General features: G+C 47.4%; 6 protein-coding genes, 2 long non-coding RNA genes and 1 other non-coding gene across 37 annotated transcripts; 7 read left to right on the plus strand and 2 right to left on the minus strand.

The window, feature by feature from the left end:
• Window positions 1-209: 209 nt before the first annotated feature.
• Window positions 210-13,611, minus strand: SLC2A10 (solute carrier family 2 member 10). 2 transcript variants are annotated; one of them, XM_016121245.2, is made up of 5 exons: window positions 13,203-13,597; window positions 7,929-9,212; window positions 7,209-7,331; window positions 4,654-4,789; window positions 210-2,719 (listed from the first exon to the last, which is right to left on the minus strand). In XM_016121245.2, the coding sequence occupies exons 1-5, from the start codon at window positions 13,531-13,533 to the stop codon at window positions 2,641-2,643; spliced, it is 1,953 nt and encodes a 650-aa protein (XP_015976731.2). In that variant the 5' UTR covers window positions 13,534-13,597; the 3' UTR covers window positions 210-2,640. The 2 variants fall into 2 exon arrangements, with proteins under 2 accessions (XP_015976731.2, XP_036085223.1); XM_036229330.1 differs by lacking the exons at window positions 210-2,719; window positions 4,654-4,789 and adding an exon at window positions 6,266-6,842 and having other exon boundaries at window positions 13,203-13,611.
• A 3,670-nt stretch (window positions 13,612-17,281) lies between these two features.
• TP53RK (TP53 regulating kinase) lies at window positions 17,282-20,356 on the plus strand. The gene is made up of 2 exons (XM_016121223.2): window positions 17,282-17,669; window positions 19,776-20,356. The coding sequence occupies exons 1-2, from the start codon at window positions 17,387-17,389 to the stop codon at window positions 20,252-20,254; spliced, it is 762 nt and encodes a 253-aa protein (XP_015976709.1). The 5' UTR covers window positions 17,282-17,386; the 3' UTR covers window positions 20,255-20,356.
• Window positions 20,357-35,869: 15,513 nt separating this feature from the next.
• On the plus strand, window positions 35,870-99,205 carry SLC13A3 (solute carrier family 13 member 3). The gene is made up of 13 exons (XM_016121222.2): window positions 35,870-36,020; window positions 58,892-59,157; window positions 61,422-61,585; window positions 71,106-71,172; window positions 73,901-74,071; window positions 76,370-76,495; window positions 78,157-78,252; window positions 79,204-79,308; window positions 83,198-83,295; window positions 86,167-86,279; window positions 93,140-93,301; window positions 95,684-95,821; window positions 97,834-99,205. The coding sequence occupies exons 1-13, from the start codon at window positions 35,910-35,912 to the stop codon at window positions 98,008-98,010; spliced, it is 1,794 nt and encodes a 597-aa protein (XP_015976708.1). The 5' UTR covers window positions 35,870-35,909; the 3' UTR covers window positions 98,011-99,205.
• LOC118610241 lies at window positions 83,754-83,872 on the plus strand. The gene has a single exon (XR_004953853.1). It is a non-coding gene; the product is annotated as a 5S ribosomal RNA (ribosomal RNA).
• A 2,912-nt stretch (window positions 99,206-102,117) lies between the features above and the next one.
• On the plus strand, window positions 102,118-111,853 carry LOC107498275 (osteoclast stimulatory transmembrane protein). The gene is given in 4 exon segments (XM_016121167.2): window positions 102,118-104,949; window positions 107,658-108,660; window positions 111,377-111,398; window positions 111,401-111,853. Coding segments are annotated over 4 exon segments (1,416 nt in total). The 5' UTR covers window positions 102,118-104,905; the 3' UTR covers window positions 111,748-111,853.
• A 4,420-nt stretch (window positions 111,854-116,273) lies between these two features.
• LOC107498287 lies at window positions 116,274-152,789 on the plus strand. 21 transcript variants are annotated; one of them, XR_004953575.1, is made up of 8 exons: window positions 116,274-116,362; window positions 118,730-118,788; window positions 121,809-121,934; window positions 122,204-122,325; window positions 122,777-122,850; window positions 136,772-140,933; window positions 146,411-146,531; window positions 150,900-152,789. It is a non-coding gene; the product is annotated as an uncharacterized LOC107498287 (long non-coding RNA). The 21 variants fall into 21 exon arrangements; XR_004953573.1 differs by lacking the exon at window positions 150,900-152,789 and adding an exon at window positions 149,989-150,350; XR_004953574.1 differs by lacking the exon at window positions 150,900-152,789 and adding an exon at window positions 150,001-150,350.
• Window positions 116,599-122,267, minus strand: LOC107498288. 2 transcript variants are annotated; one of them, XR_001594027.2, is made up of 3 exons: window positions 122,192-122,267; window positions 120,879-121,013; window positions 116,599-116,736 (listed from the first exon to the last, which is right to left on the minus strand). It is a non-coding gene; the product is annotated as an uncharacterized LOC107498288 (long non-coding RNA). The 2 variants fall into 2 exon arrangements; XR_004953590.1 differs by lacking the exon at window positions 122,192-122,267 and adding an exon at window positions 121,785-121,898.
• Window positions 152,790-171,100: 18,311 nt separating the features above from the next.
• On the plus strand, window positions 171,101-204,654 carry ELMO2 (engulfment and cell motility 2). 4 transcript variants are annotated; one of them, XM_036229333.1, is made up of 23 exons: window positions 171,104-171,184; window positions 172,902-172,989; window positions 181,362-181,489; window positions 181,778-181,818; window positions 182,287-182,359; window positions 182,728-182,778; window positions 185,926-186,107; window positions 187,694-187,793; window positions 188,708-188,859; window positions 189,466-189,544; window positions 190,749-190,784; window positions 192,694-192,744; window positions 195,959-196,081; window positions 196,407-196,541; window positions 196,984-197,088; window positions 197,183-197,291; window positions 197,738-197,874; window positions 199,015-199,178; window positions 199,284-199,396; window positions 199,565-199,672; window positions 200,429-200,511; window positions 202,098-202,175; window positions 203,222-204,654. In XM_036229333.1, the coding sequence occupies exons 3-23, from the start codon at window positions 181,412-181,414 to the stop codon at window positions 203,420-203,422; spliced, it is 2,199 nt and encodes a 732-aa protein (XP_036085226.1). In that variant the 5' UTR covers window positions 171,104-171,184; window positions 172,902-172,989; window positions 181,362-181,411; the 3' UTR covers window positions 203,423-204,654. The 4 variants fall into 4 exon arrangements, with proteins under 4 accessions (XP_036085225.1, XP_036085226.1, XP_036085228.1 ...); XM_036229332.1 differs by lacking the exon at window positions 172,902-172,989 and having other exon boundaries at window positions 171,101-171,184; window positions 203,222-203,422; XM_016121233.2 differs by lacking the exon at window positions 190,749-190,784 and having other exon boundaries at window positions 171,119-171,184.
• Window positions 204,655-206,316: 1,662 nt separating this feature from the next.
• SLC35C2 (solute carrier family 35 member C2) lies at window positions 206,317-219,961 on the plus strand. 4 transcript variants are annotated; one of them, XM_016121241.2, is made up of 10 exons: window positions 206,317-206,417; window positions 211,309-211,686; window positions 212,284-212,434; window positions 213,327-213,390; window positions 214,114-214,186; window positions 214,731-214,899; window positions 214,982-215,065; window positions 217,242-217,417; window positions 218,489-218,618; window positions 218,968-219,961. In XM_016121241.2, the coding sequence occupies exons 2-10, from the start codon at window positions 211,567-211,569 to the stop codon at window positions 219,093-219,095; spliced, it is 1,095 nt and encodes a 364-aa protein (XP_015976727.2). In that variant the 5' UTR covers window positions 206,317-206,417; window positions 211,309-211,566; the 3' UTR covers window positions 219,096-219,961. The 4 variants fall into 4 exon arrangements, with proteins under 4 accessions (XP_015976727.2, XP_036085229.1, XP_015976728.2 ...); XM_036229336.1 differs by lacking the exon at window positions 206,317-206,417 and adding an exon at window positions 208,259-209,179; XM_016121242.2 differs by lacking the exon at window positions 206,317-206,417 and adding an exon at window positions 210,461-210,845.
• Window positions 219,962-255,005: the final 35,044 nt, after the last annotated feature.

The raw sequence follows: 255,005 nt of genomic DNA on the forward strand, positions 1-255,005 counted from the left end.
GTTTGGGGTCCCAGCAGAGAGAACCGAATCTGAAGGGGCCACAGCGCAGATTTTAGCACTGGTGTGCTGGTGTTTAACAACCGCTCTCCAGGAAAAAAGTGTGTGTGTGTGTGTGTGTGTGTGTGTGTGTGTGTGAGAGAGAGAGAGAGAGAGAGAGAGAGAGAGAATGTCACTGGGATGAAGAACGTTTGTTGCACAAAACTTACCAATTTATAAATAATAATAAACACTTTATTGAAAATATTCTTTCTTATAAATTCCATATAACCGATTAATTCTCCCAGAATATATATTTTTTAAATTTTTTGACAAACTACTGTAAGCACAACCAACTCTTATTGCAACTGAGCCGCGACTGAACAAAATTAGACTGCGAATAAATGCCGGATGACCATACAGCTCAGTAAGAAGTTGCTCAGGACGGCAGTGCCGGCATGGACCCTGGTTGAACACTTATTTCTGTTTACGTCAGTGAGTCAGATGAACGAAAAACAAAGAAGATGTAGGTCAGACCTCCTTCCTCAGTGACATGAGCGACGTGCTTGCCGAACTGGACAGCAGTGTTCAAATCCTGGAATGATGTCCCCTCGATTTTTTGTGCTGTTCACAATGTATCGGCCATGGGCAGGACAGACATACCTTTAATTTGCATTATTAGCATTTTACCCATCACGTTCTTAAGACTGAAAAATCAACGAAACAATAAATCGAGCCCTGATTTGTAATGTTCCCCAATCTCCGGGGCGCAAATACACTCCCCGCGGCTGCTTTCAAGCAACTAACAGGATATCACTGAATGTGTGCTTGGGAAGAAACGCTCAGGATCTCCCCTATGTCCCCCGAAAGATACAATTGATGTAAAAAACCTCAGGGGCACAGTTAATAGTAAAATGTGGTAAAGTAAGAAAGTGGTGAGTTTTGGGTATGTGTTACCTTTGTTTTTGGCATAATTTGTTTAAGTATAAGTTCAAGTAATTTAATTTCTTTTAATGGCTATGTTCAATGACCAGCTTGTGAAGATCCTGAAAATGTAACAAAATTTTGAATTTTGATCTTTTCCTGGGCTAGCGATATGCGGTATGATAGTCTCGTGGTACTGGGCAGCGGGGGTGAGCCGCAGCCCCTAGTCGGCCTCACGATCACCAGGATCGATGACCAACAGTGTACACTATATCCGTTTTGTGAGATGATTGTGCTCAAACGTAGGCTGATTGGTCTAAGTGTTCCGAGCACATCTAAGGCAGGCTAGGCTAAGCTGTGATGTTTGGTAGGTGAGGTGTATTAAGTGCATTTTTGACTTTATGATAGGTTTATTAGGACATGACCCCGTTATAAGCCCAGGAGCACCTGTATCTAGAATAAAAGGAGAAGAAAAGTTGAGGGGCCGGGGTCCCACGGGAGCTACGTCAGCACCCAGGCTCACAGGCAAAGGCAACAAAGCCTCGTCTGACACAGGCACCCTGGATCCAATCTAGCCTTTCATTCTCAGCACCCAGGAACTCCTTCTCACCAGTCCCTTCCTTTAGCGACCTCTGGCCTGCTCTGTCTCCATCTGACTTGCCCTTTGGGGGAAAACCCTTTACAATGCCCCAAAAGTGGGGGCCTGGGTACTGAGGGTGAACAGAAAATCCCCTCGATACTCCGACGAGCTGCATGGGACCAGCTGAAGACCATCCTGAAGGGACATGGGGTTAAACACAACCCTGGGGGCATAATCACCCCCATTCTGCAGATGCGGAAACTGAGGCTTGAGGGGGTTGTTTCTTACCCAAGGTCAATGGCTTCCAAGAAGCGAAGGCATCACCAACAGCCAGGTCGGTCAGCCACCAGACCCAGCTCCGGGAGCTCATTACAGTGCACACAACTCTGGGCTTGTATTCGCCTTTCCCCTAATAAAACTTAAATCCCTCTGAGAAAGGACTGGCAACTTGAGAGCAGGGCTCTGTTGAACAAGTGTCGTATTACCAGCATTTAGAATTCCAACTCACTGGCAACAGAAGAGATCCTAAGAAAAAACGTGGTCCAGGTGCCCCACTGTACATATGGGGAAAACTGAGGCCCTCGGTCATACAGCAATGACAATGGCAGAATCGGGACTAGGCCTTAAGACTCCTGTCAACCAGTCTGAGTTACTGGTGAATGATAAATATTCTTGGTAAGAGGATTAAATGGGTGAACAAAACTGAGACCCAAGAGCCAAAAATCAGGCTTCCCGTTTGCTAAAAAGTCCCAGCCAGATGGACAAAAAAAAAAAAAAAAAAAAAAAAAAGCAGAGAATATTCTATCTTCAGCTAGATTTATAGGTGATACCAGGAGAGACTTCCTGCCAGGATTAGTTCCTCAGAGATTCTTGGAGAAAGCCCAGGAAGCAGTGGAAACTCCATGTGATGTTCTCATGATAAGAACTGCAGAAATGTGCAGCACCAATGGGGAAACTGAGGCAAGAAGGCAGGTCCTCAGGAACCCTCAGTGCCTGACTTTGGGGTCCTCTGACTTTCATCCCAGCACAAAAGGCCTCCTTTGGGGCAGAGGTGAATATCAAAGGACCACCTAGAACCTGAGCTCTCGCCCAGGCAAGCAAGAAGCTGGAGACTGTCAGCTAAAGTCATGGTTCCAGCATCTTCCAGGCAGATGGACCCCTCAGGAGGCTGCCGAGACCCTGATGAGGCTGTACTGGACGCCAGATGTGCTCTGCCTGTGGCCAAAGCTCATGGCAAACCTGTCAAACAGAGAGTAAGTGGGTCAGAAGGTAGCAGGGCCTAGGGGCCTCCCCTGGGGAGAAGGGAGTGGACCATCCCCTGGGACCCCAACCCCACCCCCCAAGTCCTACCTGACCCTTCCTGCTTCCTGCCTTCATATGCATTTCCATCTCTGAATTACTCAACTGCTCATCTTGGTCTCCCTGTGTCTGCCCTTGCCCCCATGTGACGCTGGTCCCCAGGTCCAGCCTGACACTCCTCCACTCAGCTGCAATCACACCCTGTCTTATCTCAAAGCTGGCTTCCACCTGTCTCGCTGCTTACTTTGATCTTTGTCCAGAAGAGGGGTCTGTCTGGAATCTTCTCCCAAGAAAGACAGTATGGCAGAGATCCAAGTGGCTCCTAGTATCTGTACCCCCCATATCTGCTAATAGCACCCTTGATTTTCAGCTGGGTACATGTCTAACCAGATTACAGACCACGTTTCTCAGCATGGAGGGGCAGCCTAGTTCTGACCAAAGGGGTGTGGACGGAAGTGACCTGTGTGTCTCTTAGGCTTTGTCCTCCTCTTCCCCTCCCCCTTGCAGAAATGTGGTGGTCACTGCCATGGCCATGTGGGAAAGGTCATATCGAAGAGATGGCATGGCAACAAGAGAGACGGAGCCTGGGACCCTGGGTGACCTCTCAGAGCACTGCTGCCGCCCCAGCCCTGGACCCCGACATTCAGACTATTCCAAGCAGCCGAATCTGTCCCCTAATGAATATGACTGGGTTGCTGAGGGGCCTGCAGAATGTGTCACCCAACTAACTAATGGGGGAGTGTTCTGCTGGCAGAGGACGCTCTGGGGTGTGGTGGATCAGGTTACAGGCTTTTGCATTGGGCTCTGTTCTGCATCTTTTCAGGGGTCTGGTTGGGGTGGGGCCTGGCATGCAGCTGCAGGGAGGCCATTTCTGATTTGATATTAGAATGGTTTATTTTTTCATTCTTTTAGGGCCTCCCAGGGATAGAATAGGCAGTCGGAAGCTGGCGACTCCCCTTTACTACGACAGGTAATGAAGGGCATTTGCTAAGCACGACCATCATCATGGTTCACCGCCACGGTCATTCTGATGCCTGCATGCCTCTCCCCTCTTATTTGAACAGCCCAAAGTTTCCACAAAGATTGTGAACTCCTCTCTCTGACCTAAAGACTTTATGTGATCTCGCTCCTACCTGCTTGGTTGACTGCACCGTCGAACTCCTACCTCACTCAGTCTGTCCTAGCCAAACCGGCTTCCTTATTGTTCTTTGCATATGCCAGACCTCAGGGCCTTTGCACTTGCTGCTCCCTCTACCTGGAAGGCACCCCCTTCTCGTCGTTCCGTGGCCGCCTCCTTCTTACCGACTTAAATTGCACGTCCTCAGAGAGTCTGTCCCCCGCTGATGACCCACCCTAATTTAGCCACAATCCCCTGTGCCCCTCTCCATCAACCAGGCCCTCTCAACATGTTTTGCTCTGTTTCATTTTCTCCCGGCTACACATCACTAACTGAAATGCTCTTGTCGATGCATTTGTCGGCTGGCACATAGTAGGGACTTAAATACCCGCTGGATGAGTAGATTAAGCTCCCAGTTCTGATGTTTTGTTTCTCTAAGCTTCCGTGACTGTAAGAGTCTCTGATTTTAGGGGTCTACTATTCTAACCGCTCGTGAGTCCATAATTGCATGACTTAAAAAATTCCTGTGAGCTGAGCTTAAAGTCAAATAAAACTGCTGTAGGGAGACACAAAAGAACTCAAGAAAAAAACAGCTGCCGTGTGAAGACAGGACGAAACACAAGTGCCCAGGCAGGAAGAGAGACAGGAGGAGGAGAAAAGCACTCTTCTGCAAAGGGAAAGTACGAGGGCTGAGACCCTGCAGCGACGTGCTCAGGTGCACAAGACTCTTCCCCCAGGCCCACCCTGCCCCCCATACCGTCTCCTCTGGAATTGCTGGTCTATCTCTGCCAACGACTGGCCTTTCGTTTCAGGAACAAATAAATAGATGAAGCCCAGGCCAAGGACAGCAGTCAGCCCGTAGAGCAGGAAGGTCCAGGACAGGCCGATGGTGCCTGGGAACAGGAGAGCGGGAGTGTGGGCGGGGCGCGGCCAGGTGGCTGGCTTCAGCATCGGAAGTCAGCTCGCCCAGAGCAGAGCCTCCAGGTGGTCACCTTGCAGAATGACCACCTGTCAGGAGCAGGACTGGTTGTCCCTGGGCAAGCAAAGAGCCAGGGCTCAGATCCACAAATGCTGACAGGGCCTCCTTGTTTTTACAGGAAAGCCCACTTCTCCGCATTTAAAACAAAAACCAGCGTTGTGTGCCTGGAATCTGAAAACGTGAGCGGAGGGAAAATAACATTCACCTCGGCAGCAAAACAGCTGCAGAACGCAGACTTGGCAAAGCCCGGCTCTGGAAAAATACCCCTCAGAAATTCCATGGACCCGTTGTTCAATGAAGTGAGCATTCAGAGAACAGAGTTTCAGCCAATTTGGGCTCCATCAGAGTCATCTGGGAGAGAGAGGAAACCCCTTTTCCTGGAGACTCAGGTAGGGGTCAGGGTCTCAAGGCCAATGACCAGGACCCCCGGGATGACCTTGACTCCTTTGAAGTCAGCTGGCCAATGAGAAAGAAAGGAGTCTGTGAAGGAAAGGGCAGCGTTCGTCAAATGACGTTTCTGATGCCATTCTCACCTCTAGCAGCCATGGCCACACCTCCTCCGAGCAGCCTCCCTTGACCAGCCTGACCTCCACTTAATCCTTATCCCAGCAGAGAGAGAGAGCTGGGCTGGGAGTCAGGAGGGCTGTGCTCCAGTCTCTTCACTACCTGGCTGGACTCGTAAAGGACGTATTTCCCCATCTGTGAAATGGGATGGTAAGGACAGGGTACAATTCTAATAAACCCCTTCCGTCCTTCCTTCTGCTCTCTCACCCACTCGATCATTCCCCCGAAAGGGAATGCTGGAAGATCGAGGCGGCAGGGAAAAGCCTGGAGTCCCTAAGACTGGGGATGGGAGCCAGGCACGGTGGGCCGGTTCTTCTACCAGTGTCTCCCACAGTCTCCCAGGGGTGGCTGTGCCTCAGAGGAAGAAACACCTGGCTGCAGGAAGTGGGAAAAGAACTGAACCCTAAGAACCGTGCCTTGGGGCTCACAATGAAGGAGTCCCGTCCACTGTGGCCCAGATGACCAAAAGCTACCAGCGACCTTGGGCCACGAGCATCTCAGCATCTCAGAGACCCTTCCCCATGTTTTGGGCCCATATAATTCCCACCCCACTCCACCCCCACTCAATTCCCACCCAAATCCACCCCCACTCAGACTGGATTTGAATGCTAGGTAGGAAGAGACAATGTCACCCAAACTAGAACTGGGAAAATCTTCCTGCTGGCAGGTGGCTGTGAGCCAATTTGAATTGGCTTAGAACAAAACGAAGAGCTTGCAGCTCCTGCACCCTCTGGCCTGAGACGAGTTTTCACCACCCTGTTATTGAGCCTGGAGAATTTTACAGCGCATCTGAGGGTTTGGATGTGGTCAGACACTTCCACGGGACTTCTGAACAAGGTTTTATTGCACGACTAGTTTTGCTGCTACCAACAGAAAAACAATTTAATCTCGCCTGCTTTAGAGTGGGGACTTCGGGCTACAGAGAAGAGATTGGACTTGGAGGTGGGGAGCAGAGCCTCATACTCAGGCTTCCACCTGGAGTTTATTCCCCTCCCCCCACCACACCAATCAGAGATGCTTCTTGGAGGAGGAAAAATGAATGCTTCCGCTTTTCTCCTTCAGCCTGCACCCCCAAGTCGTCAATCAAGACAGCCCACTCGCTAATGGGGCTGAAAGAAGCAGACGCCTCACAGACCCTGTCTTCTGTTGTTCTTGTCTTCCAGCCTCTCCTTCCTTTTCCAATACCAGCATCCAATTTTCCTTTGGGGAACAACTCTTCTCCAACTTCTGGTTCATGTGGTTGGGTGAGGCTGTCCCTAACCCCTGGCTCCAGGGTGGGTATTTCCTCTACTCCTGGAGCCTGGGCATGGAGACAGCCTTCCAGCCACAGTGATTGATTAAGGGATGGGCAGGTAATCTTTCTGAGCCAATGAGAAGCAGTCCCAGGACTTGGGTGAGACCCCTTGGGAAAGAAATGCTCTCTTTCTACAGGGCCGCCAAGTTGAAGAGATCTGCTTGCTGGTGGCCTTCTTTGCCACCCTGGGGCGTCTGCCTGAGAATGAAGCCCACAGTGTGGGAGGCAGAGCAGAGAGAGATGAAAGATGGCTGACAGTTTTGTTAAAGCCTTTGAATGACCCATGTCTGAAACCAACTGCCCTCCTCTTTTCAGTGATTTAAGACAAAAATACTCTCTTATGTTCATAAACTGGTTTGCACTGGATTTTCTGTCACTTGCACCCCGACCAGTAAGGAAGGCCTGGCCCTGCTGGGAGGAAATCGTTCTCGGATCTAGAAGGAGCTGGACCAGGGTATCGGGCCCGAGAACTCACCGATGAGGTCGAGGAAGGAGAGGCTGATGAAGAGGTTGGCGGCCCAGTTGAAGCTGTTGCAGAAGGCGAAGGCCCTCCCTCGGATCTCCACCGGGTAGATCTCGCTGAGGACAAGCCAGGTCACTAGGACAGGAGAGCAGGGAGGCTTCCTAGGCTGTAGCCAGGACCCGGGACCCGGCACCCACGGTCTAGCAGGCAGTCTCCCAGAGGTGCAATTCAAAAATGTCAGGCTCCTGACACCAAATGTCCCCAGCTACTTCCCCAACAGGGCTGTAAGAACCCCTTCAGGGTGACCAACAGTTCCGGTTTGTTTGGGGTGGTGGGGGGAGGGTTTCCAGGGACATGAGACTTTCAGTGTCTGGCCAAACCAGAAGGGTTGGTCACCCGATTCCCTACGCTCCTTTCCAGTAAAGCCTTTTGAATGAGCTATCCAGGAGCACATTCAGGTTCCGATGAGGCCTGAAGTTTAAACAATCTGGGAGCCTTTTTAAGAAAAAAATGACAACCATGAAATTAGTGCCCCCTTTCCTCCACCCCCTCCCACCTGCCCCTGGGAAGGGGTGCCTGCAAGCAAGGGAGGAGCCCCGAAGCTTAAGCTTCACTGGCTTCACGGTCAAGCCACCTCTAGAGTCCCTCTGAGACCCTGACTGATACCATCCCCAAGCTCCCCGCTGGGAGGGGTGGAAGGCTCAGAGTTACCCGCAAGAAACTCCCACCGACCTGGTCCGAAGCCGAAGGAGAAGGCACTCATGAAGACCATCATGCAGACCAGCGCCGTCCAGTGCAGCAGGGGGCGCTCTGGGGCAGGGGCAGCGCTTGCAGAGGAGGCGGTGCTTAGGGCTGGCAGGGGAGGAGTCGTGGGGTCCCGGGCTCTGGGATGAGGCCCGGTTTCCTCAGAGGTTGACAAAACTGGCTCCCCTTGGTTCACGCTGGTTGTCGGCAGTGGAGGTGGAGATGTGCCCATTGGCAGTCCAGAGTCTCCAGGGAGGCCTGACAGCTTGGTGGCGTTGGGCAGGGCCAGGCAACTAGGGCCTGAGGCCATGGGCACGGCGAAGCTGACGAGGCCTATGCCGCTCACCGACAGGGCCATTAGGGCACAGCCAGCTAGTAACAGGGCTCTGCGGCCGGCTCGGTCCACCAGCCCCATGGCAGCCAGTGTAGCCGCCACCTTCACTGCGCCAAGCCCCACGGAGGCCAGCACAGCGGAGGACCCCCCACGGAAGCCCACGGAGTGGAAGATGGTGGAGGCATAGCACAGTACGTTGGGCTGCCCTGTGAGCTGCTGGAAAAGCACCAGCCCCAGCCCCACCGTGGTCCGGCCTCGCATGTTATCCCGTGCCCTGAAGAGGTCCAGAAAGGAGTATCTTGGCCTCCCCAGGCCGAGCTTGGTGGCCTCACCTCCCTGGAGGGGGATGAGGTCCTTGTGGGCTGCTGGCTCATCTGTAGCAGCAGGGAGAAAGAGGAGGCCGACGGACTGCAGGAGAGCAGGTGCAGCGGCCCAGCCAAACATATGTCTCCATCCCTGGGGGGCGCTGGCCAGTGCATAGTTGAGTGCGTAGGAGAGCAGGATGCCCACGGTGACGCCCGCTTCGTAGAGGGACACCAGCACTCCCCGGTGCCGTGGCCCCACCACCTCTGACACGTAGATACAGCAGGCCATGGAGGAGAGGGAAATGGCGAAGCCAGCTGCCGAGCGGCCCAGGACCAGCCAGGCCAGGGAACCAGCCAGGCCCAGGATCAGGCTTCCTGCCAACAGCACCAAGTTGCTCCCAAAGATGGCTTGTTTCCTGCCGTAGTGGTCAATGAGGAAGCCCCCTACCAGGGAGGCCAGGAGAGCCCCCAGGAGCAGGCTGCCCACCAGGAACTCCTGCTCCAAGCAGCTCAGCCCGAAGTCAAGCTGCAGAGGCAGCAGGGCACCCGATATGACTGCCAGCTCATAACCAAAGGTCAGACCGCCCAGCAGAGACACAGAGGCACACAGGGGCAGGAGGGCTGGGGGGTGGCCTGGAAAACAAAAGCGACGGTGGCTGAGGTCAGACAGTTTCTTGCCAGAACGTCCATTCATCCAACCTTCCCTGCATCTGTCAATACCTCCATGTAGACATCCAGCTACTCCATCCATCCACCTATTCCTTTGCTCCTCCACCCACCCACCCATCCATTCATCCATCCATCCATCCATCCACCCATCCATCCATCCATCCATCCATCCCTCCCTCCCTCCCTCCCTCCATCCATCCATCCATCCATCCACCCATCCATCCATCCATCCATCCCTCCCTCCATCCATCCAACCATCCACCCATCCATCCATCCATCCATCCATCCATCCATCCATCCACCCACCCACCCACCCATCCCTCCATCCATCCATCCATCCATCCATCCATCCCTCCCTCCATCCATCCATCCATCCATCCATCCATCCACTCACCCACCCATCCATCTATCCCTCCCTCCCTCCCTCCCTCCATCCATCCATCCATCCCTCCCTCCATCCATCCAACCATCCACCCATCTATCCATCCATCCATCCATCCATCCATCCATCCATCCATCCATCCACCCATCCCTCCATCCATCCATCCATCCATCCATCCATCCCTCCCTCCCTCCATCCATCCATCCATCCATCCATCCACCCATCCATCCATCCATCCATCCCTCCCTCCATCCATCCATCCATCCACCCATCCATCCATCCACCCACCCATCCATCTATCCCTCCCTCCCTCCCTCCCTCCATCCACCCACCCATCCATCCATCCATCCATCCCTCCCTCCCTCCCTCCCTCCCTCCATCCCTCTCTCCCTCCATCCATCCATCCACCCATCCATCCATCCATCCATCCATCCCTCCCTCCATCCATCCATCCCTCCCTGCATCCATCCATCCACCCATCCATCCATCCATCCATCCATCCACCCATCTATCCATCCATCCACCCATCTATCCATCCATCCATCCAACCATCCACCCATCCATCCATCCATCCACCCATCCCTCCATCCATCCATCCATCCCTCCCTCCATCCATCCATCCCTCCCTCCATCCATCCATCCCTCCCTCTATCCATCCATCCACCCATCCATCCATCCATCCATCCATCCAGCCATCCCTCCCTCCCTCCCTCCCTCCCTCCCTCCATCCATCCATCCAGCCAGCCATATGTCCATCCACTCCTTCCTTCATCCACTTACCCCTTCATCAATCTACTCTAGCCATTCACCTATCTATCCATTTCTTGATTTATCTATCCACGCATTTAGCCTTCATCCATCCACTCCCTCCTTCATCTATCCAATGGATATATTGAACGATATATCCATTCCTTCTCCATCCATCCATTCCATCCACCACATATTCATCTATTCATTTGTCCACTCATCTACCCCTTAATTCATCCAAACATCCGTTTGTTGATCCATCCACAGATACGTCCGATCATCCATGCATCTTTGTTTTCCATCCCTTATGTCTCCACACACACACCCCTGCGTCCATTCATGCCAAATCTTATTTATCTGACATCTACAACACAGCAGGCAGTAGTATTCTTGGGGCTGGCAATACACTGGTATTGTCAAGGACCCAACATTCCAGTAGAAAAAGGCAAATGATAAACGTATAACTTCAAGTGGTGATAGGTATCATTCAAAAAGCAGGGAAAGGTGATTGAGAGTGATAAAGTTCTATTTTAAATAAGGCAGCTAAGCTCTCCCTGAAGAAAGAGAATTTGAGCAGAAATCTGAAGGAAGTGAGGGTAAAAGCCATGTAAAATCTGAGAGAAGAACATTCTAGACAGAAGGAACAGCAAGAACGAAGGCCCTAAAGTAAGTATGTTTGAACAATAAATATTAATATTAATAGCTAGTGCTTACATGGTACTAAGTGCCAGGGCCTGTTTTAAGAGCTTTATGTATATTTACTCATTTAGTTCTTACAATGACCCTATAACATATGATTTTTAACATCATCCTCCAAGGTGCAGACAAGAAACTTTCTCACACAGCAAGAAAGTGGCAGAGCTAGTGTAGCTAGAGAGTGCAGGTTTTTAATCACCATGTGATTCAGCAAGGGGACCAGAGTGGCTGGAGCCCACCGAGCGAGAATGAGAGGAGACGAGGTAGTAGGCAGGAGCCAGAGCATGTGGAGCTTTGTAGGTCATGAGGATAATGATGAATTTCACTGTCAGTTGAATTTTAGATTTTATTTAATTTTAATTAATTTAACTGTAAAACTAGTTACATGTGGCTAGCAGCTACTGTATCAGCAGTTGAGTTACATGGGTTACTCTTAATTTTTAACTCATATATTTAAATATTTCTGGAAGCATCTAGAGTGATCCAGAAGTATCTGTGTCACACCACGCTAAGTCATAACCTTTTAGCATGGCATTGACGTCCCAGGCCCTTCATGAACTTGCCCCAGGCAAACCACCAGAATCTGACAACAACATTCATAATACTTTAACCAGTGTTTTCTCTGGACCGGGCACTGCTTTCAGCCCTGTAAGTGCAATAATTCATTTAATTCCCACCACAATTTTATAAGGTGGGCCTTTGTATTATTTATGAACAAATATGCTGAGAAGTGAAGTGACTTGTCCAAGGTCAAAAGTAGTAAGTAGCCGCGCCTCGGTTCAGAGGCAAGCGGTTTGGCTCCACAGTCCATACTCTTGACCACTCCATTAGAAAACGTTGGTGTAATATGATCCTTCTCTGTTCTCTCTTATTTCTGCCTTTCTCCATCCGTTAGGCAATTTTTGTGCAATCTCCGTCTTTCTGCTCACCCATCATCCCTGCCCCCCAAGGAAATAACCGTTTTCTGGCTGGCCTTGTTCTACTTGTTCATGAGCATCAACAAACACCTGGGGAAATTATGCTACCCACGTCCCACCCCATCCTCATTCCCCCTTGTCCCACCTCCTTGGTTCTTGAACTACTGCCAGAAAGGAAGCTTCCTCCAGGCCATGGTAGGCAATCAAGTGAAAACACAGAATTTGTTTGTCATTTCCTGGGTTCCTCTCAAGGTGAAAGAGAATCCAGCCAAAGGGCTAGAGGCAAAGTTGACTGTCTACAGTTTACTGGAAAATGTATCCATCAGAACAGATTCCAGTCACAGTGGTATGAGAACAGCAAACACAAACATGAAATGAAATAGTCACAATAACAGGTGTCACTTATTGAGTATCTCCGCTACTCAATGGCCTTAGGTGCCTTCTCTCAATTCATCTTCACAACGGCAGTAGGTGGTAAGGCTATAGTTATCCTCATTGTCCAGATGAGGAAACTGAGAAGCAACAGGATTAGGACTCAAATGCTGACCCATCTGACTTCCAAACCCAAATACTTAAGAGTTTTGCGGAACTGACTTCAAGCAAGAAGGGCTTGGTTAAAGAGACAGGTGGGGTGTGAGAGAGAGGAGGGGTGCAGGGGACAGAGGTGGAGGGGAAATAAAGCTTCTGAATCCAGAAAGAACAATAAAAACTTTGGTCCCCCACAACAATAAAGAGATTCCCTACTCCCCCGACAATTCTGCGTTCTAATCTCCTCTGTGGTCCATCTATCTGTGGAATCGTCTCCAAAGTATTGGTTTTGTCTGTTTTGTTCAGGACAGCATCCTCAGACCTGGTGAACAGGGGTTGTCCAGTGAATTGATTAATGAATTTACTCCTTGTGGGGCCTCTATTTCTTCATCTGCCGAGTAGGAACCATTTCTTGCCCGGGGCTTCTTGTAAGGCTTAACGTGGACAAGGAGTAAGCGCTCAATGTCAAGTAAGGAGAACTTTCGGGTCACTTCTTTTCTGGGCAGAAGGGAACATGGAAGGAAGTGGGCCCAAGTCCCTTCCCAGCCCCCAGCCAAGGCCTGGTTCCCGGCTCGCCACCCGAGTGGGCGGTGTCTGGCCGGGCTGTGCAGCAGGGGGCGGAGGGCGTGCACATTGATGGGAAAGCGGGGACTACGCCGCGGGCAGCGTCGGATCGCGACTTACCCATGGCGAGCAGGACACCGAGGCGTGCTGCGGGCGCTGCGGGGGCCGGCGGGCATCCCGGGGCTGGAGTCCCCGCCTCGGCCGCGGGACAAACTTTCCGGCCCGCCTCTCGCCTCAGTCCCTCCCTCCCAGCCTGCCCTCCCTGCCGCGCCGCAGCCGCCACGTCGGCCGGCCCTGGCCCCCCGTGCCTGGAGGCGGGACAGAGGGGCACCCAGACCGCCCCAGCCTGCCCGCGCCCCGCCGCCGGCCCTGGCCTCCTGTGCCTGGAGGCGGGACGGAGGGGCACCCAGACCGCCCCAGCCTGCCCCCGCCCCGCCGCCGCACTCTTCATCCTCCCCAGGTCCTGGACAGAGCCATCCCGGTAGAGGAAGGGAGTGGGGGTGGGGCGGGAGGGCACATGCCGTGTACCCCACCAGGAGACTCCCCAGTCACTGCAGTCCACAGTAGTCTGGCTTCTCCAGTGTGTGTACACACGCGCGCGCGCGCGCGCACACACACACGCACACTCATGCCTACACTGATGGGGCACTCACGCATACCCACTCCAGCTGCTCGGACACTCCCGTGGACCCATCCTCCATTCACTGGACTCTTAGGTTTGGACACCTCCCAAATGACCACAGGCTCTGTCCTAGGCCTTGGGGATGGGCTGCGAGAAAGAGACAGATTTGTTTGTTCTTGTGCAATTTGCTCTCTAGTGGGGGAAGAAGAAAGTTAAATAAGCCAGAGAAATAGTAGCTAGTGATAAAAGGCCAGGAAGAGAGCTCAGCTAGGGTGGTGGGGTAGGCAGGCACAGGTGGCCGCTTTAGCTCCGCAGTCTGGGAAGGCTGCTCTGAGGAGGGGATAGTCGAGACCTCAGGTTCCAGCCAGAAGGAAGAGCAAAGGCAACAGCCCGTGGCGCAAGGAGCTTGTGGAGTATAAAGAACCACAGAAATGGAACCAATGGCTGGAGCACAGGGGGTAACAGTGAGGGTGGAGGGAGATGGGGCCCGAGGGAGGGGTTGGCAAGGGCCAGGTTATTGTAAGGCCTTGGGAGTCCAGCAGCAGGAGTGCAGATTTTATTCCAACTGACATAGGAAATAACTGGGGGATTCTAGTAGGTTAAATAGGGCACAAGGGCAGAAATGGGGGACCTCCTGCAGGTGAGAGCTGAAGTTGATTTCAACTAAGGTGAAAGTGGGGACGGAGGAAAGTGGGCAGACTGGAAATGCACTCCACAAGGATTCATAGATTGGAAGAGAAGCGGCTTGGGGCGGGGAAAGGAGATCTGGAGTTCTGTTTTGGTTGCATGACATTTAAGGTGCTCATTGGGCATCCATGTGGCTAATAGGTGGGCCGTTTGATACCAGGGTTTGGAGTTCTGGAAAGGAGACAGCCTGGGAACACCCCCACTAGTTCTCACTCTCATGGCTCAGAATGCATGTGGCCACAGGCTGATCTCCTTACGTGACCATACACAGACACATTAGTTCCCATATGTCATATACCTTCACCCAGCAGGAATTGTGTGCCACAGACACAGTCAGGGTTATCAGCAAAGAAGACAGCATTGACAAGACTGTCTGAGCGAGGGGACTCTTCCACGGTTCTGAAAATAATAATAGCTAGGGCAGTTTGAAAACATGGACCTAAAATTCTTTGTTCCCTTCCCTGAAATCTAAGTGGGCTTGTGACTGCTCCAACTAGTAGGTCATGCATGCAGAGTGGTATTATATAACTTCTGAGGCTGGGTCACTGGGACACTGGTGCCTGGAGCCCTAAGCCACCAGGAAATCTGACCACCTGGGGCCGCCATGCTCTGAGGAAGCCCGAGGTGCAGAGATAGGCTTGTGGATGCCCCAGTGGGTGCTCCTAGCCTTTGAGTCATCTAAGCACTGGCTCTAGAATAAGCCTTTAGCTGATTCCAGTTTCCAGTGTCAAATCTTTCTAGTGGAGGCCCCGGACCTTGGGGAGCCAAGACAAGCCATCCCTACTGGTTCCAGTCTGTATTCCTAACTCACACATTTCATGAGTGTAATTAAATGATTGTTCTAAGGTGCAAAGTTTTGGAGTAGATTGTCATGCAGCAACAATAACTGGAACAATAACTTAGACTATTGAACAATAATTATATACTTGGATTTAAGCACTTTACATTAAGTAGTTGTTAACTCTCACAACTATCTAATGAGATAAGGACTATTACAATTTACTCCCAGCTTTATGAATCAGAAAACTGAGGCAAAGGAAGGTGAAGTACCTTGCTTGTATAATAAACAAATAAATAAGATAAATAGAGCTCAAGGACACGTATTAGTACACAGCTGAGCTAGAAGTCGAGCTCAGTTACGGGGAAATTGGGCACTTATCCATTACACTCTGCTGCCTTTTTGACATGGAGAGGAGCCCAAGGCGGCCTCTTGGCCATTGCCAGGTGACAATTTCTCCTTCATCTAAGAGTGTCTGGAATTGTCACCAGGAGACCTGGTACAGCAAGGCCTGGGCTGTCCCATTCCTGTGAGAGACCCAAATAGAAGTTATATGATGGAAAGGAGTGTGTAGCCCCTAGATATTCTTTGACCTCTGTGTTTTGCATTGTCATGAGGATTTTTGCATGGTTGCTGGCCTAGAGAATAGAGAATCCCTCTTCATTTGTTTCCCCAAATGAGAAAGAAGAGGTTCTAATGGAGCATTTTGGCAGCATCTTCAAAAATGGATTTCCTCGAGTGTAGGTGGGACCTAGTGACTCATTTAGAACAAATAGAATACAGCAAAAAGTGATGATGTCATTTTAGAGATTAGATTACAGAAGGTGGCGCTTGCTATCTCGCTCACCTTTTCTTGCTCTGACTCATTCACTCCAATGAAGCCACTTGCCATGTTACAAGCTGCCCAATGGAGAGGCCCATGTGGCAAGAAGTGAGGGGGCCCTTCATACAACAATCAACAAGGAACCAAGGCCCTCAGATCCACAGTCTATGAGGAGCTAAATCCAACCATTGATCAGATAGTCATACATACATACAAACGAAAAAAGCAGTGTGCCAATGCAAAAGAGGAAAGGTTCATAGGGACACCAGTGCTTATAAAAGTTGGATTTTCCCTCTTCTGAGAAGTCAGGAGGGCTTCCCTGAGGAAGTGACATTTGAACTGAGGATAGAAGGATGTCCAGATGGGGTCGGCAACAAAGAGAGGGAAGAGCAGATGGGAAACGGCAGCCATAAGGCCCTCTGACAAGAGGGAGCCTGGCAAGAATGAGAGACTGAGAGAAGGCAACTGTGTTTGAAGATTTGAGGGCAAAGGGGAGTTTGGTGGGAGAAGAATCAGGAGAATGGACATGTAGGACCTCTTGGGTCTTTATCCTAAGGACAATGGGGTGCCATTGAAAGGTTTTAAACTAGTTTCCTACCATAGAAGCCAGAAACAATATGACCATAGCAAGCCCCAACTTGTAAATGTTTGCACAGTGCATTTTCCAAAGGCGGGGTTCAGATAGATTTGGTAACCACAGAGATAGCAAGCTACGTGGACACTAACAACTATGATAACGAAGCCACACACTTGGGAAACTGGGTGTTATCTTCTAATTGGTTCTGGGTGGGTTTTGAGGAGCCTGGGCTGATGAAAGGTGCTGGAAGCCACATTATGCCAACAGAAGGGGTCTGATGTTTGCAAAAAGTGACCTGCCTCACCCCTCAATGTGAATACAATTGCGGAGCTGAGAGTTGGCATGCCTTTCTTCCAACAATAAGAGCAGGAAAACGAACATATAAGAGTGTGTGTATTCTACCAATCTGGCACCCTCACAAGCAACATCTTACTTAATTTTAATAAGCAATTGCCAGAGTAAAACTACTTTCTTTCTGAGGAGGATAAATCTGAAACTCAGAGAAATGATGCTCTTCGCCGCATCACAGTGTGACAGGTACTGGCTTCCGGAAGAAGTTTTTCCGCGGAAAGTTTTTCCGCAAGAGGCTCCGCAGTTTTCCGGAAAGAGCCGAAGACCTGGAAGGCGGGGCCACAAGAGCCTTTCCGAAGAGCTTCGGAAAGAGCCGAAACGTTGGTAGGCGGAATTGCTTCCACGGGCGGAAGTGTCGGCGTCCGATTGGCCGAAGACGACCGAGGATTTCCGGAACTAGCCGAAGCATCGCCGACAGCTTCCGGAGAGAGCCGAGGGGGCCGAGCCTCGGCGCCAAGGCGCAGTCATGGCGGCGGCTGGACCTGTTGGAGCTGAGTCGAGCGAGGAGCCGGCGCCGGAGGACGAGGCGCTGGCCGCTGCTCGGGAGCGGAGCCGCCGCTTCTTGAGCGGCCTGGAGCTGATTAAGCAGGGCGCCGAGGCGCGCATTTTCCGCGGACGCTTCCAGGGCCGCGCGGCCTTGGTGAAGTACCGCTTCCCCAAGGGCTACCGCCACCCGGCTCTGGAGGCGCGGCTCGGCCGGCGGCGGACGGTGCAGGAGGCGCGGGCGCTGCTCCGCTGCCGCCGCGCAGGTGAGAGGCCGCCGGGCTCGGGAGCGTGGCGGCGCGGGGAGCGAGGCTCCGGGCCCGGGTCGGGGGGCTCCCTTGCGCCCCGTGCCTTCTGCGTGGCCTTAGGTGTTTACGAAGTGTCTCCCTTTCACGCCTCTCTTCCTTCATTAATTCTTAAGGAGCTGCTTGGCCGGGCAGCGACGAGCGTGTGTCTTGGAGCCGTTGCACCTGGTTCGGTTCCCGGCTGTGCCACTGTTGTTCAACGCTGAGAACGTTTTTTAGACTCGCCTCGAGTCTTGGTTTCCCCATTTGTACCGTCTCAGTCTTCATAACTTTTAAGAAGCAGATATAATTACAAGCAGTTCGCCGACACCACTGTAGCCTGGCAACGCGTTCGTTATTTAACCTCTCAGCCTGTTTCCTCACCTGTAAAGGGAAGTCATAGTTAGTTGCAGCATTTATATCATAGGGATATTGTGACCATTAGATGAGGAACGTAGACCCCGTATTACATTTGAACATATGGCTGACAGCGTAGCGCTTACTAAAGTTAGATTTCATTAAATCGCTTATTTATTTTTTTCATTAAAACACCATTGTGCACCACCACCATAAACCTCTTCTCAGATGAGAAACTGAGGCTCAGAGAGAAGTAACTTGCCCAAGGTTACAGTTAGTTAGTGACCCAGACAGGCTCTCAGCTCATATCCCTCTAAGAAAAACTGACTTTTCACTTTTACACTTTATACCTTTCTTTCTTTCTTTCTTTCTCTTTCTTTCTTTCTTTCTTTCTTTCTTTCTTTCTTTCTTTCTTTCTTTCTTTCTTTCTTTCTTTCTTTCTTTTCTTTTCTTTTCTTTTCTTTTCTTTTCTTTCTTTTTTCCATTGGACATTGTCAAGTGCTGGGAGATATAGGGGAAATTTAGTGAACAAGCAGACCTATCTCTGCCCTTGCTTGGTTTAATGAAGTTATTTGCGTTTTCATATTTTCTTTTTTCACCCTATCTAGGATCTGTTTCATTAATCAGGGATCGTGGCTTCCTTGTTTCCTGTGGTATCCTTGCTGATATGTTCCTAGTATCTAGAAAAGTGTCCTGAGCGTGATTGACATTTAATAAGATTCATGAAATCATTGGAAGAATTCTCATGATATAGAAGCAGAAATGGAGGCATAGAGAAGTTAATGTGACTTTAAGGTTATACAGTTGTTAAAATGCAGTATAAATGACTCAGGAAGCTTTGCTAAAATTAAAAACGACAGTTTTATTCAAGGGTCTTAGAATTTGCAAGTCGGAAATGCTACCAGGTAAAACCCAGAGTGTTCCGAAGAAAAGAGAAAAGTTGACAGTTCTTCTGGTAAAAAGTTCATTTTTGAGAAGAATCAATCCTGCATTCTTAGCCTCTGGATTGGTCCAAGATGGTCATCCTCTAGATCATGGACATCAGGCTGTCTAGATACATGAACATTTTTTCCTAAGTTCTTCAGTGTTATACATAGTGTGTGTATATATGTATAACTGTCGATGCACAACTGAAAACTTCAAAAGTTTAAGATCTTCATGCTTCAGTCTATTTGGCCTGAAGCAGTTTGTTCATCTTGACTCTGCAGACTCCATTTTAAGTCAGCCTGGCTATATACTGACTTTATCTTGTTTTCTTCACTCGTTCCTCACAACTAGTAAGGAGGAGAGCTGAGATTTGAACCTATCCTTTTTTGACTGTAAAAGATGAATCTCTAAGCCACATGCTGCTTGGCCTGTTTGTGTCCTTGTCAGGTATAAACTGCTCTACCTGGAGTATGCTTACCCTTCTGGCTCTTTGTGGGTTGTTTTTTTTTTGGGGGGGGGGCGGGGGTGGTGCAATAAGTATGACAAATGAAGTCCAATTATAAAGAATGGAAAATAGGAGGAAGCTTTGGTCCTACTAAACTTATCTGTTTAAGGCACAGCCATGCCAAGCATGAGTAGGGGAAACTTCCAGATTAGTTAAGTTGTACCATTCTGCAGCATTCCTAAATCTTTTTCCTGAAATAAGCAGATATACACTCTGAAAAACTGGATCAATCTTTTAAAATCAAGCTTAACCATTAAAGAAGAAATCTAATCCAATAACTGCTTATGTCTTAATTGCAGGGATATCTGCCCCAGTTGTCTTTTTTGTGGACTATACTTCCAACTGCTTATACATGGAAGAAATTGAAGGCTCAGTGAGTGTTCGAGATTATATTCAATCCACTATGGAAAATGAAAATACCCCCCAAAGTCTCTTTGGCTTAGCCCAGACAATCGGGCAGGTTTTGGCTCAAATGCACGACAAAGACCTCATTCATGGCGATCTCACCACCTCCAACATGCTCCTGAAGCCCCCCCTGGAACAGATGAACATTGTGCTCATAGACTTCGGGCTGAGTTTCATTTCAGCACTTCCGGAAGATAAGGGAGTTGACCTCTACGTGCTAGAGAAAGCCTTCCTCAGTACCCACCCCAACACCGAGAGTGTGTTTGAAGCCTTTCTGAAGAGTTACTCCACCTCCTCCAAAAATGCCAAGCCAGTGCTCAAAAAACTAGATGAAGTGCGCCTGAGGGGCAGGAAGAGGTCCATGGTTGGGTAGAAGAGGGTGTGACATCCACAGACAGTTCAGCTTCACTTCAAGGTAAATTCGAAGGAACGCTACGAGTACGAGACCTAAATAAAAGTGTTGACATAGTTTTAAGTCCTGTCTGTGATCATGCTTGTTTAGTGTAATTATCATCTGCAGTTAACTTCTCAAGAGCTTACTGTGTTCATGAGACAGGCCCTAGGCAGAATTGAGTATTCATAAAATAAATCTAGGACAGGCTTATTCCTCAGGTGCATTACATGGCATTACAAAACATTTACCCACATATTAGAACATTGTTCTTTTCAATCCTGGTAAGACAAGGTCAGTCTCAGTTGGTGACAATATATTTTAACCAGCTCTCTATATCCCAGTGTTGTTTTCTGTTGTGTTTATGACAAATTCTTTTCAAAACCGATGTAAATGGGATACAACTATCATTTTAAAAATGAAGTAGAATCAGACTAGAACATATCAGTGCATTCAAATGTATATGCAGACAAGGGTGTGTACTAGATTTTGATGTAAAATGTATTTTGTTTCGAGAGTCATGGTAAATGCTGAACTCCAATTTCTCTTTTTTAAAAAACAGGCTCATAGCTTACCTGGCTCGAAAGTCCATATTCTTTCTACTGATCCTTTAAGAAAGGATATGCTAGATACCATGTGTCTTTATATTACTATAATCTGTATTGGCATTACATTACATGACATTATTTTCAAAGATCTTTAAGAGCCACAGGAGCTGGTCGTATTTTTTCAGTGAGTATTCTCAGCATGACAGGGCTCATTTCCCAGTTTTCCCCTATGTGCTATAAGGCTAATTAAGGCTATATCTGCCTCTGGGGAGAATGATTGGTTGACCCAAGTATGCAGGTGTTAAGCCAACAAGTACTAGCACTTGCCGTGTGCCAGGAACCAGAGATCCAGAGAGAGCACAAAAGCTACCCTTACTCTCCTGGGAAGCATAGACTGAGTGCCTGAGACAACAGACAGCAGACGCATGCTGGAAAGGGTGCTGTGCTCCTGAGCGACCTCGAGGGGAGGTGGAGGGAGGAGTGGTCAGGGAAAGCCTCTGAGGAAGTGACATGAGAACTAAGATGCAGAGGAGAACTAAGGGACAGGCGCCTGTGTTCTAGGCTGAAGGAGCATCATGTGCAAAGTAGGCGAAGGTGGAACAGCCCTGAGGGAAAGCAAGGTCTGTGGCTGGTTTGCAGCCCGCCAGGAGGAGGAACAGGAAATGCTGCCAGAGGTGGGGAAGGGCCTTGTAACAAGGTGGTTTTATTCTTAATGGGTCTCAGAGGAGTTTAAGCAGAGACATCTAATTTGTGTTTTGAAAGGATTGTATTTGTAGAGAGATGACTGAAGGGGGTAAGTGGAAGCAAGAAACCGTGAGAAGGCCACACAGCTGCTGAGGCCAGTGGTGCTGGCAGCCCAGGATGGAGGTGCTGGTGAGCACGCGGTGAACCACTCAGCACCCGATGGCGCAGCGAGATGGTGGTCAGCGGCAGTGGCGGGGGGGCGGGGTAGCAGGAGCAGTAGGGAAGCAAAAATGACCTTCTTTGCAGGCATCGATGGGGAGAGGGGTACTGTAGACTGGAATCCCTTCATAAAGGTTCCCAGGAGTATTGTCTCTCTGCTTACTCAGCCTGTGGCCTGCGTCGGAAATAAAGGATTAACAAGAATTCCTCAGTGAGCAGTGGCTGCTTTCCCCGGTTCAGGGTCTCACAAAGGGCTAAGGCACCCTCTGCAGTTCCATGTCCCTCGAACTCCACGTGGGACAGCCAGCACTTTTTAGATTGGAGCTGATAGCAATACAGCTCTGTGTGAACTCCCGCTTGAGAAGGTTACAGGCCCATGTTTCCCGGAATGTTTAAAAGAGCCCCGTGGCCCGTCCACGGACCACAGAATGGACGGTCTTTCCCGAGCCTGGCGGTGTGAATGCCCCGTCCAGGCACGTTCTTGTTACAGGAGATGAGCTAAGCCCACTCACGTCGTGTGCTGACTGAGGGTGCTTGGGAACATTACTGAGGCATGTAGCGTCTAACCTTCTGAGAAAGTAAACCCTAATCCTGATCCTGGTTCCAATAAAATTTTATTTACGTAAACAGGCAATCAGCTTGTGGGCCATAGTTTGCTAATTTGATTTTTTAGAATGTTATATTAAAACATTTGTCTTGATTTCTGAGTTTTTAGGTGACCCCTTAAATCTGTGCCCTAGTGAGAGCCTCGCTTTCCTGGTCTTAGTCCTAACCTGCTGTCGCTGACTGCTAGAACCCATGTTCTAACAGGGGCCTGCCCCAACCCTCTTTTCGGGCCAAATCACCAAATTCCCCTTTCCTGAGCCCAGAGAAGTGACTCTCTTTGGCCACCAGAGGTCGCAAGTTACTGTCATTTTCCACAAGAAGAGAGAAGCCTCCCACCCCTTCCAATTCCTCCTCCACTTTCTTCTCCCCTCTCTCCTCCGTTCTTATCTCCCTTTGCTTTCCAGCTCCTTCCCTCCCTCCTTCCCTGGAATTTGTTCACTTATTCACTCATCACCTTAGCTGGCCATGCATCTGCAGTGAACACCATGCTAATGGGGATGTAGTGAGACAGGGATGTCTGGTTCTGTCCTAACATTGTCATCCATTCTCTCACGTCATCACTTTCGTTCATTCACTGTGTATTTACCGAACACATTGGCCGTGTTGGGCTCTGTGCTGGACCCCGAAGAAGCTGGAGCTACCACTGGAGCCCCCCTTGTCTCTCCCAGCACTGCTGCAATCAGTGGGTTCCCGGCTGCTCCCCTGCTTCCGCCCTGGCCCTCTACATTCTTCCTCACTCAGCAGCCAGAGGCACCCTTTGAAAGCCAGATTATGCCACCTCTAGAAGTTCGATGGCTTCCCATCCTATGACTCTTTGCTTCCCAGTGGCCTGGCTTAGGACTCCTTCACTACACCTCTCCAGCCTCAGTGTCCTCATCTGCAAAGTGCCTGCCTCGTGGAGCTCTGTGAGCACTCTCATGGGTCAGAAACGCCTTGAAGCAGACTCTGAGATGAGCATGTAGGAGGTTTGCTAAGGCACGCCCTTGGGGTCAGTCTCCACAGAAGGGAGGGGAAGAAGGCAGGGGAGGGCAGGAGAAGTGGGGCTGAGTGGCAGTCCCCATCACAGCCTCAGCTGGCCCCACGCGGAGCTCAGCAGCTACAGTGGCCTGCAGAGATGTCCCAAGTTGGGCCGAGATGACCAAGCCTTCATAATCCCACATCCCTAGTCATTGGTGGGCCACCCCTGGAAGGGTATGAGCTCAGATGAGGCCACTCCCTGCCCGTGACTCCATCCCCGAAGAGGTGACAGCGGTAGGCTGCCTGCTGACCACACCTGCATCTGGAGCAACCAGTCCTTCCCTGAAGGGAACATGGGTCACACATCCACGCCTACCATGAGCGGCGTTAATGAAATAATGCATGTAGAGCGCCACCACAGTGCCCACATCATAACAGCTGTCGTTATTAAATAATGTATTTGCTACTATTTTCAGAGACCAACAAACAGGCAATTATAATGCAGCATCGTTTGCTCCACTTATAAGCCAAGGGTACACAGATGCACTTTCTCACATTGCCGGGCCCCAACCCCAGTGTATCTGAATCAAAAGGTCAGGCCAGACTGAGAATTGGTATTTCTAACAAGTTCCTAGGTGATGCTGAGGCTGCTGCTGTGAGAACCATTGCTTCTAAAAACAAGGTATTTCATGAGAAGAACGGGAAATGCATGATGGGAGGCCAGGAGCAATAGTTATTTACCGTACCCATTTTATGGATGAGGAAACTGGGGGCTCAGAGATGCTGAGCAACTTGCCCAGCATCATCAGGAAATGGAAGTCGTGCCAGACATTGAAGTTGCCTATCAAAGGCCACCCTCTCTTACTCCTTTTGGACAGGGCCTCGATTTGTCAACATATTTATTCGTGGAAGATGACTTCATCTCAGGGAAGCTCAGACTGGTTCTTGATATGGGGGTGAGCATGTGACCTTTTTCTGGCCAATAAGACACAAAAGGGAATCTGCACAGTTGTATCTGGGGAAGAGTTTTCTTCTGACCGAAGATGAGAGGGATGTGAGAATTCTCTTCATGCCATGACTCTTGACACATGCCCATTAACAATTCCTGCCTTTCAGTGCAATGGTGATAATCGGGGGTTCAGCAGCCATCTTGACACCATGAGGTCACTCCTGAAGGTGAAGAGTCAATAAGAAGACGATGATGGAGTAGAGAGATGGGTAGAGTCTGAGTCCATCCCGAGTGACCTCAGACCTCAAACCTCTTTTCCTTGACTTCCTGAATGCATGAGTAAATACCTTTACATCTGATACTACTTTAATCAGGTTTTCTATTGCTTGAGACCAAAAATGTTCCTAACCAAAAGAGGCAGATTCCAGTCGCCCCATGGAATACTGGGCAGCAGGGGTCTATTTAGATCCGAGTGAAAGAGCAATGACAGTCAAACTCCAGCCCCTTCTCCTTGGGGAAGAGCACTGGACTGAGATTCAGCCTGGCCAATCTCTGCCACCCACTTCCTCTTGAGTTTGGGAAAAATCTCAGACTTCTCTGGGCCTCAGTTTCCCCATCTGTGAAATGAAGGATTTGATCTAGATCGGACTGGTTGTTGTACTCGTAGGCATTTTTGTTGGGTCCATACAGTGTTTGTTTTTTGACTGCCAGTATTAAAAAAGTGGGATGGTTTCACGTAAAAATCCAGACATCTGGCTGCTCCGGAAACATTGTCAGATCTGGCTACACTGGACCCCCCATTCTAATACCTCCCCTTTTAGAGAGGGCTTGTGCTTGCCAGTTCACCCAAAATTTCTCCCTCCTCTAATACCTCTTGACTGAGGCCAGCTGCCAGTCACCATTTATTATCACACTTGCCCTGTTCTCATTCTGGAGTTATGAGGAAAGGGAAACATTTCTTACTCTCAGACCCCTTTGCCCTCATCCTTCTGGTCCTTGTAGGTATTTGAAAATGCAACTCCCAGATAAGATGGTTTGTATCTTCTCTAGCGGTTGCACAGGCATCTCAAACTCAACACATTAAAAAAAAAAACTCCTGATTCTGCCTCTTCTCCCACTGTAGGAAATGACAGCTTTACAAATCCAGTGCTTCAGCCCCAAACCTGGGGCTTCTTTGACTCTCCTCTTTCACCTCCACTCCCTCACCCAAACCAGCAGCAAATCCTGTCAGCTTTACTTTTAAAATGTAATCGGAAAGTTAGGAGAGTGTCTACCCTTGGGGGAGGGGTAGCGACTTGGAATGGGATTCTCAGAGGATGGGTAAGTTCTATTTCTTGAGCGCAGCGCTCGTTACATGGGTGGATTTGTTTGTAAAACTTCATCGAACTGCAAGCACTCATGATACGTATACTTTTCTGTATATGTCTGTTACATTTCATTAACAAGTTTGTGAATACACAAAAGTTTATTCACAAAAGTTTATGTGCCCCCTTCATAGCCACGGCTCCAGCTGAGGCCATGTGATCTTTTGCCTGCCACCGCAGCTCTCTCCTCACTGGGCTTCCTGCTTCTGTCTCGTCCCTTACGGTCTGTTTTCCACACAGCTGCCTGGGCGTCCTCATCAATTTCAGTTCAGATCATGCCATTCCTCTGTCCGAAACACTCCACCGTTTTCACCTCACTCAAGGCCAATAGAACCATCTGCGCCCACCTCACTGCTTCCTGACCCCCACTTCTCACTCCGCGTCAGCCACACAGTTCTTCCAAAAGAGAGTCATGCTCCCATCTCAGGGCCTTTGTACTTACTGTTCCCTTTGCCTGCAACACTGTTCCCCGTGGATCTCCTCATATGACTCCCTCCCTCACTTCCTTTGGTCTCTGCCAAACACCACCTTGTCTTCCGTGAACACCCTGTGTAAAAGGTAACGCTGCCATCCCCAGCCCTCCCTATCTGCCTCCCCAGCTTTATCTCTACGTCTCATTCACAAGCACTTGCTGTCTTTTATACTCACATGCTCGATTGCTTCCCGTCTGCTCTGTGGGCAGAGGGCCTTGCTGGCTCGGATGCTACAGCCCTAATTTGTATAATGATACCTGGAAGGTAGTGGGTGCTCTGTAAACATTTATTGACTTGAAATGAATTTCCTCATACAGGCCCAACCTGGTTGTTGGAAAGAAAACCAAGGAGCCACATGAGCCTCTCTCCATCTACCGCAAACACACGCATCATCTACCCACAGTCTTCCCTGCTGGAGGCAAAGCGGGATCTGGTCCTGGCCTGCAGCTTGGAACAAAAAACAGTCAGAACCCTGGGGGTCTGGTTCTGATCAAAGGGCTCCTCATGTTTGTAAACCTTCACTCTCTGCCCCGAGTAGAGGGGGTAAGGGGATGGCCCCAAACCCAGAGTTAGATGCAGCTCCAAGCCAGGGGAGTCCAGGGCCTGCCCCTTTCCCCCAGAGTGAGGGAAGACCCTGCAAGGCCAAGCTGCTGGATCACCCCCCAGGGCATCTAAGAGGGTGACTTGTCCCAACCCCAGCTTGAGGTACATCTGCAGGGACTTGTTTCAAAGCCAATATTGTACTTGGAGCTGCAGAGGCCTTGACCAAAATGTCACACAGAAAGATACTGACACTGGTCCAGGGCTCTGTAAGGAAAGTAAGGGGAGGGCACTGAGAGTCCCTTCCGTGGACGGGAAGGGGGAGACGGGTGCCACTACGGGCGTCTCTCTTCTCTCCTTCTTTATTTTTCTTCACAGCACCAAGCACCATGTGATAGGCTATGTTTCACTCATTTATCATATAAAAAGCTACTGAAATGAAAGCTCAATGGGAGCGGAGATTTTTGTCGTATTTGATCATTGCTATAGACCAGCATCCCAAATGATGGCCAGTACATAGTAGATGCTCAATCCATATTCGTTGAATGAATGATGTTCATAATTTTTATTTTTATTGATATTCACAGTAAGAAAATACAATGATTTAAAACATATTCAACTATTCAATATTCATGGAATCTCTCCTATGTTTCAGGTTCTGTTCTAAGCACTGGGAATGTGGCTAGGAATAATGTGGACTCCTTGTTCTTACGGAGTTTAATCCAGTGGGGAATAATTGCAAATGATGACCCATGCTATGAAGGGAATCACTCTAGTGAGTGATGTGGAATTGAGGAGGGCTGTGTTTCATTAGATTTGGTGGTCATGGAGGCCCTTTGAGGAGGTGACATTTGAACTGAGATCGGAGTGAGGAGAAGGACCCAGCCACTGTGATGGGAAGGGATAGGGAGTAGGTGGGCAAAAGAGAGATCCGGGCAGAGAGAACAGTCAATGCAAAGAACTTGGCATTTTCAAGGCGTGGATCGAAGGTCACAGAGAGGGTGGTACACGGCAATGTAAGTTCCCAGCACAGTTTGGTACATAGCAAGCCCTTAATAACGGGGCCAATGACGATAATCGATTTCTAATGCATAGTTTACATTGATTGTTATTTGCCTATTAAAAATGGGCTGTGGGGGATTAATCGTGTGTATCATTGGAGTTTCAGCTCTATCATGCACTGGCTGTGTGACCTTGGGCAAATGTCTTCATTGCTCTGAGCCTCAGTTTCCTCATCTGTCCAATGGGCATATCTAGTAGGGAATAAAAATAAATGGGAGTCAAATTATCCATCTACTCTGGAGGTTTTTTAAGAATTCCCTCTCACATTCTACTTCCTTTTCAGTGGCAAGTCGGAAGAAACAATGAATGGAAGTTCGTGGGTCCAGCCTTGGGGCCACCTTTCCTCCTGAAGTATTCTAAGCCATTCAGCTAGAGGCCTCATATCTTGGTGGACTCTCCATCCTATAAGAAGCTCTTCTCCAGGTAAGAAAAGTAATAGTGGTAGTAATAATAGTTATCTATTGCTGTGTAACAGATCACTCTGGAACTAAACAGTATGAAACAACCATATATTATGCTTGCAGATTATGTGGGTCAGAAATTTGAACAGGGCAGCATATGGTATCTTATTTCTGATTCAGCATGTCTGGGGCCTCAGCTAGAAGACTCAAAGGTGGGGGGCTAGAATCATCTGTGGGGTCATTCACTTATATGCCAGTTCATTGTTGCTGGCTTCTTGTCTGGAGCCTTGGGTTCTCTGTGTGGTTTTTCTTCCTGGGTTAGTTTGAATGTCAGATATGGTGGCTGTTTCAAGGGCAAGAGTCTTAGGGGTGAGGAAACCAGGCAGAAGTTATACCCTCTTTATGGCTCAGTCCTGGCAATCACTAACATCCATCTGCTATGTTCTATTGGTTTGTGTACCACAAGTCCCCACCCACTTTCGAGAGGTAGAAAGAGACTCCCCCCTCCTCCAATTAGTGGGAAGAGTGTTAATCACATTGTAAGAGGAGCATATGGGATGTCCACCTAGGATGGAAGATATACCTGCTGTACTGGGAAAATAAAATTTGCTATAACCAGAACAATAATTGTGGTCAGTTGTTGAACACTTACCACATATTAGTACTGTGCTACACCCTTGCCTATTAATTCTCCCAACATCCCTAAGAATTACATTCTAGTCTCATTCCCATTTTAGATAGGAAACTGAGGCCCAATAGAGTTAAACCTCTTGCTTTAGGTTGTAAAACAAGCAAGTGGTACCAGAATTTGAATGTAGCTTTGTCTAATGCAAGGCAACAGACTGAAAAGGTAATGCAAATGGATTATTAGAAGGATTAAATGAGGTCATACATGTAAAGTGCTGGACACAGTGCCTGGCACATAGGCAGTGTTGTATATGTTCTCGCTATTGGAAACATTGTCATTATCATCATCATCATCATCATTACATTTGAGCCACCAGATTGAAGCCTCTGCTCTATTACTAAATACTATACTCTTAATCTCTTAGCTGGTTCCAGAACAAGGAGCCAGTCCAGAGGCCCTGGGTGCAATATGCCTTGGTCCCAGCTGCCTCTACTCAGGCTTTGGGGAATGGACCAGAGTTTCTATGATGTCAGCTCATCCAAACCCCCAGGAATATCCTTTTCCATTTGAAGTATCCCCTCCTCCCACTCCCAGGCCTTGAATGTTCAAAGTGCACCCCGTAGGACCTCACCTTCCATCTCAAGTCATCTGATGCTGACTTAGCTAAAACTTTTGAGGAAACCGGTTATTGGGTTGGCCCAAGGTCAGGTCCGCAGCCTGAAAGGACATGGGATAAAGTTTCATCACAGCTTGCAGGGTCCATTGGGAAATAACTTGCCCTCGGGGTTTATGGGAATCATGGCAGCATGTCCCGAACAGGAAGTGAACACAGCACCCGGTTCTGGGCCTCTCTCCTGCCACCTCTCGGCTTCCCAAACTTTAGATTTTGCATTTAATTTTTGGAATTTTGCTATGACCATGTGCTCTTTACATTATGAGTTACTTAATATTTTGCTTCACATTGTAAACTTAAATAGGTTTAACTTAAAAGGAGGATTTTTAAAAAATAAATCACAGGCTTTAATGAAAAACGAAAATCACTTGCTCTAAGTCAAAAGTGAAAGAAGTAAAAACCAATCAATGTTTTATCTGGTGTTGTCCAAAGTCTCTGGCTCTAAAGCCTTCTCTGGTTCTTCCACGGAGAGATTACCAAGTGCTAAAGTGTTATAGTTCTACCGACACCCAGCTGAGACGCTCTCTATGGTATGATAAAGAGTTAAAGAAAACTGACACAGGGAATAACTTTCACTCGATGGGATTAAATCTTATTATTTAAATGCCGTGTAGTACAGCATGAAATTATCTGTGTTTCCTCACTGATACGCTTCTCCCATGGTGAGAAATATTCCACCATCTCATTTGATCCCACTGATAGTTTCTTTCTCTCCCAGCCTCATCAGATAATTAGTAATACTTACTGGCTCTATTGCCAAAATATATCAAGAATTAAATTATTTCTTACCATGTTCACCACTATTACTCTGGTCTAAACTATTATTGTCTCAGCCTGAGGGATCTTTGAAATAAAAAGCATGCCCACTAGAATGGCCATCATGAAAAAACACAGGTGATAATAAGTGTTGGCAAGAATGTGGAGAAATTAGAACCCTCATACACTGCTGGTGGGATTGTGGAATGCTGTGAACACTCCAGAAACAGTCTGGCAGTTCGTCAAAAGGTTAAATCACAGGACTCAGCAATTCTAAGTAAAATTGGGTAGACGCTCCTAGGTATCTCCCCAACATAACTGAAAACGTACATCCATACAAAAGTTTGCACATGAATATTCACAGCAGCATTATTCATAACAGCCAAAAAGTAGGAACAGCTCAAGTGTCCATCAACTGATGAATGGATAATTGTGGTATATTCATACAATGGAACATTATTTGCCGATAAAAAGCAAAGTACTGAAAAATGCTACAACATGAGTGAATCATGAAAAAAAAAATCACGCTAAGGGAAAGCAGCCAGACACAAAAGGACCATCTTGTATCATTCCATTTATGTGAAATGTCCAGAAAAAGCAAATCTATAGTGACAGAAAGTAGATTAATAGCTATCTAGGGCTTTGGATGTTGGGGGAAGATTGGGAGTGACCATTAATACGTATGGGATTTCTTGGGGGAATAAAAATTTTCTAAAATTGATTGTGGCAATGATTACACAACTTGTGACTATGTTAAAAACTACTGAACTATACACTTTAAACGGATTATTGTAATGCTATTTGAAGTCTATCTAAATAAATCTGTTATTAAAATAATCAAAGCAGAATGTGCCACTTTGCTTAAATCCCTGCAATGGCTGCCCTCGTCATTCAGAGTAGAATACAAAGTCCTTGCGTAGGCTTTCAAGATCTTGTGCTGTTTAGCTGCTGGCTGCCCTTCTGATCATGTCTCTGCACCCCAGTTTCTTGATGACTCTAAGCCACATCTTGTCTGTTCCTGCCTCGGAGCTGTTGTACTTGGCTTTTCCTTCTCCCTGGCATGCTTTCCTCATATACCCAGAGGGTCCACTCGCTTGCTGCTCTGAGGTCTCTGTTTAATTTAGGGCAGGTGGTCACCTAATCATCAAGGGCTTCTAAAATGGCGCCCCCAACGCCATCACTATTTTCTTTTCCTGCTCTGTTTTTCTCCATAGCACTGGTCATCTTTTCATTTTACTCATTTGTATATTATTTTTCTCTGCCAACACTACCTCTCCCCCTTCACCCCCACCCCCACCAAATGTAAGTTCTGGAAAAATAGAGATTTTAATTTTTCTTCATTATTATAGTCACAGCCTGGTATGTAGTTGCCATACGGTAAATACTTATTGAATAAAAGGAGTGATGAAATATATCCAAGTTTTCTGATGAGGAAAACCAAGTCTGATATTCAAATATTAATTTAGTAAACACCGACAAGGCCTCTACCACAGACCAAGTCCCAGGCCCTGGAATATTAGGTGACAGAATTCTGTAGAACTTGGGAGGGCCAATGAGAATTGGCTTGACGTCTATAGACGTGATGCGTCAGAAGCCAATTCAGGTTTTGCATTATGGCAATATTTGCACCAGAATCTGATGAAAGGTGGATTGGATGTTAGGGGTGTGGGGAGCTGGAAAGCAGTGGAGTTGTTCCAGTAGAGGTTCTCAACCCTAGCTGCATATTAGACTCTGCCAGGAGCTCTTAAAAATCCTGACACCCAGGCCACATCCCAGATAATGAAATCTGGGGGTGAGGCCTAGTGATGCAGATTTCTAAAGCTTTCTAGGTGATTCCAATGAGCAGCCAGGGTTGAGAACCACTGTGTTAGGCCAGTAGAGGAGTAAAGTGGCCCTTGTTATCTGAGGGTAATGAGTAATGGGAAATCTCCTCTTGAGAGAATATACTCAAATTGTTGACAACTCTTGTGATATTTAAGGGGATTTGGTGCATGGAGACTTGCTGCTGTTGTACTTTGATGCTCGATGTTAAAGTCATACTTCCCATACTAATAAAAACATAATATAAAACATCTAATAAAACATATACTGTGAGTCCTTATTAGGTAGTGATTAGATATGTGGACTCTGTAGCTAGACCACTGGGATTTGAATTCCCTCTTAGTAGCCGTATGTCCTTGGATAAGTTATTCGACCTCTCTGTACCTCAGTTTCCTCCTCTGTAAAATAGGAATACATTGTGATCTAACTCATAGGGTCATTTAAGTGTTCAATGAGTTAGATTATGTAAAGCTCTTAGAAACAGGGCCTGGCACACAGTAAGCACTCGGCTATTATGAATCATTAATAAATAAGATGGAAAACCAACATTCCTTGAGCATTTGACATAGATCACAAACTTGATTAAATTCCCTTGAACAGTATAAACTGTAATTATAAATTTTAGTCAAGTTTATTCTTTTGAATATTTCAAGCATATTAAACAGCAGACCAAATAAATACAAATTGATTGTGGATGAAACTTATGAATACTCTTATACCAAGATCAGTTACAAAAGTGCCGGCCCCATAAAATTGACTTTGTTTCTTATTCATATTTTTAGAAAATCATAGTTTAAATTTTTTTTAAACCAGAGAGAAAAATAGACTGAAAAATGGACAGAGCCTCAGAAATTGGTGAAATTATAACAAATGGTCTAATGTTTATATATTAGAGTTCTAAAAAGAGAGGCGGAAAAAAGGATGGAGCATAAAAAATGTTCAAAGAAATAATGGCCGAAAACTTCTCAAACTTGCAAAAGAACAAATGTACAGACTCAGGAAGCTGAGTGAACTCCAAACAGGATAACTAAAAGATATGTACACCAAGCCATAACACAGTCAAACCTTTGAAAACTAAAGACAAACACTTGAAATACTGTGAGAGAGGAATGACACCTTCTCTCTAGAGGAAAAACACAAGTTACCACAATGCACTCAATATGAAGTAGATAGTTCAAATAACCCTATAGTCACTAAGGATTGAATTCAAAACCTTACAAAAAAGAAATCTCCTGCCTAGAGGATTTCATTGGGGGAATTCTACCAACCACTTAAACACGAATTAACACCAATTTCATGTAATCTCTTTTAGAAAATAGAAGAGAACAATTTCCAATTCATTTTATGAGGCTAGTATTATCCAGATAACAAAACCAGACAAAGGCAATGAAAAATAAAAACTACGGACAATATCCCTCTTGTTTATAGATGTAAAAATCTTTAATAAAATAATAGCAAGTGGAATTCAACAAAAAATAAAAATAATTATACATCATGTCAAGTGATATTTTCCCCAGGGATACAAGGCACCTTTACGATTTGAAAATGTAATTCATTATATTAATAGGGTAAAGAAGAAAAATCAGTCGATCATATCAATTGATGTGAAAAAAAAGCATTTGATAAAATTCAACATCTATTCATGATAAAAACTCTCAGAAAAATATGAACAGATGGAAACTTTCTCAATTTGATAAAGAGTATTTACAAAACACATACAACTGACATTGTACTCAATGGTAAAAGACTGAATTCTTTCTGCCTAAGACTGTGCACCATGCAAGAATGTCCATTCTCATACTCTTATTCAACCATAGTGCTTGAAGTTCTAGCATGTGTAATGCAAGAAAAGTAAATAAAGGGCATATGAATCAGAAAGGAAGAAATAAAACTGTCCTTATTGTAGACAACATGATTGTCTGTATAGATAGTCCCAAGGATTTAACAAAAAAACTCCTAGAACTAATAAATAAATTGAGCAATTTTACAAGATACAAATAAGCATACAAAATTCAATTTTCTCTATAGTAGAAGTGAACATATGGACACCGGGGGGAAAAAAAAAACAAAACAGAATACCATTTACTTTGCTCAAAGAATGTAATACTTACATGTAAATCAGTATAGGGCTTTTAGCCTGAAAACTACAAAATGCTGATCAAAGAAGTCAAAGAAGAGATAAATAAATGGAGAGCCATATTATGTTCATGGATGGAAGAGTCAACATAGTAAAGATATTGATTTTCTCCAAACTGATATACAAGTTTAAAGCAATTCCAATCAAAATCTCAGCAAGAATTTTTTGTAGATATAGACAGGATTATTTTTAAAATCTACATGAAAATTCAAAGGAACTAGAATAGCTAAAGTAACTTTGAAAAAGATAACTAAAGTGGGAGGACTCAGTCTTCCCAATTTAAAGACTTATTCTATAGTTACAGTCATTAAAACCATGTGGTATTGGTAGAGGGTAGATAATTATATCAATAGAACAGAACGGAGAATCCAAAAATAGATCTACCACATATGCATGATTGATTTTTGACAAAAGTGTTAAAGCAATTTAATGGAATAAAGATAATTCTTTAAACAGACGATTTTGCAGCAATTGGTCAATGATAGGAAAAAAAGAAAAATTAAAAAGGTACCTCAACCCAAGTCTCACACCTTATCTAAAAATTAACTTATGAACATAAATATAAAAGATAAAACTATAAACTATTAAACTTCTAAAGAAAAATGTGAGAAAATTTTCAGGGTCTAGGGCTATGCAGAGTTTGACGCCAAAACATGATGTAAACAAGGGAAAAATCAATAATTTTTACTCCACCAAAATTACAAATGTTTGCTCTGTGAGAAGCTGTTTAGAGGATGGAAAGACAAGCTACCAACTGGGAGAAAATATTTGCAAACTACACATCTGACAAAAGACTAGTTTCTAGGATATATGAAGTACTCTTAAAATGTGACAGCTGGAAATAAGCAGTCCGGTCAGAAAATGGGCAAATGACAGCAAGAGCTAATTCCCGGAGGAGGATATACAGACGGCGACTAAGCACATGAAAAGACGTTAAACATCATCCGCCATTAGAAAAACGAACCGCAATGAGATATCTCTCTACACCTTTATCCGAATGGCTAAAATAAAAACTAGTGACAACACCGAATGCCGGCAAGGATGTGGAGAAACTAGATCACGCGTACATCGCTAATAGAAACGTATAATGGTGTGCACACTTCGGAAAACAGATTGGTAGTTTCTTAGAAAAAAAAAAAACTAACTATGCAACTACCATACAACTCCTGCGAATTTATCCAAGAGGAAGGAAAAGAATCCTCCAAGTTCACACGTACTGATGACTCACCCACCTCGGGAGAAAATCGGATAAACAATCTCCACAGCATTAACTGATAATTCCCACTGAGTGCTCGCTGTGTGCCAGGCACTTTGCTAAGGATGCTAAGTGCATTATCTCATTTAAACTTCCCCACAGATCTCTTGTCTGGTAGAGACCCTTACTACCATCACTCATTTTCTGGGTGAGTAAACTGAGGCTCAGAGACTCGGCTAGTTTGTGGCAGAGTCAGGATTTGAACCCTGGTCACATCAGTCATTGCTTTAGTCTTCACCTTGTCGTTACCGCCCATTTCACAGGCGAGTAAACAGTGGCGAGGAGAGATTAAGCCAGGTGCCCCAGGTCACAAAACTGCAAAGTCGTCAGGCTTAAACTCGCGGCAAGCTTCCTTGGTTAATGTGCCTAACTTCTTCTAACTTTCCCGGGCCTCTTTCACCCGGTCCGAGGGAGCAGGCACCACCCTTTTCCTCCGGGAGGAGTAAGGGGAGGGCTGGTCCCCAAGCAAATCCCCTCCCCGGACACTCCCCCAGGCTTTAAGTCGGAGCCAGGGGGCCAGAAGCCGGCAGTCCCGGGCCGGCGGGCTCCCGGGTGACCGCGCGGATGGCGGCGCTGGCGGCAGTGGCCAAGAAGGTGTGGAGTGCGCGGCGGCTGCTGTTGCTGCTGTTAACGCCGCTCGCGCTGCTGCCGGTGGTCTTCGCCCTCCCGCCAAAGGTAACGCCTCCTCTGCTCGTGCGCCCCCCATCCCGCCTCCCGGGTGGCGCTACAGGCAGGACCCTCTCTTCCCAAGCCTCTGAAGCGGGGGTGCCGCCGAGGTCCCAGTCTAGACAGATCTTACTAGATGCTCCTCTGCCCTCTCCCCTTTAACCTGCGTAGGCTGCTGCGAACACCCCAGCTGAGTCCCGCCGGGCCTTCTGCATCGGCCTTCTGCATCGGCTCACTTCTGCAGGAACGATCTCTCTGTGCCGAGCTCTACCGTCATGCTTGGCGCTGTGTTGCACATTTCCCTTGATAACCCCAATGAACACCAATGAATGCCAAGCTGTGTGACCTGGGGCAAGTTGCTTAACCACTCTGAACTTCAGTTTATGCATATGTAAAAATGGGGAAGTGATAGTGCCAATGCTTAGAGTTGTGGTAAATATTAAATGAGGCCATACAGTCAGGTGCTACATAAGCAGCACGTGCTTTTGGTCAGTGAAGGATGGCCAATATGGCAGTGGTCCCACGAGATGATAATGGAGCAGAAAACTTCCTGTTGCCTAATGACATGTAGCCATCCTCACCTTGTAAAAACAAACCTACTATGCTGCCAGTCTTATAAAAGTACAGCACATAAAATTATGTACAATGCGTAATATTTAATAAATGACTATGTTACTGGTTTAAGCACTTATTATACTACGTAGTTATTTTATAGTATACTGTTTCTATTTACAAAAAAAAGAGTTTGCTGTAAAACAATATGCCGTGTTATGCCATCGGGAGCCCGTACATCTCGTATTTGCTGGGCCTCCCGATTGCATCATATTCTCTTGTGCTTGATTTAGTCTCGTACTGTTTTGTACAGTGACCTGCTGTTCAGGCTTGTAGCCCAGAAGCAATAGGCTAGACCACATGGCTTAGGTGTGTAGTGAGCTGTACCTTCTAGTGTAAGTGCCCTCTATCATGATGACGAAATTGCCTGAAGACGCATTTCTCAGAATGTAGCCCTGTTGTTAAATGGCGTAATACTATATATGTAAATCTCTTACAACTGAGCCTGGTATACAGTAAGTGCCTGATAACACACTGGCGAGTCTTAATCCAGACACCTTGCATGACAGCTGGGTTTAAAAAATGCTTACCGGGAGGGAGGCACATCATCTCATTTAATCCTCAGAGGGGGACGATTATTTACCCCATTTTCCGAAGAAGAAAAGTGAGGCTCGGAGAGATGAAGTGACTTGCTCAGAATCACAAGGCAAGCAGCTGAGCGGGGTTTCAGTCCCTAGCTTGTCAAAATCCAGAAACCGAGCTTTTTCTTGACATTCGAAGAAAGTCTAGAAGGTCAGAGGCTGAAAACTGATGTCAAGAGTGTCATGACGCAAATCACCGCCAATGGGGGCTGGAAGGAGACGGTGCTGCGGGTCCTTTTGGGTTCCTCAACTGTGCCCAGCCCATCTAGGGCATCACAGGGGAGGCCTTAGGCTCATAAGACAGGCTTCTGCTTCCAGAAGTTGCATCACCATACCTCAAGGAGATACTAAATGTTTGTAAAACCAACGAGAGGGTGTTAATTTAGTGGTGCATTACTCAGCACCCACCAGCAGAGACCACAGGAGCTGGGGCAGGTATTCAGAGAGGGCTGCCTGGAGGAATGGACCCTCTTTGGGCCCGGGGAGTGAGGAGGTGATACCAGATGGTACCAAGGAGATTCAAAGCTAATACATAAGTAAGTCCTTTAGTGTAGAAGTAGCCAAGCTATTAGACTTTCTTGACGTGGAAGAGAAAAACAGGAAATGCTGCAATAAGGATAAGGTCACTTTTCAAAAACCATTTCATCCTAGGCCACTTGCTGACGTCGGGACTTTGGACCCACCTCCTTTCTTCTTTGAATCTCACTTTCCTTGTCCGTAAAATGGGATGATCACCGTGCTAGTTTTGAGAATTGATGTGAGGAGATGAGAGAGGAAGTCGCCTCCCTTTGCAAAACACTATTGGCGGAAGAATGGATGGGTCTGTGAGGTCCCAGTGGGGTTCCAGGGAAGAAGGGATGAACCTGGGTCTCTCTCCTCAGTGAGGGGTTCTGGAAACTCCTTTCTCTCTGCTCTGCCCTCTAGCAAGATTTGTGAGCCCAGAGCCCAGCCAGGTGTTACCTGAAGCACATAGTATTTGAGGGGCTCTGTTTAAGAAAAAGCTTCATTAGCTGCAGTGAATCTGTTTCCATGTGAACCCCAGTGTGCACAGATAATGTAACCCCCTGCAATGATGGTAGCTTGATGCGCAAGGTGTTTATTGAATATTTAACTCTTACTTTGTGTTAGGCACCATGCTAAGAGCTTGGCGGGCATTGTCCTATGTAATGGCCACATAACCAGGGAGGCATCTGCTGTTAGTATCCTTATTGAACAGATAAGGAAATAGAAGCTCAGCGAGGTTAGGTGACTTGCTCAAGGTCACAGAGCCTGTACAAGGTCAGAACACAGGATCTGTATTTCTGACCACTGCACTTAACACTCTTCCTAGAGTTATAAATGAGTGAAAACCTCTCTTGGTTCCCTACAGATTCCTGGTGGGGACCCTTTGTGCAGCCTTGGATGTCGCTGCCTCTGTAAGTGGCTGACAAACCAGGGCCTCCTTCGAGGAGGCAGGTTTGGTTTCTTGAGAGAGCTTAGCCTTCTTCAAAGTCTGTATCAGCATAATCAGTCTCCTCCACCATATCATAATATATAATACATATAACGTCCAAGAATATATCGATAAATATATTGATAATTATTACACATAATTATCATCATTCTATTCTTGGATGTTAAAAACGAACATGTTTCTCAATCTTAAGTACAATGTGAATAAAAACATCCTTAGAGAACATTGAACAGAAAACATTGCTGTTTTCTATTGATCTGTGACACACACTTAAAGTAAACAGAGTGGGTCTGCTGCGCAAACACAGCTTTGAGACAATCCCTGTAATCTTAATCAGTTTTAACCCTATAATAACTTCTCCGAACACAGGCTGGTGGTCTGACAAAAATATTATGCTGGCTGTGCGAACGTAGCTTCAAGGCAAGTGTCCTCATTGTTTGCGGCACCCCGAACATCAGATTGTCACTTCTAAGCCTCTCTCACACACAAAGTCTGGAAGCACGAATGCGAGTTCTGTTGTACATGCGGGTTCCCCAAAACTTGCAAAACTGCAGATATTAGGTTAGGGTAGAAGTTCGAGATGCTTGGACGTTTGCCATATGCCCCTCGTTGGGTCTGGTTTTCCAGCTTGATGGCATCTCCAGGCCACCGCAACCCCGAGGTTCTAGGAGTCTGATTAGTCAAAAGGATTGGTCCTCATGCACCTGTCCCCTGGCGACTGGTGAGCTGAGCTTCGGAAAGGCTAGGGTTAATCTGAAGGGCAGGTCTGGGGGGAACAGTTCTTACATTATGTCCTCCTGGCTCCAAATGCTGTCAGCAGGGACAGAAAAGAGTGGGATGCACTTCTGGAATGCAGTGGTTGCAATTTTTAGCGCCATTGGAAATCCAGCTCTTGCTACAAAGAGTGCTGGAAACTTAGGAAGTCAGGACTTTTCCAGAGAGCTGGAAAACTTCCCCTTAAACATTCCCATAAATGGCCATCCTGGGGGTTGGAGGTTTGGGGGAGCTGTTGAGGACTACGAGACTATTAAAGTGCTGGCCCCATGTGCTTTCAGAGAAGTCTTGCCCCCTTCCCCACCTTGCACCCACTGAAAGCAAATTTAGCTAGACTCTCTGGCCAAGATGCGTTCTTACAATGGGTCCTTCCAGGTGACTCTTTCTAAAGATGCTTCGAGGAGGAGGTATTTGGGGGTGCTCTAGGCAGGCCTGCTATAGAGAGCGTTGTGCAGGCTGTACAGAGCACAAGGGGCCTTGAGGAAGCAAGTGAGAGCAAACCAACCTACATTCCACACACTGAGCCATGCGCCCTAGAGCAGTGCTGAATCTGTCTGAGGAAGAACCTCTTTTCCTAATTTGCACAAAGATATCAAGTCTGGCTAGCAGCAGACTTGTTCTGAGGTGGTAGATCGTTTGAGGGGGAATGGTAGTATACCTATAAGATCAGAGGCTCACTTTTTTGCATTTGTCTAATTCTTGGGCCTGGGGCATTTAGGTGGGTAACTAGGAAAATGATCATTTCATTCCTAGTATTGAGTCTTTGGAATCAGAACTAAATTCTCATTCCACGTACTCATTCTGTGACCTGGGGCAAGTCATTTTACTTCTCTGGACCTCTGTCTTTATTTGTAAAATGGCCATAATATCGGCTTCCTCCCTGATTATTATTTGGGCCCAGTGAAATCATAGACTGTGCCTGCATCATAGCTTCTTACTTTTTATTCATTGCTCGAGGTAAGTTTTACCTCTCCCATTCTACAGATGAGGAAACTGGGACTCAGAGAAGTTAAATGATGGAAAGAGCATGGGTTTGAGTTGGGAAGACCTGGGTTTGGGTCTTGGCTCTGAAACTATGAAACAGGGGAGCCTGGGTTGGAGACCTCATGTTCCTGAGGCTCGGTTTCCTCATTTGTGAAGTGGGGAGGACTCACACCCTCCCAAAGCGATATTATGAGAATTAAGAGAAGGTATAGAAATTGTCCAGTGCTGTGCCAAACATTGTAGGAATTTATAGTAAATAACAATTGCTAATTTCCCCCCATTTGTCATGTGCTGTTTTAGATGCTTTTCCCATTTTCATTCATTTACTCATCTCATCAGCCTTTAGAAGCAGGAATAATGATTACCCTCATTTTTACAGATGAGGAGAGGGAGGCACAGAGAAGTTAGGTAATCCTCCCAAGGTCACGTGGCTACTAAATATTACTTCAGTCTCTTCTCTTCTCTTGGTGCTGGGTTTTGGCAGATAGGGTAGCCAAGTTCTGACAGGCCTTTGAGTCTTCCCCTGATGGGGGTTTCCCAGAAAAGACCACAAGTCTGGCCTTGTGGACCAAACATCTCTGGACAGATACTTCCCAGTGCTTTTAACGTGCATCATCTCACTGCACCCCGGAGAGCTTGGGCAGGGAATTTGTCCACATGCACCTCGTCAAAATAGCACGAGGTCTGATCATTTCCATCATTCAAATACCATCCGCAACGTTTTTGCCAGATCCCCTTACTGCTCAATATTATTCACTTAATTACATTCCTCTCTACTTTTTAAAAATTTATTTACATAATGCCTTACTGCCCTCTCTCCTTTAAAAAAAAAAATCTTAAAAACAGCGACTTAGGAAATTTTATGTCAGGACCATGTATGGAAAATCAGAATCCTGAATGACTAATGGAAACAAACTAGCAATAAATAAATAAATATTCATTCTGGTTAATTCTGGCTACATACAGCTGCCCGCTTGAAGCTGAGGGCCTGACACCTGCCCTTTCTTTGTTATAAGGGGAGAGAAATGATCAAGAGAGGAGTAAAAGACAAGCTAGAATCAAACTGAGACTTCATTTTGGAGGGAACGAGAAGGGAGAATTGAAAAGCCAGTAACCTTGGTGTTTTTTATTGTCCTGGTGTGAATGGTCCAAAGTCTTCCAGAGTTGGCCTCTCTCACTGCCAGAAATATTGGACTCGCGGCCTGTATGTGTATGTACACACATATGCCTTGTTTGGAGATTCATGAGATCGGCTGCCAGGCCTGGCTACCTGGTTTCCTCGTCTGTAAAGTGAGTGGGGCTTCTAGGTGACCTTCCTCGTACCATGCCACTTGGTGGCTGATAAGTAAAGGAAGTCTGCCGGCATGTGGTCGGCTGCACAGCGACTCACCAAAGATGCCAATGTCCTATTCCCCTCAACCTGTGCATGTTACCTTACACGGAAAAGGGGACTTTGCAGGTGTGATCAAGTTAAGAATCTTGAAATGAGGAGATTATTCTGAGTATCTAGATGGACCCCACGTAATCACAAGGTTCCGTACAAGAGGGAATCAGGAGGGTCAGAGTTAGAAGGGAATGTGATGTGGGCCCATAAGCCAAGGAATGCAGGGAGCCTCTGGAATCTGGGAAAGGCAAGAAACGGATCCCTTCTAGAGCCTCCAACAGGAACCAGCCCCATGCACGCCTTGACTTTAGTCCAGTGAAAATTTCGGACATTTGGCCTGCAAAACTGTAAGAGAATCTTTATGTTGTTTTAAGCCACTGCTTAAAACATTTGTTACAGCAACATCAGGAAAGTAATATATGGCAGAACCATACTCACAGATATGTCCCGTCACGGGGGCTTGTTCCTGGGATGCAAACCCTTGTGTTCAGGAGGGAGCCTGACTTGGCAAAAAAGGTCCCAAGATGTCAGAGCATCAAATACAGAAACCAGAAACGTGATCGTTGCGGTCTCCCATGCTCTTCTCTTTCCTCACTGGGATCCAGCCTCACAGGCCTTCTTGAAACTGGTCAAACTTCTTCCTGCCTCAGGGCCTCTGCACTTGCTGTTCTCACTGCTTGAAATGATAGTGCCATTGATCTTTCACAGCTGGATCCTTCTGGCCATTGAGGTCTTAGCTCCAATGGCGCCTCCTCTTGTGAGTCCTCCTTGACTATCCCTTCTCAAGAATGCTTGCCCTCCTAATCCCACAAAACACTCTTTAGAACAGCCTCCTGTTTTATTTTCTTCGCGGAATTTGTCCCCATCTGAAATGATCATTAATGTTTGCATCGTCTGTCTCCCCCACTAGGCTGTGAGCAATGAAAGGGACGGAAGGAAAGCCCATGTCTGTCTTATTCCCTATAGCATCCCCAGTGCCGAGGACAGCGACTGATTTGGTACATTTTGTACTCAGTAAACAAGTGACTGAATAAAGTTAGACTTGAACCCAGCTAGCTCTGATTTCAGAAGATACTCACTTTTTAAAGCCTCAGACTGCCACCAATTTGTGGAAGATTCGAGTTGGAATCAGTGTTTCCAGCCCTTTCATTTTTCTGCTGTGTTGACTGAGGCCCAGGGGGGGCATGGAAGGATTTTCCCAGCTTGCCCCAGCCAAGAGGTCCCAGGGCCCTCATCCATGCCCTTGCTATGCTCTCATCGTCAGGTTTGACCTGTTGCTTACACAGACCCCTCGGCCTCGGAATGGTTCCTCTGAGGCTCCGCCAACTTTCCACTTTCCTGGAGCTTCTGCCAGGTGTGTAAACAGGCCAGCGTAATTCCCCGTGATACGGCAGGGAGCAAGATTCTGTTTCCTGACCCGACTCAACAGGACAGTGCCCTCTGGAGTGATGAGCAGCATTTTCTGACGCCCCTAGACCTTGAAGACACAAAGTCAGAACCCTAGCCAGGCCGGACCTGGCTATATACAACTGGCCTGGAACAAGTCACACACGTGTACCGGAACCGCTCTCTCTAGCCGAGATGCACCAGGGAAGAGACATACGGGCCATACCACCTCCCGGCAAGTCATTTCCCACCCTAACCTCGGTTTCCTCATCCGCAAAGTGGGCATACTGAAACCCACCTGTTGGGAAGATATGACAGTGCCTGTCACATAGTAGGTGCTCAATAAAAAATTGCGACTATTGCTATTATCAGCAAAATAGGGATATGAGGCCCTCGGTTCCACTTGTCCCTGAAATCCACAGGGGCACCGTAGTCAATGAGAATGAGCCTGTGGTGGAGGGGCAGGGGAACTGAAACAGAACAGAACGGCCCAAGAAAAACACCGGTAAAGGGTTGGGGAGCCCAGGGGTTCCCCTACCGATCCCTTCTGCTCTTCTCTCCTGCAGTCCTTAGCAGCAGCCTGGGCTGAAAAGGGGATTTGATTTCAATAACATTAAGCTGTCCCACATGAATGTGCTGGTCCCTGGGAGGCTGCAGGAAGTGAATTTAAGTTTGCTGATGTCTTGAGTCACATGCCTTATTCATGCCCTTTCCTGTGTCCCCCAAGAGGCCTCTGAAGAGCCATAGCCAATGCCTCTCTAGCACTTTTTAAGTGCCAGGCACTTGAGATTTGCTTGCTAGCTCATTTATGCTCACCATAGCTCTGTGGGGCAAGCACTGTTACTACCCGCATACACAGATGAGGAAACTGAGGCACAGAGTGGTCTAGTCACTTGCCCAGGCTCCCAAGGCTTGGAAGTAGCAGCACTGGGATTCAACCCCTGGCATTCTAGCTCCAGGGTCTGTTCTCTTAGCCACACTGTGCAACGCAGGGGTGATGGACCCATTTTACAGGTGAGGAGGCTGAGGCTCAGAGGAGCAAAGCCGCTTGGCCCAGCACCTTACAGCCATCGAACGAGTAGCAGGGCTGGCATTCAAGCCTAGGTCTGCCTTGTCGAAAGCCCATACTCCAAGGTTTAATGGAAGCAGAGGAGGAATGGAGCGATTATACGAGACGGGGTGGGGAACATCAAGGAAGGCTTCTCCGAGGAGCGACACATCCTTCTAACACCGGAGTCAGGGGCCGGAAGTCTCGGGGGCTCTCTGGAGACAGGAGCTAACATGGGTGGTCAAGCATGACGAGTAAGAGCTTAGGTGTGGCAGCTTGGGTTCAAATCCTGGCTTTTTAATATGCTATGTGACCTTGGGCCAGTTACGTAACCTCTCTGTGCCTCAGTTTCCCCATCTGAAAATGAGCGTGCTACTAATTAACGATGCTTGGAAAGGGCCGAACAGATGTTGGCTGCCTTCATGAATGAATCACCTACTGTGTTCTGGGATCCAAAAACCACTTGAAATCAGTGGTTCCCAAGCATTTTGCTCCCCAAGAGACATTTGGCAATGTCTGGAAACACTTTTGATCCCACGTCAATGGAGTCGCTACTGGCATCTAGTGGGTAGAGGCCTGGGGATGCTGCCAAGCACCCAGCCATGCAGAGGACGGCACCGCAACGGAGAGTGCCCAGGTGTTGGCGGCGTCGAGGTAAGGAGCTCTGTCCTAAGTGCATTCGTTCTTTGATTCCCCAACAAGGCTGTGAGGCAGGCAAGGCCAAGTCCCGTGTTCTGTCAAGGAAACGGAGGCCTGAGAAAGGGACATGCTTGCCTCTGGTCACACAGCCTGGCGGAAGGCCTCACAGGGTGGAAAGGGTTTGGAAACAGTGGGCATTCCAGGCAGGACAAACCACCCCTGGCCTCCCAGCCCCGCTCAGACGCCAGCTCTGGGTGCCACTGGACGGGGCTGACCGTCCCCTCTGCCCTCTGAGCAATCGGAGGGAGGGCACGGCGCCTTTCCCTTTGTTGGGAGAAATAACAAGAGAAACCCTTGTTCGCTGCCACCTACAGCCCCGATTGTCCCCTTGCTTTCACGTGGCGCTTGCTAGCACCTTCCTCCCATGACGAGCTGGCGAGCTGGCGCGCTGGAGGCCTGGGGTTGAGGGGGAGAGGGAAGGAAAAGCCTTCCTGCTCCTTTTAACCATTTCCTGCCCCTGTCTCTTGCCCCTTTGGACTAATCTGGAAAGGGCTGGAACTCAGTCAGCAAAACTGCTCCTGGTGCCCGAGCAGGGCATAATGCAGAATCCAAAAAACCGAAGCGTAGGCAGTTTCTTGAGACGCGAGTTCAGAAATGTGGTCTGCTGTGCTGAAACCTGGGACTAGATCATGGGGTGTCCAGGCCTGGGGGAGCCTGTCAGGGCCCCGAGGCAGGACCTTGCCTGCAGCCCAGCTCCCACCTCTTGCTGGGGGTGCTAGGGAAGACGCGAGGCCTGTTCTGAGAGGACCTTCTCACCCCCACTGACCTGGACATCAACCGGGCGACCCGGCTCTGTTTCCTGACGCTGATCTTTTTCTTCTGTGTGATCTGGACCTCCTTCAGACCTCGGCTTTCCCTCCGTGGAAGAAGAGTCTGCCCAGAATCACCGGGCGGGTGCACCCCCCAAGATCACTTTCTGAGGGGGAGGGGGCCGCATCGTGAAAGTATGAACTTTAGCACCAGACTTCTTGGACTCGGTGTCTCTCTCCCCCTTCCTGACTGTGTGACTTTGGGCAAGTTACTTAGCCTCTCTGTGCCTCAGTTTCCCCCTCTGTAATATGAGGACACTGATAGGACCTACCTCATAGGGGTGTTGTGAGGATTGGTTCACATACCTGAAATACTTTAGCCTGCGCATGGCATATAAGTGGTACTAGGTAAATATTTGCTAATATTATGGTTATTATTAGTAGTAGTAGTAGTGTTGTTATTTGCATTACAAATGAGCACATGGATCTAGGGGTCTGGAAGGGCTTTATCATGGATGAGGCTTGTTCTTGGCCTCCTCCCTTTCCTCATTGTGCGGGCTCTTGGGTTCTCTGAGCTTTCCTTTTCTCCCCTATAAAAACGAAATAAAGGTCATTCCTGGAGGTTGCTGGGCAGATTAAATGAGACAGTGCTTATTCAGAGAAAAGCCTCAGTGAAAGTTTCCTTGCTGTTTTTAGTCTTGTCCTAAAGCCCGGAGCCCCAGAACTCTAAGTGAGGGACTGTGGGCAGCGGAGGGTCATTGTCCAGAGTGGCTTGGAAACGTCACAGGTCAGGCCATGGCAGCTGGGGTCGGCTTCCCTGTCACTCACCACGTCAGCTCCAAGGATGCCTGGGGCAGGACCAGAGTGGGGCGGGATGATGGTAAATCACAGAGAACTGAAACCTAGCGGCAGACAGACCCCCAGTGCCCGAGAGAAGTTAGGCAGGGCAGCGGGCACACAGGATGCGGCCACTGCTGATCCAGGATGGACCCCGGCCTGACCAAGAGCTTGCTTTGTGAGCGGGGGCAAGGAACTCCCCCTGCCAGCCTCAGTTTCCTCGTCTTGTCTCGGAGGCCTGCCTACGTCACGGGGCCGTGGTGAGGGGAACCAAACACTTTGTCAACAGTCAGGTGCCCCGCACACAGTGAAGTGGTACAAATCCTATCTGTCTCGTTCACGAATGCACCCCCAGCACCTGGCCGGCAGTAGGTTCTGAATAGATGTTTCCAGAATGAATACAGAATCGAAAGGTATTCCTTGAGTATTTGCTGTGTGCCAGGTACTGTTCACAAGTGGTTAATACATTCAGTTAAAAAGTATCGAGCACCTGTGACACACCGTCTCCTGTTCCCAGGGCGCACAAGTCCTTATGCTTATGGAGCTAACATCCCGGGGGTTGATTAAAAACAAACTGATACATAAGTAGGATCTGTGGTATGTCGGGTGATGATAAGAGCTATAGAGAATGAGAAAGCAGAGAAGTAGGGGGCAGGGAGTTGGGAACGAGGTAGTGCAATTTTCGAGTCAGGAAGATTTTGTTGGGAAGGGGCCCTTTGAACAAATACCTCGAGGGGATGACATTTGACCTGAAGGAAGTGAAGCCCGGAGCACATGTAAAGAAAGCACGTTGCTGTGTACAGGTGCGAAGGTCCTGAGGTGGGAGTGTGGCAGGTGTTCCAGAAACATTAATGACCTTCCTGGGTCCTCACCGCAACCCCTTCAGGAGAGGGACCCTGGCCCCCTGATCAGAGAAACTAAGTTGAAGAGCCTAGATGGGGTTTAACATTAGAGCCCACCCCAATGCCTTCAGGCTGGATTTCATTTCAACAAGAGAAGGGCCTTCGAAGGTGTAGGAGCGGCTGGTGGAGAAGCCCTGAGTGGGGCTTATATGCACCCCCACCCCCTGCTGGGAACTGAAGGGCAGAGAGACTAAGGCCCAAATAGAGAAAGGAGCCGCCCAAGGTCACACACTGGGTGCGCCTCTTTTTTGGGACAACTTGTTCTGTCCTCCTGGGGCTGAGCCAGGCTGCTGGGGGTTCCTGGGTCCAGTGGGGCTCCCACCCACCCCCACTCACCTATCTGGCTCAGGAATGATTAGTGAGGCCCAGTCAGCCATGGCATGTAAGCCACCCCAGGAACGCTTTTAATGAATGTCTCTGAGTACTTGGTTGTACGTCATCTGCTAATGAGTCCAGGGGACTAACACACTGCAGTCCAGAGGAAGCCTGGGCGGACAGGAGTGGCCGGCCTCGGAGGTTTCCTGGAGCAAGTCGCCCTCTCTACTTTCTCCTCGTTTTCTCCTTGAGTCTTAGGCCCAAATGGACCCAGGCGGCCCCTAACTGCTTTCTCAGAGCGTTTTCAGGCACAGGGGAAGGGCGGAGGGAGCTCTGGTTGGAAATCAGGAACCAGGCTCCTGGGTCGCCTCAACTATTTCCCTTTGGATCACCTTGGGCTAGTTTCTGTCTTAACCCTCTGTGCCTCAGTCTCCTCCTCCAGAAAGTGGGCACACTCAGATCAGCTCGGCTTGTCTTTAAGACCGAACAGACCCAGAGGGGATGCAAAAGGACCTGTAAAGTGCTTTTCTGTTGAGTGTTTGTCCTTTCATTTTGTTGAATAGAACCTACCGGAGTGCGTGAGGAGCAAGTCACAATACATAAAGGGCTTAGCCCAGCAACTGCATGTAGTAAGTGCTCAGTAAACGCTGGCTGTTATCACTCTGTGCTTGTCATTGAGCCTGGGCAGTGAGCCAGGGCCCGTAGGGCTGGGACTAGGGCCCTGGGCTCAGACCACCACGGTGGGAATCCCTTGCTAGGAGTGCACACGAAGAAGTTGCTGAACCTCTCTGTGCCTCAGTTTCTCATTTCTAAACGGCGTTGTGTGATGTGCAGGTGAGCTAGCTAATGCATGTCAAAGGCATTGCTGGGTGCCTGGCCAGTGTAACCCCTCAATAAATGCAAACTTTATTATTTTCATATGCCATTCACACTGAGGCAGCGTGACCCTGGGCAAGTCGCTCGAGCTCTCGGAGCCACGATAAACTGAGCCACATGTAAATGGGGACGGCAGCTTAGCCGCCTCGTGGGGCCGTGGGTGGTGTCTAACAAGGGAACCCACAGAAACCGTGCCCGGCACATATAAGTGCTCACTGTGCGTACCCGTCTTGAGCAGGCACAGCACTGCCCTGAGGCCACGAGGGAGAGTTGCTCGAGAGACCGGGGGAGAGATGCGTCCAGAATCACGGGGCTTTCAAAGAACCGCCACATCCAAGTTCCCTTTGATCTCCCTCCCAGCAACTCAGGATTGCATAACATGCTTCCCAATTTAGGGACGATGACATGGAGGCTCAGGCCTCCTGTCAGTCAAAGTTCACAGCTTGAGTGTGGCAGACTGGGATCTGAACCCAGGACCGTGTGACTCCTGGTGGCCTCGTCACCCTGAGCCTCAGCTGGCCTCATTTAACTCCCTTTCTCCAAGTGGAAGCCACATGCCCAGATGCCTCACGGCGTCCGCACAGAGGGTTGCTCTCGGGCTGCCTGGGTCCGCTGGGCGTGTGCTCCAGATCCCTTTCTCTGTGGGGTCTATACCTATGTGCCACCTAGAGTCATTACCTTCATTCCCACATCAAGTGCCTTATGGATCACTGGGGCGAAACTTCTAATGTAAAGAGGGCAAGACGTACACTCAAAAGCACAGAGCCCATCGGTGGTAGGTAACATTTTAAATATAGATAGCTTAGATCGCTTACTCGGCCACGCATTGGTCCCAACACTTTTTCTCCATTGACGTATCTAATTCTTCAACAACCCTAGGAGGATGAAATTTTTATCGTCATTATCATCACCCCCATTTTACAGGTGAGGAAACTGAAGCACCAAATCAAGTCACTTCCCTTAGGAAGCGACAGAGGCAGGATTCGAACCCAAGTTCTCTGGCGTTGGCTGCCAAGCTCATAACTCAGGCTCCTTGCTTCTTGGCATCAGGTCCAGATTCCAGCCCCCGTCTCCTAGCTCTTTTCCACTGATCCCAACAGCTCCTGCTTCCTGGGGGCGGGCCATCTCCCAGATCCTCTGTCTTTGTGGTAACTCTGCACCACCTTGGTGGCTTTGCGATGTTGTCATTCCCGTGTTATCTGTGAGCAAACGGAGGCTCCAAGTGGGAAAGCCATCTGCCCAAGGTCACTTACACCAGGAATGGGTGCCCGAGCCATGATGCTTCAAACCCTGAGTGGCTCCGGAGACTTCGACAACTGCTCGGTGCCAGGCCTGGGGTGGAGGTGGTGGGCGAATACCGAGAGGCTTAAGGCATGGCCTCTGCCTTTCCAGAGTTCAAAGTTCAGGGCTCCCCACAGCCCTGGCCATGGACACTGCTGGGGAACAGGCTTCTCATGGGCAGCAGGAAGGCACCGTAGTGGGCAGCTGGCCCCAGTCCTGCTCCCCGAAAGGCCTGCGAGAGCTTGGGCACGGCCCAGTGCTCTGACAGAAATGCCTGCTGCAACCCACCAGGGAGCTGGCGGGGGGGGGGGGGGGTGCAGGGACGGGAGACAGAGGGGGTGATGGTGGTGGATAAAGTTTCCGGATAGCTCCTGCCTCTGGCTCAGACAACAGACCAGTTCTTTTTCTCTGCCAAGTGAGTGATGGGGGCAAGTTTGGGGGCAATGGGAAAGAAGTCGCCTTGTGTCTGCCTAGAAGCCATTCCCTAGGTCAAAAATTAACTGCCTGACATGGCATTTTCTTTCCCCCCAACCCCACCTCTGTGTGTTTTGCCTACAGACTTTAATCCCTGTGATAAAGGATTGGCTAAATCTGAGAAGCTGGGATTTCTTTGGCGGGGGTATCATAAGGCTTGCACTAAAAAATATCTGGGTTGGGTTGGCAGGAATAAGGCTGCTCAGGGACCGTGGACCCCTCCCTGCTTTCTTGCTCCTAACCAGGGACAGTAAGCCAGATGAGGCACCCAGGGAGCGCCGCTTAAGCTGGGCTCACTGTCGGGGTCGTGCACCTGCCTCACCCCAGTCCCAGCCCTGCCCCCAGCTCCGGCTGCCTGATAACACTTAGGGTACAGTAGTCTTCTAAGGAAGTAAGGTAAAACAAGTCCTAACCTGTGACTGTCTGGGTGACTTCAGGCAAGCTACTTTTCTTCCCTGGCAACCATCGTACTAGGGTTGGATCGGACCAGGGTTTCTCAACCTTGGCACCATCACATTGACACTAGGGAACGGATAACTCTGTTTTAGGGGCCGTCGGATGTTTAGTAGCATCCCTGGTCTCTACCCACAAAATGCCTTTAGCATCCCCCCTCTCATTATTACAACCAGAAAAGTGCCCAGACACATGCCCCTTGGGGGCAAAATCACCCCTGTCGAGAACCACTGGATGAAATGATCTCAGGTTCATTCTAGCTCTCAGATTTTAAGAATTTATTTTAAGATTGAAGAAGAGCAATTTTGAAGCCCGCCTTTAAGAAATTAAACTTGAATCATTAATAATAAAGTAACATCGATATATAATTATTAATGATTAAGACAATGTAACAATAGCTCTAATTTTTTGAGCACTTTCGTGTGTCCATCACTGGATCAGTGAGTCTCTTGTATGAAATAAATTGCTTTCCAAGGTAGGTACGATTATTGTTTGCCCACGGCATGTAAGGAAACTGAGCGTGAGTATGTTAGGTAGCTGACCCAGTATCATACGGCTGGAGTGTGGAAGGTCTGTGTTTCGAGTTCAGGCTTGTCTGACTCCAAAGCCCATGCTATTTCTACTGTGCATGTTGATTGTAGAAAGATTTTATAATACCGATGAACAAAAGGCCATATAGTACTTCCTGAGGACAAAATTACTAGGTGGAAGGCCCTTCTGGTTTAAGTTGGTGGAATCCAGACTTTTCTATTCCATCTCCCTTTCTGAAGGAGCCCGAAGACAGCAACAAAAAGTAACAAAGGGAGAAGAAAGTGTCTTCTTCGATGAAGACGGGCTGACCACAATCCCACCCCCTGTGTGTGAAGAAGAGGCGACAGCGGTGGTGGGATCTGGACCACTCGCAGAAGGAAACCAAGAGCGGCACTGGCCTCTGCAGCTCGTGGGCAGGATGCAGACTTCTCCAGAGTATTTTTCAACTCTGTGAGCCCTTCCTAATCCTGGCAAAGCCTGGAGCATGCACAGGGGGAAGGGAGAGTCCCTGAGATGCACGTGGCAGTACAGAGTTCAGATGAATTGGCTGAGGAGGCTTGAAGACCCTTGGTGAGAAGCAGACTATTGGAAGGTGGGTGGAAGATAAAGGATGGAGAATAATCAGCTATATGGTTGTAATCGTTCTAGTTTTCTCTCTCGGTTAGTCAAAGAGACATAAACGCTCAAAGAGACACAGAAAAACTGTAATGTTCTTGGGTGTCGACACTTAATCTTCAGGGCAAAGCTGGTGAGAAAACATTCCGAGATGACCAACAGCGCTAATTCTGAGACACCTGCTGCCTCGGCTTCTGCCCGGCCCCAATCGCCACTCTTTCCTTGATCACAAACCTGGTCTGAAGAGAATGACCCCAGTCCTGTGATGAACAGCCAGCATGGGACCCACGAAAAAACGTGAGAAATAAGAAGAAAGGGGACATCAAAGATAAATATTAAGATTAAAAACCGGAAGAGTGGTGTTATGAAGTAAGGGAAACTACTGAACAGATACACCTCCATGAAATATCAAAAAAAAAAAAAAATTAAGGAAAGGATTTCAGTGGGATCCCCTGTGATGGAGACACTCCCAGATTATGATTCCCAATTTGCAGATGAAGAAACTCAGGCTCAGAGGGTTCAGTGACTTGCCGTTAGAATTCACTAGCAAAACCTCTATCCCAGGTCCCCTGGCTCTCAGGCCTGGATTCTCTAGAGCAGCTCGGTCCAACAGAACTTTCTGCAATGATGGAAATGTCCTATGTTCACGGTCCAGAATGGTAGACACTAGTTCCATGTGGCTACGGAGCACTTAAACCGTGGCTCATGTGACGGAGAAACTGGAATTCTAAATTTCATTTAGAATTGGAATAGATTGAAACTTAAATAGCCCCACGTGGCTGAAGCTACTGCATTCGGACAGCCCGGCTCTAGAGATTTCCTGGGACTGTTTTCCCTTCTAAAAAAGAAAGCTGACCACTTTCCATTTCAGGCCTCCCCCAACTCCACCCACATCAAGGTCTTCTGAATCTGGGCTCTGGGGTCGGCCTCGATAACCGAGACTAGGCTTCTTGCTCTTGGCACCTGTCTTCTGGTGTGTAGTCTCCTTTAGGCTCATCCATATCTGGTATTTTCAGCTGAGTCATGCCAGCTTTTGATGGCCAGGAGGGATAGGCTGGGGGGTTGAGAGAGATGTTTCACCTGGAGCCACAACACCACATACCCTGGGCCACCTCTGCTTCCCTTCTTGAAGCGGAGCCTCTGGACAGAACAAAGTGACCAGGAGGCAAACCGCTGACTCAGAAATGATGCAGAAAGTGAGCCTGCAAAATGAGCCGCCTCCCTCAACCTCTGAACCTCAGAAATTAAAATTCAAAGGGCCTTGGAATCTCATGACTCTACGCTTCCACCCCAGTGTACCCCTGAGGGCTTACGAGAAGCCTCCATTTTGCAGACATGCAGAACTGATCCTCCACGTGGCCCAGGGGCCGGTCTGATGTCGCCAAGCAGGGCCCAAGAGGCAGAGGTGGGACAGATATGCTGCGGCCTAAAGTAAAATCATGGATCCGCCTGTCCCCGCCCCCCCCGCCCCCCCACCACACACCTTAGTCCATAATTTAAATAATAATCGTTCCTGGGAATGACGAGATCTGCTCTCAGGCTCTACGTGCTCCCGAAGAGACCACTCTTCCTCTCCACGCCTGAAAATGGAGATTTTAAAATGGAGCAGGGATTTGTACTACGTCGTCCTGTGATCTCTATTAGGGAGGTCATAATGTCAACAAATAAGAACTGCTTCAGCAAGAACAAGGCTGGACAGTGAAGATCAAGCCACAACAGTGTGATCAGAGAAAGACTCCCTGAAGAGGCGACCTTTGATATGAGGGCTGAACAACAAGAAGGAGCCAGCTGAGCAGAGGTCAGGGTCGTGGGGGCCAGGCAGAGAGGACAGCAGGTGCAAAGACCTGGAGGTGGGGATGGGCTTGGCCTGCTCAATCTCCGAGAGCCCCCCACTCAGTGTTCGTAGGGCCCAGGTCTGTAGTCCCGGCCTCCACGCCTCCTGGGAGATTTTTGCTCTCCCAGAATTCGGTTCTGTCCTCAAGGCCCAGCAGGGGTCTTATTAATCCCCCACCAGATGTCTGGCATCCAGCTGGCAATTATGAATCCTTTTGCCCACAGGAAGCTCAGCGGGGGCAGAGAAGCTATTCGGGGTTATCTTGGCCCTGCTCCATTCCCTAACAAGCAAGGTAATGAAACACGCTCTTGACCCACTTACTGCCAAAGCCCCTAGTGGGCCAATGATTGACTTCTTAACTCCTCTCACTTCCCTTGGGTCACCTCCCCAGCTGACACATGCTGTGTCTGGAGATATTCCTCTACACGGGACTGATGTTGACATCTTGGCAAGAGTACCCAGAGAAGGAAGGGAGAAGGGAGGGAGCAAAAGAGGGAAGGAGAGAGAGAGAGAGAGAGAGAGAGAGAGAGAGAGAGAGAGAGAGAGAGAAAGAATATGAATTGAATACAGGTCTGGAATTCAGAGACTTTAAAAGGCAAACTTTGCAACCAGGATTTCCCCACATAGCTCCCTACCCCCACTATATATAACGTGTGGCATTAATACATTGCACAGAAGGACTCACAGGATGTCATCCCTGAAGCAGATGTATTTGAATGTTCATAACAGCTTTATTCATAACAGCCCCAAGCTGGAATCGATCCAAATGTCCGTCAGCAGGAGGATGAACAAATAAACGGTGATATATTCACAGACTAGAATACTACTCAGCAACAAAAAAGAATGATCTAGCAACCATCTGGATGAATCTCACAGGCAGTAAGTAAACTGAGCAAAAAATACAAAAGCACATCCTGTCGATTCCATTTAAGCAAAGTCCAAGAACAGGCAACAGCCAACCCACAGCAATGGAAATCACAGCAGTGGAGGGGGCTTGACGAGTGATCTGAAAGGGGTGACGTGGAATTTTCTGGGGCGATGGAAATGTATATCTTGATTGGGATGTTATAGGGGTCAGTACACTTATCGAATTGCAGACTGTACTTTTACAATGAGTGCATTTGGTTATGTGTAAATCATAGCTCATTTGTAAAGCTGATTTTTCAGAAAAATCATGTGTATTCTGCTCTCCAGCTGTTGGTCTAAATGCATTCAGTGAGGGATGTTCTTCTGCTATAACTTGGATGAATACTCCTACAGACCTGTGACTTTTCCCATCACACTCAGAAAGTAATTAAAATCCTCCAGTGATTTTAATACACAAACGGTCTCAATTCAGAAATTGGAACAGTCAGTTCCAGGTGGTGATTGAAACGCGGAACTTGGTTTGAAGTCTTTATCCCCTCCCCCGGTGCTCCTGCGGCTGGGGGTGGGGGAAGAGAGTCAGATCTTTCTCTCCTGCCTTCTCCCTTAGGGTTTCTCTTCTGCCTCTTTTTCTAGAGGAAACTTCAACATTCTAATGAGGTTTCTGGCATCCACTGTGAGAGAACGGGGTTGCGGGGCGGGGGGGGGGGGGGGGCGGTGCACAAGAAGAGACCAGGGAGTAGGGGAGAGCTTGACTGCTACTCTCTTATAGTCTGCTCCCCTCCAGTAGGTTTCCCAATGGTCTGCCCCCAAGTGAGCCTTTTTGGGGGATCTATATAGAAACAGATCTCTAATGCAGGATTTAAAGTGGCCCTGGGTGGAACATCTCTCTTTAAGACCCACATCTGGTCCTCAAAAACACTTGGGCTTTTCCTTCTCACATCTTTGGAGTGCTGCCCAGTTACGGTCACCAGATAAAATACACAGTGATCAGTTTGCTTGGAATTTCACGTGAACAATGAAAATACAATCCCTGCCCTACTAGAGCTTACATTCTAGTGGAGGAGGAAACCAATAAGCTATAAAATCTGCCTTTAGGGTGTATGATGGTTCATTTTATGTGTCGACTTGACTGGCTAAGGGATGCCCAGAGAGCTGGTGGAACAATATTTCTGGGTATGTCTGTGACAGGGTCTTCATAAGAGGTTGAACCAGTAGACAGAGTAGAGAAGATCCACCCTCTCCAATCAGCTAAGAGCTTGAACGGAACGAAAAGGGAGAGGAAGGGCAAATTCCTCTCTGCTTGATCTGAGGCATCCACCTTCTCCTGCCCTTGGACATCCCTGGTACTCCAGGTTCTCGGTCCTTCAGACTGGGCTCAGGGCTCACACCACCAGCCTCAGATTCTCAGGCCTTCAGAATGAGACTGAATTACACCACCAGCATCCCTGGTTCTCTAGCTTGCAGATGGCAGATCGTGGGACTTCTTGGCTTCCATAACCATGTGAGCCAATCCTATGATCAATCACCTCTTCTGCGTATCTATGTATATATCCTATTGGTCTTGTTTCTCTGGAGAACACTGAATAATGTAAGTGATGACTTGTTAAATAAAGAAAAATAAAGAAGGGTAAGGGGGTGGAGATGGGGGTATCACGCCTCTGTGGTACCAGTAGCCAAGATTCGGGCTGCTACTGCTTAAAACCTGGCCCATCTCTTAGAAGCTGTGCGTCTCCAGGAAAGCCACCTCACCTTTCTGAGTCGTGGAAACTAACTGTCTCCAGCTGATTATCAGTTTCCTTTGCCGACTCACAGGGTCCCAGCCCTAAGAAGACTGAATTGGCCAAATTTGTGTTTCTGTTGTCTGAATGTTTGGATATGTTGGCTCCCCAGGTGGTTCCTGAAGAGCTGCTGGCAGAATATGGGGATTCCCAGAACTTCTGTAAACAGCATGCTCTTTCTTGTGCTGCTGCCCTCCGCCATCTTTGTTTGATGTACTGGGAGTACCTGGGACAGGCCTGCTCCTCCGTGTGCCTCTGCGGGATACTGGGGCGATGCCCTTTGGCTCCACTGAGGTTAAGAGGGCTTCTCTTATAAGGACTTGGTGTAAGGTGTCAGCTTCCTGGGGGAGTCCCAGTTTGGAGCTCTGGAAACATCTCTGACACCTGTCTGGTCTCATTTTCCACATCTGTAAGGCCAGGGAAGCTCTACGTGATGATCTGACTGTCTGCCACTGACTTCCCAAGTCAGGGATGTCTTAGGTGCTGCCCATGTAGGTGGAGGGGAGAGAGAGAACTGAGGGGCCCAGTGGTTAGCTCCCCACCCCACTTTTCCCAGGAAAACTCTCTTTTAACTAAATTTTTATTTTCGGGGTTGTCTTGCTTTATACACTGTGATTCAATATACAATTTTGCTTGTGCCAAGTGCTGAAAGTTATAAATATTTATAGATCTGCGATTATCTAAGGTATCTCACCCCTGAAATGCAGGGGCCAAAGACTCGAGCACTTACTTTTGCCTGGTTTAGGAACTGAAAAGATAATAAGAAATCAAAACTCAGGGAACTTTTGGTTATTAGATTTGATTCTGCATTATTGTTTTTGCTTTCAATCTTTAAAGTGTATGTCCAATAACTTGATGCTAAAACAGTGGTTTTAAGTCGTGCTTATTTCTTTTACAATTATTCTTCCTTACCCCCAACAATTAATTTTTTTGTTTGTTTGGTATTCTGAAGGATAACTGATTGTATTAACTCTGGGTGTCTATTTTATTTTTCTGCCTCCACGAGAGTTTATCATAAGTTTTCTATCACAATAGATAAACTAGTTTTTTCCTCCAATTATTTTTATTATGGTAAAACACATAGAACATAAAATTTACCATCTCAATTATGTTTAAGTGTACAGTTCGGTGGTGTTAAAGACAGGCACGGTGTTGTGCAGCCATCACCACCATCTGTCTCCAGAACTCTTTCATCTTGTAAAACTAAAACTCTCCCCCCACTAGACAACAGCTCCCCATTCCTCCCCCCCCCCACTTCCGGCAGTCACCCTTCCGCCTTCTGCCTCTGTGCGTTTGACTGCTCTAGGTACCTCATGGAATGGTATCGCATTCATCTTTTCGTGACTCGCTTATTTCACTTCGCGTAATACCTTCGAGGTTCTTCCATGTTGTGGCATGCGTCAGAACATCCTTCCTTTATAAGGCTGAACAATATTCAACTGTGTGTTATACCACATTTTGCTCATTCACTCATCCGCTAATGGATACTTGGATCGCTTCCACATTTTAGCTATTTTGAATGACGCTGTTGTGAACATGGGTGTACAAATACTCTTTCAGATCCCCGCTTTCGATTATTTGGCGTAATACCCAGAAGTGAAAGCGTCGGGTCATGTGGTAATCCTATTTAAGTTTATGAGGAATCGCCACGCCGTTTTCCTTAGCTGCTGTCCCATTTTATATTCCCGCCACCAGTGCAGGATAAAGTACTTTTTGTTATTGCTATTCGTGGAGTGCGCGCTGTGTGTTGGCATCCTGCTGCATGCCGGGTATGGATGTGGCAGTCACTTCCGGTGCTCCTTCCACATCCCCACTGGTACTCACCGTTCTGCACACGCCAATAGCTTCTTCCTGTGCCCAAGACGCACAGCCTGAGTGTGTTTGCTGGCTGCACGTGGGGCAGGCTGAAAATGCTGGGGAGACAATGCTTCACGAGTAGCCCTCAAACTGTGATGGCCAGGAGCTGGCAGGTCAATAGCCCAACTCCCTTGTCTCCCAGGGGGTCAACTCTGAGGCATGTATGATCTACACTGTCTCCCAGGGTCCCCATCAGGATCGAGCCCCAGGAGCCCACAGTGTAACCTCCTGAACACACTCCGTATTGGCTTCCTTCTCTGCTTCACTTCTTTACTACCCTTCCAGAACTTTCTGGGATCCCTTTTTAAGTAAACTATTTTCACTCTCATGCTCATCTCAGGGTCTATTACTAAGACAGTGGGGTATTTCTTCCTCAAACAGTCCTATGAAATGGATAGACATAGCTTTTCCATTTCCTAGTTGAGCAAAATGAGGCTCAGATAGGTGATGCCACTGGCTTGAGGTCAAAGCCTTACCTCTTCACTGCCTCCCCGAGGAGTGTGCCTTGATGGGCCCTGCTCCAGGACCTCTTCTCCCTCTGCCACCCCGAACTCTGCTGACCCTCCTGAGCCTGCATTTCCCCCCTGCAGGAAGGCCGCTGCCTGTTTGTCATCCTGCTCATGGCGGTGTACTGGTGCACAGAGACCCTGCCCCTCTCGGTGACAGCCCTGCTGCCCATCGTCCTCTTCCCCTTCTTGGGTATCCTGCCGTCCAGCATAGTCTGCCCCCAGTACTTCCTGGACACCAACTTCCTCTTCCTCAGTGGTCTGATCATGGCCAGCGCCATCGAGGAGTGGAACCTGCACCGGAGGATCGCCCTCAAGGTCCTGATGCTCGTTGGGGTCCAGCCGGCCTGGTAAGGCCAGGTAACGGGTCCAGCCCAAAGGTGGGGAGGCAGAGGGACCACGTCTCCTGGAGCCAAAATTCACTCTTGTCCTATCCTCCACGTACTTATTCATTCCTCAGATATTTAATGAGCCCCTCTGTGTGCCAGACACAGTGCTAGGCTCTTGGAAGGGGCTATTCTCAGAAGCACATAAGAATTACTTAGAAAATTCGTTGAAATGCTCATCCCCAGGCCGTATTAGCAGTATGACTCAGACTTCTTGGGGCTGAAATCCACCTTTTCTAATATGGGAAATGACTTAACCTCTCTCTGTCTATAAAATAATGATATAATAGCCTAGGCCTGCACCATAAATTCTGGCCACTATCAGCCAAGGTGACAGGGTGGGTGGGGAGTGGATAGAACGATGGCTTTGGAGAGACAGGAGTTGGGTCCATTCCTGCAGGGCCTCAGGCTGCTGGTTAGAATTCGAACTTTTATTCTAAGAGGATTAAATAGCCTTTAAAATAGTTAATGTTGCTTGTTTGTTTGTTTGTTTGTTTATGCAATTTGGTGTATCTTAAGGATTCCTTCCCAGAGTAATGTTTTTAAATGCATAAAGCACAACACAGGGGATTTAAAACAATAATCACTACAATTATAAGAAAATGTAGTTATCCAAATAATTTTTAAAACCACATAAATTTGTGGTATGGTACCAGATATACTCCTTTCCAGTAAATAATAAGATCTAGGGACTAGCTTAACAGCAACTGTAGTTTTGAGGGAGTTTTGAGTGTCAATGATATTCTAAGATTTCTGCAACTACTATAGAATAATGTGATATGAAATATCTGTGATCTTAACCAGTGACCAAGTCCCAGGCACTTCTAATACTACTGTACTCTGTGGCCTATGTTTATCACTGAAGGAAACAGTTAATTTCTATTAGATGTTAGTAAAATAAAAATGTATTTTCCTCCCTCCTTTCCATCCTGAATTATATCCATAGCCCCCTAGTTATGAATCTCTGCTTTAAAGAATTCTAAGCTAGGGAGTAACATGACCAGATTTGCATTTTTTTTCAAATTCCTCTTGGCTGCCATGTGGAGAGCAGATGAGGGGTGAGAAGCTGGACGCAGCCCGGTTAGGAGACTGTTCTGGGTGTCCCGACAAGAAATGGTGACAACTCGGACTAGGGTGGTGGCAGTGGAGATGGACAGAATGGATAGATTTGAGAGCTTTTTTTTGTGATGGGTGTTGGGGTAAAGGTGAGGGAGGAGAAAGTTCTGGGTAACTCATAGGTTTCTAGCATCTGCTCTGGGCCAAGCACTCTACTAGGCTCTGCAGCTGTGTTTCCTCCTGGGGGATCTGTCAGTCCTGGGAGAGATTCCATCTATAGAACCGATCCCAACGCAAAGCAGAATTTGGTACACAAGGGACGCATGTGCCATAGGAGCCCGCATGAGAGGGAGGGGGTGACATTTTCATGGAGGAACTTACATTTGACTTTGAAGAATGGGTGAGGCTGCTAGCAAATGTATTTTAAAGTTCTTACAATGAAATCGACAGGACACCAGTTCAGAAATAGATTTGAAAACACAGAATAAGTAATCTAGAAGAAATCTCAATCAGTGGGGAAGGGAAAGATTTATTCAATAAATGGTGGGGACTGAAGTAGTTAGTTTATTCTTTGAAAAAGGGTCTACTTAGAGCTGACTTCATACTGTACATCTAAATAAATTACAGGTGGATTAGAGTTAAGCGTAAAGGAACAAGATCATGAAATTGAGATTCTTGTTGGTGGGAGGGACCAAGCAATGGAAGGCAGGCAGGAGATCAGGGTGTGTTTGGGTGCTGGTGGGGAGTTTAGGGAAGTCTGAACAGGGGTGCCTGGTAGGAATGGGAGGGGGAGTGGGAGAGGAGGCTGGGGTAGGCCGTTTGGGGTGAGATGGTAGAGGGTGTTGGTGCCGAAACAAGGAAACTTCATTCTGCAACAGAAGCCATCAAGGATTTGGGGGCAAAGGAGAAAAAAATTGGAGAATTGGGGGTCTTTGAAACTATTTTACCTTGTGTGCCTGTGGTGAGTTCACTTACATGCATTGAGCCAGTTTCCTTAGATCTAAAGGCTGGTGACTGGATTTGGTCCCTGCTTGGTCACTGACTTGTTCTCTCCAGACCTTAACTTTCTATCTGTACAATGAGTGGGCCGGGGTCCCAGGAGTGGCAAATTCAGACCAGAGGACCTCCTGGACTCCGGTTCTGGATCTGCCTCTAACGTCCTCTGTTCCCAGGCTCATCCTGGGGATGATGGTGACCACCTCCTTCCTGTCCATGTGGCTGAGCAACACTGCTTCCACCGCCATGATGCTGCCCATCGCCAACGCCATCCTGAAGAGTCTCTTTGGCCAGAAGGAGCCTCAGAAGGACCTCAGCTGGGAGCGTGAAGAGAATACAGGTGAGGTTGTGAACTGAGGACCAATCCCGCCATGGTGGAAGGGTGGCGGTGGGGCTGTTCGCAGGGTGTCGGGGAAGGCCGAAGAATGCACGTGTTGAGCACCTGCTGTGTGCAGAGTATTTTAATAATAATAATGACTGAGAATTAACTAAGTCAAATCATGGTAGTTAAAAAACATATTTGAATTTATTGGATATTTACTATGTACTAAACAATGAGTTAAACACTTCACACACATTATCTTTTTAACCTCACAAACCAAAACTTATGAAGTAGATACTGTAATTCAATCTTATTTTAAAGCACTTGAAGAGATGCTCAAATTCACTAATATCCAGAAATATGCAAAAGGAAACAATAGTAAGATTTACTTCAGCGAGCCTGGCAGAAATAAGAAAGCTGGGTCATGCAAAGTATTGGCAAGATAGGGGGCCACTGGAACTCTGCACACTTCTAGAGAGAGAGGAGACTGAGTCAGCTTTTCTTAAGGGCATTCTGCAAATATTTAATCAGATTAAATACGCACATACCCTGTAACCTAGCAGTTTTGCTCCTGAATGCAAATACTAAAGGGATTCTCACACAGGTCCATGAGGGGCCACGGGTGACACTGTTCACTGCAAGATTCTCTGTGGTGTGGCAAATTGGAAGCCGCATAAATGCCATCACTAGTAAAAGGGAAGAGAAGGTGTGGTGGGTGCACACCATTGAGCACTATCCTGCTTTCAGGAGCAAAGAATTAGGGGAACGTATATTTATAGAAATGGATCTCATAAAACATAGTTGTGATTGGGGAAAAAGCCAGAATGAGATATAGAATACAATACCGTTATGCTATTATGTAAATGAAAAATACATACAAATGACAAAATACTTTGCAAGAACATAAGCCAATGAAAAGCTACACGTTAAACGAATCAGAGCGGTTGCTCTGGGAAGGGTGGTACCGAGAAATAGAGAAAAAAGGGACTAAATAAATGAATAAGTGAATAAAACAAGAGACTTGTGCAACAAATATGAGACTGTTCTATGAACTGAGGGATGTGATTCATTCAGACCTCTGAAACTGTGTGCTAAATAAACAAAAGTAGCTACCATGTTTTTTATATGACTAAACAAGGGCTTACAGCGGGGAAGTGACTTCCCTAGGTCATACAGCAGACGAATGGCTGAGCCCAACTTTGTACCCAGGCAGGCTGTGTCCAGAGCCCACTCTCTTATCCATGAAACCAACTGCATCAGCGAGAATTCTTTTGGCTGCAGGTAAAAGAATGCCAGTCTGCAGGTGGCTTAAAAAATAAAGGTTCATTTCCCTCAAATATCAAGAAGTCAGAGAAAGGCAGTTCCAGGATTGGTTCAGAGGCACAAACATGTCAGGACTGTTTATTAGCACCTCTCTTTGTCCCTTGCTTTCCCTCATGGCTGCAAAATGGCCGCCACATCCTGTCTGCTTTAAAACATCTTTCTTTTTATTTACATAAATATATATTTTAAAGGAAGCTTTAAATTGGGACGTATGGGCAGAGATTGCTAGTTTTTTTAGTAATAGAACCCCTACATGGGCACATGGCTGGGCAGAGAAAAGGCTGAATTTTCCAGCTTCCTTTGAAATTAAATGTGGTCATGTGACTAAGTGTAGCCAATGGGAATGTGGCTATGAAGGTGGAGGTAAGAGATGCTACCTGGACCCAAAGATGGAAGCTGAATGTTGAAAGATGGATGGGAGGTCTCCCCCAGCAGCTTTGGATCATTTAGCTGCTTCCCCCAACACAACAAATATTAGCCATGAAACCATAGGTTTTGTGTGCTGGTTATATTTTTTTCAAAAATAAATTAAATATGTATCTGTTAAAAGTCAAAATATTATTCCATATGCCATCAACATTAATCTGATTTACTTACTATATTACGGATATTTCCCCATCATGCAATAAGAGGTCTTCTTTTATTTCCCCAACAACCTTGAAATCAAGAAATGGTTATAAGTACTTTATAGATGAGGTTCAGAGAGGTGATGTGAGATGTCCAGAATCAATCACGTTGTTGGTAAAGTAGCAGAGCCAGGATGGAGACGAGGTTAAAGACTTCCATGTGCATTACTATAATGATTACATTAAGGCTTTTAAATAGGTTTAATCATTAAATTTTATTTTTCAAAAAAAAAAAAAAAAGACTTCCACATAGAAGGGAAGAGATGCTCGAGAGCAGGAGTTAGCAAACATTTAATATAAATGACCAGATAGTTATTTTGGCTTTGCTGGCCTCTCTGTCACAACCAATCAATTCTGCCTTTGCAGAGAGAAAATACCCATAGGCAATATGTAAAGGAGTGGGTGTGGCTGTGTTCCAAGGAAATTTTATTTATGAGTGTTGAAATTAAAATTGTATACAATTTTTACATCACCAAATATTATTCTTCTAATCATTTTTTCCAGCCACTTAAAAATGTTAGAATCATTCTTAGCTGGCAGGCATTGGGCAGGATTCTGCCCAAAAGCTATAGTTTGCAGATCCCTGCTCTGTAGTATTGGCTTCACTGGTTTTCAGTCTGTTTTCTCCTAGTCTTGGGGCCCAAGAGAATTGCCTTGTTGACACCTTGAGATGGCAGCAAGCTCCTTCTCCCATTCCAACTCCAACGGCCCCCACTTTATCTGTTTTATACACCGAGCTTCCAAATAACAATTAAAGATGTTTCTTGAGCACTTACTCTCTGCAAGGACTCTTCTTAGGGTCTTACATCTGAGTGAGTGGAGCTAGCATTGACCTCATTCAGAGGAACAGAAATTGAGGAAGAAATAAATAGGAACAAGTAGCCCCAAAGTCACCGAGTTTCAAAACAGCTGCCCTGGTATTTTGAATCCAGGCCGGCCGACTTCAGAACTCTTAAGCTTTTTTATTCTGCCTGCAATGCAAGATTTTTTCCAAAGAGTCTAATGGCAAAAAAAGAAAGAAAGAACGAAAGAAAGAATGAAAGAACGAACAAAGAAGGAAAGAAGGAAGGAAGGAAGGAAGGAAGGAAGGAAGGAAGGAAGGAAGGAAGGAAGGAAGGAAGGAAGGAAGGAAGGAAGGAAAGGAAAGAAAGAAGAGAGAGAGAGAGAGAGAGAGAGAGAAAGAAAGAAAGAAAGAAAGAAAGAAAGAAAGAAAGAAAGAAAGAAAGAAAGAAAGAAAGAAAGATGTTTGAAAGCAAGTCCCTCATTAAAAAGATGAAAAGTATGAGACCCAGGAGGGTCTCATGCCCAAGGTCACATGCAATGTTGGGCACCAGGAGAAATTCAGAGTCTTTTCTCTTATACTGCAGGGTGTCAGGAGGTAGGAGACCCTGGGAGGCTGGGGCAGACACCTGCTTTTGGGGTCAGTGGGGTTAGAGAGCTGGGATTGGTTAATGGTCAACCCCGAGCCCTAAAATTCCAGTGTAAGGCTAATTGCAGTGCAAAGAGTGATGTTCCCGTTCACCCAGTTTCTGTGCTCTGTCCTGGTGGCAGGAGGTGAGGACAGGGGTTGCGGGTGTGGAGACTCTGTGAGTGGACCAGGACTGGGGCGAGGAGGCTCTTGGGGGCTTTAAGACTGTAAGGGACTGCATAGCCACGACAACAACGATAATGAGCACGTTCATCTTCCAAAGATCCATCATAAGCCAAACGCTGTGCTAAAGTTTTCATGCTTATTAGCTTGTTCGATCTTCCCAACAGTGCTACGGGGTAGACGATCCACATTTTCCAGAGCAAGGGACTGAAGCTCAGAGGCCAAATGATTTGGCCAAAGTAACATGAAGAGTTAGTTGCTGAGTCCTGCCCGAATCCAGAACCTGTACTTAAGAGCACCATGCCAGGGAGAGACAGAGTCTGGGACAGGGCAGGGCACACCGGACAAGACCCTGGGGCGCCTCAGCCTTGGAGGTCAGCCTGTTGCTTCTGTTCAGTTCCTTTACCCAGCTCTGCTTCCTTGAACCGCCTGGGGGACCGAGAGGCCGTGTGGGTGGTGGCTTCTCCAGTGTCCTTCTGCACGCGCGATCTCATGAGCTCCTCCGCTACAGCCCTGCAGGCGTGGCCTGTCTTGTAGAGGAGGAAACTGATGCTCAGAGTGGTGAAGTATTTCCCCAATGTCCCTCAGCCAGTAAAGGGGCCCACCTGACTTTTGAATCTAAATGCTACCATTGTTTCCCTTCCTTTTCTCTGCCTCAAAAAAGCTAGATTGCCACCCATGTCTTTCCTTTGGGAATGCCCAAGAGGCCGTCGTGCAGAATGCAGTCTTTTAGGCCTGGTGGAGCAGCGCCTCCTCCTCTACTCCTTATTCATGAGGCCAGGAGCAGGGCCTCCTTTCAAGGCTCTTTTCTCGTCTGTAAAATATTGTCACGAAGCTTACGTGAGAAATGAGAGCTGGGCACATAGGTTACTGTGTGGCAGTTGCTTAAAAACTACGAGGTTTCCAGGACGTGGGAGGAGCTGGCAGTGAGACGCTGCGCCGTGATGCCTGTTGATATTTCCCCTGCCCCCTGCGTGAGAGGGGTTGCTTTGTTCGTCCTCTGTCTCCCTGGGGGCTCCAAGCTGCAGGAGGGGTCGCGTCACTCTCTGTCATCGCTGTGGACGACTGTACTGGCGTAGTCTTGTTCCCCTAGAACACTGTCTGGCACATAGTTGGTGCTCAAAAAATGTGTGGAATTAATGAATCAATCAATGACTAGACCAGTTACTTAACTGCTCTGAGCCTCAGTTTCCTCATATGTAAAATGGGGATGTTAATACTGACCGCCTACGTTGTTGGGAGTGCTAAATGAATGAATGGTTGTAAACCTGCCTAACTTGGGGCCTTTGGCTTTCCCTGGGGGGCTCTTTACCTAATTAGACGCAAGAACGCTTTCCTGAGGGCCTTCCGTGTGCCCACTGTCAAGTTCAGATTAGATTTAGCAGTCCTAGGTCAGACCTACCAAGGGCCAGGTGAGCGCCTTTGCAGAAGGAGTGAGATTCAAAGGGAGCGGAACCGATGGTCCTGGCACAAGGCTGGCTCTGCCACTAATCCTTTGGGTCATTTTGATCCCAACCCTAACCAACCTCAGAGAGCCTCAGTTTCCCCAGGTGTGAAGAGGAAGGTGGTAACCCCTCCCTAGCTCTTTCAGGTTGTTCCAAGGATTCCGTAAATTTACAAGTGGAAAAATTCTCCTTCCCCAACCTGATACAAACTCAGGGATTGGTATTATTTGAATAAGACCTTACATAAGCCCTGAGCTCCTAACCAGCCTGTGTACAGCACATACAGTCTCGTGTCGAGGCTCCGCAGCTCAGCTGCTGGCAGCAACCAGGATTCATGGATGAGTAACCGGGGCCAGATGGGGACAGAGGCCAACTGGCGAGCACACGGCCCCTGTGGGGGTGTAGGCAGTCACCGGAGACTTCAGGTCACCCCCTGAAACTTCAGGCGAGTTGTTCTCTACCCCGGCTGCCCAAAAGAGTCACCCCACAGAGCTTTTCAAAAATACTGAGGCCCCAGCCTCACTCCAGAGCCACGAAACCAGAACCTCTAGCGGGTGGGGCCTGGGCACTTTCGGGAAATTCTACCGTTTACCCAGGGCTGCGGAGGAAGGGTACAGAGTGAGCCGCAGATGGGCCGGGGCTGGGGTGGGGGTCACTGGGTCAGAGTTCTTTCTGTCTGGCCATGCCCTGGGGAGCAGCCTTGCCCCGTGGCATCGGTGTTGTATTAACAGACTTTCACTTCCTGCTTCAGTGCCTTGGCCTCCGGCTGCGCGCTTCGCTTGTAGGCCCATATTCCCATCGCAAGGGCCCCGAAGCCCTCGTCCTCATGGCCCGGGGTGAACCGATCTGCATTTAGCCTTCAGACTTTGGCTGGTGGTCAGCGGGGCCAGCCTCAGGCACAGTAAAAATGACACAGTCAGCCACCAAGGAATCCTCCTCCCTCGTGGTACCAACTGGAAAGGCACAGTCAGCCCAGAGTGGAGAGGGGGAGGGACTTGCCCAAACCCCTGGGTGAGACAGGAAAAGATCTGCCGCTGGAGTCTGGACCCTTCCTCCCAGCCCACGTGGTCGAAGATCCCAGAACACATCGGTAGTCGGACAGGTCGGGTTTGCTTCTGCACATGCCGGGGGCGAGCTCGACCCTGTCAGCAAGAAGGCATCAGAAAGGACCTCTCACAGGACTTCGGCTTTGGTTGGGTCACGTCGGGGGGCTGTCTGAGGAAACAGGGATTTCTCCGGATTGAGTGCTGTCAGAAATCGGGGACAATTCAGTGATTGGGTGATGAAGTAGCAACCATTCACGTAGCAAGAGCTGGGGATTCCTGTCACTCTTACTTGCCGGTGGCAAGTGGCTTTGTGCTAGACAGGTTTATGAAGCATCTTTGCTTTGGCTCATTTTGTCAATCTCAGTCCAGAGTGACTTCGAGGTCGGTGATGTGTGTGATTATTTAGGTCCAACGAGAGAACAGCGTGGCATTATGGGTGAGACCACTCGCAGATGTCAGGGGCCGCCTTTTTATTCTTTTTGAAGAGTAACCCACATTAAACTAAATCCTTGCTAGCACTCAGATTCCTGTGACATTATTTAAATATAGGCTGGCAAACTTCAGCCCACCAAATCTAGACTACCTCTTAGTTTTTTGTTTTTGTTTTTGTTTGTTTTTGTTTTTGCAGCTTGTGAGTTAAGAATAACTTATACATTTTTTTAAAGGTTGAAATAAACCAAAAGAAGACGAATGTTTTGTGACATGTGAAAATCACATGAAATTCAAATTTCAGTGTTCAAAAATAAAGATTTAGCCACACTTACTCGTTTATGCATTGTCTGTGGCCGCTTTCAAGGTGTCGCGGCAGAGTCCAGCAGTTAATGGCAGAGACCATGTGGCCTCTAAAACCTAAAATATTTACTCTCCGGTTTGTTACAGAAGAAGTTTGCCAGTCCCTGCCTTAAATGGTGTTTTAGTGTACTCAGGTTGCTAGAACAAAATTACCATCGACTGGGTATTTATTTCACACAGTTCTGGAGGTAGGGAAGTCCAAGCTCAAGTGCCAGCAGAATTGGTGTCTGGCGAGAGCCCACTTCCTGGTTCACAGATGGCCTTCCTCTCACACCGTCCTCACACGGAGGGAAGGGCACGAGGGCTGGACGTGGGCTCTTTTATAAGGGCACTGATCCCTTTCATGAGGGTTCCACCCTCATGACCTCATCACCTCCAAAGGCCCCACCTCCTAATACCAGCGCATTGGGGATTAGGTTTCAACATATGAAATTTGAGGATATGCAAAACAAGTCTATAGAAAATGAGTCAACTCCTTAATCCTCTTGACAACCTTAGGAGAATTCTTATTTCCATTTTATGAATTAAAGAACTGAGGTATGCAGAGATTAAGAGATTTATCCAGACCAGGGTTTCTCAACTTCAGCGCCATGGACATTTGGCTTGGGATACTTCTCTGTTGTGGGGGGCTGTTCTGTGCACTGCAGGATGTTTGGCGGCGTCCCTGGCCTCTGTCCACTGGATGCCAGTATTACACCCCCACACTCCCAATCCAGGTGTGACAACTGAAAATGTCTCCACACATTGCTCAATGTTCCTTGAAGGTAGAATTGGCCTCCATTTGAAACCACTGATCGAAGTTCACATAGTAAGTGATAGAGCTATGATCTGAACCAAGAACCCATGTGTTCAGTTACCAGTCAAATGCCCAATGCCCAGGAATGGATTCTTTTGCCCTTGGTGATGGGTTCAGCTGCAGAAATTTATCATCGCTTCAATTTTTCTTATCTTCGAACTACTATCAAAGGCTCTTAGGGGGACTGACCTATCAAATCCAAAAACAAAGTCAGGTCCTGTCCCGACTCCTCTACTCAGACACTGCCCTGGCTCTGCTCCCATCTGACTCAGAAGCCAAAGTTTTCGCTGTGAGCCCCCAACCCCCCCGTCTGATCCAGCCCATTTCCTGCCACCCCCACCCCTTGCCACTTCTCTCACCTCCCCTCCTGCTCCCCTCCCACTCCCTCAGGCCCCTCCAGCCCCGCTGGTCTCCCTTCTGCTTCTGGACACACCAGACACACTCTCACCTCAGGGCCTTTGCACCTGCTCTTTATTGCCCCTTCACCTTCTTCAGATTTCTGTTTAATGTTACGTTCTCGGTCAGACTTTTCCTGACCATCCTTTAGGAAAGGTGTCCCATCCCAGAATATCTGTCCCCTTCCCTGCTTTATTTTTCTCCATGATATTCATTTCCATCTTATTGGATATAGAGACTTATTTGTTTATGGCCTGTCCTCCTACCAGAAGGTAAGCTCCACAAGGACATGGGTTTTCCTGTCTTGTCCCTCGGTGACCTTATGGATGGATGGATTGGCTAGGGTTCACGCGACTGAGTTCCAGCCCTGGGCTCCAAGTCGCACCAAGCTCTCATCTAAGAACTGAAACACAGAACTGGAGCTTATTCACTCTCAGCATCTCTATCACCACTAGCCTAGTGCAGTCATCATCATCTTACCTGGAAAATGCAATAGATTCTGAACTTGTCTCCCAGCTTCCATTTTTGCCCACCCCTGTAGTCCATTCTCCCCTACCGGGCTCAGGGATGTTCGCAAAATATCAGTCACACGCTATCAATCTTGGGCGCTAAATCCTGCAGAGTTTGCCATCCTTGATTTGACTTCTGATTTCTGCTGACCTTGATCTACCCGACTCCCACTTCCCGTCTCCTCTAGGCCTTCCCTACTCACTACTTTCCCAGCACACTGACCTTCTCATGGTTCCTTAACTCTACCATGTTTCTTACCCCAGGGCCTTTGCACTTGCTGTTCCTGTTGCCTGGATAGTTCTCATCATGGCTCTCCATGTGACTGGCTCCTTTTTATCCTTGAAATCTCAAATCAAATGACATCGGCTAATGGCGTCCCTCTGTTGACCTGATTACAGTAGGCCACCTGCTCCCCATTCCTACTCTGCAATTGTTTTCCATCACATGGCCCAGTTTTATTTCCTCCATCACTTTCTTCCCTACCTGAAATTTTTTTTTACGTATTTATTATCTGTCTCCCCTTCTAGAATATAAACTTCATGGGAATAGGGACCTTGTTTTATATTGTTCACTGTGTACCCCAAGCTCTTAATCAAAATAGCACATCGTAGGTGCTCAATAAACCCTTTTTGAATGAATGAATGAATGAATGAACAAAAGATTGGGGTCATCCATCCTCTTGCTGGCCCATTACCATTCATAGCTAGTCTTTCCCAAACATCCCTTTGGCAATGGCTGTTCAGGTAAACCTAGGCTTGAGTTATGGGTTGTCAGGCAGTCTTGCAGCTAACTCCCTGCTTACAGGTGTGGGTGTCATCTCCAAATAGGGGTGGGTGGGACCAGAAAATGTAATGTCAAGTGCCTCATTCATCCATTCAACTCAGTGATTAGTACGGAATCCTTGGCGAAGAGCGCAGCTTGAGGAAGCACTCTCGACGTTTGACTGTAAAAGAATGGGCATGCTCCTGTTTTGTTCACATGACCCTAAAGACATTATGCTCTTTTCCTCCTAGCTGCTGTGCCGAAAAACAGCCTGCACCCTGTGTCCATGGAGATACAATTTCTCGCCAGCACAGGAGAGTGAGTTCCTGGAGAAAATCATAGAGGAGCCAAAGCTCGATCCAAGGAAATGATGAACAAGAATTCAGTGCTGCAAGCAACCCCCTCCCATTTCTGAATTTTTCTCCAAATGACCTAATTGCCCAAGTTTTCACCACTCATCTTTTGGGCTTAGGCGTGGACCCTTAAAAAACATAAATGTGGCCAGGGGAGGGGAGGACTTTATAACTCCAGAGTTCTGGTGAGGGACCAGAAGGACTCGCTGCCTGACAGTCAAGGGGGAGAGGGGTGCAGACCAGGTCAAGGGACTCTTAGACGAAAATGCCCTAAGAGACAATACCAGCCCTCCACACTGTGAGTCAGGAGCGCTTCCCATCGATGGCGTGGTCAGTCTTTGGTGTCCTTTGCGTGTGACAGCGTGGTTTAGATCTTGGAGTTTGGAGCCACGCAGACCTGATGTTGGACCCTGGCTCTGCTGCTTACCCGCCATGTCATTTAGACAAGTGCCTTAACCTTTCTAAGCCTCAGTTAGTTTCACCTGCCAACTGGACAGGGTATCGGAACCCACCTTATAGGGTCGTTTGAGGTTAAATGAGATAATAGCAACCCAATAGGTCACGAGGCCCTCCCCTCGCTGATGGTAAGGCTTGTTGTTAACGGCATCATTCTCTCGATTTAATGGCGATGAAATAGCCGGAAGTAAAGTGACTTGCTCAAGGCATTGCCGGCCATGGATCGGGTCTGTTTTATCCATTCAACAAATATTTATGAGAGCTTAGGATGAGCCTGGCACTGTCAGGGACACAGCAATGAACAGACAAAAAAATCCCAGCCCTGTGGCACTTAAGTCCCAGTGACAAGGAACCACTGCACGAGTAAAATTCATAACGTGTCAGATGAGTGGTGAGTGCGATGCAGGAGAACAAAGCAGGAAAGAGAGCTGGGGACCTGGGAATGGGGAAAGGCAGTTTTAAAACGGGTGGTCAGGGAAGGCCTCTCTGCAAGGTCATGCCCGAGCAGAGACCTGTAGAAGGTCAGGAGTCGTGGACGATCTGTGGAGTGTTCTCAACAGCGGGACCAGCAGGTGCAGAGTTCCTAAGAGTCCAGAGTGGACAGGAAGCCAGTGTGGTTGGAGCCGGGCAAGCGCATGGTAGGAGGTGGTGTCGGGGAGACAGTCAGGGTGGCCCGAGAGCAGTGGCGGAGGGGCAGAGCAGGTGGGACCGCACAGGCCCTTGATGTAGCCTTGACTTTGAGTGAAATGGGAGCTGACGGAGGGATAGCAGAGGAGGAACATGATCTTACATCAAACTGTTTTATCCCATAGCCCGTGTTCCTTCCCGGCAGCCTTCGGGAGCTTCGAGCCCAGCACTGAGCTATGGGCTCTCCGTCTGGCCCAGCCGCTCACTACCATGAGGCCTGGGAATCAGTTTCAACCATCTGTCTGTATAGAGCTCGTGCCCAATTTATTGGAAAAGACCTGATCCCCACTCTCTGGAGCTCCATGTTCATCAAATGCAAACCCTGTCTCCTCCCTGGGCCTCCGTTTCCCCATCTGAACAAAGAAGGGATGGCACTAGATGAGCCCTAGGGCCACTTCTGCTTTCTCATTCTTACTGTGAGGCTCAGTCCAGTCGGGTTCTCAGATCTGAGATGGGCCACAGTTCCTAATCGGGCCGCTCACCCCGACAAGTCGGATTATGACCTTGGTCTCCAGCTGCTTATAGTCCTTGTTTTCTTTTCGGATTGAAGATTGAGTCCCCATTACCCACTGGAGAAGGGGCCCCTCATGTGGCAATTAAGTCCAGAAGGAGTTTGAGGTGTCTTTTATCCTTTAAAAAAATTGATTTGTTACACAGGAGCAATTCTGATTCCATTCGCTTAGAAACATTCTGTACTCTTAAACGAAAAGAAAAATGGGCTCCACATCTCACTCCCAGAGATAGATTAAAATAGTGATGTGGATACTGTTCTAGATAATTTCTTGATATCTCCCTATATACATAACTGCATTTTTAAATAAAACTTTGATAATGCTGTATATGCCATTTTGTAACCTGCCATTTCACTTAAAAAAGTGTAGTTAACATCTTTTCATTTCAATAAATTTGTGTCGACATCATCTTTTAATTATAAAATTAATAATTCTTAATTTAATTCTTTCCCAAAGTCTTTAACTATATAAGAAAAACAACCCAGAAAATATAAAGAAAAAATAAAAGAGAAAAAAAAATCCATAATTCCACCCCCAAGAAAGGCACCAAAATGACTTTGCTTATGCCATTCTAGATTTTCTTAATACTCATATATTCAGGAAATATGTGAGCATTAAAAAAAAAATAGCTAGTACTGTTACCCACCTTTTCCCTTTATATAATGGACATTTTTCATCTTAATACATACTCACCTAAATCATCATTTTTAATAGCTGCACTGGTGTTCCATCCAGAAAGAGAATCATCTTTGTTTAACCAATTCCATTTTGATGGAGATTTAGGTTGTTTTCAATTTATATTTAGTACCACGGGGAACTCTCTTGTACTCACACCCAAGGCACCTGACCAAATATTTATTTAGGATAAATTCTGAGCTGAAGGGGTGCACATTTTAGAGAGGTTCTTGATGCCCATGCCAAATTATCTTCTAGAAAGACCACTTAGCTCCCCCAACTCAGGCAATGTGTGAGCTGTTTCCTGTGAGGTCAGCAGTTCTGAGTGTGTTCTGAATGGCTTCTCTCTGGGTTTGTTTAAAGCAAAGACTGCCCCGAGGAGGCGGAGGCTTCATGCTCCAAGAAGGAGGAAGAATATCGCAGAAACATCTGGAAGGGTTTCCTCATCTCCATCCCCTACTCAGCCAGCATTGGTGGCACCGCTACTCTCACGGGCACTGCCCCCAACCTCATCCTGCTCGGCCAGCTCAGAAGGTAAAAGCAAGCATCCCCGACCTGGCGCTGGAGTTTCTGCCCCTTCTGCTCCTCGCCCTCCTTCATTCAACACCCCGGGGTTCTGTATTGAGCGCCTTCTATTTGTCAGGCTCTGGGGACCCAGGAAAGCACAATACCCAGCAAAGTCTCTGCCCTGGGGGACTCCCATTCTGGTGGGGAGATAAGCAGTAAAGGACAAAGCAAAGAAATATGTGATATGTCAGTGTGATGAGCTATGAAATAAAAATAAAGCAGGATAAAGGGGTAGAAATGACAGGCGTGGGCACTATTTTACATAGATCGGTCAGGGATGTGTGACCTCTCTAATAAGGTGACATTTGAGCAGAGAAGTGAGAGAGCGATCTATGTGGACACGGGAGGAAAGAGCATTCCAGGGAGAGGGAATAGCCTGTACAAAGGTGAACGGTTCAAAGACCAGCGGGGCCGGAGTGAGGATGGTGAAGGGGATTGTGGGAGGAGACGAGAGAAGAAGGAGGCCAGATGCAGGCAACCGTTCTAAGGACCCCGGCTTTTCCCTCAAGTGAGATCGGGAGTCAGTGGAAAGCTAAGAGCAGAGGACTGACATGCTGTAGCATCTGCTCTAGTGACTAACCCCAACTGGAGGCGTTGGTCTGTGGCTGTTACGTCCAGTGAGAAGCTTTGCAGCGATGCACATGGGCCGGGAATGGGGTGGGTTCTGTCAGAATGTAAAGTCTCCCCATCACTAGAACTGTCTAAACAGAGGCTGGGGGCCATCTGTCAGGGCTTGAGAATAAGAAGGACCCTCAGACGGCACGATTGTTGATTCCACCATGCCAAACCTCTTATTTGAAGATCTGAAAAATTCCTGTGTTTCAAGAGTCTAAGATTTTCAGATTCCAGGGTTCTGAGAGGCGGGGTTTCTAAGATGCCTATGCGGTGGAGATGCATCGTATATTCGTTTAATCTACATAAATGCAAATATAAGCATTTGGCAAGCAAGTAACAGCACAAAGTCTTTGATATTCACCATGTCTCCAAACGCTGGCTAGCTTCTTTCCCTGGAACTCAGCCCAGGAACAGAAGACCTCTGAGGATGAGGGAGGGAAAGGTGGCGTTGGTTTTCCTGAGAGCAGATTCGGTACAAAATTCAGTAACTACACTTGCGGGTAATTGAAGTTATTTTCATGAGAAATGTGAAGCACACCCTGTTCTGCCTCATGAGCTATTTGAAAACATTAATCCTCCACTATATTCTCAGGATCTTAAATTCTTTGATTGTTTTCCTATTCGATGATAGAAGTGGGTGATTCTCAGCCATGGGTGCATTTTAGGTCACTGGAGGGAGGCGAGAAAATGTACCTGAGTCTCAATTTGCAGAGATTCTAGTTCAGCGCCGTGAGATGGGGCCGGGCACGAGCATTTTCCCAGTTGATCTGAGTTCACTGCAAACCTTTGGTTTCTTTCCATCTCCATTTTTTTGAGCAAGACCTGGCTGTTTTTGTTTTTCTTTTTTTGGTTAGCGACTCAAACACCAGAAGCCAAGAGGGTCGTGCTTCAGCTGTGGGGACAATCTGGGCTCGGCCCTTTAGTCTCCTTGGTTAGAAGGATGTTCAAGCAAAGGGGCAGTTTGCTGGGAGGACAAAGCAGGGCGTTGGGTATTAGGACTTGCTGGAGGACATCCCAAGGGCTTTATAGGAAGGATATGGGCTCTGGGGTCCTTAGAGACAGGTCCTGAGCTGGGGGACAGGAGAATGGGTAGGATGGCAGTTGTTGTCAGAATTTTCAGGCCGCCTGCCCACCCTGACATAAGCAGAACTTTGTTCCAATTTGAAAAGAAATTAAGGGGAAAATGCCAGAGCTGTAAGTAAAAATAGCAAACATGAAGGATTTCTGAGTAAATTGCATGCAAATCACACGCAAATAATATGCAACACTTAATTGCACAGGTTTGTACCTTCCGGTCTGGGAGTGGGGGATTTAGAAGGAATGTCAAGTAATATGGGGTTCTGATTCTCCAGCTGGAAGCCTGGGGAGACAGGGAAATGAGTGCCCTAAGTATATTCTTGGGGTGTGCTCCCCAAATACATTTTATTAGTTTATTCTGATTATACATGTTATAGAACACTCAGAAGATATAGAAAAAAAATTAAAACTTTGAAATACTTTTCATCTCACTGTTAATATTTAACATACTACCAGTTTTTCTGTGTACACACACACACACACACACACACACACGCACACTCGCACACACGCACACACGCACACATTGGCATGGCTGACCTTGGCTGGCTCTCACCTCCCTCTTTTCTCCAGTTTCTTCCCGCAGTGCGACGTGGTGAATTTTGGCTCCTGGTTCATTTTCGCCTTCCCTCTCATGCTGCTGTTCCTGTTGCTGGGATGGCTCTGGATCTCCTTCCTGTATGGGGGAATAACCCTGAGGTACCCCACACGTTTGACCTGAGTGAGCTTTGAGCCAGACTAACCTGTGTTAGGCCCAGCTTCCTTGTCATTAGGGAGTGGCCTTCCTAAGTCTCAGGCTCCTCCTCTATAAACTGAGGACTGTCCTTATAATTTCATGTTCTCTTCTCACGTGATGACTGTGTAGACTTCGCCTTCTGGGGGATGTGAAGATGACTGGTGGTGTGTGACCCTCCCGTTATGCCCAGACCCTCAGCTAATTCACCCAACATCAATATTAAGACACTACTACAAATACGTTTTTATTTTAATAGATATCGTCAAGTCATTCTCCACAAGAATTATACTAATTTGTTCTCCAATTTATCACACATGAGAGTGCTGTTTTCATGAAGCAAAGTGGATTTTTGCCAATCTAAGAGAAAAATAAATTGCATTTATCTTGTTGAGAATAATTTTGAGCAACTTCATGTTGAGGGGCAATATGGAAAGTTTTTATATATTCATGGGGACCATTGATATTTCCTTTCCAGTGAATTGTTAAACTGCATGTTTATATCCTTTGTACATTTTTTAAATGGATTGTTGATCTTGGTCTTCTTGATTTCTAGTTCGTTTTACATATTGAAAGATCCGTGATTTTTCTGCAATATGAGTTGTAAATGTTTTTCCTGATCTGTTTTTTACTTCGCTTATAGTGCTTTCTTCTACATAGGATTTTTTAGAAATTTTTTGATGTAGATGAATTTATCAATCTCTCATATGGCTTTTGAATTTTCAGTTACAGTTAAAAAGACCTTTTCATTAAAGGAGTTATAAACAAGTTATCACATATTTTCTTCTAGTATTTTTATATTTTTTACATTTAAATTTTTAAAAAATCTATTTGGAATTTATTCTTCGGATGCAGTGTGAGGTTTGCATCCAACTTAATTTTTTGGTTCCAGAGGACCATTTAGTTGTCCCAACACCATTTATTGACATGAACAAGTTCTTAATTTTGATGATGTCCAATTTACCTATCTTTGGTCATTGGAGCTTTTGGTGTTACATCTAAGAAATAGTTCACTAACCCGAGGCCATGAAAATTTGCCCCTGTGTTTTCTTCTAAGAATCGTATAGGTTTAGCTCTTACATTTAGGTCTTTGATCCATTTTGTTAAAAGTTGAGTTAAATTTCGTATGTGGTATGAGGTAGCGCTCCCCATTCGTTCTTTTGTATCTGGCCGTCCGGTTGCCCCAGCGGCGTTTGTTGAAAGACTGTTCTTCCCCCACCGGAAGGTCTTGGTACCCTTGTCAAAAACCAGTAGACCACAGATGTGCAGGTTTCTTTCTGGGCTCTCGGTTCTATTCTGTTGACCTATATGTCCAATGCCATCAACAATGGCCCGTCTTTTTCCACGCCAGTCTGTGATACCAAGGTCTATTTCTGGACCTAATTCATGTATCTGTTTAACCCCATAAAGGATTTTAAGTCTGGGAGCCATATAATCAGATTCACATTTTTAAAAGGCCATCTAAGCTATAGCTGGGGGAACGGATTTTAGAAAGAGGCAATTATTCAGCAGGCCGTTGCAGTCTCCAGCATTGAGCAAATGAGGCCTGGCCAGGTGGTGGCGGTGCTGGGGAGAAGTCAGTCACACCTGCCATGGCCACTCCTAACCTTCCCACTTCCTGTTTCAGGGGCTGGAGGAAGAAGAGATCTAAGATCAGAGCGGATGCAGAAAATAGGGCTCGAGCTGTGATTCGGGAGGAATTCCAGAACCTGGGGCCCATCAAGTGCGTGGCGTGGGTCTCCTTGGGGTGGGGAGAGAGCTGGGCGTCAGACGCAGGAGAGCTACCTTCTGGTCTGACCCCTGCGTCCTCAGGGTCAGAGTCCCAGGGGAATTTCAAGACCCGAAATGGGATCCTGGAGATGGAGGGTAGGGAGGTGGCTTACACAGATTCCCTGAAGACCAGAAAGCCCCTTGGGATGGGGACCTGCCACCTTCCCATCTAATGCACCCATCCCTACTGTTGCACGGGATGCTCAACACTGCCTTGGGTGGCTTCTGGGATCTTGTTTAATGCACGTTTCTCATGCGATGAAAATAACTAGGAGTCAGCAGGCCTGCACACAGGGCCGACTCTGTCACCGACTTCCTGTGTGGCCTTGGGCAAGGCACTAACCCTCTCTGGGCCCTGCCCTCCAATCTATGAAATGGACGCATTGGGTAGATATTTCTCTTTCTCCCTCTGCGTACTCCTCTCTCTGTGTCCGTCCCCCTCTGCGTGTACGCTTATCGGTCCCTCTCTGTATGTATGACTGTTCCTTCCTCTCTCTTCGCCTACCTCTCTGTCTTGTCTGTCTGTTTCTCTGCTTTTCTGACTCTGTCTGTTTCTCTCTCTCTCTCTCTCTCTCTCTCTCTCTCTCTCTCTCTCTCTCTCTCTCTCTCTCTCTCTGGATTCTTCTTAGGACTCTGGGAAATTCATGGTGGGACTGACATAAATAGTTTCGGGGAGGGGTGCTTGGTGCTCAGGAAGGCTCCTGGGTGAGGGCGGAAGCCCGAGGACAGAACCCGCTTACACGGCGGGACACCCCTCTCCTCACTCCGGAGGTTCCCTGGGGAGTGAATTACTTCCTAGTTTCTCCGAAGCAGAGCCTGGGCCCAGTCACACCTGCCTGAGGCCTTTCCGAGCCGCCGTCCACCCGAGCCCACGTCATCCTGTGCCTGCATATCTGTGCCATAGGTTTGCGGAACAGGCTGTTTTCATCCTTTTCTGCATATTCGCCATTCTCCTCTTCTCCCGGGACCCGAAGTTCATCCCTGGTTGGGCCAACTACTTCCACCCTGGGTGAGCCTCTGGGGACCCACGGGATGGAGTCCAGCAGGGCAGATCCCGGGGTGGGCCGCCGGGAGCTGGGGAGGCGGTGCGGCAGGGGGGCACCAGGGCTGGGTTTACACCCCTTGTCCCAGGTAATTATGTACGGCTGCTCCTTTCACTCTCAGGAGAGTTTAGGTTTGGCTGGTAAGACAGTTGGGTTCCCCTATGTTAAGAGCTTTGGCTTCGGAATCAAATAAAATTGGGTTCAGATGACAGCTCTGCCATTTACGTGCTAAGTTTTATGCTTGACGCGGGCAACACAAGTAAAAACAAGTCGTTGGACAACAAAATAACTGCATATTGTAACGAAAGAAAGAGTGAGAGGATTATATTATGAAAGAATGGGATGGGCGCATTGACTTTGGATAGTTCTGGAAGAACCAAAGGTTAGGAAGAGTACAGGTAAAAACTGGAGGCACGCTGGGCATGTCTGCGGAGAGCCCAAGGCAGGAGCCAGCTTAGCACCTTTGAAGAACTGAAAGAAGCCTGTGGTGACTGAGCCTTGGTGGGAAGGGAGGAAGGTGAGCCAGACGTGGCCAGAAGGGCAGGCAAGGGCCAAATCACGGAGGGCCTTGTTGGCCATGTTAAGCATTTTGGTCCTTTTTTTTGTTTGTTTTTTAATTGAGAGCGATGGGAAGCTTCTGGAGAGTGTTAAGTTATTTAACCTCCCTATACCTCAGTTACCTCATCTGTAAAATGGTATCGTAATAGTACACTTCTCACGGGATTGTTCTGAGGATAAACGAGTTAACACATGTCAAGCGATTAGAATTGTGTATAGGAAGAACTCAGGAAGACGTTAGTTATACTTGTTAGGGAATGGATAGTGGGGGCAAAAATGTAGGTGGGGAGAACAGTTAGGAACTATAACACTATCTAGATGACCCGTCGCCTGGGACAGGGGTCTGCAAACTAAGGCTCATGGGCCAAATGCGGCACACCCTTTGTTTTCAAATGGTTTTCACATTTCTAAATGGCTAGGGGAAATCAAAAGACAATATTTTGTAGCACATCAAAATTATATGAAATTCCTATGTCGCTAACTACAAATAAAGTTTTATTGCAACACAGTGACACCTATTCACTTACGTGTTGTCGTACCTGCCTTCACGCGACAGCGTCAGAGTTGAGCCATGACAGAGACCACATGGCGCGCAAGGCCGACAATGTTTACTGTGTGTCCTTTTACAGTAAAGGAGGCATTTACTGGCCCTGGTCTAGGCCTTAATGGCTTGAATGAAAGTGGTAGCGGTGGAAATGGAGCAGTGAAGATGTATTTCAAAGTGGGAAATAATAGGACTGACTTCCAGTTGGATCTGGATGCAGGAGAAAAAGAAGTTCTTGCGGGGGTGGGGGTTAGTTAGAGAAGAACATTCTTTAAGGAGACCGGGGATGCCTTCTCAACAATTCTATTTTGAATTTAGTTTAGATTTATCAAGTCGAACATGTCTTTTAAATACTGCATTGGGCAGTTGGGTGTGCAATCCTAGAACTCAGAGGAAGTCAGACCTTCAGACCATCCAATAGAGATCTAATGAGATCCACATATGGAATTTTAAAAATTTTAGTAACTGCATTAAAAAAAGTCAGAAAAAAAAACCCAGATGAATTAATTTTAGTGATTCATTTAACCCACTCTATTATTTCAACATGTAATCCCTATAGAATTGATTTTTGAGAGATTTTACTTCTTGTTCATACTAAATCTTCAAACTCTGGTGTGAATTTTACACTGCGGTGCATCTCACTCTGGTCTTGCCACATTTCAAGGATCCACTAGCCACACGTGGCTGCCGGCCACCGTATCGGATAGAGCTGCAATACACACTTCACCTCAGAGCCTCAGTTTCCCCTCTGGTGAAATGGACGATATACGTTCTGATCTCACGAGGGTCGTTATGAAGAAGAAACAATATGATTTCACGGAGCCAAGTAAAGTGGCTTTTATTACCATTCTTTTATTTTTTCCAAAATGTAGGTACTTTGTTATATTTTTCAGATTTAAAAAAAAAATGGGTGTTGTAAACATTCTAACAATACAAAGAAAGTGAAGGTCACCTAGAATCTCCATCTCCAGATCTGACGTACTTCTTTTCTGACTTAAAAAATGCCTGTCTGGGAACCGTTCCACATCTTGATTACATTGGCGGTTACAGGACTGTGTACATTAGTCAGAACTCATTTAACCATATCCTTTAAATTGGTGCATTTTATTGAATGTTAATTATACTTCAATGAAACTTATTTTAAAAATACACACAGATTAGGTAAAAAGAAACCTATCTAAACACAAGATTTTTTTAACAGAAATGTGATTACAGTGAACATATTGTGATCTGCTTTTTTCTTTTTTGTCTAATTATAAGATGAAAATTCATTATAAAAAATTCTAACAATGCTGAATTGAAAAAGTAAGTTAGTTACCTTTTATCTACTCTCTGTCTCTCTCCCCAATGATTATTACAATGAACAGTTTGATACGTAAGATTTCAGATGCACACACATGCAGACATATATGTGGACATATAATAAGATATTGGAAAATACAATAATATGATCATGGATAACTTGCTATTTTATTCTTTATAAACACTGCATAATATTCCATAATATTCTATAGAATGGGAACATCTTTACTTTATCAACTCATTTTGGTTGTATTTCTATATCAATACATAAAGATTAATATTATATCTTTTAAAAAAGATGCAGGGTATTTAATTATATATATTATTATATGTGCATTATTAAATGCCATTTATTTAAACGTGTCTCTACTAAAAATCTTATATTTTTTTACTCTTATCGATAATGAACATCCCTGTATACAATCCGTGTACGAGTTCAGTTATGTCCTGAGGACAAATTCCTAGGAGTACAATAACTGGATCAAGGGGCATTCACATGTCAAGTATTGAAACATGCTGCCACCTGCCTTCCAAAACATTAATTGTCCTGTTTATTGTCCCCACCACCCCTTTGTGTTTCTCAACATCCTCATCTGGTAAGATCACCCTTTTTAAGTTTGCCTGTCTGTTCGCAGAAGAATGGTACTCCATTAGTGTTTTGATGTGTACTCCTCTAATATACCAATAGGGACCATCTTTTCCAGTTTCTTGGTCATTTGAGCACCCTTCTTCCCAAATGTGTGAGCTGAAAAAAACTTTTGTTAGCAGTTGGCTCTGTACTTCATTGAATTTGGAGCCAGAAAATGTGGGTTCAATGCCCGTCACCTCCATGGAACATGGTCTGGCCTTGAGCGAGTTATTTCTACTCTTTGAGTCTTGGATTCCTCATCTGACATGGAAGATGCCTGCCCCCGAGGGCTGTTTCTGAGAGCTTAATGTCTCCACAAGACACATGGTAGATCCTTGAAAAACAGTAGTTAGGTTTTGAGGAGCTATGAGTCTGGTTTGAACTGGGCTCTGCTTGTGTGAATGGGCTGCATCTCTATGTAGTAAGCTGCCCATCCCAGGAGGAATGCAGGCAGAGGCTGAACAAATACGGGGCTGTTGCTGGAGTCCTTGCAGCTTCCACAGACCCCAGTGTTCTGTGGCTCTCAGATTCTTGCCTATCTGGACCCTGTTCCTAGGGTCCTTGAATAAGGAGGATAAGCATTTATTTGGCTCAAGCAGTGTCCAAACGCCCCAGGACACTATGGATAAAGGGCTTTCGCATCCATGGGTGGTTGCACCCATGCTAAGTTCAGTGCAGGACAGAATCTGGAGGCCTCCAACAAGGCCTCTTCACAATGGCTCTAATTCCTCCCCACCCCCTACAAATCCTCAGCTGTAAATCTGCCAGACCTTGGCCTGCTGAGATGCCTGGGATCACATGCTTTGGGGCCTTGTCATTGTAGGTTTCTTTCTGATGCTGTCACCGGTGTGGCCATTGTCACCATCTTGTTCTTCTTCCCATCCCAAAGGCCCTCTCTCAAGTGGTGGTTTGACTTTAAAGGTAAGGCGGTCAGGGTTGGGATCTCCATGGGCTCAGGGAGGACTGTGGCCTCGGCGGCGGGGCCCACTCCCAGGACCTGACAGCCCCATTGTCCGAGCGAGCCCTGTGTTCTGCTTCTTTCCGGCCCCTGCCTGAGCAGTTACCTTGTCTGGGCACTTAGGCTGCCGGAAGTCCGAGGGCCAATTCTAGCCGGCTGTGTGCTTTTGAACAGCCCAGGAGCTAAGACTGGCTTTCACATTTTTTAAATGGTTGAAAAAAATCGAGAGGAAAATATTTCATGACACGTAGTTCAAATTTCAGTGTCCATAAATAAAGTTTTTAATTTCTTCAATAAGAAATTTGTGGACTTTTATTTTCTTTAGTTATGTAAGTACCTATGCCTAAATAGCCTCAATTTTACCTCATGGCCCACAAAGCCCAAAATATTTATTTTCTTGTCCTTAACAAAAAAACTTTGTGTCTACGGCCATGCCACCCTGAACGTGCCTGATCCCGTCTGATCTCGGAAGCTAAGCAGGGTCAGGCCTGGTTAGTTCTTGGATGGGAGACCACCTGGGAAGACCAGGCGCTGTAGGCATAAAAAATAAAAAAAATAAGGGATGGTAAACTGACAAGGTCCTTGCAATTTGTGATGTCAACCAAGGGTTGCCTCGCCTAAAAAAACAAAAAAACAAAAAAAAACAAAAAAAAAAACAATAACAACAACTTCATGCCCCTGGGCCCAAGGCAGGAGTTGCATCTCAGTTGCCTAAGGCGTCAGACAAATGCCTAGCTGGGTTTAAAGAAAGAGAAAACAGTGGAGACTGAGGCAAAAATGCCTAAACGCATTCAAATCCAGCTTAAAAGAATCACTGAGCTCTCCAAACCAAAGAATCTATAGGCTGGCCTCAGCCTTCAGAAGGCCAATTATGACTCCGTGTTATTTCTAGCAGGTCTCAGCCAGGAGAAGGTGCCCACACCTGTCATCTGTGACAGAGGCTGTGTCTGGCCTATCTTTATCTGAGGCAGTGGGATGTGCTCTGGACCAGGAGTCAGGAAATAAGGGTTGTAATCTAGTTTCTATCGTTGAAAAGAATAGAATATTACGTGGGATAGCTCCAAAGTCAGGGGAGTGGGGGTTTGAGTGTGGGGAGTGGAGCGGAAGGATCAGTAGGGATCAGCAGGGAGAGCTGGACCTCCAGGGGGCTAGCGCTGGGTCGAGGAGGCTTGGCTGTGGGCTTTGGGACTCAGATTGAACAGGATCCATACATTTCCTCCATCTCTGCTTCTCTGTCTTGCTTCCAAATGACCCTCCCCACCTTCCACTCTGTGCATCATTTCTTGGTCTTTGCAGAGCTTTTCTACTGCTCCTTAGCTTTTGCATCTTTATAGCTTGTTCATTACAGATTCTGCTTTTTTATAACTTCTGTTCCCTTACAGCATCTCCCCCCGCCCCCCCCCGGAATGCCCACTCCCTCACGGCATTCGTTCCCACAGCTTCTGCTCCTTCTTGCCACCTCAGCTTCTGTCCCTCGCAGCTCCTACGCCCACGCCCTTTCTCCTTCCTCAGCGTCTGCTCTGCTTCCTCAGTTTCCCTTTCCTCCTATCTACTTCCTCACAGTTTCTGCGTCTTCCTGGAACCTGGGCCCCCTCGTGCCCCTCCTGTGTCATGTGGCCTCTCTGTTCTTTCACCTTTATTATCACTTCCCTTTGCCTGTTGTCCGCTTCCCAATGATGCTTCTGGAAGTAAGGATCTGTTTGGTCGGACTTTTTCTCATTTGGGCGCATCTTCCCCCACCAGGCTACCTCGTCGCCTCACAGATTCCCGGTCAGCCTGTGGATTGGCTGCTCTTGATCAGGTCCCATCCCTGGTTCCGTTACCTGCGGGTGGGCTCATAAGACCCAGAGCTGCTTCTTGTCTGGGGCTGTGGGGAGGACACCATGTCTGGTCTCCCAGCTCTGTCACTAATCGGCTGGGTGAGTTCTATATCCTCCGGGCTTTGCTTTTCCACTTAAAAATGAGCAGGTCCCTTAGACACTTTCCCCCTCTGGCTTTAGGAGTTCTACAGAAGGCGGAGTTGCAAACAGGAAGATAACATTCACGTAGGCAGCAGATGGGGTGCAGGCAAGTGTTCCATGAAACACGGCCCTCCCTGTCCACCCTTCCTTTCACATTTTTCAAACAGAGAACAGTTTCTGTCCTGCAGGAAAAACGGCAACAGAGGACGATCGGAAGTGGCAGGACCTTGCGGAAAGCAGGGTGTCATGGGAACACCGTTGCACCGTCCTTGCGTGTTTTGTACGGTGGCAGCCTAGCAGTAACGGAGGCTGTGGAGCCTAAATTATCCACTCTCTGACTCTTAACAGAAAAAATGCGCTGACGCCCCTGTTCTAACCACTGCGCGCACTGCCACTTTTGAAAACTTAAAATTCCTCCCATAAGTCTATGCGCTAAAGAGTCTCTCAGTTTCTCCCGAATTTCCTTCCTCTTTGTTTCCTCTCTGCACAGATCCAATTACAAAGAGAGCCTTTTGTCTTGTGTGAGGGTAAAAGTAACACCCAGAAAGGCTGCTGAGAGATTTAAAGGACGCCTTGCACAGGGAATTCCTGGTTCCAGGAGATTCTCAAGCTGGGGGAGCCATGAAAACTGTTTTCATTCTGAATAGAGCAGACACCCCATGGTTCTTGTGAGTTTTTTCCTTAAAGGTGCAAAATCAGTTGCTGGAGCCAGATTGCGGCTGCCTGGAGAACCCCGAGTGTTCCCACGAAGACAGGCTGCAGGTGTCCCCTCCAGCGTGACTGGGTGTCCCGAGTGTGTGTGGGGGTCTCCCTCTTTGCCCAGCGGACCCGTGTCCCCTCCTCAGGTTGCATGTCTTCCTTCTCTCTGCCCAGCTCCCAACACAGAGACAGAGCCCCTGCTGACTTGGAAGAAGGCCCAGGACGCGGTGCCCTGGAACATCATGCTTCTCCTGGGCGGGGGCTTCGCCATGGCCAAAGGCTGCGAGGTAAGAGCCGCAGGCGGGCTGCAGACCCCGGGCGGTGTGGGCAGGTCCCAGTCCCGGCTTCAGGCTCAGCATCAGAGCAAGCGCGTGCGCGGGCCCCGCAGACGCCACCTGGTTCTCTTTTGCGCGTTGGGGTAATCAGAGCTCGCATCTCAGTGCCTGGTGCTGCAGAGAAAGAGAGGACTAGGTGTGGCCTGGACCCTCATGGAGTTCAAGGTCGACATAACGCTAATGAGGATACTACTAGCGCCGTGGCTGGAGGACTCAGTGAACGCAGAGGAGCATTGTCACGCTGTGCTCCCCCTGCGCCAGGCACGGTCCGACGTGCTTTACGCATATTAACTGATTTAAACTTCCCGACAAGCCTAGGAGGGAGAGCCGTCATTATCTCCCCATTCTATAGATGAGGAAGCCGAGGCACAGAGACGTGAAGTAACTCGCCTAAAGTCACACAGCTGTGTACCAGGATTTGAACCCAGGTTGTTTGGCTCTAGAGTCCATGCCCTTAGCCACTATGATGTAAACGTCAGATGTTATTAATTAATTGTTGTTAATGCTGTTCTAGAGGGCTCTGTGAGCTTGGAGGCAGGGCTGGGACTAGAGCGGGGTGAGTATGGTACCTGGAGTGCAGAATTTTAGGAGGTGCTGTCTCCCAGGGTTGTGGGCCCTGCTTAGAGAAAGTGCAGCCTCAGTATCCAATATGTATTTATAATGTGTTATCTCATTAAATCCTCACACAGACATCTAAGGCCTAGACAATATTTTACACACACACACACACACACACACACACACACACACACACACACCCATTTTACAGGTAGGAAAACTGAGGCATGGAAAAATCACACAACTACCTTAAGGTCATATGATTGCCCTCTGCTTAGGAGCTGGGGTTCGAACTCCTGCTGATCCAATTTCAGAGTCTAGGCTCCTAATGGGTCATTTTGGGGAACTTCTCAAGTGCCGGGCACTGCTCAAAGCACTTTGCAAATCCTGACTCCATTACTCTTCATGAACACCGCTGACGTAAATGCTATTGCTGTCTCATTCCAAAGGGGAGGGAACAGGCACCTCGAAGCTGAATAGCTTTGGGATTTGAACCCACAGCTGATGGTGCTCGGCCCTACCGGCCCCTAACTCTCTCCTTGTAAATTGACACATTCAAAACCAATTAAGGTCAATCTGAAATTAAGGTAAAGGAAACCTGAAATTATTTCTCAGATTACTTTCTTCTTAAATTCAATTAAAAATTCCAGGTTCAAATAGTGTTACAGTATAAGATACCTGCCCAGTCGCAGGTATCCGAGTACCTGGATTCAAATCCAAGCCTTACAGCTCCTCCCTGGGCACCTTGGGCAAGTTCCTTAACCCCTCTGGCCACCAGTTTTCTTGTCTGTCAGTTGGCTCAAAGGTCTTACTCTGCAGAGTTGTTGGAAGTAATTAAAGGAGATAATGCCGATGTACTCCATAGCAAACAGAAAGTGCTTAGAAATCCCCGTGCATCCTTATACCACGGTTAGTGCAGGTTCTGCTTCCGGGGAGAAGACTCTGAGATGAAGACAAGAGCAGAGGGTTGATTAGGTTGTTAGGTGACCTTGAGGTCTCCTCCTGTGGAAGGGGCAGGAAGGAAGCAGGAGAGGGCAGGGGGAGAAGCCCAGCTGTGAGGCCGACCTGCGAAGCCTCCACCAACCCCATAGGGAGCTCCAATCTGAAGAGGCCCTTCAGAAACATGCAGTCGATCCGAGGTGGTCGGGCCTTTGTATCCAGGCATCCTTCCGCCCATCTGCAGATGTGAGCCGCCCTGGGAGTGGGTGTGACCCCGGGCAAGGTCAGGTGCTGACAGTGAAGGCTGCCCGCTGCCCACAGTGCCCTCCCGAAAGGGGTGTCTGGGTGTCTGATATATTCGAGTTCTCTGCACAGCTACTCTTTCTTTGTAAAATACATTATTTTATTTATTTGTTTTCCAATAAGTAACACACGTACAACGATACAGACTTCAAAAGGAGCCAAAGGATAGATGAGCAAAAGTACTGTTGTCTCCATTTTAGGAATCCCAAAGATCAGAGAGGTTAAGTGACTGATTCTAGGTAACGCAGGTCACAAGCAGCAGAGCTGAGATTTGAACGCGTCGGTCTGCTTCTTCTCACTACTGCCTCTACTGGAGATATTAAGGAAGGCAGCTCAGAGGAAGCGACGTGTTATGTAGGTCTTCAGGAGACCACGGCAAGGCAATGGTGGAAAGCATGGGCTGTGGACCCAGACCATGTGGGTTGGAGTCACAGATATTTCAGCTCTCAGCCGTGTGTCTCAGTTTCCTCTTCTGTGTAATGGGAATAATAATGGTTGCCATCACATAGAGTTGTAACAATTATGAATTGAGTTGATACACGTTGGGAACTTAGAACACAACCCGGCACAGTTAGTTATGATGATTGGATGTCGGGGAAAGGGGCAAATCGGAACCAAGGATGACACAGAGGCTCTTGCCCTGAGCGACTCTGTGGAAATGGTACCACTTACTGAGATGCACCCAGCCTGGCCCTGAGACACGGGGCAGAGGGATGACCTGCACCCCAGAGGCTACTCCGAGTTCAGGGTGCAGTGCGCAAAGCCTGTCCCTCAGTGATGGCTGGGCTGCAGAACTGCCGAGCACGCCAGGAGGCCGGTCTGGATCCTGGCCCGGCCCTGGGCAGCCAGCCGGGGTTTCTGTTCAACGAAGGCTTTGTGTGGCAGCTGTCCCCTTCCCCCAGTTCCTGCTGGTACCATCCCCTCCCCGGGCCATGCAGCCTGCCCCAGAGGGACCAGAATGCACATGACACACCCTGCTTCCTAGCCCCTGCCCAGTCCCTTTGCCAAGCCACAGTGCTTCTTGCAGCTTAGAGGTCCTTGGATGGGGCCCATGAGGAGCCTGGATGTGTGGATTCCCGCGTGCTGGTTCTGCATGGCCGGAAACAGATCCCAGGGCTTACTCTGAGCTTGGGCAACTTGCTTATACCTGCTAGTGTTCTCACCGATTTTCTCCTGCAGAGCTGCTCGTGGTTCCCCGTACACTCGGGCTCTAGCCTGAAGGCTTCCACTGGCCTACACGCGAGGCCCAGCACGGCCTGGCCACGCCCACCTCCCTAATATCAGCTCCTCTCTTTCTCCTCTAGTCAACTCCACTTGTCCCACACTAGATTCATTTGCACCCCAGGACCTTTGCATTGCTTTCTCTCTACTGAATGCTCTCTCCTGAAATCTGAGTCCTCGCCCTTCAAGTCCCAATTCCAAGGTCACCAACACAGAAAGGACCTCCTGGCCAACATATCTAAATAGCCTGTTCACATACATATTCTCTCTTATCATTCTGCTTATACCAGATCAACTCCCCAAATGATCCTGCTCATTTGTTTGACTGGTGTCTCTCTTATTAGAATGTTGTTTCTGTGAGGGAAAGGATCATATCCTCCTTATCCACCACTGTTCCAGGCACCTGGAAGACTCCTCGTATATAACATGCTCGCTCAAATATTTGCTGGACATGCCCTAGAAGAGACGTTTTGAGGATTGATGACGTAATAAATGTCAGCGGAGGGCTGACACATTCCAGGTGCTAAAACTGGGCACCACTATCGACCTCACTACTTGTATTGTTATTATTTTATTATCTCATGGATAAAAAGCTTCATGTATATCTGATTTAATCTCCACCCCAACAAACTTGTCTACAAATGTAGCGAGGTTATTGAAGATTGATATAAATCAGAGTAGAGTAAGCCCTGCAGGCAAGCAAAAACATGTGTCTTCTCCCCCTTCCCTCATTTTCTGAAATATTTTACTATTATTATTATTAATTATTATTATTATTTTAAGTGGAGAAGCAGTCTAATGAAATGATGAAGAGCCAGATTCTGACCTCAGAATTCCAGTCCTAGGGCAAGTCATCTCACTTAATTGGGCAAATCACAGCCTCTTTGTGCCTCAGATTCTTCAACCTTAACATGGATAAAATCATACTAGTTACCCGTTGGGGTTGTCATGAAGATTGAATAAGTTAATGTTAGCAAAGTACGTAGAAGAGCGACCAGCACAGAGTAAGTGCTGTAAGCGTTGTTAAATTAGATAAATAATAATAAATCATATTCAGTGCTTACTATGTACAAGGACCGTTTTTACGTGAACTTGTTCGATCCTTACCACAACCCCTGGAAGGACTCAAGGAACAGAGATGTTCATTAATTTGGCCAAGATCACGCAGCTCATCAGCAGTACAAAAGTGTGAATGTTCACCTCACGTGTGAAGCCTTCTCTTTTTTCTTTCCTTTAATCAACTCCACTCACTCTCTTCTTTGAGTCGTACGCAGCCAAGCCTACTGTGTTTTACAAGCCTTGTAAGAGATTTTCAAGGGTGCTTTCTATTGAGATTTCAACTTTGAACATTTAACTTCCACCGTAACACCCTCCTTTTAAGATGCGACCCTACTATGTATCAAAGAGATGTAGAAGAGGACCTGATTGACGTGGGAAAGGAGGAGGAAGAGCGGGCATCATCTGCCAGCTCAGGTTCCCCCTCCCATCCTGCAGCGTGGCTTCAGCCACCTCCTGGCATCTTTGCAGGTCACAGTTTGGCGACCACTGCACTGGGCGATTTCTGAGTGTTCTTCCACCTCTGGCATCTCATGACTTGATGCTACTAAGGACAGCCGCATGCACTGGGCATATACCAGGTGCCCAAGCGCTTTGCTAAGCGCTTTATAAGACTGGCTCCTTTTCTCCCAATAATAGCCATCTGGGGCCAGTACCGTTATATCCCCACTTACAGATAAGTCGAGGCACAGAGAGGTTAAGCTACTTGACCAGGCTGACACAGCTGGACAGGATTGAGATGGAGAACACGGTCTGACTCCAGAGCCCTTTCTCCTCACCTTCTGGCCATACCTCCTCTGACCTTGCCTGTCGCTGGTCCCAGCATCCCTAGGACACTGTGGGGCTGTATGTTTCCAAGGAAACAGAGCTTCCTATTCTTAAGGGAATGGGAATGGGCAGGTCCTCAAAAGAATCTCAGGCAGCTGGGGGGTCTCTCTCTCATGAAGCTGCCAGATCTCCTCCTGGCTGCAGAAGCTGCGCCTAGGACATGAGTGGCGGCTGGGAGGCTGGCTGGAAGCCCATCACCCAAAGGCCTGGCTGCAGGGAAGTTGCTGGCTTCTCATTCACCCAAGTCATTAACATTCCCTCTCTCCAGCCCCTCTTCCTTTAATTGCACACACTGCTGTCCATCTCTTTGCCAGAGCTGTGGCTTCTGGGAAAAACCATTGGCCCCATTTTTTTTCCTTGCAGGGTTCCCTGGGCCAGGGGAGGGGCTGGGGCCTCAACTCTGCCATGTGCCATAATTTCTAGGCTATCAGACAAACAGTGGAGATGTAAAAGAAGCACCTTTGTTTTAGAAGTTCTCTTAGGGAAAAAGATCTTTAAGCATTTATTGTTTGCTCACTGAAGGTAGGTTTAAAGTCAAATTGTAGGGACAAATATTTTACTTCATTTATATAAAAACAGTATGCTATGTTCCAGAACCCATTAGGAAATTTGAAGTTTCAGATAGGCAGTAAATTTTCTATTAAACATAAAAAATATATACAAAGTTTCTTTGATAAACCAAAGTATTTTGGTACCAGAGAGTCCTGGGTTGATAAAAGGCCTATGGTAGGCATACACTTGATTCCAAATTTGGGGAATTTATCCAGCTTTTCCCTCCATCAGCATCTAAGACTATGGCTTTGCTATCTTCTTTAAGAAAACGACCTAAAGGATGCGACCTTGTAGGTTTATTGAGATATTGCTAAATGGCACCACCAGGGGGTAGCATCGAGCAAAATTTTACATGTACGGTTTGCCTCTTTGGGGTGGTAATGAAAGTGTGCTGAACTCCGGGTTAATTAAAGACGTATTTGATTGGCAGGAGGGCAGAGCTGTGAGAGAGTATACATATTATATATTCATAAATAGAGTAACCCCTGGAGAAGTCACCGGAGACAGCATGTAGATAATTCTACATCGATGATGGCAGGGTGGAGTCTGGAGCCAGGAAGGGGACAATCTAACCCGTCCTTTATCTGTCCTGGGGGGCAGTGGTTAGCTCTGGGTAGTACTTTTCATTAAGAGGGGTGGTGACAGACTGACGTGTCCAGAGGAGGATACCCAGGTGACAGGGAGCTTTGCAGGAGCATATTAGCTTACAGAAGTACACGACCCTGAGTGTGAAGTGCATGAAATGCATCTCAGTCATTACATTTGGGGACCATGGGCATCACAGAAGCTTTGCCAGCCTCAGGTTCCCCCTCCTTTGTAACACAGGGATGAGCGTCTACCTTACAGGATGATTGGGAGGAGTCAAGGAGCTAATGAGTGCAGGTGTCTGGCAGCCTATGAAGCCTCAATAATGGGATTCTTATGATAATAAATAACAATGCAATGTTAATAATGTTAATATTTGTGTTATTTTAATAATTATCCTTCTTATTAATCATAAATATCTTTATTATTGATAATCATATTGATAGCATTGTATTTAATATACACCTGATACACATAGATTATATATGACATCTAGTATGTTTCATTTATATAATGTATTTGATGAGTATTAATATGTTACATAATAATTATAAGATTAATATTTTATAAAATTGTGTTAGTATTTTAAAAATTCATAACCATGATTGGAGAAATGGAGAGATTTATCATGGAGTGTCCAATTGCTTTCTCCCATTTGAGTTAGAGCTTAGGGGTGCTAGACCCCAATACATTATTTGGCGAGCCAGGTGAATCGTTCGATTCGTTGGCTGGGATGTGAAAAGACGGCCCTAGCCTCCGCCCCTCTGCAGGAGTCAGGGCTGTCCGTGTGGATCAGTAACCAGCTGCACCCCCTGGAGAACATGCCACCCACGCTGGCCGTGCTGCTCATCACCGCCGTCATCGCCTTCTTCACCGAGTTTGCCAGCAACACAGCCACCATCATCATCTTCCTGCCTGTCCTGGCAGAGCTGGTGAGGGTCCTCCCGGGGAAGGGGCGGGAGGAAAGGAAGCGCACCCATCTCCCCAACGCAGGCCAGAAGCCTCTCCCCGGCTAGTGGGAGCCCCATCGGGCAGCTCCGTGTGTCATTGCGCTTTTCCAAAATGTGTGAAAAGTGTCAGCATTCAAAAAAAAAAAAAAACATACTACTTTTTAAAATACACAAACAGGATGAATATTTTCAAAGCGACTGAATTCCCTCCTTTGGAAAGTTTTCTAGGAAAATATAAATGACCAAATTTGGATTAAGCAGAAGTAGAAAATCTGAGAAGTCAAATTGGAGAAATTCTAATGAGGAGCACAGCTCTGTTCCCCCTCTAGGGCCTGGATCCTCGGGGCACTCCTGACATTTGGGGTCAGTGGCGAAGACAGTCCCGGGCACTGTAGGAGGTATAGCAGCACCCCTGGCCTCTACCCACTGGGTGCCTGTAGCATTTCCCGAAATCACGACCATCAAAAATGTCTTCAGACATTGCCAAATGTCCCTCAGAAGGACAAAATCACCCCCAGTTGATCCCTACTGCTCTAAAAGTCCCCGACCCTGGGGAGTTGGCTAGGTGAGACCTAGAACCTTCAGGGAACAGGTAATCCCCATCTACCCAAGTGTTCCTGAACACAGAAAGGTAGAGAAAACCAGTCGATCTTGGTTTAGGGTTAATAAAACCTCAACACCAAAAACAAATGGAAAAAAGTCATAACCGCAACATAAATAAAGAAGCAAATAGAGAAATGAATCCAGGATAGTATGCAAAGAACATATCACGATCAAGTAGAGTTTATACTAGGAATTTCAAAAGTGATTAACATGAGAAACTATTGATATGGTTTTATATTGAAATAGATTAAAGGAGACCAAACCATCTGATTATCTCAAAGAGGATCCAAAATGGATCAAATTAAGTCAGTGTTAGGAGTAGGTTCTCTGTATGCAAACGGATAGACCAGGCACGCTTGTCTGAACCACTTCATCTCTGTTTATTTCTGCCTCAATTATCGTGGCGATCATACTGTATTTGCATACGCAGAGATACATTTTATTCTTTGTCAATGACTGAAGAATATTCTATTATGAATTGATAGTCATTGATTTGTTTACGCCATCTTTTTCCAGCCTTTGCTATTATCCAAAAATGCTGCCTCCAGCTCTCCCTGTGCACCTTTGGTGACATCTAGATACATTCCTAGAACTGAGATCCCTGGATTAAAGAGCAGATACAGTGACAATTTTGTTAGATATGGGTAAATTGCCTTCCAAGGTGGGTGTGCCATTTTACACTCCCACCTGCAACATGCGGGGGGGGGGGGGGTCCCCATCCCCTTGCTAAGTGTGATGAGCTTTAATCACACCCTTCCCCAGGATCTGAGGGACATGGCAAATGCGGGGAACGGAGAAGGAGCATAGAGCCAGCCAGACCTGCAGGGGCTGCTTTTGCTGGAGAAGCCACTAGCATATGACACATTCTTCTAAAGGTTGCCTATCATCAAAATCAAAAAGTATTACACACAAGGGGTGATTTTAGTGCATTTTGAGAAAATGTCTATGCTCTGGCTTGCAAAAAAATTCCCTAGAGGAGCCTAAAATATCCTATCTTAAATACAATTCTGGAGAAGCAATCCCCATGAATTTTAGGTAAATATGTCATTGGGAGAGGTGATGAATTGGTGACCCAGTAGCTGAGGCCAACTCATAGCTGCATCTGATCCACAGTCTTAGAAATTCGGAAATGTTTGCCAACAGATGCCACCTTGAGCTCTCGTTATTCCTGAAGCCCAGTGAAGCCCCAGGGAAAGCTGCCCAGAGCCCAGCTGTTTGGACTGTTTGGCTGAGAGCTGGACCAGACAGGGGGCTTGTGATTTTATAGCATCTGCAGCACCTGTCAGAAATGCAGATTCTCAAGGGCCCCTCAGACCTGCCTCATCAGCAACTCTGGGTGAGGTGGGGCCAGCCTCCAGCTGATTCTGATGGGTGTTCAAGTTGGAGGAGTTTTCTAGATAAATCTCCACAGCCCATTCTCGCCGATGACCCTGCAGCATGGTCCCGGAATGTCACGAACCTTGAGAATGTTCTCTCTGCCTTGCCTCCCTTGGCCTGGTTCTTTCCTGTCTCTCTACGTCTGCATATCGCATCTCTGTTTTCTGTGTATTTGTGTTTCTGGCTGCGTTTCTCAATGTCTGTCTCCAAATTGTCTTCTCATGTGTTTCTATTGCTGGCTCTCGCTCTGCCCATTTCTGTCCGTGTGTCTTTGCGTCTCTGTCTCTATGTCTGTCTCCATGTGACTCTCCTTCCAACTGCCTCCACCTCTCGTGGTGTCTCTGCATTTCACTATGTCTTGGTCTCTCCCGCTCGTGGGCGCAGGCCATCCGCCTGAGAGTGCACCCCCTGTATCTGATGATTCCTGGCACCGTCGGCTGCTCCTACGCCTTCATGCTCCCAGTCTCCACGCCCCCCAACTCCATTGCCTTCGCCTCCGGACACTTGCTGGTCAAAGACATGGTGAGTCTGGGTTATTTCCAAGCCGAGTCCAGAGAGGTGCATGAATGCCAGGTGGTGGGCAGGGCATCCAGGCAGGATTCCTGCTTCCTCTTGCCACCACCCCCCAGTTTCTGAATAGGTCATTCTGCAAGGGATCAGGAAGACACATTTTAGCAAACACTCAGGGGTGATTCTTGCACTTAGACAATTTCAGGAATCGCTACCTAAACAAACTTTCCAAAGTTTGCTTCAGGGATGAGGGACTTTTCCCTCTCTCTGGGCACTGCTCTCTCTTCTTACTTGTTGGGCCAGCTGCTGTGCCCAGAATTTTTAGGAGATGGAGTAGCAGTCCACACCCTGGGACTTAGGGGTGGGCCTCAGTGCCCGGCCAGCCCAGGGAATGAGACAGAAGCCCAGGATTGTGGCGGTGACGGGAACCCACCGGCGTTCAGCACGTTCAGCATGGCTCAGCACCCCCCCTCCCCCCCCCCCCCGCCCCGTCCCCTGATAAATCATCCTCTCCTCCCAACCTCCTCCAGCTTCCTGCGGCTTGTCCCCCTCCATCTGCTGCCTGGGGCATTTGTATACAGAACACTCAGAATGCAAATGACCCTTCCTACGCGGTCACAACCAAGAAGGGTGATCTGCTTAACTAGCTGATGATGCAGACTTTCCAGGCTCAGAGACCCCAGCAGGATAAACGGAGAGAAAGAGAGAGAGAAGGAGAGAACCAGAATGAGAGGCAGAAAGAGATCACAAATCAGAGAGTGGTGATGTAGGTGTTAAGTACCTAAGGTGGCCCTTAGCAGGTGTTTTGAGCCAGGCTCCCAGGACCCTGGGAAAGGAAGACCAGAGCCTCCTCCCAGCTCCCTCAAAGCTTTGGCCAGTTTACTTCTAGTCCTCCAAGCTTGCCAGGAGCCTTAAGAATCCCCTAGAACAGAGGCAGTTTCCTGATCTGACCTTACCATGTAGCCCCTCCCTTCACGTTGCATGCCCTCTCCACGAACCATCGGGGTGATATTCATTTCACAGTTTTACTAATTCAACTTACATTTTAAAAAAAATTTAAATAATAGTATTTTGAAAGAAAAGTTTCCAACGCATGTGTAAATGGAAAGCCATTATTGCATGCTGTGGAAGGTAAGTCTAAAAATAAATGCAAAGAAAAGCAATGTCATGAAATTCTCTCTGATAAGAGTTGCCCGGAGGAGGTTCTGAATCTCTGCTTGTTAAAAGGGACGATTGGCAGGGAGAAGATTAGCAGTAAGGGCTTGGTAACACCCAAGGGAGACTTTCTCTTTGAGGAATAGATTCGAAAAGGAATTGAAAAGGGAGTCACTTTCATCAGGAGAATCGCGACTGGGCACCGCTAGGGTGGCAGGACCAGAAAACCCAGCTGGGAAGCAGGGATTTCCAGCCCGAGGTTGGACTGCAAGGTGCGAGGGGTCAGCCTGTGGAAGGGGGCACGGGGTGACTCCTACCAGCTCCGTAAAGGAGTAAAAATTTCCGGAAGAAAAATCCTTCCCAATAAACAAAGATTGCCTTAACTGGATATGCAGAGTGTGTGTGTGTGTGTGTGTGTGTGTGTGTGTGTGTGTGTGTGTGTGTGCGTGTGAGAGAGAGAGAGAGAGAGAGCGAGAGAGCGCACGCGCACACAGGTGGGGGGTGTTTAATGATCAAATTAGATTATTTTCAAGTTCTCTGAGTCTCATTTTCCCCTTCTGTAAGATGGGAATGATGATGATGATGATGATGATGATGATGATGATGTTAACGACGTTAACCTTTGTAGTGTCGCTTTCAGGGTTAAAATGACCTATGACAACTGCAGGCACCTGGCACCTAGAAACCACTCAAGAAACGGGGACACTTTCAGCTCTTTGAGGGACAGTCTAGGATAGTGTAAAGATGGGACGGCCTTGGGCGTCGCCTGACCCAGGTTTGGGCAAACGGCTGCCTGTCGCGGCCTGGGTTTTCCCATCTGTGAGATGGGCCTCGAGCTGACCCTGCCCTCGGTCTGCGCTCTGTTTCAGGTGCGGACAGGCTTCCTGATGAACCTGATGGGCGTCTTCCTGCTCAACCTGGCCATAAATACTTGGGCACAGACCATCTTCCAGCTGGGCACTTTCCCGGACTGGGCCCACAACCACTCGACCACTGTCACAAAGCTATCATCTGCCTTGGTCAACAACTCGTTTAAGACCCTCTGAGTCCGTCTTGGAGAGTCTTTTTGGGCTGGGCCCTCCCAGAAGGCTCCTGCCATCACCCGCTGCTCGGATCATACCGTTCTTCTCGGTGATCCACTATGCAGCAAACGAGGGTGGCCTCCAAGAGTCCACTCGGGTCAGCAGGTTCATTATCTAGGACACCTTCTCCTCTCCCATGCAAGTCAGGGCCCAGATATTTCCCAGATCTGCTGCCCGAGAGAAAGCTCCTTTATCTCTGAGCTGGTACATGGTTAGGATGCAAGAGAGCCCAATTTCAGCAATAACAAGCAAACCTAGAATGGCATTTGTCTTGAACGGTCGGGATGGGAAGCCATCCATCCCCACGGGCATAGCTAACATTCCCCGCTGACTAAGTTTCACTCTGGAGAGACCGTCTTGCCTTTAGGGGTCACCTCCCTTGGAGAGGCTGCAGCGTGCCCGTCCAGTTGTTCCAGCTGTTCACAGCAGCATGTGTCTGCTGGCTACTTCCTGTCTAGCAGCTGGTCTTTACCTCCCAGCCCTACCCCAAGTGATCAGCATGTTTGATTAGCAAAGGCCACGTTTTTCAGGGGCGAGAGAAAAGTCAAAAGATAAACGGGAACCTTGTAAAAGGCTTGGATGAAATGTCTCAGGCAGGCGAAGCGTCGTATTCCTCCTCTACTGAGACTCCCCTAAGCCAGTGGCTGGTGGGGGCTCCTAGGGGATTCGCTCGCTCCTGATTTCAAGCAGAAGCATCTGGATATCTCCAGTGCACGGCACAGTATTGGGCCCGGTGGATGCTCAGGAAGTGTCTGTGGAACAAGTCGGCCCAGCGTTAGCAGGGCACCGGAAAAGGAGCCACCTGAGGGGCCAGAAGCCTCACACCGCCCCTTCCTGCACCCCTGAGGGATGCAGTTCCCCAGCCATGTGGGCTGTGAGTCATGGATGATTCTCTGGGAGCAAGGGCGGGGGGTGGGGGAGGAGAGAGGAGACCCTGCCGAGCTGGAGGCTGAGCCCCATCTCCTTCTCACATGAGTAGTTCTTCAGTGGTTAGTCACAGTCGCAGCCCGTAGGGGGTTGGGGAGTGGCGCATGCCTGTGGGACGGGGGGAGAGAGAATTCTCTTCACAGAGAAGCCCGTGGGATTTGCAACTAGATGAATCATGACATCTCATGCCTCTGATTGAAAATGCTATGAAATAAAGAATGCTAATCAACACTGGCCCTGGATATTTTTTTGCCTTTCTGAGTGTAAATGAGCTTTAAAGTTCCAAATTCCCGAGCTGGGGGTTCAAGAGAATTGACCTCCCCGACCTCGCTGTCATCCTGTCCTCCCCTCTCTGCTCCACTCCAGCCACACACTCAAGCTCTGCTGCCTCAGGGCCTTTGTACATGCTGTTCTCTCATCCCAGGATGCTTTGCTCCCGTATGAATGCTCGTTTCCTCACGTTATTCAGGTTGCTGCTCAAATGTCACCTCCCCAGAGAAGCTTCCCTAACAATCCGGTCTAAAATATCATCCTCATTACTCTCCATCTCCTTCTGCTGCTGTATTTTCTTAGTATTTAGTCAGGACACCGTATTATTTATTTTCTTTCCTGTTTATTAAATTTCTCTCCCTGTAGAACATAGCCTTATTCTACAAACTTAATTTTATTCAATGCTATAACTCCAGTACAGTTTCCGACACATAGCACGTACTCAGTAAATATTTGATAAATGAGTCTATACCAGAATTTATGAGAAGGCAATCCCACCCTCCAGCCTGGGGTCTGGTTGGTGCATTTCTTAGCTTGCTCATTCTTCCCTTTTTTTCACTGAATTATATTTGTTTAGAACCTGTTCACAGCAGCATGTGTCTGAATGATCATGTGCTCATTCGCTGTCCCCACCCACATAGAACTTAAATTCTAGCTGAGGAGACAGGCAGCAGGCAAGTAAACAAGGAAAACGACTCTGGGTTATGATGCGGGCTAAGAAAAAAGGAGACCGGCCAATGCGGCAAACTGGCTCAGAGGCTACTTTAGCCGGGTGATCAGGGCGGACTTCTCTGAGGAGGTGGCATTCGACTGAAACCAGAACAAGTCGGCCATGTGCTCATGGTGGTGAGGGATGACGGGGGATGGCAAGGGTAGTGCAGAGTCATTGCAAATATACTGTCTAAAATATGCGAAGAGCACCCAGAAGTCAGAAGAGACAAAAATACAACAAAACACCTGTTTTGGTTACCTGTGGCTGCATGACAAGTCACCCCCAAAATCAGGACCTTAAAATACAACAATTTATTGGTTCACATTTCTGCATTTGGACAAAGTTCGGCAGGGATGGTTTTGTTTCTGCTCTGTGTAGTGTGGCTGGCGCCACGTGGCTGTGAATTTAGCTGGAGCTGGAATGTCCACCATAACTGTGGGCCCTCCGGGGTCATACAGCTTCTCCGGCAGTCTAGCCTGGACCTCTCTACATGACAGCGGGCTTCTAGGAAGGGAAAAGCAGAAGCAGCAAGACCCCTTAAGGCCAGGCTTGGGAGTCCAAGAACATTGATTCTGCCACATTCTATTGGTCCAAGCGGGTCACAGTTTAGCTTCGCTCACGGGGAGGAAATACATCCCACTGCCTGTTGGGAGCAGTGGCATCCACCTACAGAGGACAGGATAGTTCGCAGTCATCTTTGGAAGCCTTCTACCATAACACCTGAGGGAAAGAAATGGATATGCCGTTCTGAAAAGGGATCTCTAAGTGTCCGACAGGTTTACAAAGATGCTCAAACACACTTCTCATCAGATAAATGCAAGTTAAACCCACTTGTCATCAGAGAAATGCAAGTTACACAGAGACTTACTGATATACCAATCGGATTGGCAAAAACCAGAAAAGTGGACAAATAAGTGATGGTGAAATGGGAGGAAACAAAAGCCCTTGTGTTCTGCTGGCGAGACAATCAGCCTGACAAGCAACTTGGCAGTAATTATGGAAACTCATTATCCGCGCTCCCTATGCCCTGTTATCCTACTCCTGGGTTTATATCCCAGCAAAATGGCCCCCTGAGGAGATGCTATAGGTGAGTATTTGCTGCTTAAGGGGCTGAGGAGCTGGAGGCCATCGAGATGACCATCGGCCGGGTGGGGAGGAGGCGTTTAAATAAAAATACGGAGGAAGCGCATTGGAAAACATGGCAACACGTAGAAGCAATGAACAGCAGGTACGTAGGACAGAATAGACACGTACATGTTCCAGGGTATATATCGAAAACATTTACGTAGAGTCAAGTGGGCAGAGGAGTGGAAGTGGCGGTGGTAAACGGAGAGAAAAGATGACTACAAGTCATTGAACGAGGGGTGCGGTGAGCCACGTTGGACTCCCGTGCGACCTCAAGCAGGCCCTTCACTGTTTTGGGTTGTGGTTTCTTTGTCTGAGAGAAGAGAATGCATAGCCAGGGTCTCAAAAGGAGATAGTGAACGCATACACCAGCTAATCGGAGGAGCGTTTAGGAAAAGGTCTAGTTACGAGGTGTGGACAGAGGGTAGAAAAGCCACAAGGGAAAAGACAGGCCTGAGGAGGGCTAGTCATGGAGAAGGACCTCCCAGCCCAAGGTCTGAGGGAGAGAGAGGCCTAACTGGAGCTGGCATTTTTAGTCCAGGGATACGTTGGCCCTTGATGACTCCACGGAAGGTGAGCTGTCCTGGATTTTTCTCTCCTGCCTCTCTCAGCTCTCCTGCTGGAGCTCCCCACTGGCCAAACCCAACTGTATTGGTCAGGGTTCTCCAGATAAACGAAACCAACAGGATGTGTGTATGTGTCTGAATACTCAGGAAAGAGTCCTAAGGCAGTCTGCGGCAGAAATCCCTCTCGCTCAGGGGAAGTCAGTCTTCCGTTCTACTCGATCCTTCAACTGATTGGATGAGGCCCACCGCATTATGAAGAGCTATCTGCTTCACTGAAACGCCACTGATCGAAATGTAAATCTCATACAAAAACAGGCTCATAGAAGCATCCAGAATCATGTCTGACCAAATACTTGGCCTGGCCAAGGTGACACGTAAAATTAACCGTCACACCAACAGAAGCCAGAATGCAAAGGAGTCCTTCGAGGCAGCCCAAGCAGCTCCACTTTCGGGAACAGAAGGCAGGGGAAAGTACGGGGATTCGATCTGGAGGGGCAAACAGAAACTCTGAAGGTTTAGACCATTTTAGAGCTTGCAAACTAGTGGTCCCCAGGCGGCCTCCAGCCCACAGTCAGATTTTTTTACCCTCTTTCATGAGCTTTAACTTATTAATTCCTTGCTAATATTTTAAATTCAGGACATTTCACGTTAAAACTCAGATTTATGCTTGTCTTGGAAAAGAAAATACCAGATGATCTGGCAATACGGGACCTCATTGGTGGTGGGAGAACTTAAGGTGGAGGGTGAACTCTCTTGTTTGCCACAGTCCCCACCATTCCTTCATGTCTTACCCTGGCTCTCTTCATTTTACTCATTTAAATTATATATATGGTTCCCATTCTGTTCCTATTGGATGGCACTGTCTATTTGGGAAGAATTTAGCCACCTCTCGCATTCTCAAACAACTGGGTGGCAGTGACATTGTTCACCCACAGTCTACAAACTTTAATGACTAACATTCTATGGACCTCTGATTCTGACTCTAGATCCGAGGGCTTACCACTTCCTCTTCCTGTTCCGTCTTATGGCTCTGAATCCTCTACCCAGAAATTCTTTTCAACAAAGCCTGATTCTATTTTGGTGATTCGGAAACCCCCTTCAGTTGTTGTGGGCTTTGGAGTCCGGCCAGCCTTATATAGGCAGAAGTGAGTGCTACGTGTGCTAAGTTGAAACTATCTGGTGCCCTTCCCCTTCCCTGTGTCTGCATCCTCCCAAACCTTACAGATTGACCAGAAGCCTATGGGAAATGACCAACATGGGCCTCAAACAACCAGTTCCCCAGTACCAGTGCAGAAACTGGGCAAACGCCGGTGTCTTCCAGGACTGCTTCTCTCTGACCAGCACAATGCCCTGAAATTTCCAGCATGCTGGGAGCCTGGTCAGGAATCTTGCCCAGTGGGCATCACAGAAGCCTGTACGATCAGGTCTGAGCAGCCTGGGGTACACTGAGGCGGAGCCATCAGCCCAGGCAGGAGCATTATCTAGTGTTTACTTGGCACTGTACATACATTATCTCATTGAATCCTCAAACCGTCTAAGTAGGCACTGGTATTCTCATTATAGCAGGGTCTACACGCGCTCAGAGAGGGACAGGGTCTTCCCCAAGGTCACACAGCACACACAGTAAGTGGAAAATCTGGGCCTCATTTGCCAAGGGGCTTCAACTCTCAGCTGAAGCAGAGTAGAAGCTGCCTTTTGTGAAGCGATCTACATATGGTAGGTAGATCGCTCGTTTCTGTCTGTACCGCTCCTAACCTTAGCTCCTAACCTTAGCTCCTAACCTTAGCTGCCCCGCCCCACAGGCATGTGCGTTTCCTGCTCCTGGTCTACTTGGTTCTTTGCAAACTCAGCACCCGGCCTGGCTTCCTGGAAGAACTTGTGATCTGGGAATGGTGTTAGGCTCTCTGAGAGCCACAGGTGTCTCATTCAATTGTGTGACTATGGAAATGTCATTTGACCTATCTGGGCTGCAAGACACCCTTTTTCATTCCTTGGCAAGTGACCCAGGCAACATGTCCTTATGAGGGAAAATGACATGGAGTCTGGAATACCGCCTAAGTGTGCTCCTCTAACTGGCCCATCCTGCAGGGTGGAAGGCTGGATTATCAGGAGAGGCCTCCTGGAGGAGGCAGTTCTGTTGGCAGAGATAGGGCAGAGGTGCTGGGAGTGGAAATGGCTGATTTCCAGGCAGGGAGTGGCTTTCAGAACAGCCTGGAAGTGTATCTGTAGGGCAATGACTGCAGCCAAGTGCAAACAGGGAATGCGCATTGATGAGCGCCTACTGTTTGCAGCGCCAGTGGCATCACAAGGGCATCATGAGTCTTGTGAGTTCTTCCCTCTACACCAGTAGAGCGCAGTGGCTGATCAGGTGACTCTGGAGCAAGACTGTTGGGTTTAAATCATGGCTCTACCTCCTACTAGCTGAGTAGCTTGGTTAAGAGACTTAACTCTCTGGGTCTCAGTTTTCTGACCTGAAGAATGGAAGTAATAAGTCTCTACCACAAAGAGCTATTGGATGTAAAGATTCAGTGACTTTGAATAGAAACTGTTTAGAAGCATGTCTGATCCATCACAAGTGCTTGGTAAATGTTAACTGTTATCATAATCACTCTCTTTTAAGAGAAAAACACTGAGACTGAGTGAGATGAGGTCACCTGCCCAAGGTCACACAGCTAGGGAGGGACAGAGCTGCGCTTTGAAGCCAGGTCCACATCAGGCTAACGACAGGAGGGGAGCTAGAGAGAAAGACCGATAGTTGGAGAAGAGTCTCAGCAGAAGTCCAGTCACCTCCCGTGGGCCCCCGGCCCCTGAGAGTTAGGGGTCAGGCTGCTCCTGGGGGACGTAACTGTGGAAATGGAGGGAAAGGGGAAGCCGAGCCGAGTTCTAGTCCCGGCACCACCCCTAATGCGCTGCGTGGCTTCCCTGGGCCTCAGTCTCCTCTTCCGTGGAATGAGACCCATGCCACTTCCTGCTGTCAGGATTGGAGATACCGCTTGAAGAGGCTCCTCCTCTCCTCCCACACCTCCCACCCACTCCTCCTGCCCACCCAAAGAGGATGGGGCAGCTTGTCCAGGCCCCTGGGAGGCGGGCCCAGGCTGGGCGGGACAAGGCGGCCAGGAGGGTTTATTTAGTAAGGGCAGAAAAGGAGAAGTGACGACAGGGTGTCCCGATTCCTGGAGGACACAGTGCCCCCAACTTCGCCTCTGCCCGCCTTCGCTGCGTCAGACCACCTGCCTGGATCTGCTGCTGCACGAGGAGCATGAGGACCCTCTGGGAGACAGCTGAGCACCTCATCAGCACTGGGTAGGTCTGGGGACCTTGGACCCTGGGGTCACAAGGCAAGAAAACAGGCAGCCCAGGTCTCAAGCTCTGCCATTCCCTGGCTGTGCGACTTTGGGTAAATTGTCACTGCTTCGAGCCTCTGTTTCCCCATCTGTGAAGTGAGAGTGATAATAATAATGCGTACACGACTGTCGTGAGACGCGAGTGTGAAAACGCGTGTGTAGGGCTTGCCGTTGTGCGTGGCTCAGAGTAAGGGCTCAGTAAGTGGCAGCTACTTTAGAGCACACTATAGAATAGGCAGTCAACATCGTTGTGATGGTGCTAGAGTAATCGGAGGGATCACTTCATAAATTATATAAACGTCTAACCAAAAATTAATAAATAAATAAAACATAAATAGCGGCTAAAATCCTTCTCATTGACGACACTTAGCATAAGCCTTGGTACCCAGTGTGACTTAAAACTGGGTTTCCACGTCAGTATTGTTTATATTAGCTATTATTTTAAGAGCTACCGTATTCTGAATACTGATTATTTTAATTTGATTAGCCCCAAATTAAAATGCCTTCGGGAGCTAGGAAGGGCATAATTTATTATCTCTAACCTCAAGTGGGTCTTCCACGCTGCCCAGCACGTAGATCATTTCCCCAGTTCACCTACTTTCCCACTTTCCTGGACGACTATTTTGTACCTTCTTTATCTTCAAACTTCCATCACCTCCTGCAGCAGCCTCACCGTCAGCGCTGACCTCACTTCCTGCTATCCTGAGCAAACAATCAAACACGCTACAATAAACAAATATTTACGGAACAACCGCTACATGCCAGACACTATTCTAGGCACACAGGACATATGGGTGATCAGAAGAGCCCAAATCCCTGCCTGGTGGATGTTCTAGTGACCGTTACTAGCTGACATGGTACTTACTATACGCCAAATCAAAATGACCCTATGAGGTACTACTTTTATTGCACCATTTTACAGGTGAGAAACCTGAGGCACAGAAAGGTTAAGACACCTGACCAAGACCACACAGATGGTAAACGGTGAAGTGGAGATTTGAGCCCAGTCTGGAGTCATACCCTTACCCCTTGCAGTGTTCCGTGTATGTCAGATGAGGTCGCTGTATAAGTGCCCACACTTTACCTGTCCCTTCCCATCATCTGCGCCCATTTCTCCTGCCTTCCTACCTGATATTAAAGGCGAACGGCCCCTGCTCCTTTCTAAGACCAACCCACCTCTGTGCTCTCAGTCTTGCCCCCTGCCACGCACCGGAGGGGGTCACTCCAGGGAGCCTCCTCTTTGTCAATGTCCCCCATCCTGATTGGCTGGAGTTTCTTCCATCTTAAATGAACGTTTCGCCCCATTTTCCTCATCAGCAACAGTGCATTTCTCTGCAACTTTACTTTTAAAAAAATGACTTGAAACAGTTGTCTGCATTTGTGTCTCACGTTTTTCTCCTTCACTCTCTCCTGGGCCCACTCTAGTTAGGTTTTGGCCCAATGTGCCACACACCAAGCTGCCTTTGTCCAGGTCGCAGTGACCTCCATGTGGCTAAATCCAACGGTCATTGCTCAGTTCTCATCTTTCTTGACCCATCAGCAGCATTTGACTTAATCCCTCCCTTCTTCTTGAAACATTTTCTTTGCCTGGCTTCTCAAGCACCACATTGCCTGGTTTCTCTGTCTCCTGTGCCAGTTTCTCCTCGTCTCCCAATCTGTCAGCCCTGGAGTGCGAGGGCTAAGATCTCAGTCTGTAGATCTCTTTCCTCCCCATCGGCACACTGCTTTGATCTGCCCCGTGAGGATAAATACCACCTGTAAATCAAGGACACTCAGGTATATCTCTGGTCTGATGTCCCTTCTGAATTCCAGTTTCATGTTCTAACTGCGTATGCAATAGCTTCACTGAATGGCTCAATTGGCATCTCAAATTTAAGACTCAACTGAATTGCTGCTCTCCACGCATACCTGCTCCATCCACAGGTCTTCCCTCTCGGCTATAACACCTCAGTGCTTTCAGTTGCTCAGGTACCAAACCTCATGGCCATCCTCGACGGCCCTCTTTCTCTTGCACCCACAGTCAACCAGTCTGTCAATCTTGGCTCTTCCAACAAAATGTACCTAGAATCCAATTTCTTCTTACAATTCCTCTGCTGTTACTCTTGACTGTAAGATTCTCGTCTGCTTTGTGCATTCCTGTTTTTCCAATGGCTAGCTCATAGTGGTGGATTCATAAATATTTATTGAATGAATAAACATAAGAAAAATAGAGTAGAAAAGGTCATCAGAGGTCAAATGATGCATTCTCCCCTTCCCTCCTCAGGAGACACTGGGGTTCATGCGGAAAGAACATTAAAAGTCACACAGTGAACCAACCGAGTCTATGAATTCAAGTGAAACAGTGTCTCTTTCTCTGTCTCTGATTGTCTCTTTTTCATCTGTGCTTCTCTCCATAACTCTTGCATTCCCTTGGGCCAGTTGGCCTCACAAACCTGGAGTTATAGACGTAAGCATCTTAGACATTCATCCTCACATCCTCAGGGACTGCACAGAAGATGGGCTCTTCCCTGACAACTCCAGTGAGAATAGTTTTAGGGAAGGCTCTGATTGGTTCAGCTTGGGTCATGTGGGTTGGGGGGGAGCAGCTGGGTTTGTGGGGCAGGGCCATTAGGTAACACCCAACTCTCCACCTTTCTAATAGAGGTCCCCCAATTTCTTTGTGTGCAGGTGGAGATTCTGGCACCTGGGGCTCTGCAAGGCCCTTGCCCCACTGCAGTTTGCCTGGGTTGCTTTCTCTCAGCCGGTCCCAGCCAGCAGTGGTCAGCTGCTGACCCAGCTCCTCCTGTGTGGTCTCCTGGCTATCGCTGCTGCAGGTCTGGCCCACCACTGGCTGGTGTCCTCGCTGCTTTATCCTCTGGGGTCCTCAGCCATGGTGGCCACTGTCTGTGGCTTCCTGGTCTTCCTGGGCCTGGGCCTGGTGCCTCCGGCTCGCTGCTTGTTTGCACTCAGTATGCCCACCCTGGGCACGGAGCAGGGGCGCCGCCTGCTCCTATCCTGGACTACTGCCACCCTGGCTGTCACTGTGGTGCCCAATGTCTTGGCCAACATAGGCGTGGCTGGGCAGGTGCTGAGGTGTGTCACTGAGGGATCTTTGGAGAGTCTGCTTAACACCACTCAGCAGCTAGACACAGCGTCCAGGGCTCTGAGTCCCACCAGCCAAGTGGGCGGCCAAGGCCTGACACTCCAAGCCCAGGGCAATGGCTCTGTCTTCCAACTTCACATGCTTAGGATCACTCAACAGATCCGGGAGGACTTCTCTGGTCTGGAGTCCCAGGCCCGCACAGTAGTGCTGGTGACCCAGCAGGTGATCACAGGGCTCCTTATGCTGGGCCTCCTGGCGGACTCGGCCTGGTACCTCCACCGCTACCTGACTGACCTGCAGTTTGACAATATCTATGCTACACGGCAGTTGGTTCAACGGCTGAAGGAGGCCCGGGCCACACACCTGCTGTCCTCCCCACCAGCCTGGCTGCTCCGGGCCGCTCACCCAAGGCTGTCCCAGCGGGAGCTGCTGCGCTGTCTCCTCAGGCTGGGGCTGCTCACCCTGCTCCTGATGGCCACAGCTTTGACGGTGGTCACAGACCACGTGGCCTTCCTCCTGGCACAGGCAGCCGTGGACTGGGCTCGGAAGCTGCCTGCTGTGCCCATTACGCTCACGGTCAAATATGATGTAAGTGCGGTGATGGGCATAGAGTTATTTCCTGGAGGGAAGGGATGGGGCTTGTCAAATCCTTGGCTTGAAATTTTACTTACCTTCAAGTCCTAGCCTGGGATAGGCTAGAGGACTCCGAAGCATCCGCAGATGAACCCTTTCAATTCCCACCACGTCTTAATGCAGTGGGTTCTGTGTTCACCCCCTACTGCTGGTAAAAATAGTACTGATACCCAAAGATATTAAAATAATTCCCCACCCCCTTCCAAGGTATGTCCTAGCCACCTATGGCAGTGTGTCCTAGCTAGCTTTCTCTCACTTGTACAAATTGGGTCAATCCTCCTTCTCCTACAAGGTTACCATAGGTATTAAAATGTGATAGTCTCTGGAAGTACCTAGAAAGCCCCATGCCACATAGGAGATGTTTAATAAATACTGGCCATTATTAATAGCTCACATCCGTGTGTATCGGATAGGAGGAAGGCTCAGGAAGTCCACCATGGATCAAATCCTGCCAGTTTTCTGTTTTTGTAAATTGAGTTTTATTGGAGCACAGCCACACCATTTATTTATGTATTGCCCGTGGCTGCTCTCCAAAGGCGAAGTTGAGTTGTGGCAATGGGAACATTATGGCCAGCAAAGCCTAAAATATTTGCTATTGTAAGAGTTATATACAATATATTACTGTGTATTTACTCTTGGCTATATTTACTATCTCTTCGAGCTTTGAGGTTTTCAGTCTTTTCTTTAACCACAGTCTTTTTATTTTTTAAATTTAATGGTGAGATCTCACATTAAAGTCCATTGCATAAAACATACCAAAGCGTCATACCCTGAGCTAATAATATTAATAGCTAATATTTATTGAGTACTTATTTACTATTAGGAAAATATTTTTCAAACTGCATGAAATCAATTTAAGAGGTCATAGTCATTTTTTTAAATAAAGTAGAATAGATTAGAAATATATTAGAGTATATTATAGGTATATAAGAGTATATTATAGAGTATATAAGGGTATGTATTGTTTTCTGAACTTTTTCTTCAATCTTAATACAATCTGTGCTTGGAAGGTGCTGTAAAATGCATTTTTTACCATAGGTCACAGTAAAGAAAAGTGTAAGGCAATGTCCTAAGACTTATTCAATTTACTGTATTTCATCAAATCTAAAAAGCTATTGATTATAAGTCACACCATCATTTCATGAATCATTAGGAAAGAAAATGCTGCTAATTAAATCATGACACGTTGCTTTCTTATCATTTAGAATTTTAATTGTTTTTACATAAAATAGTTCACTTATTATTTAACATAGATTTATTTTAACATACCTCCTTATGTATAGATAACAAGAAAAATAATGAAGTAATTTTATGAAGGTTTTCCTTTAAAAAAAATCCTTCCTTCCATTCAAGCCTGATTTTTCTGACTCTGGACAAGTTGTCGGTATCTGTGCCTTCGAGAGCACTGATGGTGTTCCTCTATCGTTTCCAGCATTTTCTTCCAAGCCACAGACCCCCCAATCCACAGTTTTGATGCTGACTCCCTCTGACCCTCTCAGCACGCATATATTGGCAGGATGGCTAAAAGCAGTTATGAGTCCTATTGAATGGAAGACATATCTTGATCTCAAAGATGTTCAAATGGAAAACAAACAAACAAAAAAAAAGTGAATTCCAGAACTGATTAAGTAAGATAGCGCATTTAATTGTCACTGTGATCCTGTCAGACAGGAATTGCTATCATTGCCATTTTACCAATGAAAACACCGAGGCTCAGAGGAGTCAGGGAACTTACTCGAATTTGTCCAACCTGTAAGTGGCAGAACCAGGACCACGCTGTGACTTTTGTGGGTTCTCGGCATGTTCATTTGCATGGACTCCTTTCTCCATAAAAAAACATTAATGATACCATTGGTATAAATGCAAATGTATTAATATTATGGAGCGAATCATATTCTCCAACTTAGAAGTGCATTTTTAAATTCTGATTTTAAAAGAAAATAAAACATTTCCATAGGCCCCTAAAAGTATTGTGGAGCCCAGACCTGCACCTGATGAAGAAGCTGGCCCCTGGGCAGAACCAAGATCAAACCCAAGAAGTCTGGGTCCCAAGTTTAAAGGGTTCACCTCTGACCTCTCTGCCTGTTAGACACCATTCTTCCTCACCCCATCTTAGTCTCCATGGAAACCGTAGAACCTGATGTGTATGAGCAGGATTTGGGGACACACCCTGGCTGGGCCTGGCCCTTGGGTTGGCCACATGTAAACCTATTGTGTGACCTTAGGTTCCCTACCTTTTAAATGAGGCTTGTGCTGGGCTCGACCTGCTAGACCGGTGCTTATTTAATGGCAAAGACATCTGAAATGTTCATTAAGGGCTCAACGAAGAGTAAATGCCCCATAAACATTCATTTATTTTCTCTAAATTAGAGTAAAAATAAAAATTACTCTTGGAAGACTAGATTGCCTGAAGAGAAATATATAAAGAAAGTAATAATAAAAAATAACATTTGTATGGTGCTATTAATGAAGCGAAAGCCTGTTTTCAGGCTCCTGACCTCATCTGATCCTCCTCAGATCCCAGGAAGCAAGGGTTATTTTCTGTGCCCACTTTGTGGATAAGGACAGGGCAAGTTGGACCCATCCAGCCCTGGAAGCATCGTAAGTGGTAGGGGACAGGGAACGGCTGGGGTGTCTCTCTGTTGACTTGGCCTTTTTCTCCCTTATAAAGGCTTCATACACTGTCCTGGACTTCATCCCTTTCTCTTCAACCGGCCACCCCTGGAGAACCCCTTCCTCTCCACCCACAACTCCTTCCAGTGGGAGCTCCGCTCCACCTCCCCCAGCTGCGTGCTGCTGCCTGCCCAGAGCCCCGACTTGACCGCCCCGCTGGCCGCAGGAGTCCTGCAGCTCGTGGCTTGTTCCACGGTCCTCCTAGAGACCTATGCCCGCCGCCTGCGGCACACCATTGCGGCTTCCTTCTTCACAGCCCAGGAGACGAGGAGGGTTCACCACCTTCATGCCCAGCTCCAGCAAAGACACGACAGTCACCGAGGCCAGCAGCTGCCCCTGGGGATGACTGGTGAAGATGTCACGGCATGAATGTATGTAAATGTTCCTGGAACTTATTTATATATGCCCCTGCATTCTCTGAACTTATTGATGATAATCTAAAATTCTCTTTATTTTCCAAATAAATGCATTTACTAAATCCTAAATTAGATTATGTGACTCCTTTGCTTCAAATTCCTTTAGGGGCGCTCCACCTAGCATTACGGGATTAGCAAATGAAAGCACAGGACACTATTTCAATTCAAATTTCAGATAAACAATGATTGTGGGTTTGGTGTCCTTGGCACATACCATACTTGTACTAAACATACTTAGACTAAACCCATATTTGTCTGAAATTCAGGTTGAACGGGTTAAACTGTACATTATCTGGAAACTCTATCCCCATTAAAATTACAACTCCCTACTCTGTTGGCTTGGAACTTTCTGTTTTTTCCTCCAAATCATTCTCTGCCCTCCTCTCATCTGCTCTCTTTCGCAGGGGTCTGACCTCTGTGAGTCTTGAGTCATAATACCCTGGTTCCCCTGCCCTCTGTCGGTTGGATTCAGCCAATGGAAGGCACTGACAGACTGTCCAAAGTGGAAGAGGAAAGAGGTTAAGATATTTGTTCCTGCAACCCTCTGGGCTGTTATTGGGCAGAGATCACATTCCATTACCTGCAGCCACAGCTTCTGTTTGGCTGGTGGCCACTCTCCCATGGTTCACCCTGGGTTCTGCAGGTGTGATGACTCCACACAGCAAGAATTAATGGCCAGTTGCTTCATGACATCCATGTCAGAATAAATTGGTTCCACCGAGGTCAGTAGGATGGGCAACTTATTGGGTCATCATTCAATGGCTGACATTGACAGTGGTATAGGTTGGGCACTGCTCAATTCCAGTGGGCAGCACTCAACAGTTTAAATGGACAGATCCCTCCGGAGTTGTGCAGGGCACAGCCTATATGAGTATATAAGGCAGAGCTTAATGGGAGCGTGGGAATTCCTCCAAGGAAAATTAAAGTGCTCGTTATCAGAAAAAGACTTTCGGATGTTAGGAAGACCAAAACAAAACAGAAAACAAAACCAACAACAGGTGTCTACCACAGATGAGCTGACCCAGGTCAACAGCGGCGGCCGCCTTCTCCCTGGGCAACAAAGTTTTCACCTTGGTAGTCAGTGGTGGCTGCTCCGTGCTAACACTGTCACCTATTGGCCACAGTGGAAACTGCATTATCTGATATCTGCTTGCTGGTCTGGCTTTCCTCAGTCTCCCTCCATCCCGTCTTTCCTCCTCTCTTCATCCCTCCCCTCCCGTTTTCCTTCCTCACTCCTCCTTTACCTCCCCCTAAACGATCCTAACTAATTCATCATGTCTGGAGACCAGCCACTGAGCTCTATGCTGGCCAGGTTGAGCCCCAGAATTGAGGACCTCAGACGCCATTCTCCTTTCTATCACTTTCCCCGTTTTCCTCTTCATTCTTGCAGTATTTTTCCTTCTTTTTAAAAAACCATCCTTTCAACAAATGGTTATTGGAGCACAACCTATATGCTGGAATCAGACCGAGATCACTAACCCTGCTATAGATTCAGTGCATGGATTTCTACTCTTCCAAGACGCACTTAAGTCAGATTGTCCAAATAACTGAAGAGAGATGTTCATACACATATCAAAGGAAATATGAGGTCACAATTAATTATATTCTAACAGAGCTACCAGAGAAATTGTTGGATGGTGTTATGTTCCCTCTATAAGATGTGAAAGTTTTAACCTCCAGTATCTGTTATTGTGACCTTAATAGGAAATAAGTTCTTTGCAGATGATCAAGTTAAGATGAGGTCATTTTGGTGGACCTAAATCTATCACGACTGTGTCCTTAGAAGCAAAAAGGGTGACCGAATTTTGACATAGAAACTGACATGTTACAAAGAGAAGATGACGTGAAGACACAGGAAGAATGTCATCTGTAAGCCAAAGAATGCCTAAGGCTACAAGAAGCAAGGTGAGAGGCTTAGAACAGACCTCCCTGAAAGCCCTCAGAAAGAGCCAACCCTGCTGACACCTTGATTTCGGACTTCTAACCTCCAGATCTGTGAATTTATGCTGTTTAAGCTACCCCATCTGCAGTACTTTTGTATTGCAGCCCTAGCAAACTAATTCAGTTGGCAAAATGGCAGAAGGAAAGATTTGAGAACAGACAAAAGTTATTGGAAAACTAAGAAAATATTTTAAAAGGAAAATACTTAACATTAAAAATAAAATGTACCTGTAAACCTGTATCTATAACTGATGGATATTTAATATTTTTATTCACCTTTTCTGCAGTGCTTATCTCAATGAAGATTTATGTGTACGTGTGCGTTCTATTCTCTCTTTATACATACACAATATTTGAAATTCAAATTTAATTAATACGAATGCTTCTGTATCCTTCTTTCATTTTACTTCTTTATAGAAAAGTTATATAGATGCACAAGTGCAAGTCCCTCTTCCTCCTGAACAATCTCATATCCCATGGATTTTCATTGGAGCATATCTTTCTAAAGTTTATCTAAATTTATACAGTCATATGTATTTTTTAATGTGCATATCTTTATTTAATCATGCTAGAATTATGTTTCATATATTCGTTTACCTCTTGTTTTATGTCATTCGGGTGCACATTATGGATTTTTTTTATCACAACGTATAAATAACCTTATTCATTCTTAGTGCCTGCAGAGCATTCCATTGTGAACATGCACCATGATTCATCGAGTTATTCTCAACCAATGTACATTTAGGTTGTTTCCTTTTATTTCTATTATAAACCATGCTTCAGTGAACATTCTTATAAAAATATCTATGTAAATGCAACTAGTATGCTTTAAAAGCATGTATTGAGAAGTAATTTTTAAAAAGCAAATTTTAGTCTTCCACTACTCTTTACATTTCTTTTGAAGAAAGCTCCCACTGGATAAAATCTCAGCAGAATCCATGGTTTTTAAGTGGAAAATATTCTTAGGTGATAAGAGGAACTACAGTCAGTTACCACAAACACAACCTATTTAATAATCAGAATGCAAAGACCTAGATATTAACTCTATACTCTTTATTTAAAGTGGATTATTGATGACAACTTCAATTCTATAATCTTAAATTCAAATCTTCACTCTTCTCTTTACGGATGAAAAAGAAATGCCAGAAAGACAGGGCAGGGCACAGGAGACAATGTCATCCTATTGTGTTATGTAAAAATACATGCAGTTCCTGGGTTGTAGAATATTTGTGCCATGCACACGCTTATTTATATAAACACCTTACCTAAAAGCAGAGCTGGAATAAGGATTTGGAAATGAAGCAATGGGAGAGAATAAAGTAAAGGAGGAAAGTTAGCCTAAGGGACTGTTATTAATGCCACTGATATAAACAGCAGAGATTTGATTGTGCCAGGACCTCTGAAAACCATACAGAATATTCCCAGAATACTTCGCCTGTAGGACTGGAGAATAGAACATTTATCATTGTGTTTCCTGGTGGAACTGTCCACCGATATCTCCAAGATCCAAGATCTCTATCTCAACAGAGTCTAAAGTTGTGGCTAAGGAGCGAAGGGTGGTACCTTTGACACAATGGCAGGAAAATGGGGACCCCAGTCCTACAACTACAAGGAAATGAATTCTTTCAACAACCAATCAGCGTGGAAGAGAACCCAAGTACAAGATGAGAACCAGCTGACACCTTGATTTCAACTCATAGCAGAGAATCCACACCCACCCTAACCTAACCTGCAGAAGTGATGAGATAATACATTTGCCTTGTTCTAAGCCGCTTAGTTTGTGGTAATTTGTTACACAGTCATAGAAAACTAATACAAACACGAAGGTCTTCACAATTTGCGCCCACTCGCATAAGTTCTTCCCACCGTCTTTTCTCTGGATATTCTTGTCTCCACCCAATCCTTCAACCCTGCTCCTTCCCAGCCACTGATGAGCCACGCATGATATGCAACGCTCCCTGCTGGTGAATTTCCCTACTGTGTAAATTTCATGTAGTTAACGTTTGAATTCCATGATGATTTCATACATTTAAAATATGTAAAAGGATTTACCAAAATCGATAAAGGCTTTATTGTAGTATTGTTTACATTCTGAGATCCCCTATGAGATTTTCAGATACATAGAGGACTTCCTTACATTTAAAATGTTCATAGGGGTTATTCCGCAGCGTGTTTTCTGACGTCAAGTGGGGAAAACAGAGAGAATAAAATACAGGCTTTGGTATTCATAAGAGAAGTTTAGGAGACAGATAAGGATTTGGGGATCATCAGCATTTTGGTGAACATTTCAGTCTGTAATCTTCGTTTCTCATCTATAACCTTCAGTGAAATTAGCAGGCAATTTTTCTTTTTATATTAATGGTTCGTAGCAATCAATTAAGCCCCACAATTAAAGCAAAAGTTCTTCTAAGGACCACTCAGGGAGGCCGCCGCGGTGCCTTGTGGGGAATGGAGTCGGGAAAGCGGTCCAGCATCCTTTGAGGAATCCCGCGAAGGGCGCCCGGAAGCCTCTTCTGCGCATGTGCCCTAAGGTGTTCTACCTGGGAGATTATTTCCGGTTCCCCAGGCTCTTCCTGGGCTTGGTCCTGCAACCTCTTGAACCTCTCGTTTTGCCGTCCTCTGTCCAGGTGCGAACTGGAAGCGAAGCGGGTGTACCCCCAAGTTAGAGGAAAGGCTGGCGGGGAGCCCCGAGCTCTCGTCGGGGGTCGGAGGGAAGGGTGGGACTGCGCGGAGGCGGCCGGCCTCGGTTCGCGGAGGGTCGACGCGGGCTCGCTTCCCATCCCCCTGGAGGGAGCCCCTGGAGCGGGTTTCCAGAGGTCCCGGAGAAAGGCAGCGAGGGAGGCCTGGGCTCCTGACCTGCCGGCCTCGTGTTGGCTGCCCTTGTTTGCCTGAAGAAGGTGCGAAAGGTTTGTGCTGCCAACTAGCTAAGATCTGATTCCAGAACTTCCACTGATGCACTTGGATCGGCAGCCGGCGGGCTGTGTTGAAAAGTTCTAGAGCGCTGTAGGGAAGGGAACAAATATAAGAATTAAATATTACCATTATATTAGTTATTCCATAGTGACTTTAGTAAAAGAAAGGTGTGAACTACAGTTGAAGGGAATGATTAGGGTGTAGATTTAACTAGAAAAGATTTCAGTGAAAGATTCGGGGGGCGGAGGTGTTCACAGAACTACATGAAGTTTTAAGAGCTTGGGTTCAGAGGAGGTCCTGCATCCCTGGGCGCGTTATTTATTTTAACTTCCCACCCCCCATCTGTCAAATGAATATCTGAATAATATTTGCCTCATAGGGTTGTGCTGAGGTAGAACAAGAAAGCACTTGTGAAGATCAAGCCCAGAATATAGTCTGCTCTGATATGTATCCCCTACTTTCTATGTTAGAAAAATGTTTAGATATCCTCAGAACTGGGCTGAGGCCTGTATTACCACCCCTGTTGGAGCACATTTAAAACTCTCATTTGCAGAGAGGTAAAGTGATTTACTCACTGGTGAATGAGTTGAGTTTTAAAACAAGATTTATTTTACTCCTAGTCTCTCTCATGCTCATTATAATATACATTCCCCTCTACCTACACTCTTGGTGTTTTCTCTGGCACAGTGACTTATCCTACGTGTACCCTAGGAAGCACTTAGCTATGCATTTTGATAACCAAACCATTTGGCCTGTTTCCTTTAGGTCACAAGCTCTAATTGAGGTTTCGTCCTGTCCCCTGCAGTGTTGTCTTACTCCAGAGCAGCCCTGATTACATTTTAGAAAAGGCCCAGCTTACCAGACGTTCAAGCCTTGGGACTCCAAGTGTAGATTCTGGGTAATGGAAATGTGGCCCTAGGCCCACCTTGAAACAAAACCATTCTATTAAATAAAAGGCGGGAGGCCCAGGAGCAGAAATTACACCTGGGAGAACATGTTTTTGAACTGAAACCTCTCGCTAGAATTTCAGCACGGAAGCAATCAGATCCTTGAAAGGAACACAAGAGTTACTGGGCCGGAATTCTCTCCAGTCTATGCAAATACTGGGTGGTAACACCCTATTCAGAGACCATTGATTAGTGTGGCTCAGAACTAAGTATTCAACTTTCAGAAAGAAGTGAGCTGCATTGAGGGGAATGGGCAGGGAGCAGATTTTACAGGAAGAGACACTCTATTGGAGGGTTTGCGAGTGTGTGAGTTGTAGGAAAGGGGTACCAGGCATAGCTAAAGAAATTATTTATCACTTCCTGAACACATACATGTCATTTCCTACCATCTCTATTCTGAGCTGCTCAAACCATATCCATCCCCGCACTTAGGATTCACTGAATTCTCCCTTGTAGAATCACATGGTGGAAGTAAAGAGAGGGTTTTTTATACTACTACTTTTGCCTTATTTTAAAATTAGAACTTGAAAGATGAATAGCTTATCCAGTCATGCAGTTTGCTAGTGAGAAAGCCAAGAACTAAATTTGGGTCTTTGAATTCCCATGTCAGAGCTCTGTCCTCTATCACAAGATCCTCTTGAGAAACTTTAAGGGAGACCAAAAGAAAGATCTTAAAGTCTGTGCATTCCTTTTTCTGATCTCCTGGATTATCTGATCTCAAGTGGCTAAAAATATAGGAAAATAGGTAACTGACAATATCAACATTTTCCCATACCAATAAATATTTTAATCCTAAAATCAATTTTGAGGCTAGAATAATATTCCAAACTTTCTATATACTAATTTTGTTCCCCAATCTCCTTTTATTGGACTCAGGTTATTTTTAATTTTTCAAAGGCATACATTAATTCCATAGAAAGCAACTTTACATTCAGTATGAAAAGTTCTATGTGACCATTTCAGAATTTTAAATGGACAAGTGGATAGTTCCTCATTGTGTTGTTTCCTGTAGCTTTCAGTACCAGAATTATCAAAGGACCATTTAAAATAGGTCATTTTCTGGGTAGGTAATTGTAAGAGCAGCTATGTTAGCCAGATCACTCATAATTCCATTCCCCATTCTTTCTTGCCCAGGCGTGGTATCAACACACTTGGCCCTTTTTCAAGAGCATCCAAAAATGAACAAATCCCAGGTAAGTTGTTTATGGATTTACTTCCCACATTCTACAGTGGATTTCAGAATGGCTTGTAGTAGTGTGTACATTCAGGTGAAATAGTAGAAATATGCAAATTCATCATCAGGGAAAAGTATATCAGATCAACACTGGAAGGTTGACATAAATATACAGAAATCATGTTTCTATAGATTTATTCAAGTAGTGCCAGGGAGGCCCAGACAATACGAGTTTTAGGTCCTCCACTGGCTCTGAGTATGGCTTTCCTGTCATTTATATGTGAACATTTTCTTAGATGATCTTTAAATAAGTGACATAGACGCCAGTCTTGTCAAAAAAAAAAAAAACTGTGAAAGAAATGCAGTGGGTTTCCTGTGACTTTTACACCTAGGCAAAGCACAGTACAGTGATCAAAAACAGAATTAACTTTAATACAATATAATCTGTCTTATTCAAATTTTGCCAGTTGTCCCACTAATTTCTTCTTCAGTTCTGGGACCCAACCTAGGATGCCACATTCATTCAGTGGTCATGTCTCCTTATCCTCCTGCAGTACAGGACCGTCTTTGTCTCCCATGATCTTGACGCTTTACTGGCCACTAATTTTGTAGGGCTCAGTCCAGCCTTCCCTTTTTCTAATTTATAACTGTTCAGTCTGACAGGGAGAAACCTGGCTGTTATTATCCACATTATATTATTTGCTCATCCAAGTGTACTCTTGAGGTAGTTTAAGAATAGCTAGCTGATCCACACCCCACGTGAAAAACAAATTCCCTAACGACTATCTTTATGTACAGTTCTTTTAGCCATACAATGTAGTTAAAATACTCTTCTCCAAAATTATTATGGTTCTTCATCCCCTTCACTGTAGTTATATTATTTAATTTTAATATATAGCAGATCCTTGAATATTATATTTGATATATAGCAGGTCCTTTTGCTCAATGTTGTGTAACTTAATATTGCCATAGGAACTCAACTCTTGATTATATCGATTAACCTATGGTAACACTGGTTTCGTTCTGCATCCTTTGGCCTGAATTGTAGAAACTATAGACAATGTGAAGTGAGGACTTACTGTAGTTAGGTTCATTTGTTACTATTTGTACCCTGTTTGCAGTTCTCCTTCCTCATCCTGGTTGATTTTAATTGTTTATTTTGGGGATGCGTGACATTACCATAGTGATAAGAATCAGAACCGTGTAGAAGGACACATGTAGAGAAGTGTCACTTCCTCCTCATCCCTTCTACCCTATTTCTCTTCTATTTTTTTTTTTTTCATGTATTCCCACCTATCCCCTGAGGGTAACCACATTCATTGGTTTCTAGTTTATCCTTTCTGTATTTTTTGTACTCATGAGCAGTTTATTTTCTTATATCCCCTTCTTTCTTAATAAAAGGTACCATACAATAGATATTCTTTTGCACTTGGCTTTTTCCACTTACTGGTATAGCCTGGAAATCACTCCATATAAGTTCATGAGGTCTTCCTCATTATTTCTACCTTCAGATACAGCTTTTGATCGCCACTCTGTCTTCTCTGTCCTCCGAGCTCCAGAACCGTATATCCAGCTGCCCACTGGACATCTCTACTTGTCTACTCCCCAGACATCTCAAGCACAGCATCTTAAATAGCAGCGCATCAGCCTCCTATGCTCAATTCTTTTTTTTTTCCCTTAATCTTAGCATCACACTAGCATCTACCCAGCTGATCTTACAGAATGGACTAGACATTATATCTCCAATGGCACAACCTGTTAGTGGTCATCTCTTGTTCCTCATCATGTGAGATTGGTTCCTTCCTTCCCACCCCCGCGGGAGCCCTACCTGGGGTCCTGTTTCACAGTGGTGTTCTAGTTTTCTTCCCCTCTAATTTGACCTTTAAGCAATTTCTCATTATTAAAGGACCAGATAATAAGTCTTTTTGGCTTTGCTGGCCATATGGTCTCTGTCAGATCTATTCAGCACAGCTTTATAACATGAAAGCAGTTGTAGATAATGTGTAAACAAATGGGTCTGGCCACATTCGGCTCAGTGGACTGGATTTGGCCCACAGGCTGTAGTTTGTCGACCCTTATGCTCTAGAGCATTGCTTCTGAAATACAGACCTGATCACAAAACTTCAGTCCTCGCTGACAAATGTCTCTTTATGGATTTCCATTATTCACAACAGTGGTCTCCAAAGCAGAGGCTTGGGAGCACCCCACAGGTCCACTGGGCTTCTATTCACATTGGTATTTTGGCTAAAAGAATGAGAAAATAATTGAGCTTTACTGATATTAATATGTAGCTTAAAGTAACTCAGATACATTATAATTCCTAAGTAAAAGTATATGTTAGTTGTGTATGCATGCATGTTTTACTGATGTGTTATAGCATCCAAAAAGTTTTAAGACTCTTAAAACTTTTAAGAGTCTTTTTTTTTTTTTTTTAGAAGAAAGTCCCTCTTTTCTCTGCCTTCTGTCCAGCTCCTCATTATCCTTCCATACTGAGATATTTGTAGTTCTCCAAACTTCCCATGTGTGTTTTAAACCTGCATATGTTTCATAATACTCTCATCCCTAAAAAACACTGTGTGTGTTTCAGGAATAGGAAGCAAAATTCGAATAAGACAGATTATATTGTATTAAAGTTAATTATCACAGAAGCCTGATAACGCAGACTGGAACTGGTTTCTCCCTTTGTGATCACCCTTTATTTTGCATGTTTATGTCCTTCATTGCTCTTTACTGAAGATGTGGATGTCTATTTATGCCATTCTGTCGTATGTGAGCTTCTTGAGGATCATACATTTTATGTGAGTTAGGAATCTGATAAATTAGAATAGCTCCAGGAACATGATATAAGTTTAGAAAAATTTTAAATTAATTTTTTAAAAAAAGAACACAGTGACAGGATATTTCTAAATTTTTACCCTCTCACAAAGTATGTCTCTTTATGACTCTATTAGCCATGACAGCAGTCTCCTTATATTTGATGTTCCCATGTATTTTATGTCACCAAATTCTGATTACCTCAGATTAAGCTCATTCTTTCAGAGATCAGTTCCATTTAACGACTTGACCGTGAACCTCACCCAGGAGGAGTGGCAGCAACTTGACCCTGGCAGAGACTCCTGTACAGGGATGTGATGCTGGAGAACTATAGCAGCCTAGTGTCAGCAAGTGAGTATAGGTTCCTTGTATAACTCTCAAAAGCATGCATTCGCTCTATGTTTTGAAAACATATTGGATTTAATTAGCTTTACGTCAGGGGAGAAAGGCGATTAAACCCTTTGAAGCAGTAGAAGAGTGTGTGTGTGTGTGTGTGTGTGTGCGCGCGCGCCCGCTCACTGTTGTCCCGCCACCCTCTCCTGGAATGTCCTAGCTTTACCGACATATTACTGGGATCTTTGTCGCGCAGCTTCTGAAGTTATACTTACTTCATCCTTCAGAGTCCCCAAGTCAAAGCTTGGTCCGAGTTCTGTATCATTCTGCAAACCAGATGTGATCTTCAAACTGGAACAGGGAGAAAGAACCGTGACAGTGGAGGAATTCTCAAGTCAGAACTACCCAGGTGAGTACGAGACACCTGAGCAGGTAGAAACGGTGGAAATGAGAGTTCCAGGGCAGTTAGTAATCATAGTTGGCATCTTTGTGATATTTCTCAGATATTTGGAAGTCACCGAGGATTAATTGTCATGCTTCAGGTACCTTAAACACACTGTCCCTGAATAAATGTACTCCTTCTTTAATAGAAATTTATTTATAAAGATTTTTGCCACTAAGTTACCTCGCCCCAGAGTCCAGTTCCTCCTTCACTATACCTTGAACTTTTATTTCTGTGGCATTCTCTGTTGCCTACTTTACCTCCACCCCATTGTCATAGTCCTGTTATATCTTCAAACATTCATAGATCTGTCTTAAAAAGTAAATCTTACTTAATTTGCGTGATTTGTGTATTTACCTTCCATTTTTCTCTCCGTCCTGTAACTGAGAAATCACTCGGTTTCCCTTTCTGTTTTTAGCCCCACTAGGGTGGAGTTAGACGAGGCACCGTGGCCACAAAACTGAAGAAGAGTCGAGTAAGCACTTAGAGAAGGTGAGAACATGTGATCAAGAGAAATGATCCTCAGAGAGATGGTCAGTATTTAAAGAATTGAGGAGTGAATATGAAATTTTGGCAGTGACGTGGGAACTTGCACAAAAAGGAGCGTGTGGGCTGAGCAGGGCGGGGACCAGGGTAATCCAAGTATGACCTCTGAGGCACCTGCGTGACCCTGAGAATGAGTGCCTTCTTAAGTGTTGTGCCCACAGTGCCTTGTTTGTCTCACCCTGGGGATCACACAAAAATTTAGATCTGTGGCAGCCACTGTAGCATCTGGGAAAGCAGAGGAAGCAGAAAGATCAGGGAATGAACCCCAAAGAAGAATACTGTCTTCCCACCGCTGTCTACAGATTAAGGCCAGTCTTAAAGAAACCTGTTAGACTGTACCCATCCCACTTCGCCGAGCAGGGCTAAGTTGCCACTAATGAGTATGGCAACAGATTCAGGAAAGCATAATTAGATTTCTGACAGAAGGCCTGAATGTATTCAATATTACATACCGGTGTTGGCATGTATTAGAAAACTTAGCATTTATTTATTAACACATGCAGGATATCAGTTTATTTCAAATAACACAACACTACATGTAACAGATTCTCTGTCTCCTGAATCTAAGTCCTAGAAGTATTGTATTTTCCCATCTTCTCTTGGTTCTCTGGATACAGCTAAGAATGGTGCTAACGATTCGGGGAGGCTGGATGTCTCAGAATTATATCCATTTAGACAAGGCAGCAGAAACTATCTTATCACCCACCAACCTGTGACCTTTGGATTTCTCGTGTCTGCCCTCTTAATCTTTTATCCTTTAGTTTTTTGATACCTGATCATCCTTTTGTTTTTCATTATCCACTGGCAAAGTTTCTTCTTCTTTAATAGTTCTAATTCCTAATTCCGAAGAGACAGCTTTTCTTTTCCTGACTTATGCTTAGGTTAGAGTTGCATCCTTTCCCTACAAAAGTTTATGACTTTGGAGAGCTACCTCTATTAAAAATATGATTTTACCCATCCATTGAAAATAGATTATGAACAGACAGCAAAATGAACCTGTTCCTTTCACTACACCCTTCCAGCTGCCTCTTAACCTACTTCTCACCACAGAAACTGTCTTATATGATTTCAGTGTGTTGGTTGAACGTGTTTAGACATTTTTGCTCAAAGAATCAAGTCAGTGCAATATAAAAAGTACATTTCTGATCACATCTCCCTGTTTCTTCAACATACGTGTATTTATATTTCTAAACTATTTCATACTGGATGAATTTATGAAGAATTTGGCTTTGACTAAAAACCTTTCCACATTGATTTCTTTGATTTAAATTCCAAATTTTGAGTAAGAGGTGAGTATTTCTAAAAGCCTTTTTGCATCTTCTATATATTTTTAGGATTTTTTTTTATCATGAATTTTCTGATTTCAAGAAATTTTTTAATTTAGGCAGAAAGCTTTTCCACATTGATTACATACAAAGAGTTTCTCTTCAGTATGGACTTTCTTGTGTCTATTAAGATTTGAATTATTATTAAAAATCTTTTGACATTTATTGCATTTTCAGGGTTTAGTATGAATTTTTTTATATTGATTAAGGTCTGAGCAATCGCAAAAAAGTCTTTTCGCATTCATTACATTTAAAGGGCCTCTCTTCAGAACGAAGTTATCGATGCTTAATAAGGTTTGAGTAATGTCTAAAGGCTTTTTCACAAACATTACATCTGTAGGGTCTCTCTCCAGTTTGAGTTCTTTGGTGTCGAGTTACTTCTGAGAAGCGGACGAAGGTCTTTTCACAGTTACTACTTAAGTAAAGTTTCTCTCCAGTATGGATTTGTTGATGGCAGCTAAGATCTATGAACTGAGAAAAGGTCTTTTTACATTTATTACATGAAAAGGAGTTCTCTTCAATATGAATTTTTTGATGTTTATTAAGATTTGAGCTGCTTTTAAAGGATTTCTCACAGTATTACATTTGTAGAATCTCTCTTCAATACGAACTCTTTGATGTATGACAAATTTTGAGTATGGACTGAAGTCCTTTTTACAGTAACTACATGTGTAGTATTTCTAATGTGAATTTTTTCATGTTGATTTTTTTTCTGAGAAATTGTGAAAGGCCCTACGGCAAAATTTACAGACAAAAGACTTTCTTTTGAATATGAATTTTTTGATGCCAAGTCAAGTTGAGTCTCTTGCCAATGTGAAACTTCTGATGTGTATTAAAGGATGAGAGAAACCTAAAGGCCTTCTGACACCTCACATTTGTATGGTTTCATTCATTGTGCGTGTTCCGATGTGGAATAAAGTTTGAAGCTCTGTTAAAGGCTTTGCCACATTGGCTACATTCAAAGTGTTGATCTAGAATAAAAATTCTTTGGAGTGTCGCAAATGGTGAACGATGCCTAAAGGCCTTTGCATATCTTTGGGCTTTCTTGACCTTGTGAATTCTCTGATATCTGGTAAGCTGTGAGGTGTGGCTGAAGGCTAGGCCGCAGTCATCACATTCATAACGCTGGACAAAAGTACAGAGCTTTCTATCGTTAGTATGGTGAGAGCTTTGTGTGAAGATATTCACAGATTCATTAAGGGTGTGATAATTCACCCATGCTTGTTGACATGCTATTAGGAAAACAATATGAGAAAATCAAAATTAGTTCCAGGCATAGCAACAAACAAAGATAATCAGTAAGCGGGGTAAGGGGAGAGAAGGGTTCAGTGACTGGGGACTTTAGAGGGGCAGGATGAGAAGCAGTTCGTGGGGATGGAAGATTGGGAGAGAAGTGTTCGCCAAGTACCGCACAAGAATAATATTAAGCGAGCAACATGGGGCTATTGAAAATTTTCTTTACATTTGAAATACTTATATCTGTGACTGTAAAAAAAATGACTAGTTGAAATTTTAACTACCAAAAACAGAAAAACTTAAAGAATTAAAAAGAATCACATCAAAATCCTAACATGGATTAAAGTTTTGTTTTCATTAAGATCCTTTAAGATATTTCTCTATAGGTATAGCAATTTATGAAAGTGATTATACTTTAAATATTTTCCTTTAAATGGCAAAATTGGAGATCTTTATATTAGTAACTATAAATCAGATTTATCAATTTTACTGTATTTAATATTTTACTGTATGACAGTATTGATTGTCTAGAGCTATATATGGATATTTGAATTGTGTTCGTTTTCGTTATTGCTGAGAACACTAAAAATAATCTTGTATATACATCATTGTTAATTTGTTAAAATATATTCCAGTCACAGATTCTTAGAATGAAAGGGGGTCCCCAGAAATGAAAGGGGGTCCCCATTCTTGTTGTCTATACTCAGCACACTCAGGTAAGCCCTTGTGCTGCATGAACACATCATCGTTTTCTAGTATTTGAGAACTCTAGACTCAGTCGAGCTTATGGCCTCACAGTTTAACCAAAAGAAAAGTTCTAGCATTCATGTTTTGGTAATAAAGAAATCTAAAAAAACTGGTTAATTGCTAGGAAAAAAGTAATTTTGAGAATTTTTATAGGACGTGCCAAAAAACTATCTACAATAGTTTGTATTCATTAACCTGCCATTGATAAGATGGAGAAGTAGCATGGGTTGGTTTCCATTACCTTCATCGTTCTAGACCTTGAGATGCTACTGAAATGACTGGAAATGTATGGACACAGAGAAGTAGTTTAAACTATACATGAATATTTTCTGAAAGGAAATTTGGATCTACAGAAAGTAAGGAAGAATATCAGAAACTGTAAATACATAGTAAATATATAAGGTTCTCAAAAACCATGACTCTCTTTAAAATACTATTGGCTGATTAAACACAAATGATAACAATGTATTGCGAGGCTTATAACATATGTAAAATGCATGACAACAGCAGCATAAAAGCTGGGTGAAGAGAAACACTAGCCACCAAAATAACAAAACTAGGAATTACAGCCGATAAGCCCAAGGCGAGAAGATGCAATCATGAAAAATATACTCTATCGAAAAGAGAGGAATAAAGGGGGAAAGGAGGGAATGAAGAACAGAAAAGACAAATAACAAGAAGATAGATTTCAATCTAACCATGTCAGTAATCACATTAAATGTCAATGATGTAAACCAAGGATTCTCAATCTGAGCATTATTGACACTCCATACTGGATGATTTCTTTGTTTTAGGGGAAGTCTTGTGTATGTTGGTTGTTTAATAACATCCCTGACCTCTACCCCATAGATGCCAGTGACATACTCCCGTCCCCACTTGTGACCACCAGAAATGTCACCAGCCACTGCCAGATCCCCCAAGGGGACAAAATCTTCCTCTCCCTGCATTGAGAACCATTGGTATAAACACCCCCAATTAAAAGGTAAAGATGATCAAGATTGGATAAGAAAGCAAAATCAAATCATGTATTATCTACAAGAAACTCACTTTAAATGTAAAGACACAAATAAGTTAAAAGTAAAAGGATGCAAAATGTGTATACCATGGTACCAGCCAAAAGGAAGCTAGAGTGACTATACTAATATCAGACAAAATAGATCTCAGAGCAATAAATATTTCCAGGGATAAAGAAGTTCATTTCATAAAGATAAAGAGGTCAGTTAATCAAGAGCATAGCAACCTTCAATATGGGTACACCTTCACAGCTTCAAAATATATGACACAAAAAGTATTGAGAGGAAATACATTCACAGTTATAGTTGGAGATTTCGATACCCCTCCCTCTATACTCATAGTTGGAGATTTCGATACCCCTCCCTCTATACTCAATGAAAAAAGTAGGCAGAATATCAGCAAATAGATGACAAGTTTGGACGACAACACTATTAACCAAGTAGATCCCATTCCTCTTTATAGAACACTCCAATTAGCAATACACATTCTTCTGAAGTGTGCAAGGGACATTTCCCAAGATGGACCACAAATTGAATCTGTCCATAAAACTAGTCTCAACAAACTGAAAAGGACTCAAGTCATAGAATGTATGTTCTCTCACCACAATAAAATTAAATTAGAACTTACCCGAAAAACCTCTAGAAAATCCCCCAGTACTTTCAAACCAAATAACATAATTTTAACTAATCAGGTCAAACAAGGAATGGAAAGGGAAATATTTGAATGGAATGCAAACAAAAACAGTATATAAAAATCTGTGGGACTCCACCAAAGCAGTGCTTGGGTAAAGTTGAGAGCACTAAATGCCTGTATTTGGAAGAAGAAAGGTCTCAAGTCCATGACATCAGTTTCCACCTTAAGAAAATTTAAAAAGAAGAGCAAATTAAGCCAAAGTAATCAGAAGAAAGGAAATAATAAAAATTAAAGCAGAAATCAGTGAAATAGAAAACAGGAAATCAGTACAAAAAAAAATAAAAGGCTATTTTTAAAGGAGATCCATAAAATTGATAAGCCCAGCCAGACTTACAAGGAAAAAAAAAAAAAAGACAAATTACCAATATTAGGAATAAAATTGATGATGTAACTACAGATTCTATAGCCATTAAAAGAGTAGTAAGAGAATATTATGAATACATATATAGACAACTGATTTTTCTTTTTGAAAAAGGTACAAAGGCAATGGGAACGTTTTATGAAATGATTTATAATATGCCCTATAAAATTATTGCATAGATTCTTAAGGCAACATGAGAGAATTTGGTTGGAAAGAGACTTAGCTATTGATAGAGTAAAAGTTTCTTAAGTTAAATGTTGTAGAAACATAACCGTAGAATACTCTATGGCACTAAAAAGAAAGATGCGTATCTGTAACATAAAAATTTTAGAACTAGAGATAAATGGAAAGATAGGAAATGAGATTTTTACAGCATGCTATTTAAAGTAAGATATATTTATATGGAACACTGTATATTTTATAATCGATATGTGCATATTTAACAACATAGAAACTATATTAGACTGGCTGTCTTAGGGTAACGTAGCCCATGTCATGAGAATATTAAATAATGGTGGAGTCTCGAATAAGACAATAGTGATAAGTGGCTAGAAGCTGAAAATATGGTGGACTTAAATCTCTGTGCCTGATTTCCAGCCCTCTCACCACACTGCCAGCCATAAACAGGCTAATTTCTTTTCCTCAAATAGGTGTATGTATATGGAACACAAAATGAAGCAAACAGATTTATTTTCTGAAATCGAAAGGCAGTGGAGAGTAGGAAAAAATCTTATAGTAAATATAAAAGTGACTGCAACTTTATAGAAAAATATGCAGAGGTCCACAAAGACTGAAAGAATAAGGAAGAGATACTTTAATAGAATAATAGAGAAAGTTCAGAAGATGACTCATTTTATAGGTGAAGTAGCTTAGGGGTTGGAGAGGAGTTTGGGCCAGGTTATTAAGTTTTTAAAGAATAAGAAGGTGCAGGGTTACTTTGAATTTTTATGAACAGTTGCCGTAAAACCTTTGAATTTCTTCCTGGATTCCAGGACCACTTTCCAAAATGCCTACAGCTCACGTGCATTTGGTATTTTATTCTACTCTTTAGCTCTAATGATGTCCCAAACCAAAATCGTCATCATCTGTCCCAATTTTTAACTTTTCATCCCTTGACTTTCAGGAGCCTATTAATGAGCTGCCATTTCCATTGTGCACTGAAACCTAAAACAAGTTCTGTGACATCCCTAGATGACTGTGCCTTCTGGCAGTCTCTACTTCCTGTTAATGATGGGCATATCATCTCTCTCCATTGCTTTTCTCGATTGTCATTTTATGTCTAATTAGCCTATTATCTTAATCTAGAGAGAGAAAAATCCCTCTCCATAACTCTTTCTTGGGAAGGCTTTTCATGACACTGAACTAACCCCTTCATTCATTCTAATCACTGATAAATTACCTGACCAGTTCAGCTGCTCATTCTTCTGTCCCTTACTGTGACAATATACACGAAATATCCTAGGACTAGAACTATAACAAAAGGAGTAACGGAGAATGAGGGATGTGGGTAAAAAGATTTCTTTGGAGGCTCATGGGGGAGCTCTCTCCTGTCACCTCACGGGTCCAGGTTACTTGACTAGTTGAGGTGTGAGCTGTGATGGCTTCCACTTGCTTGTTGCTTATCAATCACCTGGACATGGAGGACTTGTCACCTCTCTCTCCACCATCCAGGGCTCCTTCCCTTGCTTCCATGAGGAGATCACTTCTGCCTTATAAGTCCAGTGTCCTAAGAAAAATAAGTGTCCTTGCCTATGCTGTGTTTATTACAGAATTTAGATAAATCTCATTATCACCTCGAAATCTCTCAGGAACCTCCAAGGCACTGTTGTTGTTGTTGTTGTTGGTGGTGGTGGTGGTGGTGGTGGTGTCGTTGTCGTCGTCTACATTTTAACAGTCCCCCAGCTGTTTCTTAGGCACACAATGGCCTGAGAAGTCATTTTTAAGGGAGGCGTGATGATTTGGAAGACAGCAGAGAACATAAAGCTGGAGTCATCACAAGCTGAAAATGCTCTTCACATCATGCAGCTCCAATGCTTCACTGAGGAATAATATTGAGTTGAAATTCAGTCAGGCATTTTCAGGGGCTTTGCAGATAACTCACAGAGAAGGAAAAATTCCACCATGGGTAGTTTTAAAGTAACAAGGAAAGATCTTCTTACCCAATGACACAAGGTAGTCACAGTTACTCAGCATCACATCCATGGACAGTTGTCTCTCATCAGGGCTCAGATGAGCCCACTGGTCCAGAGAAAAGACCACAGCCACATCTCTAAATTTCCCTGGCTCCTGAAATAACAATATACATTATACATGTACATACTTCCAGGTGGCCCTTAGTAGATTTCTTTCAAGTTGGGCATAATCAGGAGAGAGACCAAGTATAAGGATATGTTAGAATGAGTGGCCAAAAACTATAATGGAAAGTGGAAACTATAAGAAATATACTTTGTCCTTGTATAGTTTGGGCCTGCAAAATTAACCTATCCTCATAAAAAAGTAGCAGCTAAAGAAACATACATTTGGTGTTTGCGCTTGGCTGCGGAGTCACCGAGGTGAAGCTGCCATATGTGTGATGATGACTGAGGGCAGAATCCCACCCAGGTGAAACAATATCGGAACTCCTGCCTGGCCGCCTGGAGGGGACATCAATCTATCCCTGCCTTCAAACTTGAAATGAAACATCACTCTTCTTGAGTCTCAAGCCTGCCAGACTCCAGACTGGAATTTACACTGTTAACTTTCCTGGGTCTGCAGTTGATTACAGATCTTGAGACTTCCCAACCTCCACAGTCATGTGAGTCAATTCCTTATAATAAATTATATATACACACACGCATGAATGTATGTGTGTACCTGTAGTCTGTTGGTTCTGTTTCTGTGGAGTACCCCAATTAATACAATCACCGGTAACTGCTTGCTATATATACAGTGTGAATTGATAAAGACTGAGATTATATAGGCTGAGGCCTCAAGGAATACCTTCAGAAATAAATTTGAACTGTACCTTAAATAAAAGGACAATCATTTTTGGTTCCAGCTATAGTGGAGTAGTTACTTTCACTGTGAAAGAATTACGAAAGCTAGATAAATATACAAAACACTATTTTTATGCACTGGAAAGCTACCTCAGGATGTGATGCTACTTGAAAATAGGGTTTTGTTGTTTTTGTTGTTTTTTTTACAGCAGTAACTAAATTAAAAATGAGATTGTTAGTATGAGCCCTAATCCTATGTGATGTATAAAGGGGAAATTTGGACACAAAGAAAGACATGCACAGAGAGTCAATGTTGTGACGAGACGCAGAGACAGCACCGTGTGAAGATGAAGGCAGAGATGCTTCCACAAGCCAAGGAATGCCAAAGATTGCCAGCCAACACCAGAAGCTAGGACAGAAGCCTGGAACAGATACTCCCTTACAGCCCCAAAGAGCAGTATTTTTAGACTCTGTAAATCAGTATTTCAGGAAAAAAATCATAAGTAAGCAATTCACCTGCCATGTCACCTTTAGAAATGAAAGAGCCATTTTTCTCCTCCTCTTCCTTCTATTCTCAGGGGAAAGCAGACTTCTGAGACATCACACCTTAAAATATTGAGGGCATGGAAGTTGCCTCTGTCTTTAGTAACTGTTCAGAACTTATAGCCCAGTCTGAGGTTTATTTGTGACCCAAGTTATAGGTCCTAGATCAAGTTCATTTGACTCCCAGACCCAGGTTCAAGACCCACAGGTACACAAGCTCAAGAGAAGGAAGCAGGTACCTTGGAGATCATCCACTCTAACCTGAGTTCTTATAGGACAGAATAAAATAACCACTATCAAAATTAGGTCCTAGATAGTTGGGTCTGAAGCAGTTCCTGATTTTCCTGCTTATAGTGAGCAAAGCTAGGATAATATCACAGCATCCATGGGCCATGATATACTTACTGTGTGTAGAAGCTGTGAGCAAACTTTGAGAGGAGAAATGGTAAGCCAGGGCAAAGGCGTCTGGGAGAGGGATAGGTTCACTAGGGAAATAAACTTTCTTGTAGGGTGTTTAAAATTTGGTATTGGAATAAGAATTGACCAGCACTGGCAGACAAAATACATCGCAACTTCTCCCTAAATTACACGCCAACTCTATTTGCTGCTGCTGCTTTCCTGATTCTGGGCTGGCCTATACCATATATATTACCATGCCCAATTGATATTATTTCCCCTAAATTCTGGCCAAGATGAAGAAAAGTTTTTCCTCTTAGCTAGAGAAGAACTGAAAGGTAGTGCTAGAGTGACCTTTGCAAGTTACCTGTTATTCCTTGCTTAAAATAGCAATAAAATTAGGGTCGAATGAGTAAGTGACTTGTCTTGGATAAAATATTTTTAATGAAAGAATTAAGACTAGAAATTGAAAGAATCTTCTTTGCCAGTGTTTTTAGAAGAAATGGGTGAATTTCTAGAAAAACATCAGTTGCCAAAACTGACGACAGAAGAAATGTAAAATCTACATAATTCTTTAGCTGTTCAAAAGTGTTTTTAAAATTGAATTCTTAATTTAAAATTTAGGGGCCCAGATAGCATCACTGGTTAATTTTACCAAATACATAAGGAAGATGTACCTCAGTCTTACAGAAATTGTTCTAGTGTTGGTGGTGTAGTGGTGAGCATAGCTGCCTTCCAGAAATTGTTCTAGAGAATAGAAAAGGAATATTTTCCCACCTCATTTTATTGGCCAGCATAACCTTGAATATAAAAACCAAAGAAGGATATTATAAGAATGAAACATTAAAAGTCAATTTCATTCATGAATAAGAGCTTTAAACAAAACATTAGCAAATGAAATTGGGCACTATGTTTTCTAATTTTTTTTTTGAGATAACAGCACTGTAAGTTTTAAGTGTACATCATGATTTGACTTTCATATACCATTGTGAAATGATTGGTGCAATAAGTTTAGTTAACATTCATCATCTCATGTAGATATAAGACACACAATATTTTTAAAAGGTAAGGTCATGACCAAGTTGGATTCCATTCAGGAATGCGTATTTGTTTAACTCTTTTGAAAAGTAACCAGTGAAATGAACATAAAGGTCATATCAATAGTATAGAAAATACATTTGTTAAAATTCAAAATTTACTCATAATTTTTAAAATTCATGATTTAAAAAAATCCATAGTAAATTGTCAACAAAAGGAAATTTCTTAAATATTATTGATAATGAGTATCTATAAGAAACCTACAACAAGTATAATAGTGTCTCGTATTGGGTGCAAATTCCAAAATACTTCAAGTCTTCCAGTTTCCAAAAAATTTAAGGAGCCACATATAAGCAGTAAGGAGCACTAATTGTGAATTGCGTTTATGTTGTCGAGATTTGGCTATATCACTTCAGCAGATAAACTAAAATTTACCCATTTAATAAGCCCAGAACTGTTGGTGTTCTTGAGTAAGCACACTGTTATTAATGCTTTAGAGTATTTTGAATGATTTTGTAACTTTGGTAGTCATTTTAACATTCACTGTTATTAAAATTTTAAATATTTTAATTACTGCACCAGTCTCATCCAAATATTCATTAAATGGTTGCACTCTTAGGGGGCTTAAAAATTCATGAAGACCGATTATTTCAAAGTGGAAATTAGATATTATGATATACTACAAAGACACTTAAACACCGTAACGCACTGTGCAGTTAATTTAATGGAGAACACTCAATACAACATCAGAGCTGACGCTGAGAAAATAAAAGAGGCAGCATTAGAGCAGATATGTTCCACAACAGACATAAATTATGCTCCCTGAGAATGCATCTTTCCTGCTCTACGTCTGTTCCTATGGGGATAGTTGTACTGAATGATGCAGGATTTGAACTCGTCCAGGTCTTTATGAACAAAATCTTTGCACAGACTGCACTATTGTTATGTATGAAAGTAAAGTAATTTTTTTTTTTTGGTTCCTACATGCCAATTAATATATCTCTGCATTCTGACCCTCAGTGGTTACCTAGTACCCCAACTATGAATTTCTACAAGTGATTTTCTTTTTCTTCTTTTTTTACATTTAGATTTTGACAATGTGTTGCTCTTGATATAAACTGTGAAAAATGCACTTATCCATTTAACCCTGGACAACGATTTCCTTAGGTCATATTTCTAATAATAGCATCGCTACACTAAGGTGCATGCTCCTTTTACATCTTGGTACAGTGCTGCGTCCAAATTGTTTTATAAATTATATTCCAAATAGAAATTTATGAGAATGAGCATTTCCCCAAACTTATACCCACCCTGGATATAATTTTTCTTTCTAATCTTTTCCAATGGTAAAGTCCAAAAAACATTTGCATGTTTTATTTGTGGTTTATGAGCTGCTTTCACATATTTATTCCTCATTTGCATTTTTTCTTTTACTACTTTCCCTCTCATATTCATAGATCATTTTTATGGTAGTGTGATCTTCTTATAAATGTGTAAGAGATAATTAAATGAAGTCAATAAACCATTTCTTTCATATACTTAACAAATATATTTTCCAAGTGTTTTTTACTCGAATTTTTTTTTTCCTGAAAGTAAGGGCGTAAATTTTTCTGGACTAAAATCTGGCAGTCATTTCTTTCATGGTTTGACAGCTTGCCATCCCTACCCAGAGATTAAAGAGAAAATTATTTTATGTTTTCTCTAGGTACTTGGTGGTTCACTGTTAAAAATGTTAAATCAAGAGTCTGCATGAAGTTGATGTGTGGGAACCAAAGACGTAACCTTCCCCTCTCTCTCCATCACGTCTAGTTTCCTAACATGATTTCCCGACTATCTCATTTCTCCCTTCCCCTAACTGGGAAATTCCGAACCCTTCATCATACTGTGAATTCTTATGAACTCTTGGGTTTGCACCTGTTCTAACGAGCCAGAGGCAACCTTTTTGAATATTATGTTAATATTATACATATTTATGTGTTATAGAAAATACTCTGATTTTTTTTTTTTAAGTCCTGGCTGTTATCCTTGGGTTTTTTCTTCTTTCAGATGAAATTTACATGTGTTATGTTAAGTAAAATGAAACAAAAGAAAAAAAAAACACATCACTCAACTTATTGAAATTTTGATTGGAATTTTGTTAAAGAATGTTGAATCTTCCCATCTAGGAAAATAGTTCATTTCTCCATTCATATCTATAATGTCACACAGTAGAGTGTAATCGTTTCTTTGGTGTAAATTTTGCCCAATTCTTGTTAACCTAGTCCTAGATGCTAAATGCTACCGTGAATGGAACTTGTTTCCTATTACCATCATTGGCATAAGAGAAACAATTGATATAAAAGTATGTTGATCTGCACATTATCTTAATCATAGGGTCAAAGTTAATATTACCAAAAATGACATGGTGCATATGAAACTGATCAGGCATGATTTACTGAGAACATTAAATCTCTTTTATTATGCCAAGGAATGTGTAACCCGAATCTCATTGTGAGGAAACAATCAGACCAACACGAATGAGGTAACATTCTTTATAACAGCTAGCTTGTCCTAGTCAAAAGTACCAGTGTCATAAAAGACAGAGAAAGGCTGAGGAAATAGATGAACGGAGTCTAAGTGATATGACAACTGGATGTAATGGATGACTGAATTGGATCCTGGATGAGAAAAAAATGTCATAAAGGATATTATTGTGAAATGGGTGAAATCGAATATGGTGTACATATTCGATAATATATCAGTGTTCGGTTTCTTGAATTTGATAATTGTGTGGTATAGTTAGAGAGAAAGTGGAGAGATTGAGAGAATGCAAAAGTAGCAAAATATTAACAATTGGTGTATCTAAGTAAACAATTTACAGGTATTCATTCCTGCAACTTTTTGGTAAGTTTGAAAGATTTTCAAAATGAAACAAAAAAGGGTGAGAAAATTATTAACCAAAGGTCAAAATAACATATTGAACTTTTAGGGTCCTATTTTAATAAAAGTATCACCTAACATGGTCATTTCTGGGAGAGAAAATTATTAGTACTTGCCTTTGATTAAGTCTTGCATTGATTTATGTGTATTTGCCATTTTATCTACAGTTTTAGTTTATTACTTTTGAAATCCAGTTTTGGGTGGAGATATTGTTTGCATTCCTGGGGGAAAACTTGCTGGTGATGGGTATTAACTTCTTACTGTATTGCTGGGTTTATTTTCTAATAGTTTAGTTAAATTTTTCTGTTTTCATATGTGCAATTGACATACATATGTCCTTTTCAAGGTAGCTTTGAGTCTAAAGAAACACTGTTTGTAGGTGGAGTTATGAAGGAACCAGGGCTCCAAAGTAGAAATGATTGTGGACAACAAATCACCCAAATCACCAAATAAGGCAGGAACTCTTGGCTGCCCCTAAGAAAGGAGGCGCGGAGACTTATGGGAAACAGAGTCCTGAATTTGATGGATTACAGGAAAGAGAGCCCAGGAAAGTGGTCCTCGCAGCTCCTTCTGCGCATGTGCAGTTCTTCCTCGTTGTTCTCCCGCTCCCTTGTCTCTAGCTTCGCGCAGCAGATAACCCTGGAACCTCCCGGTGTACGCGTCGTTCAATGACCAGGTCCTGCATGAAAGATGTGCCCAACAGGTGAGAACGTAGTTTGGAGGGTTGCTTTGCCAGGCCCTAAGTAGGTTTGTGCCCACACCTGATGGAAGCAAAAACTTGCGTGAATCTCATGTAGGCTGAGAGACCCTATATAGCACTTGTTCCCAAGTCTGCTCTACATTTGCCCCTAGAGAAAGCCAAGTGACGGGGTAGCTTGGCTGCGGACCTCCAGGTTCCACAGAGGAGAGAGGCCGGGGTTTCTCGGTCAGAACAAAGTGTGCTGAGAAAAGACATCCAAATGTTAAAGGACTGTTTCCAGAAGCTCCTCGAATTTGCATGTGTCCTGGCCAACGATCCATTAGCGAGATGAGAATTAATTCTAAGAACATTTATTATATGCCTGCAGGTTAAGGGCAGGTGGTGGGTCTGCAGTAGAGGAGGCCAATTTAAGAATCTGAGTTTGAACTAAAACTAGTTCAAATTCTAGCCCTGCCACTGAGTCTCCATGAGCAAAATGATGAGCCTGAGACTTAGTTTCTCTCTCTGTAAAACCTGTCTCAAGTTTGTTCTGAGGATTAAGATAGCACCTGTAAAGCACTCAGCACAGGTCCTGACATTCACTAAGCACCCAAGAAATATTAATTGCCTTTCTCACTGTTCTTTTCGTTAACTGTATTATTTGTTCTCAAAGATGTTCTGCAATATTGGTATCAACAATCCCATTTTAACCAGGTGGTAAACCAAGACTGGGGTGAAGTCTCATATTGAAGGACCTGGGCGCAAACACCAGACAGTTTTTTTTCGAAGCCCCACGCAGGGTTTGGTCCAGCCGCACATCCTTCACCGCACTTAGCAGAGTCACAGGAAGAACCTGGAGTGTGTGACTGAGTCTATCTACTCCAAAGGGTCTTGGAGATTTCTTGGTATCTGTTCAGAACCCTTGGATTACTGCATAATTGAAGCTTCTAGACTCTCTTCATTGTCCATCTGTCCTCTGCCCCCAGCAGTTTACAGAATCCCAAACCAGATTTCCTGGCAGTGCTTCTCAAGCATGCATCAGAATCACATGGAGGGCTTGTTAAAAACCCTACAGCTGACTGGGCCCCTCCCCCAGAGCTTCTGGCTGGGTGGGTTTGGGGAGGGAGCCAAGAATTTGCATTGCTATCAAGTTCCCAGGTGATGCAGATGTTGCTGGTCATGCCCATCACCACATCTGGAATTTAGGGATATGCTCCCCACTCCTCATTCCTGCCTTATGGGAGTACAGGAAGGGGTTTCAGGCATTATATAATCCTGCCACATTTTAAAAGCGAACAATATCGGACCTGCGAGAGTAATCACCATTGGGTTAAGTACAGGTTTCTGGAGCCAGGTTGCCAGGATTCAAAGCCCAGCTTTACCGTGTTGCTGTAGCTTCTGCTCATTTCCTCATCTATAAAATGAGACCAATAATAGTACCTATATCTTGCTTTATTTTAAGAAGTAAATGAGGTAATTTATGTGAAGTACTTAGAACAATGACTATATATAAGCATTGTCCGTATCATTAATATTATTGTGCCCGGGTTATTACATGTAGGGTTACGTTGTTCATTAACGACAGAACCAGAAGGAGCAGCAAGGCCCCCTGCCTCCCAAGCCACTGTTCTGGCCATGTCGAGTCAAGTCGAAACAAGTTTTTTAAATAAAAAGTCCTGGGAGAGACTGCAACCAAAGAAGAACAAATCCCGCCTTAAAAAAAAAAAAAAAAAAAAAAAAAAAAAGAATAGATTTCCTTAAAGCCCACCTATCCCTGTTGTCAGAAGTGCCTATGTAATTTTAACCTCAAAGAGTTAAAAATACGAGTAGAAAAGTAAATGAGCAGATCTCTAACAGGTTTTTGTCGTCATGTGATTTTTACACTTCCTTAATGGAAGTATTCGAAACATACAAAAGCAGAGAAAATAGTATAATGACTCCTTGATGTTTGTCACAGCTTCGGCAGGGTTCAACATATGGACCGTTTTATTTCATCAATATGCCCCCAACACACACACACACACACACACACGCCTCACTTCCACCTTCCTCTACTGGACTTTTAAAAGTAAATTTGAGAATAAAATTTACTTTATATTCAAAAAAATTCGGAATATAACATGTTTCATAATGAATCGAAGGTGCGACACGTCCTTGCTACGCTGATTCGTTAAACCAAGTCTTCCTTAGTTGGACTTTGTCTTGTTTTATATTTGTCCATTAAATCAAAGGAAGCTGGCTATACATTACAAAGTCAGTAAGAAAAAAATCTTTGCTCTCAGCGCCCCAGGGTTATAGCAGGGTTAGAGGTCCCTCGGCATCCCTGCCCCTCCCAAAGGAGCATCCTCTGGCTGTGGCTGTAGGTCAGCTATTGTGTGTGGATTTCTAGGCAGGTGCTATGAGGACCTTCAGGGCAGAGCACAGTCCTTGTCATGTCTTTGCTCCTTTCCTTTCTCCAGCTGTGCTGCCTTCGCAGTTCTCTAAACGTTTCCGGGAGCAGGAGAAAACGAACACATCCCAGGTGAGTTGTCTACCTATTACCAGTTGAGGTGTTTTGTTTGTTTGTTTGTTTTTTGTTTTGTTTTGGTGAAGCATTCTTTGGCATTTTTAGTAACCATGCTTTCTTGTCAATTGTTTTTCTTCATTTTTTTCATTTCCTAATTCTTTCCTATATTTTACTTTTTTTTTCCTTGAATGGTTACAAAGGTCTGTGTTTTCCTTTTATTCTATTATTGATTACCTGCGATGTAAATATTTTACATCAGCATCAGAAATTGTTTTTATAGTATCATCTAAATAAGACATACTCCTCCCTCATCTCGGGTTCTGTGGAAATCATCTAATGCTTTTGTTTTTCATTTTATCTTTATATCATAAATATTTTGGGGGGACTTTTTTGTTAGCAACTCCATCACACCTTCTAGCCACTTAGACAATAGTTATTTAAATTTCAGTATGCATTTTCTGGTTATTTTTGCTGTCTCAAGTTTGAAGATAAAGTGAGAAAATAATAATAGTTGATCAGCTATAATAATACCTACAATTTCCAGCTGCTTATTATGTTCCATTCACTGTTCCATCCTTTACCTAGATGTAATGATTCCTATATACTTGTCACAGCTTCAGCAGTTTTCAGCATGTGGACTTTTTAATTGCATCTCTACCTCCCCTTGCCCCTAATGGGAGAGCTCGACTCTGAGTCCACTGCAAGTTTTCCACTCATTGTTGGTAGTAAGTTACCATCTGCTGTGTTCCAACCTGCCCGAGAACTTGGAATGGGAAATCTTCTAGGCACAGGGTTGCTAGACAAGACACGGGGCATATAAAGCCAAGTATATCTTGCATGGGACATACTTAACACTAAAAACTTATTCATTGTTTATCTGAAGTTCAGACTTAACTGGATTCCCTGTATTTTTATTTCCTAAATCTGGCAACCCTACTTAGGTAGAAAGAGCGTTTGAGGTGCCCTGTGCCGACGGCTAGGACTGGCATTCCTAGCTCGTTCAGGGGGCCAGACCTTCTCTGTCTTCCGTGGCTGCTTGTTTTGCCCCATTCCACGTGGCCTGTCATCAGACTGGCATGGCCTGCTATAGCTTCACCATCAATCACAGTAGCAGCTCTTTTTCCAAAGTTTCAGGAATTCTCAGGCATGGTTCCCACAATATGTAGCTTTGTCAAAAAATGTAAAACATTTGCCTATCTACCCTCTATAAATAACTTAAAAAACGTTTCCCGTTGAGTTAGCCCCGTGCACTCTTCTCTTTAAGAGCCTGTAAGTCACCCACTCAGCCCTCTCTGGTTTCATCAGGAACCAGTTCTTCAGCTCTCTTCTGTCTGTCTGTCCACCACAACTTCCACATGTCGTGTCTTCTTTCTCAGATCCTGCTGAGTTAATAGAGGCCTGTGTTATACACCTTCGGAATCTAGTTATCTGAAGATGCCTTTATTCTGCCCTGTGCCGTGAATGATTGACTGGTTATGGAATTTTGGGTTGAGATCCTTCTCCTTCACAGTGTTATGAGAAGAGATCATCTCCATTATCTCCTGGCATTTGGAGGGACTGGGGAGAAGTCATATGGCAGTTTGATTCTCATTTTTCGGTAGGTAACCTGTTTTATTTTTTAGTTCTTGCAAGTTTTTCTTTAGCCTCAGGTTTCAGACATTTCGCCAGGCAGTGTCTGGTTATTTGCTCTTTCTTTAGACTGTCTGCTTGGAAATCGAATGGGTTCTATTAAGATGAAGACTCATGTGCTCTGAGATGTTTTCAGTTATTTCTGCGATATATTTCCTTCCCTCCAGCCTCTTTGTTCTTGTCACCCAGAAATCCCGTTAAGCTGTCAGTGCCTCTCCCGATCAGCCATCTGTGTCTCTTTGCTTTTCTTTCATCATTTCTATTTTTCTGTGTTTTTGTACTATGTGTCGAGAGATTTGCTCATTTTTGTCATCCATGTCATTTTGTTTTCGAGCCTTCTCTTGAGGATCTTGGTTTTTTGTTTTCATAAGTCAGCAACAAAATATTTAATTTCTATGGACTTTTTCTTTTTTAAAAGAAAACTTTTCTCATTTTATGAAAGTCAGACTCTTACATCGATTTGGCGACACCAAAAGGAATTTTTAAAAGCTATTCTCTTCAATATTTGAATTAGACTTGTTTTTCATAGCCTTCAGTCTCTTTTTGGTACTTACCTTTTAGGCTATTGCTTTTTATCGACACCGCGTTTAACAGTCTTCAAGTGTGTTCTTCTTGGGGCTTTTCAGATGGTTGTTTTCTTCCTACATCTGGGCCCTTTTTGTTTTTTGTTTTTGGGTGAATAGACATAAAAATCTCATTAAATCAATTTAGGTAGCTGATGTGCGTTCACTTGGCAGCACTGAGTTCTCTTTCCTTGGCAAGATTTTCCCTTAAATGAAGGAAGTGACTTGGGGCCTTTTATGTGCATTATTGGGAGATGTGTACAGACAGGCTTCTCTTTAGCCTCTACAGAGTGGAGCGAAGCAAGGGGACTCCCTTGCCTGCCAAAGAGACAGTGCCTTACCTGGTGGCAGAACATGTTAGTCTGTTTCCCCAGAGCAGCCTTAAAAGCAAAGCCCTGACCATATCAGGATACTAAGTACAGTACTCTGCTTCTCTCTTGGGTTGCCAAGTTCACACAGACCCCTAGAGGCAGTTCCCTGTTTTTAAATAATGACCATTCTCCTGCGCATTGACTCTCTACCAACCCCTGTGGGGATGAGGAACCTCCCAGGGCGTATGGCAGGACTTCTCTTCCTCAGGCTTTGTCTTCTGCAGCCCAGAGCCCACCTCAGCTTCCCGTTGCAGCCGCTTCTGAGCTGGGAGGTCTCCCCAGGCTCTGAACGGAACCTGACACGTGGGCACATTCTGTGTTTGTATCAAGGGGTGAACACGTGCTTCTGCTTTCTCCCTCCTACTCTCTTTCTTCCAGAAGTGAATCAGAATGCCTCACTTGCTGATGGTCTCTTTCCCAGTACTCCTCTGCTGCTGTTTGGGAGGCAGAGGAGATAAATGTGTGTGCCTAGCCTACTGTGTTAAGTTAGAAGTGTCTCTTAGTCTTGAAATTGTCACCACGAGTGACTTTTGAGATTCTTTCATTTGTTTGACAGCTGCTTATTGAGCACCACTGTGGACCAAGACTGTTGTAGATGCTGCAGACACAGCTGATAACTTCCGGTTCTTTTTCGGGTACCAGGGCCTGCTCTTCTGCTGCCGTCCCTCCCTTGGGCTCTGTCCTTGGTCTCCATGTTCTTTGTGAGCAAGTTCCCTACTCTGATGGCTTTAGCTACCACTGAGATACTCCCCGTTTCCAAAAATGTGTCCTAATCCTAGAGCTCTCCCCTGAGTTTCAGGACATGATATCAAACTGTCACCTGAACATGTCCAAGATTTAGCCCTCTCTTCCTCCGCCCAACCTATTCCTCCTCCCACTTTGTGAGTCTTACTATATGGTACTAGTATTGACCCAGCAGCTCTTAAAGATAACCTGACAGTAATACTTCATTTTCCACTCATTCCATAACTCAGAATGAGAGCACTCACACAGGAGAGGATCTGTGACTGTAGTAAGTGTGGGAAATCCTTCTTTGAATAGTCATGCCTTATTCAACATTGGAAAAATCACACAACAAAAAAACCCCAGTGAGTGTAATGGTAGTGAGAAAGCCATAAAGAAGTCACACTTTACTCAAAATCAGAGACTTATTACAAGAGAGAAAAACTTTGCAGGTGGTAAATGTGAAAAATATTCCTGTGAGAAGTTGAAACTCACTTAAAATCAGAGAGTTCACAAAGGAAAGAAAACCTATACCTGTAATAAATGTGGGGAAAGCTTCCATTTAAAAATAAATAAATAAACCAGACCTCACTCAACATCAGAGTACACATACGGAAAAAAAAAAAAAAACATATGAATGTAAAGACTGTGGAAAGCCCTTCTTTGTGAAGTCCAACCTCACTGAACATCAGAGAGCTCAAACAGGAGAAAAACCGTATGAATATAACAAATGTGAGAAATCCTTCTGCCAGAAGTCAGTCCTCATGGTGCATCACAGAACTCATACGGGAGAAAAGCCATAGAAATGTAATGAATATGGGAAAACCTTCTATGTGAAATCAAATCTTACTCAATATCAAAGGATCAACACAAAAGAGAAACCCTATAAATGTAATGAATGCTGGAGATCTGTCTTCTGAAATCCAACCTTGTTGCACATAAGAGAACTCATACAGGAGAGAAACCCTACAAACGTCCAGATGTGGGAAAACTTCCTCTGAAAAGTCAGCACTCACAAAACATCAAAGAAAAACACACAAGAAGAAATTTTTCATCAACATGCTCCATGTGCAGAAGCCTGTATCTACAAGTCACACTCACTGAACATCAAATTTGCAGGGTAGAAACGTGAAGATGTCAACACATGTAAGAAAGTCTTTATCAATAGGTTATAGCTAATTGGAATTAGAGGATTAATATAGGGGCGAAAACCTATGAATGCTTTGAATACATGAAAGCTTTCGATAAGTATTTAAAGGTATTGAGGGAAAATGTGTAAATGGAGTAAAATAATCTTGTAAAAATATCCTTTAACTAGCATTCATATTTCAGATGTGACACCAAACCTATTATGGAAAAGATAACAGAAAATATTCTGTTCTTAATATAATGAAATGTAGAGCGTTTGTAAAGCATAAATAATTTAAATCATTGAAATAACAGCATTAAATATATATGTAAAAACTTTCTGAGATTGGGCTATATATCGGTATATAGTACATGAATGTGCTATATAATATGAATTACGTGTATATTAGATTTCCATATGAGAATCCATCACTATCCCTGAACTTCAACAATACATTTTAAGTGAAAATTGAGCAGTCACGTAACCTGTGGCCCAAGAATTCCACTTCTAGATACATGCCCTAAAATAATAGTTCTCAATTGGATGTCCTAACAGGTGTTTGGAAACATTGAGATGGTTTGGTTGTCACTATGACTGAGAGTGTCTATGGGCATTTAGTAGGTAGGAGAGCTAAGGATACTAAGTACCTTCCATGTGTCAGTGAAAGAACAGGATGAAGAGGCTCATCCAGAATGCCAGCAGCTCCATCGCAGAAAAACACTGCCCTAGAGAAAACTGCGCATCTGCAACCACACATATTACAAAAATGTTTATTGTAACGTTGCAATCATTTTTGTAATTTTTAAAAAACAGAAAGCAACAAGTGTCCATTAATGTTAGATGAGATAAATGTTGATATGGTCATACACTAGAAGTAACATACACCGATGAAAATAAATTAACCTCAGTTAAACACATCAAGATTATTGTATCTTAAAACAATAATGTTGAATTTAAACAATACAGATATGTTATTGCGTTTATATAAAGTTCAAAGACAATTTAGCAGTACATTGTTTAGGGGTACATAGCTCAGGAGTAAAACTACAAAAGAAAATGAATGGATGATTAACATAAAATCTAGGGTAGCAATTATATCTGTGGAAGAAGGGGCTTACATTTAGGGAGAGACAGTAAGCTTCATGTTTCTTAAATGGGTCATGAGTATCTAGGTATTTCTTTTATTTTTTTTTGCTTTATCTACACATATTTCTGGTTACAAACTTTAATTTTCAAGAAATAGGCTTGAAATAATTGTATTGGAATGTTAGCAAAAGTCATGTTTTGGTGTAAAGATCATAGTTAAAGTTTTTTTCTTTACTTTTTGTATCCAAAATCTCTGTAATGACATTTTAAAATATCTGCACCACTTGTCATTTGGGCCTAGCCTTCTTAATTCAATTGATTGTATTTTTTTCCTTTATTCTCTAGTGAAATTCCTCCTACATTTTTAGAAATAATATGAAGCTTAACCAAAATAGAAAAAGTAAAGAAAATGAAAAAGAACCAAAGTCAAAATACAGTAAACAAATAAAAATGAAAAAATAATAAGTTATTATAAATAATATGAACAAGGTGAATTTACACATCAAAGGCAGAGGTAGTTTAATAGCTGGTTAAGAAATTAAATCCAGTAATGTGTGATTTGCCACATAAAAAGTATCTAATATCAGTTGACAAAGTTTGAAAGTTAAGGGATGGGCAAAAATATGTTAGAAATATTCATTGATTTGAAAATATGTTCAGGTTATTCTGCTTTTCTGTCTTAAACTAATGTTTTTAATCCATATGGTCAGAGAATATACACAGAGATCTTCAGAAAGGGCAGAAAAGAAAAGGAGCTTTCAGGAAAATGCGTCTTTTTGATTGATAGTTCTCTCTTGGTTATCATTTCCAGTAAGAAACTTTTAAATATGCCTTGTTTTGACTTTATGTGGAATGATGAGAACAGGATAGCTTGACTTCTGATCTTAACATTACCTTCAGCCCAATTTTATTAATCTTTAAAATAAAGAGGCAAATTTAAATAATACTATTGTTTTAGTCTGTTTGGGCTGCTATAACAAGACTATAAATTTATAAACAACAGAAACATTTCTTACAGTTCTGGAAGCTGGGAATTTCAAGATCATGATGCCAGCAGATTTTGGTGTCTGCTGAGGACTTGCTTCCTGATGTATAGACTCTCATCTTGCTCATGGAGAAGGCGAGGAGGGAGCTCTCTGGAGCCACTTTTATAAGGGCATTAATCCTATTCATGAGGGAATCCCCCCTCGTGACCTAGTCATCTCCCAAAGGCCCACCTCCTAATACCAACACATTGAGGATTAGAATTTCAATATCAGAATTTAGGAAGGACACTGAGTCCGTAACTGTAAACGTTTTTGTAGTAGTATTATTCTGAACTCTGTGTCAATTTACAGGCCAATCAGCCCATCCTTAGAGGCCAAAGGTGATGATGTGGAGTGAGTGGAGAATAAAGAAAGCCCAGTGTATATCTTTAGAAAAGATTAGAATTTCATCACCTTGACCTGATGACACCCTCCTGCCTAGATTGTGCCCAGTAATAGTAGTTTTCTTGTGGCTTCTGTCCCTTGCCAGTGCCCACAGCTCAATTTGCTTCTCTGAAAGTTGCCCTAAATCTTTCATTCTCACATAGTCCTGACCGTCTCCGCAGAGGGTAATGCTGTGCAAATTTGGCATACTCCAAACAGAAGGATCGAGAATTGTTTCTGGCCCAATCCCCTGGCTGGGACCCTCTGCCTCTTCCCAGAGCGTTGGTAAGTCATCTCATTTCAGTGTGTGTCCTTTTGTTGGATTTTTGCTTCTGAAATCTCCTAATGCACAAGAACCAATGTATTCATGTGGAGTCGGTGTCTGGGCCCCGAGCCTAAATTCCCTTTGATGGAATCCCCACCCTGGTAACCAGTGTCTGTCTTTGATAGCACTCAGTCGCCCCTGGAATCTCAAACCTGACTTCTGGAAAACTCAAACCAGGGCACTAAAAATACACAGGCTGGAGAATCCATGAGCCATCCTAACACTGCAGGAACACAGTTCGACCTCAGACTCCAAAGAAACACCAAGGAATCACTGGATTAGAAGGCAGGAGTCCATTTCAATCCAACTTTATTTTCTGCCATCACTTAAGAGCATTTCATTGGGCTAATGCTCTGAAGAGTTCAGAGTTGTTTAAAGCACACATTGTAGGCAGTTGATAGATTGGAAAAGCATGAACTTTGAAATAAAGTAGTTCTGGGACTTAATGCCAGGACTTCCACCCGATGCCTTTTGACGCTGGAGGACTAACCTCACTTCTCTGAACATCAGTTTTCTTATTTGTTAAATAAGGATGGTGATACTAAACTTGCAGTAGATATTAGGGTTCATTGAGCTGCTTAATGAAAAGTGCTTTGTAGTAGTAGTACTAGTACTAGTAATCCTAGTAGTAGTAATAGCTTTTAATAGGATCTTGTTATACAGCAAGCAAGGAAGGAGGGGTGTACATACCATATCACATCTACTGTTTGAAACAGGCATATGAGGTTCTCTTTTCATGCCCGTTTTAAAGATGAAGAAAACAAAGCTTATCAATGTTTCTTAAAATTGCTAGAGTTATAGGGAAGCCAAGTAGCAGACCCTGGCATTGAACCCAGGTCTCTCTGGCTCCAACATTAGTTCTGCAGGGGTCCTTTTTAACCCACTTTCTCTCCAGTTTGACTTATTCCTGTTTTCTTTTGAGTCACATTTTCCTTGTAGCTTTTCTATCTTTTACTTTTAACTTGCCTAATTTTACTTAAAACGAGTCTTTTGTTGACAGTATATAGTAGGGTCATGTTTTTTAATTCATACTGTCTTTTAACTGGTGTATTTAAACTATTTATATTTAATATAGTTATTTACATGTTAGAACTTAACTCTGCCATTTTGTTTTTTTCTATTTGTTTTTACTTCTCTGTTTTCTTTTTTCTGCCTTCCTGTGGGTTAATTGAACATTGTTAGAATCCCATTTTTATTTATAGTGCTTTGGGAGATCTCTTTGTAAAGCATTTTAAGTGTTGTTTTTTTTTCATAATTTAACAAAGTACTAATATGAAATTCCCAAAAAAGAAATCTCTAGGCACAGCTTGTTTCACTGGAGAACTCTACCAAATGTTTAAAGAGGAAATAACACCAGTTCTACGCACTTCCTTCAAGAAAACCAAACAAAAACACTTCCCAATTCATGTTATAAAGCTAGTATTCACTGATACCAAAACCAAAAAGTTTGTTAAAATACAGTACCAAAAAAAAAAAAAAAAACACCACAAGCCAATCAATACTCCTCATGAATATGGACATACAAATGTGTTACAAAATATTAGCAAATAGAATTATTAATTATATGAAAAGACGGGTGGCTCAGGACTTGAAGTCAATTAATGTAATCTACCATATTAACAAACTAAAGAAGAAATGATTTGGTTGATATCACATGATCATATCAACCACCAATGAAGAAAAGATATTTGAAATTCATGACAAAAACTCAGGAAAAAACAGTAATAAAGGGAAACTCGATAAAGAGCATCTATGAAAACCTACAGCTAACGTTTTCTTAATGGTGAGAGGCTGGATGCTTTCCCCCTAAGGTCAGAAAACAGGCAAGGACACCTGTTCTCACCACTCTTACTGCTAGAAGCTCTAGCCAGTGTATGAAGGCAAGAAGAGGAAATGAAAGCATATACATCAGAAGAAAAGGAATAAAATTGTTTTTATTTGCAGATGACATGGTCATCTTAGTAGAAAATCGCAAGTAATTTACAAAAAAGAAAAAAGAAAGAAAAAACAAAAAACAAAAACCTCCTAAAATAAGTGAGTTTGACAAGGTCATAGGATACAAGGTAAACATACAAAATTCAATTGTATTTCTATATGCTAGCAATGAACACATGGGCACCGAAATTTAAAAGACGATGCAATTTAAATTGCTCAAAAAATCATAGAGGTAAATCTAACAAAAATGTACTGAATTTGCACATCGAAAACTACAAAATACTGATCAAAGAAGATCTAAAGAAATGGATAAACTTACCTTGTTCATGGATTAGAAATCTCAACACAGTAAAAATGTTAATTCTCCCCATACCAATATGTAATAAAATTTAATGCAATTCTTATCAAATTTCTGAAGGAATTTTTTGTAGATATAGGTAAGATTATTCTAAAATCTATATGCAAAGAGAGATAAACTAGGATAGCCAAAATAATTTTGAAAAAGAAAAATAGAACAGAATCAGTCCGTTGACTTGAAGATTTGTCATAAAGCTGCAATAATCAAGACTGTGGTGTTGGTGGGTAAATAGACACGTGATCAATGAAACATGGAGAACCTGGATATAGACTCATACACATATTCCCAACTTAGTTTTTACAAAGGCGCAAAAGCAATTCGTTCGAGGAAGGACAGACTTCAGCAAATGATGTTGGAACAATTGGACATCAGTAGGTGAATAAATGAACCTCAGCCTCCAGAGAAGAGTATGGCCTTTGGGTTTGAACAAACCTAACTCTGAATACCAGCTTTGCCACTTACCACTGTGTGGTTCTGACTCGATTATTAAACCTTGCAGAGCCTCAAACCCAAGCCTAGAGCCCATCAATGACACGTTACAGATGCTGGAAAAACAGCAGGTAACGGAATGGGCTGCGTTGAATTTACTCAGATAGTTTCCCAAATGGCCAGCAGAGGGGTCTAGTTGCACGTGGAAGACCTCCATCACTTCGCTCTGAAAGCTGCCTGCCTTCTAAACCCCCGCTCTCCTTCATTCGGCCACCCGTTTTCATTAACCTGCATGAACGCCAGGTGCCTGGGAAATGTTTTCCACAGTTTTATGTGTCACTACATTTCCATCATAGGATCAAATCAGATCGTTTTACTTATAATACCGTTTTTCTTTGCCTACTTTAATTTTTTTTTTCTTATGAAATAGGTATGCATTAATAGGGGCAGTATTGCCCCCCATAGGGGTAAAAATTGGTTCTTGGAGCCTGAGAAAAATCTTAGATATTACAATGGTTTGTGACCCTCGAAGGACCATAGTATCTAAACAGATATACAGTATATCTGAGGAATTAAAATTTTATGGGGAGGGGAACAATTAGGAAATACCTAAAAAGCCTATGGGCGAGGGGGGTTTTGGGGAGGAAGGGGGGCGGCTGTAACTTGAAAACTTTAACTCCAGTGTTCCATTCTAGTCATCTCCACAGGTTTCCCCAGGCACCTTCATACTCACTCCTTCCGGTCCACCTCTCTATCCCCAAGCAACCGCTGATCTGCTGTGTGTCACTATGGATTAGTCTGCATGTTTTTAGAGAGGGTTATATAACTGGAATCAAACACCATACACTTTCTTTATTGGCCTCTTTCATGCAGCATAATTATTTTGTGACTCATCCATGTCGTTGGATGTATTAATAATCCATTCGTTTTTCTTGCTAAGTGGTATTCCATTGTAAAGATACACCATGATTTGTTCATTCATTTGCTTAAGGGATATTTGGGTTGTGTCCAGTTTGAGGCTATCGTGAATAAAGCAGCTACAAGCATTCATGTATAAGCCTTTGTATGGATATATGTTTTCATTTTTGTTGATTAAAAATACCTAGAAGCAAAGTTACTGGGTTGCATGGCAAGTGTACATTCCCCTTATAACAAAGGGTCTGGTTAAAGTCCCTTTTCCCAATCAATAGGACTCCTTTCCCATGCCCCTGGGCTACCTTCAACATTTCAAAAGGAGGCTTTCCTGGGGAGACTTCTTCAGTGATGCCAGATACCCACACCCACCCTGTGGAGAGTAGAGACTCAATAACCCCTCACGGCTATGTCAAGATGACTTTCTGCAGCCTCTCTCCAGAGACGAGAACACACACACACACACACACACACACACACACTAGCATGACACAGTACACCTGCTATCATACAAGCACGGAAAATACAGAAAATTTATTACAAAGAAAATTAAACCATCCAATGTACACACCACCACGGGGTAAGTATGGCCAACAGTCTTCTGTGTTTTCTTCCAATCTTTTTCCTATGAGCATTATGCCTGGAAACATGTGACCCCCATGTCTCTTCTACATTAAGATACATATTTTTACAGTTCAACTTTCCTGATCACGTGGTTGACGACTCCTCAAAAAAGTCACGATCCCTCGCTCAGTTTCCAGACCTCACTCAGTTTTAGGATTTCAAATGCACTGACAAGGAAAGCCTGGCTCCCTAGAAGGACTCTGCAAACATGACAAATAGCCACATACAGGGGAAAGGGGAACGCACAGACATTTAAGAACTGTAGGCACAGGATCCAAGTTGGTATTGATACCCAGAGACTCAAAGCATCATCACAGCCTCCCTATTAAACCGAGGGCATATGTGGGACAGGAAATAGGTCCGGCTTGCAGTGAGTCCACTAGGCCCACTGGCCAACCCCGCGGTCACATCTCCAGTCCCAACTGGAATAGACATTGGTAATTGGCACGGCTCCCACATTGATCCCTTGACCTGTGGGGTATGAGCTATAAGAGTGAAGAAGGCCAGTGGAAACCTCTGAAATGGCACCTCCTGGACCCGGCCAAGAGCAATGGGAGAAACTAATGCCACCCTAAGGCCTAACTGATGCTGAAGTGGTAGTCCCCATCTTGTTTAATTCCTCAGCCGCCCCTGCAAAAACCAGCACAACCTGGAGGGCAGCAAGGGACTGGGTCTGTGGCCACTGATTCAGCTAATGTGTTCTTTTCCACCCCTGTCAGAAAAGGGGTCAGAAGCAGTTCACGTTCAGACAGGCTGGGCGGTTGCGCCCCAGGACTGTGTTCACTCTTCAGCCCTCTTTCGTGATAATAGTCTAAAGAGACCTAGACTGGCTGGACATCCACAGAACCTCACACTGATCCCCTCTGTTGGTGACCTGTGCTGGGCGAAGTGGCTAGAATGTGGAGGCCTTGGTAAGATACAAGCACTCCAGAGGGTGAGATACACTCCTCGGGAATCTGCCAAATAAATAATATTTTTAGGAAGCAGGCCGGAACATCCCCTCCAAAACAAGGGGGAAACTATTTTATCTTCCATCTCCCACCACAAAGAAGGAATCTCCATTCTGGGTAGATGACTTTGGATTCTGGAGGCAGCATATTCCAAACCTGGGAATACCGCGCGGATCCCAATACTGGGTGAAATGAAGGCTGCCATCTTTGAGAGGGGCCCAGAGCAGGAAAGAGCTCTGTGACAGGTCCGACTGCATTGCAGTCGGCCCCAAAACATGGGCCATATGACCTAGCAGGCCGTATCTCTATGGGCTGGAGATACTGGTGGTGGGGAAAGATGCTGAGCGGAATTTTTGGCAAGTCCCAATAGGGAAACCACAACCCGGATTCCTAGGATTCTGGAGCCAGGCCACCTCATCTGCAGCAGAGAATTCCACACCTACCAATAAACAGCTCCTGGCAGGTTGCTTGGTCGGGGTACAGGTGGAGACCCTAATCGCGAGAAAGAGAACGACCGCACAGCCAGAACCACCCACAGTGAGTTGGATTCCGTCAGATCAATCAAGTCATAAGATCGAGTGGGCTCCCCCAAAAAAGCATGCCAGAATGGAAATGGTACATCCAGGACCGAGCAGAGGAGGGCCAGATGGCACGAGCAAGCTGCATGAGCAAGCAACACATCCCCATTTCACCCCGCCGTTGCCCTCTGCTTACACCTACGGCCGAATGGGGTGTGAGGTGGGTCCCTCATGACCAGTTGACAGGAGCAAGATGCCTGAGCTTGGTAACTGGAATTTCCAGGTTTCGATGGTAAGTGGACGTACGCATCCATCATGGCATACTGAGATGTAATGGTGACCATGGAGGGCTCACATCCCACCAGGTAAACCACTGTGTCCAGCGGAGGTGCTAAGGGGAATAGAGAACAGAGAGATTTTCTGAGCAGCTGCTCCAGCTCTATACCACCTACCTATCTACATCCTGTTACATGAGGAAAAATAAATTTCTTATGTGTTGAAACCACTGTGATTCAGGTTTCTGTTACATGCAATTCTGACTGATACAGTATTCCTAACAATAGCATATGCCTAGGTTTTATTCTTTAATCCTATTTAGCAGACTTTGGGTTTTAATAGGACAATTCAGCCTATTTGAGATTAGTGTAAAAATGGATATAGTTTATTTTATTCCCTCCCTTTTAATTCAGGCTTTCTATTGATTTTTCTTTGTTATTTCTCTCTTTTTTCTTGTTTTTTGCTCTCTTGATAACATAGGCCCTTATTATCTTTTTTTCTTTTGGATTTTGGTGTTTTTCTGTAGACTAACAGTTACCTTTCTTTTTAACATTCAGAATGAAATACATAATCACAATTATATAATCTCCCATTACATGACAAAATACCATCTATTTCTCCACATTAAGATGACCCATTTATAATACTTTTATGTCTCAATGTTCTCAACCCCTAAAGAGATTTCAATGCTTCTATTCTCCATCTGCATTGGCCCCTCCCCAAAAACCAGCTGGGGTCCTTCAATACGTATAGTCCCAATTATGATTAGCCTTTCCCTCAAGATCTTTTTGTTTTTTTTTCCTCAGAAGATATTATTACAGTATTATTTGTTTCCAGAGTTGCAGATGAAAAATCACTGTTTGCTTCCAGTGAGACAGAATAGAAGGCCAAAAAAAAAAAAAAAAAAAAAAAAGTCAGTTTCATTGTTTTTCTTTGTAAGTTATCTATTTTCCTTCTCTGGAAGCTGGAGTTCAGTCCCTTTTCCAGAACACACCTAAAGGTGAGTGTTATATTTTGTAAATTCGGTTTGGAATTCAGTGGACCCTTCAAATTTTCGTATCAGGTCTTTATTGGAACAATTTCAGGGAAAAGTTCCTCCGCTATTTAGTTTATTGCCTGTCTTCCATTTCCTCCATTTCACAAATTTCCGTTATTCAAACAATAATAATAATTTCAATATTAATAATTCCAATGCACAAGTATTTGGTCACCTGCATCATTTCTTTGAACCTCTTTTATTTCACCTCTCATAATTTCCAACTCTTTGAATTTTTAATTTGTGTTTTATTTCTCCATTTGGTATTCCAGGTCAGGTTTGAACAGTGACCACCCTCTTCCTCAAGTCATCTCCTGAGAGTTTTAGTCTATATGTGAGATTTTCCTTCGATCCATAACGTGTGTGCATGTGCGTGTGCGTGTGTTAATGAGAGTGAGTGTGTGCACACTGCATGGGTAGCTCCTGAGGTGTTAGTTCACGTAGATTTTCTGTTCAGGTTGTCCTCTCCCCTCTCCCCTCTCCCCTCCCCCCTCTTCACCTCTCCCCTCTTCACCTCTCCCTCTCCCTTCTTCACCTCCCTGCCCCCCATTCTGGGCCGCCTAGGGGCATTGGCATCTTCCTTTGCTGGCTCACGGGGCGGGGCGGGGGGGGGGGGCAACATCCAACCGCTAGGGGTCTACAGCAGGGTCAGTTTCCCCGAGTAATGGACATCCCAGCAGTCTTTGCGCGTTTGGGTCAGCCATGTGCCAGCTGCTAAGTTGTAGGTCCCAGAAGGATGCCCTCTGCTCTCTGTTCCCACCTGAGAAGGCAGAATTCAGCACACGTGTTTACTTCCCCCCACAGCTTTGTGAGCACCAGAGCAATGAGCCTAAGGAGCCCTCATGTGGTTGGGTGCAGCCCCTCCCTCAGGAAGTCCTTGGCTTTCCATAGATTTCACTGCCCTTCTGACCATCACTCCTGGGCCCTGGGCCTCTGGTCCCCGGGCTCTCTTTGGACCTAGAGGCAGAAAGTATCTCTGCCAGCTCCCTTCTTCTGGACCCAGAGGTGCACTAGATCTTGCTTCTGCCCTAAATCGCAGAAGCTGCTTGCCTCAAAAAAGGTTCAGTAGCTGACTTTAAATTAAAAGATAGGGACAAACAAGGATGTATTCAAACAACCATCTCCCCAGAATTCTTAGAGGAAATTGCACTATATTCCAAAAGGCCAAAATACTATAGGCCATTTCACAGACTACAATGCAGTAAAACTAGAAATCATCAGCTAAGAATAGGCAAACAAACAAAAAACAAACAAAAACCTCACCACCAACAAAATTCCTATAGACAGAAATATCCAAAATATTGTTTTAACTATATATTGGGTTAAAGAGAAAATCAAAATAGAAATTATAAATTATTCCTAATAGCAATGCCCAACAAATTATTTCTAATAATTAACAATGAGAACACAAAATATAAAAATATGAGATGTGACAAAGAAGAATTCAAAGGAAGACATACAGATTTAAATGACTGTATTAGACAAAAAGATTAAAAATAATTCAAATGTTCCTGGTAAAGATAGCAGATTGAACATTCAAGTTTAATTTCGCTCCCACTGAGATACCTATTAAAAATAGAATAAAGGGATTTTATTTTCATTTTTGTATTTTGTAAAATTTTAAAGCCCCAGAAAACAAAGAAGAATGTTACGATAAACATTTCTATATGAACCATCTATATTCACTAATCGTTATGATTTGGCCAAATTTCCTTTGTATCTCTCTCTCTTTTTATATATAGATACGCATTTTTTCTGAACAGTTTAAAAATAAGTCACAAATATTATGACACTTCATATTAAGTAAGCATGCATCTCTTAAGGATAAGGACAATATCCTATTGTCAAAGCTGGCTTTCTTAGAAGAAAGGCTAAAACAGATTTTCATGTGATGTGCTCTTGGGATCCACATCTGTAAAAGGGAAGGAAGAAGGTTTATTATGGAGAGCTCTTGGGATGGACGTTTGTTAAAGGACAGGAAGGCTTGGGCAGAGTGAGGAAGTGGGCTGTGCTACACACTCAATACTTAAGCATCAGCCAGCTCCCTGGGGAACTTTGAAGCAATAGTGGCACTTCTGAGTTGTTCCAAGTTGGAGTTAGGGGAGTTGGGAATGCCCTGGGAAAGGACATGACCTTGGGTGAGGCAATTCTTTTGAGCCCAGCCCATCTGGAAGAGTGCTGACAGCTGAGGACCATATGCTGGCAGCATTTCCAGCGGCCACAGGAATAAGCCCTTCCCTCTCGAAGAGGGGTCTGGGCGGTGCACCCAGTGTCCGCCATCGTCCACCGCTTTCCCACTCAGTGCCACTTCCTCTTGTAAGTTCTAGGAGATACTCCTTGGAATTCCAATGGGCATCTTTCCTGAAGCAATTGTGTAAGAGGAAGGTTAAAAAGGTGACCCACAATCCCTGCCAATGCAGCTGGTCTCGGGGCCACACCAATACACTTGCTGCCGATGTGTTCAGGATCTGAAAGTTGGCTTTGACCTGGAAACAAACAAAAGAGCAGGAGTAGCAATATTTGCATCAGATTAAGATTAAAATTGCAAATTAGATAAAAGACATTAATACTACACAGTTTATGAAGAGAGTGTAATGAGCATAAAACTTTCTGCCCTGAACAACCAATCAGGTAAATATGGAAAGGAAAAATTATTAGAAATAAGAGAATCTCATGAAAGTACAATGTCAGTAAGAGGCTTCACTGTATCTCTTTCAAAATCAGTAGCTCTGATAGGGAAACATAGTTACATAGAACAATTAAAAATACAATCCACAAACTCATAAATACATACTATATATGTACATACATACATACATACATGTTTTTTCAAATACAGAATGTACATTTTTATGCATAAGCCTTTACCACAATTTATCATCTACTTGGTCATAAACTCTTGAAAAATTCAATAAATTAAATATTTCATAGGCTATCTTCTATGCTCATCAATCAAAAAAAAAAAGTAAATAATTTAAAAGTTTACCAAAATGTGCTAACTACTTGGAAATTCAGTGTAAGAAACACACTGTTTGTAACCCTCAAATCAAAGGAAAACAGAAGTAAAATTACAAATTACCTAGAAGACAAAGAAAAGAAGACCTCTTCATTGAAAATCTTATAGGGAACAGAAAAAGCTTTACTGAAAGGAAATTTTAGAGCCTTAAGTAACTTCATCGATAAATAAAGAGAACTTAACACTTCAATATGATTCAGTTTAAGATTTGTAGCCATATCCTACCCCCCCACTCTTCCTCTCCACCTCTGTCATCCCCTTATTCCCTCTGTCCTCAGGCATTGCCCAGGTTCAGTGAACATGATTTGCTGGTCTTACCATACACAGCAATTCTCCTCAAATTTTAACATGCATGTAAACCACCTAGGACTCCTGTTAAAATGCAGATTCTGATTCAGTAGGTCTGGGGCAGGGCCTGAGATTCTGTATTTCTAACAAGCTCCCAGGGGATGCTGCTGCTGCTGGTCCCCTACATACACACACAGACACACACACACACACACACACACTCACTCACTCACACACTTTATGGAGCAAGGATATACACCATCAGCCCTGACAATAGTGGAATAGGCTGGCCACGGTTTAGTTAAGGCACCATCTCAGAGACAGCACCTTTTGGGGTTGGGGTCTGAGATTTGGGGCCGTCCACCAGACTATGGTGTATGCATCGAACCAATGGCTTATATATAGTGTAGAATCCCCAGCAACACAGGAGTGGAGGAGGTAGGATTAGCCTCTCTTACTGCCTCCTGGCCATTTTGGAGTCTTTGCCAATGGGTTACCAGGCAAAGAAAGGAATGACTATACTGGTCGGGATAATCACCCTGCAGCGTGAGGAGCTAGGGGAGCTGCTATACAATGAGAATAAGCGTATATGTGGAACCCGGGGCATCACTGGGACATCTCTGAGGGCTTCCATACAAGAGGGTAATTGCAGCAACCGTAGTTAGACAAGGGCAAGGCAAGTCAGGGCTCATCAGACTCTGAAGAGGAAGGTCTGAGTCACCCCACCAGGCAAGTAGCATACGTCATTGAAGTGATGGCCACGGGGGAGGAAAATCTAGAATGGATGCCAGAGGAGGAAGGTGATGAACATAAATTACTACCTTGGAATGAGCTACAGCTGCAGAAATTGTGTGTTGGTTTGCTCACCCTTTTGAATCTTTTCAGGAACTGCCACAGGCTACAACTTTAAAAGTCTGACGTGCATCTCTCCTCTTGGGGAAGAAATGAGAGCATCCTGTTCTTCTATGTGCTCCAAGTATTATTACAAGAGAGTGAAAGTGAATCTGGATGGTGCGAGGAATGGTATGTGATGGACTTGGTGTATGCACCACCACAGACTGTGGCGCCCTTCCCCCGACCCCCCTACTCACCAACCTCACCCCTAAATAACTCGCCTTGATTCCTGCATGGAGGGGCTCTAGAGGGAACATCAAACTGTTCCCTGGTCAGGAAGCCAGCTCATTGTCTCTGCCATTGACTGCCCTACAGCGTGAGGAGCACTGGCAGAAAGGATGGATAGATCACTATAAGCGCTGGCTGGAATGAGCCTGGAAACTGGCTTACCCAGCCGCGGTCTAGAGGGCCCATGTAATACAGCCTGGACGTGAGGCGTTAATGCCCTGTGGGGCAGACTTCAGCAGTAAACCACAGGGGACAGGGAGGGACCAGTGGGTAAATTCTGCCCACCCTCTCTTCCTGCGAGGTATTCCCAGATGGAGGACTTCACGCAACCTCTATGAAGATGTCCCACGAGCCTTTTGCCACAGGCCCCGTTTTCTAGGGAACCCAGTCTGAGACAACACTGTCCTTGAGAAATAGAAAAAGAATGAGAAAATCAGCTGGAAAAAAAAAAAAAGTAGGAAGTGAGAACTCATTAAGATAGGAGATGATATTTTAGAAATAATAGGAAAAAATAAATCCAAGATTCCCTTCCCTGAGGAAAAAAATATCCTAGTATATCAGTCGGTTCTACATTAGGTCCTACATTGCAATAGAAGCTGATTCTGATGATTAAGCAGAAAGCACGTTTATTAAAGGGATATTAGTAGCTCACAATATTGCTCTGAAGGCTGAAAAGCCAGACTCAAGGCTAATCAATGGCCTAAACCATACCCAGTGCTGCCTGATGAAGGGACTGTCACTCCTGTCCCCATCCCCCCAGTGCCAGGGCCTTGACCTTGAAGCCACTGCTGTGACTGCCACCATTAAAGGTCATTGTCTGTGCCACCTGAGCCTATGGAAATGGAAACTCCATGCAGAATTTGATGCCCCATGTAGCTCATTTCCCATTCATTCCACAAAGGTCACATACACAATCTTAACAGTGAGGGAGGCTGAGAATTTGAGTTCTGATTAATTTCTCCAAATATAAAAGGGTTATTGAAAAAACGATGAGAAGTGATGATTAAGACAGATGTCTACTACAAGTAATAAAATAAATACACCCCTCAAGAGGTAGATAAAAGGTAAGTGAAAGAGAAAAAAGTGTTTAAGAAATAGTTTTGACGCGACTGATTATCTGGAATAGTGCTGTTCAGTTGAGATATAATGCAAGCTGTGTACGTAATTAAAATGTTTCTGGTAGCCACATTAAAGAGAGTAAAAAAGAAAGTTGTGAAGTTAATTTCAATATTTCATTTCTCCAATATATCAAAAAGATTATGATTTCGACAGGTAATCAATATAAAAGTTATTAACGAGACATTTACATTCTCTTTTTCATGTCGAGTCTTGGGAATCTGGCTTATATTTTAAACATACAGCCCATTTCAATTCAGACCAGTCACATTTCAAGTGCTCAGTAGCCACGTGTGGCTAGTGGCTAGTATATTGGATAGTGTGGAGACAGAAGGAATAAAATCAGAACCCTATTCACGTCATTCAAAAATAAATTCCAGATGAATTAAAGACTTAAATCTAAAAATAAAACCATTAAAACCTTAGAAGAAAATATATAACACTATACCCGGCTAGCACTTGATGAGATCTTTCTGTACATCTGTAACACAGCCGGCAGGTAAAGGGTTAATGTCTCTATATAAAAAGGGCTTTTGCAAATTAGCATCAGAATAAAAATGGCCAGAAGTTATCACTAGACTATTCAAAGGAGAACCAATCCAAATGGCAAATAAACCTAAAAAGATATTCGACTTCCTTAGGAGTCAGGCAAATGAAAATTAAATAACAAAGAGATAGCACTTCACTCACACCAGACTAGCAAATAGAGGCCATGATAACACCTACTACAGACCTGGAAGGGACCATCTTCACCAATTCACAGTAGGTATGACCTTGTTGGAGAGCAATCTGGCAACGTACATCAAAATAAAGCAACTTCGTATTTTCTTTGACCCAGCAATCCTACGCATGAAAAATCCAACCCATAGAAATAAGAGCACCAGAATATATGTGGATGTGGATGTTCATATCAACAGTGATCATATTTGCAATAAAACCCTAAAATCAGAGTCTGTCATACCCATAGGTAGAGAAATGGTCGAATAAATTGTGGGACCTCGCTATCATGACCTGTGGCACAGCCATTGAAAACGAATTTCTCAAACTTCTATCTACTGACTTTCAGGGGTTTCCATCTGCCATTTCTGCAAGATACAGGGAAATGTGTAAATTATGATTCCATTTTATAAGCACTAGGGAGAGAAATCTACTTAGGTATGTATAGATTTACATCTTACTTCATGAGCGTAAAGAAAGTTATAGAAGGATATAGTCATTTTGCAAGCAAGGTTACCTGCAAGGAGGCGAAGCAGGTGGTACAGATAGAAAAACGGGAAGGGGAGGAAAGGAAAATATGAGAATAGGAAAAAAGTGAAAGGGGGAGTGGTTAAAAGAAATAACTATTATTTCAGATAACAATATTTGTAAAGTTACGTATGTTTGAAGGAAAAATATTTATCTCCATATAATTCTACTCAGTAAAGCTTGTTAATCATCGTAATGGAATTCTCCAGGTTCCTTACTAGATTTTTTGACTACTGGTTGTGTAGCTTTCTGACAGGTATATTAAAGTTTCCTACAAAGCTGTGGATTCATTGTTTTCTCCTATAATTCTGTCATTTTTAGTATCATATATCTTAATCCTATGTTACTAGGATTAAGGATAAAGCCTAAATTTATTGATAGACTGAGTATTTTATTGACGGATATTTTTGTCTTTTCAAATAATACTGATTATTTTTTTGCCTTGAAACCCGCTTCGCCTAATGTGAAGGTTGCTTGTACCATTTCCTTTCCTTCTGCCGCCATTTGCCTGGTGTATCTTTTTTTTTTTTTATCTCAGTATTTTCAATCTTTATTACTCTGTTTCTGTTGTCTCTTTTAAAGCAGTATACACTTTGTCTTTTTTAACTCGAGTCTGTGTCTTTTAACAGTGAATTTAATATATTCTCATTTATTATAGTTATTTAGATATTTGCACATTACCATGAGTTTTCTATTGGACATGCTATTTTCGTGTGTGTTTTTTTTAATCCCTGCTTTTTGGTTATCAAATAGCATTTTATTTGCTCTTAATTAATTTTTCTTCTATGACTCGGAACATATATATTCCATTCCTATTATCTTTATATTTTTGACACACATAGTGAAGCATATTCTTAATCAACATCTAGAGTTTATATCTTCCTAGTAAATCAAGTGAGAATCTCAGCATGCTTTTATTTCTCTCTCCTACCTCCTTTCCAGACTTCGTGCCTTTCCATCCCATGTTATCATCTTAGATTTGTTAATAATTATAAGGAAAGGTAAATATTTAAACTTAAAAATAAACTTTGTTGGATTCCTTGCTTACCTGTGCTTCTTATAGCCCATGTTTTCTTCCCGGACTCATTTGCTCTTTGTTGGAATACATCTTTTACACCAGTGGGTTCTTAAGCAGAGGCCATACTGCACCCCTTCCTAATGTGGGGTGTTTCGTACTGTTACAGTAACTAAGGCATTTAATGGATGGTGGTGAAGGATACTAAGCAATTTGTAGTGAGTGGATCAGTCTTACACGATGAAGAATTGTCTACGCAAAATGCCAGCAGCACCCCATTGAGAAATGCAATTCTACATGGACCGTGAGTTATAAACTCTTTTACTCCACTTGTGTCTTAAAATGTCTCTACAACGCTCTCACATTTGCTTAGCAGTTCGGATGGGTAAAGAATCCTGAATTCACAAGTATTTCGCCAGAGAACTTTGAAGACAGTGTTCTGTTGTATTGCTTGCAAAGTTGCAAATGAGGCCTGATGCCAATCTTACTCTTATTTCATACTGTGTTCTTTCTTTATTTTTTTCACTTTGGAAGTATTCCAGATTTCCTTTTTATCCTTAGTGTCCTGAAATTTCATCGTGATATACTTACAGGTAGGTCTTTTTACACCCTTCATGTAAATTACAGGAAGTAATTCCTATAAGTTATAGGGAGCCTGTAACTAGGTCTTCTCAACATAAGAGCTCGTGTATTTCTTAAGAAGATGTCTTGAATAATTGCCTTTCTTCGGGGATGTGCCTTCCTCTATTTTCTTCTCCATTCTCTAGCTCACATTAAGCAGACAATGAGACTTTTGAATCTGTCCTTCACATCTCTTAACACTTTGCTCATGCTTCCCATCTATTTATTCCTTTGCACTGCATTCTGGGAGGATTCCTTAGCTTGAGCCTCTGGTTTGCTAACCCTTCAATCTATTTTGCTATTCAACCCATCTAGTGAGATTTTTATTTTTTTAAAAAATTATTTTTTTTATTTTTTAAAGAATCAAACTTTTTAATTTACAAAACATTTGGGTTCTTTTTAAAAAATTGATGCAATAGGCTCTTTCATTTGCCCAAGATAGTAATGATACTTAATCTAGAGTCTGGTTATTTTGGCTGTCTTAATGCAGGTTCTTTGTCTGTTAAACAGAAATAATGATACCTGCCACTCAGTACCATTGCGATGGTTAAAGTTAACATAACACGATGGCTGGCATGTAGCGCATTAAATACCTATTTGATGAATAGGTAAAGCAAAATAATAAATGTAGAATTCCTAGAATAGACACAGTAGGCACTCAATACGTGAACGCACGTTACCATTATTACCATTATCCTCATTATTAGCGTTCACTGAGACAATGACATTCCAGGATTTTACACTCCTGGCTTCAATATGAGAACACCACCACCCCTTCCATCCCCAGACCCGTGACATGGACTGCTTTATGACGTTGCCGAGGCACGAGTTTGAACTACAAGTTCCAAGGCTGGTGAGTGGGAGTGGGAAGGTGCCCGGCATCTGTCTCCAGAAAAGGCTGTAAGCTTCTATTTAACATACGAAGCCAATTAACCCTCACAGCTACCCCGAGAGGCGGCTGTCATTATTCTAGTGTTATAGGGTGATAAACCTGAAGAAACTGCAAGCTCTAGTCACAACGCTGCGGTTTAGAAATCTGAGCTAGGCAGTCAGACAGATGGAGTTTTCTGACTCAAGAAATAGATTCTCTGAGCCTGAGTTTGTTCTGTATAATGAACCTTACAGGGCTTCTTTTGTCAATTCTATTCATCCTTCAGTGCCAGCGCAAATGCACTGTGGCCACTTCCAAGGACTGCAGCCATTCGGACTGAACTCTCGCCACATTCTAACAAACACTTCCCATGCCCCTTCTTTCATTGAGGTCATCACACTTTGCTGGGAAATCATCTAATTGTGTATGCATCCGCCGCCACCACCAGATAGGGAGCGATTTGCGAGAAGTACATGAGGCCACAATGAGGTGACTACCCAGAATCTTAAAAATAAGGCTGCCTTCTGGTAATTAAATAATGAAGCAAACCCCATAAGGGGATGGAAACAGATACAGAGCGTCACCTGTGCGGTTATTAAGCTGTTGTTTCTCGGCTCCAGACCCACCTTTCCATACCCTGCTTTGTGACGCTGGCACTGTGGTCCCTTGCCAGCAGTTCCCTCCCAGCCGCCGCTAAAGGGGAGACCCTTGAGAAGTTGCAAGGCTGGAGAAGAAGAAGGGCTTCCTCCTTCCTGTTTGCTTTCCATGAGAGTCCATTAGTATCACCCCAGCATCACTTACCCGCCTTGGCAATGGTGGTGTCTTCCCGTATCACCCGTTGAATCCAGTTCAGTTTCTTCCACATTTGCAGGTAGTCTTCTTACGCCCCTGTCAACACTAGGACCTGCTGTGCAGTTCCAGCCTCACGGGCCCTCCTCTGAGCTCAGAATCCCGGCACACGCTGGTTGGTGACCGCTCCTCGGGGGACTGAGTGTCAGGAATCCCCAAAAAATGTCTTTCAGTTTTAATGATTCCGTCGTCTTTCCTCTGTTCCTTCAGCCGTAGAGACGGCAGGTAGCTGTTTCCCGTGGCCACTGCCTCCTTAGAGATCCTTTGATCCTTTCTTTAGGCAACTACTTAACAACTTTATCCCTAGTTAATTCTATATACTGACATATCTCTTTCAAATACCTGATATGATTTCTGTCTCCTGAAAGGGTAAGCCATCCCCAGGACAGGATGAGACTACACCGTAATGTAGACATAAAGTCTCCCAAGGAAAAGGGTGTTGAAAGGGATCGGTCAGCCACAGAAGCCCAGACCAGTGAGAGTCAGCAGCACAAACCCCAGCGAGTTATCCTCAGAAGTGACAAGAGGACAAAACCATTGTCATCCGGAGGTTGGATGACCTTAAAGAGCGCTGTTGGGGGAGGAGACCACAATTCAGTATCTGCAACCAGCTGAATTTATTCCTGAAGTGCAGGAGCGCTTAGCTGGTCAGGCAGAGTCTCCCGAGCGACGCAAACCATTGATCTTACATAGATTTTGGGATGGGGCTGGTTCCAAAGGCAAGAGTAGGTTGATTCCAGCCTTAGAAGCATGTTCATTGCAGTGCATCTGCTGCGGATTGACTGATTTTTAAAGCACAGACTGTCACTTATTGGTTGGTTTCAGAGGCAGAATCAATGAGGTGAGCTGCCAATGACCTATTAGACAGGTTTAAACCCAGTTCTGGTGGCTCTTTATAACTAGGATTAGAGAAAAATCAGTCTTTTCCTACGAGTGTACAGGCTTTATAATATTCACATCCCACTTGGTCTTTCTGCTTCCATCTTTGTAGCCTACTAGCCATTCTCAACATAATCTGATCACTGCAATCACAAGATCTTTTTGCAAAACTCAGATCGGATTGTGCCATTCCCCTGCTTGCAACCCTCTAATGGATTCCCACTGCACACAGAACGAAATTGAAACTCTTCATAGCAGAGCTGACAAAATCCTACAGAGCTGGCTTTTCCCTATCTTCCTCTTTTCAAGTCAGGATCTCTCCTACCTCCAGGTCTCCCCACATTGCTGTTCCTTCTACCTGGAACACCCTACTCTTCACCCTTCACCTGGAAAACTCCTGTTCATCCATCAAGTCTCCATATAATTATCACCTTCTCAGAGAGAACCTCCTGCTTTAGTTGCTACCATGTAGGAAAGTGACCCTAATCGTGGGGAGCATAACATCTGTCACAGTTTATAATAACATATTTTGTTTGCTCGTTTGTTTGTTTGCTGTTTATCTTCCCTGTGGGGCTATAAATGCTGAGGACAGGGGCCATGTTTGTTTTGCTCTCTAATTTGTAACCAGTGGCTGGCTTACCTTGAGTACTCAACAGATGTTTGTGGAAATAACAGATAAACTCTTGGGTCGTGGAGGTCATCGTACAATAAACAGGAGGCTCACCATATGGTCTCCTCCCCTAGCCAGACCGCCAAGGCCAGCTAGGCCTCTGGCAGGGGTGGGCCTTCATTTCTTCCATGATGGCGACGTCAGCTTCTCAACAAATGGACGACTGCTGTGGACAAATCAGACCAATTCAATAAAACTCACGCAGGTGTGTACCGGAGCAAAGAAAGCTCTACCAATAAAGGAACCCCAGCTGCCACCCTGGCTCTGATGTCTAGAGCTGGGCTTACAAGGCTACCTCAATCTCTCCCATTCCAACACACACACACACACACACACACACACACACACACACAGCTTTAGATGTTAGAAGATGACCTCCTATGCCAGCAGAAGGCGCTGGTCTCACACAGGAGGCTTGAACACACCCCTGTTGGGGCTGACAGCTGACTTCTCACCACCATCTTCAAGATCCTCCCCTCCACCCCCGCCCCCCTGCTCCACCTCTACTCACACAAGAAGTCTCAGTTCCTGGAAGAATGATCTTCGCAAATTAAGTTATCGTGAGTTCTGTGAACCCCCAACCTGCAAGAGCCGATGCTAGACTGGCTGTCTGCCTCCTGCCCTTTGCTTCCCACTTAAAGAACCAAGTCACCATGCATTTTCTTAATGATGCTTTATGCGCCTGTGTTAGTCATTTTTCTTCTCTTTCTTTCTGAGGCAGAGAGTTGGTTTAAGGGAGGCAGCACAATGTTGCAGAAAAGACCAGGCCTTGAAATTAGAACTGGATTTGAATACTGGCTTCGCCACTCCACCACATAGCCCTAGGAAAATGTCTCAGCTTCTTGGTGCCTCAGTCTTCTCATTTGTATAATAAATAAGAGTATGTACCACATAAGAACGTGAGAATCAAATGAGACAAATCATGTAAAGACCTTAGCACAAGTCTCATGTGTATCCATCCCTAATAAGTGTTTTAAAATCAGAACAACTTGAAGAATGAAATGCTCAGGTATATGGTTTTCAGTGGGTAGTATAAAGAGAAGAACTCGTACTTTGAAGTCATACTAACTTGGCTACTAACCAGGCTCTGTGGCCTCAGCAAGTTTCTTTGCATCTCTAACCTCAGTCTCCACCATCTGTAAAATGGGCACTCTAATACTCTATAGAAAGTTGACAGTTTTAAATGAGATAATGTGTGTAACAGTCCCCAACATAACTCTTGGTGCATAGTAGACCCACAATAAATACTGGTTCTTTTTCTTTTAGTACATAAACATAGGCTTGACATTTATGAGCCACCATATCAGAAATCCTTATCGTGTGGGACAGGGATTGTACTTCAATAATGATAATTGTACATGAAAAGTGCCACGTTCAACTTATGAGTGTATAGAGAGATTCAAACATGGGTCAAGTTCATAGAGACTCTCCATTTACCCACGGTTTCTTTTTTGTTTATTCAATGATGCAATAAATAAGATACCAATCACATATTATGTACTAGATATGCTTGAGGCACTGGGGATACAGCTGGGAACAAGACAAGCAATATCCTTGCTGCTGTGGAGCTTACGACTAATGTGAAAATCAGAAAACAAAATACTCATAAGATGTCGAGTGCTGTGAAGAAGATTAGAGCCAGTTAAGGGAACGGAGTAAGATTGGAGGGGCTGGATTAGAGAAGACAGAGTGGTCAGGGAGGACTTGTCTGAGGAGATATTAGAGCACCACCTGAATAAAGTGAAGAAGTAAGACATGTGATGATCAGGGAGAAAGGAATTCCCGGAAAGAGAACCCCAAGTGCGAAGGTACAGAGGCGTTTGAGAAATGGGGAATTAGACCTGTAAGAGCCGAGCAGAGCGAGCTATGGGGAGAGTGGAAATAGATTAAGTCAAAGTAGGCAAGTGCCAGGTCATCTAAGGTCCTGCAGACCGTGGCGAAGATTTTGTCTTTTTAGTCCCCCCAGTACTCTGCAGATGGGCCATATTGCAGCACAGGTGGATGCAAAGGGAATGACAGAAGCGTCGATGTCATAGGCGTGAGGGAAGGAAACTTTCTGAGTAGGTGAGAGGGATGAAATCTAGGGCACATCCCCTTACAGGAGATCAGAGAAAGTGCATTTATGGTGACGGGAGAAGTCAAAGCACTCACATACTGATGCAGGGAGACTGGTGGATTCGGCTACGAGGACGGGAGATGGTTTTCTCCTTACTGTTTCTTTTCTTTCTTTTTTCTTTGCCGGCTGTCTGACAAAGTTCATCAACTAAGAGGCAGGAGGCAAAGGCAGAGAAAAGAGAAGATAGGAGACAGCCTCTGGGTGAGTGAGAGTGAATTGGCCAGGGAAATAGGTATTGTGGGGTTGTCCCGTAGTGGGGAGGGCCCACTCGAGCCCAGAAAGGTTCTGTATTTTTCTCTGGCCCCAGTCCATTGCTGGGCACATGTGTGGAAAACGTGGTGAGGTGAGGTTAGGCAGAGATGGGATTTTCCAGGTGAGTATATGAAGAGAGAAGTGAGCCTGGGGGTTGAGGGTGAACACGAGGGAGTGATTATAGTGAAGACCAGAGTTCTGAGCTGGAGAAAAAGGGAACCGAGGCCACAAAGGAGATGACAGGCCATACAAACGTGGAAGGTCAATGGATTAGAGAACTGGGAGAGGTATTTCGATATGCTCCGGTTTCAGATGTGATTTTAGAGGAGCTCAAAATATTATTGATAATGAACATGCAATAAATACTTCTAAAGGCTCACTATAGGTTTGAAAACTACCTACAATTTAGTGAGCACTTATTGTGTACCAGGCACCATGCTAAGTGCCGTACATTTACTGTATCTCATTTAATTCTCACAACAACGCTGTATTCTTATTATCTCCATGGTACAGATGAGACCGAGGTTCAGAGAGATCTAGTAACTTACACGAGAATGCACAGCTGGTAAGTAGCAGAGAGGTCTGTACCAGGAATCTTCACTATTACACTCTACCGTGTGCCAGACACTGTTGGGTTTGCATAATCGTGACATTCAGCTTTGGGTACTTCTCCTTGATCCCAGCCTGAAAACGGCACCTGGCCTCAGTTGCCCACAGGTAGCAGCTGGGAGCAGAGGTGGAAGGATCTGGAATTCTTCCTTTGTGTACAGTCAGTGGAGCTGTCAATCAAGGTGTCTACCCTCCTAAGCTAAGGGGAAGGTATGTTGCCTGAGCTCAGCCAATCAGACTCTTACTCCAGGGACTTTGGCTCTGATCAAGAAAGTGGAGAAAAGGATGGAATTGATTCATTTTGGCTACCTGAACACCTAAAGCATCTCTACTCTCTGTTCTTTTCTAAGTCTATTTCTCCAGCTTCCTGCCACCTCTGTGAATTCACCACTAGCCTGACAATACATTTCTTTTATGCTAAAGTTAGCCAGAACTGGTTCCTCCTGAGACTTGCAATTAAAGAACCTGCACTGTCATATTAGGAAGAAAAAAAAGACTCAAAGTATCGCAAAGCTAAAGTGAATGATTCGGTGCTTGGGTAAATGTGTACCGAGTAGGGCCAGGACGAGGGTGAGGCAAGTGAGGTACCTGAGCCACAAAATTTCAAGAGACCTTCATTCTCAGGGTTGTGTAAGCGCAGGGCTGACTGTAACAAATAGATGCCCCCCACCCCCCTACCTACCCCCGTCCCGAAAAGAAAGAGTTAGTTAGTGGCTTAAATAACAAAGATTGCTTCTCTTTCACATAAGAGTATGTAGCAACCTAGAAGTATTCCAGGTCAGCAGATAACTTTCTGTTTTATGCAATCATTCTGGGATGCTGCCACCTTTAATTTTATGGCATTGCCATCCCTCAGCACATCCTTGTCATCACAAGGGCAAGGCTGGGCCCAGCCAGTGAGGAGAAAGAGTGAGAGGAGGCAGGCCCACTGGTTAAAGTCCTTGCCCGCAGTTTCACACATCATGTCCATTGACAAGGACCTGGTTACCCAGGGAGGCTGGGAAGTGAAGCTTAGCCGGGCAGACACATGACTGGGGAAGGAAGGGAGAAGGGGCTTCAGCAGACAGCTAAAACTACACAGCTAGTGCAGTGCTAGCAGACGCCACCACAGTCACTGCTCACAGGGAGCCTGTTCTCCAGCAGATTCTATTCCCAGTAATATTAAAGGCTGCTGGGTATAAGCATCCTGGGAGCTCAGGGAAGGAGAGGTGTTCACTGGCTGGTGGAAATGGGGAAGGCAGGGAAGAATGGGAGGATGGTCCCGAGGAGGAATAACCCCTGGAGCCAGGAAAAGGTAACATGAACAGGGCCTGTCATCCTGCCATGGTGCAGGAGGGAGATGTGCTACACTGAGGTGGAGCCCTCATGCCATCTCACGACACAATGTGGGAGACAGAGGATGGACTTTGGAGTGAGGAAAGTTGGATCTGACCTCTGGTTACTGTGTTGACCTCAGGTCAGTCCCTAACCGTGACATGCCTTAGATTGCTCCTTTATAAAATGAAAAGGATGCTAACAGCATCATCAATGACACTAATACATTAACAATAAATAATAGCAGTATGAATAATAACAAGATGGCTGCGAGGATCCCACAAAGCAATGGTCTATAAAAAGGCTCTGGTATGGTTACTTTCATACCACAAGAGTTAAGTTGAGTGGTTGTGACAGATCATATGGCCAAAAACATTGCCTATCCGGACCTTTCCATATGGAAAACTTGCTAATGACCTCTACACGGGCTGTAGCGATATCAGCTATTATTAAGCTTCAACTTCCCTGAGCATTATTTTATTCACTCATAAAATAGGACTAATAAAAGTTATCTTCAATTCCAAGATGTTTTGAGGATGCAATGAAACAACATATGTAAAACTGCCTAGCAGACTGCGAAGTGCTATATAAATGGCAGTTATTATTTAGTCTCTTTGCCAAGTATCGGTTTCATTATTTAGTCTCTGCTGAGCATCTGTAAAACGAACAACAAAAATACCTACCTCTGGGAGTTGTTGTGAGGATCTGTGAGAGGAAATGGTTTGGAATTTTGCTTTGCCCATCACTAGCTGTATGATCTTTGGCCCTCTTGGAGCATTGGTTTCCTCATCTGTAACAAGAGGATCAACTTAGTACTTACTTCGGAGTTACTGTGAGCTTAAAGGGAGACAGCACGAGAGAGGCCTTGGCGCAGTGCCGGCCTTGCTCCAATCGCAGGTGCAGTGACGAATGCCACCGCCCACGGGTCTCTCTACCAGCAGTATAGCTGAGTCGTACCCCTCTGCCTCTGCTCAGCGCCCACGGTCAGCCCTGGGTGTTGGTATAATTAGCTCAATCTTGATGGTGAGCAGCCGAGGCTGCTCACAGCCTCTGACACGACTGTCACCTCCCACTCAGTTATTCTCACTATTGAGTGTGTGTTATAATGCCCCCTGGGCACGGGGCTGAGCGTCACCAGAGGACAAGCTTAGCCCTCAAAAACTGACTTATCACAAGGAATCAAAGCCTTTTCCTTCACTCCCGGACTGTGCCAAAAAAAAAAAAAGTTTGAGAGGAAAAAGAAAAAATTGCTGCCTTTCGCATTTGCTGAGAAATCCGTTTTTCTTTATCCCATAGCCCGCGGGGAAGAGGAAGGGTTTGGGAGCTAGCAGAAGCAGCCTGTTTCTTTAAGAGGCCTCCGCTGGGGGGCGGGGACAACCGGCGTTTTCCCCGACAGCTGGGCCCGCCCTCACTTGAGTAACAGGCAAACAACCCAATGAAAGAAAGAGAATTCAGCGTGACGGCGAAACGGAGCAATAGAAGCCTGAGTAGGCCTGCGCGGGGCGGGGTCCCGGGAAGGCGGGGCGGGCGGAGGCTGGAAGAGCCGGGCGGCGAGACCTGGGCGCGGGAGCTGGGCCTCGGTCCGTGCCTCGGTGAGTAAGGGGCACCGCGGAGGCCCGGGCATGGCGGGCCGCCAAGAGGGGTTTGGCCGAAGGAAGCAGCAAGGAGAGGCCAGGTTGGGAAGGGGGCTGGAGGCTGCGGCGTGCTCCTGCCCTGGGGGCTGAGGAGTTGGAGAGGGCTCCACCGCGCCAGTTCGGCAGTCCCTCGAGGGGTCGCGGCCCAGCTGGGTCCGCCGGGCTAGAGGGGCACCGGGTCCCGGACGGGGAAGAGGCGTCAGGTGGGAAAGAGGGCGGGTCAGGCCTCGAGCAGCGGGTCTGAGCAAGGAGGAGGGTAGGAGGATGGAACCCGGGGGCGCGACGAGAGGATGGGAGAGGGAGGAGATGGCAGAGGCGCAGGATGGGAGAGGGCTCTATAGGAGCTCGGGGAGTGTTTGGGGCTGGGTAGCACACAGCCGAAGCCCTGTGTTTCTTGACATCGCCACCTCTCCCTACCCCCCACTCCCCAGCACACACACTGCTCATCACCCCGCCCCGTGGATCCGGCTGGCTCTGTAGCTCGCAATTCATCTATTTTACATCTCTGCCGCTTCCCCCTCAGTTCAGGCCTCTCTCTCCTCTTTTCTAGACTGTTCCAGTGTTCTAACTGATCTGCACACATGCACTCGGCCCTCTGTCCTGTGGGCCTCGCACCGTGGCCAGAGGGATCTTTTCAAAATGCAGATCAGATCTGAACACTCCGCTGCTTAAAACTGGCGGGCTTCCCACCTCTTGCAGGGTCAGCCCCAGATCTTCACCCCAGCTATGGAGATTTGGCCCGACGACCTCTCCCTCGTCTCAGTTTACTAATCCCTCTTGCTCAATACTCTCCTCATACTACAAACCAGGCTCTGGCCCCACTCAGGGTTTTTACATTTAGAGTTTCTTTCCCTGGGCGTCTCTGCTCACCTAGCTTAGTCCAGTTAACACTTCATCCTTCAAATCTCCACTCAAGTATCACTTCCTCCAGAGGCATCCAAGGTCCCTGACTCCCCCATCAAGTGAATTCCCCACTTTCATCACCCTCTGTACTTCTCCTTCACAACACTTGCACAACTACAGTGTTACATCTATTAAATTAGTGTCTGTTTATGCCAGTAAGGTCCACAAAGAAGAAGATAGTGTCTGCTTTTGCTTCTTGTAGCTCCAGCAGCTTTCACAAGGCCGGGAACTGTAAATATTTATTTAAAAAGTGAATGGAGGACTGGGCTTTGGCAGGAGGAAGGGGGTGTGAGTCGTGGTCCCTGATGTTCTTCCAGGGGGGGCAGGAAGCCAGCACTGGAATACTTTTGTGTATTGTACAGATAGCCCATCTCAGTTCATGGTACCATATTTCAAGCGCTCAATAGCCACACACACTATCTATTGGCTACTGTGCTGGGCCGTGCAGTGCTAGGAGCTTTATATACCTGTGGCATTTAATCCCCACTAGGATCTTTTGAGGTAATTATTGTTGTCTCTACTTCACTAATAAAAATAATGAAGCTCCTAAAAGTTACACTGCCTGCCAGCGATCATCCTAGAGTTTGTGAGTGGAAGTGGCAAGATTAGGGCCAGGACCCCCATCTGGTAACCTGGAGTCCGGGTCTTTCTATACCCTGTGCTGCGCCCAGGAGGTGCCAGAGAAGTTTGGGGCTGCAGGAAGTAGAGACTGAACTTCTTGAAAACAGTGGCACTTGTGGGCATACTGTATATTCTGTCTTGTTCCATGCAGGGATAATGTGTCTGGATACATCAGTACCACCTGCCTAGGTGGCTCAGGAACAAGCATATTTGATGCAGTTGAAGGAAAAACCTGAAAGGCAAGTCTTTTTTTTTTGACCCAGTCACCATATATCAGCACAGCCTGTACCAGCTCAGCCTGGTCCTAGGATCTGGGTAGATAAACGTGCACACCCTGCAGCATCTCAGAGGTGCTGGGAGTCCTAGGGTTGATTTAACACTCTGGCTTTTCAGTTCCACAACTGCTCACTGAGTGAGGCCCTCACTCCCATGAGGCCAGCACCGTTCTAGGCCATTTAGGATGACCGGGGGATGGATATAAGTCACAGCCTTCATCTTCAGGATGCTTTTCATGTACTTGGAAAGGCAAGACCACATCACAAAATGATTGGATACCGCGTGGTGTGATGAAGAACCAGAATCAGTGGGTCCAGGGCGGCCTTCTACACCAAGCTGTGTAATGCGTTTAAAGTGTTGAATTTGAATTTCTAGGCAGGGCGGGTACTTTGCAGTTTGTCACAGTTCCTGAATAGATGCTGCTTAGCTTATTTACTTACCTGCCTGGCTGCTCACCGCATTTGAATTTGTAACTCCATCAGATATGCTAATTTTATTTAAGTGACTAGAAAAGATTTGTCGAGCACCTACTATGTGTCATTGTATTGACCACTGCTCTGGAACTAGATTAAAACTCTCCAAGGTTCTTCTGCTGGAAGAAAATAATAATAATAGAACAACATGAGCAGTGCTTTGCTTTTTTTGTTGATTTTATTGCCTTCTCATATGTTTTCTCATTTTGTCATCTGTATACTTCATCCTGGCAGATAGGGCTTTTTTTTTTTTGCACTGGGAAAACATGGTTACAATGTTTTTGCAGCTTCTTCAAGTTCACACAGTTGGAATTCTGCTTACTCTGTGTCAGGTATTATGCTTAAGTGATTTACACATATTATCCTACTTAACATTCACAACTTTATAGAGTAGGGCTGATTCTAATCCCCATTTTACAGATAAGGGACTTGTTAGAGCTGGGATCCAAATCCAGGTCTGTCCCACTCTAGAACACAAGCTCCTGTTTAGCTATACGGTCTCACTGAGAGGTCAAGGTTGGAAGAGACCTCAGAAAAAGTCTTGTCCAGCCTTCCCATGAAGATCAGAACCTGAGATCCAGAGAGGCTTGAGCTCAGGGCAAAGCTGGGCAGTTGGGGGAAACAAACCCAGAAGTGGGAGCCTAGGCCTTCTTTTGTCTCTAACTGGTGGTGTGGCCTTGCCAACTCCTCTGGACCTCGGTTCCCTTATTTATAAAATGGGAGGGTTTGGCCCGATTGTACGACGAGAACAGTGCCGTGTTGTTATGGTCAGTGTTGAAGGAGTCAGGCCCACAGCCCGGAATTTCACTTGTAACACAGGACTCTTAGCTCACCACTCTCCAACCATGGACAAGCCCTGCCTCCCTGCTGCAACCGTGGCAGTCTGTTGAAGGGAAACGGTCGCTTAAAGTTCATGTGTATTTTCCATCTCAGTTTCTGTTTCATTTCCAAAAACCGAGGCAAGTGATCTGTAAACACTGACCCCTTCTAAACCCGTCTCCTCATTATTGTAGTTAGAGATTTACAAAGTTCCAGGCAACGCATAATCCTCTGTTGTTAGTGTTTTTATTCTCTTTCAAAGGCAGGTAAGTGGGGGCATCCTGCAGGGTTTTTGGTGTGTAATTCTGTGGGTACAGGCTGTGTCCTGGGCACTGTGCTGCGAACTTTGGGGAAGAGGAGGCGAGGCGGTAGACAGGCCTGATGAGTCCCTGTCCTCGGACTGCTGACCATCCTGAAACTGTGGCTCTCAACCCTGACGGCCCATTAAAATCACCTGAGGGCGTTTTTCAATGACTGTGGGTGGGCACTGGTGATGCTGAACCACAGCTGAGGACCACTGGTCTGTCCGGAGTCTGCTCCTTCAACTTTAAAGTGCGTGTGAACCACCCGGTAAGGGGGACGGGTCTTGTGTAAGGGCAGATTCTGACTCAGTGGGTGAGTCTGCATTCCTGCAGGCTCCCAGGCAATGTGGATGCTACTGGTGTGCAGCTCACACTTTGGGTAGCAAGAGAAGAGACTCCCCATAGAGAATTATCAGTCAGTGGGATCGTGAAGGGATGTGTAAAAGACGGAGCACAGACGAGGGCACAGTGGATTTTGCCTGAGATGAGAGGACTAGGAAATCCACATCTAGGAGTGGTTGTCCGAGCTGGTCTTTAAGGATGAGTAGACATTCGTCAGCTGGACAAGGTGAAGGGAATAAGGGCTCGAGCAAAAGTACGGATTTAGAGGAGATTGATGTTCGAGGGAACAAGGTGGCCTGGTGTCACAGATGGAGCATCTACAAGGGAGAGTCTGAAAGCCAGTTCCACCCTGAGAGCCACACTGGAGGAGGCCGAGTGCTCTGCTAAGGAGTGTGAGCTCTATTCTGTATGGGTAGGAACACGACAGGAGGTTTCTAAGCAAGATAAGAGGAGACCTAGGCGATTCTTAGGGTAGATGTTAATGGGAAGAAGCCCCGTTACCCTGTCCCCCACACCCTTTCTCACTGCACTTTGGTTCTCTCTAGTGGCTTTTAACCACAAGTTTGAGAGAGTCCGGTGCCCAACAAATTTCAACACAAAGAAGAAACCTCAGTCGCTATAGGTCTGATGGTCTTTCTTGGGAGTTTCTAGCAGCAAATGTCAGAATCCGAATCTCCGCCAACCGAATTCCCTCTTCTGCACCCCAGCTTCATCCTCATTCAGTGGTCTGAATTAAGGGAAGTTGAGGCACTTCTCAGATGAGAAGATTTCAAGGAGATGCCTCTGCTGAGATTGTGTTCTTGATTAGAAAGAGGGTGTGACCTCGAGTTGCCTGGCTGGTGTGGCCGTGTGCTGCTGCCGGAAACGTAAACCAGACTTACCCATACTTCCTTCACTGGATCAAAAGCAAAAGACAGAACAAAAAAAGCACCGGTCAATCCTTATGGGGGGGCGGCTGGAAACCGCTGGCATTCTTCATTCTGAATTCCTTATTAATGGGAAGGGATCATCTTTCACTTCCTTTCTTAAGATGAGCTGTCCAACCCTGCTGTCAGAATCCAGCTCCACTGAGCATGGGTGATTGATGGAGAAAGCTCCGCGGTGCTGATTTGAGAAGTATACCTTCTGGAAGCCACTTAGAGAACGGTTCATTAAAGATGTTGCTATTTTTCTCGTTTCCCCAGCTTTGCCTTGGAAACCCTGGGCTTTCATTCTCACGTTTTACAGAATTATCTTCTTCAGATCAGTGTGTGCCTCTCTCCTGTTTTGTGACATTTTGAATTTTCCAAGTCATCTTTATATCTGTAATATTTTCAAGGGCATCGGAGGCAGAGGGATGGAGAGTTGTTTAAGCTGGAAGGCGTATATTATTTCTTTGCCTCCTGGGCCTGAATGTGGAGCTGCAGCTCCCTTATCTTGACTCTTTGTTCTTGAACTCTATAGTATTGCTGAGTGGTGGAGCAAGAGGCTATTTATAACCCCGAGAATTTTGCAATATTATTGAATTGCTTCGACCTAATTTCCACTTCCTTTCTAAAATGAAAATGAAAAGAGTGAGCAAACAAGTGCTGGAAGAGTTCCCCACGAGGAGAGCCTTTATCCTGGCAGGATTGTCTGGAGAATATCATTACTTCTATTCTCCTATATCCTGATGTTTCTATAGAGAGAAAATCAGGGGGCTATGTCCCCTTTCTTTTAACTGGAGTCGGGTGCTAAATCTGATTTTCCAGTGAGACACATTCTAACGTTAGATGTGAAAACTTTAAACAATGGAAATACTGTGTTAACTGGAAGTTGGCGGCACATGACGGGAACACAAAGCAACCAGAACAATTCATGTCAGGCCCTCTCCGTTCGGAGCCGGCCCCGTTCGTAGGTGTCGAGGAAGTCAGAGCCAATGGATTTGCGGAGACACGGGTGCTTATGAAACTGTAACGGTGTGCCCAGGGCTGTGCTAGGTTATGAGACTGCAGGATTGTGCCTGGCCTAGAGGAGGAGCTGGTGAAGAAGAGGAGGTGTAAATGCGCACCTGGACCGGGGTAGGACAGGAGCCTTCGCAGGGGTATGAACGGAATGCTGTGAGAACTCTGCGGCTCCTATCCCATTTCATTTTGCTAGGGAAAACTGGGGAAAGCTAGGAATGGCACCGAGGGGAAGTGGCATCTGAGCCGGGCTTTGAAGCTTGGATAGGGCTGTTTTGACAGTCAAAAGAAGGAAGAGAATATGCACTTATACCGAAGAAATGAAGTGTTCGAACACGCCTGCCTGCCTCATAGAAATAGCAAGTGGCTATATTGCGAAGGACCAAAAACCACGTGAGGGAGGGCGGGTCACCCCCCTTAGACGGTGGGGTACCGGTATCCGTTACAACAGTGAGCTCTTGTTATGTGGGTCTCTTAGCTTCTGTGTGCTTTAGCTTCATGTACAGCAACCCCAAATTTTCCCCTGAGCACCTGCTACGGACCAGGTACAGTTCTACCTGCTCTCATGTGGCTTTCAAACAACAGCAGACTGCAGCGGGGGGTGGGGGATGGGAGGTCAGATTCTAGCTGCGTGATGCTGAGCATTCTTCTGTGTCTCCATTTTCTTACCTGTAAACTGGGAGGTAATAATGTACCACACAGGATTGCTCTGTGGGTTAAATGAACTATATGTAAAATCCTTAGGAACCATACCTTACCGCTATGTAATTGTCAGGTAATGTCTTCATCACCCAAGGGAGTTTTATGTAGAGGGCAGAGAACTAACTTTGAGGTCCTGAGACCCAGCCTTGAGACCCAGTTGTGATGTGATATCTTTCTTTAATGAGAGGGAGGGACAGGAAAGAGGCATGTGGAAATTTTCCAACTCATCGGAACTTCAGTTGCCTCACCTGTAAAATGGGGATGATTTTCAGGGTCTCATGAACATCAGCTCTAATAAATAACACTGTAGAAGTGAGCAGTCAACTCTTGTCTATAACTATTATAGACAAGAGATAGCTATAAAGTCACCATAGAACTGTTCTGGTTTAAATCAGCAATACTTACCTACGTGGGTTTTGCTCTTCATCAATCAATTCAGTGTTAGTCGAGGGACCTGCCAAATGCTGTCATCTTGTGCCTGTTTCGACCTTCGCTTTAGAGTTCTTTCAGAGCTTGGGGTCAATCTTAGTCTTAGGCTTTTTAGTTGCAATGAAGAGAAACACAGGCTAGTTTGATTTAAAGGAGTTTTATTGGCAGGATACAGGGCAATTTCAGTTACCCCAAGTGTGGGAGGTGTAACCATGGAATCTGGAAAGTCATCAGGCAGTGGCTTTTTCCATTTCTTTCTGGGGCTTTGTGGCTTCTGGTTTCTAGCCTGCACTTGTCTACACATTTCTGGAATCTTCCTTAGAGCAGCTTCCTCTCCAAGACTTTTGGTTTTTGCTTCTCCATATCTTTGGCATATGAGTGGCTTTGGCTTGCCATGGTATCCGCTCGAAGTTGGCTGTGACCTTTCTGCTGCAGGGCCCATCGCCATCCCACTCTCTTAGCCTCTGTCTTCAAGTTCAAGAGAAAGAAGAATTAGACTCGTCCAGCAAGGATCGAGCGTTCACCCCAGTGCTGTTAGCTGTGCCATCAGCTGGGGAGAGCGTCATTCAGTGCACATGGGCCGCGTGGGCTTTGTGGGAAGGGACCGAATCTCTGAGAGTGGGGTTTGCAGCATCTCTTGAATAGTCCAGGTGGCTGCAGATCTTCAAGCTTTAAAATGGATATGAATTCTTAGAACAGCCAGGAATCACCGAGGACTAACTCGAATAAAGAAAGAGACAGTGAACCTAGGAAATGCCACATGGGGTCAAAATAACGTGGAACTGTAAATTAATGAGGTTTAGCTTGTTTCTCTCCAAAGATGGTATCTAGAAAGGAGGTTCCAAAAAATGTAATTTGTTTCTTAGCAGCACCATTGAAATAAGGGCATAGCATGAGGACTTTGAAATGAGCAGTCCTCATTCAGGTTTTTGAGTTCTACTTTAGAATATGGACGTTTGGACTTGGAAGGCATCTTAGGCATACTTCAGTCCAACAGTCACATCTCCCACTAGAAAAATACTTGGGTAAAAGGGGCACATCACCCAGACACCTAGTGATGGAGCCGTGACTAGGTCCTGAGCCCTTCAGCTCTGAACCCAGTTGCTTCTTCATCCCAGCCCAGTGCTCTTTCTACTGCACCCCCACTTATTTTTAAAACAAGAACCGAACTAGATGACAAATGGTCTAAGAAGCCATGTTGTTCCATTCATGTACATAAAGTACAAAAACAGACAAAGGTAACATCTGGTGTTAGAAGTCGGAAAGAAGTTGACTCTTGGAGAGCTGGAAGGTGGGGGATAGACTGGAAAGAGGTAGCAAGGCATTTTCTAACGTAATGAAATGTTCAAAGGCTTGTTTTGGGTGGCGGTTACAGGAGGTGTGTCTTTGTGTTTTTATTTTGTGTGTGTGTGTGTGTGTGTGTGTACGTATACGTGTGTGCGTGTATATATACACACGCACGCACACACGCACGTACCTATATTATATACACGTAAGCTCTGTGCGTTTTATTGTATATAAATGCTATCTCAATTTTTAAAATGATCTCACAGCTGGCAGTTGCATCCTTAATTATGGCAGATTTCCCAGTAGGGATAAGGACGCCTGCCCCGGGCCCCCAGAGATTCATGGCACTGCCCCTGCCTCCCTGTGCCACTAGAAGGGAGCACTTCAACTAGGGATGATTCTCATGGGGCCAGTTTCTATTCAGAGGCCCGTGCGTGTCTAGGCACATAAAAAGTACACAAGGAAAATTCTGCTTGGAGCCGCAAAAAAATTGTGGAAGCTTTAGGAGCCGTTAGGCCAGCCCACGTCAGTCCCTTCAGGCTTGCTTTAGTTGCAATGAACGGAAATTCAGGCCAGCTCAGGAGAGAGGGGAAGAGCATTAGCCAAAGTCAGCTCCACGTTCTGTCCCCTTCACTACTTGTTAGCTTGGTGAACTTGGGCAACTTAACCAAACTCTGAGCTTCATTTGTCATCTTCAAAGGGTGGTAATGATCCTATTCTGCCAAATTCACAAGGTTGCTGGGAAGGTTCAACAACGTACGCGAAAGCACGTTGAGAACCATCTTTTTTACATTGTCATGTTCTGGAAATGCTGGCATTTTTGACCACCAACTTCCTAAGCAGCCTCCCCTGAGCAGGAAATGGTCGTGAAAGCTTCCCTCTTTCCGAGCCCTGTGGTTTGTAGGGGAAGGGATTTTTACACCCTTTCACCCATATTACGAGGCTGTGAGAGCTGACATTTGTATTTGGGCCGAAAAATTGATAGCGCACAGGAACGACGCACAGCTGAGCAGCAGCCACGCTGCATGTCGCGGCAGAGGCAGGCGGTGTCCCTCAGTGAAGCGTGGCTTGTGGGTGAGTGGCTAAACCTGGCGGTGCAGGAGGAAGGTCTTTTTCATTGAGAGAGGCCTCTCCTAAACCTGTAGGCAAGGGGTGTAAATGTACATGAAATAATCCATCGGTCGAGTGGCCTCCCTCCACCAGACCTTGGAGAGAGAATGCTTTAGCTGCCGCTTGGAATACCGCTACGCTGGCAGAGTTGCCTAGGATACAGGTCACATGGGCCCATCTTCCAGACTTGTTCCAATGATTTATTTTCCTTTATTTTGTAGAGAAGAGAGGGAGGGGGTCAAGGGTACTTCCAAACCCTCGTCCTCCTATAGAGGGGCCTTTGTGCGAGGGTCCCCTCACCTCCCTACGCTCGAGCTCTCAGCAGCTCTTGCCCTTGGCAGTAAGGACTAAAATAGCATTTCCTGTCCCAGTTCTCATCCCCATTCTCTGAACTCTGCATCATCCCACACAGAGGAGGCTCCACACTGTGTCCTTTGAAGGGGAAGGAGTGGCGGCAATAACTAGGGAGGAGGCAAGAGAACATGTGGCCGGGTCCCGCTGACGCTGGGATCTTCCCAGATTGACTGCACAGAAGTAGGCTGGCTCCCCCAGCTAGCTGCTCAACCAAGAAAAGGCTGTGTCTGTTCGTTCCGGTCTCAGAGCATACGCTTCTCTCTCTCAAGGTCCCAAGACAGGAGTTTGCAGTAAATACACTGTCGTACCGCAGAGTCCTCCTGACCCTTGAACTGAAGTAGCACATTGGCGGATCTTGCTGCTGGCTGATCGGCGGTTGATAGATAGCTTTGTCCCATTTCTACCTGACGATTCAATCTAAAGAGACGAAAACCCAAGGAGAGACTGTGGTGTGATCTAGAAAAATTCAAACGAAGTAGTTCCGTGTGTTCCTCTGGACACCGTCTGTCTGCTTATCCTCCAAAATATCTAACGAGAGCGAACAGTAAAGGTAAACGCTGTGACTTTTTCCTTCTTTCTCATTCCTTCTCCCCAGGCAGCCGTCTCTGTGTGTGTGTCTTGGAGAAGTAGGGCCCATTAGGAACGATGCCGCCACCATCAGACATCGTCAAAGTGGCCATCGAGTGGCCGGGTGCTAATGCTCAGCTCCTTGAAATCGACCAGGTAAGCTCCCAGAATGAGAAGCAGTGGTGCAAGGAGAGGGGTCTGGGAAGCGTGTGGCAGAGGGTGTCTTCAGGGTTGGGGACCACTGACATCAGCAAAGGCAAGCTGAGACCTGCCCCATCCTGTGGAAGGTTGGTCACCAAGGCTTGGGAGAGGCTGTCTCTTCCACAAAAGGTGTCCAGGAAGAAGTCCACGCGCAGGCCGCAGGTTCATCTTGCCTGGCCTCCCCTCTCGTCAGAGCCTTGGCACAAATAGGATGTGGTCGAAGGGTCGTTCTCTTTCTTTCAGAAACGGCCCCTGGCATCCGTCATCAAGGAAGTTTGTGATGGGTAAGTTGAAACTCCTTGTTTTGGACAGTGGCAAGCTGAAGAGTAAAGTTGCACAGCCAGACCTGGAAAGGTCTCCAGCTAGTCAGGTCCCCAGGATGGGGCTTTTGTGTATCGTTGTCTTATGAAGGAAATAGAGCTGATGAGGACATCCCTTAGAGCTCCGGCCAGCCTTTAGTTTTTCCTTTAAGTCCAGGAATGCCCTCCCCGAGGTCCTGGTGTAACCTGAGTTGTATGGTGCTCCACCCTCAATTGTATGTACTGCCTTTTCGTGATGATTATCTTACAAAAAAAGGCTGTGGAGGTTGTTTTTTCCACATCTCACCGTAAAGCTTTGTTTTTTGTTTTTTTTTTTTAACCCCTGTCCTCCAAACAGACTACTCAATCCCATGAGCAACTTTACTGAAAATGATTTATTTGCAGCTTTGGGAGGAATGGCCCAATGGGCTCTACCATTTTTCTCTTATGTAGGTGGTCATTGCCGAATCCAGAGTATTACACCCTGCGTTATGCAGACGGGCCCCAGCTCTACATCACGGAACAGGTCAGTAAAAGGAGAAGCAAGTCAACATAGGCCTTTCTGTGAAGTGAACCACCCAGGGAGACCACGCTGTTTACCTAACCTCCGTCCGGGGAGCATCCACTACCTGGGGGAAGAGCTGCTTCCTGGGCAGATGAGGGAGCCAGGCCTTGTTCTCCTGTCAGGGCTGGAACACCGCGGCTTTCACTTCCTGAGAGCCCAAGGTGCTGGAAGGGAATCTTAGAAGTTCTTTGTCAAGATGCAAGCAGAAGAGGGCCTGACTGCGAGTCTGAGTTACAACTGCTTTAAAAACGATAAAAAGTTGTTGTTCGGCTTGCTTACAGAGTCTTCATATTTTATCTTGGTTACTCTTTTTTTCTTTCGCTCCCCAGACTCGCAGTGACATTAAGAATGGAACAATCTTACAGCTGGCTATCTCCCCGGTACGTACTCTCCTTTCCTTCAGAATTAATTTATATAACAAGCGTATGTAAACATCTACCATGGGCCAGACTTTATTCTAGAAACTGAGACAATGGAGATTAAAAAGTCATTCTTTACTCTTACAGCCTGCTTAGGAGTAAACAAATACAATACAAGACCTCTCTCAGGGGTCTTGACAGAAAGTTGCTTAGGGAGCTGTAAGAACTCAGAAAAGGGACCACCCAACTCAGCCCGAGGATTCCTAGACAGGCTTCCCAGAGAAGGGAACGCGTAGCTCAGGTGCTGAAGGATAAGCAGAAATTAGCCTGAGAAAGAAGAAAGTGGAAAGTGTTCCAGAGCGTGCTTTGGGGAAGGCAGGTGCTGCCTGGCTGAGGGCCTGCGGCAGTCGGCGAGAAGCCAGACGCTGAAGGTTCCTGGGTGGCCCGCATGGGGGTTTGGATTTTATCGAGGCGGGCATGTGGGGGCACTAAAAGATTTAAGCAGGAAGGTGTATTGTGCTTGGATTTATATTTTAGAAAGATCACTTTAGTGACATGGCGGAAGATGGGCTGAAAAAAGGAAGGTTGGCGGCAGGAGGGATCTTTAAGAAACTACCCAGGAGTGTTAACAGCCCACAAAGGCAAGCGGCAGGGGAGACGAAAGGGTGGGCATGAAGAACAGTCAGAGGTAAACTGGATGAGTACAGATGTGGAAGGGAACGGGAGAATCCGGGACGGCCCCTGATTTCTGTGAGAGCAGCCCTTAAAGGTCACTGAGGAAGCCACCAGAAGAGTAGGACGAAAACCAGGAGCGGGAAATGTCTTCGGAGCCGAAGGCAGGGGTGGTGTCAGGGTGGCGGAAGGTGTGGTCTGCGAGGGCCGAAAGATACAGTAAACTGAGAGCAGGAAGGCTGTACCTTGACCGAGGAAGTCAGTCAGTCTCTGGTGAGCTTCCCGAAAACCATTTTGGTAGGGTGACAGCCAGATTGCAGTGGGTTGAGCAAAAAGAGATAAAAACTGAGAACCTTGAGTTTACCGTATTATCAAGCTGCTTGGTTATAAAAGGAAGGAGATGGAGAAGGGTAACTTGGAAATGTGGAGTCGCAAAGATGTGTTTTTAAAAAGGTAAAATATTCGTATGTTTCAAAAAAATAAAAAAGTTTTGACAAAGCTACAGTGAAAGGTCTTCCTCCCACTCCCATCCCTCACCTACCCAGTTCCCCGCGTCTTCCGACCCTTCGCAGCTGTTAACTTCTGTTGCAGTTTTTATATGTGTCCTTGAAAATAATGTTAACATGGAAGAGTGGAAGGTCGACAGCACAGGAACGAGCGGGTAGTTAATGGAACAGGACCTTCCTGGGTCCGGACAGGGGAGACCCAAAGCCCAGGTGGAGGGATTCGCCCTCGCTGCTCAGCCCCTGAGGACAGTGGAAATGGAGTAACTCCGGGACGTTTGCAGAAGCGCTGCTAGAAAATCAAGGGTGTGCTGCATGTGTTTTCTTGATGAGAGAGGCTGGTTCACCTGCGAGGAAGGGCGGCATGGAGTAATAACAGCTGACATTTACTAAACACCTGCGTTTTGCTAAATACTTTGCATAATGTTGTATCCTTTAATCCTGACAAACGCCTGATGAGATAGGTGCTCTTGGTAGCCCCATTGTGCAGACAAGGAAACCGAGACTTAGGCGAAAAAACTTGTCACTTGTCACACCACTTCAACAGAGCAGGGCTGGCTGTCAAACCCAGGTCTGCCGGACTCTAGGCAGGTATTCTTACCATCATGCTCTTCTGCTTCTCTTCTCCTGAACTCATCTTGAGGACTTCGCTATTCTCCTCTAAGCTCTGCTAATTTAATATGACAGTCTGGGAGTTACTCGCTTTTATAGACGTGCCGAAGCTTGTACAGACAGACCTCTTGCACGGAGCAGTAGACTTTCCCAGGAGCATGCCTCTCTGGTGCGGGACGCAGCCACCCAGAAGGAGGAAAATTAACATCTGGAGTTGGAAGTTCCTAAGTGTGATGCGGACCAGTGCTCTTCAAATTGGTCCCTCCTGCGACCTTTTCTCCTGGCGCACATTTTCTCCACCGTGGAGATCTTGAAGGATTTCTGTATCGTTGAGAGCAGCGTGCTGTTAAAGGGCCATCTTTATGATAGAGACAGGAGAAGCAAAGGGGAGAGAGAAGAACGGGCCCGACTCCTCGGCTGGCAGCAGGAACTGGCCTCAGCCACTCGCTTAGCACTGCGAGAAAAAAATAAAGACCACAGGACCATTTTCGCTTTCAAGACTCTTCCATTCCGACTGAGGACATTAAGTGAACGCACTAGAAATAGAGAATGATGAAACGGAAAATTGTGAGGCACTGACTGTAAATTTAATAAGTTCAGCAAAAGGAAAGACGAGCGAACACCAGCGGGGGAACCGTAGCTGTGGCTCGCAGAACAGAGGTGAGCGTTGCGGCAGGGAGAGTTCGCACGCTAGGAGGAGGCTCTGCCACCAGCCACCATTTTCAAAAAGCTATTTTGAAATTAGCTGCTTCCTGCTCCTTGAGATTCTTAAAGTTCCCCCAGGACTATCACTTTGAGGAACAATGATGTGGACTTTGAGAGGAAGTTAAAAAAAAAAAAAATTGTAAGGCTTATCACATTTTCGGATTGAAAGGGACCTTCAGGATCATCAAATTAAATTCGCCACCCAGTGCAGGCCTGCCTTCTATGGCATCTTTGACAGGCGGTTGTCTCGATCCTCCTTGATTGCTTCCAGTGACCGAGAACTCTTTGCTTCGAGACCTCTTCCACCGTCTGGTGGCTTTCATTGATGTAAAGCTGTCCTATATGGAACCAGTGTCGGTTTCTCTGTGACTTGCCATGGTGAGCGGACTGTCATCTCCCAGATCACTCTTGTATTCCTGCAAAAATTCCTATGGAATTTTTTTAATCCCTAGACCAGAGTGGTACAGAAAGGCTACAGATAACTACACAGATAACTACACAATTGGTCTTAGCACACTGGTAATTCCCTGCTCGATTCAATAAACATTTATTTAGCAGTAGAAAAACTAGTTCTGCTCAGGCTTGGGTGTTCACAGAAAGGCCTCTTAGAGCTATCCGCAGAGCAGTAACCAGCCGCAAGGAGCAGATGGCATGTATCTTGTCCCTGGTTTCACAGTCCCGGGCCGCACGCCAGCTGATGGAGAGGACCCAGTCGTCCAACATGGAGACCCGGCTGGATGCCATGAAGGAGCTGGCCAAGCTCTCTGCCGACGTTACCTTCGCCACCGAGTTCATCAACATGGATGGCATCGTTGTGCTGACGCGGCTGGTGGAAAGCGGAACCAAGCTCTTATCGCAGTGAGTACTGCCGAGGGCTTGCTGGAGGGGCTGCCGGGTTCACTGCTCTCCGCGGGCGTCCTCCTCTCATTGCCGTTGAGTCAGATGCGTCTGTCGAACACCTTCTGCATCCAGAGCAATATGTCACGCACTAGGGCCCACGCAGAGGGGTACGATTCACCATCGTGGTCCTAAATCTTGTAGTCCGGTTGGCCTCTCACACGTCACATGACAGTACAAAACAGTACTGTGCCGAGTGAGTGAGAACAGCAGGGGCCACAGAGGTCGGGAGGAGAGCGGTCAGCTCATGGCAGCCCTGTTAATTTATGGAGGACGATTGGCCTGATGGAGCTTAGTGAGCAGACTGTCTGTTATCAACCAGAACAGGTGTCTGTCTATTCTTAACCACCCCCTGCCTCCCGCCCTCTGCAGTCACCTCCCCACTCCACACACACACGCACACACACTCACTCGCTCACACACTCACACCTGCCTCTGTTTGCCATAAGTTACCCCCTCCCATTCGCCATCTCCCTACCACCCGTTTTCACAAGGGAGGACGAGATCCAGAACTTCGCAGTACACCATGGAGGTCTTGACGCCACTGCAAAGTTAAGACGAATGTGGTGGGAAACTGCCTTGTCGTGGTCGGCAGGGAATAAACAGATGTTCGGTTTGCCTCCTAAGCCTGTGCAGCCTAAGCTGGCAGAGGGAAATCTTTCAGCTAGTGGATCGGCTATTGAAATTTTCAGCCAAACCGAGCAACTAATCATGGGTATTTCCTCTAAGTCTTGGAAAATCCTAAAGCGTTCAGTTGTCATCAGCATTGACCTAGGAGTTCTGCAGTCCCCCAAGGGGCTTTTGTCTCCTCCTCTTTAATGTGGGGGTAATACCTGCCGTGCAGTATCGTCATGAGGAGCATTGTTAACGAGAATGGATCTGAACGTGCTCCGTACGTGGGGATATAGTATAAAGCGCTCTACAGATGTATGAAGGATTAACTGTGTAAAGAGGAGAGACAGGAGAGAAAACATTTCCATCCGTATTCTCCATCAGCACGATGCTGAGGGCTTTGCATACATCGTCATTTTCCCTCACAGCAACCCTCTGAGGTGAACGCTGTGAGACTAACATGATTTATAGAGGAAGAAATAGAAGTTCGAAAAGATAAAACTTGCATAGTTAGTAAGTAGCTGAACAGGAATTGAACCCATGTCCACAGTTTGTACTCTTTCTTGTGCACTCTGCTACTTCGTGGCCTAAAAGCGAACATGGGACATAAGGTTCCTTACTTAGGTCCTTACTTAGGTACCTCCACCAAGTGCTGAGGTTTGAGAAAGGTCTGGCATCTTTCTTGTTCTTGGGAAATGGATAAGTGATTCAGTTTCCCTGAGATGAGGCGATGTGGAGAAGGAACACCTTCGTTGTCCGTGATGGATACCTGGACGGAATCTGCTCCACACCTGGCTGGGCGTGCATGCTGGCTGTGTCGACTTCTCGTGTGGCGCTTACACTGAAATCCGTCTCTGTTGTGGCTGCCTCCACACCTGCATCCCCGGTTCTGAATCTTTGTATTACTGTGTGTGTGTGTTTTGCACATGTCTCAGCTACAGTGAGATGCTGGCATTCACCCTGACTGCCTTCTTAGAGCTCATGGACCATGGCATTGTCTCCTGGGACATGGTTTCCATCACCTTCATTAAGCAGGTGAGGCCCCCAATGTTCCATCTTTCTCTCCTCCCTCAGTCGCCAGTTGTCCTCCAGGCTTAGGAGGAGATGCGGACAATCCGGCCACTCTGGTGAGGGTGGCCTTCTGTCCCCACCGCCAGATTTCTCATCCTGAAGCTCTGGCCTTCCTGTGGCTCAAAAAAGTTCATTTCCTTTGCCTTTATAAGTCTGCCTTCTGTTTACAAATGTGCAGGGTAGCCTGTTCGGACTGTCACATTGAACTCGGGATGGGAGCAGACACTTCTAGTTTTGCCCTCCTTTCTTCTACAAGAGGGGGCAGTGTCAGTTCAGAAAACTGAACTAAAACCAATGACTAATACGTCCATTGACCTGTAATTACTCCTGTTGTTGGTGTGGGACATTGGGAACTTCCTAATGCTGGGGGTATTCAGGTAAAAGTGAAATGATAGTGTGTCAAGGATATCGTAATGGGGATTGAAAAGAGGGATTAGATGACGAGACTTTGAGGTCCCTTCTGCCTTTCCAAGTCTCTGCTGTACTGCGTGTATGTAGGGACACTGTGTATGTCAGGAGAAGAGTACCTGGAGATAAAATGTATCCGAGCGTCAGTAAGATCCTCTTCTTTCCACAGTAAACTATTTCATACCCAAACCCGTATTTTGAAAGCAAAGGAAGAAGCTCATAGATTTTGAGGAAACACAGTTGACTGGACACTGTAATTTGAAATTGAGTTATCCATACCGAGGGAATTCCTGGGACATTGGCCAGGGTAGCCCATAAATCAGATACCACTCTCGACCTAGAGACAGCTGCCCAAACGTGGGCAGCACGCCTCAGAGGAGAGAGCCTTCATGAGCTAGCATCAGGAACCTAAGCCGTCCAGCTCCCCTGGGCCCTGGGCTTCCTAACTGGTCTGCCCCCTCTGGCTCTAGATTGCAGGGTACGTGAGCCAGCCCATGGCAGATGTGTCCATCCTTCAGAGGTCCCTGGCCATCCTGGAGAGCATGGTCCTGAACAGCCAGAGTCTGTACCAGAAGATCGCAGAGGAAATCACTGTGGGACAGCTCATCTCTCACCTGCAGGTGTGAGTAAGAGACCCCGCCCCCTGCTTTCCCTGTCTGGTCTCTTCTCCCCTTAGTCTGCTTAAGTCTTCCAGTCCTACTTCTGCTTGGCTTATTTTCCAGGCTGCTGGTCTGCTTGTTCATTCATTCATCACCTCTTCCACACTATTGCCAGATTCCTCCCGTAATTCAGACCTGATCATGTTATGCTCCTGCATAAAATCCTCTGTAATTCTCCTTGCCTCTTAAGATAAATCGAGGTTTTTCCCAATCTTCCTGTACCACCGTGGTTCCAGACAGAATTAATTGCTTTCTCCTCCATAGGCCAAATAGTCTCTATTTGTACCTATGATAATTATATTTAAATACATTACTATATATTATTATCTGTCTCTCATTAAAACTTTGAGCTCTCTGGGAACAGAGACCAATCATCTTTGTATCCGCTGCTTTGCTTTAAGTAGAAGCTCAATTAGTATTTGTTGAATGAACAGTTTTAAGGCTTTTGAGACTGAGCTGCAGATTATTCTTTGATTACAATCTGTGAATGATTTTATGAACCATCTCTAAGCGTCATCTTGCTGGTCACTCTGCTAATCTCCCTCTGCCTTCTCTCTCCATTGACACAGCTCCAACCAGGAAATTCAGACCTACGCCATTGCCCTGATTAACGCACTTTTTCTGAAGGCTCCCGAGGACAAGCGACAGGTCTGTGGCTGCCTTTTCAAGCTTTTCTTCTGGGTTCTTCCAAGAGAGGGACTCTCATCCGCCTACCCTTTGCCGTGCAGAGAGCAGAGCCCTAGCCATTTTCCCGAGTCCTTTCTTCCGTCCCTCTGTGGTCAGAGCCCATCAGAGTGGCGTCGCTAAGGAAGACCCAGGGAGGCACTAGCAGGGAAACCAGCCAGGTCTTAGGTCAGAGCAGGGGCCTGCACACTGGTTCTTCAGAAAGGCCAGAGCGTAAATATTTTTCATTTTGTGGGCCATACAGTCTATGTGACAACTGTAAAACCTCACCTTTGGAGCCAAAAGCAGCCTCAGACAGTAAGTAATCAAATAAGTGTGACTGTCTTCCAGTAAGTCCTCATCTATACAAACAGGCGACAAGCCTAATTTGACCTTGGTTTGCCAACCCCTGGGCTAGAAGATCAAGAAGGGAGAGGTGACCCTCTGGGCATCACTGATGAGTGCAAGAGGCCAAAGCAAGTGAGAGCCTCACTAGAGGAAGCAGGAGCGGAGGGGCTCAGCATGAAGCTTCCTGTGTAAGGCTCCTCCGATCCAGGTTCTAAACTTCCTTCTTCCCCCGTTAATTAGCTGTGCGGCATTATGTAAATGGCTGTACTACTCCGAACCCCAGTTTCTTCACCCGTAATATGGGAGCATCAGCATCTGCCCCATTTATGTCACAAGGATGTCAGAAGAAAAATCAGACCCCTCTTTTACAAGTGAGGACACCAGGAATCAGCTGGGCCGTGCGAAGAGCATTGACCCAAAGAGTCAGGGCCCCGAGGTTAAGGACTTTTCCTGCCGCTGGCCGGAATCGTGCTTTGACCTCTTCAGGCCTCAGTTTCTCTTTCTGTGCAATGAAAGGGCCAGGTTAAAAAGTCTCTGAGGGCCCTTCCACCACTAACATTTGAGATTTATCTGGTAAAAGCCCAAGTGGGGTACAAAAGACAGGCTTTAGCTCTCTGTCAGCGCCCTGGGCTCATTAAGTTGAAATCGGCAGGGGATCATGTACCAAGCTCTTGGTGGTTCCGAGTGGGGGAACCAGGAGCATCTACAGTTCTGTCTGTCCTTGTCTTTCTTGGATGGCTTTGCTCTGTTAATCTCTTCCATCCTAGTCCCGTTTTGAATGTAAGCCGAAAGCTCATTCTTCCATCTGCGTCTCTCTGTGCTTTTTGCTTTCTGCCGGCAGGACAAGCACCTTAATCCTCTAGACCTGCCTGTCACTGTAAGTAGCACCGCTGTGTGGGAAGGGCCCCGGCTCTCTTCCAGGTGGGGAGGTCACAGCTGGGCAAGAATCTCATATCTGATCCAGATGTTCAGAGAACTCCAAGACACAGGTTGTGTGTTATAAATCTCATTTGTCAGGACACTTGGGGACACCCTGCAGGTTAGAGTCACATAAAGGATTAAAGGGGTGCCAGTCCCAGGGAATGCAGCCTAGTCTTTCCTTTGTAACTTGCCTTTCCATGAGGCTGTGGTCCAGCCAGGAAAGGTCAGATTCAGAAATAGCCTCTGACTTTCATCTGGGTGATTCCGCGATAGATCACCTTCCAACCTGATACAGCAAAGTCCAAAGGCAAACCCGTGCCCTTTGGACGTTGACTCGACAATAGGAGTTTGAAAAGGTTTAGACAGCTGGCCAAGGAAAATTGGGATGCTCCTTTCTTGGTCAGAGGGAGCTTAGGTCAGCCAGTTCGCCAAGGATCTGGAGGAGGACGAGTGCTTTTCCCCAGCAGCACAGAGGGCCCTTGGTTCAAGGCCCTCACTTCCCAGCTGCGGACCCTGTCGGCCATGCACTTCATTGTCCACAGCAAGATTTAGTGTTAAGCCAACCTCCTGTAGCTACCAGCGAAGTTCCTAGGCTCCCTTCCTCCTCCTCCTCCTCCTCCAGGAGCCAGTGTGTTCTCAGGGGATGCAAAGTACAACTTACTGTTCCTGGTGGCATCAGCCGTGAGGACTATGGCCGGAAATCTAGATGTGAGAGAGGACGACGGCCTTTCAGTGAGGAAGATGACAGTGCTCCTCGGTATCGCTCCGCTGGAGAGGGGCGGCCGCTCCCTTGGGCCGATTCATTTAGAATGATCTGTGAAATTAAATTAAGGCAGTAGTTTCGAAAGTGAAGTCACACTAATTAGTGTTATAAGAAGTGACGGCTGACATTAGAAGGAGGAGACAGAAGAATTATGAAAAGCTGTCAGAAAAATTACAAGGATAGGAATCTGGGACCATTTTGTTTAGGGGAAACGACTTCACATTTCAGTAGCTCCTTTAGGGTATTAACGGTGTCACAACACAGAATAATAACTGATGTTCTTTTCGATGAAGCTAAGTCCTTGGCTTAATTAACTTATAATTATTGTAAGTCTCTTCCGAAATAAAGAAACGTATGCGATATATTTTTAGATTTGCCTAAGAACGGTCAAAGTAATGATTTTGTAAGGGCCCTTAAAGCTTCTCTCCCTGGAAGAGTCACGTAGGACACTTCTCTGAATGTGCTAAATAAATAAAGTGTTACTGTCAAAACCTGAACCAAATATAATTTTTAAAAAGTGACCCTATTATGAAAAAGTATCCCAAAGCCCCCGACACCTTGTTCTGTAAACCAGTCGGAAGTGAATCGGAGACTGTTTGAGAGCGTCCACGCCCCACTCTGCTGGTGCCCTGTTGGGGGTTGGGGGCCGAGAGCGCAGGGGGCCGGAGCCCGCACGCCTGAGTCCCTTCCAGCCTGGGCGGTGGGCGTCTGCCGGGGACGCTGCATGTGGCTTGGGAACCGTCACGCCGCTCTGTGCTCCATGTGTGTTGTCCGTCGCTCGGCGTCCTTGTCACAGCGTCTTGACCTGAAGCAAGCAGTCCTTGTCCCTCTTTGAAAGCGGTGCAGTCGGTTGTGCCCTTGGGAAGGGAAAGCGTTTCTGAGTGAATTTGCACTCAACGAAAAAAAACGAGGGAACTCTTTAGCGTGTAAAATACATCCAGTGATCCATGGATTTTTTTTTCTGTTTTCCCACTTTTCATTTGAAAGGAAAAAAAATATTTTCAAAGATAAAGGCCCAGTACTGTGACATCACCTTTCTCTTGATAGTTGTCACAGCTGTGTGCCTCCACCTTGCCTTATGTTCGCTTATCTTTCTCAATAGGATATGGCCAATGCATTTGCACAGAAGCACCTTCGGTCCATAATCCTAAATGTAAGTTTCCAGAAAAGACTGTATTTTGTTATTATAGTTGTTTTGTTACTATTAATAACCATTATTCCTGTTATTATAGTTGTATTATTACCGAAATTACTGTCGAGTGGGGAAGGCACTCACAGGGAACTTACTGAGAGGTATTAAATACCTCTTAAGGTGAAAAGCTTTTTTTCTTTTTTGTAATCCTCTGTAAGCAGAGTTGTCTCTAGGAGGCCGTCCTCCAGGAATTACAGAGCCTTGAAAGAGGTGCTAAGGCCAGCGATACTGTTTGTTGCCCTGCAGCTCTAAAAATTTTGATCTAGAGGGAATATGTTAAATTAGGCTCATTGTGTGAGGCACGAGCAGGGATGAGTAAGACAGTGCGTTTGCTCTCAGAGAACTCCTGGTCCAGTAGGAAAGACAAGGAGTCATAGCACCACGTGGGCATGTTCCATGGAGATTCGTGGTCTGGGAGATTTTGGAGGAGGGGCAGGCAGTCCTTCGTGGAAGGAGAGGGGTCAGGAAGGCTTTAGGGGAATGTCTTCAGGTGAGGCAGAGGATACGGATTTCCGGGGAGGGGGTGGGTGGCTGGCGCCTGGAAGGAGCACCTGGGTAGAGGGCGAGGCGAGGAGCAGATCCGCAGTGAGACTGCGGCGGCAGCAAAGGCCGGATCAGGTGGGGGGCCTTGGTCTTCTTCCCAAGGGCAACTGAGGACTTGATCAGGACCGTGGAATAACCAGCTCGGCATTTTAGAAGGATCGCACTCCAAGATCTATGTTTCCGGAGGGGTGTGTGAGGGAGGAGAGGAGAGGAGAAGTTAGTCGGGAGGGGGTCTAATTTCCTATTACCGGGGCGGCGATGTGGGGTGGGAGAGAGCTGAGGTGGGGGCGCTAGGAGCCGGGAAAGACAGCCGAACGTCTGGTTAAAAGGAGGCTGATTTCATCAGTTGTCAGAAACAAGGACAAACGGGGAGACCACAGTGCAGGGAGTAACATGAGAAATTTGGAGTCAAGTGTGAAAGGCTTAATAATTCTGAACATGAACTTCGGAGTCACCAGGCCACACTCTGCCATTAACCAGTCTTTGATCTTGAGCAAGTCATTTAACTTCCGTGGGCTTCGATTTGCTCACTTGGATGTGAGGACTAAGTGAGCTAATATACATACAGTGCCTGGCGCGTGGTGTTGCGCTCCACTCTCTGTGGCAGTTCTTTGTGAGTAGCGTACAAAGGTGGTGGAATTCCGGAAGTAAGCTCCGAGCCCTCGGGAAGTCCAGCCATCAGCTGGTCTAAACACGTAGCACCCATCAGACTTCCCCCTGCAGAACTAGCTCCTGCCTGCTGGCCGCTTCCCTGGTCACTGCCCCACGGCCAGCCTGGCAGGAGGGGCCTGCGCAAGTGCTCAGGCAACGTGGCGGCAAGTGACCGGGCGCACAGCCTCCCACGCGTTCTTGTCCACATTCCTGAGCAGCTGTCCCGGGTGTCGTCTTCTGCATGAGTAGGAGTGAGGGTGCCCTTCTGGGGAAAATGTAATGAATTTCGAGGCTTATTGTTTAACCTGAACGGGGTTTCGAAGTTCAGCTCATTTATGGACAAACCTTGTAACAAGCCAAGATTCCACTACAGAAGCTATGTCACTGTCAGGACTCGGGGCTTAAATAGTCTGCTAGGGAATGGTTAACGCGTGATCTCATTAGCCTAGGGATTCAACTGAGTCAAGCCCAAGAGCTTAGCCCTCTGGTATCTGGCAGCCAAACAAGGCTTCAAGTTAAAGCCTCCGAGACTAACTCGTCCGACTAGAGCTATACTGCCGTAAGCCGCTGATAGCTAGAGTTAATTTCCTTCTGGCTGTGATGTGTCTAAGTTTGAGAAATGGAGATTAAAGTGAATGAAAACCAATAGCACATTAACTTCAACTTTTCTGTAAAGTAGTTTTATGGATTCGGGAGCAGTGAGGAGGTAGGAGTAAAGCTAGACAGGTAGGGGGAAATCGGAGCGGCAGAGGGAGGGAACGGCAGAGAGAGGAAGAGGCTCAGAGTGAAGCGAAGAGGAGGAGGTGTGAGGGGGTGGACGGTCAGTGGCGGAGAAAAGGCCCTGGGCGAGGGAGGGCAGGGCGTAAGGAAGCCAAGTGGGGAGGAGAAGCAGAGCCAGAATGATGAGTGAGCTGGGGGGACAGAGACACAGACCGAGAAGGGAGCTGGGGAGGGCTCAGAGGGACGGAGTGAGGTCGGCACACCCTCTAGCCAGAGATCAGAGCGGCCTCGTGCTGCTGAGGGAGCCCTTGAAATGTGTGTCTAGTGTGACTGAGGAACCGAATTTACCATTTTTTAAAATTTCATTTGACACTTCAATACCCACATGTGGCTCGTGGCTACTGCTGGGGCCGTGAGGAGCACGGGAGAGAAAGGGGGAGCACTCTGGAGTCGCAGGGCGGGGGGCGGAAATGTGATAGGAACCACTTATTTCACTTTAGATGTTCTAGGAGCAACATTAAAAAAGGAATAAGGGAAGCTAACTTCAGTGATATATTTAATTTAACCCACTATATCAAAAATAGTACGATTTCAACATATAATCAATAGAAGAAATCTTTAACGAGAGATCACATGTCCTGTGAAGGCTCGGAGGTCCAGTGCGCATTTTTCATTGACAGCCACATTTCAGGTGTTCAGCAGCCACAGGGAGCTAGCTAGTGGCTCCCAAATTGGACTGCACTGCCGTCGACGCCGAGTAGGGGAACACATAACACACAGAGGTGGTTCCTGTGGGAAACTGGGCAGGAGGCTCATTTGGGGGAGAAGAGACCAAAAGTGACAGGATTCAGGACAGTAGTGAGACAAAGAGGGGCAGCAGGAGGTACAAGGGAGCGAGTCAGAAAGAGCAGGCTCCATGGAGTGGAAACGGGACAGCTTAAGGCGAAAACATGAGCACGCATCGGTCGGCCTGGAAGGACACAGGGAGATGGAGCGTGCGAGAAAATAGGCCGAGAGCGAGCATGAGAGACTGGAGTGGTGGGCGGCAGAGGGACCGAGGGAGGAGGGGCCCTGGACAGAGAGCGGGGAGCCCAGAGCGGAGGGGGAAGGGCACGGTAGGAACGCCTTCTAGAACATGAAGTCCCTGTGTAGGGGAGGACAGCCCTTCTCCTTGCCCAGCGCACTTTTTCGGCAGCATGGATGTGATTCTTAAGCAAAAGAAAAAATTAATCCCCCTGCCCCCTGCCTTCGCTTCTTCCAGCACGTGATCCGGGGGAACCGCCCAATCAAAACCGAGATGGCCCATCAGCTGTATGTCCTGCAAGTCCTGACCTTTAACCTCCTGGAAGAAAGGATGATGACCAAGATGGACCCCAACGACCAGGTGGGTGCTCAATGGGGCAGAGCTTTTCTGGCTCAAGCCGTGTGCTCTTCAGTGTGAGGCGCCCCACCAGCTGTCTGCCAGGGATCACGCTCAGTGTGTCAGCAGGCATGGTTCGTGTCTGGTCTGGGGGACCCAGCATGTGCCTCCCTGTGATCGCTTACTGCTAGGCGACCCTCTGGGCCAAGCCCCCCTCTGTCTGCTAGGGCAGAGGCGCTGCCTCCTCGGAGATCCATGGGGGCCGGAGTTCCGCCCAGAAAAGCCCGACCCGCTCTCTCTTTGCCTTGCTTCCTCAAGTCACCCGCTGACCGTCTGTTTCACCTCTCAGGCTCAAAGAGACATTATATTTGAACTGAGGAGGATTGCATTTGACGCAGAGTCTGACCCGAGCAATGCCCCGGGGAGTGGGACTGAAAAGCGCAAAGCCATGTATACCAAGGACTACAAAATGCTGGGATTTACCGTGAGTTTCCCACAGCACGGACATTGGTAGGCCTTCTCCCCTGACAGGAAGTAAGAGGACCCACCCAGACAGAGCCCTAAGAACCCCTTCTTCATAATGGTGGCCCCGGAATAGATGACACTAAGAAGCCGGAGGGGCCGCGATGCTTTGTTTGCCGCAGCGGCGGCAGGTTCACGAGTTTATGTGCAACATTTGGCCCTGTGAAACTCATCGGTAGGAGGGCCCAGGAGGTCAGCCAGGTGGGGAGAGAGGGCACCTCTCACCAAAGCAGCGAGGTTCTTTGAAAAGCCGCAGTGGGTCTTTTGTGATAGGATACATACAGCTTGAGGATGGAGTTAATTCAGTTAAATAATTACGGCACCGTGCCCAGCGGGATGCCCTCAGGTGACAGCGCACATAGTGAGACTGCCGAGTCTCAGATCGGGTTTCTTTGTTCCTCCAGAACCATATCAACCCAGCAATGGACTTTACCCAGACTCCTCCTGGAATGCTGGCTTTGGACAACATGCTATACTTGGCTAAAGTCCATCAGGACACCTACATCCGGGTAAAGGCCGCGGGCCAGCCGTCTCAGTCCTGACGCCACGCTTCTCGCCTCCCCGCCTCGCCGCTCTAACCCTCCCTGTCCTGGCCCCCCACAGATCGTCCTGGAGAACAGCAGCCGGGAAGACAAACACGAGTGCCCCTTCGGCCGCAGCGCCATCGAGCTCACCAAAATGCTCTGTGAAATCCTCCAGGTCGGGGAGCTGCGTAAGTCCGTGCAGCTCCCTCTCGTGCTCCAGCCAGTCCTCGTAATCAGGAGCCTTGTGAGGCACAAGCTCATACAGTCAGGTGTCAGTGGGGCTGGACAACCTTATCGTGCTTTTCAAAAAATATCTGTGTGAGCCGTACTCCCCCTTCTTGCTAATGGGCATCTCGGCCGCTGCTGCGTCTGAGCTGGCCATTTGAATGTGTTCAGGAGCCACGCCGCCATCCACTTAGTCCTGGGTGTGAAGGACTAGCCGAGTCCGTAACAGGGCTTAGCCAGGCCAAGAGAAAGTCCTGAAGAAGAAAGCCAAGGAAGTGGGGATGGCCCACCCCGCGCTCATTGGCTCTGGGCCTCGCTCTGGTTTTATTCTCAGGACTTTGGTGCAGAGGATCCAAAGTTTCCGGACGCGCCCCCAGCTCATCCTTCCCCCGTTTCTTTCCCTCCACAGCAAACGAAGGACGCAACGACTACCACCCCATGTTCTTTACCCACGACCGGGCCTTTGAAGAGCTCTTCGGCATCTGCATCCAGCTGTTGAACAAGACCTGGAAAGAGATGAGGGCGACAGCTGAGGACTTCAACAAGGTCCGTGTCACCGCGCTCTGAGGCCCACGGGCTGAGACGGTCGCGTGACGGTCTGTGGCAGCTGGCCAGAGCCGAGGGAATCCCCGCGCTGGGAAACCAGCTCGGTCTGCAGCACTAAGTCGCAGGAGTGCGGCATTGGTCCCCTCTGATGGTGCTTCCTCTGTCACCTTGAGCAGACGTCTTCCCCTTGGTGTCCTGGGCCCTTCATTTGGCCAAATATGCCAGTACTTGCCCCTCCTGTCTTCCCGAGGGACAAGGGGATAAGCAGAACAGTGACAGCCGTGGCTTACAGAGCCCTTGCCGTGCGAAGGCGCCGCTGCGGTTTTGTGAACCGGAAATGGTAGGGGGAGGTCAGAGTGGGCTGGCCTGGAGTGCAAGCCATAGGTGCCGACTCAGTAGTCACTGCTCGATGCTCTCTGAGTGCCGACTCTCGGGAGAGCCCTGCTGGGCCCTCAAAGGCCGACAGTCTAGGAGCTGATTTTGAAGCTGTGCATCTTATCATAAAAAATTTGGAAAGTATAAAGAAGAAAAAGTTTTCTGTGATTCCTCCACCCAGTGACAATTGTTACGTTTCCCTCTCGTCCTTTTTTTCCCCTGTAGATTTTTCCTTCGTTGGCAGAGAGCCGACTGGACGTGCAGTGTGATGTCCTGCTTTTTTTCGTTAACCGTTGTTGTTCTAGGGGAAGGAGCACGTTTTTGGAACCCCCCACAGTGTGCCAGCACTGTGCCTCCATGTAACATCCCATAATCCCTCAGGCAGCAGAGCAGAGATGTGGCTTATTTTCCTTTTTCTTTAAAGAGTAGATGGAGGCCTGAGGAAGTTAAGTGACTTGCTGGAGGAGCAGATTAAGAGACAGAGTCAAGATCTGAACCCATTTCTCACTGACTCCAAAAACCTGTGCTCCTCCTGCTACACCACCGACTAATTGAAATTTATGAGAAAGGAGGCATTTGTCACCATCAGTCATTTGTCCTAAATAACCGTCTAAAAAGTCGTCCCTTAGAGAGTCAGTACTTTTGTTCCCCAGTAGATATCTGTAGTGCTTGAGTCCCTGGGCAAGGGCAGAGCCTTGGCGGCCCAGAGGGGCCTGTCCGTGCCTAGAGCAGGGTGAGGTGGCCGCCTCCTTCCTCTCCCCTCAGGTCATGCAGGTGGTCCGAGAGCAGATCACGCGCGCTCTGCCCTCCAAGCCCAGCTCCTTGGATCAGTTCAAGAGCAAACTACGCAGCCTGAGCTACTCTGAGATCCTGCGACTGCGCCAGTCCGAGAGGATGAGCCAGGATGACTTTCAGTCCCCGCCAATTGTGTGAGTGCCATCCCGGGGCGGGGGCGGCGGGGACAGACCCAGCTCTGCCCTCCTTCCTAAGCTCTGCGGTGACCTTCTCCTTGCTCTGCTGTGCGTCCACCCCAGGGAGCTGAGGGAGAAGATCCAGCCCGAGATCCTCGAGCTGATCAAGCAGCAGCGCCTCAACCGGCTCTGTGAGGGCAGCAGCTTCCGGAAGATCGGGAATCGCCGCAGGCAAGGTGAGGGGGGCGCTTGGGGCCCCAGCGGGCCCTTGCTGTCCCGAGCCACCGCTCAGGGACGGAGCCTGCAGGGAGCAGGTGGGGACAAGTCATCCTTTGCCCTTTGTGTGCCCGGGCCTTTCTCACACCTGTTCTTGCTCACCTGCTTGGCCCCTCCTTGTGTTCCAGAACGTTTCTGGTACTGCCGCTTGGCACTGAACCACAAGGTCCTGCACTATGGTGACTTGGATGACAACCCTCAAGGGGAGGTGACATTTGAATCCCTGCAGGAGAAAAGTAGGTTCCTTTCTCTGGTGCTGTGTCCTGGTAGCTGGACCCCATGTCAGGAGAGTTCCAGTCCTGGCTGTTTCGAACTGAGTATCTGGTCGTGGGCCAGTTCTCTTTCGACCCGTTTTCTCAGCCGTCAGAGGCCGTCTCTACCTGGAATACCTCACGGGGCTGCTTGGAGAATTCAGTGAGATCAGAGATGGGAGTGGCTTTCGCAGACTGTAAAGGGTGATACAAGACTAAGTCGAAAGGCGGTGGTGAAGAGTAGACTGCCTGGATTCAAACCCTGGCTTTGCTACCAATTCTAATGATTGCAAGTTCATTTTCCCCTCTGCTTGGTTTCTTCTGTCAAATGGGAATAAGGGCCACACCTCCCTCCTAAGAGGATGGAATTAGTGTATATAGAGCCCTTAGAACAGTGGCGGGCATGTAACAAGCGAAACCGTTAGCTGCTTCCACTGCTTTTTGCCACAGTGGCATTGTCATCGTCTTTACTGTGAAATGGAAGTGAGGTGAGTGTCAGAGGCCTATGCCTTGGGGAGACAACCCAAAAGCCCTGAAGTGACCCCCAGGTAGATTTGACACAGCCCAGCAGGCCACAGTTTGTGGGACTGCACTGTGAAGGAGGGAGCAATGCAAGGCCCTGCGCCCGAGCTAACTAACGCGGCCCTTCGGGAGGCGGGGCCGGGACGTCCCTTCTAGCTCCAAAGCCAGGCCCGTCACACAGCATAAAGCTTCCGGAGACTAATCCCCTTCATTTTTCAGTTCCTGTTGCAGACATTAAGGCTATTGTCACTGGGAAAGATTGTCCCCACATGAAAGAGAAAAGTGCTCTGAAACAGAACAAGGTGAGTCCCGAGCCTGAGGCACCGTGAGACTGGGAGAGGACAGTTTGTGGGGCATGCTCTTTGCCCTCATTCTGTCTCCCTCTAAATTACTCCTGAATGTTTCATGAAGAACAATTTTGAATATACACAAAAATAGGTAGAATCCCTGGATACGCATCAATCACCCAGCCTCAACAACCATGGCAAGTTCTGCCCATGTACTTGTCCCTCTCCCTTATTACTTTGAAGAAAACCCCAACTATTATTTCATCTGTGGATATTTAGATATTTAGAATGTATCTCTAGGTTATAAGGACTCTTTTAACGTAATCATAATACCATTATCACACTTAAAAAGAAATAAAAAGTTGTTATTTAATGTCAAATATTTTTTCAATATTTGAATTTCTGCTCATTGTATTATAAATATCATTTCTCTGTATAAAAATATGTAAATGTTTATGCATATGCACACACAGGTATACAAGTACATACACTCATCCTCATTTTGCTAAATCAGATTCTAAATTGGAGCTACACATCTTTTAAGTTTCTTAATTCATAAGTTCTCGCTCCATCTTTTCCATATTTTTTTTTCTCTTTGCAGTTTTTTAGTTGAAGAAACAAGGTTGCTTCTTTAGTAGTTTCCCAGAGTCTGGAATTTGCTGATTGTCTCCCCGTGGTATAGTTTAACTCATTCCTCTGTCCCAGATCTGTAAATTAGTAGAGAGAGCTAGAGGCTTGATCCAGTTTAGGTTTGATCTTTTTTTTTTTTTTCCCCTGATAAGACTACTTCCTAAATGGTATTATGTTCTCTCAAGAGACACATAATATGTGGTCGTCTCTGTTTTTGTGATGTTGGCACACTGTGGATGTTCGATGCCTCCTTCCACTAGTAATTTAAGGCTTGCAAACGAGTGATATTCTAATGCAGTCAGTCCTTTTCATTTATTAACTGAACTACTTCTCTGAAGAAAAACTTGATTCATCTGCTGTGGGTTTCCCAGTGGTACAGTTTATATAAGAAAAGATTGGATAAAGCTTGATTCTTTCCTTTCATACACCTACTTTTTTAAAACAAAGAACCGATATCATCCATCAGTGACCAATTTGGGTATGTGTGTGGTTTGTTTTTTAGTATTTAATTCAAGGATTTAAGCAAATTATATTTGTTCCAATCCATCACAGTTATGTTATTGATTTTCAAATTGTCCCATCTTTGGCCACCATTTGTTTTTGTTGTAGTGGGGTCTTTTAGACTGTTAAGACTTTGGTTTGAATTACCAGGCTATGTATTTACAGTAGTATACAGTCATGGACTCTGACATCCCGAAGCTTCCACGTGTTGAGGAAAATGACTTTTCTCTATCTTAAAAGTATCACCACATCTTAGGTGTGAGTCGGGTGGAGAGCAGGTGAGCCAAGGTCGCTCCCCACTGGGCCCCATCTCCAGCTGCTCTTGTGTGCATGCTCTGGGGCCTTGATGATGTCACATCTGAATCAGTACAAGAGGTGACGATGCCAAGTCGGGACTTTGACCAAGATCTTGGTTTTTCAGAGCCCAGGCCAGGCCATTGCTCCAACTAACTGAAACCTTTCTCCTTCAGGAGGTGTTGGAATTGGCTTTCTCCATCCTCTATGACCCCGATGAGACCTTAAACTTCATTGCGCCTAATAAGTATGAGGTGAGCAGAGTGGCACTGCCTCGGTCTGCTGAGCCCTCTCTGGGAGGGGCGGGCAGAATAGCAATGTCCCCGTAAAGGCAGGGGGCCATAGCCTGTCATGAAGGCTGTTTGACACCGAGAATCTGCCACCCGGGGGGTCCCCTGTGCCAGACTCTCCAGGTTACTCTTCATTGGTAGCCATAGGTTATTAAAAGACAGGGCTGGCTAGGGGTAAGCTGTTTGCCTGGAGCTAATCTTCCTCTTCTCAGTTTCTGCGAGGCCACTTACCCAAGTGACCCTGACAGACCCTCCCTCCTCAGGGCTCCTGGCCATGTGTAGTGGATCTGGCCTAGGCAAGTGGTTTCATCTGCAACACTGGAAGATACTAGGTGGTAAATGAGTCACTGCGGTTGAGACCGTATGCCTCTGGTGAGCTCTGAGAGCCATCAGAGGAAGCTGGAGGCGGGGCTTCTGGAAGAGGAGACTGGAGACGCTTAGGCAGGGCCTGAGCCAGCGGAGTGTTACTGGGAAGAAATGGAGAACTGGCAGGTGGGGAGACCGGCGAGCAAAGGCACAGAAGAGGATGGAACAGGAGGAGTTAAGGATAGGCTGAGAATTTTCTAGTATTCCTTCTTGTGATGAGACTCTCAAGCTGAGTTTCTCTAGTACTTAATTTTAACATTTCTTGACTGCAATTTTTAAAAAATGTGCTTTCTCTGAAACAAAGGTGGCATCTCACAGTGGTTCCTTTCGTGTCATGTTTTCTCACATACATGCGTCCCCCTCCTCCATTTCTAATTTCAGGGACAATTTTAAGGACGCGATGCCCCAGTTCTCAGGTCTCGTTTTGCTGTGTTCTTTAATTTTATTTTTAAAAGTCATATTATTGTAGGGAGTTTAAGTGTTGGTCTCTCATAAAAACCAAAAGGGTTCCCAACTTGCCTGTGCTGTTATCCCCCAAGTAGTACCAGAAGAGACCCGTGTGAAGCCTCCTGACAGAGGGACCTTGGCAGGACCTCCTGCTGACCAGGGCCACCACGTGATGTTTTGCAACTTGCTTCCCCCAGTACTGCATCTGGATTGACGGCCTCAGCGCCCTTCTGGGGAAGGACATGTCCAGCGAGCTGACCAAGAGTGACCTGGACACCCTGCTGAGCATGGAGATGAAGCTGCGGCTCCTGGACCTGGAGAACATCCAGATTCCCGAAGCGCCACCTCCAGTGCCCAAGGAGCCCAGCAGCTATGACTTTGTCTATCACTACGGCTGAGACTGGAGCCAGGGGCGACGGTACCCAGGAAGGGATTTGGGGCCCCGGAGGAACACTCACAGTCTGGTGCCTTGTCTTTTGCTTGTACAGAATCTGTAGTGACCATGGTGGCCAGTAAATGCCAGCCGTTCCTCACACCCAGTGCAGACCACCCAGAGCTTCCTCGGGCCCTGTGGAGCCTGGGTTCAGGCCTTGAGGAGTGAATAGCAGAAGCCCTTGCCTTCCAGGCCAAGAAACTGCTTCTTGAGCTGGATTTAACAACAGCCACTCACCTTTTCTTCCTGAGCCTGCTCTCCAGTCAGCTGGATCCCCACGTGGGCAAGAGCTGGCCCAGGAAAGGCTGCCTGCAAAGGACAGACACGCTAGGCATGTTGAGAGCCTTGGAGAAGCCACCTTTCGGTGACCCGTGCCTGAGTCTCAGATCCAAGCAGAGGCCCTGCCCTCGCTCGCTCCAGCCTCACACAGGGCCAACATGCTGCTGCTGCTGAGGTCTGGCTCTGACATCTCTGCTCTCCGGAGCCATCAGGTCTCCCTCACCCATGCAGTTGTCTAGGCAGATGGAAATTTCTCCCTACAAGCTCAGTCCCTCATCCTGGCAAGTCAAAGACATGAGAGCTAAGTAACAAACCTCTTAGTCTCAAGGAACTGTGCAGAGAGAGCCCAGTTCGATGAGCCTAGATTCCACTCTCCCTCCCCCAACACTTATGTCTTTATCTTCTTGGGGGAGAAATCTCCCACCTAACCTGAATTGCAGCCTCCTCCAGTTTGCTTTCCTTTGGGCTTCCAGACCTCAGGAAGTTTGCCTTCCCTTCCTCTCCATCCCAGCGCTGTGGTTCCTGCCATTGACCATGATTTCAGGGAGCTGGCTGAGGCCACAGCTGTGCCAACAGGGCTCCCCTGGTGCTGTTGCACTTGTAAACCACACGCGTGGTCTCTCTCCTTGGACTTAGTGAACACAGTGGCATTGAGTATTGGTAGCCTGGCATGGTAGGTACTGCCCAATGAAGAGTGTACTATATATTTTCTTTATTATAGGCCATACTTATACAGACATGTATATATATTTATATAAGATCCACCTATCCTAGGATGGAATGTTTGAGGGGAAAATAAAATTGGAGGCCCCCCAAAAAAGTAACATTTGTAGTTGTGAGCCAAGACTATAACCTGAGAGCAGCCAGGAGCTTCCTGTCAGTAACCATGTTTTCAATAAATACTCTTTCATGTACAAACTGTGGTTCCTACTAACAGCTCTTTCTCTGTTGCTTGCTCCCTGCCCCAGGGAGCTTCCACCTTGACAAGCCTTCATTTCATGTGTCTGGGAGACTGGAGAGCTCCAGCTGGAGCCTTCAGCCACTTATCAAGAGCCCCTTTCTACTCTTCAACCACCCTGCCCCCACCACACACACACACACACACACACACACACACACACACACACACACACCTGGGTAAGGATGCTCACAGATTGTCACATCAGGACAAAGTGTTTTCTGCTCAGGCCTGCCGGGTACAGCAGGGAAAGGCATACTGTATACCCCTGTGAACATGTCCTCCTTCCTCTTCCTGCCAGGGACACAGCCAGGGAACAGCTCAAGTACTTGTGCCTTACAAAGAAGACATGTTCTTCACCCTGTGTGTTGCGGTGTTCAGTGCCCAGGCTTCCAGCTGGTGGTTTAGGCTGTTGCTCCAAACCTCAGCCTTGGTAGCTGGGAGCTTTGAATGAGGGTGGTGATGAAAATAGATTCTCTTGCCTCTGAGAGAGAAGGGGGTGAGGACAAACTCAAAAGGCATAGAACGTGCATGCAGTCCAGGCCTTGAGGACTGAACAAAGCTAAGACCTTGGGCAGCGATGGGTGCCATTGTAAGTGATTGGTAAGCGCTGAAAGAATGAATGCCAGTGAAACGCCAGCTCCAGGGGTGGGGGGCGTGGGCATCGGTCTGCATGTGAACTGCTTACACTCTGGCTTTGAGACTTGTTTTCAGAGAGGCCAGGGAACCCGGCTGAGTCACTTGCAAGGATCCGTGTTTGCAGCCAGTCTTGGAGCCAGAGAGCTCAGAAGCAGCTGGGGAGTGGGGCTGGGAACAAAAAGCCCCACACAGATTCAGTCTGCAACCCTAGCCTCCCCTGGCCTTTTAATGGCTCTCCCTCTGTAACGGCTCTCCCTCTTTTTAATCCATTCTGCAAGAGGAATAAAATCTAAATTCCCTTGCTGGCATTTTTGAGACCACTGCAACCTGCCCCTTGGCCACCTTTCCAACTGTAGTTTTTGTTGCTCTCCTTATAAATTGCTGGGCTCCAAGCCAGGCTCCAGCCTTCTCTTCCCCTCCTTATTTCCTCTGTCTGGGACTCTCTCCCCCTACGCGACCTACTGAAATCGCGATCATTCTTATAGTTTCAGGCACAAAGAAAATGTTTCACAAATGTTTATTATGTAGTATGTCCCACGGATCTTCTAAGTCCTAAAATGTTATGCCCTGACTTAGCACTCCCCAGCTGGCTTGAAAGCCCGGAATAAGAAGACCATGAGAGATTTATCTTTGTAGTTCTTTCCATGGTTGCCCGACACTGGGTCGGAATAAGGTAAACATTTCATTTGTTCATCATAAGTGAATAAGGTATTTCCTGGGTGCCCGCGGTGCGCAGGGCTCTGCAGCAGGTAGCGGGGGCTCCGGAGCGATGCCCTGATGGAGCGCAGGAGACAAAGACATCCACAGCACAAGGGGGTGACCAGCACTGGGCCCGAAGGGCTCCGGATGGAGGGGATCCGAGCTGACTGCGGGATGAGAACCTACCTCCGCCATTCGGCCCCGCCCCCCCCGCGGGCCCCACCCCTCCTGGCCCCGCCCCTGCCACGCCCCGCGGGCCCCGGGCCCCACCCACCTCCTCGCCCCGCCCGCAGCGGTTTCGGGCGGAAATGCCGTCCCAGGTGGCGTAGCGCTCGGCCTCGCATTTCCGGCAAGAGGACCTCGGCCAGGAGCGCCCGCGGCGGAGGTGAGTGGGCGCGCTGCGGCCCTCCCGCGCGCTCCCGGGGCCAGGGAGGGTGGGGGCTGGGCGGGGGAGCCGGGTGCCCGCTGGCCTCTGCGCGCCTCTGCGTGGGGCGCGCCCGGGCCTCTGTGTGCCCGCCGCGGAGGAGACCGGGGCTTCCTTGCGCTGTGCTCGGCCGCCAGCCGCGCGCGTTTCCCCGGGCATTCGCTGATCTCCAGCGACAAGCGGGGCCTGGACCCCAGCAGGAATCACGCCAGTACGGCTCTGTCGGTGGACAGGCTGCATCCCGCGGGGGGGGGGGGTCTTCGAGTGAGGAGGCGGGCGGTAAACTCGTGAGCGAACGAGGAAACGTCAGGTAGTGGGAGGAGCCATGAGGATGATGAGAGGGCTTTCGAGAGTTCAGCCAAGCAAAGGTCTGTGAAACAAGAGTTCTAGGCAGTGTAAACAGCAGAGAAGGACACAGGCTTGATGTGTTTGACAAACCCCCCGGGGCCAGCGTGGCTGTTGCTGGGGAAGAAAGATGGGAGAATGAGGTCGCAGATGTTTGGCAGAGGCCAGATGGTGGGATGCCTTCCTCGTTGGCCTTCTGAGGAGTTGGGTTAGCTCTGTGAGGACATGGTCTGCTCTCTGTGCTTAAGCCATCTCTCCAGCTGCTTTGTGGGCTCCAGGCAGCAGGGCTGTAGAGGAAGCAGGAATACCAGTTAGGAGGCTTGCAGTCAGTAGGTGAAAAATAATTGTAGCTTAGGCTGTGATGGTGGAGCAGAGGTGAAGAGAAATAGATAGATCAAGAAGTATATCAGAGGTGGAACCTGACAGGCAGGACAGGATTTGAGGAAGGAAAGAGTGGTCAAGGATGACCTCCTCGTCGATTTGGGGTTCAGGCTTAAGTAACCAAGTATATTATGTTGTCATTTACTAATGGCATGAATCAAGGAATTGGCTTGGGATACCCTAAGTTTTTGGTATCTTGAGTGGAGCTACAAAGGTCCTAGTTAGATGTCCTAAACTGGAGATCACAGAAAGGGTTAGGGCTAATGAAAGGAATTTACAAATCATTGGCGTTTTGATTGGTTAGGATGGGATAACGCAAGGTGAAAATTAAGATAAAGAAGCCGGAGTCCAACTCTCAGGCATCCAGTTTGTACAGGTTGGGTTTATGCGGAGGAGCCATTAAAGAAGACCAAGAAGGAGTCCATAAAAGCAGAAAACCCAGGAGACAGTGGTGTGACATCCAAGATTGTTTTCCCAAGAGGAGAAAGTGATCAGTTGTGTAAGATGCTGATGGGAATGGAGACTTGGCCCTTGAAGGGGCAATGTGAAGGAGGATGTGATGACTCAGTGAAGCAGCAGGGACCGGCTGGGGAAGTTTCTCTAAGGGGACGAGGAGGGAGGGGCCTGAGTCCATGCTATTAGCCCACATCAGGTGCTGTACCTGATACCATTGACTCCTCTCCCAGGACACACATGATTTTATCTTCCTCTGCAGTTAGGGAGACCGAGGTCCAGAAGTCAGATAACAGAAAGTGGTAAGTCGAGGAGCCAGGATTTGAGCCTAGATCTTTTTCACTCTAGGCCCACACTTTTAGGTGCTAAACTTCACTGCCCATGTTACAGTTCGGTAAATTAAGGGGAGCTAGGAGCTACCGTGATGCACCAGCCCTACCCTGATGTGGCTCCTGCTCCCAGCTAGACTGCCCCATAAGGAAAGTAAGGCAGACTATGAAATTCCTTTCCTGGGAAAGTGAGATTTGAAAAAGCATTTGTTCTTTTAAGCCTGGTTTCCCTTATTATAAAATAAAGGTGGAGACCTTATAATTACATTTCTCTACCTTCAGTGCTAGGTATACAGAAGTGCTTAATAAGTGCACATTGAGTAAGTGGCTAGATGATTTCCAAGAACGCTTCAAGCTGAGATTGATTTTGTATTTCGGGTTAGGCGACCTTCCAAATGATGATGAGAGAATGAGTGTTGGTAACGTTCAGATGGTGCTCTCTGTGGCTGGGGAAGTCACGGTGACGTAGAGGTGGGGAACCTGGACTGGCTCTTTGAAGGAAGTGCAAGGTTTGAATAGAGGAGGGAGGACATTGCAATGTTGCAGGAGGAACAGCAGCAAAAGCAGAAGGTACGAACAGTTAACACAGAAGGGTGCAGGCCGCCCTGGCTTAGAAGCGTGGGCAGGGGCCATGGGGAGGGACTACCGGGAGAAAGCTCCCTTAGTACCAGCAGGCCCCGTCATCACCCGCGTGATGTTAGCTGTCATTCTCAGCACAGAGCAGTTTTGCCCGCAGGTGACATTTGGCAATGTCTGGAGATACTGTCACTACTTGGGATGAGGGAGAAGGTATGCTATAAGTATCTCTTGGATAGAGAGCAAGAATGCTGCTAAAATTTCCTACAGTGTACAGGACAGGGCCTTCTCTCCACGAGGAAGTGTCTGGCTCCAAATGCCAATTTTGCCAAGGTCGAGCAACCCTGGTCTAGAGGAAAGAATATTGGCCTTGAGCTCTTTTAGACCCCACTCTTCAGCTGTGTTAGCAGGAGTCTTACTGTGGGAGGTGCGGGGAGAAGCAGAGGAAACCATATAGGAGACTAATGCATGTGTCGGGGAGAGGAGATGATGGCTCGGATGGTCGTGGTGACGGTTAGGAGATGTGACCTGGCTTGGGATGTTTTTTGAAGGTAGAGCTGACAGTATTTGTTGACTGAATGTGAGCCGAGAGAAAGAGGAATGAAGGATGAGAACAAAGTTTCTGGGCCGAGCAACTAGGTGAGTGGTGGTGCTGCTGGCTGAGGTGGGAAGAGGAGCAGGTTTGGTGGAGGATGGATGACCCTGGAAAACAGGAGTCGGTTTTGGACAGGCCAGTGTGAGATGCCTGACGTGAGACATCTAAGCGAAGAGGACGAGCAGGCAGTTGGATCTTCTGTAGTTGACGGGGCGGTCAGAGGGAGGGTGCACCGGGCCAGTGTCGGCTCCCAGGAGGCGCTTTAAGGAGCGGGTCACGCAGCACAGTGGTTCTCAACCCCGTGGATGCAACACTCTCTTTTTAATGACAAATAATTTTTTAACCAACCCCTCTTATTATCTTAAAATGAGACTTATGGTTCATAAGAACTGCCTACGCATAATGTTTTAAAAATTGGCAATGCCCTAACCATATAATGTAAAAGAAAAATAAAAGGAAAGTAATTGTTAATTAAGTGCTTCAATACGTAGTTCCTGGGCACAAGGAAACTAGAAGCCGCGTTGGAACAGTCGATGCTGTCGCCGCTCCGTAGAGCCTCTGGGAATGTGTTGGCCGCAGAGCACAGCGCTGCAGCCGTGCCGTGTTGGCAGCGTGAAACCGTGCGTGCTGTGGCTGTAGACGATGTGCTTTTTCCAAACTGGGAGCTCCTGGTACCCTTTTATCAAAGTCAGTTCAGTCTTCCCCCAGTGTACGTGGCAAGTGCATTCTTGGGAATTTTTGTACCTAGTAGAACCATGGAAAAGCTGCTCTGTGCTACCTGTAAAACAGTCAGGTTCTAGGTTCAGGTCATTTTAAGCAGACCTTTCACCTGCAGGAGTGTCAAAGTCATACTGGATGCAAAACACTTCTTAGTTATGTGGACTGTCCCCTCATAGTCCCCACCCACTCAAGCTAGGAGTGTCCCCTCAAAACAGACCACAGGTTTCCAAAGTGGCCCTGAAGAGAACCATGGCTCTAGGGTGTCCTTTGGGTCATGAGCCTTGTGCCAGCTCCCAGTTTGCCTTGGGAAAGGGGAAAGGACCCAGGTTTCTGCAAACTGGTGTAGATGCTCTCTTCAGAAAGGAAGTCAGGGTATGTCTGATCAGATGGTTCTAGGAAGGCTTCAAGAAGGAGGTGGCATCTCAGCAGGGTGGGAACATCTCAAAGCAAGGTGGGAGGAGGGGCGGGCACACAGATGAAGCAGCAGGTGGGGTAATGCTGGGGGGGGGGGGTCTGCCCGGTCTCCTGAGGGCCTGGCACGCCCCGGGCGCTCACTGGGGTCGGCGGGGTGATAGGGAGCCAGGGGGTGGTTTAGTTTGGCAAGACCCTTAGGCAGCCACCGCGTCTGAGGGAGTGGTCGTTAGAGGCTAGGGCAAGGAGGTGTTGGTTTCCTGTGCCATTTTTAACACCAGATTAGTGACCCAATTGAAGACCAGTTAGTTTCCTGGACATCACGTGCCCACTCCACTCTCTTGCATTGAATCATCAAACCATATGAGAACTTAAAAATATGGCGGGTGAGGTGTGGGACTAACATGGACACAGTGGTCCCTGTCTTTGTGGAGCTCACAGCCTCCCAGGGGACACAGACATCCCTCGAATCATCACGCCCTACACCGGGCGAATGGAGGAGAAGTAGGGGAGCTGTGAGAGCAGCCTCGATACCCATCAAGGGGTGGGGTGCCTGAAGAAGCTCCATTTATGCTGGAGGTAAGTAGGATCAGCTGAGGAAGGAGGGAAGGGCAGAGCATTCTGTTCCTTCTGGCAGCAGGAAGGAGCCTGGCGTGTTTGGGGAACTGGAAGGTGGCCTGTGGGAAGAGGGCATAGAGAGCCAGGGGCTGAGCGAGGCTGGCAGGGGCCCCATCAGGCCCTCTTATCTGCTTTGATTTTTATCATAAGAGCACAGGAGGCCACTGAAGGGCTTTAAAGCAGTGGTCTGACGTGATCAGATTTATGTTTGTAAAAGGTCACTTTGATGGCAATTCGTAGAGAACAGCTTGAGATGACAAGAGAGAGAATGTGACGGGGAACTCTGCTGTGAGTGCCTGTGCCGGATGTGGGCTCCTTCTTGTCCTGTATGTTCTGATCTCCCTATGGGACAGGAATGGGGTGGATGCAGCCAGGCGGCCCTCCCTCTGTCCAGGCCACCAGAGCTGCCTTTTCACCCTTCTAGCGTCAGACCTGGGGACCTGTGAGCCGTGCATCTGGTTAACCATGGAGAAGGTCGGCTCAGGCCACCAGCCCCTTAGGTGAGCACTTCGCCGAGGGCTCTGCTGAACATCCTGAATCATGGAGGTGAAGAAGACTCCTCTCACCAGGAGACGTCCCTGTTGAAAGTCGTGGCCCAGCTCGACCAGCTCTTCTGTGGCCTGTCTTCGGGAGGGGTGCCTGCCCCCACTGACGCCGTGCTGGGGAATCGCCGCTGCCACGGATGGGGAGGTGGGCCCTCGACGTGGCCTTTGTGTGGAAGGCGGTGCTGAGTCTGGGGCTGGTCCTTCTTTATTACTGCTTCTCCATCGGCATCACCTTCTACAACAAATGGCTGACAAAGGTAACTTAGCGGCCTGCAGTGCGGGGGGGGGGGTGGGAGGGAGGTGGCTGGGCTACAGTGTCCCTAATATTTAACAACAGGAATGCATGGACTGCAACCAGTCAAACTGGAGGCTTGTCACACTAGCGAGGGGACAGGGCTCTGCAGCCTGCCCTGCCACACCATGATCCCCGGAAGTGTTTGGATTGAGAGGAAATCAGGAAGGGGGAGACTTGGGAGGCTTAAGGCAGCCGCCGTTGACCAACCAATAGAGAAGTAGTTCGGTACTCCAGTGACCGCTCAGCACGTCCGTCCCGGCCCACACTGGCCCTTACCTGGGTGCGGGCTGCAGCCGGCAGGCTGTCGTAGGGGTAGAGACGCCCCCACCCTCTGATTGAGACCTGCTCTGCCACCTGTTCTCTCTGTGACCTCCAAAATGGGGACTAAGTCGCTTCCCAGTAACTGTAATGTGGGCGGAAGCCCCTCGTACGCTGCAAAGCCCTCGTGGAGCACCGAGTTAGCACCACGGCCACCGAGCCGAGGCGGGAGGGAAGAGGCAGCCGGGTGCGGGCGGCACTCTACACCGCCTGCGCCGCCTGTGCTTTGGACCCCATACAGAGCTTCCACTTCCCCCTCTTCATGACAATGCTGCACCTGGCTGTGATCTTCCTGTTCTCGGCCCTGTCCAGGGCGCTGGTTCAGTGCTCCAGCCACAGGGCGCGCGTGGTGCTGAGCTGGACTGACTACCTCAGAAGAGTAGCTCCGACAGGTGTGTGCCCATGGGGGTGGGGGGCGCGGTGGGAGGAGGGTTGTTTGGGAAGCCGTCTTGCCCCCCCCCCATGCTTCCTCACTCTTCTCGTCCTGCCCTTTCCTGTCCCCACTTCTGTCTCTTACGTGCCCCCCACCTGCCTACCCCCCCCCATGCACACCCAGAGAAAGGCCAGTGCGGCGGGGGCTTTGTACTTCCCTCGGCCTTGAACACTGCACCGGGCCGTGCACCAAGGCCTGGAGACAGTGGAGAGCAGGGTGCATCCCTGCCCTTGTGCTGAGCACAAAGGGGACCAATCAAGGCCGGGATGGGCACTGGGTGCTGGGCAGGGTTCCCCAGAGCGAGGCCTGAGCTGGCTGAGAGAGTGGGAGGTGAGTAGGACTGGCCGGTCCTATGACCAGGAGAGGTTTAGTGTACGTGGAGGTCTGAATGGGAACTGAAAGTGTCTCAGGATGCCGAGAGCTCAGCGTTGGGGAGAGTTAGTGGGAGAAATGAGAACTGAGAGGGTGGCAGGGGCAGATCCTGGAGGGCCGGTCCTCCTCTGCGACCCCTCTGTAGCGTTTTCACTAACGGGATCAGCGGGGTCAGATTAATACCCCTCATCACGGGGTGTTCAAAATATTTAACAAGTGGGAATGACACAGGCCCCAGCCAGTCAGAATGGACTACAGCCCAGACGCTGGAGCAGACCCCCCACACACCCCTTTTTTTGGCCAGGAGTCAACCTTTTAGTTGCTGGCTAAAAAGGGAGGGTCCACAGGCCCCAGAGAAAGCCAGGATGAGCGGGGCTAAGTGGGGGCTCTCAGAAGCCTCGCGGAAGTATTCTGACAGCTGGCACCCCCACACCGGCCTGCCATGCCGCATGTCCCGCGGATGCCCCTTGTCTCCACAGCACTGGCAACAGCACTTGACGTGGGCTTGTCCAACTGGAGCTTCCTTTACATCACCGTCTCACTGTGAGTACCGGCCACGCCTCGCCACCTCGCTTCAGGCTTCGGCTCTCTGTCTGTCCTGCTGGCTGTCTGCACGCCTGGCCGATAGCCCAGCCTCGACACCGCCCTCTGGGACCAGCCCTCCTCTCTCAGCCCCGCCCTGACGCCCAGCAGCTGTCCCGAAACTCATCAGCCTCTTTCTTAAGTCGGGTGCAGAGGGGATGCTGCGTCTGCCTGCCAGGTGGCCTAGGGAAGCCGAGGGCTCAGACAAAACGACGACAGCCATGGCAGGGGAGAAAGGGCAGTGCACACAGATGCACAGAGGGGAGGCACAAGTTAGTTCTTATCTCCAATTTTGTGCTTCAGAGAGCACAGCCCCTGCCTTCTCTTTTTCTCCTCCTCCCATCCTTCCTTCCTCATTCTGGTCTCCACTGAGGGGTAGATAATAATAGGTCTCTGTGAGCTCACTGTCAGACCTGCAGCCTTGCACCCTGTGATAATCAGAGGCCTGTTAGTCATAGATTTCTTCCGATTAAAGGTCACGCACCAGCCCAGATGACTCAGGCCACCTTGTTTTGGTTTTTTGTACCCTGATTGCCCTGCTGCCCTCAGCAGAGCCAGTTGCCCTCCAGGAGGTCAGGGAGCTCCCCCCTTTTCTCGCCCACTGATTGTGCTGTGGGCTCCTTTCACGATGGCAAGTCTGAGCCCCAGGCTCCAGCGGTGCATTGTGGTGATTTTTGCTTCCAGGTACACAATGACCAAATCCTCAGCCGTGCTCTTCATCTTGATCTTCTCTCTGATCTTCAAGCTGGAGGAGCTGGTGAGGCCCCAGCTTCCCTTTTGTCCCTGCTGCCCCCGCAGACGCCAGGAATAAAAAGGGGGATATGAGCTGTGGTTTGTCACTGTGCGACAAGAGACAAGCCCAGCCCAGGTGGCAGAAATTCCCGTCACTGAGGAACGACCTAGGATTCAGCACTACTGACAGTTTTTAGAAAGCCAGTGTGGCAGGCAGGGGCAACGACCAAGTGAGAAGGATTCAAGGACGAGGGTCAGGTCAGGCGGGGGCCTGGAGGCTCCCCGCTGTGCAGGGCAGCACCTTTTGTTTGCCAGTACAGGGGAGGCAGCGAGGCCACTTGGGGACCAAGGGCAGCCACAGGAAAGCACGTCAGTGTTTTAGGTCGGGTAGGGGTGTTGGGTATGTGGCAGCTGAATGTCAGCTCTGCAAACATGGGTGAGAAGGAACTGCCCAGAACCTGCCAGGTGGTGGGGAAAACGGGCAGCCGAGATGGCTGCTGACCCCCACATTCCAGGTTTGATGACCTCAAGACCCCCAAGTCAGTTGCCACTGCTCCCCATTCCAATAGCGTGCGGCTCTGGTCCTGGTGGTCCTCCTTATCGCCGGGGGCCTCTTCATGTTCACCTACAAGTCCACGCAGTTCAACATGGAGGGCTTTGCCTTGGTGCTGGGGGCCTCGTTCATTGGTGGCATTCGCTGGACCCTTACCCAGATGCTTCTGCAGAAGGCGGAACTTGGTGAGAGAGGGTCCTGGGCACCAGGTGGGGTGGAGGCAGGCCAGGCCAGGCCTGACAGCTTGCCCATGTCCCCATCCTACAGGACTCCAGAACCCCATTGACACCATGTTCCACCTGCAGCCGCTCATGTTTCTCGGGCTCTTCCCTCTCTTTGCCATATTTGAAGGTAGGTTGGGGCATCTCAGTGCAACAGATTGCTAATCCCTGCTCTGAGCCGAACACGGTGGTAGTTGTAGAAGATGCAGAGATCAAAGATGCAGCCCCTCCCCTGGCAGTGCCCAGGGGCTGGACAGACACTTTAACTGAGCAACTAGAATCTAGCATGATAAACGCTGTGTAGAAAGTGTGTATTAAGTACAGCAGATGACCGTGACAGTGAATGTGTACAGCTCAAAAGGTGTGTCGGGATTGTTCTATTTATTTTAAATATATTCACTCTTTAATATTCTCCAAAACCCTGCATGGCAGTAGTGTTAGTATACCCATTGGCAGGTGGAAGAAACTGAGGTAGAGAGCAATAAAGATAACCTTGCCCCAGGCCCCATGGCTCCAGAGTCCCTCATAACTATTATGCTGCGTCCTGCATCTTAGAAGGAGCAGAGGGTCAGGAGTTGTCTCAGGATGCTAGGGTGGAAAGGCGAGTCAGAAGGCTTCCCAGACGTGTATTCGAGTATTCAGAGGATGAATGAGACTTTGACAGGCCCTTGGGGGCGGCACAGACCAGGAAGTGGGAACCGTAGGCTCAGATGTGTCAAGTGTGTGCTGGATTGGCTGGGTGCGCATTTCTGGAGCGGGGGTTGGGGGCTTGGGGGCAGCCTGTCATTTCTCAGAGAAGCTGAAAGGCCTAGGCCTGGAGGTACAGCGTCACATCCCTTTCTCCGATGTTTTGGGATTAGTCTTTGTCCCAGTCTGTTTATCCTTCCTCCCAGAGTCCCTTCTGTCCTCAGGGTCATTACGGAAAATTCTGTCCACATCCATTTAAGTTTCAAGCAGTGAAGCATCTGGAACCTCTCTGAGAAAATTATTCTGCAGCCCCGTTGTCCAGGAAACTTCTGTTCTGCAGCCTCATTTTTTTACCTTTTAAAAATCTCCCCGTTTTTTCATTGTGGCCCCCTGTACCAAACGCCACACTCTCCCTCCCTCCCTCCCTGGGCATTTACACCATTCCCCATCCCTGTAAACCCTCAGCCAAAAGCCCCTGGTAGTCGTCACTTAGCAGAGCTGCGTGGATTTAGCTCCTCTAATCTTTTCTGGTAAATTAATCCCCCAAGCGCCTTCATTACTTATGTTGCTTTCCCCGAATTCCCTTCAATTTGCCGACGCCTCTGCAGTACTGCTGAGCCCAGCACCAGACAAGGTGGCCTATGTCGGGAGGCTGTTTGCCTGAGGTGGGGGCACTGTCACTGTTTCCTCGGTCCTTCCCTCCAAAACAATCTCTTAAGTCTTCGGCCAGCCTCCTGTTCCCACAGGTGTGTCCTTTGTGCCTCATTCAGGGATCACTTCACACCTTAAAGGGACCTTTCCTGCAGGGGGGGACAGCAGTCATCTCTTGGATGGACAGCGTTGCAGAACCAGGAACCCTCTGAAAGTTGGGTGCATGGATGCTTGTGTGGGTGTCTCTGGAACAAGGGACCATGGCATTTGTCGTATATTTATATGCAGTGTTTGCTTTTTGAGAACTGTTCATGAAATTATACCATCTGTTTGAGAAACACTGGTCTAGTCCCAACCCTTCCATGTTGCTAGTGGGGAAACTGCTTCAGGAAGGGGCGTCTTGGCAAGTCCCACAGCTCTGTAATGGCAAAGCCTGGATGGAAATGGCGAAGGATGATCGTAAGGGTGGAGTTTTGTCCCCGCCTGAAAGTGAGAACTAGGGACTCCCCAAGTGAACCAGGACATCAGCCGTCCTCACTTGATGGGCTGCCCCACCTCTCTTTGGCCCACTAGTTATCACAGCTGCAAAGGCCACATGAAGTCACCAGCTCCGCCCCTCCTCCCCATGGAGGGTGGGGAGCTGCCTGTGAAAGAGCAGCGCGCCTCAGTGGTTTTCTCTGCCGCGCCCGCTTCCTCCGCTCAACCCAGAGCCTGCACAGCCCCTCCCACCACTTCCCATCAGATCTCCGGCCGGCTCTGGCAGCCATCGCTGCTTCCCCGGTGTCCCCCTGCGTGGGCTCCTCCCATCCTTCTCCTCAGGTCCTCAGTCAGCAGGTGTCAGGAAGGACGCTCTGCGGGCTCTGCGCTGCCCGACAGCGGCAGATCTCAGCGGGCTGCTGGGAGGGCGGGGCCGCCGGGGCGGGCACACCCAGGACGTGGCCGCCCCTCTCTTCCCTCATTGCTTTCAGGTCTCCATTTGTCCACATCTGAGAAAATCTTCCGTTTCCAAGACACAGGGCCGCTCCTGCGGGTACTCGGGAGCCTCTTCCTCGGTGGGATTCTTGCCTTTGGTTTGGGCTTCTCTGAGTTCCTCCTGGTCTCCAGAACCTCCAGCCTCACTCTCTCCATTGCCGGCATTTTTAAGGTACAGACTGGGGGTGACCCCAGTCCTGTCGTAGAGGGTAGCCTCCTGAGGGTTTTTCTCAGCAGGAGCTCCTGTCCCAGCTCCTGCACTCAGGGCCTCCGGAGAAGACGCAGAAGTGCCTCATTAGGGTGCCAAGTGCCACGTTCTCTTCTGGTCCCCTCGCATCCTCACTGCGCCCTGTGGGTGGGGTGGTCATCAGACATGAAGAGCTGCTCCTACTGAAGAGAACACAGCGTGGTGGCCGAGCTGGCATGCAGAGCCGGGTCGGACTCCTCTAGGCCTGGGAAGCATTTATAATTACCAGGAATGCCAACCCTGGTCATTTGGCAGCAGCCTGAAGCCCCATCCAGACTGATCAGTAAAAAGTCCTGTGATGGGCAGTGTCTGCATGGGCTCAGCCAGGGATGCGTGTGTCCTGAGTGCCCTGCGTTTGCCTGTCCTGCCTTTCCCGCCGCCTTGCCCCTCCTCTCCTCACATGCCCCCTCCCTCCCCGACCATCTCGCCCTCCTCCCTGATCGGGGAGGGCGACTGCCCTGACCAGGTGACGCTGACGCTGGAGCAGTGTTGCCCAAAAGCAGAAATGTAGGTGTCCCCGAGGGTCTTCTGGTTGCCAGCCACGTACGAGATACAAGCTGTGGTTCTCAGAATGAATTATCTCGCAGTGCTGTTTGCAGTCACTGTGTATGCTGAACCCCGGGACCAGTGAGTGTCCTGTAGACCCTAGTGTGACCGCATTCTCCCTGGTGGCTGAGAGCGCTCCAACTGTAGGTGCCTTCTAGAAGGGCAGCTCTCCTTCATTCCCGTGGACACACTGGATTTGGTTTACCTCTTAATTCTGACAGAATTCTGTGAAAAGCGGCTCCTTTGCTGCATCTCAGCAACAAAGGGAGAGAAGTGTTACAGGCGGGCCTGGTCCTCTGAGCCTGTGGAAGCTTCCCCTGCCTCGGCCTGGGAGTTTGGGCGGGGCTGGCTCCTTCCTGCGGGTATGCCCAGTGCCTTAGCCCTCCACGTTCCTCCTCACAAAGGGGCCAGTTCCTGCTGATCACCTCCTTCCTGCTTCTCTGCCCACAGGAAGTCTGCACTTTACTGTTGGCAGCTCATCTGCTGGGTGATCAGATCAGCCTCCTGAACTGGCTGGGCTTTGCCCTCTGCCTCTCAGGCATATCCCTGCATGTCGCCCTCAAAGCCCTCCACTCCAAAGGTAACTGGAGCCCCCTTCGGGAGCCTGTGTTCCGATGACTTTCTCCCCATGACTGGACTCTCAGCCCCTCTGATTTCCCTTCGACCCAGCCCTGCCGTGAAGAAGCAAGTGGCTCTCAACTTGCCTAGAGCGGTCCTAGTCCGGTTGCTGTCTGTGCAGTTCGGCTGCCTCTGCATCGGCTGGTCCCTAATTCAGGAAGTGTGCCTGGTGGTTCTACCGCCGCCACTCCTAAGACGCAGGGGTCATCTCTAGGGAGTTGGTGGGGGAGCCTGGGTGACTCAGTACACATTCACATCAGGGCACACCAGGCAGCCATTATTAGCTGTAACTAGTCTCTCTCTGTCCCCAGGTGATGGCCCTAAACCCGTGAAGGGTCTGGGCTCCACCCCTGACCTGGAGTTGCTGCTCCGGAGCAGCCAGCCAGAGGAGGATGACAATGGGGAGGAAGAGAAGGAGTACTTCGTGGCCCAGGGATAGCAGCTGCCAGCCAGGGGAGCAGCTTGGAAGCAGGCCACTCCCCAACCTTATACCGGATGGCAGTTTGGGGACCCAGGTGGCTCCTCACAGCAGCTGGGAGCAATGAGCCAGGAGTGTCCAGGCTGGGCCTCGGATAGCACATGACCACGTGGTGGGATTGGGTCAAGGAGTTGGTCAAACAGAGGGGTGGGCGCCTAGCCAGCCTTGGACCTGGCGAGAGCAGGGCCCACGCTGTGCTGGAGTTGCAGCGGGAGAAAGGAAGGCTGTTCTCAACCGCGTGCCAGGCTCTGGCTGCCAAGATTGTGATTTCAGAGGCATAACAGGCTTCTAAGGAGACTGGGTTTGGGCTATGGAGCATTTGGGAAGCGGGGGATGGAGAGGCCGGGGCCTCATCACCTGCACAGCATCTTTTCTCAGAGAGCAGATCTATTTATAGTTTGGAAATAAAGGGTTTACAGTCCACTGGCCACCTCGTGTTGCCTGGAGCTGTCGGGGTGGAGAGGGGCAGACCAGGCCTGGCATCTCTCCTTCTGCCTGCCTGGGGCCTTCCTCAGGTGGACTGGTCATACTGCAGGCGTCCACATCACTGTGCTCCTGTTCGAGCTGCCGGACCCTCCCTTGGGGCCCCACCACACCTGCAGGCAGGAAAGAAAGTAATGTGTACCGAGTACCATATTCCAGGGACTTCAATGTTTTCACATCCTCGATTTGAAGCCTTACTGTCACTCACTAGCTATGTGACCTTAAATTACTTAACCTTTCTGTCCCACAATCTTTTCATATATGAAATGGGGGTTACGATTATCTCAGAATCGTTCTGAACATTGAGTCAATATGGGTAACAGATTAAATGTTATGTAAGTGTTTATTTTGAAAATCCTTTTAACATCCATGGAACTAAGGCCCTATGTGACTGGCCAAGCTAGGATTCTGGCCAGGTCTGTGTGCCTGTATGTCCATGGAACGTTCATGGACGGGTTATGGGTGTCTGGGACCTGGGCCTTCTACTCACCTACGTTGGACAAGTCACGCTGCCCCTCGAGACTGCAGTCTTCATAAAATGGGGAGGGAGGAGCCCGGTCGCAGCTGCGATGCACTGTGGTTCTGAAGCCTGGCCAGCTCCTGCAAGCCGGACCCCTGGGTTGGGAGGGTGCTCGCTGCTGGCTGCAGGGCCGTCTCTTTCCAGGCCGAGGTGCTTTTAGGCACTCGCAGCAGGTGGCGCCCTTGCACCATGCAGCGACTCGGAACTGCCAGGCCTGCCATGGCTGCGTGTCTAGGCAGGGGGCCTTGCGAGAGTGCAGTGGGTGTGTGCGGGCGGCGAGTGAGATGGGGCTTGCTACGAATTGTTCACATCGGAGCTTTGAAAACTCTTCAGCCCAGAGAACATCAATTCTTGAGGAACAGAGTTGGCAAACTCTACAAAGGGCCAGTAGTAAATATTTTCCAGTCGGGGGGCACATGGTCTCTGTTTTAGCTACTCGGCTCTGCCATTGTGGCCAGAAAGCTGCCACAGACACGGAGACAGAATCAAAAGGCCACAGTTATGTTCTCGTGAAACCTTATTTACAAAATTAAGATTCGGCTCGTTGGCTGCAGTTTGTCAACCTTTGCCATAGAAGAGTCCCACTCGCAGTCTGGCAGGGAAACAGCGGCATAGGAAGGGCAGCGACTCGCCGGAGAACCTCAGAGCCTCTGGGCTCAGGAGGGATCAACCGAGATTTGCCTCCAGTTCCCAGTGCAGATTTCGCAAGTAGAGGTGTGGCACCAGGGGCCCCATCGAGGTGGTGGTGCCTTATCTGGCTCCTGCCCCTCTGCCCTGCTTGGATTCTGCAAGCTCGGAGGCCAGGATTAAAGGAAGCTTGTGCTCCACACTAGATGACATGAGGAGAACCAGCAAAGAGGAGGGGCCAGGGCCTCTCACCTGTGCCTGAGGCTGCTTGGGATGCAGGATGCTTGGGCAGCCAGAGGGCCTGCCAGAGCCCCGCTGGCTCAGGTGGATGAGAGCTTCCTATCTACTCCCCCATCGTCCCCCTCTCCCCACAGAGGGAGCAAGGGCTGCTGTCTGGTGCAGTAATTACAGGGTACAGAGCAGGGGGCCCTTGCTGCCTGTGTGTTGGGTTCAATGACAGCCCCTCACTTAGCAGCAATTACCAGCCGATCCTAGAGGAGGGCTCCCTCCCCTTTTCCCCCTCCCTGCCTGCCCAATCATCTGGCCTCCCAGGCGAGATAGTGTCCACCCTCAGCTTTGAGCCCTAGAAGCACCCATGCTGTCTGCAGCCATTGCATCTCAGCCGCAGTGTTGCTATGGCAACTCGGTGCTTGCACAGGTTGCGGGAAGCTGAGGATGTGACTTGTCTCTCCAAAGCTGCGCTGTCTATCCCCACGCACCCTACAGCTCCAAGGCTTCTGCAGAGGAGGGAAGCAGGGCGGACCTGCAGGTTTGAGTTTTAAGTGCTTACATGCCCACTGACTCCCAGGAGCCTCCCGCGGAAGGAAGGTCATTGCCCCCAATATATGAGGATGTCTGCAGTTGAGGGTGAGAACGAGCTGGAGTTGGCCTGTGGGAGAGACCTGAGACGGCAGGCAGGGCCTGGAATGCCTTCATCGTCATTCTGGTCCCCTTCTCTGCCGTGAGGGCTCAGGAGATCACCTCCATCTGCTTCTGCTCCGTTCTGCTGAGAAAAACTGGAAAATCACAGTGGCTTGAGAGTAGTTACATGAAACCAAGAGAATTGTTTCTGTGGCACTTGCCACAGCTTTCTGCATCGTAGACTAATGATAGACTGAGTTGAGTCCCCAATTTACAGACCAGAGAACTGAGGGTGGGGACCCCCAGATTATCCACTTGGGTCAGCAGCATTCAGTGAGTGCTGTGTGCACATGTGGTAAACTTGGGGTAGAGACATTCGTCCTTGGAGAGATGGCCAATGGGGCCATCCTTCCTCCTGGCCCAGGGAAGTGTTGAGGAAGGGCACCAGGGAAACAGAACACAATGGACCATTTGCTGGGCACCCTCTAGGCTTATCAAATAGGTTCTTTAATCCCTAAAGCCCAGTGCAGTAGGAATTGATTGTACCTATTTCATAGCTGTGGAAACAGCTCATGGAGGTTAAGCATGACAGTGGCTGAAAGCATGCCTCGGGGGCTCCAGCAGGCTTGCATTCACACCGCGGCCCTGTGATTAGCTGTGTGTCCTGTGCATGTCGCTGGTCCCCTCTGAGCCCGTTCCCTCGTCTGTAAAGCAGGAATCATAATGCTTATCTCCTAATGAAGCTATTGCGAAGATGAAATAACTATGTAAAGCAGTAGCACAGTGCTGGGCACATAGTAATAGCCTCTCAGTAAATGTCGGCAACGGGATGTGCCTGGGTGACAGAGCGAGTGAGAGGAGGGACCAGCATTGGAGTCCTGGCCTTTCGAGGTCACCATCCTTGCTATAATGCCCGGCACACTGAGGCACTTAAGAGATATTTGTTCTGTAATAGAATTTCCAACTGTGGGAAGTAGGGATTTTCTAAGACCTGGGAACGAGCCTCACTTCTAAACAATTTGCCCACTGCCACCACCCATTCCCGCCGCCTCCAGCCCCCCAGCCATTCCCTTGACCTTCACCCTCACCACACAGCCCTTACATCAGCCAGGCCCCTTTGCCCCTGCTTTGTAGTAACCAATTAGCTTAACTTCCGTTCCCATGGTTATCAGCAGTTTCGTTGGCAACTAGTGTATTTCCCAGAAACAGACCCACAGCCTTGGTCCTGCTGGCATCTCGCTGGTGGGGTGGTCCCTTTTTCCTGGGTGTCTGATGAGAATTCTCTTGCTAGGACAGCAGAGGGGCAGAACAGAGGACCAGGAGAAAATGCATTAAAATGCATTCAGGAAATGTTTCTGGAGCATCTGCAACGTGCTCTGCCCAGTAGAGCTGCTGGAGGTGCAGAAGTCATTGAAGATGCCGTCGCTGCCTGCAAGGAACTTCTGTAGGGCCTTCTAATCCAGTAGGTTCCCTGGGAAGTAGACTCAGATGGAGATTAGCGTGTAGGACATTGTTTAGGAAGTGTTCCTGGAAAGAACACGGGGAAGGGAGGAGAAGGATGCAGGTTTTGGCGGAGGGAGAAGTTGAGTCCCCGTGAAAGTCTCAGTACCCCATGGGGAGCCCTAGAGCTGAGATAACCCTTCAGACTTGTGCCAAGTGTGGCGAGAGGTTCAGGCCTTTGCACTTCCGCCCTGTTCTGTCATTGGAAGTGGGCTTACTGGAAGGGTAAGGTGGGTTTCTTCCAATCAAGGGAATCTCCAAGAAAGGCTGACAGCTGAGGATCATATTCCAACCCCTCTTCCGGCAGCAAGGGAATTAGTCTTTCATTTCCAAGGGGGAGTCTGAGCAGCCCATCACAACGTCCACCACACCCAGGGGCCACAGCCAGGCTTCAGGGATGACCAGGGATCCCTGAAGACGGAAGCAACATCTGGCCTGTATATGCATATATGCATTTTTCTGGGAGAGGGTGTCCTTGACCCTGAAAAGATTGAGGACCGCTGGTCAATGGAAAGCCAGGCTTGTCCAAAACTTCAAAACGACATGATCAGAGATGTATACTATAAGTGCTCAATAAATATGAGTGGACACATGGATAAGTGGATGGATGAGTGAACAGATGGATGATGGGTAGGTGGATGGATGGGTGGGTGGATGGATGGATGGACGGACAGGTAGACACCATAATAGAAGAATATGCAGAAGGCACAGAAAAAGGAGCAACTAATTCTGCCTGGGACAGGAGGAGAGCAAAGGTTTCCGGGAGGAGCTGACCCTTTCACACGGAGTCTTAGAGACTGAGTGGGAGTTGCCAGGCAGACATTAGAATAAAGGCATGCCAGGCTGGGAGCAGGGATGGGGAAGAGCTGATTCAGAGGTGCAGAGGCACACGTGAGCATGAGCATGGTGTGTGTGGGCACGGCAGGAGTTAGTTTACCCTGGCTGACCGGAGCTGCACCTGGGTAAGCGGATGGGGCAGGAGCTCCCTCCTTCGAAAAGCCCCCAGGTCCCCAGGAAGTATCCTGATAGAAATCGTTCCCCTAGGTTGCTCTTGAAGAAGCAGGTGTATCCCTTCTCCCTACCAGTACTCAACAACTGATGGGGGCGGGGGGGCGGGGGAAGAAGGGGAGGCGGGGTGGGAAGCAGGAAGTCCTAAAGGTAATGCCATGCAAGTGAAGAGCATTGGATCATTCACCGCATCCTTTCCCACCCTTCTTTACTCCTGCAGCCCACCCATGGGAGATCGGAGTAATTAGCTTCCCCACTTTCCAGATGAGATACTGGATCAGAGAGGCTAGACGACTTGCCCAAGAGCACTCACCTCACTAGCTCTCAAGAGCAGCAGGAGCCTCCCCCAGGGCTCACACCTCCCAGGTCTCCAGGTCTCTAGGTCTCTGTTCTTCCCACTTAGCTGTGCAGCCCTCTGGTTGGGATGCCAGCAGTCTCCTCAGCCGCCTGGGATTAGGTCCCTCTGGTTAGGGGCCTAAAGGATGGCCCACAGGGGGGGCAGCAGCATCCCTCTGGCAATATTTTGCTCCAGGAGGAATCCCCACTGGGCCAGAGCCTCCGTCCTGTTGCAGGGCTGCCCCATGAATTAAACATGCCCCCGTGGTTAACTCAGTAATGCTTTTATTAATAGTTAATTACTCAACACGCACTGGGGAAATGAGACTCACTCAGGCCTTGTAAATTAAGGCAGCGATCTCGTGAAGAAAGAGCCATGGGGAGTCCGTTCCCCCGCCCCTCCCATTGCCTCACGCCTCACCTCTGGGCTTGCCATTCAGTCGAGCTGAAGGAGACGTGGGAGGGATATGGGGGGACAGGGACCTTCTCAGGCTGGATCTGGGAAGTGGAGGATGAACGTCGTCAGTTTCCTGGGAGAGAAAGGGCCGGAGGGGAGGGGGCGGAAGTGTCAGCTAGGAGGAGTCGTTCCTGTAGCTTGTCATCAGTCCATGTTCCCTGTCACTGCTGGGGACTCTGCGTGGCCTCCAGGGATGCCCATATAGGGCGAGGCCACCTGTGTCAGGCGTGGGGCTCCCTCACTCAGGCTGGGGGACAGGAGTGCAGCTAAGGCGCTCCCACCTCAAGCTGCAGGCCTCCCTCCCCCCCTCGGGCCTTTCTGGTCTTTCTCATTTCACAAGTGTCCAGACTTCCCCTTCTCAGGTTTTGTTGTCGCTGAAGCCAATTTCCCATCCCGATTTTGCAGCTGAGCCGGATAAGGGGCTTGTTCTAACCTGGTCTGGCTTTTCTGAATTGAGCTTCCTCCCGTGTTTTGTTCCCCAGCAGACAGGAGGCTCTCTGTTTATCTTCCTGGGACTTGAGAGCCAACACCTGCTTTGAACCTACTGTGTGCCAGGACCTGTCCCTGTGGTTCATGTTCATTAGCTCTAAATTGTAGCTGTGTGATTTTGGGCCAGTGATTCCACTCCCCGGGGCTCCATTTCCTCATCTGGAAATGGAAATATTAACAATACCTGTGTGTGGAGTTATTAGGATGATTACATACACGTAAAGGACTTGGAACACTGCCCAACGCATCCTAAGTTCTAAGGGGCAGCTCTTCTTATGATCCTCACGACCGCGCTGCCATTTTACAGATACGCAAAGTGAGGTCTTAAATACATCCTTTTGCCTAAGGACACATGACCCAGAACTTCACGTCGCCAAAGGTCATCACTGTCCTCCCGTGGAAGGTCGACGGCCCGTCTGAAAGATCACATGGGCCAAGTCCCAGGAGCCAGGAAAGATCCGCTCTCTGTCCCTATGTCACTCAACCTCACCCAGGCAGTCTGGGTTGCGACACAAGAAGCAGAGACTCCACGATCAGCCTGGCTGGGGTCCAAATCCGGCTACACCCACTCGCTGCCTCACGGAACCCTGGAGCCTCTGCTGCTTCCACTTCTGGCAAAATGGGCTCATGATAACACCTGCCTCCTTGCCCAGTGGTGGGATTTCTGTTTGAAAGTGCCTAACATCTAGGAGCCTTGTTTCAGAACTCTCTGCACCTGGTTTCTTTACATGTAACCTGGGGATAACAAAAAACCTCCCTCGCTGGGCTGTTGGAACCCCGTGGAGATAATGGGCATCGTTCAGCCTTGCAAGCAGGCAAGTATAAACTGGGCGAGCCGCAGGTGTTCCCGGTCAAGGCCCCTCAAAGGCAGGGATTTTCAGGGAGCCTCTGTTGGGGGTGGACATGATGACCCCTGGAGGAGGGCTCTTGGGTCAGGTGACGCAGAGCGTCGGGGACAAATTGCCTCCTGAGACACCCAAGCTGGCCACCAGCAGCTTTGCAGGTGGAGGTCCTCCTCTCGGCTGTGACCCCCACAAACTGCCAGGGCCGCACAGAGGGGATGAGTCCTGGGAGGGAGATTGAAGCCTTCCCTGTGAGGGAGCACGAGCTGCTGAGGAGTGCGGCTCTGGGTTCATATATAATATGTAGCGTCAGATTTAAATGTCACTGCTGCAGGCGGCTGACCCGGGTTCCCACACAATGGGCCGCGAGGGGTACCTCCGCTGCCTCTTCATCTTCCTGGCGGTAGCTGACCAAAGGAAGGGAGATTTGGTTTCTTAAAAAACTAAACAGTTGTTGCGCACTCTGGCGTTGCCTGGGCAACAGCCGAGGGGGAGAGAGAAGCATCTTATTGTTTAAAGTTATTCTTGCTCGATTTCAAAGGGCTGTTCTGAAAAGACGGCATTCTCCAAGCAGCCCGGCTGGTCCTCTCCCCTCTCCCTCCCCCGGACATCGTGCAATCCTGTTCCTGCCTTCCCTCAGCCCTAGGCCCCACTTCCTAGCCCAAGGCTGTGGAAAGGGTCCTGGCCACGCTGGACATCAGGGCACCAGAGACAAGTTCCTTCCTGTACTCTGTGCATTCACCTCCAGGCCTAGCACATCGGCAAAAAAAAATCTGTGCTCTCCGAGCCCTGGGCTGCTTTTTTTAGCCATCCCTGACCTAAGTGTGTGGACCTAAGTGTGGCTCAGTGACTTAGGGGTCAGCTCACAGAAGTGCCTGAACTTGGAGGAAGGGGAGAGGGGGCAGGTCTCGACCATGCAGTTTAGAGGAGGGCATCTTGGCTTACAAGCCCAGCAGGAGTGAGATAAAGGTGGTCATAGTCATTGCTTGGGGGTCTTGGCTGAGTGCGGCCACCAGGATCATTTGAGATCTTGCCAAGTGGCATCCCATGTCCATCTGCCCCTTGTGCGACACTGTATTAGAATTGTTTACTCATCTCTTTTCCCCCATGAGACTGTCATCTCCCTGAGAACAGGCTGCAGCTAATTCATCTCTGTGTGTTTTGTAAGCTGCCTCAAATCCTTTCAGGACCAAGGCAAATTCTGAAAATCTGGATGAGATGTACGTATGTTTTTAATTAAAAAATATTTAGTGAATACATACATATGGTCAAAAAAAAAAGTCAAGGGGTTTAAAAGGAATAAATTCCCATAACTCCTGATGCCCAGTCTCCCTGTGTGGGGACAGTCACGGTTTCCAGCTTCTGATGTATCCTTTCAGAGATACTCCAGTCGGACAGAAGCAAATGGGCCTCAAATGAAATACATTATTCACATCTCTAGCTTCTGCCTCTAGCACAGGGCCCAGCGCATAGTATCTACTTGATAAAATTTTGTCAGATAGATGGATACACAAACAAACATTAGATTGGATGGTTAGATGGATGGATGGATGGATGGATGGATGGATGGATGGATGGATGGATGGGTAGATGGGTGGATGGATGGATGGATGGATGGATGGATGGATGGATGGATGGGTAGATGGATGGATGGGTAGATGGGTGGATGGATGGATGGATGGATGGGTAGATGGATGGATGGGTAGATGGGTGGATGGATGGATGGATGGATGGATGGATGGATGGATGGATGGATGAATGGATGGATGGATGAATGGATGGATGGATGGGTAGATGGATGGATGGGTAGATGGGTGGATGGATGGATGGATGGATGGGTAGATGGATGGATGGGTAGATGGGTGGATGGATGAGGGGTGGGTGGGTGGGTAGGTGCAATAATAGGTATGTAGGTGGGGCTCTTGTACTGTTAGTTCTTTTTTTTACCCCAGATGTCTGAGTTCTTCAACAAGAAGTTCCTTGAGAGAAACATGACAGGCCTAGCATTAGACATGTGGAATCTTAAGGCCCTGTGTTAGTCAGATGGAAACAGCCAATAAACAGTTGGATTGTGGTTGCATCAGGTAAAAATTGTATTCCACTGCTAATAACAGAGACCCAACTACAAGGCTTGAATCCATAAGAGTTTTATTTTTCTCGTGATGAGAAGTTCCAATAGACGTTCATCCTTCGAGGATATCAGGGTTGCGGTCACTGTGATACCCTTGACCTTTCCCCTCCTGGCCTCAAAAGAGCTGCTGGGGGAAGAGGCCTTAACCACCATGTTCCAGGGAGGAAGAACGAGGAAAAAGAGGGGCAACAGGATGAGTCAACCTCCTATAAAAAGCCTATTCCTGGAAGCCCCACCCGGCGACTTAGTTACATCTCCCTGGCAACTCCTAGCTGCAAAGGAGACTGGGACGTGTGGCTTTTAAGGTGGGCACACTACTCCCCCGGATAAATATTGGAGATCTAGTAGTAAGAAGCAAGGAGAAACTGGAATAAAGAACAGGCAGCCAGCAGCATCTCCCACGCAGGTGGAGAATCAGAGGAGGGTTCTGGGCCCGAGGGTTGACCCGGCAGGAACCGTGGCCAGGGAAGGGCATTGCGGAGGCACAGAGGAGTGCAGGCTCCAGACCCGTCCCACCGCAGTCCTGTGGGCTCCAACCTCGAAACATCTCCAGATGGGGCCACTTCGCCCCATCCCGCCCTGCTCCAAGCCACGGCCACCCTCACCTGGATCCCAGCAGCAGCCTCACAGTGGGTGTTCCTGCTCCCCTCTGACCCATCGCTCAGGGCCCGGTTCTCTGGCCGTCATTTACCGTGACCCCCCCTCCACACACACACTAATCAATACATCGGATACCTGGCTTCCCGCTAGACACCCTGCAGTAGCTTCCATCCCACTCAGAACGAGACCCCAGGGCCTTGCCCACGTGGTCCCTGCCTTCCCCATCCTCCCCCCATCGGTGTCTTTGCTCCAGGCCCGCGGGCCTCCTGGCTCCTCCTCACTCCAGGGCCCTTATCCTTGCTGTTCCCTCGACCCAGAATGAAATTTCACTCAGAACCTTCCCATGGCAGCCCCTCGGCCTCCTTCAGGTCGATGCTTAAATATCACTTCCCCAGAGAGGCCCCTGACCATTCCGCCTAACCCCCTCCTCACCCACACCCTCTGCGCCAGGACTTAACCTGTTTGGGGCCGCAGACCCCTGGGCCTCTGGGGAAGTCTACAAACCCCTCCCCAGAATACCGTTTTCAAATGTGTAGAAGAAAATAGGTAGAATTACAAAGGAAATCGATTACATTGAAATGCAGTTTTTAAAATATTTACAAAACAAATATGGGATATAGTACCATAGCTCTTCTTTATTAATGCATCACGTAACAGGATCCAGCAGCTGCTCTATGAACTACCACAGTTTCGTAGCGGTGATGAGTGTCAATGATCTTTTGAAATGCCTGCAACAACTTTAACATGATGGGAAATATCTGATTTCTGCTGGTGACAAAGTCACAGGCATTGTTAATACTGCTGTGGTGGTGGCCGACATTTATCGCTGAAGAGAAACGCTGTATTTCAGTCAGAAGTTAGTAATATATAAATATAATTTTCCCCTCTCTAACTTCACCAACTCCCTGAATTTTGTCTAGAGAGCCCTTGGGGGAGGCTTTTTGTTGTTGTTGTTTGTTTGTTTTGTTGTGATTTGGTTTTGCTTTTTTGTCTTTTTAACTCTCTTTCTTTGCCTGACATTACACATTTATTTGTTAACTTGCTTACTGTCAGTTTCTCCCAAGAGGGCAGAGATTTGATCTGTTCTCTTCTCTGCTGTATCTATAGAACCTAGAACACTGCCAGGCACATAAGTGATCAATAAATATTTTTTAAAAATGAATGAACAAGCAAGAGGTAAGGCCGGAGAGACGGGGAGACTGAAGCTAGATGTGAGGGGCCTTGCATGTCACACTCAGGGGCTTGGCTGTGGCCCTAGGAGAAGAGATGGGCCTGGGGGAGGTCGCTGCCCTCATGGCGGCCAGACTGACAGATAGGATGACTGGGGAGGGGAGCAGCTGACTAAGCCTGCCTTCCGGAGGAGGCCACTTTCTGAGGGAGGCCCAGGCGTAAACAGCTCCACATCAGTCATGAATGTCAGCAGCCACTTCACTCCCTCCTGGCCTGTCTCCTCCTTCTAGCCTCCCTGGATGTTAAACAGGGACCTTGGAGAGGCCGGGCCCTAAGTGCTGTCATCATTCTTCAGTGTTTCCCAGGCAATAATGGCATGCCAGGCAGCAAGGACAGGGCCCGTGGGGCCGAGGAGGCAGGCACGGAATGGGGATGGAAGGAGAGGCCCAAAGGCTCATGACTCGCCTTAGGGATATCTCAATGGCAGGTATTACCGAGGGACCCGGTGTGTCAGACCCTGGAGCCAAGGGGGAGGCAGGTCACCCCTCCTAGAGTGGGTCTCGCTATCCAGGGCCATGGATTGTGCGGCGACCTGAGAAACTGGGGGAGGAGCAAACTTCTGAAATGTGACCTACTCGGCCACTTGTTTCTTAACAGCATGCTGCTAAACTGGTCCCATAACCGATGCATGCTTCCGCCTCCACATCTGTAAGAGACAGTGGATGAGGACTCAATGCGGAACATAAAGATCTCAAGCAGCCAGCTTAGTGCCAGGCGTGTGGTAGACACTCAACAAACACTTGCCCTTGTCCCTGTTAACATATAGCAAAGGACTGCACGATGGGGCCAACCGTCCCTCTACTGCTAGCTAGCACTACTTAATAATCCACTTTATCGCTCCAGAGAGGGGAGGATGAGGTGGTAGCACCAGAGGCAAGAAGACTGGAGTGGAGAGGAAAAACATGCTCTGGAGCCAGACGGATCTGGGTTCGAATGCAGCTGTGTGACCTTGGGTAAACGGCGGCGCTGCTTCTCGAAACCTCGGTGTTCTCATTAGGAAAAACAAGGATGGTACCATCTTCTCACTCGCTCTAAGGATTACTGGAGAAGAATGATGCGTGAAAGGCCCCGGGGAGAGGGCCCAACGGGGGGTGATATATTGATGCAGTCTCAGCCCTGTGAGGGGAACCCAGGAAGAGACAAATAATAGCAATAATCCCCTGGTTTTGTCAAGCAGATCACTCTATGGAGTCGTTTTCTGGAGCCTCAGGTCAGAGCTTCGGGATGAATAGGACTGCCTTCCGGAGGAGGCCCATTTGACAAATGGGACGCAAGAGCTCAGGTGGCCATGGGTTCACAGAAGCAGTTTGCTCAAAGGTCACACCGTAGGTAAGATTTAGGGCGGGATATGAAGCCGAGTATCTCTGCTGCCATCTCTTTTCAGTTTGGCCACTCCGATATGTATTCACTCAACGGATATTGCCTGAGCCGAGCTCCAGGGACCCAGCAGTACCTGGGCAGACACAATGCTACCCTCAAGGAACTTGGAGCCTGGTGGACCCAGGACAGAGAGACCTCTTCCCATGCTGTGCCAATTGCAAGACCCACATCTGTTCATGGATGACAGATCAGGCACTCCCTGACTCCAGAGGCACGGCTCCTGCCCACCTTGGGCAGCAGGCAGCCAAGAATAGAAGAGCTCTCTGCCCTTGGAGATAAAATCCACTCGTTAATAAATCCAGAGATAGACACTAGGATCCCAGCATGAACAAGAGTCTTAAAATAAAGGATTCCATGGCTGAATGCATTCAGGAAAAACTATCTCATCTTCCGCTCTCTCTGAGAGTCCTGCTGCTTTGGCACATGCTACAGCTCTCCAGAAAGTCAGGCATGAAAGAAACCTGTTTCTCTCGATGTGTCCCAAACATGCTTGACCATGGGAACCTTGTTTTTCAAGCCACATCTACTAATTTTGGAGTACGCTAGGTCAGTGGAAAGAACCCAGTGCCTAGAGCCAGTGACTCCCGTTCGAAGCCCAGCCTCAGATGTGATTAGCGTTTGATAAACTGTCAAAATATTATGACCAGAGGAGGGGAAGCGACTTGCCTGGGTTACTCAGCATCAGACCTAGAACCCAGGCCTCCACGCTACGGATAATGTGAGGGACGGCCTTTGCTTCTCCTCCAACGGGGGTAGCGGCCCTGACAAACCTGCTGGGTGGGTGTTAGTTGGGGTCTACTTGTGCACACAGTGCCTTTGTGCAGAGCACAGAAAGGAGCTTTCTTCTCCTGGGTCAACAGAGCCCCTGCAGCATACATGCATTGACGAAACGTTGCATGGGCTGCATTTCCGCCCCCGCCGGCCAGCTATTTTTTGTACAGGATACACCTGCCCTACTGTACAGGGTGACCCTTATTAGCCCGTTTCTCCTCATGCCTCCCCACTCCTCATCCCCTTCACGTGAGTGGCACCCTCCCGTCAAGGTCCCAGGTCGAGGCTGGCACGGGAACAGCCCAGTCGTTGGGCTGCACTTCTCAAGCCCCCCAAGTGGCATTGGCCAAAGGTGCTGACTCAGCAAACTTTAATTTACCTCACAGGCCAGGGGTGTGCGTGAAGCAATTAGTGAAATAATGGTTATGTCGCACTAAAAATTATTTATAGAGTCACCGTGCACACAGCTGTGATTAAATTAGACAACCAGGGGGATTTTAACTGCCAGCGGAGCCGGCATCCAAGGCTCAGGCTCCAGCTGGCTGGGGATGGGTGGGGTCGCTTCTCCTGTCCACTCACTCCCTGCCAGGCAGGCGAGCCAACCTTGACTCAGGCGGGATAAGGAGAGTCTGCTGAGCAGGGGTGTGGCGAGGGGACCCCATCTCACATAGTCTGAGCTGCCAGGACCCTTAAACATAAACAAGTCAGGGGCTTTCACACATCCAAGGCTTCTCAGCAGCTAAAACACTTTCAAGTTGAGTCTTCTGTGGACCCTAAACAAATAAAAGGGAGGCAGTCTAGGTGAATTAAAAAAGATGGTCCTGGAGCCCCATGTGCTTGGCAATGACCCCAACGGTGGCCCCTGAGAGCCCGGAGCCAAGCCGTAAACCATAGATCAATCCAGCCCTCTCTTTTTACAGGTGGCAAGACTGAGGGCCAGAGATTTCGCCTCTCCTGTCCCCCTGGCAGGCGTCAGGGGACCTTTGGTCCAGCCCTGATTCAGAGGAAATCCTTGAGCCCACCTCCAGAGCCAACGTGTCCCTGAGAGTTAGTGTTGGACAGGGACTTACTTCTACAGGAGCAAACAGATGTTTGCATAGTGGACGCTCTCTGTATTTATATTTATTGTCTTATTCATGTTTATGTTTATATTTTTATTTAGCATCTCAAAATATTTCTGTAAGTGTTCTTGTTCCCACTTTACATATGGAGAATCTGAGGTTCAGAGAGGTAAAGATATTTGCCTACAGCCACACAGCAAGTGAGGGCAGAGCCGTTTTCAAAGGCCTGTCAGACTCTAACGATGGAGCACTGTGGTACTTTGAGTATTTTGGGGTGACTTCTGGGTGCTCCGCTCTGTGCTGGACGTGATGCCGAAATATGGTAGCAGGGCTTCCTTTATAGGGGACACTGGGCCAGACGCTGGACATGCATCATCTCCTTTCATCAGCAACCCCTCAGGTGCACATGGGGAAACTGAGTCACGGAGCATTCCATGGATGGAATGCTTGTGAGTGTCGCAAACCCCCAGCTGGTGAGCGTCAGGGCTTGTGTTCCTCAGTGGGTCTCCACCTTGACATGATGCAGGCGCCACGCACCCCTCCCCCATGTAGGAGCCACAGATCTTCGCCCAAAGCTACCTGTGTGATTCCAGGGTTCCCCCGGGGAGCCGAGGGACTTGGCAGCTCTGAGGAGTGGGTGGCAGTGGAGGAGGGTGTGTAGGGTGCTGTCCGAGGTCCTGACTCCCAGCCTGGTGCCAACCCACGTCCCGCATCTCTGGCCCTTCCATCCTCGCCCTCTGAGCTAAGATGGTTTCGGACCATTTCCCAAGAGTTCTAGCCTCGATCATGTTTCAGCAGCCAGGGCCCTTTGCAGACCTCACTGGGCCCCCCTCCAACAAGGCCCTGGAGGCTCAGAGCAGTGGCTGACTGAGCAAGGCCCTGAGGCTCAAGGCCTCACCCCCTCCAGTCTCCCTGCTCCTCCTCCTGTCCTCTAGCTCTCTCCCTATGCCTCCCCCACCAGCTCCGTCTCCCCTTCATGCCCGTGCCCACGGCAGTGCACCCCCACATCACCATTACGCCAGCCGGCAGGATGCAGTTCAGCTCTCCAGACGACTCCTGCCTGGCGGCGGTGGCGGTGGCGGTGGCGTGTGCTGATGGATCTCCACCGCCCCCACCCCTGGGACCGCACAGGAGGAGGGCTAGTTGGAGGGAGCTCAGGGAACTGAGAAAAGAGCTGGATGACCCTGGTGCCCTCATCTCCTGGCAGGTACCCCCTCCCCAGGGAGTAACCTCTGACCTCACAAGACAAACAGTCCCCCTCACTGTCCCCCTGCCACTGCCCAGCGTGGCTCCTCGTCCAAGTCAGGGCTGGTGTCTGGGCTCTCCCGGGTGTGCAGGGGTCCAGTTCCCTCTCTCAAGTCTGTCCTGAGTCCTGCTGCTGCCTCCGGCCACTTAGCATGCAGCCCTGGTTCTGCAGGCTGCAGCAACCAAATGAGATTAGCTCGCCTGCTAAAGCAAGTCCCCACTCGCCACCACCCACGGCCCTGCGCAGCCACCAGCTGTTCAGCTGAGCTCCCACAGCCCCTTCCACCTCGCCCCCACCCACCGCAGAACTTGGGGCCAGCGCGGAGGCAGGCGGAAGGATCCCGCCCAACTTCATGGCCCTGCACCTCGCCCCAACGGACCTATGGAGTCAGCAGTGGCAGGGAGAGGGAGAAAAACAGGATTAAGGATCCTCCCTTGCTTTGCATCCCTTGCCAATTCTCTTCCATCAAACTTCCTGGGGCGGGAGGGGGCAGTGGTGGGGAGCAAATAGGAAGTAGATCCTGCGACTTCTCTTCCCCTTAAGTCCCGAGGGCCAGCGAGGGAGTGGGACCCTTCTGGGGTCCCGCTGGGCTGCTCCCTTAAGGTCTAAGATTGGGACCTGCCGACTGAGGTTGGCAAGTCCCTGCTCCTCCCCACCCACCTGGCCAGTCCACATCAGCCGAGTCCGAAGGGGGCCAGTGCGAGGGTGGGGCCCTTCTTCTCCTTGCCTGGAACCAGAAGGCGCTCAAGAAACCCTGCCCGGAGCACACCTCTCTCCCCACCCCCCATCTCCCTTCCCTCTCCTTCTCCACTACCCCCCATTCCCCCTCCGCAGTTTAGACAGCCAGCTCGAGCCCTGCACACTTCAACTTGAATTTCTCTCTACACGTGCTCCTTGCGTAATGTTAGGCAAACCACGAACCCTCTCTGAGCCTCACTTTCCCCATCTGCAAAATGGGGGTGATCCGTACTTATCTCAAGGGCTGCCATGTGGCTCAAATTAGATCTCAACTGTACGCGCCCCTGGGAGTCCAGAGCACTCTGAGGGACTGCGCACTACCGGCGACAGAGTCTCGGTTCTCGCTGGGCTTGCTGGCCCTTTGCCCACAGAAAGCTCCACAGGCCTTCGCTCCAGCCGTGCAGCCACATCTCAGCATGGATCATTTGGAAAGGCTGCGACTCTTCTCTGAAGGAACGGGGGTCTCTCCCGGCCTTTGGCCCTGGGCAGGGGGAGGAGGCAGCCTCGGAATGCAAAGGCAGGAGGGCATGGATTAGAAGTCCATCACAGAAATGGCTTTCTTATCACCACAGGACCTGAATTGCCAGGACCAGCTTTTAAAATTGAATCGCCTCCCGCCCTCCTGCCCGCTCTCCACTCACTACCTTTTCCCTCTGCTCCTAGTTCCCTCCCAAGCCCCCACTCCTCCCTCTGAAAGCCCTATTGGGAGAGACCAGGAGACAAAGAGGCAAGAGAGAAGCAAGGTGCAGAAGGAAGCGGGGTGGGCAGAGACCCCACGCTCCTGGGGAACCAGGAACAGGTCAGGGATGAGGGACATCCGCGCGACCTGGGGCCTTGGCAGAGAGGAGGAGGACCCCGCCCTGCTCAGGCCCCCACCTGCCCCTGTACCCAGGGTGCCTTCTCCTCCCTGTTGGCCCTTCTCCAGTCCCCACCTTGGCGCCTTTGCAGGGCCTGGGGCAGGGCCCCGACGGCCAGGGCAGAACCCTGGGCCGGAGCCCACGGGTGCTTGGAAGCAGCCCCAGTGAGTTCCTGGCAGAGCCAGTCTGCAGGTGGTGGGGAATGGGCCGTGGGTGGCAGGGGGCAGCCAGCTGTGTGATCGGGCGGGCTCTCACTGAGTCCAGCCGGACGCAAGAGGCAGGAAGGGCAGGGGTGAAGTGAGCAGAGGGAGAGCCTGGCCCATCTGCCTCCAGCCCCCCGCCGTAAGTATGGGGCTCAGTGTCCAGGAAACTCGGGAAGGGCTGTAGGAGTCAGTAGGAGGCTGGGATGATAGCCCCTTCACCTTGCGCAGACCAGCCCAGCCCCCAGGCCTGATGGAAAATCAGAAGCTAAATGCTGCTGCCTCCCAGCCCGAGCTGGTCCTGGCTCCTCCTTCCCAAACCAGCTCTCCATCTACAGCCAGAAAGGCTGGGACTCTCTCAACAGCTGGCACCTGGCCTCTAACCAGGTAACAGCTTCTTCCCTCACACCCTTCTCTCCTCAGCCCCTTGCCCACCCATCGCCCCTCCATGTGGCCATCCACCCCTCACTAGTCTGGTGCGCACTCCCTGGGATGGGCAGTCACAGGAGCCAGGGAGCCCAGCAAGGGGGCCAGTGCCACACCATGGCATCAGACGGTTCCTGACTCGGCCCACCTTCCACACACACACACACACACACACACACACCTTTTTTTGAATCCTTCAGAATGTCTTGTCGAATCTCAAGTTCACACGTTTTCAGCTCCAGAGACCTCTTAATCCAACCCGCATTTTACAGGTGGGGAAACCAAGGTCCAGAGAGGGAATGGACTTGTCCAAAGTCACATGACAGGCAAGTCTTCTAAGTCCAGTCAGTCCCTCCCTCCCAGGGTGTCCCCCCTGAGGGCCCTCACTGGCCTCAAGACTCTTCCCAGAGTTTCCAGGTGCTCCCGGCCTCCCTTCTCACCTGTGCCCCCCGGACCTGTCCAATCATAGGGCCCCAAAGTTAATAAATCAAGGTGACTTTAGGGACAAGAATTGGACTCTTTCTCCCTTGTCCCTCCCATTTGCATAATCCTGGCTGGCAATATGATAATGATGTTTGTTAAAGACAGAGCACAATAAATTAATACCGTTAAGTTGTTGCTGCAAAATGCAAAGCAGGTAATTTACTGCCAGCGAGGAACGGAGCCTTTAAACTGTAATGGATTAACTTTCCCAGCAGCAAATGTGTCCCCCGAGGGAGGCAGTAGGGAAGGCAGGGGCGGGGCCGGGTTGATGGTAGTGGGGCCCGCTTGCTTTCCAGGGGCTGGGCCTGGGGCATCTGGGCCCCAATCTAAGGTCTCCACTGGATGTCAACTCCTTCTCCATTGTACAGAGGGGAATCTGAGTCCAGGGAGGTGCAGGAAGCTGGAGGAGGCCCACAGCGAGACGGTGGTGATGACCGGACTTCCTGTGATGGCCCACACTCCTCCAGAGGAGGGGCAGCAGATGCCTCATCCGCGTGCCCACTCTGGGGTCCTCTGGAGACGCTCCTGTTGCAGACCCTTCTTTCCTAGGATGACTAAGGAGACCCCACCAGGCCTTGTCCTAACCCCACAAGTGACTGCCTGCCCAGAGAGGCCCTCAGCCCCAGGGTCAGTTCTGGCCCAAGCCCCGCTCCTCCCAAGGTCCACGCATGGCAAGGAGGAGGTAATGGTCCTGGGCTTGGTCAGGGCCGAAGGTGGAGGGAAGGGCAAGGGGTGCACGAGGAACTTAGGGTCAGCTCCTGGCACAGCATCCTCCCCAGCTTCCCCCAAACACTCAACCCCAGGTCCTGGGATGGGGGCGGGGGGCAGCTGTGGAAGGAGGAGGAGAAGAGGTTCATCCAGTCTGTGGGGGAGCAGGGTGTCAATAAGGCAGTGGGGAACGTGGGTAGGAGAAGCTGGGTGAGGAGCGGGCACCTCGCCAGCGCCTCCCAGGCGGCAGGCCCTCTGTTACGGCTCAGAGGCCCAGACGCCTTTGCTGGTCCTCAGGAGAATCGCTGCAGCCCCAGCTCAGGGCAGGCCAGCAGGCAGGTCCCGGGGACCCCAGCAGAATTCTAATTTCCCATTTATCTCTGCAGCGTCTTCAACTATATTAAAGGTGCTACGCTCCACAGTCAGCTCCCCGGCTAATTGAATTTGGGCCCCCTCTCACTCCCGGGCAGGATCGGAGGGTGCCGGTCTGGGCAGCCCTGACTGGGGGAGGGGATGCGAGGGACCTCCACCGCGGCTGGGATCTGAAACCCTGGTCACAGTCCTGACCGCTGTGTGGCCTTGAGCAAGCCTCCGCCCCTCTCCGGACCCCCACGTTCCTTCATCTGAGATGGTGGTGAGGATAACAACACGCGTCACTTCTTCAGCATTTCCCGGGTACCACGCACTGTTCCAAGGGCTCTACACGTGGTGACGCCTCTAATCCCGGCAACAGCCCAGTGCAGTACTGTGCTCCACTGTACAGATGAGTAGACTGAGGCACAGAGGCGTTCAGTGACCTGCCCAGGGTCTGGATAGTTACCCACATCGAAGCTTTCAAAGTGCCCGGAGCCCCAGTGTTAAAATCCCAGTTACACTCAATAGACCTGGAGGGGAAGGTAGAGCTCTCTGTGCCCATTTCTCAAATGGGGTCGCTGAGGTCTGGGCCACAGCTGTGTTGTGACTTTCATGAAGGCTCCCTTTCATTCCCTGCCACCCCCAGGGTCCAGGCTGCAGCCTGGGTTCTCAGACCCAGTGTGTCCAGTGCAAGTGGCTGAGGTGAGTCAGGGGTCTGTGCTTCCAATACAAGCCTTTTCTCCATCAGCCCTGCCGCTCTCCTGCCTGAGCTCAGGCCTCCACCCTAGCATCCTCTAGGCCTGTGGGGGCCCCTCGTCCCACACATGCTGAGTTGGAGGGAGGGCCTCACTTGCTGAGCGCAAATTCATCCCCAAGCAAACCCGAGATGCAAATCCCACGCTTCTGCTGGAAGGATGGAAAGGAGAGAGCCGACCCCCATCGGAGCCTGTTCCCTAGTGACCCCAGAACCACGCGGGCCCTTTACACGTGTGAAGGCTTCGTTTCATCTTCACGACAACCTGACGAGCCAGTGCCGCTCCCATGACCATTTTACAGACAAAGAAACGGAAGCTCCTGCAAAGTGCTTTGTGTAAGGTCTCATGGGGAGGACCTAGTTGAGCTGGGATTCGAACCCAGGTTTGTCTGAATCCAGAACAAGATGGATTCAGGACTCAAAAGTCCCAGCGACAGAGTCCCTGGCAGCCAGGCCCAACAACGTGACCGCAGTGGAAGGAGTTCTGGGCTGGGAACCAGGGACCTGGGTTTAAATCTCTCCTCGGCCCCAAACTCACTGCGTGATACTTAATTTCTCTGAGATCAGCAGCAAAATGGGAGATAATAATAGTGCCTGACTAATGGGGTGATTGTGCGGAGTATTACAGGGACTACAAATACAGCGTTTATCCAATGCCTGATACACAGTAGGTGTTTAATGAAGGCTAGCTGTCGTTTCCGTGGGTGAATTCACACCCGCCTCCCAAGACTGCTGGAGCAGCACGGGAAAGAGATTGTCAGCGCTGGGAGCGTCGAGTGCAATGCCCTCACTTTTCAAATGAGGAAATTGAGGCCCGGGGTTGCAACAAGTGGGAGGCAGGGCCAGGACTCGGGCCGCCTCATGCCAGGCTGAGGTGCCGGTTCTCCTTTCTCTCCCCTTTCGTCCGGTGCGTTCGCGTTCGCATCTGTCCGTCCACGCGGACCTCCCCTGCGAGGCCAGCTGGATGGCTGACCCCGGCAGCCCTTTCTGGCCCAGCTGCTGGCAGGAACCAGCCTGAATAAATGCAAAGAGACCCCCTCCGGAGGCTGCTCTTGCGTGTCCCCTGTCCAAATGTTAATTTTGCCAAGGCCTTGATAAATCTTCCTGTCGTCTCCGCCCGCCTGAGACATAGATTTCATCTTATAGAGAGGTGACACTTCTGCCCTTTGGGACCAGCTATCAATTTCAGGCGGCGACCAGAGTGGAGAGCAAAGGAGCGCCAGGCAGGCCCTGTTAACCCCCTTCTGCCACCCGATTCTTCCCTTTACCCCAAGAGGCCAGCCCACTTAAGCCATCCGCACCTGCCCTTCCGGAAGAGGTGCAGGGCCCCCACCCCCAACCCTGACTCTCAGCATTTCAGTGCAAACCCTGCCCTGACTTACAAACGCCCCCCTGTGCAGACTTCCAGAGCCACTTCCTGCCCAAATGGCGGACTGGAAGAGCCAAATAATGATCAAGGGGCAGCTCTTAACTACGGACTCTTTAGAGCTGGGGTATAAGCACCCCAGCTCTCTCACACTTTGAGGGGTGAACACCTTGAAGTGTGAGCTCTACACTGGCTCCCAGAATCCCCTGGTGGAGTTAAGCTCCAGCTGCCCACAGTTGTACAGGCGTCGATCATGCACCCCTCACTGGCTCTCTCTCTTCTCCCCTTCACTTCCCCATCGCCCTGCTTCCTGGGAGCACCTCCCCAATAAGCCACTTGCCCTCGAATCCTTTTCTCAGAGTCTCAGAGTTGTGGGACCCAAACTAAGACACTCGCGAAACGTTTTTTTTTTTTTTTTTTTTAGCAGCTCAAGATGTAATGTACTCTAGTCCGCAACGGAGATGGAAGGAGAGGTCTGGCATACATGCTGGGGACTATGTGTTTCTTGCTCCCGGATCAATTTCTCATTCAGGCTGAAAGACATCTCTGGGAAGTCTTGTTCCAGTTGTACAGCTGAGGAAACAGATGCTCAGAGAGGTAAAGCGACTTGCCCAAGGTCACATGGCCCACAAACCAAAGAGTCAGTATCCAGACTCAGGCAGTGCATGGTCATTCACCTCACTCTACCTCCTCTAGGGAGAGGCCTGTCATGGAGCCAGGATTCACCTCCAGGTGTGACCAACAGCTCACTTGCGGGAGTTTCTCTAGAGGCTCACTATGGAGCAGCCATCTGCAAGGTGATAAGAAACACAATAAAAAGATGAAATTTTTGCTCTCAAAAGGGCTGGAGATCTTGTAGGGGAGATGGGTGCGTGGAAGGCAGTATGGCCGGGACCCTTCCCAGAAGGCACTGCAGCACCTTCCCTACGCCGGCTTCTTAGAATTTTGAGAGGTTCATGCTGGAAGGCAGCCAAGAGATTGTCGATTTCAACACCCTTATTTTATAGATGAGGAAACCGAAGCCTAAGAGAGATAAAGACTCACCCAAGGTCATACTCTGGGGCCAAGGCTCTTATCTTTGAATTCTGCTGAGCATCACCCACCCCCAGCCTATGCTTTGGTCTATGCAACTCCCCAAGAGAGCCAGAGGATCCATCAGGCTCACAAACAATTCTCAAAACTCAGAAGCCTCAAAGTTTTTTTTTTTTTTAAGAAGAGGTTTTGCCATAAAAGATGTTTCAATTTTTATACAACCTGAAGAAAAAAAAAAAAAGAAAGAAAGAAACCTAGGAGAAAACATTGGCATAAAGCAGGTAAAGGGTTAATAGCCTTAATATACAAAGAGCTTTTACCAATCAATAAGAGAGAGGCATTCATTAAAAAAACATGGACAAAAGATAAAGGCAGACAATGCCAGTCTAAGGAATCGATGCCAGAGCTTTGAACTTCTGAAAATCCTGAGGATGGTAAAACTGTTATTACCTGTTAAATAAATGCTTATTCATTATTTAAAAATCCACACATAGTGTGGGTCGCACATTACTGCTTGTTAAACCAGTTTAAGTGCTGGAAATTCTCCCAGATTCCTTATTTACAGTTACAGTCGCAGAAGGCGGCCACCTGCCAGAGCCATGGCCCCGCGGCGGGACCCACTTCCCGCCCCCTCCCCCAGCCCTGCGCTTGTGGTCCCTCAGCCCCAAACAATGTCCTTAAAGCCAAATTGGCTCTGCAGCTTGGATGCGGCAGACTAAGGAGGAGCATGGCTGGGGAGTGGAAGCCTCGGCTGGGTCCTAGCCCTGCCCCTGATATTCGTGGGACCTCCATCCCCATCCCTGGAACTCAGTTTTCCTGCCCGTAAAATGGGTGAGCACCAATGATATCAGCTGTCACTCATGTTTGGCTGGGGGATGAGTGATCCTACTGTACAGATGGAAAGTCAGAGGCCCAGAGAAGAGCGGGGACTCAGATGAAGTCCATCAGCCCAATCAGAATTAGAACCCAGCTCTCTGCGTCCCTCCTCTTTCTCCCTGGAAGGGAAGCCAAGCGGCCAGAAACAGCTGCAGAGCCCGGATTCTGTAGTTACCGAGAGCTCTCTAGCCCCTGTCCTCACCTCCCAGTCTCCCTCTCCTCCTTCCCCATTCCATGGAGTTCCCTCCCCTGAGGGCCACAAGCAACCAGGTGCTCTACTCAGCCTGTTCATCCTGTTAGCCACAGGGCCCTTCAGGTTGGGCATCGCCCTCTGTGGGAAGTCCCCAGGAAGGGTGCCGAGGACCTACTGAACACACCTGCTCTATTTCATCACGCGCTTTATATCTTTCATCTCAATGACTCCTCTTCTATCACTTTTAACTGGAGTCAGTGTGTGCCCAGTGCTGGCAGTGAGGATCTCAGTGTTTGGGCCAGATCTTGCCCCTCGCTGTGTGACTCCAGGCAAGCCATATAGCCTCTCTGAGTGTTTCAGTAAACAAGGCTGTTGCGAGCAAACAGATCATAGATGAAAGGTGTTAGCACAGTACCTAGGACATGGGGAGGGGTTTTGTCAATAAAGGGTAGCTGCTCTTGTTATCTGAAAAATGGAATTAATAATATCTACCTGAGGTTCTCAAGAGGGGGTGGTGACACAATGGATCTAAGCATTTGGCAGGGTGAAGGGGGCTCATTAAAGGACCATCCTGGGGCTAGACCGAAAATGGCAGTGGTGACCCAATTCATTCGTGGGCGAGGGCTCACCCTGGTGCTCCAAATGCTCACCAGGGAGATGACCACCTTATCAGCTCGCACCTGAGGCTGACCCCCAACCCTGGGCAGCCTTGGGGCATATGGCCCAAGCCGGGGATGGCAGCATCAAGGGTGGGTGGGAGCCTAGAGCCTAGGAAGACACACATGATCAATACTAAGCCAATCTCTGATAAGATTACCCTGGCCTCTGGTATCCGGTTGTAAAGAAAATCACTCAGCACGCTAGGGAGATGTGAAAAATGCCACGGATTACAGTCTGGGATGTTCCGAGTGAGAGTAAGTGAGTCCGGGATTGTTTCCTGCAGTAAATAATTCATCCACTTTAAATTTCGTTTTTTCTTGCCAACGCCCTCCCTCCCTTCCTCTGTCTCGCTGCCTCTCCCAGCAGCTCCCTCTCAAGGTTGCTCGCTCCAAAGCGCCCACCCCTACCTCTGTCCTGGGCACCCCCACAGCCAGCAAGGAGCTCATAATACAAACGTTTTGAGTCTGTTAATGATACTAATCGTCTTGCACTGCTAATTAGTCATGCTGCCAAGGAAAACTTCTTTGTTTCCAAGGCCAAAAACCATCCAGGCGGGAAAGCCCAGTGGGGACAGCCACGGGAAAAAGGCTGTACCTGCACTGGAGAGGCAGGCGGGAGCCAGACCTGGGGTATGACACCAAGAACGGTCCACCTGCTGGACCGAGGGTGGTCTTGCCAGGGACAGCTCCTACCATGGAGGACCCTGTCCTCCGCCCCGTCTGCTACGTCATTCAGAGGTGACAGCTTGAGGGAGTGGGGGGGGGGGCTGGGACCAGGCCAGAAAGCGGGGAAAGAGATCTGGCTAGTGGTGGCCCCTTCACTTCTACCATAGGCACTTCAGGGCCCTAAGTGAAAAGCGTGGGTCAGCTCCAATCTAGAGTCAACTCTGAGACCCAGGGCTTAGAAGTGGCTGATGGTGGATGCAGTTGTGGACTCTCTCAGCAGCTGGGGCTCTGGCAGATGACCAGTCCGCAAGCAGACGCTTGGGGAAGTGCTGGGCACCCAAAGGCACATCAGGCTCCGCCCTGATCTCCAGGAACTCATAGCTTGGTGTGGAAGAGGGATAATAGCAGCCAACATTTATTGAGCATTTACTCTGTACCAGGCACTGTGCTGAGAACTTAATGCACATTCATTGGCCCTTCCCAATAACCCCATGAGGTAGGGACTTTTTCGGTTTGAGGTTTGTGTTTTTATTTTTCGGACTGACTTTTATCCCCATTTTACAAATGAGGAAGAACCTGAGACCCAGAAAGATCAAGGAACTTGCCCATGGTCACAACAAGGCAGAGCCAATTTGTGAACTCAGGGAGCCCGGATCCAAACCCCACATGTTCTAACCACAAAAGTTTCTAACAGAAGTAACAAGGCAGTTTTAATTCAGTGTGAGCCATGCTGGAATCGAGTACATTTGAGATCTGCAGGAGCACAGAGGAAGCATGTCACACAGTCTTGGGTGATCGGAGAAGGCCTTCCGGAGCAGGTGGGGCCTGAGAGAGCCTTGAGGAGAGCATAGGAGTTAGCGAAGGGAAGCAGGAGGTGGGAAGGAATTCCAAAACCATAGGGCATTGTGAGCAAAGCACAGAACTAAGAAAGGGCAGAATTCAAGTGGTCCAGTGTTCGAGGGTAAGGAGTGAGGCAGGATGGAGCTGTGCGTTTTGCTGAGGCCATTGGGAGAGCAGCAGAGATCTGATTTTAGGAAGCTCCCTCGGGCTGCAGGACAAAGGGGGAGCATAGGGGGAGAGACAGGGGAAACTGTGGTAGGCCAGGGAAGGGCTGGCCAGGGTTTGTGCTCAGGCCATGTGCTGCTGGGATTGGAGAGGAGGAGGTGAATTCAGTAAGTGATTTGGAGATAAAAGTGAGCAGAACCAGTGATGGATTGCAAGTGGAGGAAGGATAAGGGAGAGGGAGGAGTCCAGGAGGTGGAACCCAGCAGGGTCTAGGCAGACAAGAAGGAAGGAGCTCCTTTATTCCAGGCACAGGGGAGCCAAGCCAGTGTCACAGCCTGCAGATTCAACTCCATCTAGGGCTGCAGGGGACCCAGCCGCCAGGAGCTGATAAGGCAAGAAGTGCCCAAGCCTGAAAGGCCCCCTGGCCAACTATATCTCTTCCTTTGGTACCTCAAATCTCATCATTCCAGCTTCGTTCTAGTGAGTCTTGTGAGTAAAGCGTTGCCTACTCTCTGATGGGAGATGGAATAATGCCTTGAACTTCTCTTATTCAGTGTTGAAGACTCAAATTACCTATCTTTTTTCAGAGGCAACTTTCCAGGGTTCCGCCAGGCAGAATAAATTGTTCCCTCCTCTGTAGTCTCAGAGTGCCTCGAATGTTTGCATAGCCCTGATGATATTAGAATAGTTGGTTTTTATTTTTTTTCAGTCCGTCCGCTGCAATTAGCTTGGAAGCTGCTGGGGAGGCAAGGTGACAAAAAATCCTTTTGTCTGTATGTGTTTTTGCAAATGAGGATAATTTCGTGTGAATCCATTTTTTTAAGTGCGTCTCCCTTTCCAGACTGTGAGCCCTTGGAAGGTGGTCTTTGTATTTTATTTTATTTATCATCCATTAACATTGACTTTTTTTGGGGGGAGTCTTCAGCCTTATACGTTTCAACACATGTATAGATTCACGTAACCATCGTATGAATGCATCTTGAATTCACATAAATAGTGCTGTGCTATAGATCCCCATCAGTTTCTCCTCTCATTTCATGCTTTAAAGGCCCACCAATGTCTATTGCTGTCTGTTGCGCTAACAGCTGCCCAGACCTCCATGGACTGTCCCTGTATCTTCCCTGGAAGGGTACCTTCGTGGCTTCCAACTCCCCCCACCACTTATTCACGGGCTCTAAATCCCACATCACTCACAAGGGTGTCCCAGCACATTTTGGGGAGTGACAATATGGAGCCAGTACGTACCAATAAGGTATCCAGGGGTTAAAATGTTGATACCCTTCCACTCAGGCAGGTAAATAGCCGCTTCCTTGTCATCCAAGTCTCCCAAGGGCTCAGCCCAACCCTTTGACCCCAGCTTCTCCCAGAACCGCTGGCTTTTCCCAGGATCCCGCAAGTAACGGGGTACATCTGACCCAGCAAGGGCCTTCAGGGTCTCCTGCTCCGGTTCTCAATATCCATTCCTGGCTGTGACATATTTTGAATATCATCCTTGTCCATGACTCTGTGTAAAGGAAAGAGCCAGAGAAGGGCCCCAGAGGTTGAAGTTCGAGTCCACCCTGGCCAGTCTCCGGCAAGCCCCCTCCCCTTACTGGATGCCCACAGCAAGAGACCAACACTTTATGGCGTGCCATAGCATCCCGAAACAGGCTCACACAACCCTCACACCCTGAGAGCTAGGCAGTGGTTCTTCCCAGGTGACGGATGGAGAAACTGAGGCCCAGAGAGGGACAGTGAGTTGTCCAAGGTCACACAGTGAGTGAGGAGCAGAGCTGGGAACCGAGAGGATTTTGAAGATGAAGGTAGGCCCAGGACACTCCTGCTCTGAGAAGTCTCCACTCCTCACCACCCCTCGGGCAGTGAAGCCTGCCAACCCCACCTCACTCGTCTTTTATGCGTGAGTAGGGGAAAGGTGAGCTGAACTGCAGTTGACGAGTTGGCACAATGCTCAGTTTTGTAGATATTTAAATACTCAATAATTTCGATTTCGCCGTTTCTTTTTGTATTTTGGAGCTAATCTTTTTTCTTTTCTTTCTTCCTCATGTCTCAAACTTTTTTCCCATAGGCCTTGACAAGAAGATCGGAATACCTGAACATCATACATGGTTCTGGGCCCTGTCACTGACTGGGCCCGAGTCTGTCCCTCTGTTACAATGTTAGGTCCATTGCAGACCTCCGGCTGTAGTCAGTTGGGGTAGAAGGAGGGCACAGAGGACAGCCGACCAGGGTCCAGTCCTCTAGGGGTCCCAGGTCTGCCTCTGAGACTCAATATTCCCAAGAGCCAAGTTCTGTAGGCCCAGGAGGACAGTGTTCGGGTGGGCTGTGGGGCTCAGCACAGTGATTCTAGCAGTTGGTGTGAGATTGGGGATTTCTGGTGGAGGCTAGAAGTTATTGGTGTTTGTTCATTTGTCTTTTAAAGGTGGAGAAATGCAGGGAAGAGTGGTAGCCTGGAACGCCAGGATTCCAGGCTTCGGGCCCTGGTCCAAATTAATAATAGTGGCAACTAATACCTACATCCATTGAGTACCCAATAGACGTCAGCTACTATATTCTTGGCACCTTATTTAATCTTCATGACATCTGCAGGATGCAGGCAGGACAGGTACACAAAATATCTGACACCTAGTACGGCATGTGTGCGTGCATCAGGACTTTCACTGTCGATGCTGGAACAGGTCCTCGAGGCCCCCAGGGGAGTCGACCTCCAGTTTTCGCGTCGTAGGGAGAGAAGGCGTCCCTAGGTAGGACTGGGGCTGTAGCACGGAAGAGCATTGGGTCGATGGGCTATTCATGACCACTACGAAAGGACTGCAACATTTTAACAAGCCCGGTTGAACACCAGTCCAAGTTATAGGTCCACTTTACAGTCAAGAAAACTGAGGCTCAGAGAGGTGCGGTGACTTGTAGCCTCTAGTCAGGAGGTGGTATCTGAATTCAGACCTAGGTTGGGTTCACTCCAGGGCTCACCAGCATGAGGCTCCTAATGTTTAGCTACCTTGTCCCAGACCTGGGGACTCACATTCTGGCTGTTTTTTCTTCTCCCAAACAGCCTTGACATAGGCCTCATAAGCTGCAGCCTCCAGCTCAAAGGCCAGCAGCTTGGGTGGGAGGAAGGGAAGGGGGAGTTGGGCCACAGCCCAGAGCAGTCATGGCACGACTCTCAGGCCTGGCAGCCACTGGCACCTGGCTAGACTTTCATCTCCACGGGCTCCAGGTGAGAAAAGATGGAGACAGGCCCACCAAGGACCTAGCAGTGTGGCTTCCCTTTGATTCCATCGAGGCTGCCTGCTCTGAGCCCAGAATCAAAAACCGCCAGCAGTGGCCAATGCTCCAGGGTCCCCAGAATAGGGACTGCCCCCTTCCACCTGCCCAACCTGGGCCTCTGCCAGGGCTCCCCTCCTGCCAGAGTCTCCGGATCAGCTAGAGCAGGAGAGAAGCTGAGAGAAGCTCTGGGACACAAAGGAGAAGGAACAACATTGTAAGGCCAGGGCACCAGGAGCTCAGACCCAAGATGGGCTGGGGTGGGGGTGGGGCTCCAGGAGGCCAGAGTCGGGGGGAGAGTGGGTGCCCGGAAAAGCACAGGGCTTGAACATGGCCTTTCTCCGAGGAAGGTGCACCCTGGTGGGGTTCAGGTCTCAAGGTGAGAGCTGCGGGGGACCGGTGAGAAAAAGCAATGAATTTAAAAGGAATTAGTCGGGAGGAGGTGACAGGCCCATTCTGAAGCAAGATGAATGGGTTTCAGTTGGCGAAAATGATTCTAATTTATAATCTGCTTCTTGCTGCCGCTCGCCAATTAATTCTCTATAGATACATAAATAGGCCGCGTGTTTGCTTTGCTTCAAACGTAATAAACATTACACTCTGTCCTCTTCTTTTGTGCCGGTTCCTGTCACGGCATTAGTCCCCACGGCTAATTCCTCACACCTGTCTCTGCCACTCAGGGGAGCGGGGCCGAGTGGGGAGGAAGTGCCCAGTTCCAGAAACTCATGGCACCAGGAGATAAATGACCCATCCAAAAGCTGTGGGCGCACGCAGCGATCCTGGGCGCCCCAGTTGCTCAAAAGAGACCTAGGCGTGGTGAGGAGGGAGGAGGCAGGAGGAAGGGGAAGCCCCCATCCTCCTCTCGAGCCTTCCACGCCATCCTCCGATGGGAGGCAGGGGGACAGAGAACCGGCCATCACTGCCTTCTGTCCTTCCGTCATTTGCTCACAGCTCACGGGGCACCAGACACACGTACCTCGCTCATTTCTGACTCTTCCTCAAACACACCTGGCAGGCCCCCCTGCTCCTGGCTTTTGCACTCGCTAGTCCCTCTACCCAGAAGGTTCTTTCCCTAAAAAGCCACCTCCTTTGAGTCTTTCTTCATATATCTCACCTCGAGGTGCAACATTTTCCCGACCTCCCCTTCCCAAAATGTCAATTCTCTCTTTGAAACCTTGTGCCCCTTCCGTGCTTTAAATCTCTCTCTAGCATTACCGCCATCTAATGTACTATTTGTTTTGCTAATTTCGCTTCACAATCATTTGTTCCAGCTGTAATGGAAGCTCGTGAGGGTTTACTCATTTACCACGGTGTACTCAATGCCTGGCATGTAGTAAATGCTCAATAAACATTTGTGCAACGAACGAACACATGAATAAGGTGGGGACGGGATGGGAGGGAAGAGCCAATGGAGCAAAAACAAAATTGAAATGATATCTCGCTCCAACTCATCAGCTCACCCGACCGACCACTGAGAGGCAAAACCGAGGCGCGAGGAGCGGGAGGCAGAACAAGGAGTCAGCGGTGGAGACGGGGCGTGAATCCCAGTCCCGGGCTCTTCGCTGAGGCAGCTCAGGCCAGGAATAGACACCGCCCCATAATTCTTCTAGACGGGGTGTTGAGGAAACCGAAACAGGGAGGTAGCATGACTTGCCCAAGGTCACTCATCATTTATTCAGTGAAATGATTGAGCACCTACCATGGGCCAGCTCTCTTCTAGGAGGTAAAAATGTAGCAGCGCCATGACAGATAAGACCCCTGTCCTCGGAGAATTCACAGTCTACAGGGAGGAATGGGCGTCGGACAAGTTAAATAAGTACAAATGCCGGGAGGTAACGAGAGCCAAGAAGATGGATCCATCAGGTGAAAAGACAGAGGGCCGGCAGGGGCGGGGTGGAGTGGGGGGCGCTGTTTCATCGACTGCTCAGGAAAGCCCCGGAAAGCCGAAGCCTGAGCAGAAACCCCACCGGTGAGACAACGATGCCGCGGAAGCCGAGCAGAGCCAGGACCTCCACTCGCCCTGTCTGCTGAGCAGTGTGTGTTCTTCCCCGACTGAGCCGTGTTGTCATTGAAAACGAGCGATCGGTGAGGAATAAGGAATGACAGTGAGGAGCCTAAAGCGAAGCCCGAAGCGCTCGCTTTCTACGGATGGCGTGTGAGTTGAGGCCTGAAATCTGGGTGGGAGACGTAACCGGTCTGAAGGATGCGGCGGGGCCTCTTGAGTAGGAGCGAGCGCAGGCGCCAAGGCCTGGAGGGGAGGCCAGAGACTCGGAGGCAGAGGTGAGCTGGCTCCGGGAGAAGGAGGCGGGGGCCCTGGCTTGTGGCGTTGGCCAATATTCGTGGTGTAAATACTCTCCACAGGGCCAATTTCAAGAACTAAAAAAAAAAAAAAAAAAAACTGGCTTGCAAAATTCCTGAAAAATCCAATAATTGGCTTAGATGAGCCAGTACGAGCCTGCTCCAGCTGACCACTGCTTCGTGTATCAATCAGGGGGCTGGCCGGACAGCATCCGCGGGAAGGAAGAGCGAGAAATGATTCGAAGGAGTATGGATGGAGCAGAGAATTCCTGGACTCTAATAACTGGGCGGCTCCTCGGTCATCACGAAATCATTTCCTGCCACTTCCCTTTTAGTTTACAGAATGGAAAACCGAGGCCAAGAGAGAGCCAGGGAGGGACCTGCCCCGAGACACACAGAGAGCTGAAGCCAGAGCCAGGAGTGGGGAGAGAGAGATCTCAGACTTCTCAAGGCAGCTGGCTCCCTCTCCGCTGCTTCTCAAAGGGTGTCGATCAGCGAGGCTCCGGCGGACCTGACGGCCAAGGACACTGCCACCATGTCGGGCAGGGAGAGGGAAGCAACGAGGGACATATGTCCCCGGTCCAACGGGGTGCGGAGGTGAGAGAGCTTAGTGCCATCGGGAGGGATCATACTTAAGCTGGGTTTTGAAGGATAAATAGGAGTTTTCCAGCAAGACAAAGGAAGAAACCTATATCCAAGGGGGGGGGGGAATGGCATTATAAGAGCTCAGTGTGATATATTTTTTAAAAACCGCTCAAAGCGTTTGGCATCACTGGGATGTAAAGGGGAAGAAGGAAGCCAGGGCCGTGATGGGCTGCTCCTCGTGCCAAAACAGTAATGCTGCGCTTTCCGGCACCCACAGGGAAGCTGTTTTCAGGCGGGTCCTCCTGTCTTGTCAGAACCGAGTGAGCGAGGTGGTATGGCCGGGTCCGCTTCCTCGTGGCTGAGGGCTGCAGAGAGGGAAGGCCCAGGTTCTCTGGCACCTTGGCCCTGGCCCTTCCCGGCTGGTACTCAGCAAGTTGCTCACCCCATGGTGGTCCTCCTCCCCTCCCCAAGCCCCCTGCTGATCCCCCTTCCCCTCCTGCTGGCTGCTCTTCTCCAGGCCAGGAATAGAACCTCACATCTGACAATCCTCAGCGGTGTTTAAATTTAATGGGCCCTCCTGCTTTTTTCCTTCTCAGCACCTGGGCTGGGCGCTCTGCAGCCGCTCCGGGAAGAGGCAGATAAATAATGCAGGGAGAGCCGAGTGTTTGAAGGGTAGGTGGGTGGGTGGGGGGAGTTGTGTGTGGTAGGGCTGTCTCACCTTCCCACCCCAGGAAGGGGGCTCAGGAGGGATGGTCCAGGTGCTCAGGCCCTGTTCTATTCTCACTGTGTCTTTAGAGCCTTTCAGGAAAACTCAGGGGAGCCCTATTTCTATCTCTGCACAGCCACCTGCAGCGTGAGGCCTCAGGCCTGCAGAGGCTGTCTAGGGCTGAAAGGGAGGGACAGGAAGGAGGGGAAGGCACACCTTCCCTTGTGGGCCACGCTGACTTTGGATCTGGGTCTAGAGAGAGAAAAGAGGGGTAGAGGGTGTGTGGGAGGCAGAAGATTGGGCCCTCGTCCCAGACTGAGGTTTCAGAACGTGGGTCGGGGAGTAGAGATGCAGGCAGAACCTGAGGGCTGGGTCTGACCCGTAGGCCAGTGGGTGAGCTCCTGGTATGTAACTGGGCTGGGACCCGGGGCCATGTCTGCTGTCCATGGTGCTGCCACGGTTTGGCGCCAGGATCGCTCCCTGGGACTTGCACAAGCTCTCCTTGCCCGGAAGTTCCCTAGGCTCTGGATTCCTTCTTCAGCCTCAGCCCACTCCACCTCTGCAAACAAAACAGCCTTTCAATTTTCTAGCTTTGGCATCTTTCTAGCCATTTTCATTCCTTCCTTCCTTCCTTCCTTCCTTCCTTCCTTCCTTCCTTCCTTCACTCATTCTATTTATTGAGCATCTACTATGTGCTGTATCCACTGGATACAGCAGCGAACAAAACAGATTCAGTCCTTAATCCGTAGAACTGCATTCCATTCCTGCGCCCACTTCCTTGAGGAGAAAGGGGGACCGGGGAGAGGGACCCAGGCTTTAATCCCAGCTCTGTCCCTGACTTGTCCAGAGTCTTCTGCCTCGGCACTTCCCTCTCTAAACCTGCGTCTCCGCATCTGGAGCACGGGGCCGAAAACCCCACTTTGCCTAGTTGTGTTCCTCTTACCAGTCACAAGCACTTATCTGTCCTCCATGGGTTCTCTCATTCGGTCCTCGCCTGGCCCTTTGATGTAAGCTCTTTTATCATCATCCCCGTTTACCTTTGCAGAGACTGAGATGTAGAGAGGTGAAGTCACTTGCTCAGGATGACACAGCTGGTAAATGGGTGACAGGATTTGAACCCAGGCCGTCTGGCTCCAGGATGAACTGGCCGAGGTGTTTAAGCGGGCAGCGGGCTCCGGGCGCGTGTGGCTCCCTGTGGGCTGGCTGCTCCCTTCCCTCTCCCCGCTGGCCCGCAGCCTGTGCGGTCTCTCCGGGCAGGGCAGCCTCCCCTCGCCAGGGGCATCCACGCCCCTGCCGGGCCCCACCCCAGAGCTCCTGTAACCAGGGCGGAAGAAGCAAGGTTCGCAGAGGTGCGGAGCACTGGGAGCCCCTGGTGGGGAGCCTCCATCCCCGTCTCTGTCCCCGGTCCCTTCCTGGGAGGGGCTGGGGTGCACCCTGACTGCCCCCACCGCCACCCCCCCCCCGCGTGCTGGCGGCCCAGTCCCCGCGCTGACATTTCTTTGGTTGTTCATGTCACGGCCCTTCAGTCTGCGCAGTTTTACAAATGTGCTGGCGAGATGAAAGCGCCGGGAACAGCGACTGGAGAGCAAGTTCGGAAAAGCTTTTAACTTCCAGCTTCCACAGACAAAGCGGGTGGAGGGGGAGGAAGGGAGGGGAGGGGAGGAGGGGGAAATAGAGGGAGGAGAATAGAGGGGGGAGGGAGGAAAGTGGAAGGAAGAAGGGGGGAGGGAAGGAAAGAAGGGAGGGGAGAGGGAGGGATGCAGGGAAGAGGTAGAGGAAGTGTGGGGAAAGAAAGTAGGAAAGGAAATGGGAGGGAGGGAGAGCAGGAGGGGAGGGAGGGGAGGGTGGGAACAGAGAGCCATAGTGGGACAGGCGAAGGGGAGCCCGAGGGAGGGGGACAAACAGAGAAAGAGAGACACAGAAAGAGGAAGAGAGGGAATGGGGGAAGGTGGACAAATGGAGGAGGAATGGATGGAGAGAGAGAGAAGAGAGACAGAGAGAGAGACAGAGAGACGGGAATAACAGAGAGAATAGAGGGATAGGTAGAAAGAGACAAGGAGACAGACCAGAGAGAAAGAGTCCGAGAAGCCCAGAAACATACCTGGGAGAGGAGCCGGATACAGAGGTGGAGGGAGCGGAGAAGGGGAGACAGTGGACAGTGGGCGAGAAGGCGAGGAGCAGGCGTAAAGAGGTGAACAGGAGATGGAAAGGCAGAGACAGGGCTGCAGGTGAGGACCGAGAAGTGAAGCCCCATGGCCTCTGGCCGTGGTAGGACCCGGGTAGAAAAGGAGAGAAGAGGGGGGAGGGTCGCAGAGCCTGGAGCTGAGAGCAGCCCCTCCATCCCCGCCCTTCGCTGACACCTGTCCAAACCCTCAAGGTGCCCTGGAACAGACCTTGCTATTAAGACTTTCAGGCTAGCGCGGGGTTTCTCAAATGGGGGTGATCTTGCCTTTCAGGGGACATGTAGCAATATTCGGACACATTTTTGGTTGTCACACTGGGAAGGGGGAGTGGATATGCTACTGGCATCTGGTGCATAGAGGCCAGGGATGCTTTTATACGATGTACAGAACAGCCCTACAGCAAAGGGCTGTCAGACCCAAAATGGCAATAGTGCCAAGGCGAAGACACCCGGGGCTAGAGGAAGGGAAACAGCCATGGGCCCAGGAGACCACTCCAAAGGTAGGGCAAGCTCAGTGCATCAAGATGGTGCTGAACTCCTTTCTGATGCAGGCGAAAGGACTGTCAGAAGCCCTGCCTCCAGAGTCATTTTAGCTGTGCCCACAACCCCTTGTCCTTCCTCATCCCATCCCCACCCTGGAAGAGCAGTGCCTCCCTTGTTTGTGTACTCACTGCGCTACAATATAATTGTGCACAGGTCCAGACCTCTACATAAGCACCTACAACGCTCTAGGCACATTACTTACCCAGGGGCGGTATTACGCACCAGTTCACTGTGCAAGCTCTGGTCCCAGTCTGCCTCACTTTGAATCCCAGCTCTGCCACAAACACCTTGTGTCACCTAGGGCAAGATGGGGAAACTGTGCCTCGGTTTGCCCATCTATAAATTTAGAAGTTGGTTGCTATAAGAATCAAATGAAATAATCCAGGTAAAACACTGCACAGGGCTTGGCACATGGCATGTGCTTGGTGAATGCTAAC

The sequence above is a fragment of the Rousettus aegyptiacus genome, unplaced genomic scaffold, assembly GCF_014176215.1.
Source record: "Rousettus aegyptiacus isolate mRouAeg1 unplaced genomic scaffold, mRouAeg1.p scaffold_m13_p_12, whole genome shotgun sequence".
NCBI classification, from domain to species: Eukaryota; Metazoa; Chordata; class Mammalia; order Chiroptera; family Pteropodidae; genus Rousettus; species Rousettus aegyptiacus.

Excerpts from the sequence above, each read along its gene's own strand:
- SLC2A10 (XM_016121245.2), bottom strand. The coding sequence starts at position 13,533 with ATGAAGAGTGCGGCGGCGGGGCGGGGGCAGGCTGGGGCGGTCTGGGTG. Across the intron at positions 9,213-13,202 it reads CGGTGTCCTGCTCGCCATGG|GCCACCCCCCAGCCCTCCTG; the intron begins GTAAGTCGCGAT and ends TTTGTTTTCCAG. Across the intron at positions 4,790-7,208 it reads CTCCTTCCTCGACCTCATCG|GCACCATCGGCCTGTCCTGG; the intron begins GTGAGTTCTCGG and ends TCCTGTTCCCAG.
- TP53RK (XM_016121223.2), top strand. The coding sequence starts at position 17,387 with ATGGCGGCGGCTGGACCTGTTGGAGCTGAGTCGAGCGAGGAGCCGGCG. Across the intron at positions 17,670-19,775 it reads GCTCCGCTGCCGCCGCGCAG|GGATATCTGCCCCAGTTGTC; the intron begins GTGAGAGGCCGC and ends TCTTAATTGCAG.
- SLC13A3 (XM_016121222.2), top strand. The coding sequence starts at position 35,910 with ATGGCGGCGCTGGCGGCAGTGGCCAAGAAGGTGTGGAGTGCGCGGCGG. Across the intron at positions 36,021-58,891 it reads TCTTCGCCCTCCCGCCAAAG|GAAGGCCGCTGCCTGTTTGT; the intron begins GTAACGCCTCCT and ends TCCCCCCTGCAG. Across the intron at positions 61,586-71,105 it reads GGAGCGTGAAGAGAATACAG|CTGCTGTGCCGAAAAACAGC; the intron begins GTGAGGTTGTGA and ends TTTTCCTCCTAG.
- ELMO2 (XM_036229332.1), top strand. The coding sequence starts at position 181,412 with ATGCCGCCACCATCAGACATCGTCAAAGTGGCCATCGAGTGGCCGGGT. Across the intron at positions 182,360-182,727 it reads AGCTCTACATCACGGAACAG|ACTCGCAGTGACATTAAGAA; the intron begins GTCAGTAAAAGG and ends TTCGCTCCCCAG. Across the intron at positions 196,082-196,406 it reads AGATGGACCCCAACGACCAG|GCTCAAAGAGACATTATATT; the intron begins GTGGGTGCTCAA and ends TTCACCTCTCAG.
- SLC35C2 (XM_016121241.2), top strand. The coding sequence starts at position 211,567 with ATGGGGAGGTGGGCCCTCGACGTGGCCTTTGTGTGGAAGGCGGTGCTG. Across the intron at positions 212,435-213,326 it reads CAGAAGAGTAGCTCCGACAG|CACTGGCAACAGCACTTGAC; the intron begins GTGTGTGCCCAT and ends TTGTCTCCACAG. Across the intron at positions 217,418-218,488 it reads CCATTGCCGGCATTTTTAAG|GAAGTCTGCACTTTACTGTT; the intron begins GTACAGACTGGG and ends CTCTGCCCACAG.